This window comes from Ochotona princeps, chromosome 2 (assembly GCF_030435755.1).
Source record: "Ochotona princeps isolate mOchPri1 chromosome 2, mOchPri1.hap1, whole genome shotgun sequence".
Taxonomy (NCBI): Eukaryota; Metazoa; Chordata; class Mammalia; order Lagomorpha; family Ochotonidae; genus Ochotona; species Ochotona princeps.
The window spans coordinates 17,946,935-18,228,401 of NC_080833.1; the positions used below are offsets into that span (position 1 = coordinate 17,946,935).

At 52.9% G+C, this 281,467-nt stretch overlaps 6 protein-coding genes across 13 annotated transcripts; 4 read left to right on the top strand and 2 right to left on the bottom strand.

Moving 5' to 3' along the window:
* Positions 1-16,232: 16,232 nt before the first annotated feature.
* LDLRAP1 (low density lipoprotein receptor adaptor protein 1) lies at positions 16,233-37,735 on the top strand. Of its 2 annotated transcripts, XR_009247089.1 has the most exons (10): positions 16,233-16,400; positions 24,372-24,514; positions 25,092-25,204; positions 26,413-26,527; positions 31,087-31,159; positions 31,450-31,536; positions 32,688-32,818; positions 34,215-34,249; positions 35,885-36,862; positions 37,002-37,735. XR_009247089.1 is itself a non-coding variant. In XM_004592234.2 (9 exons), exons 1-9 carry the CDS (start codon positions 16,313-16,315, stop codon positions 36,027-36,029), a joined length of 930 nt encoding a protein of 309 aa, XP_004592291.2. In that variant the 5' UTR covers positions 16,233-16,312; the 3' UTR covers positions 36,030-37,735. The 2 variants fall into 2 exon arrangements, 1 of the variants encoding a protein (XP_004592291.2); XM_004592234.2 differs by having other exon boundaries at positions 35,885-37,735.
* A 32,616-nt stretch (positions 37,736-70,351) lies between these two features.
* MAN1C1 (mannosidase alpha class 1C member 1) lies at positions 70,352-199,068 on the top strand. Its single transcript, XM_012929028.2, has 12 exons — positions 70,352-71,704; positions 130,882-130,978; positions 171,027-171,142; positions 173,351-173,431; positions 178,252-178,346; positions 183,439-183,556; positions 186,236-186,329; positions 190,150-190,265; positions 194,268-194,487; positions 196,297-196,469; positions 197,255-197,370; positions 197,964-199,068. Exons 1-12 carry the CDS (start codon positions 71,207-71,209, stop codon positions 198,088-198,090), a joined length of 1,851 nt encoding a protein of 616 aa, XP_012784482.2. The 5' UTR covers positions 70,352-71,206; the 3' UTR covers positions 198,091-199,068.
* A 10,638-nt stretch (positions 199,069-209,706) lies between these two features.
* SELENON (selenoprotein N) lies at positions 209,707-219,879 on the top strand. Its single transcript, XM_058677090.1, has 12 exons — positions 209,707-210,022; positions 210,346-210,463; positions 213,313-213,449; positions 214,939-215,148; positions 215,335-215,459; positions 215,823-215,960; positions 216,499-216,580; positions 216,679-216,867; positions 217,474-217,579; positions 218,521-218,633; positions 218,730-218,831; positions 219,532-219,879. The coding sequence occupies exons 1-12, from the start codon at positions 209,846-209,848 to the stop codon at positions 219,700-219,702; spliced, it is 1,668 nt and encodes a 555-aa protein (XP_058533073.1). The 5' UTR covers positions 209,707-209,845; the 3' UTR covers positions 219,703-219,879.
* A 6,153-nt stretch (positions 219,880-226,032) lies between these two features.
* MTFR1L (mitochondrial fission regulator 1 like) lies at positions 226,033-236,788 on the top strand. 2 transcript variants are annotated; one of them, XM_004592233.4, is made up of 7 exons: positions 226,033-226,181; positions 228,877-229,011; positions 229,441-229,545; positions 230,746-230,855; positions 231,029-231,240; positions 232,193-232,514; positions 235,830-236,788. In XM_004592233.4, exons 2-7 carry the CDS (start codon positions 228,997-228,999, stop codon positions 235,933-235,935), a joined length of 870 nt encoding a protein of 289 aa, XP_004592290.2. In that variant the 5' UTR covers positions 226,033-226,181; positions 228,877-228,996; the 3' UTR covers positions 235,936-236,788. The 2 variants fall into 2 exon arrangements, with proteins under 2 accessions (XP_004592290.2, XP_058533093.1); XM_058677110.1 differs by lacking the exon at positions 226,033-226,181 and adding an exon at positions 226,776-226,857.
* A 646-nt stretch (positions 236,789-237,434) lies between these two features.
* Positions 237,435-246,040, bottom strand: AUNIP (aurora kinase A and ninein interacting protein). The gene is made up of 3 exons (XM_058677101.1): positions 245,795-246,040; positions 240,825-240,957; positions 237,435-238,664 (listed from the first exon to the last, which is right to left on the bottom strand). The coding sequence occupies exons 1-3, from the start codon at positions 245,870-245,872 to the stop codon at positions 237,853-237,855; spliced, it is 1,023 nt and encodes a 340-aa protein (XP_058533084.1). The 5' UTR covers positions 245,873-246,040; the 3' UTR covers positions 237,435-237,852.
* Positions 246,041-248,230: 2,190 nt separating this feature from the next.
* On the bottom strand, positions 248,231-264,908 carry PAQR7 (progestin and adipoQ receptor family member 7). Of its 6 annotated transcripts, none has more exons than XM_058677127.1 (3): positions 264,785-264,908; positions 254,943-255,048; positions 248,231-249,394 (listed from the first exon to the last, which is right to left on the bottom strand). In XM_058677127.1, the coding sequence occupies exon 3, from the start codon at positions 249,368-249,370 to the stop codon at positions 248,333-248,335; it is 1,038 nt and encodes a 345-aa protein (XP_058533110.1). In that variant the 5' UTR covers positions 249,371-249,394; positions 254,943-255,048; positions 264,785-264,908; the 3' UTR covers positions 248,231-248,332. The 6 variants fall into 6 exon arrangements, with proteins under 6 accessions (XP_058533110.1, XP_058533141.1, XP_058533132.1 ...); XM_058677158.1 differs by having other exon boundaries at positions 254,943-255,039; positions 264,785-264,802; XM_058677149.1 differs by lacking the exon at positions 264,785-264,908 and adding an exon at positions 264,550-264,567 and having other exon boundaries at positions 254,943-255,039.
* Positions 264,909-281,467: the final 16,559 nt, after the last annotated feature.

Genomic DNA, 281,467 nt, shown 5'->3' on the forward strand with positions numbered 1-281,467 from the left:
GCCTCAATTTCCCCACCTTCCACCACCCAAGCCACTTTCTTTCTGGTCTATATTCTTCCAGAACATACTGTCCAGAGACTGTTTGCTCTGGTGTTTGACTGCCAGGCATGGTTACCTTTCTGCTTCTGCAAACTCAAGGGGCTCTGCTGTTGACGCGCCTGGAAACCACGTCCCCTCAGCTGGCTTCCAGGGCGAACAGCCTGTGGCTCCAGGGCTCCCAGGCTTGACTTGGAGGTCTGTGGAAGGACCCAGGAACCTTCATTTCCCATCAGATTGTGAGGTGAGTCAGGGGCAGGACAAGCACAGGCCCCGTTGGTAGTACTCCACTGCAGGATGTGGTCGCCAAGGTCCTAAGCCAGGGAGTGAGTTAATGCTTGACTCAAGGGGCCAATGTGGTGAGACAGTGGGTTAAGCCACCATTGCCAAGGCCATCATCCCATGTCACAGCACCAGTTTGAGGCTCAGCTGCTCTGCTTCCAATTCAGCTTCCTGTTTATTCACATCCTAGGAGCAACAGATGGTGGCCCATGTACTTGGGTCCTTGCCAATGTAGCAGATCCAAACGGAGTTCCAGGCTCCTGTCTTCCGTCTGGCCCAGACCTGGTGGTTGTGGGCATTTGTGAAGTGAACCAACAGATCTCTCTCTCTTTCTCTCTCTGTCTTTCCTCCTCTTTCTGTTGCTCTTTGTTTCTTTCCTTTTTTCTTTCTTTCTTTTTAAAGATGTATTCATTTTCTTTTTTTTTTTTTTTAAGATTTATTTATTTTTTATTACAAAGTCAGATATACAGAGAGGAGGAGAGACAGAGAGGAAGATCTTCCGTCCGATGATTCACTCCCTAAGTGAGCCGCAACGGCCGGTGCGCCAATCTGAAGCCGGGAACCAGGAACCTCTTCTCCGTCTCCCACACGGGTGCAGGGTCCCAATGCATTGGGCCGTCCTCGACTGCTTTCCCAGGCCACAAGCAGGGAGCTGGATGGGAAGTGGAGCTGCCAGGATCAGAACTGACACCCACATGGGATCTCGACGCGCTCCAGTCGAGGACCCCAGCCACTAGGCCACCGTGCTGGTCCCTACTCTCCCTTTCAAATGAAATAAATACATCTCAAAAAACACAGAAAGTGTTGTCTCCTACACCATTGCACTTTCCACTGTGGACACCTGACTGCGATCTCCAGCAGTGGACACTGGTGGATGCTGAGTTGCTCGCAGGTTAGCACAGTGACCTGGAGACCAGCAGGAGGAGCTGAGTGTGAACTGTGGCAGCGGACAGCCCTGGGTTCAGATTCCTCCTCTTTCTCCACCTCGTGTGGGGTTTTGGGAAAACTGGGCAGTAACATCAAGTTTCAGTCAACATCGTCCCCTGGAAAATGGAGGTGACAATAGCATTCATCCCGAAGGTGTTTAGGAGGGTAAAATAAACCCCAAGTTCTAGGGTCACTTTCTAGAAAATGCTCAGCCACCATCAGCTCTGGCCACCTGTCAAGTTGAAGCTTGTTCATAGGGAGTGCCAGCCCAGCTGGAGGCACCCTTGAGGACAGGCTGTGACAAGAGGAGGCCTTGCGTAGCATGGTTTCAGTCTCTACATGGACAGGTGATAGTGGGGATGGTGGTGGTGGTGATGATGGTGATGGTGGTGATGATGATGATAATAGTCACAATGATGTTGCTGATGGTGAAAATCAGCCCCTTAAATGCATGTACCCTTCCATTGGAAACCTGAGCTCCCTGCTGCTCACACCAGGTCCCAGGACAGAGGGGCAAGACACTCACATGACGTTGGGGCTCTGAGACAATGGAGTTGTCACTGCCCAAAGCTCTCTGTACTACAGTGATTCCTGGGACCTGAAGAACATGGGGGCAGAGTGCATTTGTAAAGGGTGTGGCATGCAAGTTACGTGGCCACTTGCCAGCAGCCCACAGAAAAGAAGGAAGGAGTGGCTGGTTCTAACAGCCCTGGAGTAGAAACAATCCATCGTCCATCACCCAGTAATGGCTTACCTTGGCAAGGTCACATCATTCAGCCCAGAAAAGATCAAAGTGCATTAAGCTGCTGCTCGCAACGCCAGCATCTCACATTAGAGCACTCACCGGATTCCCAGCTGCTCCACTTCTGGTCCAGCTCCCTGCTGCTGAGAGGCAGAAATGATAGTCCAAGTGCTAGGGCACCTGCCACCCATATGGAAAAAGTTCAGAGTTCCTGGCCTCTGCCTGGCCCAGCCATTTAGGGAATTGTTGCAGACGTTTAGAAAAGGAACCAGCATGAGGAAGGAAGACTGCCTGCTTTCCTCTCTCTCTCTGCTGATGCTGCTCTGCCTTTCAAATAAGAGCAGAGCTGGGACCGTCAGGTGCCGGCAGGAAGGGGACTGGGTTAAGCAGCTTCCATGGGCGTTCTGGAAAAGCCAGTGAATAGGACAGCAGGACCGGTTGCCCCACCTTGTGAATATACCGAAAGCTGCGAGATTCCCATCTTCGAATAGTGAGGTTTGTAATAAAAAGTGCTCAGATCTCAGCCAGTAGTGGGTCGGCCTTCTCTGCCCCCACAGCCCCGACTGCATTAGTCTGCCTCGTCATTCCCACGACCTGGCTGCATGTTCAAGGGACACAGCGCGGGCTACTTGTACAAGTCTCCCCTGATGCTCCCTTGCCAGGCATCACAGTGGCATCTGACCCTGCCCTCCTGCTCTCTGCCATGAAGCTTCTTGCTGGGCCTAGCTTGGGCCTGGAGCCCACAGAGAACAAGTGCCATGTCCACGGCTGGCGGAGGCTGGGCCTCCTCCTTGCCTGGTCTCCCCAGCTCCATCTTCTGCTGCCTCTTTGACCACTGGCCTTCCAAGGCCTTCCATTCAGCAGCGTAGAAAGCCTGGGCTGGAACTGGGGGCCCTGCCCAAGGTTGTTCGGTGAGCAGGGGCAGGCCAGCCAGGGTCACGGACAGGTGTGTGGCTCTGGGCAGGTTCAGACAGCCTGGAGGCTCCAGGCGGTCAGGCTGGGGTCTGAGGATGCTGACCTGGGAGGAGGTGGGCCCCCCAAGGCTGCCCTTTCTACACTTCCTGTTTTGATTGAGGCGTTAAACAGGCGAGACGGTTGTTACTGCGAAACCACAACCCCACATGCTTTCCTCCAAATGCGCCTGCCCGCCTTCCGGCACATCTCAGCGCCTGTAGAACCAAGGCCCATGTTGGGCAGGGGCTGGACCTGGAATGAACCAGCCCTTGGGGAACCGAGATGGTCGTCAGGCCCACACCTGTCCCCTCTGCTGTTACGCACTTAGTGAGCACCGACTGTATCACAGCCCTGCCTTTGGGGGCTGTGGTCCTCCAGGACAGCTCTCTAGGCTGGCCAGGGTCGGAACTCCCAGGAGCCCGAGAGGGGCAGCCTCCACTGGCAATGAGAGGTCTGAGGCAGAAGGTGGCCCAGGGTTTTGTGTGACGTGTACACTATATGCACACGTGCATATGTGTAGTGTGTGGTGAGGATATGTGTCCTGTGGATGTGTCATGTCTTACGTACTCATGTTGATACATGTGTGTTGTGTGTATGTTGTGACATCCTATATTGTGTGTCAGGTGTGCTTGTTGCGTGCATTTATATTGTGTAAACATGTGTACATGTGTGTATGTGCAGCTTAGACATACTGTGTTATGTTATGTAAACCTAGATGTGTGCGCTGCGTGTTTGTTTGCAGAGTGTGTCACAGGTGGTGTTGCATTTTGTGGGGTGTGTTTTGCATGTTGTATGTGCTATGTGTACCTTATGCTCATGTGGTTTGTAGGACTATTGTGTAGATACTGCATGTGTGTTAGATTTTAGAGATGCTGTGTTACTTGTATTGTGGAGATACACATGCATGTTGCATGCATGAATTGCTCATCTGTGTTAGAGAGGTGTTGTCTGCGTGATTGTCTTGTGTTACGCATCCATGTGCTTTGTGTGGAGTGTGTTTCTGCAGTGCACCTGTGTTATTTCATAGGGCGTTATGTGTGTTATGTATATGTGTAGCTCATATGTGTTATGCATTAGGAATATGCATATGTTGTGTTCCATGTGTTATTTTGCAGGACTGTGTTTATATGTTGCATGTGTGATGTGTCACATGTGTGGGTATGTACACAGTGGGCGCACATGTGTATTGCATGCATATACCTTGTGTTATTGGGTGTGTGTGGTGTCTGTGTTTTGTGGGATATGTGTTGTGCCTGTGCTGTGGGTCTTGTGGGGGGGTTGTGTAAGTGTCACACAGACCGGACTGGCAGCAGAGACACCACCCTCCTCTCCCTCAGAGGCAAAGGAAGTGGGAGGGCACCCCCAGCTTCCTCTGTCCTGTGTGATGGGAGGGAGCGCTATTCTCACTCCAGCTCCATGGTCCCCCAGGCACCTGTCTATAACTCGGAGGTAACAGGTGGGGGCTCCCTGTTTGGACCCATAGCCACCTTTGGGAGTCGGCCTTTCCTACCTCCACTTCCCCCACCCTGGACACAGTGGCCACCGAGCCGGAGTCCCCTGGATCCAGACATGGCAAGGGCTGGAGTCACACACCCCGCCTGCCTGGGGAGTGCCAGGCTTGGGTGATTGCTTAGCAACCTCTGCTGCACTCTCGTTGTTTTCCATTTATGTCGTTCCCCTTGAGAATAAATTATCTAAGCAAACACGAGCAGGGTTTTCAGAAAACACCAAAAAATTATCACTTTAGGCAAAAGAAGGCCAGATGTTTGTGACGTGTGGCCCAGGGATCTTGGGGCCTCAGAAGTGACTTGCGTCTACCCTGCCTGTCTCCTGTCCTGGATAAGGAGTAACTGACCCACAGGCTGCCCAAGGCCTTGTCCCTGGGGTGACAGCGTCAGGCCCAGGGTCTCCAGAACAGCTCTAGGGAAGGGCACCCATGGCCCTGAACCTGGCTGTAGGGCTGTTGGCCCTGAGCAGCAGCTATGTGGGGAGGCCAGGCCTCCGCTGTGTCCTTGGCAACTGCCTCCTGCTCAGTGTGCGGCAGGCACAGCCAGCTGGCCCGGGTGTTATGCCTGCCTCCAGCCCAGTGCCCACAGCATCTTCCTGTTTCCCCATGCTGTGTCCTCCCTGCACGCCTTCCCTTCTGTGCCCCAGGCCTCCCACGAGCCCCGCCCTGTTCTAGAACACAAGCGGCCCTGGAGTTGTGAGCCATCTTCACATCATCAGGTACACCCAACACTCCAGGTGGCCAATCGGCAAGACAGCTGCCTACAGCACTGTTGTCTGGGTTGCACACTGCGCAAAGGCACAAAGGTGGTGGGGAAGGGTGGCCAACACTTAGTGCATCCCCATGCTGGGTGTCCGAGCAGGGGGCAAGCAGCATCCTTCAGGGTTGTGCCACAGGTCACCTGGCAGTCCTGACCAGGGCACACCAGTCATGCTTGCAGTGGCGCTGTGAACGCCACGAGGGATCTGAGAGCAGAGAGGGATGCAGCAGGACCAGGTGCCATGTCGCTGGTTTGAAATCCCTTGTTATTTTTGAAAGGCTGAATGGCAGGGAGAGACAGGTGTGTGTGTGTGTGTGTGTGTGTGTGTGTGTGTGTGTGAGAGAGAGAGAGAGAGAGAGAGAGAGAGAGAAAATCTTCCATCTGCTGATTCACTCTTCAAATGGCCAAAAGGGCTGGGGCTGGGTGAGAATAAAGCCAGGAGGAACTTGGGGAACTCCATCCGGGTCTCCCACATGGATGCTTGGGTCATCTCCCACTGCTTTCCCAAGCATATCATCAGGGATCAGCATTGTAAGTGAAGTGGTTAGAATTTGAACTGGCGGGCCCAGCGGCGTGGCCTAGCGGCTAAAGTCCTCTCCTTGAAAGCCCCGGGATCTCTCATGGGCGCCGGTTCTAATCCCGGCAGCTCCACTTCCCATCCAGCTCCCTGCTTGTGGCCTGGGAAAGCAGTCGAGGACGGCCCAAAGCATTGGGACACTGCACCAGCGTGGGAGACCCGGAAGAGGTTCCAGGTTCCCGGCTTTGGATCGGCGCGCACCGGCCCGTTGCGGCTCACTTGGGGAGTGAATCATCGGACGGAAGATCTTCCTCTCTCTCTCTCTCCTCCTCTCTGTATATCTGGCTGTAATAAAATGAATAAATCTTTAAAAAAAAAAAAGAATTTGAGCTGGCATTGTGATGAGCTGCGGTGGGGCAGACAGCAGCTGAGGAGTGGAAGGGGTGGCATCCATGCTGAGGCCTCTGCCCTGCTCTGCCTCCCCTCCCTTCCCCTCTTCTTGCCAGGGCTGAGTTAACTCCATCCTGGGCGCTTCTGTGCCTCTGGTCTGTCCCTCCTGGACTGAGAACTCTGTCCACACAGTGACCGTCGCTGTGCAGCCAAGGACCCCAGCACAGGCTCTGGTCAGTCAGGTTCCTGGCCAGCAACCTTCCCTTGCTGGGATGCACTAAGTGTTGGCCACCCTTCCCCACCACCTTTGTGCCTTTGCGCAGTGTGCAACCCAGACAACAGTGCTGTAGGCAGCTGTCTTGCCGATTGGCCACCTGGAGTGTTGGGTGTCCCTGATGATGTGAAGATGGCTCACAACTCCAGGGCCGCCCCAGAATATCCTTTTTAGCTTGTGTTCTAGAACAGGGCGGGGCTCGTGGGAGGCCTGGGGCACAGAAGGGAAGGCGTGCAGGGAGGACACAGCATGGGGGGTGGTGCTCGTAGTGTGGGGTCCCTAGAGCCCCATGTGGGCAGGACATTTAACAAGACAGACATGACCACCCAAGTGCAAAGTAAAATTCGTCTAGCCTCGGCCATTTCTCAGCTGCTCTTCCTTCTCCTCTCGCTGTTCCCGATTATTTCCCACTTGCTTGTCCAGACCAGGCCCTGTTCTCCAGTCTCCTGATTCTGTGATCCAAAGCCTGGACACCAGGTTGTCTCCAAGCCAGGTTCCCATCAGGGTTGTCAGCAGGTGCTATGGCAGGTGCTGAGCCTCCTCCGCCTCCACTGGCCCCCCGCCAGCTCCGCCTCCTCCTCTAGCACCTGCCCTCGCTAGCCCCCATCACCAGCCACAGAGCAGCCCTTGCCGTTGGGCCACCTCCAGGCCCCAGCCGTGCAGCCTCCTCCCCCTCTTGCTGCCTGAGCCCAGGCTGGGTGACCACTTGGACATGATACTCATGTCCTGGCAGGACCGGGTGTCTGACAGGTGGGCACAGCTCCATGGGAGAAGAAGATTCTCTGAGCTTTTTGGGCTGTGTTGTCTAGGGGTCCCTCTGCTTCCAGGCTTTGCCCTCACGCCCACATTTCAGTGCAGGGAAGGGTCAAAAAGCAGAAGCAAGTGCTGCAGAACCTATGCAGTCACAGGGTAGGGGGCGGTCACCATGGCTGTGCATGTGCCTGGAGGAGCAAGGAGCAGGGAGTGGGGTCCTGGAGCATTGGGGCGCAGCAGACAGCGTCTGGGATCCCCGAGGAGTCTCTGGGTGTTGTTTCTCTCCAAGACTCTCAGCCCTAGCCCATCCCTCCCGGAGGCCACCTTGCCCAAGGCCAGCGCAGCAGTCGAAGGCGGAAGGGGCCAAGGAAACTCCAAGGGAAGATCTGTACACTGCAAGAGGATGGGGAGGTGGCAAGGGACACCCACAGGGGACGCCCACGTTGGTGGAAAGAGGAACTCCAGGAACCACAGCCCAAGACAATGCCTGGAAGTGACCCAAGGCATCCCCGGGCAGAGGGCCCGCAGGCTGGGGGCTGGCAGGAAATGGAATAGCTGCCAGTGGGGGTCTGCCCAGGGACTCCTGCAGCAGTGAAGTCTGAGAGATGGGACAGAAGTGTGAGCTGCTCCTTGGCCGGTGTGGTCCCCAGGACACCGGCCAAGAGCCCCGCCCCGTGTTGCTGATCCCCCTTGGTGAACTCCACAGATGAGGCCCCCCATGTTCTGAAGAGGGGCAGGGGAGAGCCAGCCAGAGCCTAAATAACAGTGGAAAGCGAGTAAGCTCCTGAGACAGCCACAGGGAGCCACAGCGGTGAGGAGGCCCCAGAGGGACGGGGCAAAGCTGCCCTGTCCCCAGAGCAGAGAGGAAGGGCTTGGCTGCCTTCTTCCTGCAGTTCCTGCCCCTGTTTGTTCTAAGTATAGAAAAATTAAACATGCAAATTATTAGCGTGAGTTTTCCCATTCATCTTAATGTCGTGCAGCACCAGCTCCCGATGCAAATTTGGAGTAGAGTCACTCAGACATGGAATTGCCAATATCACACAATTCCCATTCCACAGCTCATCTTGGAGGCTGCCTCAAGCCAGCAAGAAGAGGCAAACCCAGGAAGGCTGCCTGGAGGAGGAGTTCACTGGGAGTCCTCCTGGGTACAGGGACACCTAGCCCCACCCTGTGATGGGGACATGTTCGATAGCTGTGAGCTTTCTCCTCCTTCCAGTACTGGGCAGCTGCCTGGCACCTGATGTGGCTGTCAGCCAGGTGTCTCCTCCCCCAGGGTTGACAGATGCTTCCTCCATGTGGCCTCCCACCAGCCACCTCCAGGGTGTGAGTGGAGGTTGGTTGCTGGCATGTCCAGCCCAAGAGGACAGAGACAGTGTGTCCCTGACCCCAGACCATGCCCCACTCCATGCCTGGGTCCAGGGTCCTGCCAGACATTGCACATGGCCACGGCTGTGGAGTGGGGATAATGGGGAGGGGAAGGCTAGGAGGACCCCAGAGCTTACAGACAGGGGTACAGGCAGAACTGAGGCGCCCCCAAGCTGAAGCCCCAAGACTGGGGCCCATGCACCCTTGTCCCATGATAGGACTCGCAAAGATGAAATAGGAATAGCTGAGCACAAAACATCCAGGGTGTGAGAGAAGGCAACGAGAGGCAGAGAGGCGCTGTGTCTGAGCCTTGTGGTATCCCTCTGTGACCAGGGACACTGTTCTCAGATGTGGCTTGAGGCACCTGCAGCCACAGCAGCAGACGACTACAACTCAGCATCCCCACTGGATGCAAGTGTAGACCCCTTGCCCAGGCCTCTAAGAGTCACTGATGATGGAGTGCCAGGCCGGTTTGCCCAGCTCTGCGCTTCCGCCCCACGGCCCCAGAGAGGAGGTTTGAGGATGATGTCACAGGCTCTTATCCCATGGAGCACTGGAGAAGGGGGTACCTGGAGAGGGATATGAGTGATGATGGCAGGGCTGGGCTGACCCTGTGGTGCTCCCTGGGTGGCCCTCAGCATCCTGGCTGTGCTGGGGACACTGAGGGCAGCCTGTCCCTCAGATGGAGCCCCTCACTTGCTCTGGCTGCACCCACAGGGCTGTTTCAGCTGACTTTCTTACAACAGCAGGTTGGGAAGGACTGGTGCGATGGCTCAGTTGGCTAATCCCCCACCTCGAAGCACAGAATTGCATATGGATGATGTGGCATAGGAACCACCAGACAAACTGGTGAGGTATGTCTGTTTATTTTGAAGAAATTACAAGCTTTTAAAGGCTAGGGAAGTGGGGGCAGGAGGGCATCTTCCGACAGTCCTCCCACCCAACAATGACACTGTAATTGGTTAGAAGGTAAATCTATTCCCCTAGACTCTCTAACCAAGTCACAGGTCACGTTCTGCAGGCAGGGCCATAGGCCGTGGCTCACATTTGCACAGAAGGTAACATCTAGGCTGAGAGCTACCCCTTGGAATGTGGGCAGGTGAGCTGGGAACCACGCCTACCAGGCAGAGATCCAGGGCGGATCCCCACAAGTTGCCATTCAGCTCCCTGCTTGTGGCCTGGGAAAGCAATGGAGGACGGCCCAAAGCCTTGACCCATGTATAGGCCCTTCCTCTATAACTCTTTCAAATAAACAAATATTTTAAAAAGAAAATGAAAGAAAGAAAGAAAGAAAGAAAGAAAGAAAGAAAGAAAGAAAGAAAGAAAGAAAGAGGAAGGAAGAAAGAAAAGTAAAAGAAAGTCGCCTCTTCGGGACTGTCACTGCTAACACAGTCAGGTCCAAAACCCATCTCCTGTAGCTGTGACTGTGGCAACAGGCTTCCCTCACACAGAAGCTGGGGCGCAGGGAGGAGGGCGCCATGGACCTGCCTAAGGTGGGGTGGGAGGCTTTGGGAAAGCTCCTGGGAGTGTGACATTCGGTTTGGACCTTGAAGGATGATGTGGAAAGCAATGGGGAGAGGGTTGCTTGAGGCAAGGCGGCCTAAGGAGCCCAGGCTGCGGGGTGGGATGGGGGAGTGCGGGGTGGTAGGGGTGACAGCACAGAGCCCTGTGGCCCAGATATGCAACTGAAGGAGAGCCAAGGGGAAGGAAGCAGGGATTTCAGCCTGGGCTTTGCACATGTGCGCCTGGACGTCCACCCAAGATGTGTGGAGACAGGGCACCCCTCCCCCTCAAGCAGGTAGAATGGAGAAGGATCGTTTTGTCCAAATTTTCTAATCTGTTATAGATTAATGCTTTCATAAAACATGAGGATGGCAAATGACTAGGAAGATAAAATGGGAGAAAAAGACAAAGAAAGAGAAAGAAAGAAAGAAAGAAAGAAAGAAAGAAAGAAAGAAAGAAAGAAAGAAAGAAAGAAAGAAAGAAAAAACGAAAGAAAAGAAAAAAGGAATCTAAGCCTAACCTGCTTAATTCTGAGATTCAACACATACGAACTCTCTCCATAAGTGTACTCTCCAAGTTCTGGTGAGCTACACTCCCAGTGCTAAGGGCGGATTGTCCCAGGGTCCTGGTGTCATGGGGGAATAGGACAAGCACGGCTTGTGTCACAGCACCAAGTGCTTACAACAAACCCTGCTTTATTATTATTTTGTTTTGAAAATGCATTTATGTATTTGAAAAGGAGATGACACAGAGGGAAAGGCAGAGAGAGATCAGATCATCCATCCGCTGGCTCATTCCCGAGCAGCCTGGGTCGGGCTCCCGAAGCCAGGAGCCTGAACACCGTGTCGGGGGGCAAGGGCCATCATCCATGGCTTCTCTAGAGCATCAGCAGGGAGTTGGACAGAAGGCCGGGTAAATGGGAATTCCAGCTTTACCCGCTGTATCCCAGTGTCTGCCCCATCACATCACTCTTCAGAGCCACCTGCTCAAGGACAAGGCAGCGAAGGTCCGCAGCCGTACAGGGGGAGGACTCCCGCCTGGGCGGTCTGTCTTGGACCTGCCCAGTGGCGCAGGTGCATCCTGGTCCCCAGCCAAAGTCCTGGTCAGGCCACAGCTGTGTCCTGTCTCCTCTCAATGCAAGATCAGGGGCCTTGCGTTCAGGGAAGCAGAACTGGAGCTGAATTAAAGAGGGAAGTTCCTTGCTCAGAGTCCTGCTGCAAAAAAGGGTGGAGGTAGTTAGGTTCCGGGTGTGCTGACCCCAGTCCGTTCCCACCACCTCCACGCCAGACAGGGAAGGAAGGGTGGGAAGAGGCCAGGGCCTTGTGGCTGCTGGCAATCCCACGCTGCTGTGTCACTCCTAACTGGCTCAGCCACTCCACAGTCTGGAGAGGCCCTAAAGGTGCCCTGGCTGGGAAGGCGTCTTCTTGTTCCCCAGAGCAGGGCAGACTGGACAGGCAGGGGTGTCTGGGGCACCTGAGGAACACTTCCCTAACCCTGTCAGGCACAGCTCACTCTCTGAGAACCAGAGGACACACTGACAAGTCTGGGTGTGCACTGGCGTTGGGTGTTCCTCTAAGGGATCCTGGAAGGCCTCCCAAATTTGAGGCACACTTGGCTGTGGGGAGAGATAAATAAGGTTGACCAGTAACCATAATCAGGGATGACCAAATGAGGCCGGTATGGTGGCATAAAGGCTAATCCTCCACCTGTGGCACTGGCATCCCATATGGGTGCCAGTTTGTATCCCGACTATTCCACTTCCCAAGCCAGCTCTCTGCTTATGGCCTGGGAAATAAGAGGAGGATGGCCCAAGTCCTTGGGACACAGAAGAGGCTCCTGGCATCAGCGCAGCTCAGCTCTGCGCATTGTAGCCATTTGGAGAGTAAAGCAGTGAGTAGAAGATCTCTGCCTCTCCTTCTATGTAACTCTGACTTTCCAAGTAAGATAAATCTCAAAAAAAAAAAAAAAAAATCAAAGATGACCAGAGACTACTTCCTGCTCACATGCTAGCTTGTCACATGTCAGGAGCTAGGCTAAAGTGTGACTCACACAGTATCCCTGAGAAGTTGTGCAAAGCCTTGTAAGGTGACATTGTGTCCATTACACAGATGAGGAAACTGAGGCCAGGTGGACGTTAAGGTTAAAGATACATGTACATATACAATAGATGGAGGCTTTGCTCTTAAAGCCTTGGTATGTGGCCCACCAGAGCAAACAGCTGCTTACAAGTGTGGTGACTAAACACAGGCATGAGCAGCTAAATGTGACGTCAGCAGGTAGGAAGGTCGGAGCCGAGTACAGCAGGAGTCCCGGGGTTCCCAGCTCACCAGTAGTAGTCAGCCTTCCTGGGGCTCTCTGGAAGAGGCGGCTCAGAGCTGGGTTTGGTTGGGGTGTGTGCTGCAGGGGAGAGGCTGTGGGATGAGGCAGGACTGCTCCCATTCCTCAGATTGGGCCAGGCCCATCCATTCCTGAGAACAGCCGCTCCCTTCCCCGCGGGACCAGCTGAGCAGGAGCGTCATCACAGCTACCCCAGCCATGTCATCCTCATGGCGTGTACAGCGATTTTAGTTTTATTTAAGTTATGAACATGCACTGCTCTTCCCATGTGCCAAAGCTGGGAGCCGGTGCACACGCATGGCACTCCTCCCTCCCCGCCCCTCCCCGCCCCTCCACCCTACCCGCAAGAAGCGCCCTGGCCCATGCTGGGTGCCATGTGAGCACCCAGCACCCGTGACCACAAGCTTTTGTCTTCCAGAGCCAGGAGGCGAGACGTCCACGGTGAGGGTGCCAGCAGCGTCTACATCTGGTAAAGACCCCTTCTTGGCTCCATGGTGGCTGTCATTTCCTGGTGTTCCCTCCAGGCAGGATGGGCTGGGATTTCTCCAGGGTCTCCCCTCACCCTGCTGCAAGGTCCTGTGCTCAAGATTTCATCACCCTAACGTCACCTCCTTGGGATTTGGAACTGCAACACATGGGATTTGTTTCTTTTTAAGATTTATTTTTATCTGAAAGACAGATTTACAGAGAGGAGAGACACACAGAGAGATCTTTCATCCATTGATTAATGACTACAATGGCCAGAGCTGAGCTGACCCAAAGCCAGGAGCCAGGAGCTTTTTCCAGGTCTCCCACAGGATTGCAAGGACCCAAGGATTTGGGCCATCCTCTGCTGGTTTCTGGGGCCATAAGCAAAGAGATAGAAAGGAAGTGGAGAAGCCAGGACAAGGACTGGTGTGCACATGGGATGCTGGTGCCGCAAGGGGGAGGATTAACCTGTTGAGCCACTACATAGACCCCAGGTAATTTTTTTTTAAGATCTTTATTTACTTATTTGAAAGGTAGAACTAATAGAGATTTTCTTCTACCCTCTGGTTCACTTCTCTGATGACTACATTAGCCAGGTCTGCGCCAGGCTAAAGCCAGGAGCTTGGATCTTCTTCTGGTTCTCCTATATAGCCTGCAGAACCCACGTACTCAAGCCACCCTCTGTTGTTTTTCCAGGTACATTAGCAGGAAGCTGGATCAAAATTAGAGTAGCCGGGACTTGAACCGGAACCCATATGGGGTGCTGGTGTTGCAAGCAGCAGCTTACCTAGCTGCTGGCCCCTGAATGTTTGAATTTCGGGGGGACACAAGCATTCGGTCCACTTGGTGTTACAGTTTGAGGCTTGGATGCTCATGACCGTCAAAGGACTTACCCCAGGCCATAAGGTGAGGAAGCAGGGGAGCCTGGGTTGGACCCTTGGTCCCCCTACTTTACAAAATGAGAGCAGGCGAGGAGATTGACAGAGAGGTAGAGGGAGGGCTGAAAGCAGGGCCTCTGAGGCCAGCCCAGCCCAGGCCTCCATCGCAGCCCTATTGCCAGCCCAGGCTTCCATCTTGGCCCCAGTGCCAGCCCCTGGGGCAGCTGGAGAGGAGCTGTCTGCCTGTCTGGGCGGCTCCTGGCACCCGCTCTCCCACTGAGGTCCCATGAAAGTCCACTGCAGAGCGAGGAAACGGTGGCTACATTTCTATACCCACAGACGTTCTCCTGACCTTGCCCCCTCATTGTCTTCATTCTGCTGCAGCAAGACTTCTAATGCCAGATGCACCAAAAGGCATGGAGAAGACACGGACAAGAACAGGTGGGAATCGGCTCCCAGCCTCACAGAAGCAGCCGGACAGGGAGACTGGGAGAGCTGGCTCCAGGTCCTGGTTGGCAGCGTGACCTTGGACAAGTCCCTGACCCTCTCTGGCCCGCAGGCTCCTCGTGGTCGTCTGGACACGGTGACCTCCACAGAGGCCCCTTGCAGTGCCGACCTTCTGTTTCTGCTTCCGTCTGCAGGTCTGGCAGAAGGGGCGCTGGCAGGCCGCCCCTCGGCAGGAGCCCCACGGCTGACAGCTCCCAGCATGGCGCCTCCGGGAGGAAGGGAAGGCCAGGAACTGGTTTTCAGCACTCCCAGGCCTGCCTACCCACCAGGACCATACGGTGCCCCCTTCTAGCCGGACACCATTGGCTGCTCTGCCAGTCAGTCCTGGTACCTGCTTTTTCTCCAGGCTCTAGAAGTTCTTTCCAACATCCCAGGACCCAGCTGGCTCGGGGTAGGAGAGCTGGGGGGTGCTCAGTCCTGTGCCCTATGGATCCAATGATAGTAAAAGCTGGAGAGAAAGGGAGAGGGGGGGAAGGAAGGGGAGATGGAACAGGTGAGTTCCAACTCCGTTTGGTATGTGGGATTCAGAAGTGAGTCAGGAAGTCTTGCTGCCCTTGAAAGATATGGATGTCCAACTGACATGAGAAGAGTGGAAACTGGCTGAGTAACCCTTGTGAGGCAGAACATTCAGCGAGGTAGGAATCCTCAGGGAGAAACCTAGTCTACAGGTAGCAAACAGGAGGGCTTCCTGGAGGAGACAACTTTAAAAGGAAGTTCTCAACAACATGATCCAGCCTTTCCAACTCCTGCTTTTGTTCATCCTTTGGGACAGCTGCCCCTTTTACAAAGGTGGCTCAGAGAAGTGAGTTGGGTGCTGACCCTTGGCAGGGTACTCCAACCTGTGCCCCAGGGGCCCTCGTCTGATCTTAGCCTCTGGAAACTGATGCTCAGGGCTGGTGGGGGCTCCTACCTGCACTGTGAATTCATGGCTGGCTGGGAGCAGGAACAGCAGGTGGAGTGGCTGGAAACGTGCTTTGGTCACAAAGCGAGGCCAGCAAGGCGTGTCGGGGACAGCCAAGCCCTGTGCGCCTCCTGACAGAGGCTGAGGCTGGGCCACTGAGAGGGGACCAGGCTGCAACCTGGCTGCTCGAGGAGACTTGAAGGGCCCTGGCAGCAGGGAATGAGCGGGCGAGCTTATTTGGCTGCAAAGCATTTCGGACTCCTCGCATAGGACTGCGTTCCCTGCAGACTTTTCGGAGACTCTGCCATGCATGGACTGCAACATGCTTAACGCCGCAGGATACCGAATCTGCTGACCTGTTCTCTGTGAGCTTTCTGGAGGACACATCCACGCACTCTCGTCTTGCTTCCTTTCAGGCTGGTTTGAGGGGAAGGCCTGGGAGCCTGGAGGATCGAACAGCTGTGCGTGCTGAATCCCAGACAGCGGCCTGCCCTGGGAGGATGGGTGCGGGGCTCTGCCAGGGCGTCAGGGTCCCTAGAGAGGCGATGATAGCTGGTTTTACCAAAGCAGAAGATGCAGGGTGGGCAACCAGGGCAGGCCTTCAGACCACTTGGGGCACCTACATCCCATTTTTTCAGTGCCTGCTCTTCAGTCGCAGCTGTGTTGAGTCCTGCTCCCGGCACACCCTGGGAGGCAGCAGGGTGACTGCCACCCATGTGGGAGACATTGATGAGGTTCTGGGCTCCTCTGGCTTCGGCCTGGTCCCACCCTGGCAGCTGTGGCCACTGCAGGAGTGAACCAGCGGATGGAAGAGCCCTGTCTCTCCCTTTCCATATTTGCATTTTAAAAAAATAAAAATAAAGAACAAGACCCTTACAGCCTCCACTCTGTCCTGCAATCACTAGACAGCCCTCTCGGACTCCCAGATCCTTAAAGGGTGGGAAGCGGAAAGAGGGACGAAAAGGGGGTGCCTTCGTCTAGGGCGGGGTGGTGCTGATGGTGGTGGGAGCATGGCGTTGGAGCGGGCCGGGCCTCCGGGGGCGTGTCCAGGGGCATGTCCAGGGCGTGTCCTGCGGCCTCCGTCCCGCCCCCGGACGTGGCGGCTGCGGGCGGCGCGCTCCTCCCCGCCCGCCGCCGCCGCCTGGGCCAGCACAAAGTTTTTCCTGGCGGAGTTTTGGCGGCGGCAGCGGCGGCGGCACGCGGAACGGGCCATGGACGCTCTCAAGTCTGCGGGGCGGGCACTGATCCGGAGCCCCAGCCTGGCCAAGCAGAGCTGGGGGGGCGGCGGCCGGCACCGCAGTGAGTGTGTGCGCGCCGGCCGGGCCAGGTCGGGCCGAGGCTCTGGCCTCCCGTGGGCGCCCGGAGTTCGGCCAAGTTAGGGCAGAGGCGGGGCCTGACCCGCGCTGGCGGCTCGGCGCGGCCCCTGCCCCGCCGGCAGGGCTGGTGGGTCGCCCGGGTCACGCTCCTGTGCAGCTGCGGTGGGGATGTGGGCGGCGGGCGGAGGAAGGGACAGGGCTGGGGAGGGGGCCGAGCGCGGGGTCCCAAGTGTGTGCCGTGAGGGGTGGGCTTGCAGGTTCCGAGGGGAGAGCTGTGCGTCTTTCGGCCCCTTCCCACCCCCGCCGCGCAGGGCAGCGAGGAGGAGGCAGGAGCTCAAACTGGGTGCCAGGGTTAAGGAGAAAGGTCGCCGGGGCTTGGGAAGGTGTCTGGTTTCCGCGCCTCTGCAGCTCCGCGGCGAGGCAGCCCGCTGTCCCCTACCTTCCAAGGTCCAACCCCAGGGTACCCTGACACCGCCTAGGTCTGAGCCGGAGGCGGCAGGTGCCCACTTGTTGTTCCCGGCGGCAAGGCTGGTGGTCGGGCTATTTCGGAAACCTGTTTTCGCGCACGCCTTCCCCCTCGGGCTTCTCCGATCCCTGGGCGCCCCACCAGTGCCTGGCCCGCCGCCGCCTCCCCCGGGCGTCTGGGAGGCAGGGAGGGGCCTCACCTGGCCTCCGTCTCGGGTTGCGCTGCGGAAACTCATCACCTGGCGCCTTCCCCGGAGGCCTGAGGAGCCGAGTCTGGAACTCGCCTCCCTGCTTGCCAGTGGCTTCTTGGGGGTCAGTCACTGGGGTCCTCCCGGCTGGTGCACAGCCAAGCCCCTGGGGGGCTCTCCCGACTGTCCCACCCATCTGGAACTGCCGCCTCTACCCCACGAGGAAGCAACTCCAGGGGCTGCCTCCCCCTCCGCGGGCGTTGGCTGGTCCCAGGAGCGCCAGCGTGTCTGGGCCTGGGAGTCCGCCCTGCCCCTCCTCTTGCCCCCCGCTCTGCTGTGGCAGCTGTGGCTGCCTCCTAACCCAGAATGGCCTTGGGAGCCAGGCAGTGCCTGCCGCGGAGGGTGGGGTCCCGGGATAGACCGTCTCCCATGCTCACTCCCAAAATAGCCCCTTTCAAGCAGTCGGCAGTGTTTGGCCAGGAATGCCCGGCTGTTCCAGGGTGGTGGGACCCTGCAGTTTCTTTTCCCCAAGGGTGCTGGAGAGCGGGTAGGTGGGGCAGTCACCAGGCAGTCCTAACTATGGAAGGAGACCTGGCAGTACCTGACCTCTGGGAGAGGAGGGGTGGCAACCTCTTGGGGGTAATAGGAGGGTTTTTCTTGCATGCTCCAGGTTTGAGCAAGTCCTATGGCTTTCCCAAGCCTTAGTTTGCACATCAGTAAAATGGACATAAAGGAGAATCTAGATGATAACGGGCCCTTCCTAACTGCTGGCTTCCTTCTCTCCCACTAGGTGATGTGGTTGTGTGTGCCTTGGAGGGAATCATGGGCTTGCTGGGGCATGTTTTGGGGCTCAGAGAACGAGTCTGCTTCCCTCAGACCCCTCCCCATTTGCCTTTGTCCATTGCCTGTACACGAAGTCCCCACCTCCTGCTTTCTGTGTAGGGTTAAGTGACATTGCCCTTGGCTCCAGGGCAGGGAGGGGAGAGATTAAGTGGTGACCACACCCTCCATGATCTTATGTGTTTCTGTAAGGAGCAAACCCATTTCAAAGCTGAAGGAACTGAGGCTCAGGAAAGTGGGCATGCAGTAGGCAGTGAGCTTGCATGAGGCAGAGCTGCCCCAGGACTCTAGGCCTGGGAACAGCAAGAGACAGGTCCTGGGGTGGTGGTCACAGGTTACGGAGGGAAGGCCAGGGGTATGTCTGGTGTCCGGGGTGCAGGCAAACCATTGTTCAGGTCTAGGACCCCACCAGCCTCATGGAATCAGGGGGTAAACTTGGCCCTTGCCATCAGCTGTGACCTGCTGCTCTCCCTGCAGGGTCTCAGCAGGATGAGCACACGGAGGCACACGTCCCCAGGAGGCCTGCAGCGTCCCTGGTCTCATGCTGCACTGTTGGTGCCCCAGGCGTCTGCACCATGCCTGACCTTGAATTGGGGCTCTTCCCCTCTTCTTGGGAAACCATAAGCATTCCACCTCAGCCTCTGCCCAAGGAGTTTCCTGACTTCCGGCTGCCTGGATGGGTGGCTCACCTTTGTCCCTTGGTCCCTTTCTCTCTCTCTCTCTCTTTTTTTTTTTAAGATTTATTTGTTCTTACTGGAAAGGCAGCTATAGAGAAGGAGAGATGGAAAGATCTTCTGTCCGCTGGTTCACTGTGCAAGTGGCCTCAATGGCCACAGTTGAGCTGATCCAAAGCCAGGAGCCAGGAACTTCTTCCAGGTCTCCCATGAAGGTACAGGGTCCCAAGGCCTTGGGCTGTCCCTAACTGCTTTCCCAGGCTACAGGCAGGGAGCTGGATGGGAAGTGGAGCAGCCGGGACACGAACCGGAGGCCATATGGGATCCTGGCGTCTGTAAGGTGAGGACTTCAGCCACTGGGCTACCCTGCTGGTCCTTTTCTTTCTAAGTGTTCTGAGGTCATGCTGCCTTCAGACTCCTTTAGGGGAGGGCCAGCATTGTGGTCCATGGATTAGTCCACACATTGTGGTGCCAGTATCCCATGTCAGAATGCCTGATTTTAGCTGCCTGCTTCCCATCCAGCTCCCTGCCACCCACTTGCCCAGACCCTTGCCACCCACTTGCCCAGACCCTTGCCACCCACATGGGAAATCCAGAATGAGTTTTTGGCTTCAACCTGGACCAGCCCTGGCTGCTGTGTCCCTTTCCAACAGGTGGAAGATCTGTTCCTCCCTCCCCCTAGTAAATCTTTAAAGAAAACATGGAATTCAGGTTCCGATAATGTTAATTCATGTTGTTAAGAGAGGAGAGAGGATCTATTCATTGAAAGTATTTATAGTGAAAGATAATATATCCGTATTTTTAAATTGTATTTGAGTAACAGTAAACTCCCAGACATTGATTCATTCTTCAAATGCCTGAGGTGGCTGGAACTGGGCCAGGTCAAAGCCATTCATTGGGAACTTGCTCCAGGTCCTCTACCTGGCTGGCAGGGACCCAACTGCTTGAGCCATCACCTGCCTCCCAGGGACTGCATTGATAGGAAACAAGGGAGTTGGAGCTGGTAGTAAACCCCACTAACGACAGTGTGCGATGTGGGTACCTTAATCAGTGTCTGAACTACTAAGCCAAATGCCTGCCCGTGTGTGTGTCTTCCTTTCTTTTGAGAGAACCAGCTCCCATCCTGAAATGCCTGGGACTGGGAACTCCATTCCTGTCTCCCCTGTAGGAACCTGGTCGCTTGAACCATTGCCACCGCCTCCCAGGGTCTGCATTGACACAGAGGTGGAATCAGAGGCAGGAATTGAACCCAGGATCTCTCATAGAGGTTGTAGGCATCTTAACTGATACCTTAACTGTGAGCTCAACGCCCACCTGGTGTAAATATCTAAACCGTACTCTTTATTGAGCCTTGACCGTGTGTGGCACTGATAAGGGGAATCTCTGGAGACCAAATTGGGTCTTTCTGGTTAGAATTCTTGCATTCTGGCAGAGGAGGCAACTGAGTGGCAAGGAGGCTGAGAAGTAGCAGGGCTATGGGTGGTGGCAAGGCTACAACCCAATACCAAGGGGCGGAGGAGCCATTGGGCCTACTGCCTCATCCCAGCAGGTGTCTGAGTTGGACTCTTTGGGAAGCAGACACAGATCTGAGACCCCTGGACCTGACATGAGGATGAACGAGAAGGGAAGGGAGTTGGGAGAAGCTGCTGTGACACTGTGGGCCACTGCGGGCGCTCTGGGAGGCAGGGCCAAGCCCTGAGAAGGGCAGCTCCTGGCTGTCGAGGTGCAGGTTGCTGGCCAGGACTAGCCTGATTTCCCCAGGCCATGCTGGCTGTAGCATCTCCATGATTAGAGAACTCACAGGCATCCTGGCAGGTTGTGGCCCAGAGGGTGTGAGGGTGACTGGGGCAGCTCAGGAACCTCTGGGAGGACACAGAGCACAGAACTCTGAGGAGCACCTCAGCCAGGGAGGACAGCAGGTGCAGGGGACGCAGCTCTGGCAGCCCAGGGAAGGCCATGTGGCCTCCGAGGGTCAGAGGTCACCTGCTATGCACCGATGTCCAGGCACTGCTTTTGGGCAGCCCCTCCTGGAGTGATCCAAGACAGAGCACTGTGTGACCTCTGCGTTTTGTGGAAGGGGTGTGGTGGGCTCTGGGAGACAGCATGGAATTCAAGTCTCCCTGCTTTCCTTTGGGAGCCACAACCGAGCTTGTCCATCTGTGAAATGGAAATGCTGATAGATTCATACTGGCATTGCAGATGGCAGCCTAACTCGCTGTACCGCAGTGCTAGCCCCCGGCCCCCAGGTCCAGTGGAGAAAACTGAGCCCCAGGGAGGATGAATGGATGAATGACTGACGGTGTAGCTGGGCTCCAATCAGTGGCTTATTTCTCCTGCACCATGCATAGAGATACTTAGAAAGCAATCCCAACAGCTTCCACTTGTGGAATTTGTCAAGTGCTTTTTGCTCCCAGAGTCTGTCCTGGTGAGGCTTCGTTTGTCCAATAAGGAGGCTGTAGTCCAGAGCGGCAGCCACCCTGTAGCCAGGTGCACCTGGGGCCTCTTTGGAGATGTGGTCACTATGGTCATTGAGGCCATTTCCTCGCCAAGCTGGGGATGGCCAGAGCCCAGGCCCATTCAGAGGCAGCCCCAGGGCTAAGCTGTGGTGCTGGCATCCCAGACCCCATCCAGCTGGGGCAGCGGAAGGGGCCCAGGGCATCCTGCCCAGCCATGACTCCTGGGTCGGAGGCCTTCACGGGAGGGTCAAGCAGGTTCTCAGCTCTAACTCAGCCTAGGCATATGGTCTGTCCCCAGCTAACTCCCGCAGCAGGTCGTCTGTAAAATTGCAAAGTGAAAATAGTGCAGTCATTACCCACCCTGGGGCCAAAAATAACTGGCAATGGAACTGGGCTGTGGAGTGAGCCTGTATGTGCCGGGCAGTGTGCCTGGGAAGAATGTAGAGCCCCAGGCAAGCCGCTGCATTTCCGCCCTGCCTCCTGTCCAGGTGGCTGGGTGGCAGGCAGGGCAGGTCGGGTCAGGAGGCCTGTGTGTGTGTCTCCGTTGAGCGTCCCAGTGCTGGCTTCTGTGGAGAGGATGTGGCCACAGAGGCCCCAGGGAGGGTGACAGGGGTGGATCACGTGCCCAGATATGCAGCAGAGGGGACAGGGTTCCCTTAAGGAAAAGGAGTGATGGGGTGAAGATGGGACAAGGAGGAGGACATGACCAAGACCAGACAGCAGTAGGGGGCCCCTCTGCACCTGAGTCCAGTGACCAGTGTGAATGGGGTGGGTCCTTCAGGGGCAGGTACCAGAGGCAGCTGCTGGGTGGCTCATGAGGCACAGGATGAAAAGCAGGTTTACACTCCAGAAAGGTGCGGCACCTGAGGCTGTAGTGCTGCGAGTGAAGCCGCTACCTGTCATGCTAGCACCTCATGTCCCAGGTTCAAGTCTCAGCTGCTCCACTTCTGACCCAGCTCTCTGCTTTTGCCCTGGTGGGCATGCAACTCATGCTTGGGCCGCTGTCATCCACATGGGTGACCCAGATGGGGCTTTGAGCTCCTGGCTTTGTATTGGCTCAGCCTTGTGAGCATGCTTCGTGTGTTCCATCCTCTCATTACTCCAGTTGTTATCTTATCAAGGCTCCCAATAGCCCTGTTGGGGAGGGACTGTGCTGTCATCTTGTAGGTGAGAAAGCAGACCCAGGGAGGTGGTTAACTGACCGGGCTCATGCAGCCACTGGGATGTCAGATCGATGCCCCTGCTTCTAGCCACTTGGCTGGACTGCCTCTGAGAAGGCTGCGGGAGGGGTTGGAGTGTGGGGCTCTGAGCCCGTGCAGAGTAGAAAGTCTTCGTGGGTAGAAGCAGCCACAGGAGGCCGGGAGCTGGACAGCGAGCATCACCTGCTCCAGCAAGAGTTCCAGTGTGTGTGTGCCAGGTGCTGTGGGAGACACAGTCCCAGCAGAGATCACCTGTAGCGGGTAGGAGCTGCGTGACATAGCCCTGCTCCCAAGCCTCCCTTAGCAGTCCCTCTGGAGGGCTTTGGACAGACAGTGTCTGAGGCTGACCAGGGGCTAATAGGCCCCAGGGAGGGTCAGGTCGGGGCAGGAGGAAGTGCAGAAAAATGCCAGGCATCTGAGAGGTCAGGAAGCCTGGGGGCTGTTTGGGGTAGCAAAGGGAACACCAGTGACCTTGGATGCTTTGGCCATTTGGATCAGAAGGAACGGAAGTGGCTTTGGAAGGGGGCCAGAAATGGGCTGAGCAGGAAGAAACAGGAGAGTGGGGACATACAGGCGGCGGAGGGATGAACAGGCGCGAGGGGACATGCCAGACGTCAGAAGGAGGATGTTTGCTGCAGGGCAGGAATGGGTAGAGATGAGCAAGGCCAACTGCCATCGATTGGCATTGCCTGCAGGGGACCATGTGTTGAGAAACAATCAGAGGCAAACAGAGCTGTGATCGATTAGCAATGTCTGTTCAGGAAATGGGGTGATGCGCCTGTTGGGACCTCCGCAGCCTTTCCAGCTTCCGCTGGTTTCAGGTTGTGCCTGTCTGACTCTTGGCCTTGGGTGTCAGGAAGATCTGATTCTAAGCTCCAGGCTCTTCTCCCTGGTGTTTGACCCGGATTAAGCCTCATGGAAAGGCAGTGTGGTTCCAGTGTTCAAGACTTGGGTCTTTAGAACTTCAGTGGCCCCATCTGTTAGGTGGGAGTGAAAGTGCCACTTGCAAGGTGTCTGCAGGTGTCCGAGTGGCGGTCCCAGCAACTGCTCTGTCACTGGTGTGTGCTTCTCATGTGTTAGTGCAGATATACCCCAGTACTCATGGATCAGGGTCCCTATCGCCCCAGCCCAGGACGGGGTAAACCCCTGGGACCTGCTGGATTTGGGGGGAGGGTAGCAGATGGCTTAACTGGGGCAGGCTTGTGGTTGATGGGATGAGCGGTGGACCGTGTTGGGTTTTGGAATCATCATGTCAGATGATGCTGGAATGGGGCTGGGTGGGCTCAGTCCTTTGCTCGGCAAGCACTCAGCAAGCACTCAGCACTTGCCGCATGCCAGGCTCCTGGGATAGCTGCCCTCCGCCTTGCCCCGCCCCCCAGCTCTCAGGGAGGGGAGGGGGTGCAGCTGTCCGTCTCCGTCTGACCTCCCCTGCACATGTGTACTCTCGCTTTGCTTGTAGGAAACGGGTTCAGAGAGGGACAGCAGTTTGTTCACACGCTGCCCCTGGCCGTGGAGGAGGGAGGCAGAACCCCCAGAGGCCTGGGGCTGTGAGACAGGAGCTAGGAGGGGCAGCAGGTTCTGAGACTGGGCAGAGGGGCCTGTGGTGCCCCCTGCCCCAGCTCCAAGCTTCCCCTCCTGCCAGTGCAGGAAGCCCGTGGCCCTGCCGGAACTGGGCACAGCCCCATTCTGCAGCTTTTCTCGGATAGGGACCTCTCTCAGGCCACAGTCTGGACGTCTGTGCCTCTAGGGAACAGGGGCCAATGGGATCCCTGGAGACCGTCCTCCTGGTGCCGCCTGGTGCTCCCAGCTGAGTGATGGCTGCGGCAGCACCTTGTCCAGACCCCCGTGAGGACTGCATCTCCCCCCACAACCCTGGGCTGCCTTGGGTGAGATGGAGTCATAGTGCCTCCCCAATCCCTTTGAGGACTGCTGAAAAGGTCATAGGTCACAGTTGCTTAAAACAGAATGTTCTGGAGAATGTTAACCCTCTATTAAAAGTCACAACAATGGCAGTGGAAAGGGCCCCGGTGCCCCTCACTGGGTTTTGCTGGGGACAGCAGCTGGGCGCTGGGCTGGGTGAGGTCCCTACCCAGCAGGGCTGAAGATGTGTCCTGTCCCGTTCTCCCACGCAGAGCTGCCCGAGAACTGGACGGACACACGGGAGACGCTGCTGGAGGGCATGCTGTTCAGCCTCAAGTACCTGGGCATGACCCTGGTGGAGCAGCCCAAGGGGGAGGAGCTGTCAGCCGCTGCTGTCAAGAGGATTGTGGCCACGGTGAGCCCCCAGAGCAGAACAGGGCAGGAGCCATGAGCCCCTGAACCTGGCCCTTCCCTGGAGTCCTTGGGTGTCAGGTGGAAGGGAGCCTTTCTTGGGGGGTGGGGGAGGGCCCGTGCTCTTCCCTCACACCCTGGCAGCCTCCCCTCCCCCCTGCTCAGCCTTAGTGACTTACCAAGGAGGTTGTCACTCAGCTATTTGCATAGTGGCCTGAGATGATGAAACTCATCAGAGCAGGTTGTCCTTCCCTCGCTCCGAATGAGCCTGGGCCGCTCCGAATGAGCCTGGGCCGGCCCTTCAAACCACCTCCTGTGATGGCCTCACAGCCCCACGGGGAGGTGCAAGGGGTAAGGTGGAGAGTTCCAAGAATCACCCTGTGGGGTGTTTGCAGCCCCTCAGTGCTTCCAGCTGTGTGAATTCAGGCACATCCCTGAGCTCCGGGTTCATTTCCTGCAGCCTGTGTGGGTGGCTCAAGGTGCAGCGCCTGCAGGCAGCAGCACAGCCTCCTGAACTGAGGCCCTGAGGGTGGGTCCTGAGAGAGTTGCCTCTGACCACCCCCTACCCTATCTGCTCCAAGGCCAAGGCCAGTGGGAAGAAGCTGCAGAAAGTGACTCTCAAGGTATCGCCTCGGGGCATCATCCTGACTGACCACCTCACTGATCAGCTCATTGAGAACGTATCCATTTACAGGTACGCGCCTGGGGGCAGCGCCATATAGGGCCGGCCCTGCGGCTCTCATCCCTGCCAAATGGGTTGGGACCTGGTCCTACAGCGCATGCTAGCAGGAAGCACCGGGTCACAGTTCCTGGCCACTGTGGTATAGTTGCCTTCGTAGTAGCAGGCAGCTGGGCCCTGAGCCAAGCCTGGATGCCCCGCCTGCCCCCCAGGGCCTGCTGAGTCAAGCTCTGAGCTGCTGAGTCACGGCCTTTTCCTGCCGCTGGGAACGCAACAACTCAGCCCTGGACATCTGCTGTCCTCCCCAGTAGGTCTCCGACTGAGGCTGGGGCCTGGGATAGAGGACCTTGTCCCAGGGGTGCAGGCCCCATCTCGGGAAGCCTCAGGCTGCTTCCCCTCTCCTCCTGCCTGGTTGGTTGAAGGGGTTAAGAACTAGAAGGAAGAGCCTGGGTCTGTTGTACAGATGGAGAAGCTGAGACTGTGAGAATGGCCTGAGGTTCCATGGGGAGGAGGTGGCTGAGCTGGGATTGGGAGCCCCAGGCAAGAGCTCGGGCCAGCAGATCCCTCTGTTGCATGGCCAGGGCTGGGGGTGGCTACAGCTGATGGCTTCTCTCCAGTTAAGGAGTGTGGCCCAGCCCCCGTCAGTAGAAACTTCCAGCCCAGGGAGGAGTGAAAAGGAGGCCTCCCTGGGAGTGGTGCCACTTTGTTAGGTGTTGAAAGATGGCTGGTTGATGGGTACCAAAGACCCAGGAGTGTTTAGGCTGGGCACGGGGTCCTGGCACCCCTCCCTCTGCCCACCTGGGATTCTTGTAATGCTGACCCCTGTGATGGAAGAGGGGCTGCGTCTGCAGAGCGCCCGTCCTGTGTCTGATTTGCCGGCTCTCCTCTGCTGGACTTTCTGATGTGTGGGGATCAGGCAAGTGAGAACGCATGGCGTGCTGATGTGCCCAGGGTGCCCAGGCCATGCATGGAGACTGGGGCAGGCAGTGTGGCCCCACCGGTCAAGGCCACCCCCATGGCATCCCTCCTGCCTGTACTGGATCCCTCCCTAGGAGATGGCCTGGGATTCCAATCGTGGCGACCAAGGCCCCGTCTCTGGAAGCTCACCCCAGTGGAGAGGGAGTGGCAGTCTCTGGGACTTGGGGAATGCCCCCTAGCACATCCCACAGGGGGCTGAGCCAGGGCTGGTCTGGCAACATGTTTGCCTCCCACTTACCTTCCAGGATCTCCTACTGCACGGCAGACAAGGTGCACGACAAAGTGTTTGCATACATCGTCCAAAGCCAACACAGCGAGAACCTTGAGTGCCATGCCTTCCTCTGCACCAAGCGTAAGATGGTCAGTGTGAGGGCACGGTGCTGGGAGTGGGGTGGGTTCTGGCCTGCCTTGGCAGATTGCTCTGGGGTGCTGTGTTGTGCCCAGATTTTGACATCCCAAGAAATCACTAGGAGTCTGAAGTTGATCCAAGTGCACAAGGATGGTTTATTCAAGCTCAGCACATCCGAGTCTGGGTTCTTGGTTGAGAGCAGGCAGCTGGCAGACTGACCAGCCAGCTGGCTAGCCGGGACCAACACCGCTCGGAGTATGGGCCTAAACAGCACATTTATAGGGTTTGTATAGGCGCAGTCCACAATAGCTTGAAAAGGGGCCATTCACAATAGCCTGCAAGGTGAGGGGAAATACCACACATTTCCTACCCTATCTCAGCTGGACATGGAGGCCAGCCATGCCTCCAGCAACTAAGGGAAGCACCCACTGAATTACTTGGAGCCCCCTGTGAGATAACCAGACTTAGGTGGGCCTTGATTCGTAAGAATTGGAACCCATCAGTGCTAAAGGTCACATAGGCCATTTGGCCTGCAAGCTCACACAGTTTCTTAGTAGCACTGAGCCATGAACAAATGGTTGGGATTTTGATACCGAGGCTCTTCACCTGCCTGCAGAATCCAAAGGTAACCGTCACTTATGTAGCAAGGGGAAATATGTAGGAATCGCAGGTGGGTACTGGGAACTGTGTTAATAAGGCTAGAGCCAGGGTGGGCAAGTGGCAGGGCGCCGCTGCAGCCTGCTTCTCCCGCAGCACCGTTGGGGTCGAGGATACTTAGAGGAGTCAGTGTGGGTGGTAGATGAGGGCCTCACAGGGTCACTCCTCAGAGCACCCCTCACCCCGGTCCTGGCCCAGGCTGGGCCTGTGGGGCCACAGCAAGGAGAGAGTGACCTCTGGGACACCTGCTCCCTGCCCACTGCAGCCTGGGCTGTGATGTCATGGTGACACTGCCAGACCTGCCCTGTCACAGTCTCCATTGAGCATGTTATTTTTAGGGACACTCCCAGGCTGCTGGTGACGCTGTAGGTGACTCACAGTGCATGGGGCCGGGTAGGCCTTAGACTGCTGTTTCTTCCCTTCCCTGTACATCTCAGGGCCCAGGGCTCTTCATCCTGCTTCCCTGGACACTGAACTTGGCACAAGAGCCAGGACAGGCTACCTTTGCTGTTGAAATGCTAATTTCTGAGGCCCCTGAGATCCCAACCTGTCCCAAGCACACATGTTCCTGGCATGTGACAGCCACTGTGATGGCCCCAGGTTTCCTCTGGCCATTGGCTGAGTGCCCTCTGGTGGCTGGGAGAAGTGACCAGAGACTTATGGCTTACAGCAACATACAGGTTCTGCAGGTCACAAGGGCCACAAGGCTGTGGTTTTGCCAGAAGTGCTTGTAGAGAATTGTTCCCCTGTGTATCTGCTTGGGGCCTCTTGGATTCCTGGCAATGTTGCAGCTTGTCTCTGATGTCCCTCTTGGTGTCAGGGACCCTGCAGTGATATGAGCCCCAGGGTGGTGCGAGATCATCCCTGTGTCAGAGCCCTGTGGTGTGGGTGGCACAGATGACAGGGAGGTGGGCCAGGGTCTGAATGTGCTGTGTGAGCCGAGGTGAGCTGCTCTCCTGGGCCGGCCAGCCCACAGTCAGTGACCAGCCAGCAGGATCATCTGAGAGGTCCCATGTTCTTTGGTTCACCTGGTTTTTTTCCTGCAGACTCTTGTCACCTGCCATTTACCAGGGTCCTGCAATAGCCCGGGGGTCTCTTCTACTCTGGCCATACCTTTAGAAGACTCGCTAATGAACCCAGGGAATAGAGACACAACGATGGCTCTGGTGATGGCCTTGTCCCCAGAGACAGCGACTCTTGGCCTTGTCTCTTAGGAGGCTGCCCGGCTTAAAATACAAGCTCATCAGCCCCTCATTGTTCCTCTCTTCTTCCCCTATGGACCCAGTGCGTGCAGGGCAGGGCCTGCTGGCCCACAGCCCTCACTGCCTCCAAGTTTGGGACCCTGGCTGCCAGGGACATGGCTAGAGGTAGCAGCTTTCTACAGCCTGGGATGAGGTGGGGCTCTGGGAATGAGAAAGATGGAGATGCTCAGTGGTTCATAGGATGGCTTGGCCTGGCCAGAGGCCTGTTCACAGGCTGGAGTGCAGCCAAGGCCAGGAGGGCGGTCCCCAGGGAAGCAGCCATGCACAGCCAGGCCGTGACAGGGCCATGGGGAGGGCTCTGACTCCCCTTTGTCTCATTGCTTCTGTCTGGTGAGGCTCTGCTGGCTTCCCCTTTACGGTGCCCTTGGCCACCTGCCCTCTCCCTCTGCGCCCCCGAGGCCCCTCTCCCCCCCATCCCCCCGGAGACAGCTCCCTGCCCAAGGCCCTGGCTCCGCTCTCACCAGCCCTGTTTGAAAGTTGACATTCTCCGGTTTGCTGGCCATTTCCAGTGAGATGAAATGGCAGCCTCGGGTTCTTCAGCCACCTGCTTGCTGACAGCTGCTTCCCAGAGGTGGGAAGGGCTGGTGGGGTCAGCTGCAAGCTGGAGGTGAGGAATTTGCAGGAGCTCAGTTGCCCCTCCACCCGGCCGTTTTGAATCATGCTTTGAAGGGTGGGTTGTAAGAAGGGGTTTGCCAGCCGAGAGATAGGACTAGGGGTGTGAACATGTAGGTTCCCAGGGCCGTGGAACAGGTGCAGCAGCTGGAAGCAACAGGATGCCTTTATTTGCACTCAGGGCTGATGGCGGGGCTGTTCCCCCACCGGGCTGTCTGCATTCCTGGGTAGTCCTCATGTGAGGATTCTGGGCCGTCAGGACTGCCAGAGGGTACGAGGCACCTGGGCCCTGAGTGACCAGCCCTCCTCTGAGGGCTTAGCAGCCTGCCTAAGTGGGTGCAAGACAGAGACCCCAAACTGGGCAAAGGAAGGCCTGGTCAGGGAAACCAGTGAGGTTCACAAGCCTGGGGCACTCAGAGGTGACCCGGGCTCCTGCCTGGAGATTGGAGGAAGGAGGAGGTCAGCCTGCCCAAGCGGTCCCTCCTCCGTCAAGCGCTGGTGCCAGGGTCCAGCGGCCACCCCAGGAAGCGGGCCCAGCCTCGCCTGATCCCTCCCAGTCTCTAACCAGCCTGGCTCGCAGCCACCTGCCCACATCTGGCTCTGTGGTGAGCTTTGGTTTGACTTAGATTACAGCTCAGGACACAGGGCAAAGGGGAGGGAGTGGATGCAAATAAACCAGAGATTTATGCAAAAGCTGCTGAGACCTGTGTCCCCACATTTCCTGTAGACAAAAATAATGGTGTTTCCACGTCGCTACCACCTTAGATGACCAGCCCTTTCTTGGATGTATAGCGATCTGACTTGGGCCCGTAATTAGTCCATATTTTTAGTTCATGGGCAATTCTCAATGGTAACTGGGTCTATTAAACTTGATTCAGACGTGACAGCTTAAATTGTAAACAGCTGTGAAGAGTTTCATACTTAATTACCATATTTAAGTTTTGCCATAAAGCACCCGTGCTTCCATCAAAAATGTAAATGACGGAGACATTCAAATGAGATTTTGTACTTCGAGAAGTTTAATTGGCACAGATCAGTCAGCTTGTTTAGGGATCTTAATTTTTTTTTTTTTTTTTTTGAAAAAGAGTTTTCAAGGCAGTGGCCACGGGATTCATTTCTCAATTAAGCTGAGTGTGGTTTGGTGGAGGGAACATGACTGGGCCAGGGCTGGGCAGGCCTGGACTGGTGCCCTGGGCAGGGTCTGGCGCTCTCCGGCCTCAGTAGGTGCTCTTGGAAGGAAGTTGATGTGACTTCCACTCTGCTGGTTCCTGCCCTGAAATGGCAGAGAAAGGAAGATGTGGAGAGGAGTGTGGGCAGGCCCTGGCCTTGCCCGTGTACCTGTTTCTGGGAGGTGTGGAGGGATCCTGAAGAGGGAAGTGGCCAGAGCTGGAGGAGCCAGTGCTGCTGACAGGAGAGAGTCGGGGACGTATGAATCGGAATGAGAGGGGTAGATGGTGGTCTCCAGGGGGCAGTTCCTCCTAACAAAGTTCCCAACACTCCTTGACTCCTGGCTGCTAACCAAAACCACCTCCACTCTCACTGTGGCCTGGTGACCCAGTGACAGACCCCTCCGTGCCTGCATGGTCCTAGCCAGGGTCTGGTCTTGCAGCCCTGGCTCTTTTCAAGTCTAGCTTTTCTGTTTTCCAACAACAACCAAAAAAAAGGGGGTGGGGGGGCGGCTAAGGTAGTGTGTCAAGTCCCCAGGTGATTAGGAAGGGCTTCAGGAAGGAAGCAAGCCCTCTCCCTCCCACACACCAGTTTGTGGGATTTGGGGAGAGCTGGAGGGGCGGGGGAGTGTGGAGGTGAGCAGCCATTGGAATGAGGAAAGCTGGCCAGGCAGTGGTGGGTGGCAGAGATGGGGCCCCAGTTCCCTCTACGCGGGAGTGGCTGCCCTAGCCTGGGGGCTGTGGTGAGCTGGGACTGGGAGAGTGGGGGTCAGGGGAGGGGGGCTACCTGGGGCGGAGCCAGCAGGAGCAGCAGGGCCTACTCCCAGGCTTCCAGTTCTGACGTGCTCCCTGCTCCCTCTATGTGTCTGGCAGGCGCAGGCTGTCACCCTGACTGTAGCCCAGGCCTTCAAAGTCGCCTTCGAGTTTTGGCAGGTGTCTAAGGAAGGTGAGTGTGTTTCATGAACTGGGAGGGGCAGGGGGCAGGTCAAAACCCTGGAGTTGGACCTGGCCTACCTCCCGGAGTAGTCCCGTCTGACCGAGATTTTGAGTGTGGCCCCATTTGAACCTCAGTTTTCCCCTTGGAGGAATGGCAGCAGCTGTGGGATGCTGCCTGTCCACGCTAGGAACGGTCCAGTGGCTTCTGCAAAGGTTCCTGATGTGGACCTCTGCCTGGTGACTGCTGGAAACATGGTGCCAGGGCTTGAGGCTCTTGCGTGTTGTACTTTGGTCCCACAGAGAAAGAGAAGAGGGAGAAAGCCAGCCAGGAGGTGGCAGACATCCTGGGGGCACGCCGGGAGAGCGCCCCCTCATCGCTGAAGAACCGTGAGTTCTGGGCCCCTCACTGGCATTGCGGAGGGACAGCAGAGCGGGTGCTGACCACGGCAGCTCGGGACCTTGGCCTCACCCCCAGGGCACCCGCCTTCCTGTGCCTGCAGCAGACTCCTGGCTTTTAATTTTTGTTTTGTTTTTAGATACATAACACATATTTGCCATAGGTGTGTTAGTACGGACTACATGGTAGGGCTGGGAGTACGGATCCCTTGAGTTGCTGCAAAACCTTTCAGCTGTGTCCCTGTGCAAATACCTGAACTCGGCTGCCCCTCCTCAGGGGTCAGCTCCGGGATGCCCACCGATGTAAGGTTGAAGGCACATGGAGCTCACCCATGTCTGCTTCCGTACTGTGGATGGCCTCCGGTTACTTCCAGCACCTGCTCCCTCGGTGTCAGTGAGGGAATGAGGGCTGGGAAGAGCCTGTGAGTGCTCAGGACCCAGGCTGTGGCTTTCTCGAGTAGTTTTGGCTGAGGGTGGTTGAATCTGTGGCCATGTGGCTTGCGGTTTCGGAAGACAAGTATGTCTGCTTCCATCACCACACTCTGTGTCCTGTGCTTACTTGCCAAACTTTTTTTTTGTTTTTGAAGATTTATTTGCTTGTTTGAAAGGCGAACAACAAAGTGGGCGGGGGAGGGGCGGTATTTCATCTACTAGTTAATTTCCCAAATAGCTACAACAGCCAGAACAAGGCCAAGTTGAAATGAGTAACCTGTAACTCCATCCGGGTCTCCCAGGCGCATGGCAGGGGCCCAGGTGCTTTGGGCACCTTCCACTGCCTTTCCAGGCACATTAGCAAGGAGCTGTATTGGAAGCAGAGCAGCACCAATATGAGATGCTAGTGTCACAGCTGGCAACTTAAACCCTCCATGTCACAGCATTGGGCCCTCTCTTGACAAACTTAAGTTACGAAAAATAAATGTTTCAGTCTGCATACTTGGGGGGACAGTTCTCTGTCCCGCTGCTGCACAGAAGGAACCAGGGTGTGCTTCTGGGGCCTCTGGGTGATGGGTCTGGGGAAGCATATATCTGAGAAGGGATTTAGGACCAGAGCAGCCTGAGGGGGCGCTCCTGGACGTGGTGGGCGTTGGGGCTGAGAAAAAGTGACTCATTGCTCACTGACACCAAACTGGACCCTGTCGTAGCGGTTGCCACTGGAAACCTGCTGGACTTAGAAGAGACGACCAAAGCCCCGCTGTCCACAGTCAGCGCCAACACCGTGCATGCAGGTGACGCTCCGCGGCCTCAGGCCTTGAGCAGCAGTGGTGTTGTCTGGGTGAGTGGCTGTGTGGCTTGGGGACCCCACAGGGACCCTGGGAGCCTGGGCCTGGTCCTGGACAAGCCTCAGGCTGCCCAGAGTCCGGGCCCTGGCATAGTGACCGTCAGGCCCTGGAGGGGGGAAGAACAATGTCCCCTTTGAACCCAGAGCTGTGTCCCCGGCAGGCCTGGCTCCCGGCTCAGCTGTCTCAGCACAATGGCCGGACTCTTGGCCTGAGCATCCCTGCTGCTGCCCACCGCGGCCCAGCCAAAGGCTCCCTTGTTCTCAGTGTGGCAGTTTGCGCCTGGCCCCACTCCTCCTCAGCCGTCTGAATGGGGAGCCCAGACATGGCCCCCAACGCTCCCTGGGCCTCGGGCCGAGCCCCCTGGCCTCTCCACCTCAGTGAGGATGATGACCTTGGTACACAGCCTCCTGGGGAAACCTCAATTGTTCTATTTTTAAAGATGGGTTTATTCACTTGAAAGGCATAGTTGTAGAGAAAGAGATCTTCCATCCACTGGTTCACTCCCCAAATAGCGACAATGCCACAGCTGGGCCCAGAATGAAGCCAGAAATCAAGAGCTTCTTCCAGGTCTCCTACATGGGGGAAGGGGCCCCAGCACTTGGGCCATCCTTTGCTGCTTTCCCAGGCCATAATGAGGAACTGAGTGGGAAGTGGAACAGCCAGGGCATTAATGGATGTCCATACAGAATGCCAGCATTGTAAGCAGCAGGTCAACATACTGTGCTACAACACCAACCCCCTGCTTTTTGAATTTTGTTTTTACGCTTGGAAGTTACTTCCAGCTATTAGAAAGGCAGTGCAAGAGAATTCCTGCCTACCCTGCACCCAGATTCCCCGAATGTTGGTCTCCCACAGCCACAGGGCAGCATCACCTGGGATGTCGGTGCCTGCGGGCTGCCATGGTGTAACCCACAGCATCTGCTGCCCTGGCTGGGACTCAGAGCAGAACAGAGCCTCCCTTGCCTATCGCCTGCACTTTTGAACAGCTGTCCAGGAACCTCCAACCCTCCTGCCTGCATCTTCCTCTTGGCCGTGAGCTTCCTGGGATTTGGTTTGGCCTCTGCTGGTCGATGAGAGCAGGAAAGCCTTCTCCTGCACTCTCTTGCTTTCAGGGTCTGACACCACCAGCGCCTTCATTTACCCCCCAGGAAAGCTGAGGCACAGAGAGGGGTTGGCCAGAGAAGGGGCCCCAGGACAGGCAGCAAGGGTTGTGCAAGTGGGGAGCTTGGGCTTGAGCCCCCTTAGGCTCTAGTTCTGGGGAGGGGAGGGCAGCAGGCTGCCTGTCCCTGTTGCTCCTGGCCACTGCCCTGTGCTGAGCTGGGGCAGGCCCTTCCCAGAGTGAAGTCTCGCCTACCCAGAGTCCTCACCTGTGGCTTTATTCTCCCCAAGGAACTGGATGACGGCCTGGACGAAGCATTCTCAAGGTAATGTCTGCTGGGACCCTTGTGCTGCCGGGGGCCTGGCCCCTGTGCGCTGGTCTTGCCGCCCTTTCTCCCTGGGGCGCTTGTCATGAGCTGCCCGGACAACCTCTGAGTGGGAATCTGGGAATCCTGTCCCTCCACTTGCATACCCCCAGGCACAGGGAGCTCACCCTTAGTGGGAGGGTCAGTCCCGTCTTCTTAGAAGCTCCTGCTGTGGAGTCAAGGGCTCTCCAGGTGGCCACTGTGCTGCAGTCTGAGCTGAACTCTGTACAATCAGTGATTGCTTCCTAACCCAGCAATGCCCTGGGACCTTGGCTGTTGAGGGCTCTGGGATCTGCTAGGGCAAGCATCTCAAGAGGGGACAGGTGGCAGGTGGCGCTTCATAAACCCCACAAGCCAAGTGGTGCTTTCCCACTTCCTGGGGTACCACCTGCCACCAAGAAGGCTGCAGCCACAGGAGGTCTCCCTTCCCCCACAGGGGTCTTCAGCAGTGCCCACCTCCCATAGTTAGGACTCTACTTGGGGTTGGGCTGTGGCCCTCCTGGGAGGAGCAGAGCCAGGGCCTGGGCCGCTTGCCTCTCCTCCTTGTCTTCCTTCCCAACTCCCCTTTGATCTAGCTCCAGGCAAGATGATCTGGATGGTACAGATGGGCTTGTCCTGCCTTACCAGCTTCACGGGCTGGCTACAATCCCCTGGCTTGAGGAAAATCTCCCATTTTGCTTTTTCCAGATTATTCAAGTATCATGTGCCGTTTATTAGCGATTTCAAAACCCAGCAAAGCATTCAACAGAAAATAACACCATCCCATGGTTCCCCCGCCCAGATTTCTAGGCTTAGTCCTTGCTAATCCTGTGCAAATACATGGCTGTGCATTGGTCAGCCTGGGGCTTCTGGCGTCCCCTTCACATCCACGGCCCAGAGGCCCCTCCCAGGAAGTACTTTGCCTGTCCACTGACGCGCGGCCTCCAGGGTGTGAGCTGGACTTGGCCTGACTCTCCCCTGTACTTCTGCACATCTGAGACCCTTTCTCAATTCATTTTGTAATGTAAAAATTTTTGTTTCTTTTCATTAGAAAGGCAGACAGAGATCTTTAATCCACGGATTGACTGCCCAAATGCCCACAACAGCTGGGGGCTGGGCTAGTCCAGAGCCAGGAGTCCAAAATGCTACCTGAGTCTCCCAGGTAGATCGCAGGAACCCAGGCGCTGGGGGCCATCCTCTCTGCCTGTCTCCCACATGCATGTGAGCAGGAAGCTGGATCAGAAGTGGGATAATCAGGACTTCAGCCCAGGCGTTCAGATGCAGGGGAGACATCCCAAGCAGTGACTTAAACCCTGCATGCGGCACCCAACCCCCTTAGGTTTGATCTTCGCCTCCAGCCCAGCCCTTCTCTTTCCCAGCCATTCCCTGACACAGCCATGGTACCACATGGGTGCATTCAACCCTGCTTCAAGCCCTCTGCTTAGCTGGGCCAAGCAGGGGAGTCTCCTGTCCCCTGGCCATCCTGGCCTTTGTCCTGTAGCCCTGTGTCTTACCACCTTCCCACTCATACCCCACTGATTGGCTGGGCTGACTTGGCTCCTCAGGCCTCACCAGCCCCTTGCTGGGATGCCCAGCTCATATGATTCTTCCTTGCAGGCTGGCCCAGTCACGGACAAATCCTCAGGTGCTGGACACCGGCTTGACAGCACAGGACGTCCACTATGCTCAGTGCCTGTCACCTGTTGACTGGGACAAGCCTGACAGCAGCGGCCCCGAGCAGGACGATGTCTTCACTTTCTGAGAGCCCCGGGCCAGGAGGACATGACCAGCCCTAAACACATGATGGACCAAAGCTGCCACGGCAGGGGAGTCAGCTCTGATGCCAGCCAGCCCAGCCCCTCCAGTCCACGGCACCAGCAGCCCGTGGATCAAAGCCACAGCCAGCCAAGTGGAGGGAGAGAGTTTTTTTTAACCTGTTCTTGCTGTCAGAACTGAGAGATGCCTGGAATATTTATTCAGTGACTCGCGGTTTGTGCTGGGAAGCCGGTTTTGCATCAGGCATGGCTGCCACTGTTCCCTCACAGTGCAGGGACCAGTCCACTCTGCCCGAGCAGGCCACCCTAATCAGGGTGTCAGGACTATGACCAAAGCATTCCTTGTCCCCTCTCTTCTTTCCAGGGACCTGAATTTCCCTGGAGGTTGGGTTCTCATCATCTTTGGGGCACGGGAGTACACCCCCAGCCTCTACAGAGAGCTGGGACTCCCCTTGCTCCCAGGGCCCTTGCAGATAGAGGGACAGCCCCCCGACCAAAGATGGCCCCCCAGCCCAGCACTTTAAAAGTACGCATGGTGCTTGCACCCAGGGCTGCCCTGTGGAACTGGGTTGAACAGAGCTTTTCTTCCTGCCCTGCCTCTGGGAGAGGGGCCCCTTGCTCAGGGCCCTGGGACTCAGTCTACCCAGTTGCCTGGCTGCCCAGCAGCCCTGGCAGGATGCCGGTCACTGCCTTCCCATTTCACATGGATGAAGCTGCACCTCCTTCTCTCGTGTCTGTCATGTCCGAGATCCCTCCCTGGGTCCAAGTGTGAAACCTCACACCTGCCTGCCTCCAGAGGGACCTCTGGCCTGTTTTACAGGTGAGGAAACTGAGGCTGCATGGATGGAAGGGGTCAGGAGTCGAGCCTCAAGCTGACGCCACAGCTGCCTCTTCCCACTGCCACTGCCGCCTCTCCCTGCTCACACCACCTTTTTCTTCCCTCCCTTTTTCTTTTCTAGCTTTGTTGTCCTCCCGGGAACCAAAAAACCCCAGCTATTTTCTGACCAAAATGTGTTTCATAACAGACCATCTGGTGCCTTTCCACTCAAAACTGGCAGGAGCCTGTGTGCCCGGCGAGCCGTCTCGCGCTGATTGCCGTGGCAGTGCAAGTGTCTAAAGTCAGCTAACCCAGAGGGTGAAACAAAATCCAACCCTACACGCAATGCACAGTTCTCTTTCCTATTGCCACCACCCCGGCTCGGGCACACTGGCGGCCATCTGCCCCCTGGAACCTTTCTTCCTGGTCTCCTCTCTGACCCCGGGCACTGCTGGGAGCCCCGTTTCCATCCTGTGGCGCTTCCCAGTGGCCTGGCCTGTGGGAGCAGTTGATAGCAGCCCCAGGGGAAGCAGAGTTTGGGAGAATCTACTTCTGTTGAGTGGAGTGTGCAATGGCACACAGGCTGGTGACTTGTGGACCCGCCCCAGCTCCTCGGACCCAGCTCCCATGCTGACCTCTCAGAAGCCGCCTTTGTGTTTACTGTGAGGATGCAGAGATTGTTGAGAACCTGGCCATCTTGGGCACGAGGGGCCCTAAGGAAAATGGCAGGCTCACGCAGGCCACCTAGGACCTTCAGCCCAGTCTCCTGCCACTGCCGCCCGCGTGAGTGCAAGCACGTCTTATGCTTTTCTCTGCTATGCTGTAAAGGAAGTCCTAATGAGGACAAAACCAAATAATAAACATTCTGTTTTAGAACTTTGGGCGGTGTTTGATGGGCTGGTGGGAGGGTGGTGTCCAGTGGCTGCTGCCCTTTGCTGCTAGGTGGGAGCAAAAGTGACCACAGGCCTGGGCGGCCAGCAACCCTGCTGCAGCACCACCCAAGGGAGGTTCGTGGGTTTAGCCTTGGTTGGCGGCCCAGTGGGGCCCTCCCAGAGGATGGGCGGGTGTGGGGTGAGGTCATTCCCGGAGGCCACATCTGTCAGCCAGTTAGCAGCGCTGAGCAGGCCAAACTCCGTGGGTCCCAGGGAGGATGTCACATTCTCCACTAGACGCTTTTGCCTCCCACCAGCTGTATGCAGGAAGGGCCCCCAGGCTGCGTAGCTTCTTGGGGTTGGGGGCGTATGTTTCCCTGACTTGGGAGATCTGCAGTCCAGCTCTAGTTCTGCAGTGGGGTTGGCCGCATCTTTTCCTTGAGTCTCAGTTTTGTCACCTGTGATTAGGATGTAGGTGAGTGTGGTTGCCACGGTGATAAGGGGCATACTTAGATAACCCCAAGGTGAACTCAGATCCGGAAGTGGTTTGGATCACATGCTGCCGGCAGTGGTGGGTACTGCCTAGGCCGTTACCCTTTGTGAAATGGTGGTGAATTCGAAGTTCAGTGCCCAGTTGAGTGAGCTTCCTGTGCTGCCCGGGGTGCCAAGGCACACAGCAAGGGGGCATTCCTCATTCTGTGGGCTGCCACTGCCTCCTGGGAGCCCGGCCTTGAAGGAAGGCCTGGTGACCTCAGGCCACTGCCCATGGCTGCCCTGAACCTCAGAACAGCTGCACCATGGGGGTCTCTTTGTCCCTTTCAAAGCCATATTTTAAGTGTCAGGAGCCCAGAGGAAGCTCTCTGATATTGGCCACCAAGGACTCTTATCGTAGAAGGCTAAGAAATGTCTCCTTTCTTCTTCCTCCCTAATCTGAAGAGACACCCAACAAGTTTGCCTTTCGGTTTAAATTTGGCCGATGGCTTTGGTCTCTGGAAGTCACGCATCAGGAGGAAGAGCCATTTCTCACCTTTGAGATGACTTTCACCCTCACAGGTGGCTGTCAAAGTCTTGTCTCCCAAAGAGGTTCTAGCCTAGCCCTCCCCCCTGCCCCGGGCTTTCCGACAGGCCCCGGGTAGCGCTGGCCTGGGGCTCATTTGGCAGCCCAGCTTCCCTCCTTTGTACACGTCCCTCAGTGCAACAGACATCCTGTTTGTTTACTAAGGAAATGACCCTTGGTCTTTGTCCTTCATGGCTAACATCAGTAAAACTAGCTGGGTCCGGGGTGGCTGATCCCTGCCCCATTTTCTAGATTGGGCAACTTGAAGGTCAGAGTAGCTCAACCAGTTGACCAAAGTCTCATAGGAGGTGGGCCTGGGATTTGAATTTGGGTCTGTATGAACCACCGAGCCTCCTTGCAGAGCATAAGACACAGGCAGTCCCAGCTGCCCACAACCCACTTTGCCTGAACCGCAGCTCCAGCTGTGGGCGGCCCTGGGAGCTGCCAGTTCAGGGCTCTGGACACAGGCAGCAGCTGGAGCAAACCTTTCCCACTCTTCCCAGGCCCTTCCCCTTCAGGGCTGCTGCCCTGAACAGGCCCCATTGGAAAGCTCAGCAGGGCCACAGCTCATCCTCCTGGGCCCCCGTCCTACCCCAGCACCATTGTCCAGCCTTCCACGAGGTCCCTGGGTGAGCTTTGGAGACACTCCAGAAGGACTTCTGTGGAGTGGGTGAGGAGGCTGCATTCTCACATTAGGCTGCTGCATGATAACTGTGCTATGGGTAAGTGCTGTGAACCCATTTTCTAGACGAGCATACTGAGGCCACAGAGATGAGTGTATGATCCCCAGCCTCAAAGAGCTGCCAAGCAGCAGACCTGGGATTCAGAGTCCCTGGGGGTGATCCTGCCCTTCTGCAGGCACATTTGGGGGCCACTGTGATCTCCCTTGGGGGAGGAACTTCTGAGCCCTGCACAGAGAAATCTTCACCAGCTGGCCCGCACAGGATTGCTAGATCAGACATGGGCTGTGGCCTAAGTCTTATTGCCAGGCAACAACTCTGTCCACACCTGCTGAGCCTGAGCATGGCCCTCCTCCAGGTAGCTGAGGCGTAGCTGCCCTTGACTCCTGCATGGTCCAGGGGTGGTGGGTCATGGGGCCCTGGAAAGCTCTGGGCATGAGGTAGATTTGCACCATACTAGTAGGCTCCCAGGAGCACAGAATGTTCCAGATGGGCCTTGAAGGAAGGGTGGAAAGGTTGGAGACCGCCTTTGCTAGCCTGGCAGGTAAAGGCCAAGGCCTGTGTCGGAGTCACCCCATGATTTCTGAGCCGAGCATGGTGCAGCATGGCATTCAGTCCACCACACAGTGCATCCAGAAGGGGAAGAACCTGCTAAAAGAAATTTCCACTTGGCTTGTCACACCCTGGCTCGCCCTGGGCCTAGTGCTGTGAGTCTCTGTTGCTCAAGCCAAGAACCTTGGTGGTGCCTGGTTTGGCAAAAGCATGTGGCCCGTGCCTCCATCCTGACCAACAGTCTTGCTTTTTCAAAGCCTGAGCCCCATGTGTTAGTGCTAGGAGAGCCCATCAAGATCTCCCAGCACCACTCTGTTAGGGTTGCTGTCCACAGCACCCTGTCTGGGGCTCTGTCCACCTTGTGGAAGGAAGATGCCCTTTTTTGGGCGCTCTGGTAAGGTGTGCATGGCCCACTGGAAAGTGAGAGCGTACTGGGGTCTGTGCAGTGGGTGTGGATTATGCGGAGGTGTGAAGAGAACAGCTCTTCTGTTTGGCAAGGTCGCAAGGAGCTTCCAGCTACTGTATGGCAGGGTTTGGCGGATGTCTCTCCAAACATCTCAATGCAGTCTCACCCCTTTTGCATGGACACTCAGCCACCCCACTAAGAATTTTGTAGTCTATTGAGGCATTGTTGTTTGCCCCTGTGAGATGGTTTTTGCAACCAATGTGTGCCTGGGAGTTAATGTTGTTGATAATGTCTTGGGGAGTAGGCCTTTAACAATGTACACACAGGAGTACAATTAAGCCCATGCCCTTTCTGGACACTGTATTGTATACCTACCCATTGCCCCAGAATCTGGCCCAGACATGTAGCATGCCTCCTGGAAATGGCTTCATAAGTATTCTAAAAATTAATGGAAGTTATGGGAGTATGAGCTGAAACTGCTTTGGCAATAAATACAGTAACTGTGACCTTAAAGTTTAGCCTGTCCTTGCAACTCTTTGGAGCATAGAAAATGTATCTGTTTTAGCTACTTTTATAATTTTTTGGCTAGAGGAATTATAGGGTGCTTTTATTAATATCAGAGATATGCTTTATGGGGATGTAGAGCCTGCAGTTGTAGGAGGATTTAATATTTGAAACTTTTTGTCTTTGGATCTTTCTGTTTTTTCCCTTTTGATGTATTTCTCCCATTAAATGATAGATAACTTGCAGAAATAGAAATGTAGTGGGCATGTATTACTAATTAATAGGTAACCGCATGTGCTTTGGCCTTGGAGTCCTAGCTATCACCTAATGGCTACTACTGAAGAATAATGGCTTGCTTTAAAAAAACTGATTATAGTAATTTATAGAATTATCTTTAAGAGCACCTGGTTGACAATGAAGTAAAAAATTAATTAATTGAGCATTTGTGCATGTTGGCTTAGTCCTGAAGTTAAAGATAGTAAAATCAAACATTTGTGCAGAGGCTTGTGATGTGTCTGAGTAAATAAAAAGGACAGCTTCTTGAGCTGTTGAGAGAGGACACCAATTGACAGTGTCCGCGTCTCTTCGCTGGCTCCACACACCCTCCTCGAGTTCCAGACTCAGCTGGAGCTGGCCTCTGGCAGGAGTGACAGTGCTGAGAAGAGGTGGGAAGAAGACCTCAGGGACACCCCAAGCATGTGGTGAGCATTAAGTCAGCAGACGCCTCTTCAGTTGTGCCTGCTCAAGCAGCTCATGCAGCCGGCTTGGCTGCCTAGAAGAACAGAAATACTGATTGTGTCTGAGCCCCGGGTTGGCCACTTGGCTGAGTAAATGGCTCAGTGCTCTGTGCCTCAGTTATCCCATCTGTGAAATGGGGTGATGAAGCCCACACAGGGCTGTGGTGGGGAATCATAGAGGTGTGCTAAGAACAGCTCCCATGGAAGCTGTCCACTGTTGAGGGCTGCAGAAGGGCTGGGGAGGGGTGGAGCAGCTCACCCAGGTCTAAGGCTCACCTAGAAGGAGATGGTATGTTTCACAGGCTTGCACCCCAATGCCACCCAGATACATACCCTGGTCCCTCCCCACCACAAAATTGTACCCTTGGGAAAACTATAAGAGATGGTCTAGACTGAAGACGTTACACTCCTGCTGTTTCCAAAAGGAGGGATTTAATCAGGAGAGGCGGCTCGCCCACCCACAGGGAGGGCTCAGAGGGTGGGGATGTACCTGTGCGGTCCTGGGGAGCCCAACAAAGCTTTGTGCTACCTCCCACTGCTCCTGGCTGTCACCGACCACTGGTAGGCAGCAGCTGGACGATGGAGAAGAGTGGGTTGTGGGATAGGCACCCCCGGAGATGCAGGGGGGTATGTGGGCTGGAAGGAGAATGGTGGTCACCCTCAAGAGGGGTGTGTAAGACCCTGTGGACAGGGAGCATGAGATCTGGCTGCTGTTCCCTTGCTGTGGCCAGTGCAGTGCTGGGCATTTGCAAGGTCAGCTGGGTGACCTGAGAAAGAAGTGACAGAGCAGAGATCTGTGTGTCCGAGAGAGCCTGGCAGGTTCATTTCCTTCCATTGGCTGAGTCCCCAGCTAACAGTAACAAGAACCTTGGCTCACAGAGTGGAGGGACAGTAGGAGGGACAGTAGGAGGGGGCAGGCATGGACCCTGCCCTCAGGCAGGTGCTAATAGTGTGTGTATGGCCTCGGCCCAGAAACAGTAGCAGTGGGTGAGGCGGTAGAGGACACAGCTACTCCATGTTGCAAGGAGAAGAGCGGGCCAGGGATGCCTGACCAGAGAGACCTGCAGGAAGGAGGGCGGCAGAGCAGCCTGTTGGCCGAGCTGAGGACACTGCAGACAGCAGACAGGTGCAGAGAGCAGGAAAGCAGGCAGGTGTGCAGGAAGAGGAGGAAGGAAACTGGAGAAGGATCAGAGGGTGGGCCCAGGGGAGGTTCCCAGGCCTGAGCCAGGCTTCCCACCAGCTCTGAGTGAGTCTCTGGGGCGTGAAGATGTGAAGGCTGTGTGTGAGAGCGTACTCAGGCCCCGAGGCTCTAGCTTTGTCCAGGATCAGGCCAGAGAGGGAGCAGATGCTGGGCCTGGAAAGGGGTAGGCAGGAACCTGGCCGGGGACAGGCCCTTTCTCTCCATGTGGTTTCTGATGAGGGCATCATGGGCTCGTGGAAGCAGATGCCACAGGAGTCCAGCCAGCAGTTCCCACCTGTGGCGATGTCCCTGTGGGTGGCAGTCTCCCCTCCCTCCCATCCCCACACCCCAGGCAGCAAGGCCCCAGGTAAACCAGGAGACGAGCATGTCTCAAATATTGCTATAACACAGTGAATTTGTCAGTTCAGCTCATTACATTTAATTAGAATTATTTTTTTTAATTTTTAAAAAATTTTTGATACAATTTAGTTGGCACTGGGCTCTTCCCTTCCCCTCCCTCAAGTTCCTCCCCCCCCCCCATTCTCCCCTCCAGGTTCACAATGTGTGTCCTTTGTGAATTTTCCCAAGTCCACTTGAGTGTCTCCCACCATGTGGAGACCATGTCATTTCTTTGTGGGTTCATTCTTGTATCCTGGGCCCTAATGTAGCTACAATGAGGATTAGATCTTTGTTGTTTATGGGCAGTACCAACAACAGTGATAAACGGAACATTGACCATCTCAGGCAATTATAAACAATCAGCCTCTTATGGATGGTTGATTAATGAATTACATCACAAGTTCTTGTTACAGAAGGTATAGGTATGAGTCACATAGAGTAAGATTCACATATAATATCTCTTTATTTGACATCATATTATCTCATATTAGAGCAAACATGTGATATCTGACTTTTTGGGATTGACTTTTTGGGATTTCCCTTAGCATAATGGTCTCTAGTTTGGCCCATTTGGCCACAAAGTAATGTATTTCATTTTTTTAAATCACCGAGTCGTATTCCATAGTGTAGATGAACCACAGTTTCTCTATCTGGTCCTCTGTTAATGGGCATTTAGGTTGCTTCCATGTTTTTGTGATTGTTGATTGTGCTGCAATGAACATTGGGGTGCATGTTGCTTTGTTGTATAACAAGTCTTTTGGATATATTCCTAGAAGTGGAATTGCTGGGTCATATGGTAGGTGAATTTTTAATTGCCTAAGTGTTCTCCATACTGACTGCCATTAATTAGAATCTTTAATAAAAGAGTAAAGCAGAAAGGAGGCCTAGAAGCAGAGGAGAGGAGCGCCATGCTGAGGCTGAGTGGGAAGCCCAGTTGGGGAGGGGGTGGTGGGGAGAGGTGGGGCTGCCAGGATACTGGTGGGGTCTCTGCCTGCAGGGTGGGACCACCAGGACTCCCACAAGCATGGCCCTGGGAAGGGGCCTGGGCCAGCCTCCACCCAGCCTCTATGCCCTCTAGGCACTCTGTTCATGCAGGGAACAGAACCAAAGAAGCCTTCTTGGTGCCAGCCCAGCATGGGGCAGCTAACACAGCCTGGGGCAGAAAGGGCACCCAGGTGAGTAGGTGAGCAGGTGAGGCCCCTGGAAGGACAGGGAAGTATGGTGGGGTTCAGAGCAGGAACCTGGAGCCAGGTGGCCGGTTCATGTCTTGGCACCACCCTGGCCAGTTCTGGCAAGTTTCTGTGGCATGGGATGCTGGCCCTCAGAGCCTCGTGTCCGCTCTGTAGAGGCTGCAGTCACCCAACCCACTCCCAGGGTTTGGCATGGATCAGTGGCGCTGAGACACACACCATACTGGGTGCCTGGGTGGAGCTCTGGGTGGTACCACCTTCTGTGATAACTACTGTCCCAGGGGAGATGTCCATGTGGACAGTCACACACATCTGAGGCCCAGGGAGCAACCTGGGCTGACCACATAGCTCTGATGATCATTGGAAAAGCCCAGGTGTGAGTCACCCCCATCTCTGTGTCCCCCTTTCTCACCACTGTAAAACCCCAGTTTTGGGTACCACTTGCAATGCCAGCAACCTCTGCCAGATCGCCAGCTGGAGTCCCAGCTGCTCTGCTGCCTGTCTAACTCCCTTGCTAATGTACTAGGGAAAGCAGCAGAGGGTGGCCCAGGTGTTGGGCCCTGCCACCCAGGAGGGAGACCCAGATGGCCCATACCGGTCAACTGCCTCCCTGCTTGAGTACCTAAAGCGTCGCCATCCCCCACCTGCCTGTCTCTGTCTTCCCATCCCCCTCCCAGGCATACACAAAGAAGCAGGTGGCTGTTGTCAGCATGCAGGGAACCTGATCTAGGATGTTGCTGGCCGTGGGCTGAACCTCTGTAATTAACATGAGCACTGTGATTTCAAGCCTTTGCTGTCCCCCACGGCCACTCCCAAGTTACCAAAAGGTCAGCCCTGAACAAGGAGTTGCTACACATACGTTCCATTCTCACTACCCCTGGGAGTTGCTCTGGAAGCCACAGGGTGAGGCCTGTCTGGGGTCTGGGGCCAGCAGACTGGAAGAGAGAGCCACATCTCTTGTGTAGCAGGAGGACCATTCACCTCTGGGCCTTCACTGGTGCAGTTTTCTGTTGCTTTTGGCCGGTGCATGTCCCACCCCATGCTGTAAGGCTGTAGGGCAGCAAGAAGACCCCGGGCAGTCTGCAAAGAGTGGCTGGCCCGTATGCAGCAGATAGAGGGAGAGGAGACCGTGGAGTTTGGCCACACAAAAGATCTGACCTTGCACTTGGTTTTACACAAACATAATCCTGCTGCAGAAAGAGATAACAGGATTTTTAGCTCAGTTATAGAAAGTTCCTGAGCCCCTGTCTCTACCTTGAGCCAAGAATCTGGGGAATTAAGCCTGCAATTCTTTTTCTTGGAATTGCTCAGTGTCTTTGGAGCAACCAGCCATCTGTGATATCTGCCAGTCATGTGTTCAGGGGCAGTGGGGACTCAAGCCTTGGGAGCTCCAGATGGCCACAGGTCATTAATTAATTCATTAATTAATTAAGAAGCCGTTTCCCCACTACATCCCTCCTGCTGCTAGGTTCCCATCCCTAGACACAAGTTGGACTTCTCCCCTCAAGTCTAGACTGGGGCAGATCACCATTTTCCGCATTCTCCTGAGGCTGTGTTGCCTACAGCCCACCTGTTTCAATCACTTTGCAAGCCAGATTATTGGTTGAAAACGATGGGAACTGACTCACTAAAGGAGGGAGAAGAGGGATTTACCTAGAGGGCGCCAAATGGCTCTCAGAATGGAAGGAGGATGGGCAGCACTGGAGGAAGGCTGGCACAGCGGGCAGAGGCAGAGCGCTCCTGCAAGGGACTGTCTGGCTCTGCTGCAGCTACGGTCCCTCGTGAGCCCCACAAGGAAGCTTGACAGAGCACTGCAGTGCTCTCAAGGCTCTCAGTAGATGGGGTCAGGTGGCAGCCTGCTTCTAGCCAACTGGGACAAATGAGACGACCTCAGAGGACAGAGCTATCTCCCTCCTAGGTTCATCCTACTTAACAGTCCTCAGGCAAGACAGGAGTGTAGTTGGGAGAAAGAAAGCAAATCAGGGGCCAGTGTGGTGGCCCTGCAGATTAAGCCACTACCTGTAATGCTGGCATCTCACATCCAAGTACTGGTTCCAGTCCTGGCTGCTCCATTTCAGATCCAGCTTCCTGCTAATGCTCCCTGAGAAAGTAGTGGAATATGGCCCAAGTGCTTGGGTCCCTCAAACTCTTGGCTTTGACCTGGCTCAGCCCTGGCTGTTGTAGCCATTTGGGGCAGTAAGCTAGCAGCTAGAAGATGGGTGTATGTGTGTTTTTATCTACCTTTCAAATAAAACAGAGTTTAGGGGGAAAAAACAAGCAAACAAGCCAGCAAGTACCTGTCTTGGTTAGAGCCTGCCAGCCATGCAATCTTCACACTTGTCTTGGGGAGACATCATGCATTTCAACCCAATTTTATCGGTAAGGATGCAGAGTCTGAGAGCTTTCATCAGTAATATGGCTGCCTCTTCGGATGGGGTGAACCTGAGGAGCAGGACTGGCGGAACTGCCGGACCCTGACTGGCCCAAAGGGAAACTGGGACCTAGAATGGGGTGGGCTGAAGTCACCCCAACACACCCCTAGAGTTACAGCTTCCTGCCTTCGGGGCGTGGGGGTGTGGTCTGGGGCCCACAGGTTCCAGGAGGGAGGGGCAGGCCCTTGACCATGCCTCCTGCTGATCAGTGCCTCACTTGGGAGTCCTTGGCCAGGTTTCTGGTAATTGCCTCATCCCATCGAGGCTGACAGATGTACACAGCTGGCCAAGGACGCTGTCGGGAAACCCAGCCCTGGCCAGCACAGTCGTAAACCTCAGGAGGCGGAGAGCTGGTCTGGTTTGCATCCCCACCCTGCCTGACCATGTGACCCTGGGCAGTGCCACGCCAACTCAAACTCTGGATTCTTTTGCCAGTCTCCTCAAAGCAGGATTTTGGGGAACAAATGAGATAGTTCTCCTTTTGTATTTTTTTAAACCAAGACCAACTGGTTTTCTTTCTTTTTTTTTTTTTAAGATTTATTTATTTTTATTGGAAAATCAGATATACAGAGAGGAGACAGAGACGATGATCTTTCGTCCAATATTCACTTCCCAAGTGGCAGCAACGGCTGGAGCTGAGCCAATCTGAAGCCAGGAACCAGGAGCTCTTCCGGGTCTCCCACAGAGCTGCAGGGTCCCAAGGCTTTGAGCTGTCCTCAACTGCTTTCCCAGACCACAAGCAGGGAGCTGGATGGGAAGCGGGATTGCTAGGACTAGAACCAGCACCCATATGGGATCCCGTGCGTGCAAGGTGAGGGCTTTAGCCACTAGGCTATCACTCCGGGCCCTCCTTTTGTATTTTAAAAGATTTTTAAATCTTTTTTAATGGTCCCAACTAGAGACCATTATGTTCAGTGAAATGAGTCAATCACAAAAGAACAAATGCCATATGCTCTCTCTTATATAAGGAAATCAACATGGAAAGTATAACTTCAATAATCCAATCTATGTTTTTTGTTTGTTTGTTTGCTTTTTTGGCTGTATCCCATGTGTTTTGATGGGGTTTTTTTATATTTCAGTTTGGTTTATTCCAAATAATTTCTTTTCTCTTGTCGAATTCATCACGGACTCATGGATTATACGATGGCATCATCTTTCCCAAGAGACTTTTATGTTTTCTTTCCATCACCCATGTGTTGGTTACTCAGCGGCGCATTTGTTCATGGTGCTGTAATTTGTTGTTGTGCTGGTGATCTGCCTCATACCAGTTGTTGACCTTGTTTCGTGGCTTCCCACTTACGGAAATGTATAGTGATGGAGTACTGAGGTCTATCATATACAGATGTGAGGGTATAGTGGAACATGAATCCCTGCATCCAGACGAAAGATGGAATCCCAATGAAACTGTTGGACATGTGTAGACAACGGGATGCCGGACTGTCTGACATTGTCTGTACCAACAATGTCGGGGTACACTTAAATAAGAGACTGATAGAATTTTGATTCTTTATGAAGGACTACACTATTGTAACAAAATGGGAAAAATCTGATGGGGGTGGGAGTTTGGGGGAGAATCCCAGCCTACACGAAATTTTACCACACAATTCAAAATTCAAAATAAAAACACATTTTAAAAAAATTTTTAAATGATGGTACAATATGCAAAACATAAAAGCTACCGTTTCTAAGAGGATGGAATTGTGACATTCAGTGCTAGGACACTGTCATACATCAGTTACCACTGCTCATCCCCAGGCCGCCTTCATCATCCCAGCAGCACTCCGCATCTGAATAGCAGCAGCTTCCCCGTGAGGTCATTCACACTTTGCACATGGATTCAAAGTGACGTGTTTTGGGCACAGAATCAACATTTCCAGCACCCCCCCCTCAAAATCTCTCTCCATTAAAAAAAGGGAAGGGCTTGTTGGCTTGTGGCCTAGCAAGTAAAGCCTCTGCCTGTGGCACCAGCCTCGCATAAGGGTGCCAGTTTGAGTCTTGGCTACTCGCAGTTCACGGGGATCCTGCTCACTGCCAATATCCTGGGTGTGTCAGGTGTCTGTCTGAGTGCTGGCTTTGCTGGACCCCTGCGTGTCTTTAGTGGTCCAAGTGAACTGACCCTGCACACGGCTTTCCTGGTGTCTCCAGCTCCATGGTAACCTCCTCCTACCCCATGGCTCCTAGTGTTGAGCCCTTTGTGTAGAGTGGCTTCTTGGGTGGGATTGAGAGAATGACACAGCTCTTGTCTCTGATCCCTGATGAGGTCACTCCAACAAGCAACAGGATACAGGCTGCCCTCCTGCTCTCCCTCCCCTACCTGCTGTTTATTTCCTTCTCTGCTCAGAGGAGGCTGCAGGCAGAGCATGTGTTCCAAGCCAGCAGACATCCCCAGGAGAGAGACGCCAGCGTCACCTTCCACCCACGAAGTGACACGGGATTTCCTTGGTGCCTTTCCTAACAGGCTTGGCTGGGAGGGGTCAGGGAGGGAGGGAGAGAAAATCTGCTGTTTCCCTAGGAATAGGAAACTGAAGTTTGCTTCCCTGAGCCATCCTCTGCCTCCACCCCTGCCTAGAAGGGTAGCGGGGTCGGGGGACATGTCCATCTCACCCCACCCTCATGCCAGTGAGCCCTAGTATGGCAGCTGGGGCCTCTCTGAAGAATAGGTGTTCAGCAAACTTCACCCCAGTTTTGTCAATCTGGTAGCAAATGGGAAAGATCCCTCCCCCTTCCACCCCCACATCCTGTCCCCAGGGAATCTCGGGATCACATTACAGGCCTGACAAGCCCTGCTGCTGAAAGGACAAAGGGACCTGTGCAGATGCTCCCAGCTCCTTAGAGTCACTCAAGCAAATAGCTTGTGCTGGACAGGACAAGGTGGCCTGAGACAGGAAGGGGTGCAGTATGCTGGGGAGGTGCTGAAGAACCTCAGTATCAAAATCCCAACCATTTGTTCATGGCTCAGTGCTACTAAGAAACTGTGTGAGCTTGCAGGCCAAACGGCCTATGTGACCTTTAGCACTAATAGGTCCCAGTTCTTATGAATCAAGGCCCACCTAAGTCTGGTTATCTCACAGGGGGCTCCAAGTAATTCAGTGGGTGCTTCCCTTAGTTGCTGGAGGCATGGCTGGCCTCCATGTCCAGCTGAGATAGGGTAGAGAATGTGTGGTATTTCCCCTCACCTTGCAGACTATTGTGAATGGCCCCTTTTCAAGCTATTGTGGACTGCACCTATACAAACCCTATAAATGTGCTGTTCAGGCCCACACTCTGGTAAGGGGTGTCAAGTCAGCCAGCTGGCTGGTCAGTCTGCCAGCTGCCTGCTCTCAACCAAGAACCCAGGCTCGGATGTGCTGAGCTTGAATAAACCATCCTTGTGCACTTGGATCAACTTCAGACTCCTGGTGACTTCTGGGGATCTAAAAATCTGGGCATGACAGTGCAAGGCCAGAACTTTTGGGGTAGGGAGGCCGAGGCAGGGCTACTGGTGGCAATGTCTGCAGCAGCCCATTTGTAGATCATTTTTTGTGCTTTTAGCACACACACACAGAGATGAGTCTGATGATCCTCCTAGAAGGAGGTTTACATCCTGCTGGGAGAGGATAGCACAGCAGATGTGCCAGGGAGCTGAGATTTGAACCTGGTCTACAGCTGGAGCCCCAACAGCACGGGACAAGCCTGGCATTGCTGGACACTTCTGTGTTCCACAGGCCCCCAACCACCACCGCGGTATCAACACCAGGGGATTAGTTCATGCCCATTTTACAGTTGGCCCCCAAGTCAGGGAGCAGGGCAGTGGCACCCGGGGCCCTTGGCATCCCGCCCCTCAGCATCCGGCCTCAGGTTCTCCATCTCTCCACCCCCTGCCCAGACGTTTTTATGGACAGTGCCATCCCCGGGACACTCATTGTATGAAAGCAGATGGTCTTCAGAGAGGCCCTGCCTTCTGGACACAGGTGGCATGGGGCTCTCATGTTTGGCTGGGTGGAGCGGGACATATGCAACCTCCGCTGGGATCAGCTCTGTGGCTGCCGAGAGCTGACTCGGATTTCCCGGGTCCCATCTGTGCAGGCGTCAGCCTCCAGCACCACCATGGCATCACCAAGGGCCCCTGGCCCAGGCCCATCTCTCACCCTGTGTGTGTGTGTGTGTGAATGTGCGGATGTGTTCACACATGGTTGTAAGTGTGCCTATGTACATGGCTGTGGGGTGCTGGGTCAGAAGATGTGGGGTGGGGCAGGGCTGGGCTGGGCTGGGCTTCTGCTGGGGCGTAGGGAGGAGCTGTACCACTTCCCTTTCTGGGCTTCTCCTGCTTCTCTCCGCTCTGCTCTGGGCACAGTGTCCAGGTCTGAACTGCTGACAGCTCTAATCTGGGAAGCCCGCACCTGCCAGTCAGCGACAGACTAATGTCCCTGAGCTGAACCCTGACTTTGGCTGTGGGCTGAAACCAAAAGTGGTCTTGCCTGTATACTGATCCCTGATCTTTGTTCCAGACTGAGTCCTGATCCTGGGTCCTGGCTCTCTAACTGAGCCTTCATCTTTGTTCTAGACTTGTTTTGGACACCAGTCTGTTGCGGAGTACGAGATCACACTGGACCCAAGTGTAGGATGTTAGGAGGGGTCTTCACGCTTCAAGCTTGCCAACAGCAGCTCCGGCTGCACTCCAAGAGCCACCGCACTGAGAGGTGAGAAGTCAGCGGTTTTTAAGCTCCCATCCTCCAATCATAATGAGAGTCACGCAGGACAAACAAGGTTTCAGGCAGGAAGGGAGTTACAGGAGCCCAAAGTTTTCCTATAGTTAATTAACATAATGTAGCCCAACAGGTGGCAGGAGTCAATTATTCTGAATGGTGCAGAGCCTAGGAAGGGCGGTGTGCCTTCAATTAACTTGAATGGTGGAGAGGAGGTAGGCGGGGCGGGATGCGGAAACTCCCGTGCCCTGTTCACTGTCAGTTAATCTGACAAGTGGCGTGCCATCGATGACGACGCCCCACTACAAGTCCCAGGCTGAGCCCTTGGTGTAGACAAAACTGGACCCTGGACTCTGGCGGGAAATGCTGTCAGGATCTGCCCTCATTTCAGCCCTTACCAGTGCCTGGCTCAGCTGTGACCGTGACCACAGTCTAACCCGTACTTCCCAAACAACAAACTGACCCCTAACTGTAAACTAACCCCAAGAAGGAGCCCAGGCTCCCTGCCAGGGGTTGGCCTTGGCAGAGTAGGGGCCACCATGCACGAAGGCACCAAGGCCATGAAGACCAGAAGTGGTCATTTGGGGAGTGAAATCGTGGATGGAAGATCTCTCTCTTGTTCTCTGTGCTTTCCCCTCTCTCTGACCCTCAGTCTTTTAAAGAAATCTGTGATGACAGCAAAAAATTTCAGTGAATGGAGCCAATGGACCTTGGGAGGGTGACATCATTCTTGGATCGGTGAAATAGGCAGTATTTCAGAACTATCCAAGCCACTTGGACAGAATCCTCGGAATATGTACACATGGAGACTCTGGGTTGACCCTGGCGGTTCCTCATCCCTGGGTGCTGGGATGTGTGGACAGCCGTGAGTGGTTCCCCCTTTTGTTTCTTTCCTTCCCCCAGGAACAAGAAGAAATAGCAAATTTGGAAGCAATGAATTCACCCAATTTTCCCTAAACCTTGATCCTTCCCACCCTGATCCACCCTTACTAACACAGACCACCCCCCGCCCAAGTCCCCCACTAGGGAACGAGGGAAAGTTCCTGCCTCTTCTTGAGTTGGAACCCTCTTCCTTGGCCCTCCCTTGGGGCAGCTCCTGACTTTTGGCCTTTGAACTGGACAGCACCAGCTACTTTCCTGGGTCTCCAGCTGTGCACGGTGACATAGGACTTGACCGCGCAGTGGTGTGGCTGGTCCCATAGCGACTCACTTGCGCACCTGTCTGCATCCTGGTGTTCGGAGAGTACGGAATAACATGCAGAGGTCCGGGCTGTAGGCCACGGCCTCTGGCAGAGCCTTGAGGAATCCAGGCTGCCAGCAGTGGACACCCCTGCCAGGGCCAACACTGGCACTTCACAGCCCAGCTTGCTAAGCTGTCAGTGGCCGGAAGAGCCTCCCAAGCCTTCAAAACCCCATCCTTTGGGGGCTGGGGTTTGACACTGCACCTGAGATGCCTTATCAGAGCACCTGGCTTCAAGTCCCAGCCCCGCTTCCCATGCCAGCTCCTTGCAGAAGCACACATCCTAGGCAGACACCTGGATGGGGTTCCTGACTCCAGCCTTAGTCCTAACCCAGCCCCTTCGTTGTGGGCATTTGGAAAGTGAGCCAGTGGATCTAAGATCTCTCTGTCTGCCTTTCCAATATAAAAATTTTAAAAAGGCTTATTTTTATTTTTTAAAGATTTATTTATTTTTATTGGAAAATCAGATATACAGAGCAGAGAGACAGAGAGGAAGATCTTCCATCCAATGATTTACTCCCCAAGCGGCTGCAACAGCCAAAGCTGCACCGATCCAAAGCCAGGAGCCAGGAGCCAGGTCTCCCACACGGCTTTCCCAGGTCACAAGCAGGGAGCTGGATGGGAAGTGGGGTCACCGGGATTAGAACCAGCGCCCATATGGGATCCCGGCGCATGCAAGGCGAGGACTTCAGCTGCTGAGCTACAGCGCCGGGTCCAAAAGATTTATTTTTATTTGAAAGTCAGATATACAGGGGGAAGGGGGAGAGACAGAGAGGAAAATCTTCTGTCCAATGATTCACTCCTAAGTGGCTGCAACGACTGGCGCTGCACCGATCCGAAGCCAGGAGCCTGAATCTCTTCTGGGTCTCCCATGTGGATGCAGGGTCCCAAGGCTTTGGGCCGTCCTCGACTGCTTTCCCAGGCCACAAGCAGGGAGCTGGATGGGAAGTGGGGCCGTCGGGATTAGAACCAGTGACCATATGAGATCCCAGCGCGTGCAAGGTGAGGACTTTAACCACTACGCTATCACGCCGGGCCCATAAATTCTTTTTAAATCATGTTTTTAATTAAATGTCATCCTTGGTCCTTGGCAGCCACAGGAAGGCAGGCAGGAGCAACAATCATGCAACAGGGCGTCTCTCCTCCCCACCAGCTCGCTCTCCTGGGAGCCATCTCTGCCCCACCACATCTTCCAGGTCATGATTCTGGAAAGTGAATCCACTGGCTCTCCAAGATGCAGGATTTTTCCTGAAACTGAAAATCCCTCTCAGGAAAGAAGCAGGGCAGTTTCCTCCTCACCCACCTCTTCCTCATTTTGTACCCAGCAGCCCTTCCGGCTCAGTGATTTTTGAAACTCAGCATTTCAAGGTCCTCTGGGAGCTGGCACCCCACTCCACAGCAGCTGATGCGTCCTGGCGGCTGTTTTTTGGGAACCCAGTCCAGAGCCAGCCTCCCCAGCTCCCTGTTCCCCCCACCCCCAACAGTGCCTTGTAAGAGGATGATACGTGGAAAAATGGAATTAAAAGGTAAGTTTTTGTTGGTTACAAAAGTGGAAATCCATGCACAGTGCTTTCATAGTCTGCTTTTCCGTGAGTCTTTGGAAGACCCCTCATCTTAGCCTCCTGTGTACCCCAACAAGCAGCAGTGGTTCTGCCACCTGCAACCGGGACCAACTACGGCGACCTGAAGAGAGCCACGCGTCCTCCCCATTGAAGAGCTGCTGGGGCATGGGGCTCCCTCCCTTCAGTGTGGTCTGTGTGTTCTCAACCAAAGGCACGTGGCAGAACTGACACTCGCTTGGTCACTTTCAGACCTTGCCTGGACATTAAGCCTAGAAGTTTCTGTGAACAGTCTTGTGACATAGCTGCAATGTGTGGGTGCTGACTCAAGTGCTGGCTGCTCCACTTCTGAACTACCTGCCTGTTAAGATGCCTGGGAAGGCAGATGAAGATAATGCAAATATTTGGGCCCATGTACCTAGAATCACATGGAGTTCCGGGCTTTAGGCTGGATCAACTCCTGTTTTTTGGCCAATTAGCGAGCCAACAAATAGAAAATCTGTCATTCTCTCTCTCTGTAACTGCCTTTCAAAAAATAATAATAATACTTTTTAAAAATCCACCAACCATAGAAGCTTCTACTTTTGACCTTCTGCAATTCACACCCTTGAGACACAGAATCCAATTTGGATTCTGAATTTTCAGAATTTTGCCTCATGGTTCTGCAGGTTCACAGGCTAAGCTCAGCAGGCCCCATGGGTTCCACATCAGGGATGGCGGTGGCACTGGCAGAGTTCCTGGCACCACAGGGCACAGCATAGCAGCAGACAGCAGGCTTGTCCACTTCTGTGATTTCCATTAGAAAGCCACCAGGGTTTCTTCTGGGGGCTCCGCCCTATGGGGCCAAACCAGATTTTTTCCCTTAGACCCCACCTTCAGACACTTGTTAGCACCAATAACATCAGCTTCAGGGAACAAGCTTTGGGGGACACTCAGCACCCAAACTGATATCGAAACCCAGGTGAATGTGTCAGGCGAATGGGTGACATCACTACACCCCGCTTTCTTCCTGACGGGGCAGCCCAAGAAGGGGCACCAGCTTGTAGGTGGTTGTCAAGGGAGGAGCACAGTGTGGCATAGACATCAGGGAACCAGGGTCAAGGGGAGCAAAGTTGATGGGTCAGGGACATTTCAGAAATAAAGTGACAGCCCTGGGTGATGGCTGGAGGGCTGCAGTCTCTCCATGGGACCTTCCCCGAGCTGGTTCTTTCCATTCTCTTTGCCTCCCTTGCATGGCAGACCTCACATCTCATCAGAGTCACACAGTAAAAAGAGCAGTGGCTAAAGTCCTCACCTGGAATGCGCCAGGATCCCATATGCTCACAGGTTCTAATCCCGGAGGCCCCACTTCTCATCCAGCTCCTTGTTTGTGACCTGGAAAAGCAGTTGAGGACGGCCAAATCCTTGGGACCCTGCACCTGCGTGGGAGACCTGAAAGAAGCTCCTGGCTCCTGGCTTCAGATTGGCTCAGCTCAGGCCATTGCGGCCACTTGGGGAGTGAATCATCGACAGAAGATCTTCCTCTCTGTCTCTCCTCCTCTCTGTATATCTGATTTTCCAATAAAAATAAATAAATCTTAAAAAAAAAAAAAAAGAGCAAGAACTTGGGCAACGGGCAGAGTGAGTGCTAATCCCAGATCTGTGTGGCCTTTTGCTGTGCAACCCAGGGCTAGTCACCTAACCTTTCTCAGCCTGTGTTTTCCACTTCAATCCAAAAGGGATGTTGAGAGAAACATAACAGCAAGGCCACTGACTTATTGGACCATGCACTTGGTGTGTTTGTCGAGGCTGGAGTCAATGGAGCACCCAGGGAAATGGCCTTATTTCCCCGCTCCTGATCAACTTGCTCAGCTATGATTGCATTTCCTGCCCTTGGTGCCTGCTGAGTGCTCTGGCAAGTCCATGTCTGCCTGGTCCCTTTTGGTCAAGGTGAACCGAGGCATTTTGGAAACTGAAGCATTCTTGCAGTCAGGAGAAAATACACTCTGACTCAGTGAAATGTGAAACCAATCCCTCCTTCCGTGAGCATTTGTCATGTGCCCAGACCCTCAGGTGACTCAGTCAACAGGTAGAGTTGCTGGATAAAGTACAGGGAGCCAGGGCTGGCTCTGTGGCACAGCAGAGTTAAGCCTCTGCCTGCATTGCTGGCATCCATCCCCTGAGCACCAATTCGTTCACAGCTATCCTGCTTCTGATCCAGCTCCCTGCTGATGCACCTGGGAAAGCAGCAAAAGATGGGCCATGAGCTTAGGTCCCTGCCGCCCGCATGGGCCATCCAGATGAAGTTCCAGGCCCCTGACTCAGCCTGGCCCAGCCCCTGCCACTTCAGTCATTTGGGGAGTTGAACCAGAGGCTAGATCTCTTTTCTCTCTCTTCTTCTGTCTCTCTATAATTCTGCTTTTCAAATAAATAAATAACTCATGTTTTTTTAAAAAATGAAATACATGGAATCATGTTAAATCTAAGCTTTTTTTTAGATTTATTTATATTTATTGCAAAGTCAGATATACAGAGAGGAGGAGAGACAGAGAGGAAGATCATCTGTCCGATGATTCACTCCTCAAGTGACCACAATGGCTGGTGCTGCGCTGATCCGAAGCCAGGGATCAGGAACTTCCTCCGGGTCTCCCACGCGGGTGCAGGGTCCCAAGGCTTTGGGCTGTCCTCAACTGCTTTCCCAGGCCACAAGCAGGGAGCTGGATGGGAAGCGGGGCTGCCAGGATTAGAATTGGCGCCTATATGGGATCCTGGCGCGTTTAAGGCGAGGACTTTAGCCGCTAGGCCATTGCACTGGACCCAAGTTTGAGTTTTAAATAAATGAAAAGTATGTGTGTCCCCAGATATTTCATGGAGCACACATAGAGTAAAATGCCTTTGCTTCTTTCCTGAATTGCCTGTCCGGTGTTTTATCTGCTGTATCTGGCAAGCGTGGGGCCAAGGACTCCCAGCCTTGTCCTGTAGGAGTGTTTCCTGCTGCTAAAGTCATTGCATCTCAGCGGGGTAAACAGGTGCAGGCCCAGTTTCTGGTATTTTCCACATCACCTGCAGGGCCGGGGCTGGCCACCTGCACGTCAGTGGTGAGTGGCCTCCCGTGGCCAGTTGACCCGTTCCATGACTCGGGCTTTTAGCTGGTACCTTGGTCTTCGGAATCTGTTTCTCCTCACGTGGTCAGGAAGATGTATGAGGCGCTGGTGGCTTGATAATCTCCTGGGGAGGCCCATGGGAGAGTCAGGGGTGCCGGACACAGGAGACACCCAGGAACCCTGGATCTAGCACCTTCAGGACTGTGGAGGAAGAGGATGGAGGAGATGGGGGAGGCCACTGTCTGCCTGTGTGAAAAAAGTGAGACTGGGGAGGGGATGGGGGAGGTCCTCAATCCAGCCACCTGCATCCCCTACTACAGTGCCTGATTCAAGTGTTATCTGTGTGTCCAAGTTTCCTGTTAATGCTCACCTTGACAGGCAGCTGATGTTGGTTAAAGTAGCTGGGTCCTTCTCACCTCCACCACCACCACCACCATCCTCCCATGGGGCACCTGGATTGAGTTCCTCTCTCTGGGCTTGGACCTGACCAAGTCCTGACTGGTGTGGGCATTTGGGGGAGAAAATCAGTGGGTGGGAGCTCTCTCTCTCCAGAACGGCTAGAGGGGAAGAGTGCAGCTCTGGGGCAATACCTTTCAGCCTGAGTCCCCTTCTCAAGATGGGTGTGATCAGGGCAGCTGCTCAAGATGAGGAACCCTCCAGCTAGCCCAGTCCTCTGCCCCGATCGAAAACTTTCTTCTGGGTTCTTCAGAGGCCACTCTTGGGGACAAACCCACTTCTGTGCTTCTGTGTCTGCCTCTCTCCCGATCCCAGACCCTTGGGGTGCATCAGAACACCGAGGGCAGAGCCATCTGCGCGTGCCCACCGATGGCACAGGTGCTCTGTCCCTCTGACCGTGGCCTGCACTTTCGTTCTTCAGGTGGAGAGATGGACAGACAAAAATGTCTCATAGTGCCTGCAATGGCTAGGGTTGGTTCAGACTAAAGCCAGGAGCCAGGAACTCGAGCCAGGCCTCCATGTGGATGGCGGGGACCTGAGAACTTGTGCCTTCTTCTGCCACCTCCTGGGGTCTGCATGGACAGGAAGCGACACAGGTATCTTAACCAACATTTTCATGGCTGTGCAAGCCCCTCATTCCTGACTTGCATTTAATGTCCATGAAGCAGTGACCAGGTTCAGGAAAAGCAAGGCGGAGGAGGGGTCCACTCTCTGGCTTTTAGCTTCTCCTCTCCTTGGTTTCACGGAAAGGATCTTCAAAAAGTTTGTGGAAATGTGCACTACAAAAAACCGGAACAGACCACAAAAATGTTTGCACCAAAACGAACTCATCATTAATTCTGCTTCTCCACACTTTTTAAATTAATCTCATAGATAATTTCAGGGCCTTTGGGGGTTCTGTAGCATCAGTCAGGTGAATTCTGCTCCGCTTTTGCTCCAGCAGCTCAGGGTATAGAGTTCTTAGTTCCACCAAGTTCCACCTCTGCGTTCTGCCTTTCAGAGTTTGCTAATGTTAGTTCCTCTTCTGGGTTAATTATCCGTGTGGTTTTCTGCCTTGAAGAATAGTCCTTTTTGCCTTTGTGTTACTGGGATGTCAGGAGGGAGCACAGCTGTATGTGTGTGCTCAAGCTGTCTTATTTAACGAGGATTCATAGTCGGGCTAATCTTCACAAGAATACCAAGGGGCCAAGAGAATGCAAATGGGACAGGGCAGCGCCTATAATGAATAGCACTGAGAAAACTGCTAGCCGCATGCCGAAGAACCAGACTGAATCAGTGTCTCACACCCAGCACCCTTCAAACACAGTGGGGATGCAGAGGCAAAGTCCAAAGTGCAGAAGCCACTGGAGGAAGCCGGGAGAAAGAAGTTTTACACTGTGGTGGGGGCAATGACTTTTTTTGGCTACGACCCCCCCAAAGCACAGGCAACTAAAGCAGAAATAGACAAAGGGTGCTGCATTAAGCTAAAAATCCCGTATGGCTAAGGAAGCAGTCAATCTAGCAAAGAGACCATGGCAGAAAATATTTACAAACCAAACATCTGGCAAGCGGCTTATACTGGAATTACATGAGGAGCTCAACCAACTCAATAGCAAACAAGTGATACAACCTTTTTTAAAAAAAAAGATTTATTTTATTTTATCACAAAGTCAGGTATACGGAGAGGAGGAGAGACAGAGAGGAAGATCTTCCATCCGATGATTCACTCCCCAAATGACTGCATTGGCCGGTGCTGCGCCAATCTGAAGCCAGGAGCTCTTCCAGGTCTCCCACACAAGTGAAGGTCCCAAGGCTTTGGGCCGTCCTTGACTGCTTTCCCAGACCCCTGCTTTCTCAAGCAGGGAGCTGGATGGGAAGTGGAGCTGCCGGATTAGAACCGATGACCATATGGGATCCTGGCATGTTCAAGGCAAGGACTTCAGCCACTAGGCCACCATGCCGGACCCACGATATAACTTTTTAGAAAAATATTTTTTTCGGGCCCGGCGGCGTGGCCTAGCGGCTAAAGTCCTCGCCTTGAAAGTCCCGGGATCCCATATGGGCGCCGGTTCTAATCCCGGAAGCTCCACTTCCCATCCAGCTCCCTGCTTGTGGCCTGGGAAAGCAGTCGAGAACAACCCAAGGCCTTGGGACCCTGCACCCGCGTGGGAGACCTGGAAGAGGTTCCTGGCTCCTGGCTTCAGAGCGGCGCAGCACTGGCCGTTGCATCTCACTTGGGGAGTGAATCATCGGACGGAAGATCTTCCTCTCTGTCTCTCCTCCTCTCTGTATATCTGGCTGTAATAAAATGAATAAATCTTTAAAAAAAATATTTTTTTCAAAAGAAGATAGATACATGATGGGCCAAAACTCCACATCACCTGTACACCAGGAAATGCAATGATCATCACAGAGAGCCATCACCTGCACCACCTAGCATGACTAGGTTAGACAGAGAGTGGTTGAGGATGTGGGAAAAGGGAAGCCAATGCCCTGTGCTGGGAAGGTAAATGAGCTCTGCAGCCATTGTGCACAACAGTAAAAGGCTAAAACTTGAAGCCCGAAGCCCTGAGACCCGATGGGCTCAGCAATCCTGCTCCTGGGTGTACCCAGAAGGAATGAAGTCGGCATGTTGACCAGATGTCCGCACTCCCAGGGTCACTGTGGCTTGTGCAAGCAGCTCACAGTCTGCCAAAACACATCTGGATAAAAAGAATGCAGTGGAGATACTCCATGGATTACGACTGCCTGTAAGAGGCAGGAACTCTGCTGTTTGGGACAACATGAAGGAACCTGGAGGGTTTGATGTTGTGTTTCCAGAATAGGCCAGGCACAGAGACAGACATTGCACAACCTCACTTTTTTGTGGGATCTTAAAAAGTCAAATTTATGGCCCGGTGGGTGGGCCTAGTGGCTACACTCCCTGCCTTGCATGTGCTGGGATCCCATATGGGGGCCGGTTCTAATCCTGGCGGCCCCACTTCCCATCCAGCTCCCTGCCTGTGGCCTGGGAAAGCAGTTGAGGATGGCCCAAAGCCTTGGGACCTTGCACCTGCATCGGAGACCTGGAGGAGGCTCCAGGATCCTGGCTTCGGATTGGTGCAGCACCGGTCGTTGCAGCCACTTGGGGAGTGAATCATTGGATGGGGGATCTTTCTCCCTGTCGCTCTTCCTCTTTGTATATCTCATTTTCCAATAAAAAAAAAATAACTTAAAAAATCTTTTAAAAAAATCAAATTTAGAGAAGTCAAACATATAGAAACTAGGTATGGAGAGAATTGTACAGACATTTATCCAGACCAGCACAATAGCCTAATGGCTGAAGTCCTTGCCTTGCATGTGCCCAGATCCCATATAGACACCAGTTTGTGTCCTGGGTACTCCATTTCCCATCCAGCTCCCTGCTTGTGGACTGGGAAAGTAGAGGAGGACAGCCCAAAGCCTTGGTACCCTGCACCCGTGTGGGAGACCCGGAAGACGCTCCTGGCTCCTGGGTTCAGACTAACTTAGCTTCAGCCACTGCGGTCACTTGGGGGATGAACCAGAACCAGCAGACAGAGGATCTGTCTGTCTGCCTCTCCCTTTCTCTGTAAATCTGCCTTTCCAAGAAACAAACAAACAAATTTTTTTTTTTTTTAAAAAAAGACATCGGTCCAACTTACAAAATCTCAGGGGTCAGCATGATGCCACGGTGAGTTAGGCTGCTGCCTATGATGTCGGCAACCCATATGAACACCCATTCAAATCCTGGCTGCTCCACTCCCGATCCAGCTTCCTGTTAAGTGTTTGGGCCCCTACTCCCCACACGGAGATGTGGATGGAGTTCCTGGCTCCTGGCTTCATCCCGGCCCAGCCCTGGCTGTTGTGCGCATTTGAGAAGTGAACCAGTGGATAATAGAAGATCTTTTCCTCCCTCTCTCTCACTCTGTCTTTCAAACAAAAAAGCAAACCTTTCACAGAAACAAAGAACATAGATGAGTACCAGTGCTGCCTGCCAATTTTGCGAAGATATTCAGCAGCACCGCACTGTACACTTCAAATAGTAAGATAGCAAATTTTATGTGTAGTGTCTTTTACCACAATTTTCTAAAAGTCGTAAAAACCAAAAAGGCACAGTTAACAAATGGCAAAATATAATGGAAAAGAGAAAACTAGACAAGTCAGCAGCAGGCGCCTGCAGTCCTTGCGTCTTGATCCTCAGGTTTCAAGCCAATGGCCAGGGTGATCAGAACCTCTGGGCATCCCAGCGGAGGAATGCAAGCTCTAACACCCCAGCCCTTCCTCCCCGGAGCCACCTCCCGCCATAGCCCTGGTCATCTCAGACCCCCAGCAGCACATCAGCTGCACCCCGACCCCAGCTGTGGCCCAGTGACTCCACTCCTGGGCTAGGCAGGTGCCAGAGCTGAATGTCTGTAGTCAGTTTCCCTTCTTTTTTTTTTTTTTTTTTTTTTAAAGATTCATTTATTTTTATTGGAAAATCAGATATTCAGAGAGGAGGAGAGACAGAGAGGAAGATCTTCTGTCCGATGGTTCATTCCCCAGGTGACCGCAATGGCCAGAGTTGCACTGATCTGAAGCTGGGAGCCAGGAGCTTCTTCTGAGTCTCTGATGAGGGTGCAGAGTCCCGAGGCCTTGGACTGTTCTTTACTTCTTTTCCAGGCTACAAGCAGGGAGCTGGATGGGAAGTGGGGCCTGGTGCCCGCATGCAATCCCAGTGCATGCAAGGTGAGGACTTTAGCTGCTAGGCTACCGCACTGGGCCCCCTTTACTTTTAATCTGTGCCTCTGGATAGGCCTCATTTTCTTTCTTGTTTGTTTGCTTCCTTGCTTCCTTCCTTTCCTTCTTTTTTTTCCCCCTAAGAGGGAAGTAGGGTGTGAAGAGATTTCCTAAGAATGGTCAGACACAATGCAGGAAGGAAGCCCCCCTCCCCCACCGTACCTCCCCTGCCAGCAGACAAAATCAGGAAAAGGGATCTGAAACCTAGACTGGTCTGTCTCAGGAGTCGTCGGATCGCTCTTTCTAAAGCTCCTTTGGTCACTCAGGCTGCGTAGAACGGCGTGTTTCAGACCATGTGGCTGGACAATCAGGTGGTCCCTGGCTGTGGGGGTTTTTGGAGCCCTCAGAACGGAGCTGGTCTGCAGCCGGGCATGCTAGGATGTAAGCCAAGTGTGGCTGATGATGACTTGCTGTGGGAAAAGATGGGTTACCTGTCTCACTAGTGACTTAGAAGCCTTGCTTATTGATTTGAAAGTCAGAGACAGATGAAGAGGGAAAGACCTTCCATCTTCTGGTTCACTCCCCAAATGGCCAGAGCCGAACTGATCAGGAGGCAGGAGCCAAGAGCTTCTTCTGGGTCTCCCACTTGGGTGCAGGGACCCGAGGACTTGGGCCAGCCTCTGTTGCTTTTCCAGGCCAGAAGCAGGAAACTGGATCAGAAGTGCCACAGGGGGACTAGAACCAGTGCCCATATGGGATCCCAGCGCTTGAAAGGCAGAGGGTTAGCCTGTTGAACCACGGTGCCAGCCACTGGTCTAACCCTTAAAAGCATTCTGAGAGTTAAAACCCCAGTGTCCCCAAAACTCAGAGGTCTCAGTGGCTGGACACAGCACGCAGAGCTTTGCCACTCTCTGATGTCAGCTTCAGGGAAGCACGGTTCATGCAAACCCGCAGTGGGCTCTGCGCTTCATTGCACAGGGACCCTGGCTGAGGAAGTGACTGCCCCGTCCATCACTGTCAGTCACCTCGCCAGGGGCAATCACACCTTCCGGGCCAGAGGGACGCCTGTCCATTCTGCTCACAGCTCATTGGCCAGAGCTCATCACATGACTCGATTCAGCCACAAGGGGGCAGAGCAATCCTACTACGCGTCTGGTCCGGACACAGCAGAGGAGCCGCTTGGGCCAGCCTTCTGATTTCTTTCAAATACACAGAACTATAGCAAACACAGCAGATAGCAAAGCACTGAAGACAGAGAGTAGAACAAGGAGTGTAAGAATGGGAAATGCATTGTAAAAAAACAAAACTTCAGACTGCATCTAAAATTGCTCTAAATTGTGGTGGAGGCACAATAAATGTTTGTAGCATGTTGAGATTTCTTTCCGAAAAGGAATCAGATTTCCTGGATGTGTGACGAGCATGTACTTTTGCATTGTTACTATCAAGTCACTTGCCTGTTATTTAGGATTTCTGAGCCCCTGATACAGATGGAGAAATCACTGATGCACCTGCCCAGGTCCCTCAAGTGGCAGGGCTGGGACTTGAGAACAAACTCAACAACCAACGGTACTACACTGCACATCCCAGTGTGTTTCATTCATCAACCTCATATTCTTTTTTTTTTTTTTTTTACAAAGTTGTTTCATGTTATTTTATATTTCTGAAAGATTTATTTTATTTGACTTGAAACAAGACACAGAAAGATAGAGAGCCTCCATCCACTGGATCACTCCCCAGATGGTCAGAGCAGGGCTGGTCTGAAACCAGGAGCCAGGAGCTTCTTCCGTGTCTCCCATGTGAGAGCAGGGACCCAAGGCCTTTGGCCATCCTGCTCTGCTTTCCTAGCTACGAGCAGGGAGCTGAATGGGAAGATGGACTACCAGAACTTGAACTGGTGCCTGTGTGGAATGCCAGCACCGCAAGTAAAGGATTAGCTTGTTACACTACTGCACCAGCACCAACCACAAATCTTAAATTTGCTATTCTTTACATCTCTTAGCAATATATGTATTTAACATATAAGCTTAGTGATTCACGCAGAGGTAGAACTCAGGTTCAAGTGCAGGTTTCTGAGAACAAACTGGTAACCATGACACTCTTCTGCCACTCTGATACATTTATCTGATTCTAGAAAAATCTTCAATGGTATAAGCACAAGTTTTTGCAGTAAGGCCATTGGTTTCCACTCAGCAACATCCACCTGATGCCTCGGGCCCCTCTTGTAGTTCTAAGTGTAAGGGGGGCACTTTCCTGGCGCCCTTGCTTAGGACTTGTAAGGAAAACAGATATCCACACAAAAGCTCCTTGATAGCATCAAATAATGTCAGGGTTGCATTTTAACAATGCTATTTTATTTCCAGTTCTAAGAGGCTTGATGCAAGCTTTTTGGAAATGCATTTTTATGAGATTCAGGATATTTATTTTACATGCCCTTTAAAAAGTGCCAGTGCCATAAATAACAATAGCTAACACTCAGTTCCTGCTTTGTGCCAGGTGCTCTGTGTACATGTTAGCCTGGCTTATTTCTTCTCCTCACCATGGCAGCTAGGTAACCGTGGGAATGAGAGCCCCAGCTCCCTGCGAGGCTTGTATAAGTGGTCCTGTTAGTGGAGACACCTGCAATAGACACAAGAGAGGGAGAGGCGGCAAGTCAGGCATTGAGGCTGAGTGGGTAGTGCATCAGTCAGAACTGGTCCGGAACTCCCAGCCTGGAAGCTCTAAGGGCATCAGATCCAGTTCTTCCCACCATTTCCCATCCCCCTCTTACTCCCTCTAAACAATCCCTACCTCTGTGTAGCCCTGGGTAGAAGGGATTTTCTTTGGGGGCAGGGCTGGGACCACCTGTAAAGTTTTTGGAGCATGGGCAGAGTTTGGTAGTGGCAAAATGATAAGCTGCTTCTGAGCTGTGCTCCTGAGGCTGTGGTGTTCCTTTCGGCAGGTGCTCCACTGTCCTCCCACCCCGTCACGCATGTCCTTTAATTTCTGTCTTTCCCCCTAACCGCCTTGGCTGGAACTGTCAAGTAGAACCAAACTGGCACTTGGCGCCCACTCTGGCTGCCAGTTGCTCACCTGTTCTGAGTCCTAGCTTGGCGTCTGCATCACTCCCTTGCCAGGTGAGCAGATGGGCAAGGAGGGAGTGCAGCAGGACCCTCCAGCAGCCACGACCATGCCCATCACCCAGGCAGGGGTTCCCTCAGCGGCAGGGATGGGGTGATTAGACACAGGATCACTATGGATGCTTTCCTGGAAACTTCACCTTATGAGGGTTTGGATGGGCAGTTGTCTTGCTTGCCTAGGGGCCTGAGACAGCACTGACTCTTGCTGTCTCTGGCAACATGGATTCACCTTGACCCAATGTTAAAACACTGGACTCAGCCAGGAATCCTTAGGTCCTTAGCACAATCCATGTGGTGTGTTCCATGACTGTGTCTGTCTCCCAGATGGGAAGCGGAGTCTTGAGGAGTGAGCAGTATGCCCATGTCTCGCTGCTCTCTGGTGACTGAGCCTACAGACTCCAGACCAGCACCCTTACCGCTTCCATGTACACGGTCCTTATTCTGCCCACTCTGCTCTCTCCTTCTCAGCAGACGGAAGATGTGGCTCTGGGAGCAGGCCAGAGACAAATCTGGCCCAGCCCTGGTGCCTTGGAAGACTGAGGGCACCAGCTCCGGAGAGCCACCATCTCATTGAATTTGCACATCACCTTTCCAGATGAGCTTCTTTAGGAACCCCATTTGACAGAAGAAGACATTGAGGCTGAAAGACGTCAGGCACAGACCAATCGCCCAACATTTCACACAGGCCAGGGCTCAGACTGAAGCCCTCGTGCCCTTAAGGCCTTGGCTCTCAGCCGGGGCTTTTGGACCCCTGTGTCAGGCTGGGCAGGGGTCCCTGTGCTGTGGTGGCACGGTGGTGGGCAGCATCCTGACCTCCACCCACCTGATGTTGGTGCTGTTGCTCCCTGGGTTGCTGACGCTCCAAGCGTTGCCAAGGAAGTGTGGGGTGGAGCGTTTGACCTGTGGCTGGGACCCCACCCTGTGCTCTAACCACTGAGCCCTCAGCTGAGAGCCAAGGGGCAGGCCTGGCTGATGGGGCTGCATGGTTCACACTCTTCTCCTGGGAGCTTGGGGGCTGGTCTTCCCTGCAGCAGCAGCAGACTGCACCTGTGCCAGGTGCCTGGGACCCCTGAGGGCCCTCCTGTCTTGGGACCGTGAGCAGTGGGGCTGTGATTTCCTGTCCTGCATTGGGCAGCTACTCAGGAGGCTTCCTGTTGACGGACTGTGGGTGAGAGCCTGGCTTTACCGGAAGTCTTGTTTTCCAAGTGAGACTAAGGACCATGTGCCTCTCAAATGCCCCATGCAGGGCAGTGTGGAGCCCCTGATGGCCTGGCTTACGGCTCCCGTCTTAGCTAACACTTTATCCCTTCCTCCAGGGCCCCAGAATCCCGGTAGACCTCTCCACCACTGCCCCACTCCAAACCCTCACCCAGTTCTGCTCACTGTGGCTTCTAAATATGGCTTGCACCCCAGCACCCCGGTCCCAGCCGACATAGACTGCTGTACTAGCCTCCAAGAGGTGCTCACTGCATTCACTCTGCCTTCTATTGCGTTTTCCATCCTGGAACTTAGCTGGAACAGCCTATGAACCTCTCCTCCACACTCCCATTTCTGCCCTAAATCGCTGACGGGCACTTCCTGTCTTGCTCCATTGACTTTTCTCTCCCTCTACCCCAGGGCCTTTGCAATCCACTCATCTTGAGCGAGGCGAGTTGAATGACAGGGTTATCCAAGAAGGCAACATTCTTGGGAGCAGGTGGACATCACTCAGCCTGAATATGTTCTTCTCCAAGTCGCAAGCTGGCAGGATGACTTGGAAAGGGTGCTGGCGAGGTAAGTGAAGATAATGGTCTGCTTGATGGGTAGCTGGGCAGATGATGGACTCGGTGTCACCAGTGTTGTCTGTCAGCAGCCATTGGATGGAGACCTAGCTGCCCATTGCAGGGTCTGGGTTTTGCAGCCTGCAGTCTGAATTGCTGGGCAGCCTTGCCATGACCCCACTGGTTTTTTTAGATTTATTTATTTTTATTGTAAAGTCATATATATATAGGGAGGAGAAGAGACAGAAATATCTTCCGTCCGATGATTCATTCCCCAAGTGACCGCAACGGCCGATCCGAAGCCAGGAGCCAAGAGCTCTTTTGGGTCTCCCACGCGGATGCAGGGTCCCAAGGCTTTGATAGCCCCACTTTCTACCTCGGTCCATGGGGCACCCCAGACACTGGTTCGAGTAGCCCATCCCTGGGAGCATCTGTCCAGATGTGGCCTTTGGAGACTTGGAGGCTGAATCTTGTTTTCTTCCCCCTTGCCTGGGTCCTCCTGCCACAGGGCAGGGAACACTTCTTACCCCATTCTCCATGCAGAACAATGCAGAAGAGGCCTCCAGGCAATGCCAGGACCCCCACCAGGTTCTCCAAAGTCAGGCCTGCCCTGGCCCAGGTGGGGTGCAGGGAGTAGAGGCCTGGGCACCCGGGAGAGGCCAGGCCAGGGCCCCGGGTTAGGCCAGACCAGGGCCCCGGGTTCCTGTGTCCACGTTGGTAACATACTCCCTCTTTCTTTCTATCTCTTCTTCGCTTTTTTCCCTCTCCCCTCCTCTTCTACAAATTTGTGTTCTTTTCATTCACTGAGTCTGTCATAACTTTTTTATTTATTTATTTTTATTGCAAAGTCAGACATACAGAGAGGAGGAGAGACAGAGAGGAAGATCTTCCGTCGGATGATTCACTTCCCAAGTGAGTGCAACGGCCGGTGCTGTGCCGCTCTGAAGCCAGGAGCCAGGAACCTCTTCCAGGTCTCCCACATGGGTGCAGGGTCCCAAGGCCTTGGGTCATTCTCGACTGCTTTCCCAGGCCACAAGCAGGGAGCTGGATGGGAAGTGGAGCCACTGGGATAAGAACCGGCGCCCAAATGGGATCCTGGCACGTTCAGGGCGAGGACTTTAGCCGCTAGGCCACGGCGCCGAGTCCTGTCATAACTTTTTAAAAAGACTGATTTATTTATTTAAAAAGGCAGAGTTACCAAGAGGGCAAGATAGAGTCCTTTCATCCATTGGCTCACTCCCCAAATGACTGCAATATCCAGGGCTGGGCCGAGCTGGCACCAGAAGCCTGTGACACCTTTCTAGGTCTCCCATGTGGACGACAAGGAGCCGAGCGTCTGGACCATCTTCTGCTGCCTTCTCAGGCTCATCAGCAGAGAGCTGGATGAGAAGTGGAGTAGCCAGGACCCCTCAGCACTGCAAGCAGCTGCCTCACCCACTGTACCTGTCCTGGCCTGCTTACTCCAAACTCCAGACAGACTGAAATACCCGAGTTAGAATCTTGGTTATACTGGGTGAATTTGCAGGATTGGGAGTGATTCTTCATATCCAGTGATGAGAAATTTACCCCTGTCACCCACAGCAGTCTTCCATCTTATTTTTAGTGGAAAGAATTATGCATGCAAGGGGTGTTTCCACAGCAGGGCTGGGCCTGCGGTCAGCAGCCCCGACTGAGGGTGAGGAATGTTGGGGTCCCAGCGGTTCCCCAGCCAGAAGCTTTGGGAACCAGGCAAGGCCCACGAGGGTAGAGAACCTGCCCGGGCAGTGTCTTCTGACCGGGAAGGCCTCCCTGCAGCATTTTCCTTCCCGTCAATGCCGCATTTCATTTGAAATTGCAGCTGAATGCAAAGGTCTTCCCTCTTGCCTAATGCACCTCTTAATTTGCCTCTCCCTCTGCTATTACTTGTCTTCATAAAGCGTTTTCCATGAAAGACCCGCGCTGCACAATGGTGCTGTGCCCTGGGTTAAGTTTAACAGAAGTCCCCGAGAGACGAAATCCCAGGAGGGAAATGTGAAGGCCCATGTCTGGGAGCACCTGCCAGAGGGGGCGCACGTTTCTAGAGACATCTGCTGCCTGCCGTGGCTTTGTAGGGCCACGCGTCAACGTCTGTGTGACTGGTAGGCTCACTTGGGTATCCACATCCGAGTTAGGTGTGTGAGTATGTTGGGGCCTCTGCCTGCACACTGCACTTGTGCACAGAGGCTCAAGTGGCCCCAATGTCACCTGCCGTGTGCACACAGCCTAATGCTCTCTTTTGCTCTTCCCCTGGTTGATGTCCCTCCCTGTCCCACCAGGACTCCTAGTCCCGACTGGAACTGTAGGGAACGGATGACAGAACCGTGGGTCCTGGGGACAGTGCCTCTGCCAGACCAACGGGGCCACAGTATCTGGGCTTGGCCCTAGCCACCCGTGCCCCTTCTTTAGCTCTGAGAACCCTGGGGGCAACTCCCAGGGCGCGGGCCTCCCGCTCCGCCACAATCCTGGTCTGGCACCGAGGGGGCGGCAGGAGTCCTCGCGCGATGGTCAAGGCACACACCGCCCCCTCCCCGACTAGCCCTTGTTTTCAGTCCGAGCAGTGCGGGCGGGCGTTGGGTTGGGGAGGGGGTTCTCGGTGGCTCCCAGGCCAGCAGAGGCTGGGCAGTAACCAATGGGCGGCTGGGACCCAACGGGGATCCCTCCGAGGCAGCCAATGACCTCGCTCTGCTCTCCATCCCCCCCGCACCCCGCCCTCGCCAGCCCCGCGCAGCTGGACCATTGGTGCCGGTGGGATGGAGGGGGGGTCTGCGCGCTCGGCGCGGGGCTGCGGGAGGGGGCGTGGCCGGCGGGCGTGGCCGGCGGGGGCGGGGCCGCGGGCGCTGTCGCAGTGAAAGCCCGGGCGGCGGCGGGTGTGCGCGCGTGCGGGACGCAGGCTCAGCAGCCGCGGCGGCTCAGCCTGCGGCGGCGGCGGCAGCCCGTCTGGAGCGGCCGCAGCGAGGACGCCAGCTGCAGCGGGGGAGGTGCAAGCAAGGGCTGCGCGTTGCGCCGAGCCGGCGGGCGCCGGGAACAGGTGATCCTAGCGGGAGCCCCGAGCCCCGCCGAGTTGGCCGGGGCGGGAACCCGCTCTTGCCCGGTGCAGCTGCAGCTGCCCAACGCGGGGCTGAGCGCCCGGCTCTCCTCCCGGCTCGGAGGATCGGGGCAGCTCTTTGGTTTGCGTAGCCTCGGGAAGCACCCCTTCCCTCCCGGGCTCGATCCCCGCAAGGCCAGTGAAGTGCGGGTTCCGGGGGTGCTCGGGCCCTCGGCCGCTCCCCCGCCGAGCAAAGTTGTGGACGTGTTCCGAGAGCCGCGCCGGGGCGCTGCCGCGACTCGGCCGCCCGCGCCCCGAGCCGGCCCCCCTCTGCGAAGTACCTCAGCCACGGAAACTTTGGGAGCGGGCGAGAGCGGGAGCGAGGCCGGGGGTCGGGGCCTGCGGACGGCCCTGGGCGCGGCGGCCGGGATGTGACGGCCCCGGCGCGGCCGGCGCGCGGGAAGGCGCGGGCTCGGCGGGCTCGGCGGGCGCCGGGCGCGGCGGGAGGGGCTGCGGCGCGCGCTGACGGACGGCTGCCGGGCCCGGCGCCTGAGGACCGGCTCCGGAGTCGCTCAAGTTCGGGGCACGGTGGGCGGGCGGCCTCGGCGGGCCGAGCCCTTCGCGGACACGTGCCTACTGGCCGAGGGCCTCCGGGGGCCGGGAGGGCGGCGCCAGGCCCCCAGCCCCCGTGGCCAGCCACCATGCTTTTGAGGAAAGTGCCGGGCTTCTCGCCGGCTTCCTTGTGGGGGCTGCGGCTGCCGCAGAAGTTCCTCTTCCTCCTCTTCCTGTCGGGCCTCGTCACCCTGTGCTTCGGGGCCCTCTTCCTGCTGCCCCACTCCTCTCGCCTCAAGCGCCTTTTCCTGCCTCCGCGGATCCAGCAGCCTGGCCTGGAGGTGGTGGCTGATCTGGCCAGCCACCCCCTGGCTCGCGAGCAGGAGCCGCCTCCCAACCCGGTTCCTGCGGCCCCTGCACCGAGCGACGATGACCCCAGCGGCCAGTCCAGCAGCCGGCGCAAGAAAGGTTGGTCTCGCCGCCAGTGGCCCACTGTGGCGTCCAGGCGCCAGGAGGACCGCGTCCCGTTCAGCTTCGACTTCAACGCCTTCCGAAGTCGCCTCCGCCACCCGGTCCTGGGGAGCAGGGCAGATGAGAAGGGGGAATCCTGGAGCCCAGTGCGAGCCCAGAGAGAGAAAATCAAGGAGGTAAGTTTCCCGCGACGAAGTGGAGCCCTCCTCGTGTTCCTTGGCACTGCCCCTGAGCCCCGGTAAACCCTAGGCCCTCCAACCTGCGCGCTTTCCTCGCCCTGTCCCCCCCCCCCAGGGTGGGACCTACTGCCCACCCCCCGGACTCGGGTCTTTTCTGTCCTGTCCCCAGTCCCGTTGGCCTCCAGTGCTTCCTTGGAGTTACTGGTGAGAGTGGAGCTGGGGGCTGTTCACAGGCACCCCCTCTTTGCCTCTGTAGACACAGAGCCATCTGCCACAGGCTTTCATCGGTGGGCCTCTTGAGTCTTGGCTTCCTCAGAACCCCTGCGTGGGGACTTGGAAACCCAGGTTTATGTCCTGTGCCTGATGTTGTAAGCTAGCCGGCAGCCCACTGGGTAGGGGCGTCCTGCCCTCTTGTTGACCGTGATTGTGAGTGTGGGAACAGCCGGGCGTGCGTGTGGTGCGGGGAGGAAGGAGCAGTGGGGTAGGGGGGTGATGTTCCCGGAGCTCTGAGGGTATCGGCTTCCTGGAGCAGTTCTTGGACCTGTTCCCTGTGCAGCTGCAGCCAGGGAGGGGTGTAGAAGGAGCAGCTTGAGTCTTAGTTTAAGAAGTCGAAAGCAAGCCTCTAAGCATGGCTTGGAGTCCGTAGCCAGCTGAGGGACCGCTGTGTCCCATGTAGCTGCTGGACCCCCTGTTGCAGCCTGCTGGTGGGATTTGTGTCCAGCAGTGCCAAGGGGGCTGCAGTGACACCCCCGGCCACGAGGGGGCTGTGGGCGAGCAGTGGTCCCTGTTCTGCTGCCTAGGAGCCAGGAGGATGCTGTGCCCTGCCGGTTGACCCAGAAGGCAGGAGCTGCCCGGTCTGGACTTCTTGGTTTGCTGCAGAGCAGTCAGCAGGGCTGTCCTGGTTGCCAGGGCATGCATGCGGCTGGGATCAGGACCTGCGTGGCTGAGACCTACTAAGCAGGGCCAGTGGAGAGTTCCATTGCCCCCTTATCCTTATCTTAACTACCCACACTCTTGCTTATCACTGCTGTTGCCCAGCTGTTCTGTGTTAAGCCCTGTTGGGGGACTCTTAACTGGCAGCCACAGGGGATTTTGTGAAAGATCAGATGCCACAGAAGAGCAGGAGTCCTTGGTTGTGTGTGCGAGTGTGTGCTTCAAATGCTTGTTGCAGTTGCAAAGGTGTGTTGTAGCCCGGACCTTGCAGCAGCTAAGCAGGGGGATGCTGGCTGTGTTGCTGGGAGCAGGTGTGCTGTGGAGACTTGCCTGGCCCACCAGTCGCCTCCTTCTCAAAGCTGTCCCTGAGCATTAGGAGCTCAGTAGAAGCCCCGCTGGATCCCTAGGCAGGCAGGAATCCTTGTGAAGGTGCATCCATGCTGTTTTTCATGGGGTCTGCGAAGCCGCCATCATGATTTCGCCGAAGGTTCCCTAAAAGGATGAAGGGTGAAGTACTCTCCTCCTTGGAAGAGGGACCGCCCACATTCACATGCAGATGCGTGACCCATTTCTGAAGGTCTGGCCTGGGAGCTAGCGCAGGAGAGGTGGGCCAGGTCAGGAAGCACTTGGCTTTCCCATTCTAGGTAAAGACAACCTTCCTTGCCAGCAGAGGCTGGGGCTGGTGGTTTGTCACTGCGGTGGGGGCGGGGAGGAGGAGGTGTGAGTACTGTGTTTTGCAGGTGGGTGTAAGCTAAAGACAAGGCCTGGGAGGAGAGCTACTCTGGTTGCCAAATACACGAAGCTTTCCAACTCCTTGCACTGTCAGTAGTAGCTGGAGGAGGTGTGCGGCTAGTGCTGGGTGAGCCCTCTCTTGCTAACTCTCCCCAGGGGAGGGGGTTGCTGGTGCTGCACTATTAGGATTTGAAGCACACTGCCTCTTTAAAACTTCTTGAATTTGACCTCCCCCTATTCGACCTGGAAAATATGGGGCTGAGTATTCAGCTTGGATTGTTAACACAGGTGTTCTTTCTACCCCACCGTCCTACGTGAGGGACTGTCCAAGGCCGCTGCCCCGTGTGTGTGTGTCTGTCTTTAGTCCCTTGCAGTGCACAAGTCGGTGTCGAGCCCTCAGGGAGATTGTGTTAGAGGGATGCTGCCTTCGTGGAGGGTCTGTTGCTTTCCTCAGGTTTCTTTCCACACATGGATGGGTTAGACTTTAGGAACCCCAGGCGAGCTAGCGTCAGCTAGAAAGAGCCCTGTGCTTACAAGTTGAGGTTTTGAAAGCGAAAATGAGCAGAGAGAGAGAGAGAGAAAGAGAGAGAACTGGATGCCTAGGCTGTACTCCCCAAGGTGTCTGTCACATTCTAGTTGGTGAGGTAGCATGAGGTTTGTGCTGGTAACACACGAGTCTCTGAAACTGCATGTGTGTACTGGGAAACACAGTTGCTGGAGCCACCGAGTTCTCTTCACTGAAACCTTGATGGACAGGGGAAACTCAAAGATCAGGGGCTGGAGTTGCAGTTGAACTGTCTGACTTAGAGCAAGCTGCTTCTTGGAAAAGAGGCTGAGAGACACATGCTGCAGCTGCTGTTTCTTCAGTGTCCTGGCAGCTGCACAGTGTTGGCACCTGTTTCCACCCTTCTACTAGCCCTGTGAAATCTGGGGGGCATACAGTTGTGGTGGGGGAGAGAAGGTGCATGTAGTGGTGGGGTGGGAATGATGGGGCGATGTGGGTGATTGCCATTCTAGCCCTGGCATGTGCCCAGGAGTAGGGAATCGGGTGGCTGATGAAGTTCATTGCTGCTGTTGCCCATATTGAACTTTGGAGATGGCGTGAACCCCTCAGCTTGGGGTTGTGAAGAGAGAAGGTGCCAGCTAGAATGCAGAGGGGTGCAGGCTTCCTTTTTTGTTTTTTTCTTAAAGATTTTATTTATTTTATTACAAAATCAGATATACAGAGAGGAGGAGAGACAGAGAGGAAGATCTTCCGTCCGATGATTCACTCCCCAAGTGAGCCACAATGGCCGGTGCTATGCCGATCTGAAGCCGGGAACCAGGAACCTCTTCTGGGTCTCCCACATGGGTGCAGGGTCCCAATGCATTGGACCGTCCTCAACTGCCTTCCCAGGCCACAAGCAGGGAGCTGGATGGGAAGTGGAGCTTCCGGGATTAGAACCGGCGCCCATATGGGATCCCGGGGCTTTCAAGGCGAGGACTTTAGCCACTAGGCCACGCCGCCGGGCCCAGGCTTCCTTTTCAGAGCCAAGGATCTATGAGGGAAGGAGGAACCACAGGCCTGGGTGCAGTTCTTAGGGGTTTGGATTCAGAATGACTTTCTCAGCTATGCCAAGAATTGGCCCTGTGTGAGTATGGCTTGTCAGGGTTTCAGTGCAGTGGAAGAAATCAGTCCATCCTGGAACCTTCTAGTAATAGGTATTGTTGCTCCCATGGGCAGCCTCTGTTATTCCCTCCAGGAAAGGTAGTTGGTGTGTTTGTTGTTTAAAGGAATGGGGCAGTGAAGCCATGATTCCTGAGCTGGATTGCCCAGAGCCCCCCAGGGGGCTTTTGGGCCAGTCATGCCAAGGGCCTGAGTTTGGAGTACAGAGTGGGTAAGAAGAAAGGGAGTCAACTTCCATCCGCAACTGCCCAGAGCCTCGATGTACCACTCTGTGCAGCAGGCCTACTGGGAGTCTGACTCGCTCCTCAATCAGCTCGGCTCATCGCTGGACCTCGCCATCTGGTGAGCCCAGAGTCGGCTGTTCTGCAGGCTCGCCTCTGCCCTCTGCTCTCGCTTGGGTACAATTTTGTTTATGGGCTTGCCCAAGGCTGCACCTACAAGGTATAAGCTAACAGATATGGTTGTTGGCACCTAGAATTTCTTTAAGATTTATTTTTGTTGGAAAGGCAGATCGGATTTACATAGAGGAGAGAAAGATCATCCATCCACTGGTTCATCCCCCAAATGGCCAGAGCTGAACCAGTCTGAAGCCAGGAGCTAGGAGCTTCTTTTGCATCTCCCACATGGGTGCAGGGTCCCAAGGATTTGGGTTATCCTCGACTGCTTTCCCAGCCACAGCTGGGAAGTGGAGCAGCTGGGACACACACCGGTGCCCATAGGGGATTATAACGCCTGCAGGTGGAGGATTTTGCGTTTGAGTCATTGTGCTGGGCCCCAACACCTGGAATTGTAAGGAGGCTCAGAGTGCGGCTGCAGTCACGTGTTAGGGGTCCAGCAGCTAAGTGACCCAATCAAGAAGACTTTCAGAGATTGTTGTTATTTTTCCAAGTGCAAAGCTGACCCAATGGGAAAGGGGAGGTGGCACCCTTGAGTAAAGGCTCTCTTTCCTGGAGGCTGCCTTGAGTTACTGGAGTGCCTACCACTTGCGGGAAGCGCCCCAGCTCTTTTCCCTGCATCGGTTGTGTTGAGTCTCCTGGACAAGATGAGTGGTGAATGTCTGAATCAGGCATCTGGCTTTTTAAAATTTATTTCTTGCAGAGAGAAGGAGAGACAGAGAGAAAGATCTTACATCTGCTGGTTCACTGCCCAAGTGATCACAATGGCCAGAGCTGTGCCGGTCCACAACCTGGAGCTTCCTGCAGATCTGCCACATGGCTTCAGGGTCCCAAGACTTTGAACTGTCCTCTGGCGCTTTCCCAGACCACAGGCAAGGAGCTGGAAGGGAAGTGGAGTAGCTGGGATATGAACTGGTGCCTATATGGAATCTAGCATGTGGCAAGGTGAGGATTTTAGCCACTAGGCTAGCATGCTGGGCCCTGAAACAAGCATCTTGGTAAATGATCATTGCTCCCCATTAAAGGGATGGTTCATCATGTGTAGTTTTTCTGTACATCTGATTTATTGTCACTGGTGCCAGGGACAGGTGGGAAAATGAAAAGGCCTTGTGTTCTTGATGTACGTGACTGTGAGCTCGTGAGATGTTCAGGATGATTAGTATTAGGCATAGCTTGGATTTGAGGGCTTTCCTGGGAAGAACTCTGAGTTGCAAATCCATTGACGGGCCATCCTTTTCTTCCCGTCTTCCCGCTTGCTCAGTTTCTGTCTTGTCCTGCTTAAGTTGCCTTTCGCCTAGGAAGGGACTGACCTGAGATAACTGGACAGGTTTGTCCTCAGCTGTTCACCTGTGCCTTCCCTAGGACTGAGCACTGCGGTTGGAGTGAAGCTGAGAAGTGGTCCCTGCCGGCTCAGGCAGCGTAACGCCTGCAGGGCGGCTGATCTGTGCTTTCATCTGGATTTGCACCGTCACTTGGAAGTGTGCCAGCAGCCGTCGGTTCTCAGGCCTCATGTCCTTAACTCCGTGTTTTGTGTTGAGGCTAGAAACAAATAGAACGATAATGTTTAAGAGCCAGTTGCTTATTTCACAGTACCGTTGGGGGGTAAGAATATAGATTCCCTTGTGGTTTTCCCAGAGTGACTGATTTACATCCAAGTTCAAGAAATGCCTTTTTTCTAGCTTTCCCGGAAGACTGATCCATTACTCTGCCAAAAATAAATATTGTGATGTATATCAGGCGTACTTTGCTCAAAGGGAATTACATCTTCTCTCTTATGGAAAAAAATATATCAGACTTACCGGTTGTTAAGCTTGCCAATCTAGGTGGGTGCCCAGCGTTGCTGAGTGCTGCCTGTGGCTTGGGGAAGACATCTCTCTCTGCATTGAGTGTGTGCTGTGGGAGGTGTTGGGGTCTTCGGCAAGATCATTCCTCCTGCCTCTCATTGGTCAAATCAGGAAAATCACATCAAGGGAGGGATGGACGTGGGAGTTGGGAATGCAGTTGCCCTGGTGGATTCTGGGTATCACGTTACTTGAATACAAGGGCCATGCATGGAGCATGGATAATTGTTAGGAACCAGAGGTGATAGCGATGATTGCAGTTCTGTGCAGCTGCAGCCCAGACAGACCCGGTTCACTGAAACAAGAGCCCTGGTTCTGACCTTGGGCGAGGACCTTGGTGCATGAGTTTGTACGCTTTGGGAGAAAGAAATAACAGATTATTCTGACTCTGTGTTTCCATGGCAGGTGACAGGAAGAAACCAAATGGAAGACTCCTCAAAGAGTCTTGAGGACTGGAGGGCCCCGTCTCCCTCCCTTCCCTAAGGGGTCCCAGGCGCAGCCCAGACAGTGTAGTTTTTGGTATTCCTAAGTTGAGGGTCGCCTCAGCAGAGGTGGCTGTACGTCAGCCTTGTGTTGGCAGCTCCACCCGCCAAGGAGATGCTGAGAAACCACAGGAAGCGCAGCCATGGTCTTCAGTGTGGTGGCTTGCAGGTGTCTGCTGCCTTCTAAGGCTGAGGTTGGGAGCTCCCCACACTTGGCAGCCAGAGCAGCACTCTTCCTACCGTGTCTGTTAACTCCAAGACATCCTTAATTAAAGGCTAAAGCCAGGGCACTTGTCCATCTGTGTCAGTGTGGGCCCGTTAGCGTAACCCTTACATAAGAAATTTCGGCATATTGATCTGTACTCTCCCTGATAGAGAATTGTGCTTTTTATCCAGCATCCTCTGGGAGTCAGCCACATTGCCAGTTAGCTTTCTAGGCAAACAATTTTCACTCAACAGAGTTGTTTCCAGTGGCCCAGTAGTAGTGCCGTGGGGGTGGCTGGGTCCAGGTCCTTGGTTCCAACATCAGAAAGAATTTGAGGACAAGACGTAGGTAAAAGTTGGTAGAGAAGCAAGTTTTATGTGCACGCAAAGGCAGAGCACACACTCAAGGACTGTGGGTCTGCTCAAGAGAAAGCTGCTCAGTGAGATGCCAACGCACCCGTTTACATGAGTTAGTCATAAGGGGTAGAGTGTGGGGCAGAACCTGCCCTTCCTTGGAAATCTCAATAGTGCTTCATGGGCATAGGGGTTCAGCCACGATACCACAGGTCGTGGTAGGGATGGAGCTAGCAGAGCCGTGGTTTCATGGAAGCTGTGGATTTCCACTATGTAGGGGTGGGGAGTGTTTGGACCTAGCAGGCAGGGCTGCAGGGCAGGGCTGTGACTCCAGCACCTCCTTGCTAGCTGCCTGCTACCCGCGTCATCTTTCCCTGTCTGAGGTTTTCATCTCTTCATCCCTATGGGAGGTTGGGAGGTGGGGAAGGTCTGTTTGCTGTGATGTCTTCCTGCTGTGTCATGTCAGGGCATCCATGGTCCCTGCGTAGCCAGGGAAGGAGAATTCTCTGCTGACTGCTGTGGAAGAGTTATTTGGTTAAGTGTGAGCAGTGGCTGGAGGCCCTCGTGACCCTCAGCGTTGCACAAGACTGTTGGATTCTGGAAGAGATAAATGTGACCATTAGGATGTGTGTAGATGAGCCAGAAAGAAGCCAAGGTGAGAACCGTGTTGGAGAAGAGAAAATAGTTTTTGCTTCTTCCCAGGTGGTGGAAGCCAGGGTGATTGTCTTTGCCGAGGTCATGTAAGTATTAGTGTGGTCCACTCAAGAAAACGTGTCTTTCTATGAACACCTGAGTTGACCTAAAGAAATAAGAAGATTAATCAATATATGTGAGAGAAAATCAACATGAATGTGGTACAGATGGCTTAGAATCACCCCTTAAAATATTTTCATCCTGGTGATAACTCCGAGTTCACTGAACCTGCTTCGTTGCAGGCATAAAGAGTTGCAGAGGAAGGAGCACTCATGGTTTCTATTACGCCGTCCGTTCTAGGTGATCATGGTGACCCGGAGGCGGCCTTCGCGGCTTGGCCGGTTTTTCCCTACCCAGGCTCTATTGAGTCTCGTTGTCAACAATGGGATCCAGGGGTTATTTATTAATACAAAACTTAGTCAGTACTGAACAATTTCTAAATAAAAATGTCATATAACAGCAGAGCTTCAAAATGTGCTGAATTAGATAATCCCTAACTGCCTTTAAACAATTTTATTTTTAGCAGCACTGCTAAGAGGCTGTGCTGTTTTTCGAGCTGCGACTATAGGTTGTAAGCTTCATGGAAACTGTGTCATTGAAAGGCAAAACAGTTTCCTTTTCTCCAGTGATAGAGAACATTGATCTTCTAGTCCTCAGAGTTGGTGTTCACCTCTCTGGTAGCTGTTTCTGCTTAAGGTGCTTGATGAAGACCCTGTGTAGGGGCTGCTGGCTCCAGCAGATGCCTGGTTGGTGTCCTGGCTGCTCCGCTTCTGATCCAACTCCCTGCTGAAGCACCCATGGGGCACGGGAGATGGCTCATAGGGGAGACCTGGTTGGGGTTCTGAGCTCCTGGCTTTGGACAGCCCAGCCCCAGCTGTTGTGGCCATTTGGAGATTGAGCCAGGGGATAAAAAGATCTCCTCTGTAACCTTGCCTTTCCAGTGAATACATTTTTGTAAGAACAGTATGTGTTGTATGTTTCTGTTTATATGTATGTAATGGCTAAAACCCCAACTTAATAAAATATTTCATTAGAATCCCAGTCCTTTTGTTGTCCTTGAAATTAAACATTTTGTTGGCAATAAATAAGATTTTAGGATCTGGTGATAACTACACTCCCATGAAAATGTTTTAGTGAGAATAAGTCTGCAAAATTCACTGCTTTAAAAAGCAAATGTATTATTCACAAATGAGGAATCTAAGTGCTCTGCTTTTAATGCCTGAGCAGTACTGATGAAACAAAGAGCTTTGAGATCATAGAAACAATGTGGTGTGTGGTTTAAAAGAAAGATGTATTTTATTTGAAAGGCAAGGTAAGTTAGGAGGATGGGAGAGAGAGCTCTTCCCTCTGCTGCTTTATTTACTAAATATGCACAATATCCAGTACCAGGTGAGGCTGAACCCAGGAGCTAGGAGCTCCATCTAGGCCTCTCATGTGGCTGGCAGCGCACAAGCATTTAACCCAGCCTAGGCTGCCCCCCAAGAACATTGGGAGGAAGCTGGATCAGAAGTGGAGTCACAGGGACTTGAATGAGGGATGCGGGGATCCCAAGTGGAAGCTTAACTCTTTGTGCTACAACACCCACCCGGATGTGATGATCATGGCTGTCAGTGGAAGATCCAAATTCATGAGATTTTCTAAAGTTCTTTCTGTATGTGGACATGAGTCCACATTCAGAAATAGATGACATTTAGATGACACCTTTACCTGCGACTGGAGATCGAACTGTTATATCTGTGACAAAACAGGAGGGTATTGGGTGTGTAAAGTTATGGAGAAGAACATGTATAGCAAACATTAGCCAAAGGCATTGCTGGTTAAATCTGTGGAGTATTCCACAAGATGTGAAGATCCTTTGAATCCCATAAGGTCTGTCATTTTTACGGTTAGCTTGCATATGGATCCAGATGGAGTTTTGCACCTAGTGCCAGGCAGAGATGGGGGTCGTTGTCTTTGATGTAGGTGTCTAGTTGTTTACACCATTTGTGGAAAACTTTTTCTGGATTGGATTGCTTTGATACTTTGTAATATCACATGTGGGTATCACTGGTGCTCCTATGGGATCCTGGCGCATTCAAGGCAAGGACCGCTAGGCTAGTATGCCGAGCCCTAAAGGATTTTTTACTTACATATTTAAGAAGCAAAATGAGAGGGCCCGGCATGTTAGCCTAGTAGCTAAAGTCTGCACCTTGCACGCACCAGGATCCTATAAGGGTGCCAGTTCTAATCCCAGTGGCTCCGCTTCCCATCCAGGTCTCTGCTTGTGGCCTGGGAAAGCAGTTGAGGACGGCCCAAAGCCTTGGGATTCTGCACCCGTGTGGGAGGCCCAGAGGAAATTCCTGGCTCCTGGCTTCAGTTCAGTTTAGCTGTGGCCATTGCAGCCACTTGGGGAGTGAATCAACGAAGAGAAGATTTTCCTCTCTCTCCCTCTTCTTCCTCTTTGTATATATGACTGTCCAATTAAAAAAAGAAAAAGAAAAGAAAGCCGAGTGAGATTAAGTGAGGGAAGGGGAGAAATTTTCCATCTGCTGGCTCACTCCCTAGGGGCCACGACAGCTATGTCTGGCCAGATCCAGAAGCTTGGAACTCATTCCTGGTTTCTCACATGGATGACGGGAGCCCAGATACTGGGGCCGGCATCACCTTTACAGGTGCACACCAGGAGCTGGAGTGGAAGTAGAGTAGCTCTGATAAGGGATGCTTGCAAGCAGCTTGACCTACAGCACCAGAATCCTGGTGCTTACAGAAGTGCCCTTCTGTTCCCAGCATGCCGAACATTGGAATTTTTTAAAAAGGTTTATTTTATTTTTATTGGAAAGTCAGATATACAGAGAGGAGGAGAGACGGAGAGGAAGGTCTGTCCGATGATTCAATCCCCAAGCAGCTGCAATTGCCAGAGCTGCGCCGATCCAAAGCCAGGAGCCCAGAGCTTCTTCCAAGTCCCTCGTATGGGTGCAGGGTCTTAAAGCTTTGGGCCGTCCTCCACTGCTTTTCCAGGCCACAAGCAGGGAGCTGGATGGGAAGCAGGGCCACTGGGATTAGAACTGGTGCTCATTTGGGATCCCAGCGTGTTCAAGCCGAGGACTTTAGTAGCTAGGCCACTGCACCGGGCCCTAGCATTGGAATTTTTAATCAAGAATGACATTGAGGGCCCGGTGGCGTGGCCTAGTGGCTAAGGTCCTCGCCTTGAACGTCCCGGGATCCCATATGGGCGCCAGTTCTAATCCCAGCAGCTCCACTTCCTATCCAGCTCCCTGCTTGTGGCCTGGGAAAGCAGTCGAGGACAGCCCAGGACTTTGGGACCCTGCACCCGCGTGGGAGACCTGGAGGAGGCTCCTGGTTCCTGACTTCGGATCGGCACAGCACCGACCGTTGCGGCTCACTTGGGGCGTGAATCATTGGACGGAAGATCTTCCTGTCTCTCCTCCTCTCTGTATATCTGACTTTGTAATAAAAATAAATAAATCTTAAAAAAAAAGAATGACATTGAACATTGTCAAATACTTTTTCTTCATCTGTGGAGCGTGATGTGGGTTTCCTCTTTACTTCTGTTAATATGATCAGTCATATTGATTTAAAGAGAATGTCAAGCTAAATGTGTGTTTTATTTTCTAATATTTTGTTAAGGATTTCGGCATTTGTAGTTAGGACGGATATTGCCCTCCAGCTTTGTTGTGAAGCCTTTGTCAGCATTCTGTCGGCCTCACAAAATGAGCTGAAAAGCGATCTTTTAATTCTGTCTCCTGAAAGAGTTTGTGGGACTTCAGTATTCTCTCTTGATGTTTGATAGAGTGTATCAGGAAACTCTGAGAAGAGGCCTAGTTAGTTGGGCAAGATGTTTTGAATTTCTAATTTAAGGGTATAATAAATAAAAGAGTCCGTAAAAATCATGGAAAATGGATTTACAAGTTAGGTTTATTTTCTTACCAGTTTTGGGGATTCCAAACAGTTTCCCCTGATTCATGAGTTGATAAGGCTGGCTGAAAAAGTCCCTGTATGGGACATCTGAGGTCACATGTGTGTCGTTATTTTCCTGAGCAGAGACTTGGAGCTGAAATGTCTAACATGGAAAATATAAATGTATTTTCCTCATGCAAAAGAATTTTGAAATCCATGTATATGAAGGGTCTTCAAAAGTTCATGAAACATGCATACTGTGAAAATACTTTTCACGGTTTTCAAGTCTTTTTGCATTCAAATAAAGTTAGCTTTAAAAAATGTATCTATTTTAGGGCCCGGCGGAGTGGCCTAGCGGCTAAAGTCCTCGCCTTGAAAGCCCCGGGATCCCATATGGGCGCCGGTTCTAGTCCCGGCAGCTCCACTTCCCATCCAGCTCCCTGCTTGTGGCCTGGGAAAGCAGTTGAGGACGGCCCAATGCAGTGGGACACTGCACCCGCGTGAGAGACCCGGAAAAGGTTCCTGGTTCCCGGCTTCGGATCGGCGCGCATCGGCCCGTTGCGGCTCACTTGGGGAGTGAATCATCAGATGGAAGATCTTCCTCTCTGTCTCTCCTCCTCTGTGTATATCTGGCTGTAATAAAATGAATAAATCTTTAAAAAAAAATGTATCTATTTTAGAGACAGGGAAGCACATGTCCAGACACACAGAGAACAACCTGCTACCCACTGTTTCACTCCATCTGCCTCTTTGCTTCCTAAATCTTGCGATGGTTGGGGCTAGGCCATAGCTGACACCGGGAGCCCAGGACTTAATCCAGGTCCCCTGCATGAGTGTCGGGAGTCAGTTATTGGATCCTCAGTTCTATCTCCCAGGGTTTGCATCAACTGAAAGCTGGAGTCCAGGGCCGAACTCAGCATTGAACCTGGATACTCTGTTACGAAACGCGGGCATCTTAATCACCTAGTCTGAACTACCATCCCTTCGTCTCATGTTATTTACATTTTTTAAATGAAATATTTTAGAATCTTTTTCTTGTGCTAATTTCTCTTTCAAGGAATTTGTCTAATTTATCCAAGTTACAATTTATCAGAAAGGAAGAGTTCTTAAGACTGGCATCTTCCTTTTATTGTTTGCAGTTGTCCCAAGTGGTACCGTAAATCTCTGTGACAAATGCCTGCCCATGTAGCTTTGTAGTAAAAGTGTATGTTTTAAACAGTGGGGCAGCAGGTTAAGCTGCTTGCAACACTGGGATCCCATATCAGTACAAGTGATTGTTTTAGTAATTAGAATTTTCAGCCCTGTCACAGTCGACCTAGAGATAATCCGTGAATTCACGTCTTACACAGATCTCTCACCGCTATGTAGTTCACTTACCCTCTCCCATGCTTCATTCTGTTATTGTCATCTATTTTGCTTCTGCATTGTTATGAACATCATAATAAAATGATGTGACTTTTGCTTTAAACAACTAGTTGTCTTAAAGAAATTAATAGGATCTTTTGTTTAACCCCATACTTAGGAATTTCTAATGTGCATTTCTTCTTGTATGTTTAATTTTTTTGAAGTCTTTTTATTTCCCTTTGGCCTAAAAAAAATCTAATCTTGATGCACCCCCCCCCTTTTTAAAGATTTATTTATTTTTAGTGGAAAGGCAGATATACAGAGAGCAGAGAGACAGAAAGGAAGATCTTCTGTCCAATGATTCACTCCCCAAGTGGCTGCAACAACTGGAGCTGAGCTAATCAAAAGCCAGGAGCCCAGAGCCGGGAGCCCGGAGCCCGGAGCCCGGAGCCCGGAGCCGGGAGCCTGGAGCCAGGAGCCTGGAGATCCATCTACGGCTCCCAGGTCAGTGCAGAGAGACCCAAGCACTTGAGCCATCCTCTGCTGCTTTCCCAGGCCCGTTATAGTTAGCAGGGAGCTGGATAGGAAGTAGAGCAGTCGGGACTAGAATCTGTGCCCCTAGGGGATGTAGGTGTTGCAAGCAGTGGCTGGTCCCTTCTTGCTTCTTACTTCTTGAAGTACGGTTTTCTGGGGACAAACTATTACAGGTTTTGTTTAGTAAAAATTGTTTCCTGCCTCTATTTTAAAAAGAGAATTTTGACTGGATGCGGGGTTTGAGGACGTCTAGTTGTTTGCTGGCACAGGAGAGCCAAGCCTTATTATGTGGTGGTTTCTGATGAACAGTTGCGGGCGTTCATGATCCCTGGCTTGTCAGGTCTTCGCTCCCTCGGGATGCCATTAAGGTTTTCTGTTTGTGCTCGGTGTGGGACAGTTGAGCTCTGCTGTGCTTGTGTGTGGTTCTTTTTTTATCCTCTGTGGGGTTTATTGAGCTTGCCTTGTTTGTGGGTTGGTATTTTTTGTTAGTTTAGTTTCTTCACTTTTTTTTTCTTCCCACCCATCTCTGTCTTTGACCCTCCGGGCGACATGTGCAGTATACTGTTGGGTATTGTTCTGGAGACCGGAGGCTGTTCAGACTTTCTTCCTAGTGTGGGTCTTTTGGATGAACCCAACTTGGAGTTCACAGAACTTTTGTCTGTAGGGTGTTGTCTGTTGTTGCATTTTTAATTTTGGGTAATTTTCATTTCTTGAACTTCGACTTGTGCCTGTTCATGGTTTTGTTTTTCGGAGATTGCTCAGGTGTTCAAAATTCATGTTTCCATGTTTTTCTGTAATTTCTTTTTTAAAAAATATTTATTATTTTTTTTGGAAAGTCAGATATAGGGCCCGGCGGCGTGGCCTAGCGGCTAAAGTCCTCGCCTTGAAAGCCCCGGGATCCCATATGGGCGCCGGTTCTAATCCCGGCAGCTCCACTTCCCATCCAGCTCCCTGCTTGTGGCCTGGGAAAGCAGTCGAGGATGGCCCAATGCATTGGGACCCTGCACCCGCGTGGGACACCTGGAAGAGGTTCCAGGTTCCCGGCTTCGGATCGACGCAGCACCGGCCGTTGCGGCTCACTTGGGGAGTGAACCATCGGACGGAAGATCTTCCTCTCTGTCTCTCCTCCTCTGTGTATATCTGGCTGTAATAAAATGAATAAATCTTTAAAAAAAAAAAAAGAAAGATATAAAGAGAGGAGGAGAGACAGAGAGGAAGATCTTCCGTCCGATGATTCACTCCCCAAGTTGCTGCAATGGCTGGAGCTGAGCGAATCTGAAGCCAGGAGTGAGCAGTTTTTCTGGGTCCCAAGGCCTTGGGCTGTCCTCGACTGCCTTCCCAGGCCACAAGCAGGGAGCTGGATGGGAAGTGAGGCTGCTGGGACACAAACCAGCATCCATATGGGATTCGAGCGTGTTCAAAGTGAGGACTTTAGCCACTAGGGTACGGTGCTGGGCCCTCTCTGTAATTTCAAGGGATGTTATATCACAGCTTTTCCCGCTACAATGAACACAAGTATTTAGGTATTTGAGTCAGTTGCACATGTGCACGTGCGTGCACACAGAGAATGTGAATGAGACCGAAGGAACGTGTGCCCACTCCCCTCCACTGGCTCACTCCCCAAGTGCCTACAGCAGCCAGGACTTCAGAGCCAGTGCTGGGGGCCAGGAACTCAATGTGGAACTCTCAGGCGACAGGGACCCAACGACAGGAGCCCTCACCTGCAGACTCCCTGGGTGCAGATTGGTAGGAAGTACCAAGAGTGGAGCTAACGCTTGAGCCCATGCCCAGAATGTGGGCATCCCAACTGGCATCGTCTCTGCCCTGCCAAATGCCTGCCCCTGTGATCGCTTTTTAAAGAAATCTGTCTGCTCTTCCCAACACCACTGTCCAATCTGGTCTCTGGTGACCGTTTTTGCCTTCTTATGTCTGAGTGTGTCAAGCGGTTTTTTTATTCTGTGCCAAACATGGATGTGACTTTCTTGAGAGTCTAGATTCATCTGCTCACAGTTTTTTTATGCTTTCTTTTTGTTAACTTGTCAGCTGTCACTGCTCATAGCCTCTGGCTGCTTTATTCTGTAGTCTTCTTAGTTTGTTATTTTCAAACCTGTAGTTGGCTAGGAAACCATTTAACCTCACTTATTAGCGTTACGTGTGAAGTGCAAGCAGTCTTGGAGTAGATCTCTGAAGATTTCTGAAGCAAATGTTTAAGCTTTAATGAACAGATCCTAGCATAATTTAGATACTTAAGGATTCTTATATTGTAATTGACACTGGATGAGTGTGTCATAATTTTATGCTAAAACTAGGCCTTGGCTACAGAGAGCAGTTCTCGTAAGAGTCCCTAGGCTTCTGGTGGATGTCATCTTGAATTATGTGTGCATTTTTGCTTATGTGCTTTCTGACATTAGAAGTGTTTGTTGGTATCTGTGATATCCCAGCAGATACCAACCCTTAAAGTGATTTTCCTCTCAAGATTTAAAAACCTGTTAAATATTTCCTCTGGGCTCTTTGCCTTAAGTCTAATGACTACTTTTTATAATCTTGATTTGTACATCTGAACATTAAGAGAGAGAGGGAGGGATAAAAAAAAAAAGTCATCCCCGTAAACCAAATTGCTGAGTCATATGTAAGCCAGATTGCCAAGTCACCGATTAAAAGAGAAACTGGCTGAAGGAATTTCCTAGCTGGTTATGTGAGATCTGATCTCTCAGCTTCTCTCCTGCTTTCCTTTCAATATGAAGTAAAATTACATTTTACCACAAAGGCTCCCTTCTGCTCTTCTTGGCCAATTTGGGACGGGATAGGGTGTGGAATGTAGGCGGTAAGATCCTTTACCCCCAGACCTAAACTCTGCCAAGTAAATGCTGATTTAGGGGAAGACATTTGGGCATCTTCTTTTTTTGTTCTGTACTTGTCTTGACCTAAATCAGTAAATCTGCCTGGTTTCCAGCCCTCCCCAAAGCCTCTCTCCACATCTCCCACATACCTTATGGAGCCCTGGAGTCATCTTGGTTTTTAACGGTGAGAATCAGTGAGGAAAGAAGCCTTGAGTCTCTTCCCTTTTAGCACTGGCCCTTTTAGAGACTAGTCTATAAAGTACCATCAATTTTGCTACTTCAGAGTATCCGGAAACCCTTTATAGAAACAGCACGTGGCTTGGCTGAAAAATAGCAGCTCTGTCTAGAGACGTGTCCAGCATCTTCCAACAGAATCCTTCTGGACTGTGCAGTTATGGGTGGCTTGGAGATCCCACACGGATGGGCTGTCAGAGCAGGCTTCATCCCCCAGCTTTGCTGCCCTGATCCCCAAGTCTGTGTCTGAGCACTGGTCTTGGAGAGGCCATAGCCAGTATCAGAGTGGCAGCAGGCTAACAGAGCCGAGGGAGACTGGCACGCCATGGTTCCTATGATTAGGCACTCGATTAAATTATAGTGTAATAAACTTCCCTGTACTCTGGTACAGTGCTTTTAAACTGCCCCAGAGCAAGCAGGACTCCAGTCTGCCAGCCTTGGAATTTGAGGTCGCTTATGTGTTAGGAAAAGGGTTTCGGGGGCCAGCGTTGTGCGCAGTTTGAGATGTTTTGCAGTGCCAGCATCCTATAGTAGCCCTTGCTTGAGTCCTGGTTGCTGGGCTTCCTCTCCAGCTCCCTGCAAATACACAGGGAAGTCAGCAGAAGATGGCTGGAATACTTGGGCTCCAGCCACCCGCGTGTCAGATATCTGGTTGGAATTCTTGGCTCCTGGCTTCAGCGTGGCTCAGACACAGCCATATGCCGAATAAAGCAGTGGGTGGAAGATCTTGTTCTAACTTCTTCTGCAACTGGAGTTCTAGTAAATAAATACATCTGAAAAAAAAAAAGGATTTCTGATCTCTGCCTCGTTCTGTTTCTTTAAGTTTATTTATTTGAAAAGCAGAGAGAAGGCCCAGTGCGGTGGTATAGTGGTTAAGGTCCTTGCCTTGCAGGCGCCAGGATCCCATATGGGCGCTGGTGCTAGTCCCGGCGGCCCCGCTTCGCATCCAGCTCCCTGCTTGTGGCCTGGGAAAGCAATCAAGGACGACCCAAGGCCTTGGGACCCTGCATCCACATGGGAGACCGGGAAGAGTTCCTGGGTCCTGGCTTCAGATTGGCTCAGCTCCAGCCATTGCGGCCACTTGGGGAGTGAACCATCAGATGGAAGATCTTCCTCTCTGTCTCTTCTCCTTTCTGTATATCTGACTTTCCAATAAAAATAAATAAATCTTTTTTTTTTTTTTAAAAAAAAGAAAAGCAGAGAGAGAATTTCCATCTGCTGGTTTGTTCTCCAAATGGCTGCAATAGCCAGAACTAGGCCAGACTGAAACCAGGAACCCAGAACTTCATCCACGTCTCCTGGGTGGCAGAGCCCAAGCACTTGAGCCATCTTTTGTTGCTTCCCAGGAGGATTAGCAAGGCACTGAATTGGAAGTACAGCAGCCAGGACCCACTCTGCACTCATGGGATGCCAGCACGTCCGATGGCAGCACCACACCAGCCTCAATCTGTTGTTTATTCATTTATTTATTTGAAAGTCAGAGAGAGAGGGAGAGATCTTCCATTTGCTGGTTTACTTCCCAAGGGCTCACAACAGCCAGGAGTTGAACCAGGCAAACTCAAGAGTCAGGAACCTCATCCAGTTCTTCCTTGGGGGTGGCCAGGACCCAAGTACTCGAACCATCATCTGCTGCTTCCCAGGCTATGTATTAGCAGGAAGCTGGATTGGAAGTAGAGGCAGGTTTCTGCCAGGCACTTAGGTATCTGATGCTGCATTCCAAGCAGGGGGTTAACTTGCTTTGTCACAACACCCAGTGCCACCCCTTGTCATTTGAGTGTTAGACTTCCCCAGAATCTGCACTGAAGGGGAGTCGGGTTTGGAACAACCACTTGTAGACAGAGCAGGCCAGAGATGCCCTGTGTGTGAGAGCCCAAGTATCCCATTGTGAGTTGAGCTGTTCTCAGCAGCCTTGTAGCACCAGGGATGTGGACTGTGAGCTTGTTGTGTTGCTGGGAGAATGAAGACACTGAAAGGTGAAGCAGCCACTTTAAATGGTGATGCCCTGATTTCCCCTCCTGCCCTGCTTGCTTAGGCTTACGTTCCTTCTGTTGTGACACCGAAGGCCGATAGGTGACAGTTTAGAAGAACTTCTGCTGTGGAACAAAGCAGAAATTGTTATAGTGTTGGTAGACACGCAGATGGCCTTGTCTTTGAGTGAGCGTTTGGCCCAACATAGTACGTTGGAGTACCCAAGTTCAGTTCCCAACTCTGGTTCCTGATTCTGGATTCCTGCCAGTGTGGACCCTGGGATGCAGCATTGATGGCTCTAAGCACTGGGTCCCTGCGACCCCATTGGAGACCTGGATGGAGTTCCCAGCTCCCAACTTTGGCCTGACTCAGCACCAAACAGGTGGACATTGGGGTGTGAACCAACTGATGGGAGCTTTCTCTGTCTCTCTGCCTCTCATAAATAGATAATCTTAGAAAGTAATGATATTGTGAGTTTTGGAAACTTTATTGCTTCCTGGGATGTCTGGGGGATTTTGGAGAACAGGTCTCCCACTCAGAGATGCAGATCTGTCCCATCTGCAGCTCAGCTTCCCAGCAGGCTCTGATGTGCAGCCAGGCCTTGCAGGGGCAGGGGTGTGGTTTGGTCAAGACAACTGCAGGCAGAACTCAAACTTGGGCAAATCTATGGCAGGCTGATTTTTTTTTTGGATGATGTTTCCATAGTTGATTAGGGTGGGAAGGATGGAGGATTAGGGAAAAGTGGGTGATACCACTATTTCCACACCTTCCTTATCTTCCTAAATTTGGGGGTAGGGTAGAGAGAAGGGAAGAAACCATATCCAGTCTCCCAACTGCCTCAGTACCCAGGGATGGGGAACAGCCATCTGATGTCATTACAGGGCCCCTGATGTGGAGCAGGTTCTGAGGTTCTGCTCAAGTGATTTCAATAGTTCTGATGTGCCGTCGATCTCACAGATCCAAGGATGGAAGAAATCCTTTCAAGGTCCGTAGGCTGACATAGTCCACCTTAGAGTTTCCATTCGCTGTCAAGCTCTGTTGGGGTAGTTGACCAATTTGTTCTGCCCTCCTTCCTCTGCTATGATATCAGATGTCCTCCACAGGTTCCAATGGACTGTCAGATCTTCCATGTGCTTCTGGGTATGTTGTCCACTGCTCCTTCAAAGCCACTGAGGAGCCCCGGTTTTGACATATGCACTCCATTGTCAGACCACAGGTCCTGCCACTTTCCCCATGGATTATGAGTCCAGTGGTTCATTTGGAGGGACCCTCAAACAAATCTCGTCTGAGGTGATCCCAGACCTGACTCATGTGTGCATCCACCACTACAGAGTCCTGCTCATTCCGTCACCCACATCAGCCTACATATACTCTGATAGTTGCAATTGCTAGGTCAGATCTATCTCCAGTCCCATCTCTTATGCAAACCAATGGGTGCTATGGCCCAACCCAACCCTGCCCACCACACAACTGGCCTTTACATATACCACCAGGAGCTGCAGTCCAGTCAGAGTGACCCCCAGTAACTGCCTCTGGGTCGGCCCCCAGTTCTGGTTCTTGTGTTAGCCAGCATGTGCAGTGGACTGGTCCAGTCTGTCCTACATCCTGTTCAGTTGTATGCATCATTGGGCGTTGAAGCCTAACTCAATCAACTGACTCCACTCTATAGCCCTTACTCATCCATCCACTGGGTGCCACTACCTGTCTAGCCTAGTCCTAGTTCTCATGCTCACCAGTGGGAGCTGCAGCCAATCAGAGAAGTGGCCAGTTTCCCTACTGGACCCACTCCCTGCCCTGGATCTTGCACTCTTCATGTGGTTCTGCAATCTAGCTCGACAGGACTTGCCCCCAGGTCCAGCCAACACTTGCCAGCTGATGCTGTGGCAAAGCCTGACCAGGCATGCTGATTTTTTAGTTGATAGTTTTGTGTGGGCCAGGAATGATATTCTGCATACCCAAATGGCCCTTGAAGAAGGAATCTTCTCACCTCTGCCTTAGAACTTGCCTGTGGTCTGTTGGCCTTGGTCCAGGCTCTGTCTTGTTTATGGATGTAGTTCCTCTTTATCCCCCTACCAGGAGAGGTTAGAAATTTTCTTTCTGTATTAACCCTAAAGTGGAGCCTGGGTAAGGAGAAAGTCGGAAGAGACACAACAACTGAAGCATGAGTTTTCCGGAGTTAAGTGCATACATTGATCTCACACTTACGAATTTGCTAAACGTGGGAGAAACATGTAGAAATCACCGACTGTCGACAGCGTGCTGGTGTCGTGCACCTGCACCGAAGGAAAGCCAAGACGCATGTCCAGCTGCAAGGACGGATGTCCAGCTGCAAGGCGTCCTGCAGCACGCACGATGCTGTCAGCTCCCAGAAGTGCATCCTGCCACCTCCATGGAGGTAGGGCAGCTGCTCAGTGCATCAATGTTTGCCTGTCCCACCTCAGACTTTCTAGGGGAAGCAGGCAGGAGATAAACAGCTGAAGTGAAAATATTTGCTTGTTTGGAAGATTTCCCAGCAGGCCACCACCTTCTCTCCCGCCGATGCCCTGCTTTCTTTCCGGAGATCGGAGCAGCACTTCTGCAAAGCTGTTTAAGCCTTTCAGAGATACCGCAGGTGGCAGGGCAGGCCAATAGCTGTTGTGTCCAGTAACTGATGGATGCGCCGGAAAAAGGAGATGCTGAAGATGTGAAGGAGCCGAACCTGGCCCGGGGTGCTGGGCTCCATGCCACCGTGTCCACTGTATTAAGTTGCGTGCCCCTGCTTCATGTGACTAAACCTGAGACTGACTGCCCTGGGCTGGTCAGATCCTGGAAGCTAAAGGAAGTGGGAGTATCCTGTGAACCCCGGTGGGTGCCCCCTCCGAGTTGGTGACACATGGTCCCGGAACAAGCTCCGTGCGAAGAACCCAGTGCCTTCTCAGCCGGAGCCAACTTGCCATCTTTCTCCAATCTGTCCCAGCAATTTCTAGCTTTTTTTTTTTTTTTTCCCGCATCCTGTAAAAACACGTTCTGTTTGTCCCACACTTGTTTCATTCTGGCTTCAAGGGGCAGACATTTAGCCTGGGAACATTTACAGAGAACCAGACTTCAGAGAAGATATTTCCCTCTGTTGTTACATCTTAGATGAAGCCGTGCTTGTTTGCTCGGCGGCCGCTGGCTACAGAAAGCACTGGCAGGGCTGGTGCTTGGCAGATGGCTGTAGCTGTGGTTTCCCAGAGGTCTGTGTGGGAGATGATTGTTTGTGTATTGGTTTTCATCTATGTGTTGGTCCTATTTTCATCTTCTTGAGGTACCCGGACGTCATGGTGATAGATTGATTGGAAACGACTCATTTGTCAGGGTTCCATGGGGGACGTAGGTTCCTGTCTCGTGCGCGGTGGAGTCTGAAACGTTTAATTAGATGCCACGCATTTCTGCCTGGGTCCGTCTCTGCTCGTTCTCCCAGGTGGGCGCCATGCCCTGGGCTGGGGCAGCCTGGGGCCTTCCCAGGCTCGGCCGCTCTGCTCTGATAACCTCGCCCCCGTGCGCTCCCCAGCCCTGCCTCCTCTATGCTGCTGTTTCTCTTTTCTCCTCTCTCATCATGCTTGTCCTAAAAACTGCCTGTGCACGGCTGCTGGAACTTGCAGAGAGCCCATTCTGGTTGGAAATCTGGTTCCCAACAGGTCCAAAGGAGACTTTATGAACTAATGAAGCTGAACAGATAGGCAGCCAGAGGAATGTCAGCTTCCTGCTGTCGATCTGTTTTGTTGCAGTTCAGTTTCACCAGGGCACTGATTGAGCTCTTACTGTGTGCCAGGCAGTGCCTAGATGCTGGGGTGCCTGCAGTACATGGAGCATCTAGTTAGCCTGGAGAACAGGTGCACATGACTGGTAATGGGCATCAAAGATATGAACTGAGGTGAGGGCTGCTGAGGCGGGAGGGCTGGCTAGCATTCCCGACCTGTGTTGACAAGCACTGGGAGGTGTCCTGGCCGGGCAGTAAGCGGCTGTATGTGTTGATTCTTTGAAGGAATTACAGGTGTAGACTTGGGAAATGAAGGCAGCAATGGCTTATGTTTCTACTTGGGACGGATGGTACCTGCAGGAATGGGGCTGGAGGGACTGGTGTTGTGTTGTAGCTGGTTAAGCCACTGCTATGGTCCTGGCATCCAAGTGTGAATACTGGTTTATTTTCCCAGCTGCTCCCCTTCCCCATCCAGCTCTTTGCTAATAGGCTGGAAAAAGGCAGTAGAAGATGGCTCAAGTGCTTGGGCCCCTGCCACTCCTTATAGGAGACGTGGACGAAGCTCTTGACTTTAGTCTGGTCCTGTCCTGATTGTTGTGGCCATCTTGGGAGAGAATCAGTATATGGAAGACTTTAACTCTGCCCTTCAAGATAAACATGAAATAAATATTAAAAATCAAACAAGAAGACTAGGACAGTGAGCAATCCTGGGAGGGAAGAAGAGTTTAATTCTAGACTTGTTAAAAATGAGGTGCTTAGGGGGCTAGTGGGATGGCACAGTAGCTTAATCTTCCACCTGTGATTTCATCATCCCATATGGAGGTTGGTACAAATCCTGGCTACTCCACTTTTGATCCAGCTCCCTGGTGTTGTGCCTGGGAAAGCAGCGGAAGATGATTCAAGGCATTAGGCCCTTGCACCAGCATGGGAGACCCGGAAGAAGCTCCTGGTTCCTAGCTTTGCACTGGCCCAGCTCTGAGTGTTGTGGTCATTTGGAGAGTGAAGCAGTGGATGGAAGATCTCTCTCCTTGCCTCTTTCCCTCTTTCTACAACTCTTGACTTTCAAAAGTCAATCTTAAATGAGGAGCTTGTGGAATTCAGGTGAACACATCTAGGGGGTAGTTGGAATGCAGGTTTAGGACTGGGCATGTTGCTGATGCAGGAGACAGACCCCTGGAAGGGGTTGGGGTGCAGGTCTGAGTATACAGCCCTTGGAGGAGCATGGGACTGAAGCGGAGGGTGAGCCCTGCAGACCACCATGTTTCTGCCGACAACCCAGCACTATGGCAGGAGGACCAGGAGAACTGGAGCCAGCTTCCTCTTGCCCCCTTTTTTCTTAAATATTTATTTGTTTTATTATTTTTTAAATATTTGTTTTTATTGCAAAGTCAAATATACAGAGAGGAGGAGAGACAGAGAGGAAGATTTTCTGTCCAATGGTTCACTACCCGAACGGCCGCAATGGATGGAGCTGAGCCAATCTGAAGCCAGGAACTAAGAACCTCTTCTGGGTCTCTCACGCAGGTGCAGGGTCCCAGGCTTTGGGCCGTCCTCAACTGCTTTCCCAGGCCACAGGCAAGGAGCTGGATGGGAAGTGGGGCCGCTGGGATTAGAACCGGCACCTGTATGGGATCCTGGTGCATTCAAGGCGAGGACTTTAGCTACTAGGCTACCGTGCTGGGCCCCAAATATTTATTTATTTTTATTGGAAAGGCAGGGTTATAAGAGGAGAGACAGAGAGAAAGATCTTCCATCCACTGGTTCACTCCTCAAATGTCTATAACATCCGGCACTGAGCCAATCCGAAGCCAGAAGCCAGGAGCTTCTTCTGGGTCTCCCATGTACTTGCAGGGACCCAAGGCTTTGGGCCATCTTTCACTACTTTCCCAGGCTACAGGCAGGGAGCTGGATGGGAAGTGGAGCAGCCAGGACATGAGCTGGCACCCATGTGAGATCCCAGTGCTTGGAGGTGAAGGATTAGCTAATTGAACTGGGTCCTCTTTTCTTTTCCTACCCAGCTCTCCATGCATGGCTGCCCTTCAAGCACAAAGAGCATCTTCGGCCTCCAGAGGGGCTGCCCTGGGTCCCCACTCCTCCATGCCACTCCCCCTGATTGCCAAAGACAGACTCCACTGGGCACAGACTCCTGAATCTTCCCCGATGCAGCCACGGCAGGGATGAGGAAGTCTCTGACAGGGTAGTAGGGCTCCAGAGCAGACCTCTCCAAGGAGAGTGGGTGCTGTGAGCTGTTTCCCCCTCCTGGCTGGGAGCCTGGGAGCCTGGGAGCCTGAGAGCCCAGACCCCGAGACCCTGAGAGCCCAGAGCCCAGTCAAGGATGCTCAACTGTTTCATCTCCTGGCTCATTGCCTGCTCTCTACCTAACCCAGCAGAGCTATGCCCCGCCCCCTTGCTGGAGCCTGGATGTGTGAGGCCCTGGCCAGGCTATACACTTGTGGTCCACGGGAAGGAGGTGGCCATGCGTGGTAGAGAAGGCAGACATGGTTAACCTGCACCACCATTCAGGAAGAGAAGAGACTGTGAAGCTGAGAATGCATTCTGTCTTTTCCCAGCAGGCAGGCCGTGGCCAGCACCACCGTATTCTTAGTGCATGGCTGGCCTCATTTGGCACAGCCGTATTTTTCTTGAAACCAGGCCTTGACTGCTGGAGGACACAATCCCTGCTGGAAATGCCTTCCCAGGACTGTCTGCATGCCTTCCCTGCTGGCCAGCCTCCGGCCTCTGCTGTGGCCTCTGGGCCCTTCCTGCCGCTGGTCCTGCCGTGGGCAGGAGAATAGCTACTTCCCCGCAGGGCTGTGCACCGAGGAGATCCAGAGTGGTCAGGGCCCCAAGCAGCCTTGTGTCCAGGCAGCCAGGTGGTCTTGGCATTTCTTATATTGCCCAAATTGTGCTTTCTTTTCCTTTCTTTTTTGTTTCAAAAGATTTTTGTTTGAAAGTCAGTTACAGAGAAAGGGAGAGAGAAAGATTTTCTACCCTCTGGCTCACCTCCCAAATGGACACAATAGCCAAGGCTGTGCCAGCCTGAAGCCAGGAGCTGTGGATCTCCTATATGGGTGCAGGTGCCCAAGCACTTGGGCCATCTTCTGTGGCTTTCCCAGATGCATTAGCAGGGATCTGGGTTGGAAGTAAAGCATGGCTGCCCTTATTAGATGCTTGTTTTGCCATGGCGCTGATGTCTCCCACCCCCTGCTTTTTAAAGATTCAGTTCCTTGAAAGAGTTGGAGAGAGTCAGAGATGGAGAGAGAGATCTTCCACTTGCTGGTTCTCTCCCCAGATGGTCACAGTGGTCAGAGCTGGGCCAATCTGAAGGTGGGAGCCAGGGCTGCTTCTGACTCTCCTTTGTGGGTCCAAGGATCCAAGGGCTCAGGCCATCCTCCACTGGTGTAGCTTAGCTAGCTGATGGGGTGAGGCCTGTGAGTGTGTCATGTTTCACCCTGAGCCTGGGGCGGCAGGAGGACGAGGAGGTGAGCCCTGGGCTGAGGTGGGGTGAGGAAAGGAATGGTTTGGTGGGGAGTGAAGTTGGGACGTGGACCCGCCTTGTCTGAACCACGGCCACTTGATTGCTTCTCAGCTGGGCCTTGGTTCTGACTTAGGCATGTGAAATCACCTACAAACAAAATCACCCTTGAAAATCTGATTTTTCACTACCCAGGCCCTCAGAAGTCCCAAAGCTAAGACTTTGCTTCTTCCATTTGCCTCTGGGCTTGACTTGCCTTTCCTCTGGCCTTCGAGGCCATGGCCTGGTTTAGGTGGGGAGTCTTCAGGGAGACTAGAGTTGGGTCAGCAGATAGATAGAAGGTGTGAGACACTTGTGTACATTTTGTGACTCCCCAGGGCTCTGGCTGTTGGCCGACTGGCTTAAGGACCAAGGATAGGAAGAGTAGCAGGGAAGAACAGAAAGGCTGACCCCAAGGTCCCTGGGGCTGGGGCAGGTACTGGGGGGGGGGACTGTCCTTGACCCCTTTGCTGTGCTGATTCCCAGTGTACCGTACACCTGCAGCAGCCTCACTGTGACATGGGCAGTGTTGGGGTGGGTGTCTGTCGCTGTGCCCGAGCTCTGATGGCCCAGGCAGCTCCACCTTACAGTGTGTGTCACAGCTCCATGGGGGTGCATCCCCCTTCCCTGCCTCCTGGACGCATCTGGCAATCAGGAAGTACATTTCCAGTGCTGAGACAGAGTGACTTTCAAAGTCCCATGATGAGCGAGAGACAGAACTGGGACGTACAGCTGGGACTTCTGGCTCCAGCTTCAGCCTTTTGTCGCACCCCCCTTCTTGGGGAAACTTGCTGAGGCTGCTGCAGATCCATTTCCGTCCTCTGTGTGTCGGAACAGGTGACAGTCATGGGGTCACCTGACCGGTACCAGCCCATATCTGATTTGTCGGCAGGTGGCTTTTTCTTTTCCTAGCCTGTGGTCAGACGTGAGATGGATGCTTCCCCCAGTCTGCCCAGCTCATCGTGACCTCTGGCTATGCCTTCACCTGTCCAGGCCCTTTTCTGGGCAGCAGGCTCCCCATCACCCAAACTCAACTGCAGCGTTCCCAGAGAGCCCGACTTGGATGAGGCACTGTTAACGGTCTCTTTTGCAGCCCCGGCTTTGAGCAAATGGTAAGCTCCACTCGAGGGCAACATTCAATTATGAAAATCTATTTCTCTCACCACATTCAAAAAGTCTCCTAATGCGCCTTTGTGCACACACAAATTTAGTGACACATCGCTAAATGTGTATGTGGTTGCCATGGAAATGTCTCTCTTGTAACGTGGCATTCCAAGAGCAAAGCCAAGGGAAGTTCTCTTTGTAAAGAGAAGCAGAGCAGAACTTGGCTAATTGTCATCACACTAATCCCCAAACTGTCATTCTTCCCCCACTACCTGTCTTCTACTTCCTGTCAGCAACTTCACAGTGGAAGCCAAATCAGTGTGCAAGGCCGGATCTCTCACATTTCCTCAGGAATTTCACATGCACCGTTCTGAGCCTTATGCCAAGCACGAGCCAGGAAGCAGCCCAGGTATTCTTGCTGAAGTTTTCCCCTGGCGGCTTAGAATAGAGGCGTGTCAGACCTCGCGGCTAGCACCTGCTGCTCACCAGTTCTCAGGGTGCCGAAAGACCCTGGGTGGTGTTTCTTGGTAGGAAATGTGGCCTGAGTGGGTCTACTGAAGATGCTCTGTATTTTCCTTGGAGCCTGTGAGTTTCTGCTTTCTGCCTTTGTGACATGTGCCCGACCTGATAGCCCAGAGCCTGCCAATACTAGGCTACTTTCTGGACATCAGAAATCCCATCTGGGGCCAGTGTTGTGGCCCAGTGGATTAAGCTACTACCTGCAGTTGCTAGGTCCAGATGTTCCACTTTGGATCCAACTCCCTGCTAAGGTGCCTGGAGAAACAGTGGAGATGGCCTAAGTGCTTGGGCCCCTCCTGCAGTCATGGATGAAATTCTAGGCTCCTGGCTTTGTCCAGGTTGTAGTAGTCATTTGGGGAGTGAGCCAACAGATGGAAAAGCTCTCTCTCTGCCTGTACTCTGCCTTTCAAATAAATAAATCTTGAAAGAAAAGCAATCCCGGCTGTTTCTGCAGCACTGGTGTGAAGCTGCAGAGTGTGGAGGAAGATGGGGGTAAAACCCCGAGATCTGAGTTATAGCTAGGCACCTCTCGCCTTCCTGGCTCAGCCCTTGCCCCCTCGCTTAGCTTCCTGGCTAAGCCCACTCCATGAGCAAAGATCTTGCATTTCTGGATTGTTACGCTGGTTCTTTGACAAGGTTATGGGGCTCCCTTGACCTCCCCAGTTGGGGGGCAGGGAAGCTCATGTTCATGGTTCTGAAGTGCAGGTGTAGTTCCTGCTTACACACATTTTCTGTTCCTGGCATCCAGCACACGTGTGTCTTCGGCCTTGAGGGTCCCAGAAGGCTGGCATCTGCCTTGTGAGGGTCTCTCACTTCCTGGGGTGCTCACAGCCTGCTTGCTGCCCTGACACATCTTGCTTCTGCCTGAGGTCCCAGGGTAGACCACAGGGGTTAAATGTCTTCCAGTCTTGTGGCTTTTAATGCTGAAAATAGGGTGCTCCATCTTGTCCGTGACTGGACTGGCTCCAACAAGGCCTTTTGCCAGCAGCGTGGTGGAGTTACTGAGATGAAGGGATAGAACCAGCTTTGACTCAAATTGGAGACCCCAGATGCTGGACCTGCTTCCGAATCATGTATACGCACTTGTGCATTCCTGCTGGGGTGTGGAGGGTCTCTGTTTACCATGGGCTTCGGGCAGGTCTTTTGTTTCTGTAAATCAGTTTGTTTCTGTAAATCAGGGTTTTTTTTAAAAGATTTATTTATTTTATTACAGTCAGATATACAGAGAGGATGAGAGACAGAGAGGAAGATCTTCCGTCCAATGATTCACTCCCCAAGTGAGCCACAACGGGCCAGTGCGCGCCAATCCGATGCCGGGAACCTGGAACCTCTTCCGGGTCTCCCACGCGGGTACAGAGTCCCAAGGCTTTGGGCCGTCCTCAACTGCTTTCCCAGGCCACAAGCAGGGAGCTGGATGGGAAGTGGAGCTTCCGGGATTAGAACCGGCGCCCATATGGGATCCCAGGGCGTTCAAGGCGAGGACCTTAGCCGCTAGACCACGCCGCTGGGCCCTGTAAATCAGTTTTTACAATTTCTCTGTCCTCGAGGCCTTGATAGCAACCATCTGGCTCATGGCTGCAACCTTACTGAACATGAGGGAGTTTGCTAAGAGCCGGGGAGATCCCAACAGTAGCCCCAGAGATGTTGTGCACCCCTTGTGACCCAGTGAGTGCCTGCTGCTCACCACGCTGAGGTCACCGCGTGTGACCACTGCTCTGGACTCTGCCCTGTTGATTTGCTTCTGAGGTTGTCCTGAGTTTATTTCAGGCCACGTGCTAGGAGTGTGTGACTTTGTGAGGCCTGGGACAGGCAAGGTGTGCTCAAGTCTCCCCTAAGGGCCTTAGGTTCCACACGTCACCCTCCGAAGCCTCTCTCTCCCCCACTCTTGACTGAAGTCTCCCAGACAAGCGTGTACTGGTAGCCGGAGGGAGAGTGAGAGCCGACTGCCCCTCTCTGCTGTTGGCATGTACGGGTGAACAGCAATTCAGTCCTTGTGGAAGGAAAGGAAGGTGCCTCGGTTGCGTCTGTAATCCATACACCCTGTAATTCTCGCCCGGGAAACCTGGCTTTCCAGCTTCAAGTCAGTTTTAACAGCGAAGGCTAAAGGGAAGCTTTATTACTCTTATCTGAGCTTATTTTTAACCTTATTTTTTTTTTCACTTGCTCATTGAGTAAATAAGAGCTCCTAAAAGGGGAACCACAGGGGATTGGCTTAGGATGTAAAGGGAGAAGACAGGGCAGTAAATGGGAAGCTTGGTGCTAGAGAGGTTTCCCACCAGGTGGGGACTAGAATGGGGCATACTGGCCAAATGAGCAACCAGTGAATGAGGAGAAGCCGAAAGGCTGCCGCTGGGCTCCAAGTGGCCCTGCCCACCTTTCTTCTACAGCCCAGGGCAAAAATCCTTTCTTAAAGAAATATACTGTGGCCAGTGTTATGGCACACTGGGCAGCCTGCCATGCCAGCACCCCATGATGGAGTGCTGATTCGAGGCCCAGCTGCAATGCTTTGGCTCAAGTGCCCTGTTCCTCTATTTGTAAAGGCAGTGGAAGACAACCCAAATGCTTGGTCTCCTGCCACCCAGGTGGAAGATCCGGAAGAAGCTCCTGGCTTCAGCCTGAAGCGAAATGACAGAGATTCTCTGTCCACCACTTCACTCCTCAAATGGCTGCAAAGGCCTAGCCTGGGCCAGACCAAAGTCAAGAGCCTGGAACTCCATGTGGGTCTACCATGTGGGTGGCAGGGGCCACCCATGGTACTTGGGCCATGTTCCGCTGCCTTCCTAGGTGTGTTGGCAAGGACTGAATCACAAACAAAGCAACTGGAACTCGGACCAGCATGCATGTAGGATTTTGGTATCACAGGCTCAGACCTAACACTGCTGTTCACACTGCCAGCCCCTAAAATTTATTTTTAAAAAGATTTTTTTTTTTTTTTCACAGAGACAAGGACATGCTCTTGGGCCCAAATCTTGAGCAGGTACCTAGAATGGACAGACTTATACTTCCTGTACAAATGGCTCCTTCCATCCTGTTATATGAGCCCCCCTACCCTGTCCCTGGGGCGGTGACCTGAGGCCATTGTATGGGGCAGTTTGTGCTGTAAGAATTGGTCAGGTTTCTCTTGGGAGATGGGGCAGCAGCCAAATGCTGCTCCTGCAGAGGCATGTTTACAGTGAGGTCTTTGTCACAGAGCTGACAGGTGATCCTGCACCTGCCCGGGGGCCTACTGAGGGGTCTCAGGACCTAGCAGGCCTGCCCTGCTGCCTAGCAATGGCCACAGAAGGCCAGAAGCCTTCTTTTTTTTAAGTGACTCCATCCCAGGGGTTCCTGACCCTGTAAGGCCTGTGCGCTGACCCCAAGGCCACCAGGTACCTCGCAGGGCCACCAACAGGCTCCCTTCACCTGGCTGGAGGCCAACAGGCCTTTGCACAAATGTCCAGTCTCCCTGGCCAGAGGGCCAGAGAGTGCACGAAGGGCCTTGCCCAGGGCAGCTGCCACTGTGCCCGTTGCTGTTGGGAAACAAATGGCATCTCTGAGTGACATCGGTACTCTTGCAGGCATTGCTCGCTGCCAGAGAAGCCTGCTCCATGGAGTCACACTCGCCCTGCAAGTGAGACTCCTCTAATGTGTTCTCAAGTTCTGTTCCAGCTGGCGCCAGCCGTTCTCATCCTGCTGGCTGGAAGGCCCCCAGCACAGGCTAGGGCTGAGTGGCTGGCAGTGCTTGGTGGGTGGCTGACTGTTCAACAAAGCCTTTCTCCTGCTGTGGTGGGTCTTGGCAGGGCTGTGGGGTCGCCTCACTCAGAAGCACTGCTTGGTGGGTATGCTTCCCCGCACCCTCCATCACACAGGGTGCACCTGTGCCTTATGTCCAAAGTACCAACCCATGGCCTTGATTTTCTTTTCTGCACAATGGGTACATGCTTCTGGGTGGAGTATGCATAAAGTGCTTGGCAGAGCACTGGGCAAACTGTAAGTGTTTCATGAAGATTAGCTCCTGATATGCTCCTGGCTGAGACCCCTGACCAGGCTGTTTTCTGGTGTTGCTGGTCATGGCCCAGCTCTCTGAGGGACCTTGACTGGAAATGACTGTTTTGTGCTGTTGGTGTGTGCATTTATTTGGGTGCCACTCAAAGTCCTTCTAAGTGTGGGGTCCCAGCACCCTGCCCTACCAGAGACCTTGCAGCCTTGCAGACCTTGCGGGGGTTTCACAAGTTTCCTTGAGTGTCCTGACCCTCTGAAAGCCGGCAGGTGTCATTTCCTGGGCTGTGGGGCCCTGCTAGAGAGGCTGTCGGACTTTCAAGTGCCTTTCCCTGGCCCTGGGCTTCCCTGCCTGGCCTCGGTGTCCCCAAGGGAAGGTGCTGAATGGGAGCCGAGGCCAAGGCGTGTTGGGGACTGAAGGAGACAGCGGGTGTGGTGGGAGGCAGCTTCCACCTTGCATTCTGTCCAGTGCTTCTGTGCTGAGCCCATCTCGTCCTCCAGGAGATGTTGGTCAGTGTCCCAACTGGGGATGTGGCTGGCATCCTGTTGGTAGGGGCCAGGAGTGCAGACAGAACACTGGGTGGCTTCTCCCCACTCTCCTCCCCAGCTTGGAATGCCTGGCCCTGTAGCCTGGGCCGAACAACCTGCCTGTGTTCCCACTGAGCAGTGAGACAGTTTGGAACTCCCAGGGTTGAAGGAGCAACATCCTCCTGTGGGCCAGCCTGCATCCTTCCCTTCGTATCCTCCGGTCCAAGAACTTGGAGTGCTGTATATCTGACTGGTGGGCTGTGTGAATGTGGATGAATTTATGAACTCTTCTCTGAGGCCCAGGATCTATGTGTGACGAATTTCCTTTCCAGGCAGATATCCAAGCTGTGAAGTCTTGCCTAGATGAGGAGTCATCCCAGGGGTTCCTGGCCTGAGGAACTCTTGTGTCTCCTTGCAGAGTATCAGGCTTTGCAGAGGGATCCTTGTTCTGATTTTTGTTTGGAATGGAGGTGCTATTGAGCTGGGTCTGAGTTGGGGGAACTGTGCCAGGGTGGGTGTTAACTCCCAGACTCTCCCAGTCCTAGCTTATTGCCCACACAGCTTTCCTTTTCCTCCAAATAATTGGCTTTGTGCTTCACAAGTACTTTTGCTTTAATCTGCACATGGCCACGTGGAGAAGGCTGACCCAGCAGGTACAAGGCACTGTAATCTGCTCACGTTGTGGCTCAATGTTTTCTTGCCCTCCTTAGCGCTGTGAAGTTCATGGGACACAGGCTGACCTCTGGCCACTGAGGTGCTGAAAGTAAAAGCAAGGCCTTCCAGATTTGAAGCAAACCATCCTGCATGCTTGGCCGTCTTGAGGCAAGAGCAAGACTATGAATGTCCAGGGGCTTCAAAATTTCTGTTCATTTTTTTTTCCTACTATGAACTGTGAAGCCCCTTTCGTAGCTCTGGCTGACACCACAGCCTCCTTTGTCATCCCCCCCACACACTCACTGAGTGGTCCTCTGGGATTATGAATTTCATCTGTGGACTTAGGGAACAAAACTAGCTCCCTAAGTTGCCTTCCTGTGGCCTCTTGGCTCAGGCCAAGGGGGGGGACATGGGGGGAAGGGACCTGAGGCAGTGCAGGCAGCTCTTCCAATGTTAAAATTGTCCCTTGTGGCAGGCAGATGTGGAGGGGGTGAGCTGCAGGACCCCGTCCCCCAATCTCTCAGAGCACACCGGATGGCCAGGTGAATGACAGGCACCCGAGGAAGCGGGGCGATACACATTTTGTTCCCTGGCTTCAGGGAAGTGAGCCGAGGTTGATGAATACAAATGGAAAGGTGTTCTCGGCTCTTTCCTCCAGCCCCCGGGAACACATGATGGATGCAGGGGGCAGCAAGGGGCTGTCTACCCGGCAGGGCAGCTCCTCCTCCCCGCCCCTCGTCAGGCTCCAGGGCTCTCCAGGCATTTTGTGGACCTACAATCCCAAGTCCACTTCCTGTTCTTGGGTGGATTCCCTTCCTTTTTTTTTTTCGCATTTTTTATATACATTTTGTTATTATTATTATTATTTTGTAGTACAGTTTCATATTCCCTTGTCCCCCCCCCCCCCAGTTTCTCTATATCATTACTAACATACAGTTCTTCATACTCAGTCACATGTCCATCATTGCGGGCCTGGACAATGGCAGAGAGTCCAGAATCCTATTGTCAAAATAGAGTAAACAGTTTCATTGTAAGTCCATCTTTGTCTGGAAGCAGAAATGCATACCACACTACATCCTCACATCTGGATGTTAGTCTCCATTTCACAGCTACTATACATCTCCTTAAATGAAAAGCCATGATACAAAATCAACAATAGAAAGAAAAGAGGAAATTTACAATGCCATGAAGTTAAATGACATGTTACTAGATATGACAGTCTCCATTACACAGCTACTATACATCCCCTTAAATGAAGAGCCACAAAACAAAATCAACAACAGGAAGAAAAAAGAAATTTACAACACCAAGAAGTTAAATAACATGCTATTAAATGACTAATGTGTAGAGGAAGAAATGAAAATCAAGAACCTTCTTGAAGAAAATGATGCTGCTGTATGATCTACGAGTCATTGAATGATTTAATCCGAAGGAAGTGTTTTGAAGAGATGAAACTAACAGAGAATAACAAAACCCATGTGATATAGTTTCCGCTGATCTTTGTTGAAGTGTGTCTCCTCCAGACAATAAGCAGATAGGTTTTGTTTTTAAATACAGTGTACTACTCTATGATGTTTGATTAAGCTTAAGCCATTTACATTCAGAGTTTAATATACATGGGTGTTACTTTGTTCCTTTCATTTTAGGAATGGGTTGTTTACTGGTTTAGTCTTCTGTTGTCATTTTACTGGGATGTTCTTCCCGTTTGCCTTTGGTTTTGGTAGGTGCTATTCCTCTTCTCTGCCAAGAGAACATCTTGAAGTATCATTTGTAGGGCAGGTTTGGAAGAGGCAAATTCTTTTAGCTTTTCTTTACTGTGGAAGAATTTTATTTTATTTTCAAAGACAAAAGAAAGCTTTGCTGGATATGTTATCCTAGGCCGACAATTTTTTTCTTTTAGAATCTGGAATATGTCACTCCATTCTCTTCTGGCCTGTAGAGTTTCCTGTGAGAGATCTCCTGTGAGCTTCATTGGCTTTCCTTTATATGTCAATTGATTTTTTTCACGTGCACATTTAAGGATCTTTTCCTTATGTTCAATTGAAGAGAGCTTGATGATCATATGTCGTGGTGAAGATCGCTTTTGGTCAAGCCTGTTGGGAGTTCTGTGCCCCTCCTGGAACATGTTTCCCAATTCTTCCTCTAGATTAGGGAAATTTTCCTTTATTATTTCATTAAATACATTTGCAAACTCAGCTTCTCTTTCTGCACCTTCTGGGACTCCCATAACTCTTAGATTTGGCCTCTTAATAGTGTCTTTCAATTCTTGAATACTTTTTTTGGCCTGATCCAGCTCTGCTTCCAGCTTTTTGTTTGCTTCCCCCTGGTGACAGGAAATATCTTCCAATTCTGAGATTCTTTGTTCTGCTTGCTTCATTCTGTTTTGGAGACTCTCCACTGTACTCTTAATTTGCTCTATTGTGTTCTTAATTTCTGATGTACCAGCCTTGATTTGCTTTATCGCTTCCTTAAATTCTTTGAACTCTTGCATGAGCTTCTCATTGTTGATCAGAATCTTTAAAATGAGTCTTATGGATTTTGTGTGCCCCATTTTCTTGATGTCTTCCTCAGTTAACTCTGAGAGTGGCATAGGGTTTTGCTCCCTTGCAGGAGAGTTTTCGGCAATATTCATTGTGCCTTTGTCTCTTCTTTTGCTCTTGATCATTGTACTTCTGGTTAGCAGAGTCTTCTCCTTGGGGTAGGTTTCTAAGCTGTGTCACCCACAGGTCTACAATGCGATTTTACTTATTGCGGTTGGTACACAACTTTTCTTGCAGCCACTTGTGCCACAACCTCCAGCAAGTTCCAGGTCTGGGTTCTTATGTCAGATTTCCACTGTGGTCTCCACAGCCCCAGCTCTTGGTTCACCACTCACCACCTCCTGTGATACCGTGGTGAGGCTACACTGTTGTCTCTGCAACCTTTCTCCCACTTCCAGTTGGAGCAGGTCCCAGGATTAGAGAGACACCAGGTGTCCTATATAATTAGGTTGTTGGTGGCGCTGATCTTGTCGGACCCTGTTGGACATTAGATCTGGGTGCCACACAGACCTATTCTGACCCGTACGATGACACAGTCAGTATTATTTTCCTGCGGGACCAGTGCAATCTCGGACCTCAGCAAGTTCTCGCGAGATCAGCACATGCGCAGTTCACTGTTGTCCCCTGCAGTCCCAAAGCTATTGCCACAGTGCCCAAAATGATACCTGCCGTACAACCACTAAGGTTCTTGATTTGCTGGCCGTCAGATCCGAGGGCTATCCCAGACCTGCCCTGAGTGGAACCCGTAGAATGCCACGTTGTTGCAGTTCACTGATACAGAAATGAGCTCACGTTGCAGTTCACTGATACAGAAATGAGCTCACTCCCAGCTCAGCGCATGCTCAGTCCTCGCCCTCACCCTTTCCTCCTTACACAAAATGGCGCCCAATTCAGTTCTAGGGGGCTGACTGGACTGTGAAATCCACTCTGTTCTCGCACTGCCCGTCTGAGATCTGCTGCTCTGTCTCTGCGATTGGTCAAATCAAACGGACCAGCAGAATGGACAGTTCTTTGTCTGGGTTCACCACCCTAGCTCCCAGTGAAAGTCCCTTCCCACCTGGTTGCTGGTGGAGTTCCAGCTGCTGTGGAGTTCAGATCGCCGTGCTGGAATATCAGTCTCTGAAACACCACACCGTTGTGTCCACTGCTTTCCTGTGTCTGTCAGTCTCCAGGTACCCCTCTGCTGTTGTTCTGTCCTTTCCTATTTCCTGAAATATGTCCTCTCTGCTTCATCCTGATGAAATGTTTTTCCGTCTGTATAAACGTGTCCTTACCCTATTCCGCCATCTTGATTCTCTCCGATTCCCTTCCTTTTGAACATGGAAAATGCTGTTTTCCCCTACGGGACTTATGCTGGGGGTTAATTGGAGAGCAGGCAGAAATTCACTTGGCTCTGAAACTTCAATTTCTCCTGCTGCATTTTGATTTCAAGAAAGAAATCCAGCCCCCGAGCCTGACAGTCAGAAATAGCTCTGGGTGTGTGGGGGCCCCGGGCAGGGGGTTCTCGGGAGCTGCTTCCCCTCTCCAGGAACTCCCAGTGGTCTGAGTCTGCCAGCCAATGTGTGCTCTGGGTTGCGATTATGTCTCTTTAAAAGACAAGCATTTCGTAAGCTGGCCACAGGTACTTGTGGCGCAGTTCCCACAGCTACCAAACTGCCTGTTTTAGTGGTGCCTTGCCTGAATGTTAGCTGAAATACCTTTCTCAACTTACCAGGGATAGATAGCCTCATGTTTGGCAGAAAAGCCCAAGTATTGATTCCCTTCTGGGGTCCCCACCTTCTGTGGTTGTGTTTGTGTACGCATGTGCATGCTCACATTAGGTCTGGCTTAGGTCCACCCAGTTGTGGGGTTCATTGCAAAGTGCTCTTCCTTTCAAGTACAAACTTCTGGGGGACACATGTTTGATCATGCCTGAGCTGGCACCTCACTATCTATTTAGGCTTCCTGGTCAGGCAGGAGTTGAGAAGAGAGGGAGGGAGAGACCCATCTGGCCATCAGCCAGGCAGAGGAAAGATACCCTGCCCGGGGTGTCTGGAGGGAGCATAGGTCCCTGGGACCTCAGCCTTCTGGGTAAGAGCCAGTCCCTGCCATGCTCACCGCTGTGTCCTGCCGCTAGGACACGCGAACACGCCCTTTCAGGTGTATAGGCACCTTGAGCATGTGGCCCACCACATGTGCCATTTCTAGCATTTGCTCCTGGAGGTGGAGGAGGATAGAGGGCAGGGCTGGAAGGCTAGCCTATCCTGGGTGTCAGGGGCTTTGGGAACAAGGTCCCAGAGCTGGGCCTTGGGGCTATAGCTGTGGCACCTTCTGCAGACACGGGTGCTCAGCTCCCGGTGAGTCCCTCAGATGACAGCAATTTCTGTGCTGCACTGTTCTCGCACATGAAATGATGTCCCACGTGCTTCCTGATGTCCCACGTTCTTGTCTCTTGGAAGCTCTGGCCTTACCTTTTTTTTTTTTTTAAAGATTTTATTTTATTTTATTACAAAGCCGGATATACAGAGAGGAGGAGAGACAGAGGGGAAGATCTTCCGTCCGATGATTCACTCCCCAAGTGAGCTGCAACGGCCGGTGCATGCCAGTCTGTAGGCAGGGACCAGGAACCTCTTTCGGGTCTCCCACATGGGTGCAGTGTCCCAATGCATTGGGCCGTCCTCGACTGCTTTTCCAGGCCACAAGCAGGGAGCTGGATGGGAAGTGGAGCTTCCGGGATTAGAACCGGCGCCCATATGGGATCCCAGGGCTTTCAAGCCGAGGACTTTAGCCGCTAGGCCACGCTGCTGGGCCCCTTACATGTCTTTGCTGAGGATATAGTAGCCTGGGGTGCTTCCCTCTGTGTCAGGGGCTGGGGAGGCTGCCCTCTGACACACACACAAGAGAGAGATTGATGGAGCGACAGCCATAGAGGAAGGGCCGTGATAAACTCATGTCACACCCTGTCAACCATGGGGCCCCAAGCGATGATGGCTTCGGTAAGTGATCGCTGCCAACCCTGTTGTGAAAGTGTTGGCCTCGCTAGCATGACAGTACCCGTACACCGTATGCCACACCTCCCATCTTCTGCCCTGCAGCCTGGCATGGGCAGTGGGCTCTCGGCTGCAGCCTTCCCTCTGCTGAGAGAAGGGGGTGCTGCAGAAGCCCCTTGGGGGCCTCATCCACAGAAGTGGAAGCACAGAACCAGGCCCCCATGGTGCCCAGCAGTGGTCTCCCAGCCCCAGGCCTGCTGTCCGGGAGTACCTTGTCCCGCTGTGGGTGAGGAAGCAGCAGGGCCTCCCACGAGGGTTACTAAGCTGAGGGCCCTGGGGGGAAAGCGACGTGTTTGCAGGAACGCAGCCAGATGGCACAGCCAGGCCAGGCCACTAGAGCCAGGATGAATCTTTTTTTTTTTTTTTAAGATTTATTTATTTTTTTTTTAAAGATTTATTTTATTTTTATTACAAAGTCAGATATACGGAGAGGAGGAGAGATAGAGAGGAAGTGGAGCTGCCGGGATTAGAACCAGCGGCCATATGGGATCAAGGCGAGGACCTTAGCCACTAGGCCACGCTGCCGAGCCCCAAGATTTATTTATTTTTATTGGAAAGTCATATGTAGCGAGGAGGAGAGACAGAGAGGAAGATCTTCCATTCACTGATTGATTTCCCAAGTGGCCACAACAGCCAGAACTGAGCCAATCCGAGGCCAGGAGCCTCCTCCAGGTCTCCCACGCAGGTGCAGGTCCCAAGGCTTTGGGCCGACCATGACTGCTTTCCCAGGCCACAAGCAGGGAGCTGGATGGGAAGCAGGGCTGCTGGATTAGAACTGACGCACATATAGAATCCTGGTGCGCGCAAGGTGAGAACTTTAGCTACTAGGCTACTGTGCTGGACCCAAGCCAGGGTGAATCTTAAATGAGACTCTGAGTGGCATGTTCTTGTCCTAGATTGCAAGGTGCACAGGTCACAGCCTGAGGGCAGCATCTTAGGGAGGCCCGCGAGGCATCCTGAGCATGAAGGGGGTGGCCCTGGGAGGTGGGATGAGTCTGTGAAGACCCAGCCTGATCACCTACCCGCCCCTCCAGACCTGCCTCCTCATTGGTGTTTCTGGCCTTGGAGGTTCTTCTAATCACCCGTTCCCTCTTAGGGGGCCCCTTTAGTTCTCTCCTTTGTTCTTGAAAATGGTCCTCAAATGTTGGGAGGTTCTGGGAGCAGGTCTGTGCGAGGTGGAATCGTAGACACTGAAGTTAATGGGGCATCTGGCTCCTGAGTCTTACTGTCTCCAGTCCTCATTGCATGACCCCAATTCCAGCCCCTGTACTGCAGCAGGGACTTCCTGGGTCTCCCGCCCCAGGCTTGACTGTCCTCAGAGATGGGCTCTAGACTGTGACCAAAGTGACTGCTGTCCACTGAGCCCAGCCCCTGCTCTCCCCTGTCCTGGCCCTCCCAGTGCTCCCCCTGCCTCCCAACTGGCACCTCTCACTTGCTCATGCCCCCTCAAACTTAGAATTGACACAGGAAGGAGGCTAGTGGGGAGAGGGAGTGTCCAGAATCATTGGGTTTGCTCCGGTTTGCATTTCCATCCCTGGCCGGCCTTGTGGTCAGCGGTGCTGGCCCTGTCGGACTGCCCAACACGTCCCCTTGTTTTGCTTGTGCCTCTGCTCAGGGGAGGAACGTAGACAAGAGCTGGAGGTGTCGGTGGGGCACTCTGCTGGTTCCCACTGGAGGTGTCGGTGGGGCACTCTGCTGGTTCCCAGCCCCTGATTGAAGGACTGGAGCTGAAGCCACCAGCTCGCTCAGATGCTCCCTAATTTAACCACAACTGCTCCCAGCTGGAGCTCGGATGGGATGTGGGGTGATGGGCTGGTCTTGTTGCTGAGCCAGCGCCATGGGCAGTTTTCAAAGTCAGAAAAGTCACATCTGTGACAAACAGATGGAATTCTGGTATTTTTTTTAAATTTGTTTATTTAAAAAGCAAAGAGACCTGCTGGTTCATTCCCCAGATATCCAAAACAGCCAAAGCCTGGCCAGGCCAGAGCTGGAATCAGAAATTCTGTGACGTCTCCCACGTGAGTGGCGGAGACCCAAGGACTTGAGCCGTCGTCAGCTGCCTCCTGGACTGCATTCCTGCACATTTGCAGGAAGTGAGGATTGTTCAGGAGTGGAGTGAGAACTCGAACCCAGACACTCGGATGATGGGATGCAGGTGGCTCGAGCAGTGCTTAGCTGTAGTACCATTGCCTGCCCCTGGTTGTGTTTTTGTGGTTTTCTTCATTTCTAACTCATTAAGGTGTGTGAAAAGAGCAGGCAGTGTGCTGGTTGGAAGTACATTCAGAAAGCGGTGGTGAGACCTCACCACATGACAGCTTTGCCGCAGAGCCGTGGGTTTCCCACCTCCTTGCCTTTGCGTCTGGCTGCTTCTGCTGACTGTCATACCCAAGCCCCCTTTCATTCCCTGACTCATGTATTTCCCAAGTAAGCACGGAGGGTGTGCAGCGTGCCAGGCACCAGGGGCACAGCAGTGAACAAAGCAGACATGGACATAAATGAGGGAGGGAAAGGAATGCCATTGGCAGGCCGTACGCTCCCCCGTTGGGTGCACAGATACCCCTGTCATTTTTAAGTAAACTTTTTTTAAAATTTAATTTTATTTGTTTCAAAGGCAAAGAGATCCTCCATTTGCTGGTTCACTTTTTAAAAATTTTTTGAATTATGTGGTACAATTTCATATAGACTGGGATTCCCCCGCCCCAAACTCCCAATCCCTGACAAGTTTTCCCCATTTTACTACAATGGTATAGTCCTTCATAAGGAATCACAATTCCATCAGTCTCTTATTTAAGTGTACCCCGACATTGCTGGTATAGACAATGTCAGACACCCCAGCATCCCATTGTCCACACATTTCCAACAGTTTCATTGGGAATCCATTTTTCATCTGGAAGCAAGAATGAATGCTGGCTCACTGCTCTAACTCCCACAGCAAGTGGTGCTGGGCCTCACTGAAGCCAGGAGCCTGCAACTCAATCCAGGCCTCCCACCACGTGGGTGGCAGAGTCAGTGTGTGAGCCATCGCCTGTGGCCTCCCCGGATGCACAAGGGTCGGGAGCTGGGATTGGGAGCAGAGTTACAGCTGGAACCCAGGCACTTTGGTGTCTTAAGCATTGTCTTAACAAACAACCCCTGCCCCGGTGGGACTGAGTCTCGGCTCAAGCAAAGGGTCAGAGCGGAGTTGAGGGTGACTGGTACCTTGCCCAGTCTGAAGGCCGGGATGCCAATGAGGCAGCTGTGTGGGAGAGAAAAGACCAGCCCCGGGGACCAGACTCCTCCCCGGCTTGTGGTTTGTTCGCTGCTCTCCGTGCTGTGTGTGGGTTTGAAAGAGATCCGAAACCTTTATACCTCAGATGAGTTAAAAATACTTAATATGAGAAATATCCCAGGATCACCTGCTCGTCTTTTGCACATCTGTTTGTTCAGCAAATACAAGAGCCTACCCAGCGCCAGGTGCTGCAGGCTCCGTGAGCTGTGATACCAAGTGCAATTTCCCCCTTGGAGAAATGTGCAATCTTTGGAGGCAGATTATAATCCAGATTGCTAGCCACTGGGCACAGCAGTCAGAATGCTACAGAAGCATCTGCCGTGTCTCTGAAATCCTAACCCCCCCCCCCCCCCGCCACAGGTATCCATTCTCCTCTCTCTGTTCGCCCCCCCCCCCGTCGGTACTTGGCTTTGCCCTTGGTTTGTAATTGTGTATCTGTATGATTTTTTGTTGTTATTGTTTTAAGATTTACTTGATAGCACAGTAGAGGGAAAGATAGAGAGAAGTCCAAAAGTGGATGCAACAGCCAAGAGGCAGGGCCGGGCTGAAGCCAGGAGCCTGGAATTCCTTCTGAGTCTCCCACTTGGGTGGCAGGAGTCCAAGCATTTGGGCCAACTTCTGCTGCCTTTCCAGGCCCATCAGCAGAGAGCTGGATCAAAAGTGAAACAGCCAGGACTTGAACTAACACTTATACAGATTGCTGATAGTCCAGGTGGCAACTTAACTCACAGAGCCACAACAGGAATGTCACCCCCAGCAGGGCGGGCACTCGGGTCTGTCTGGTGCACAGGGCTGGGCTGGAGAAGGCACTCAGGGAAAGTTGGGCGAGCAGAGAGAGGAATGAATATGGAGACAGGTGTGGCTGAGAGACCTCAGGGCTGTCCAGGAGCAGGGGGTCTGTGCCGGAAGGACTCGGCCTTCGTTCTTTGACAACCGCGGCAGATGACAGCAGTTCATTCTGTGCTTCCATGGGCTGGGACCCAGCCCGTGTGTAGCCTCCAATGTGCAACTTTTCTTTACCCTTCTTTAGGGATGGGTTTCTAGGACAGAGCACAGAAATTTATATATATATATAAAATATATATATATATAAATTATATATATATATATATATTCGTTGGAAAGAGTTACAGAGAGATCTTCCATTCATTCACTGATACACTCCCCAAGTGGCCACAATGGCCAGGGCTGGGCCAGGCTGAAGTTAGCAGTCTGGAGCTTCTTCTGGTTCTCCCATGTGGGTATAGGAGCCCAGACTTGGACCATCTTTTGCTGCTATTTCTGGAGCATTAACAGGAAGTAGGATTGCAAATGGAGCAGCTAGAACATGAATTGGTTCTCATGTGGGAATGCTAACATCTTATGTGCCAGCCCTACCCACTGTACCACAATTCTTAATTTTTTTTTGAGGGGGGGGGTCATAGACCCATATGCTAATCATATATAAACTATGATCTCCTCAAAGTAGTACTGATGGACATGTATGCACACACCCATGCACACATTAAGTTTCAAGGGGTTCCCAGGTTCCCTGAGACCCATCCAGGACAGCACTTTAAACAGTGTGGTCCCATCACATCCGGGCACTCATTCCCTCCATGGCCCCAGCATCTGTCATGTATCTTGCCATGTAGGGAGATGAGGAGAGGGGCGAATGGGTAGACTGGCGTGAAGATTCCATCCTGACTTGCCGTGACCTTTGTAGTTGAGCTGCAATCCCCTGGATGTCGGGGAGAGGGGTCAGCCTGAGCTGAGTGTAGCAGCTCCCAACCTCTGGGCTGCACAGGGCCTTGGGAATGTGACCTGTCCTCACCCAGCAGGCCGGCCCCATCCAGGAGACTTTTCTAAACACTGAGAATGTAGTATCTGACTCAGTGATGGAAGACAAAAGGGTTGAAGTTGGGCTCAGCATGTCTGGGGCTGTGTAATTTCAAGGAAACAAAGCCCAGTCCTGGGCCTGCTTTCAATGTCTTGGGGGCTCCTGTGCACCGCCAGCAGGGGCTGTCAGGGACTGGTCTGCACCCACAAGAAAACTGCATTAGTGGAGGGGGTCCTCAGTGTGCACCTCTGCTAGGCCCTTGGCGTAGGTTTCAACAATCCCCAAATACGGTGTTGAATCCCTCCTGGGTTTTATTTATTTTTAATGAATTTTTTTTAAGATTTATTCATTTTTATTACAGCCAGATATACACAGACGAGGAGAGACACAGAGGAAGATCCCCCGTCCGATGACTCACTCCCCAAGTGAGCTGCAACGGGCCGGTGCGCGCCAGTCCGAAGTCAGGAACCTGGAACCTCCTCCAGGTCTCCCACGCGGGTGCAGGGTCCCAATGCATTGGGCCGTCCTCAACTGCTTTCCCAGGCCACAGCAGGGAGCTGGATGGGAAGTGGAGCTGCCGGGACTAGAACCGGCGCCCATATGGGATCTCAGGGCTTTCAAGGTGAGGACTTTAGCCGCTAGGCCACGCCGCCGGGCCCTATTTTTAATGAGTTTTTAAAGATTTATTTATTTTTATTGCAAAGTCAGATATGTAGAGAGGAGGCGAGACAAAGATTTTTCATCCGCTGATTCTGCAATGGCCACTACTGAGCCGATCCAAAGCCAGGAGCCAGGAGCTTCTTATGAGTCTCCCACACGGGTTCAGGGTCCCAAGGCTTTGGGCCATCCTCTACTGCTTTCCCAGGCCATAAGCAGGGAGATGGTTGGGAAGTGGGGCTGTCGGGACTAGAACCAGCACCCGTATGGGATCCTGGCACGTTCAAGGTGAGGACTTTGGCCACTAGGCTACTACATCGGGGCCCCCTCCTGGGTTTTAAAACTCTTAACACTGGAAACCTAATTTTTTGTTAGGTTTTTGCTATCGCTTCTATCTCGATGCCTGTTTTTTGCATTAAGGTGTTTGACAATGTTGATTTTTAGATACCAGAATTGTTCAAGACCATCAGGGGGAAAAAATCCTACCGTACTCAAGTTTGCTTGGAAAACAGTTGTCAAGGAAATAGATTTTGCAAAACATTTCCTCCCAAGACAACTCTCATTTTCCGTGTATCCTCACACTGAACATTATTCTCCCACGAAGTCGTGGCAGGCAGAGGTACCATTGGCAGATAAGTTGTCTAGCCAGCATCTAATTATGAATTAAAGCCCTTGCTGGCACTTCGACAAACTCAACAGCCAATAATGGGTCACGTTCAAGTTCAGGGTGTAGTGCCTCCAAAATGTTCTTGGACACAATAGGCAATGATGGAAGATTTCTTGGCCCTGGTTACAGACGGGGAATGGGATTCCATAAACTCTACTAGCAGACAGTGGAAGTGTGTGCTTGATAAAGCTGAAATTGGGGCATACTGCTCACTCGAAGGACATAGTGATGATTCCCGTGGCAGGGGCTGTGACTCGATGTTTATCATGATGAGGGGTGCCGGCCCCCCCACTGTTGTTGGTGTGATGTGAGATATGGTGAACAGGAGATGTACTGCTGGCTTTCATTAGTGAATGAGTGAGTTTGGTCAAGAAAGTACTGGACTGGTTGATGTTCTAGCAGGTGGTTAATTACTGACCGCGGTGTTTCCGCAGAGCACGCAGCCTCACATAGACTGTGAGAGAGGTACTGGCAGCGGCAGCCGGGGCCCTGTCTCCACGATACCCCTTTGTGTGGGGAGCCATTGTGTTTGCGGTACTCTTTAATTATAAAAACCATTACTCGGGAATGCGTTACTCATTTCGGAATGTTGCCTGGTAACATCGCTCTATACCCACGACCCACGTGTTGCTATAGTCGCCGGCTGGAGAAGTGAAACCACCCCACTCCCTTAGCTCTTTCGCTATCACGATATCATCAAAAAGCTATTTTCAGGGTTGCAAAAGCCCGGTTGGTGAGATGAAAAATGGATAGCCTGCATCTTCAGAAAGACCTAATTTTAACCAAAGTCATTTTTCACCATGCAGCATCCCCCGGGTAGCAGAACCGGAGGCTTCTAACCCATCAGCTGCACTTGACTCTCCCCTTCGCATACTGCTCTGTCCCATGACAGACCGGTGTCCACACAGCACCCATCTGCAGGAGATGTGAAAAAGCACTGTGAATCTTCAAGTTTTTGATAATTTTCCCACCTAAGAAATCATCACAGATGGAAAAAGTAGGGCGCGAGATAGGGCAGGCAGAGTCTGGGCACCTGTGTGAAGCAGGTTATCGTCTTCATCCTGCTGACTTAGAGATAAGACCCGTGGAGAAGATGGTAGCTGAGTTCTCATGCCCCGAAGTGCTGAGGGTCATTCCTTTTAAAGGTCACCTTGGTGGCATTTTCAGATAATACTTGGCGTTTTTTAGTAGAAAAGCATCTGTGCCAGCTTAGGGAAGGGGTCGCCCTCGGATCTCAAGTTCAGTCTGTAACTCCACCAAGTGGTTATCGCTTAAAGGTAATTACATTCCACATTGTTCATGCTCAACTCTTGAGATGGACTGATTGGCATATTTAAATCTCGTCTCCCAGGCATTTGCTAATTATCATAGCCTTGTTGGGGGAAAGAAAAAAAAAAACCCTAATCAAATAGCTGTTTAGAGACGCTTTGCATTTTAAAATTCTGCTGCACTCATGGGAAGAGAGAAAATGTGCCTTTGATTTTCCTCTGGTTCTTCCCCTGACCTCAAGAGGGTTTAAACTTTTAATGGCTTAAATAGCCATTGCTAATCACTGAGCAAGCATCCTTGCATCTAAATTCTTGGTCTTGCGTCAACTCCGTCCTGATGGCTTCTGGCTGAGCAACTTCCCCCTCTGGGAGGGAAGCTGTGGGCACCCAGCTAATGAGGCCCAGCCATTAGGCTCAGGCATTTAAAATGGTCCCAGTTAGGCCTGGGGTCAAATGGTTACATCTTTTTTGGGTTCATATGTGGAAGACCAAGTCCATGATCAAAATGAGAGGGATATTTTCCACCTGCCCAGGAACAGAAGCGAAAGGAGCAGCAGTCCTTTGGGTCAGCAGGCTGGGTGGGCAGGAGCTGCTATTGGAGAAGGCACTGGGGTTGGGAGCGGGAGGTGGGGAGCGGAGGGCGGGTGGCAGGCATTGGTGCAGTGGCTAAAGGTGCTGCTTGCTTGGGAAGCCTGCATCCTATGCCAGAGTTCTTGGTTCAAGTCCTGGCTGCTCTACTTCCCTGTTAATACACCTGGAGAGGCTGCAGGTGATGAGCTCTCACCACCCGCATAAGAGACCTGGATGGAACTGCTGGCTCTTAATTTTAGCTTGGTCCAGTTCTGGCTGTTGCGGACATTTGGGAACTGAGCCAGCAGATGGAAAGTCTGTCAGGGTATCTTGCCTGTCTACTTTCCAAGTCAGATGGAAATAAAAAGGTGGGTCCTTGTTGCAGTGTAGCACGCTAAGTCTCAGCCTGTCGCACTGGCATCCCATTCAGAATGTTCATATCAGAGTTACTGGTTGTAGTCCCGGCTGCTCCACTTCCCATCCAGCTCCATTCTTTTTTTTTTTTTTAAAGTTTTATTCAGTTTATTACAAAGTCAGGTATACAGAGAGGAGGAGAGACAGAGAGGAAGATCTTCCGTCCAATGTTTCACTCCCCAAGTGAGCCGCAATGGCCGGTGCGCGCCGATCCGAAGCCGGGAACCAGGAACCTCTTCCGGGTCTCCCACACGGGTACAGGGTCCCAATGCATTGGGCCGTCCTCGACTGCCTTCCCAGGCCACGAGCAGGGAGCCATCCAGCTCCATTCTTATGGCCTGGGAAAGCAGTGGAGGATGGCTCAAGTCTTTGGGCCCCTGCACCCACATGGGAAGCCTGGAAGAAACACTTGGCTCCAGATTGGCTCAGCTCTAGCCATTGTGGCCATTTGGGAAGTGAACCAATAGCTAGAAGATCTATCTCTCTCATTCTCTGTAAATCTGCCTTTCAAACAAACACAAAGTAAATCTTTGAAAATAAAATTTTTGGGCCTGGCGACGTGGCCTAGTGGCTAAAGTCCTCGCCCTGAACGTACCGGGATCCCATATGGGCGCCGGTTCTTCTAATCCCGGCAGCTCCACTTCCCATCCAGCTCCCTGCCTGTGGTCTGGGAAAGCAGTCAAGGACGGCCCAAAGCCTTGGGTTCCTGCACCCTTGTGGGAGACCTGGAGGAGGTTCCTGGTTCCTGACTTCGTATCGGTGCAGCACCGGCCATTGGGGCTCACTTGGGGAGTGAATCAGTGGATGGAAGATCTTCCTCTCTGTCTCTCCTCCTCTCTATATATCCGCCTTTCCAATAAAAATAATAAATCTTTAAAAAATAATAATAAAATAAAATTTTTAAAATGAACTGGGACTTGATGTCACTTGCATTCGGAGCAGCTGGAGAAGAGCCACCCCCTTCCCACAGCTGCTAGCTGAACTGACGCCGAGGGGTCCGGCAGTGGTTCTCAGCCACTGTGCTCTGATTTGAGACAACGTGACGGCTTACTCCTTTACACAGGGCGGTGGCTGTCAGCGACAGGCATCTCGCCAAGGCCTTTCTTTTGTCAGGGTTGTATCTGAAAGAGGCCTGTCTCTGGGATGTATGAAAGGCTCCTGAAGAGCCACCATCTACCCAGGGTGGCACCTCAAAGGCGACAACAGGGAAGGGGAACTCTGTGATGGTTCACCTGTCTGGGCTGTCAGTTCCTTCATCTCCCTTCTTGGATGGGTCTGTTGTGCACAGGCTGTGGGAGCTCTGCCACATCCTGCCGCAGGTTCACAGGCCCCAGCAGGGAGTCCCAGATCTGCAGGCAGCTCAGGAAAGAGAACACCCCAGTGTATTAGGAGCCAGGGCAACAGAGCCAGGTGTGTTCAGAGACAGGTGTGTTCAGCTGGGGGGGGGGAGCAGGAAGCATGGATGGGAGGGAGCTGCAGGAGAAGACCACCGAGGCAGCTCGAGGCCCACATACGTGGGCTTTGATTCTGCGCCTTCAAACAGTTCAGAAGATGTGTGTCACTTGAAGAGCTGAGTTTCCTCTCACTCAGCCTGTCCCATTAGTTCATCACGATTAGAGGCTTTGGTTTTTTTTGTCCTTAATTGTTCTCTCCTAGTCTGCTTGAGGGATTTGAAATCCGACCGCCTGATGTCTTCCAGCCTCCTATGGGGGTTAGGTTGTCTTCCAGCTTGCGGCTGTATCAAGTCTTGCCAAGAAAGCACAGTGCCGGTACGCGGCTGTGCCGAGGAAAACAGCCTGGGGTCCCGTGAAACTCAGTGTTGCTGGTGTGAGAAAACACCACGGCCCCAAGTGAAGAGTCCAAAAACCATGCCACACCTCCTCTGTCACCATGGTCCTAGAAAACGGAAAACCCGCATGGACCTGAAAACCCGCACTGAGCTGTTGGATCCTGGCAGAGGTGGGCAGCCACGGGCTGGCGGCTCCTTGACTTCCTGGTGGACCTGGAGCTGTTTCCCCATGCCAGAGACTGGGTCATCCTCTTCACCACTTTGGAATTTTCTCTCCCGAGGTGAACCCTTAGCAGTGGATTTTGCAAGCCCTTGTAACCTACCAAAAAAAAAAAAAAAAAAGCAAATATGTGCTTTGGAATCTGCTGGTGGCGACTTGGGAGGAACAAAGAAAAACTGGCTGCACTTTGCTGGCTGTAAAATGACATACCAGGGCCTGGGCTTGGCTCCTTTCTTCTCCTGAGGATGCTAATTAAGATCTCAGTTCACCAGGGGACTTCCTTGCCCCCCACCCCTGTCACCTTCTGCCCACTTACTGGCTTCCTTTGTACAGAATTCTCTTGTTAGCTTTCCCCACACAAGCTTGAGCACGTGCTGTACAGGCTAGGACATGGCCCATCTTGGGCCCTGTTGTATGTGCCAACACCTGGGATACCAGGTAGATGGTCTGTGTGTATTTTCTGAGTGGATACCATATCTGCAGGAGATGAAAAAAAAAAAAACCAGGAAGAAACAAAGGGTACAATCAGATAGGCCTGGCTTTGAAATGTAATCCTCCACTTACTGCCTGTGTACCTTTAGAATAGCATTTGGACCTCAGTGTCCTGGACTGTAAAATGGACTTCCTCCCTGCTTTCCAGGGAGACAGTGGTAGATTCCATGAGAGAGACACCCCCCCCCCCCACATTGTGGTGTCTGGCACAGAGGCTAGTGTATGATGCTTGTTAAATGCTGGTTCTCAGGTACCAATGGAGACAATTTCCCTGGGCCGGAGTCCTCCCCTTCTTTCTGTGTCCGATTGGTCTCCGGCCTCCTCCTTGGCTCCGAGGAGAGTCTGGCTTCAGGGAGGACCACTGGGGGACACTGGTGGTACCATGTGCTGCAGCATGGTGCCCCCAGAGTTTCTGTACTCAAAGCTGGTTTCCTCGAAGTTGGCAACACTGACTACCTTGCTCCCAACATGGCCCGTCATGTCCCAATAGCCCCTGGAGCCCTGAAACACTTCTAAGGCCCCTGGCTCAGGCACAGGGTGCCCCTGAGCAGTCTTTGGAAGGTGATTATCTTTTACATGTTTAATGTTTATTTTTATTTGAAAGGCAGAGTTATAGAGAAGGAAGGTGAGACAGAGATGTTCCATCTGCTGGTTCATTCCCCAAATGGCTGCAATGGCTAGAGTTGGGCCAGTCCAAAGCCAGGAAACAGGCACCACTTCTAGGTCTCACACAGGGGTACAAACGCTTGGACCATCCTCCACTGCTTTCCCAGGCTCATTAACAGGGAGCTGGATAGGAAGTGGAGCAGCCAAGACTTGAACAGGTGTGCATATAGCTGGCACTGCAGGTGGAGGCTTCACTGCCTACACTATGACTCCGGCCCCAGACTATGATTGTCAAGGCTGGACTTGGAATGGGCCTCCTCCTTAAGAAATCCCACAGGAGGTTGCTGCTGCCCACGCTGCAGCTCGGTCCTCTGTCTCTGGCCTTTGTGTTTTCCAGGTTTCTTTTTTCTTCAAGTTTGGGCAGAAGAACAGATTCTGCCTCTTTCATGTTTCCACATCTTCCTTTCCTTCCAGCAGGCCTGGCCTCTTGAGAGCCAGATTTGGGTGTTTTTCCTTTTTAAAGAGAAGCAGACATTGGGATGGGCCGCGTAGCCGGGGCACCAGGCAGCAGCCAGCCAGTCCTCTTTTGATTTTCTGTGTGCCTCATGCTGTCCGGAGGTGCAGGGTCAATGTTTTGTTGGTTCACTCATTAGACAGTGGAGCAGCCTGGTGAGATAGAAGGGACACGGCTTTTTGAATCAGCCAGACCCCAGCTTCAAACGCTGGCTCTATCTCTGCCAGCTGCACAGCCCCCAGTGCTGGAAAGTGGAGGTGTTGCTCCTGCCGCCAAGGGCTGTTGGTGGAAAGCACTTGGCCATACTGGCTGAGAATCCAGGCTTCCAGGCCACCCTCTTGCTTCATTGGCTGGCGCTACTGTTGACCACGGGCCAGGGCTCTCTGCACAGTCTATGTTGCACTGCTCCAGATTCCTGCTGGATCTCCAGGTACCAAGCTATCAGGTGCTGCTTTGCCCAGGGTCCTCGTGGCTGTCTCTGTGTCGTTAGATGTTGGGATCCTTAGAGACCAAGCCCTTTCCAATGTCGCCCCTGGTCAGTGGAGGCCAGCGTCACTATGGGGCTCTACCTCATGATGAGAGCCCTCGACTCAGTGGCTGGGAAGATCCGCTTCCGTCTGGGCAGCCACTGTGGTCTGGCTCACTGCCATATTTGGCCTGGTGCACACACATGCGTGTGAGTTTTGTTTTTAAAAGCTGGGAAATGGGCCCAGCATGCTAGCCTAGCGGCTAAAGTCCTGACAGCCCCACTTCCCATCTAGCTTTCTGCTTGTGGCCTGGGAAAATAGAATAGGGCGGCCCAAAACCTTGGGACCCTGCACCTGTGTGGGAGACCCGGAAGAGGCTCTTGGCTCCTGGCTTCAGATTGGCTCAGTTGTGGCTGTTGCGGCCACTTGGGAAGTGAATCAACGGGTGGAAGATCTTCGTCTCTATCTCTCCTCCTCTCTGTATACCTGACTTTCCAAAATAATAATAATAAAATAAATATTTAAAAGCTGGGAAGCGTCTTCACCCTGCTATCCCCCTCACTCCCCGCCCTTCCTAGAACTTCCCAGTGCTCATCCTTTAGTTTTCCATCCTTAAGAATCCTCTGTCAGCACCGCACTTCCTTCCTTCCTCCCTCAAGTACATCCTTCTTGCCCTGGTCTCATTGTTCTGGGGCCCTTGGGCTGCGTGGGCATCTGTCCCTGGTTGACACCATGGCAGATTTCCAGGTGCTTTGCTGCAGAAAAGAATTCTCCTTGAGCTCTGAGGAGGGTGGGAAGAGAATCTTAAACAAAGTGACAGTGCCTGCCCGAAGCTCGTAAATATTTTTCACATTCTGATTTCATGTCATTGTCATTTGTTCAGGTGGACAAGAACATCCTTTGTTGAAGAAGGATCTGAAGCTGCGTCTTGGGCTCTGGCTCCCATTGCTCTTCCTCGCCAGGGCATTGTCTGCTGTGTTGGTGGGGTGTGCGGGTGAGGGGGGTGTTGTGGGGGTGGCTGTTCTGCATGTCACAGGCTGTTGCAGGAGAGGGGTACACCTGGAGCCGCCTCCTCTGGCAGACAGCAACACACACACACACACACACAGGGACAGTGCGCCACCCCCCCTTGCATTGCTATAGCCTACTGGGGGCAGAGCTGTGTTTGCTGGAGGTGTGTTACCTGAGCCCACATCTCGACTCCTGCTGTCCTGTCCTCTCCTCTGTCTGCGTGCCTGCTCGATGTCTCTTGCTCTGACTCCGGTTGCCGCTGTCCCATTAGCTGCCTCAGTGTCCCACAGTCCTGGGACACCTGGTCACTGCTGTCCTGTTAACTTCTCCGTGTGTCACTCCCCTCCCTGGGAAGTGGGGCTTTAGGAGTAGAAGATGTCTCTGGCCTTCAAGTTCTGTTTGTCTTTGAAATTCTGAATCTGTGCTTTCTTTTTTTCCTTCTTTTTGTTTGAAATTGATTTTTTTTTTTTACTTGAAAGGCAGATTTACAGGGAGAAAAGGAATACAGACATCTTCCATCTTCTGACTTACTCCCCAAATGGTTACAACAGCCAGGGCTGGACCAAAGTCAGGAGCCAAGGAGACTGGGTACCCCACATGGGTGACAAAGCCCCAGTACCTGAGCCATCTTTCATTGCTTCCTGAGGCGCATAGTAGGGAGTAGAATCAGAAATACAGCAGCCAGGACTCAAACAGGTGCCTGTTTAGAATGTCAGCACTGCAGACTGTGGCTTAACCTACTGTACCATTGTGTGGGACCCTGTTTGTTTCTCTGGCCCTCCCTTTTCTATCAAAACCCAGCTCAGTCCCAACCATCAGCCACCTATGTCCCTCCCCCCATTTTGAGATTTGTATATTTGAAAGACACAAAGGGAGTTTCCATCTGCTGCTTTCTACCCCAAAATATCCACTAAGCTCAAGGCTGGGCCAGGTCAGAGCCAGGAGCCTAGAACTCCTCCTGGGTGTCCCCCATGGGTGGCAGAGGCCTGGGTACTTGGACCTCCCAGGCGTTTCAGCAAGGAGCTGGATCAGAAGCGGGGCACCTGTGACTCGAGCCAGCACTCTGGTATGGTGATGCTGGCACCCCCGGCGTCAGCATAGCCTGCTGTGCTGCAGTTGTGAGCCCATGTACTAGTATTCCACCTCTGACCTGTTCCTTTTTTATTTTTCATTTTCCATTTTCCACATTACCATTATCTCTAGACATGTGTTGTGTGCAGTAAGGAAACAGATCAATAAAAAGAAAAAATCACTAAGCTTTTCATTCTCAGATGAAACTACTGTGTTTTTCTGTGTATTTCCTTCTGGTCATTTTTTAGGACACATAGGTAGAACAGTGAGGTTCCTTAAATGTTTAAATCTATTTTTTTTTCAAAAAGCAGAGAGATGGAGAGAAATTTGCTACCTGCTGCTTTATTCTACAAAGGCCCACAACACCCAAGGCTGGGCTAGGCCAAAGCAGAAGCCTGGCACATTCCATCCTGGTCTCCCATGGGGGTGGAGGGTCCCAGGTACTAGAGCCATCTCCTGTTCTCTCTGGGTGCACATGAGCAGGAAACTAGAATTGGGAGTGAGCCGAGCTGGGGCTCCAAGCCGGGAGCTTCAACAGGACACCTCTTTGCCTTGTGCCTCTCCAGCCAGTGGGTTTGATAGTATGTAACTTGATATCCAGCTTTCCAACTTAATCTTCTGCAATGAGCATTTTTGCTTGCTGCTAAACCTTGGAAAACATCATTTTAAATTTCTGTTGACTACTTCATGGCTCCTATTTATTTAGTCCTAGCATGATGATTTCTAAATAGGAATATACTGAGTATGTCAAGCCGCCCAACTGCCCAAATCAAGTGAGATACAGTCTGCAGAGACTTGCGCTTGGCACCAGAGCCTGCTCCTGGTTCATTTTATTTACCCCAGGAATGGCTGTGCTGTGTTGTCACAGAATTGTGACACCGCTTTGCACGGTGGAGGGCTGAGCCAGCTTCCTGGCTGTAGTCTTTTGAAGGGAGCACACATAGTACTAATCTTCCCCTAGCAGCTTCTTGGAGAAGTTGAAAGGCTTTCTGTGCAAGGATGTTCTCTGTGGCATTACTGATGATAGGCTCGAACTAGAAATCACCAAAACATCTGATTACATGGGAAGGAGCTTAAGTAAATGGTGATGCATCTACTCGCTGGGTCATTATGTGGCCATTAAGAACGGTAGTAACACAACCTTAGTAATAAAATTGAAAATGTTTATGTCATAATCCCGGGAAGAACCCAAGATAAACGTGTGTAAAGACTGGCAAGAAAAACACCAAGGTGAGAAGAGTGGGCAGAAATGGAGGATTGCTCCACTTTTCTACAGGAAGCTGGTACACCTTTGATAAAAATGATGGGCCCGGCCTTGTGGAGCCTCAGGTTAAGCCACCTCCTGCAACACTGGCGTCTTATACTGTCACTGGTTCGAGTCCTGGCTGCTCCTTTTCCTACCCGGCTCCCTGCTGATACACCTGGGAAAGCAACAGAAGGTGACCCGAGTACTTGGGCCACTGTCACCCTCATGGGAGACCCAGATAGAGTTCCAGTCTCCTGCTAGGATCTGGCATTTGGAAATGCCTCTGGAGTTCATTTGAGAGATCTCTGTCTCTATAACTCTGCCTTTCAGTATATTTTTTAAAACATATGTGGATAGATGGACAGGTGGGTGGACAGATGGATGGAAGGAAAGATGGAAATCCACCCTAGTTTTTAAGTGCTGAGAGAATATCTTAGTCCAGCTTGTGCTATAACAGACCCCAAGGCTGAATGCTGTACAAATAAGAGACCGACATGTTGAGTTCACAGGCTGGTAGGTCCAAGAGCAGGATGCCCATTGGCTCCTGGTTGGCGGCCTTGTGCTATGTCGTCGCATCATGGTGAGGGCACAGAAAGGGGAAATGGCCACCTGGGGAAGAGACAGAACAAGAGAGCCAAACTTGCTTCCCTACAGCCTGCTTGGGAGCCGTAACTAGTGCAGCCCTGGGGCCTGACCACTCTACCCTCCCGGTACCGTAACTGCTCAGGGACCACACCTCAGGCACACAATCCTGTCGGGGAATAGACCATACTCAAACCGCAGCAGAGGATGCAGGCTGGGGAGCAAAGCAGGGCACACAGGTGTGAGCGCTAGAGAAAGGAGGGGCCCAGAAGCTGGAGAGGGAAGCAGGCACAGTGGCCCCCCAGACTTCTGGGAAGTATTTGGGGGGTTCAGGAAAAATAGATTAAGGTGTGCCCCAGGTTTGGACATGGTGAAAGGAGAAACCCAAATCATTTGCTTCTGATCTGTTCACTGGGCTGATGTTCTGACCAGAGTTGGGAGGCTAGGAGTCCAGGCTTGGCCAGGGCCATGTGTAGAGCCAGAGTCTGAGGAGCTGGGGGAGGAGGAGCCGCAAGGAGAGCAGTGGTGGACACATCGTCCTAACAGAAAATGTGGAGGAAAAGGAAATTATTAACACAGACATTTGGTAAAGATGGAATCCCTCAATGAGCCTGAAAAAAACTTAAGTTCAGACCCTAAAAAATGACCTCATGTTTGTTTTTCCCTAGGTTGCTCACATGTTAACATTTTATCCTGTTGGCTTTTTCTCCCTCTTTTGCTCATTTGCTGTTTGTGCGCGATGCATACTTCTCAGTACGTCATAGCAGACGCCACCCACGCACACAACGTGTGTACGTACGCGAGTGTCGGCTGAACCATTTCAAAGGTGCAGACACAGTGTCCCTGCTCCTATGCACTTCATCATGTATTTCCAGACAGTGGTGCTTCTCTGTATAACCGTAGGAATTGAAACCATGGCAATGAGAAAATTAACCTTGACAGGATTCTGTTGTCTGGTCCCTCCGTCCCCTGCAGATTTCATCAGCTGTCCCAGTAACGTCCTTTACAGCAAGAGTCATGTCACCTGTGCTCCAGGACCCAATTCCGGAGCAACTGTCACATTGACCACTGTAGACTCCTTCAGTCGGAAAGTGCCGGGGTCCTTCCCTTTTTTCGGGGCTTTGTGGTTTTAAAGGACAGAGTCATTGTGTTGTAGATACCATTGGTTTTGGACTATGTTTTTTTCCTCGATCCAGTTCAGGTTTTGAGTTGAGTTCTTGGCAGAATTGTCACTGAAATGATGTTGGTGTTTGTGTCAGGGACCATACAATGTGCCTTGTACCTAGTAATTTTTTTTTTTTTAGCCGAACAGGAGCTTAATTTTTTTTTAAGATTTATTTATTTATTTATGTGAAAGGCAGAGTAATAGAGGAGAAACAGAGATCCTCCAATTCACTCTCCATGTGGCCACAACAGCCAAGGCCAAAGCCAGGATCCAGGAATCCCTTCCTGGTTTCCCACATGGGTGGCCGATACCCCATTTGGGCCATCCTTTGCTGCATTCTCAGGCCCACTGACGGGGAGCTGGATGAGAAGCAGAGTGACTGGAACTAGAACGGGTACCCCAATATAGGATGCTGGTATCTGAGGGTGACTTAACCGCCCACTGCACCACAGCACCAGCCTTAACCGCAGTTTAGTGTTTTTTTAAATATATTTTTATTTATTTGAAAGAGAGAGAGAAGGTGAGAAAGAGATCTTACAGCTGCTGCTTATTCCCCAAATGGCCAGAACAGCTGGAGCTGGGCCAGGCTGAAGCCAGGAGCTGGGAACTCCATTTAGATCTACACCGTGCATGGCAGGAACCCAGGGACTTGAGCCATCGCCTTCTGCCTTTCAGGATACACGCTAGCAGGAGGCTAGAATTAAAACACAGCCAGGCTTGACCACTTGGCACCCCAGTATGGGATGTGGACATCCCAACCAGTTCTTAACCACTGTGCCAATTGTCCACTCAGTAACAGTTTTACTGAGATAGAATTTACCTCTGGGAAGTGTGGAGCTCAGTGTTTTTAAGATGTTGTCACCACATTGCACAGTCATTATCACATTCCATTTTAGAACACTTCTCACTCCGCAAAGACCTCACACTCACGTTTGTCATGCCCCACTTCCCTACCTTTCCCTCCCTGCAAACACGGATCTATTTTCTGCCTGTGTGGATTTACTCTGGACATTGGAGGCCACGGATGTATACACTGGGCAGTGTTCTGTGTCCGGCTTCTTTTATTTAGCCTAATGCTTAATGGTTCACATTTTCGTTCGTTTATTTAGTTGAAAGAGTTTCAGAGAAAGAGAGGGAGGAAGATAAGAAATCATCCATCTGCTGATTTATTTCCCAGATGACTGCAATGGTCAGGCCTAGGCCAGGCTGGAACCTGGAGCTTCTTCGTGGTTTCCCATGTGGGTGGCAGGGGCCCAAGCATTTGGCCACCTTCTGCTACCATCCCAGGCACATGAGGAGGGCACTAGATCAGAAGACAGCAACTTGGACTTTAAGGATGCCCATGTGGGATGCCAGTGTCTCAGGCAGTGGTTTTACCCATTTCAACTGCAGGCCTGACATTTCAGGCTTTTTAACATATACACGAATTCATTTCTTTTCATGCTGAATAACATTCTACTGTGTTGTGACTGCCACATTTCCTTGATCTGTTCATCATTTGATGGACCTTTGGGTTGCTTGCACTTTGAGACCACTACAGATAATATCCTTATCCACATTTCTGTGGATAAAAAAAAGATATGTTATGTATATATATATATACATATGTATATATTTTTTTTACTTGAAAAGTCAGAATTACAGAAAGAGGAAGAAACACAGAGAGAAAAAGTGAGAGAGGGATCTTCCATCTGCTGTTTCACTCCCCAGTCCGGCTCTGTGGAGCTTCAGGGACATGAACCTGCACAGTTAAGGGATGCCCATGCCATAGGCAGAGAATTAGCCTACTATGTGATCGTGCTGGCCCCTGGACATGTATTTTTTTATTTTTCACATGTCTGGGATTCCTAAGACATATAATGCTATCTATGGCTATGATCTATTGCAATGAAAAGCTACAAAGGAAAACTAGCAAAGGGAAAAAGTTGGTGGGCAGCCGTCCAGAGGGACACCTGGGCGGACACCCTGAACTTCTCGCAGCATCAAGTTGTGACGGTGCCTGGGAACTTGTGTGTACTGCACAGGCTCTTCAGAGACTCAAGACCTAGGTTCCTGCTGGGAGCTAGTCCCACGACACCCTCTGCCCATGTGGCCAAGATCCAGGCTCCCAGGAAGAAAGCAGGTGTCTGCAAACACACTGCATAGTTTGTGTAATCTCAACAAGATTGACCAAGCATGCTGGGAACACCCAGGAAATGAAGCTGCTCGGTCACACATCCTGCTGCGTGAACCCTTCTTTGCTGAGGTGCACCCAGCATAGGCATTGCCAAGTCCCCAGGAAATCCCACCTGCAGATTTCCCCCCCGGAATGGTTTGCCAAAGCAGCGGCAGCATTTTCATTCCCACTGCGTATTCATGAGGGTTCTGATGTCTCCAACGTGCTGGAGAACATTTCCTGTCATTTGTTTTTAAGTGTGAATTGTCAGGCTCTGCAGTAGTCCAGAGTGAGATTTCTAAGAACAGTAGTGCCAGCCTAACCCCTTATTTCTCTCCCTGCCCCTTTTCTTTAAAGTAAGCAATTTTATTCTGTCCTAGCTGTACCAGGACACAGTATGTCTCTGTTTTAGCCTTGTTTTCCATAATAGCTTCATGTGATATGTGAATATCAATCATGGAACCTGGGGAGGGGGAAGGAACACTGCACTAACTACATGGCAGATGCCTCAAGTGCTGACGATGGTGCCCAAAGAGCAGCACTGTACCCAGCACGGGGGCTCCTGCTGCTGGCCTCAGCCCGGCCGTCTCTGCCCTGTGCTGGGGGATAGGGACCTGCCCTGTGCTGGGGGATAGGGACCTGCCCTGTGCTGGGGGATAGGGACCATACACAGAAGATGGCCTCTGTGTAGCAGGTCATTCCCAGCAGCAGACTGCCACATGCGTGCACGCACAAACACACTGAGGATGAGAGCTGGTTCCAGAAAGATTCTGACAGCATCGAGTGGTGACACAGAAGTTTCTAGGAGTAGAGGCCAAGTCCACACTTAGAGGATCTCATCCAGATGCAAGTCTGTCCTTAGGTTTTGGCTTATTGCAGAGTGAGTGGTCAGCCAGAATAAGTGTGCACATGATCTGGGGACTGCCTAGAGAGATGTGTGGGTCTGTGGTTGCAGAGGCCGAGATGGGGAGGTACTGAAGGGCCCAGCAGGGGCCAGCTGGCAACCGCTGGTGTCTGGGGGACTGGCTTCCCATAGCCAACATATTAGCTCTCTTGGGCAGGAACCTCACCTGTCCTTGCCTAGGCTCCTTGTCTCCAGAGTGATTCATGGGTTGTCCTGCTAGATGACAGCAGGCTCTTGATTGATGAAACTTGGTCTCCTTCCTCACAGAGGGTGACTTAGGCCACAGCAAACCGGTGTGGGCTTCATAGAAGAGGTGTCTTTTCTCTTGGGCCCTGAGTGGTGGTGGCTTGGAGGCAAGCCAGAGCTCTCTGGGTCTCCTGTAAGAAGTCTATGGGGAGACTAGAAATGTGGAATTCTCGCTGGAGAATGGCTTTCTAGGCAGTGGAAAGGAAGCTGCCTCCCTCAGGTTACAGTTGTGTGTGTGTGTCTGTTTGAGATGCAGTTTCGGGTCCTGGTGCTGAAGGAACGCTGGGTGAGTGGTGCTCGGTTCTGGAGTCCTCACCCCATGCTCCTCTTCTCTTGCAGATGATGCAGTTTGCCTGGCAGAGCTACAAGCGCTATGCCATGGGTAGGAATGAGCTACGTCCACTCACCAGAGACGGCTACGAAGGCAGCATGTTCGGTGAGTGGGTGTCCTCCATGTTGGTGCCGGGAATGCTTGCCATGTCCCATTCTGTTTCCTGCTTCTTTCCTCATTAGCTACAAGCCAGTTGCTCCAGGCCCAGAGACAGTGTGGAGGATGGAGTCAGTGGGTGCAGGGTGGATTCCAGAACTGCATTCCTCCTTCTGGACTGTTCTGAAGGCCCCCTTAGAATGGGGTGCTTCTTACAGACCTTTGAGATGCCTTGATGTAGTGTTAGGTTGACTGTGTTCCAGCAGCAAAACTTGGAGCTGTGGGCCCACAGAGGAGGTGAGCAGAGATCTGGTCTGCTCTTGCAGAATGCGGCTGGGGAGAAATCAAACCCATTGCCAACAAGGCTGGGCACCTCAGGGGTTGTGGGGGCAGGGGTGTCTCCCATGTGCTGCCTGGGGGTCCACAGAAGAGCTGCACAGCAGGGTTGTATCACAAACCAAGAGCCACGGTTGGAGGTGGCGGCCCCCAGGTGTAATAGGGACTTGCCTAACCGGTTCCTGGCATAACCTTTCTGACCCACCAGGGCGTAGGGTGGATTTAAGTGACTTTATGTGGTGTTTTTCCAGTGATCCGGAAGGACAAAAGGAAAGCAACATCAAGGTATAAAGCAAGCCAAAAGGCGTGTACTTGGTGCAGACACACAATCTCTCTCAGCATCTTGGCTACCTTCCTTTCTGTCTCCCCTCCCGTGTGTATTTCCCCCTTAGGTACCCTGTTCATGTCCTTTCCCTGCCTTTTCCTTGAAGACGGCATCGTGTTCCCAAGTCCTTGGGGTTTCTCCCGACGTGTGTTATATTACGTGTTCTCAGTGGCCACGTGGATGTGCTCTGCCAACACTGGACAGGGGTTCATTTTTGACTTGCTGAAAGTAATGCCAAAGTGGTCAGTTGTGCATAGAATCCATAGTGGATTCCTAGAGAAGAAGTCCCTGGGTCCCGTGGGAGGCAGCAGGTGGGAAAGCTGCCCTCCCCTCTCTCAAAGCAACTCACAGCCATCTAGGGTGCTGACGGTCAGTGTGGCAGGCTGCTGGTTTTGGCACCTGCACCACATGGGCATAACCGTTGCCCAGGCTATCACAGGAAGCACTTCCAGGAGGAACTGGGCTCTGCCACATCTCATCTGATCAAGTTTCTCAAGGCCTGGGATTGAAATCTCCATCCTCCAGCTTCCCCTCTCACCCCTGAGCCCTGTAGGGTACAGGGTTACTAGAAGTGCTAAAGAAAATCTAGAGCTGGAACCAGGAAACCTGGGGAAGGTCGCCACACTGTGCTGAGCTGTGTGGCCAAGTCCAAGTGCCTTACCCTCTCTGGATCCCTGGTCATTCATCGTTCAGACTGGGCCTGCCATGAAAACAGAGATGAGAGCATATCAACATGCGGAACATGCCCAGCGGGGCGGGGCAGCAGGGCCAGGGAGGTGGGAGTGACAGACGACTTCTCTTGAAATAAACCAGGATGGTAGTTACTGCAGTGAGTCCCTGTGGACTCCATGGTCCCCTGGGGGTGTTTGTAATCCAGGAGTGGCCTTGGGAGGACCCTGGGAGCCCAGCACCTGTCACCCTCCTAGCAGTGAGGAGGGCCTTCCCTCTTCTGCCAGCTAGGCAACCCCCGTGGTTGGCCGGCTCCTGGGAAGGAGGAAGCAGAGGGAAGAAGACAGGCAGCAGACAGGGAGAGCCAGCCTGAATTTGCCCACTCATTCACTTAGCACAAGTGGGTTGGTTGCCATGCCTAGAGCTGACTGCCATGGATGCAGGGGCCACTAGCACCAGGTCAGATGCCAGCAGCTCTGCCAAGGGGTGTGCTGGCCTCTCTGGGGTCTGTCCAGAGGCTCTCAGAGAGACATGAAGAGGTTGTCATAGGTGACCCTAGGAATGGTCCTTGCTGGTGTGACTGCTACATTTCTTGTGCCAGATAGACCTGGTTGAAAATTCTTGGTTCTGTGATCCTGGGAAGGAGCCTCGCTCCCTAAGTTCATTTCTCTGTGGAGTGAAACCAGCGTTGACCTTGGACCCCGAGCCCAGGACCTGCCTGATGCATGAAAGCGAGGGAGAATAGGTGGATGCTATGGTTATTGTTGCTGCATGTGAGTCCTGGGGTGCAGAGACTCACGGCTCATCCTCAGTCTGGGACTGCAAGGTGTTCTCCCAGCCTGGGAGGTGTTCTGGGAGTGATGGGCTATGGAGGGGCTTTCAAGCTGTGTTCTCAGAGACAGAGGAGGAGCAGGGCTCAGCCACAGGCTGCACCCCCACTGCTGTTAGCTTGCATCATTCCTGGGCTTGCCCACTGCTGTCTTCAAGAATCTCAATGTAGCTGAGCCTTGCAGACCCAGGACACTTGAGGTGTGGCCAGCTGAAGGCAGCACCTACCCTGCCTTGTTGGGTGGAGCTGGGCCCACAGAACCAACCCGAGCAGCTCCCAATATCCCCTGCGTGGGCTGCACATGGGTGACTGCAGCCTCAACCCCCGGGCCTATAGGGGTGTATAGACACAGAAAGGGTCATACTGGGGCCCACTTCGCTGAGGTTCATGGGAGCAGCAGTGAGAGGGCACCCCCTGGGCCTGGACCTGTTTTCTGCAGCATCTCACCCAGTGGTGTCTCTTCCCTCTCTCACTTAGCACCCGCCTCTGGCCTCTTTCCTCGCTGCCAGCTTTGTGGATAAAATCTCTGGGTAAAGTGTCCCTCCAGCCAAATGCCATGTCCCAGGCAACTGGGCATCATTGAGACTTCATTTTACCCATTTCTGGCTCAGCAGGCCCTGTCGGAAACACTCCTAAGATCTCTTATGGCCACCAGCAGAGGACACAGTCTGTTTCTGGCTTAGGCCCAGCTGACCCCCGCCTCTCTGCCTCCTCTGAGACACAGCCAGATGGGACAGTTAGAGTACATCCAGGTGGCAGGAAGAGCATAGAGATTTTTTGCATCCTGGGTGGCCTCGATTTCCAAGAAGGGCAGGAGTGCTGTGTCCTGGCCTGGAGTAACAGTGAGGAGATAGGCCCAAGGCCCAGCTTTTGGCCAGGCCCAGAGCAGACATCAGGGATGGCGCTGTCATGGCTGCGAAGTCAGAGAGGTGAGTTGGTGGCTTGAAGAACGTGTTGGGGGGATGTGACAGAGAAAGTGATGCCACTGGTCCGTCAGCCAGTGGCTTGGTGCAGGTGCACCGAGGCCTGGGGCGTTTTCTGTGACCTGGTCTGTGCTGCCCCAGGGGCCCATGGCAGAGATTGTGGGTGGACAGGACTCCTCTGTCCCCTGCTAGCTTCTCTTGGACTTGTTGCCAGAAGAAGCAGAGGAAGGTGAGGATTCAAGGTCTTGAGATAAATCAACAACCTGCCAGCATAAGGATTCCAGGATGATTTATAAATGACACTACGGTCTCAAGTAATTCAGAGACACTCATCTGGGGCTGAACATGGGATCTGGGAACTGGATCAGCCCAGGCTTGATTCCCAGCCCTAACCTTTGAGTGCATCCCTTAACCTTTCAGCAGCATGAGACCTCAGTTTGTCCATTCCTACTTCACTCAGCATTGTAAGGATGGAATCAAGGTCACATGTGTAAAACACTTGGAACAGTACCTGCCAGGTTTGCGGTCATTCCATATAAGCCTCTATCATTGATACATTTGTTTAAATATAAATATAAACACACACACACACTAACAGAGGAGCCAGCACAATGACTCTTGGCTAGTCCTCTAACTCCAAGTTCTGGTATCCCATATGAATGCCAGTTCATGTTCCAGAAGATCCACTTCCAATTCAGCTTCCTGCTTATGACCTAGGACAGCAGTGAAGGATTGCCCAAGGCCTTGGGACCCTGCACACATGTGGGAGACCCAGAAGAAGCTCCTGGCTCCTGGCTTCCAATCAGCTCAGCTCTGGCTGCTGCCGCCATTTGGAGAGTGAACCAACAATTGGAGAATCTGTCTTTCATTCTGCCTTTCAAATAAACAAATAAATGATACACCAATGAGCCTGGTTATAGTCCATGACAAACCAGTGCCTGGTGCACAGTAGGCTGTCAGTGGAAGGTATGGGATGCACAGTCACCTGCTACAGCCTCTGCCCACTGTTTCCCTCTCCCACCCCTCTGTCCTGGCTGGGGCATGGCTGGGTCTCCCAGAGCTGCTCCTCGCACCCGCCTCACCCGCTCTGCCCTCCTGACACCCAGCACGCTGAGAGTCAGCAGACGGATCTGGAAAAGTAGCCGACCTGCTCAATCAGCACGGCTAACCCTGCCGAGGCAGAGGTGCTTACATGGCCAGAAACAACGTCCCCCTGCTCTGAGCCAGCCCTGGGATCACCGAGAAAGCCCCCGATTGGATTCCGCCTCTGCCTGGAGGAGCCCCAATAGGGCAGCCGACTAAATCCCCATTTGCTGCGATGATTTAGGGCCTTGGGAGAACTAAGAGGCAAAATGAACACAGCATGATTTTCAGATCACAGGCTGGGAATGTTCGGCCTTAGCAGAGAGAAAAATCATCTTTGCCTTGTAAATGGAGCCAGTGTGATGTTGGAGAGGGAATTAATCCAGGCCCCAGGATGTCGTTTTTACAATTGCTTTTTGGTGTGTGACTGAGCAGTGTCTTCTACAGACTGCTCACACTCCCACGTGTGTGCACACGCCTGTGTGTACACGTGCCTGCACGCCAGCCTGACTGGGTCTTTCACGGGAGTGAGAGCTTCTCCACTGGCGTGGCTCCCTCATAAGCTTAGCTTAGCCTGATCATTTGTGAAAGCCCCCTGCTTCCCAGCCCTCTGCCTGTTTCTGCACCACCTACTCTGTTGCTTGTGAGGAGCGATTTTCATTTCAGCTTGAGTTTAAGCCCAACCCCATTGTCAGTGAGCTGACCACTGACTTCTCTGGGCCTCCGTTTACTCCCCTGTAAAATGGGGGGATGGCACATGGGGAGTCCTCACCAAACACAAGACCCGTTTCTTCCCCACAGGTGTGTACACCCTTCCCAACAATTTTCACCTCTTCTCTTTGGTTGGAACCAGAGTATTTTGTGTTTTCTGTAGCAATTCCATTCTCACTTCTTTGAGTTTTGGTGTTCCATTTTTCATGGAAAAATTTGTGTCAGATGCCTTGGTCTCTGAGCCTGACAAGCCAGGTACTTTGAGTGTGTTCTGTTCTGTTTTTGCAAAAGGACCGTTTGCCAGCCTTACAGGCGGTGGTGATGTTGCAACTCCTTGGCTAGTGCAGGTTGGTCCTCTATACAGTCCCGTGATTTGGCAGCCCAGAGGCCAGCAACAGTAACAAGAGGAAGCGGATGGGAAGCCCTGGTCGCAGGGATAGTTCCCCAGCATGGGAGGGCAGTGGGACGGAAGCAGTGACCTCCCACGTTGAAGGACAGGCAGAGCCAGCAGGCGCCGGACAGCTGCTGCCACAGCCCCTGGGTGGTCTCCCTGCGGCCTGGAGCCACAGTTCCTAGGCCAGCTCCTGACAGCTGCCGTCCCTTGTTCCTCGGGTCCCCGGGAGTGACTGCCACAGCAGAATGCTCGTGCATGACAGCCCGCAGGGCCTCACGGCACTCGAGCTGCTGACCACATGCCCCTGTGCTCTGCCCTCTTCTCCCACAAAAGCTTATTTCCCCGGCAGTGTCTAATTAAGATGCATTTTGGTCATTTTCTTTCCCTCTGTCTTGTTCTTTAAAAGGCTTCCCACCAGCACAGAGCATAATTTATTACTCTACAAGAGAGTAGCAGGTCATTGGGAAAATAAAAGGAAACTCAAGGTTTTAAGGGGCCTTGGAGTTTGGCACTAGAACCTGCAGCCATGGGAGCCAGCAGCCTCCTCTGGGCCTGGTCTCCAGCCATAGGAAGGGGTTTGCGTTCTAGGCCCTCTGCTCTTGTGATTCTACATTGATTCTCTACCCCCACCCCCAGCTCCATTTCCCAGAGCGTATTTGGACTCTTGCTGATTTCTCTCGGAATCTGAAATTTTAGCAACAAGTCTTGTTCCTGCCTGGAGCATAGTGAGTCAGGGTATCTATTCCCAGAGCAGGTTGCTGGGATGCACCAGATGATTCATATTGAAATTGACATTCCCTCCTGGTGGTGGTGTGTTCCACCCACTTTCCCAAGACCTTTCCTTCCCTAGAAACAAGGTGGCGCCTAAGCAACCAGCCCCCTTGCCTTCTCACCGCATCAGTGCCAAGCACCTGCAAGATCACCCAGCAAGCTGAGACAAAGAGATGTGAGATGAGGGATTGGGAAGCCAACTGTCAGGGCCAGTTGGATGCTTTGCAGCCAACTGGGCTGATGTCGAAGGATGGGGAATTGATACCAAGAAGGGCAAGGACTCACCTAAGGCCTGACGTTAGGATCTGAACCCTGGTCTTCTCACTGGAGCCTTAAACATAATTGTCTTCAAAGCTGAACTATACTTGGCTGCTCCACTTCTGTTCCGCCTTCCTGCTGGTGTGCCTAGGAAAACGCAAAGGATGATCCACATGCTTAGGTCCTTGCGCTCACTTGAAAGACCCAGAAGAGGGTCCTGGCTCCAGCATCACCCTGCCCCAGCCCTGGCCATTGCAGCCATTTGGGGAGTGAAGTTGCAGACGGAAGAGTCTCTCTCCTCCTCCTCCTTCTCTCTGCCTTTCAAATAAATGAAAAGTAAATTTAAAAACTCTGAGCAATATGGTAAACCTAGACTAAAATACATAAATCTTATATACCAAGCCCATTGGATTTTTTTTTTTTAAAGATTTTATTATTATTGGAAAGCCGGATATACAGAGAGGAGGAGAGACAGAGAGGAAGATCTTCCAGCCGATGTTTCACTCCCCAAGTGAGCCGCAACGGGCCGATACGCGCCAATCTGATGCTGGGACCAGGAACCTCTTCCGGGTCTCCCACGCGGGTGCAGGGCCCCAAAGCTTTGGGCCGTCCTCGACTGCTTTCCCAGGCCACAAGCAGGGAGCTGGATGGGAAGTGGAGCTGCCAGGATTAGAACCGGCGCCCATATGGGATCCCGGTATGTTCAGGGCGAGGACTTTAGCCGCTAGGCCACGCTGCCGGGCTCAAGCCCATTGGATTTTACACTCAGGGACACCTGTGTGGCCTGGCAGGGTCCCTGCAGGCTCTCCTAGAATTGCCACTAAATTCTGACTCTTCACCATGGGTTAGTTTTCTCTGCTTTAAACCTCCATGGCATACTGCGTGAGCGTTTTCATAGCTTGCACTCTTCGCTCCTTCTGGTCTCATGAACAGCAGTTCATTCTTTTTCAAGTTTGTGTGCCCGTTTTATTGGTACCAGACATTTCCATTTTCCATTTTTGACAATTGTCAGTAAAGCCACGAACACTTTGTTTACAGTGTGGTGACGGTGTGTGTTTACAGTTTTATAGCCATCGTCCTAGGCCCATCAGGTCATGTTCATCATCCCTACAAGAAACAGTACCGTTAGTGGTGCCTTCACATTCCCACCAGTCCTCCACACCCCGGCCCCAGCCCTGGGCGGCTGTCTACATGGATTTACCTGTTGGGATTTTCCTTCATGCCAGCAGCATGGTGTAGCTGGTCATTGGTGACTGGCTTCCTGTTGACCATAAGTTTTCGTGGTCCAACCTTGGCATAGAACCTTACATTCCTCTGTGCCAAGCCCTCATGCAGCTGTACCATACTGTAGCACGTGCTCAGCAGCTAGTAGGCGTCCGGGTTGTTTCTGTGTTGTAATTGGTTGGTTTTGCAATTACGAACAATGCTGCTTATGAACATTTAGGTGTAAGCTTCTGTGTAAGTGTCTTGGGTGTGTGTGGGGGTCAGGTGGGAGCTCCATATGCAACCTGGCAAGTCCTTGGCAGTCTGTTTTCCATAGTGGCTGTGGCTCTTGCACTCGGGACTGGCATTTCCCAGGATGTGAATTGCCTGGTTCTACTCTGTGAGCCTGTGTTAGATGCTGCCAGTTGAGTGGTTGAGACTGGTGGCATAACCACCACCCCCACCAATACTTGTGTTATCAACCCAAGCCTCCTTCAGTGGGCTCCCTTCTTCACCAAGCGCTTGACAGACAGAGCTCCAAGTTTCCTGGCCTGGTGCTGCACACAGCTGCACTCCATTGCTTGCCCAGCCCTGGCCTGGGGGTGGGGAGGGTTTTTGCTCTTCCATCTTTTTTTTTTTTTTTTTAAAGATTTATTCATTTTCACTCCCCAAGTGAGCCGCAACGGGCCGGTGTGCGCTGATCCGATGCAGGGAACCTGGAACCTCTTCCGGCTCTCCCACACGGGTGCAGGGTCCCAAAGGTTTGGGCCGTCCTCAACTGCTTTCCCAGGCCACGAGCAGGGAGCTGGATGGGAAGTGGAGCTGCTGGGATTAGAACCGGCGCCCATATGGGATCCCGGGGCTTTCAAGGCGAGGACTTTAGCTGCTAGGCCACGCCGCCGGGCCCTGCTCTTCCATCTTAACTTAGGTGTAAATCTAAGCTCCCACAGCAGCAACCTCACGTATATCCTGAGACAGAAGGAGCAGCCGGTGAAACCCTTTCTCACCTGCTCTCTCTCCCCAGGGCCGTGGGAGCAGCCACTGGACTTCTCAGTCCACCCCAGCTGGGATACAGCAGGTTTTAGAAACAGGAAGTAGAAACACCCCAGCTTGAGGGCTTTTGGGAGAGGGGTATTAGTGAAAAAAATATTGAAGCAGGAATTGGGAGACTGGGTTCTCCAAATGCTGACTTCATCACGGAGCGAAGGCAGTCTGTTTTCAAGGTGAATGCTGGGACCACAGGAGGTCTTACCTTTGTGTATCAGAGATTTTTGGTACCTACTGGGTACCAGGCACTGTTCCAGGCACGAGGCAAGGAGCAGGAAGCAAGACAGGCAGCCCCATGGGCCTCCACAGCTACTGAGGAGATGGATGAATGAGCCCCTCATGTCAAGGAAGGCAGCACTGTGAGATGCACGTTCATGTCCCAGGCTGTGGAACTCCCTCCTAGAGGGCCAGGCTTCAGGCAGGCTTTGTGGGGGAGGCGGATTAAGAGGCACAGGGGCGGGTCACAGTGGAAAAGCACAGGTGCAGAGGCCTAGAAGTGAGAGGACCAGGAGCACGGCCCCTGGGGCTGTGAAAGATGTGGTTGGGGTGGGTGAGAGTGATAATGACTGCTTGGAAGCTGAGGTGAGCATACAAGTGGGAACAACAGATGAGCTGCCAGTATTTGCTCCCCACCCCAGCCCCTGGTCGGGGACCTCTCCAGCCCTTTGTCTGTGCCAGGACCCAGGCTCAATTCTCCCTGAGTGCCAGTTTCGCCACCCCACAGCGTGGGTTTCCAACACCATGTGGTCCCTTGGGCCACTTCCCAGTTCTATAGTAGCAAGCAATTGGGTCCCTCCAGAGTGATGAGAGCCTGGCTCTGCTGAGTTACGGGAGCCAGGGCTGCTGCACGCAGAGCACAGTGGCCCACAAGGAGTGGAGACCAAGTCTCAGCCACTTCTCTAGGAGGCTGGGGACCAGGGTTCCTTGTCCCCTAACCGCTGGGGGCCCAGCAGGCAGGTTGGATATGTTTACACGCTCTGCAGACGGCTGCTATCCCGAGCATAAATGATGGCATGAGAACTGTGCACAAAGGCAGGGCAGGGGGGCAGAGTCAGTAGAATCATGGAAGAATTCTGAGGAGAGCCCCAAGGAAGATAAAGGAAGGAGACCCGGAAGTGTGTTGTCAGCATAATCTGGCACTCATGCTCAAGACCGTCTGTCTTCATCAAGTCTGTGAAAGATGGTTTGAAGCCCACTTCACCCACGCCAACCACCATGCTAATGATGGACAGTGTACAGCTGCGCTTTCTCCCTCAGCAACTCTGAATTCTGGGAAGAGATCACATGGAGATAATTGCTGTAAGACACGGAGGAAGGAGGGAGGGAGCCGCCAAGACAGTCACTGCCTGCCTCTTGCATCTGTCCATCTGTCTGCTTGTCTGCCTGTCTGCAAGGTGCACTTTGTGATGGAGGACAACCCCCCTCCACCGCCTGGGGAGTATAGCTGCCCGAAGCATGCTGGATTTCATCTCCTGAGTCCTAGACAGCCCATAGGAACCAGAGCACCCTAGTTACTTCCTCCATTTCTATTCAGTTTCGCTCGTCCAAGGGGTATCAGACTCAAAGCTGGAGTGGGGAGAAGAGTGTGGAAAGGGGCCGAGTGGGTCATCTACTTGGCAACCACACTTGATCTTAGCCAAAAGGCCGAGAAGCGATCTGCTTGGCAACCAGACAGACATTTTCCCAGGAACACACGGCCTCCGGGACAAAATGTGCTTCCCAAGTTCTGAAGAGTGCTTTCGGTGTATTTCCTTTCATTCTACGTGAAATGTAGACAGAGATTTTCGGTCTGCTGGTTCACTCCTCAAATACCTGCAACAGTCAAGACTGGGCCTGGCGGAAGCCAGGAGCCAAGAACTCCATCAAGCTCCCACTTGAGTGGCAGGAGCCCAAGCCTTTGAGCTATCACCTGGTGCCTCCTAGGGTGCACCTTCGCAGAAAGCTGCACCTGGGGGTGTCTCCGCAAACCTCCCACATCACACCATGGGGGAACTATCAAAATGCTGCACCTGGTGGAGTTGCAGGAGAGGGGCAGAGGAGATTGTTCAAGGTGCTGGGATGGTTTTGCCAGGTGGCAGTGAAATGCCCCCTGCAGGTGGGGGCAGCACAGGCCACTTGTCGGAGGCCATGGCAGGCTGTGTGGGGGTGGGGGCTGCACAGCTTGTGGGGAGATGGCCTCCTGGGGTCTATGACACCAGCTGAGCCCTGCCCCCCACAGCCCTGCATGGATGGGCTTGATACCTCCATTGGGCACAGTGCCCAATGTTTAATTTTCATTTCCTTGAAAATGAGAAGAACAAAATGAACATAATAATCAGTCCAGCCTGGATTATCCCCATCTTTATGCCCGTGTAATTGGAAAAGATGATTTTTAATAATTTTTATGGAGAAAGGAGTTCCTGAAGGCGGTGTCCAGGGACATCATAACACGGCCCTGCTTGTGCTTGTCTTGCTCATCGTGCGACCTGGAGGGTGGCACCTGTTCAGGCCACAGGGGCGGAACCCCTTACTCTGCCTAATGCTGGCAGGAATCCCCACCCACATGCACTCTTGATCAGGAAGGGCGGGGTCTTGGATACCCGCCTGCTGGTCCAGGTACCTTGTGAGTTCTGAACTCACGAGAAGCAGTGATTGCCCTACTGGCATAGTTGCGGGAGACTCAGCCTGGCCCTTCACAGCTTCTGTTTCTTCTACCTTGGAGCATCCCTGTGCTTGACATTAACAATAAAGCCTCATGGTTGCTTTTGTTCCCTACACAAAGATAGTAGAAATCCCAGGTGCCGCAGGAAGGCCTGAGCAGAGCAGGAGCTGCAGTGCAGTGGGGATTGAGTGCAAAAGCAGGTCACGCAGCCCACCGAGGGACACCCTGTCATGCTGGGCACTGTGGCTGTGCTTCCTCCCCCAGGGAGCAGGGCTGGGCAGGAAACACATCCGGGTGTAGGGACGGGTGGGACCTGGTAGGTGAGGCAGTTAAGCCAACTGGTTAGGAGCACAGGCCTCACTGTTTCTGACATGTGCCCTCGGGGAAGTGAGTTAACCTTTCTGTGCTTTGGTTGCCCGGAATTACTGTGTAGATTTTCCCTGGCTGTAAAATATGAAACACTCTTAATTTTTATTTTTTAAAGATGTTCCTGCTGCTGGTTTACTCTCCCAAATATCCGTAGCTGTCAGGCTAGAGCAGAGGTGAGCTGGGAGCACAGAACTCCATCTGGGTCTCCCAGCTATTTGAGTTGTCAGTGCTGGAATCAGAAGTTGAGCTAGGACTGCAACCCCAGCACTCCAGCAGGGGCTGTGGGGGCATGCCCCGAGTGGGGTTTCAACTCGTCTCAAACACCTATCCCAATCTGAAACATTTCGAGCATCCTCTCTGCTTTGGATTTAGGTCATTTTAGTTGGGGGGTTTCTGATTTAGGGATACTCAAATTGTAATGTCTATGTAAAATATTCCAAAAATTAAAAAAAAAAAACTTCCAACATCGGAAACACTGCTGAATCCACACATTTCCGATAAGGGTTGTACCTATTTCATAGAGTAGTTGTAAAAATTCAATTAGTTAATTTGTTGTGAAGGCAGCAAGCAGTTCCAGTAAACAGCAGCTGCTACCATCGTCCTCCTCATCTTCATCATTGGAGCCGGCAGGGCTCGAAGCAGGAGAGCTGGGCCCCACAGCGCCTGGGTGACCTGGGACACTTACGCTCCCCATCTCTCCCGTGGGATCGAGTCTTGTGATCTGTAAAATGAGCAGTTGGGCTGATTTGTGCCTCTGAGCCAGGAAGAAGCAGCAGAATTCCCTGCTGGGCTTTGGCAGTGTGAACTGATCGGTTCCATCCCTGGAAATTCTAGTTCCGTGTACCTGGGATCTGCATTAAAAATGGAATCTGTGCGAGTTGGCACTTAGCCTAGTGGTGGACACACCTGCATCCAGCATTGAAGGGCTTGAGTTTGATTCCTGGCTTTGGCTCCAGAGTCCAGCCTCCTGCCCTGGACAGTAAGGGTGGTTCAAGTTACTGGCTTCCTGCCACTCAGGTGTGAAACCTGGATTGAGTTCTGGGCCCTTCGCTTTGTCTTGACCCAGCTCTCGCTGTGGCAGGCATTTGGAGGGTGGATCAGTAAATGGGGAGATCAATTTCTTCCCCTCTCCCTCTCTCCTTTCTTTTGCCTCTCTCTGCCTCTTTTCCTCTCTCAATTTAAAAGAAAAAACTCCATTGATGCAGAAGCTAGGTTAGGAACCACAGTTCAGAATCAGGTGAGAATCCTGAAGTTGCTGGATCCCCCTCCTCCAGACTGCGCTTAGCCCAGGTAGTGGGGCCCCAATGAGGGGAGCCCCCTGCCGCCTTGTGGGGGCCGAGTGTGTCACCTGGTGGCAGCCGGAAGGCAGTGCTGGCCCAGGGAACAGCCACATGCGGTGTGAATCCTGCAGCTCTAGAACTGTATGTACAGCAGGTGTTGGGTGAGTGTGGGCTCTGCAAATGGCAGGCAGAGCTGTGGTGCCCGGGGAGGAGGGCTAGTCCTGCCTTTGGGGAGCCCAGAGTGTTCTCTGGGGAGCCTCACACAGCTTCTGAAGCGTAGAGGGAAGAAAGCTGCGTCATTGTGCCCCATCTGCTTGGGCCCTGCAGAGTCCTTTCACCCTCACCATGAGGCCTGGCCTACGGCTCTGCCAGGAGCAGTCACAGCCCACACCCTGACCTGACTGCACATTTTACCCAGGTTCCCTCCCCTGGTGCCTAACTGCTGGCCAGAAAGGCAGTTCTGTGGCCTTGGCATTCCCAGCTCAGCCCCTTGCGGTTTCCCGTGGCTGAGCCCCCCACCCTCCCAGCCTCCCCGCATCTGTCCATGCATCTCTTTATGTCCCGTTTGGCAGATTGGGTTTGTGTTTCTCTCCTGGACCTGGCCCCAGAGCCCTAGCTCAGCCCAGCCACACCCAGTGCAAGCATGGTCTCAGTGTGGGAGGGAGGGTCAGAGAGGAGAGGGCAGCAGGCAGAGGTGTGTGCATGTGCGAGCTGCAGACCCTGTGAGGCAGTTGTCATGGCAGGCACGTGGAGCCACTTCTCCTGGGCGTCTGTCTCAAGGGGCCAGATAAGCATCTTGTTAGCTTCCACACAGCTGATAAAGTTTAGGCACGGGATGTGCTTTGGCTCTGCAGTTCTCCCGACCTCCGGCAGGTGCTGTGTCTCCTGTCCTTCCTAAGGCTGATTTGGGTCCTGCAGGTCCTCATCACTGCAGGCAGGGTCTCCACCAGGTGAAGCCATGTTTCTTTGTCCCGATGTCCCAGCATGGCGGGATCTGGCAGGAGGGCTCCTTTCAGGCTCTCTGAGGGCTTATTTCTTGCAGGGTTTTTCCGCAGGTTGGAACCATGAGGAGGTCCAGAGATGCTTGTCCAGCCGTCCTGAGACACAGGTCCTCTGCAGAGACATCAACTCTGCTCTGAAGGCTTGCTGGTCTCAAGCGGACGGTGGTGATGTCTGAGCAAATCGCTTTATTCGTGTTGGAACTGAGAGCATGAAAATCCTTTTCTACTCTTAAAGTTACCCCATCCCTTTCCCTTGTGGAAACAATGTATGTGACATGCTTTTGTAGTAGAGAACTTAGGGGTTACTTAGAAGAACCAGAAAGTAAAACTCACATCCCACTCCCTGAATCACTGCAGATCTGTCTCCATGGAAATGAATAGGTATGAAGAGGCATTCTTTAGATGTTTGTTTGTTCATTTTGCACCTGCTCATTCACTGCTCAAATGCCCACACCAGCCAGGTGTGTGACAGGCTGAAGCCAGAAACCTGGGTTTCCAATAAGAAGAAGCCATAGGTTTCCAATCAGGATGGCAGAGCCCCAAGCACTTGAGTCATCACCTGCTGCCTTCCAGGATGTACTAGTAGAGTGAGGACTTGAACTTGTGTACTCCAGTATGAGACACAGTCATCCCGAGCAGCAGCTTACCCGCTGGTGTTTTCACATAAGTGGAATCAGGTGGCAGCTGCTGTCTTGCAGCCTGGGTTTTGGCTCAGCAGCAGGCTTTGTGATCCACCTTTCCAAGCTGTTGCACACGAAACAGAAACACTCATACTGCTGTCTTCGGTGCTGTGTTGTAGTCCACAGAGTCACCTGACTTTGGTTGATTCTGTCATGTGTTCTGAACACTCAGGTGACTTCTGATGTTTTTCCATTCTCGCCAAGTGTGAGCATCATTTCCTAGCTCAGGTCACTGGTCTTTACCTAATGTTTTCTTGAGGTGTTTTTAGGGGGGGATCAGCTAACGTTTTTCAACATTGGCCATATGCCTCTGCTAAGTGCTGGGAATATGACATCTGTTGAAATCCTGCAGGTGATTCTATTCAGAAATGAGGAAACTGAGGCACAGAGAGGTGTAGCCTTGGCCTGGGTCACACAGCTGGCAGATCACAGAGCCAGGATTGGCTGATGCAAAAGGTTGGTGGGCACTGAGCCTCCCCACACAATGGGTCGTACCCCGTCTCCACTGGCGCCTTGCTCTGTCACCCGCTGCCTGAAGCCCCTGTCACACCGCAGAACCAAGCAGGATCAGGCAAGGAGGGGGTGGCCATGTTTGTGCCAGGCCAGAGGGACTCAGAGCATCATCCCACCTGGACCCCCCACTTGCTTCTCGGATTCTCAGTTCCTCGGAGCAGCTGGAAGATGCTGCCCCTGGAGCCTTAGGGAGCTGTGGATATCCAGGCCAAGATGCAGCCACAGCTGAGCCAGCCCTGGGCCCAGAGTCTGTGCCCTACCCAAGCAGTCACACAGCAGCCTGGCAGTGTGAGCCCTTGGCACAGGATGTGCTGAGAAGGAGGCAGGTTCCAGACAGAGACTGTGGGCAGTCTGCAGGGGTGCGGCAAGCCCATTGGGGTGGGCAAATCCAAGTAGTCCTCCCTTGCAGGAGCTATCTTCACCCAGCAGGATGGAAGAGGAGGGGCTTGCCCTCACTCAACCTAGGCATCTTCCCCCCCATTTATCCACAGATTGAGCTTGATGATCCATGCTCATATTCATCCAACTAATCATGCAAGTTATTTCTGCAATTTGGGCCTTCGAATAAGTGCACTTGGTAGCTGAATGTGTGATCAGCCACAGATTTCTCATTCTTTAAAACCCAGGGAGTGGAAATGCCAGGATAGAAAGCCATGGGCACAAGGCAGAGATTTCCAAAGCACTCAAATCAGACCAGCAGAGAGACGGCCCTAGGACCTCCCATCAGGCTGCCGTGAAGGCCTCGGTACTGCCAGCAGAGCCCAGGCAGGGGGCTGATCCGGAAAACCACGGGAGAGCAGCAATCAATAGATCATTTGTTCACATTCTTTCTGTTTAACCAGAACTTCGGTTTGCCTCTGGAGGGGAAAATGTACTTGAGGGCTTCGACAGGGTGTAGACCAGTCAGAAAGCTGCTGTACTCCTGTGGGTCTTGAGGGTCACTGATTCTTGCAGCCCTGGCCTTGGCTGCAGCCTTCAACTTCTCTTCCTCCTCACAAACCTCCCTGGCAGCTGTGTCCTTGGTAGAACGTGCCAGTCAGCAGGACTCGTCACTCATTCAGCCCCTCATTCCTTCAGGGAGCCGCTATTGAATGATGGAGTTGGAGGGACTGGATTAGCTGCTGGAGATTTCAAAGACAAACCTGACCTGAGTCCTGCCCTTCGGTAGTCTGTGTCCCCTTGGGGAGATGAGCTGCAAGCCAACAAAATGCAGGAGTGGGGACGGGTGTTAAGTTGCTGCTTGGGATGCCGTATTGAAGTGCCTAGTTTCAGCCCCAGCTCCTCTGTTCTGACCCGTCAGGTCAGTTGACAGCTAAAACACGTGGGCCCATGCCAAGTTTGAGGGAGACCTGGATGGTGTTCCTGGCTCCTGGCTTCAGCCTTACCCAGCCCAGGCTAGCTGTCAGACTGTTGGATGAACAGGTCATTCTCTGTGATCAAGTCCTGTCTTCCAGAACAAACTTCCTCGGGTACTAGAAGTGACTCCTGCTTGTCCTGGGATGTTGTGGAATGGCTCACTCACTTCCACCCATGCTGTCCTGGCTCCAGGAACTCCAGCCTGGTTGCTGTCACTTAACAGAGCTGGAACCAGAAAATTGCTGTATGCAGCAGCTATGGAAATGGGAAGACCTGGTGTGAATTTTGGCTTGCCATTCATTATGGGATTGGGGAAGTCCACTTGTCTTCCTGGATCTGTTTCCTCATCGGTACAATGGGTGTGGTTCCAGCTCACTTGATTGTGGTGAGGTAACACAGAAGCTGCACGCAGTGTCACTACAGTGTAGTGTGTCTCCCCGTGCCCCTGTTTGTCTTCTCTCCACCCTCATGGACATCGGATGTCACAGGCACAGCACTGGGCTCACAGGAAGGAAGCCTGAGGGATCCTAGGCCAGTTGTTATCTCTCAGCCCTCAGTTCCCTCATCTGTGAAATGGGAAGAATAGCTCCTAACACTGGTAACCTCAAAGGGTTGACAATAGAGTAGTCAGCAATAAAAAGGATTCACTTGGAGGTGTCTTTAAAATAGAAAGTGTTGAGGGGGCAGTGCAAATTAAGCATAGCAAGTTAAGCCTCTGCTTACAGTGCTGGCATCCTATAGGGTCACTAGTTTGAGTCCTGGCTGTTCCACTTCTGATCCAGCTTCCTGCTAATGGCCTGGGCAAACAGTGGAAGACGGCTCAAGTGTTTGGGGCCCTGCACCCATGTGGGAGACTGAGAAGCTCAGAGCTTTCTGTCACTGGAAGGGCCCTGGCTGAACTGTGCCGCCCTGGGATGATTGGGCTGGCAGGTGTGGTTACAGGGTGGTCCCTCGGGGCTTCGGAGTTCCCACTTGAAGGGGGCTGAACTCCGTGATGGCTGTGTCCTTTGCCATCCTGAAATGTGAAACAATCCTCATTGCTTCCATCTTTCTTTGCTGGGCTGACACAAGGTCTGTGGTCAGCTAGGAGCCAGTTGGTCCAGGAGGCTTGGCCTGGATGAGTTGGCTTGTCTCCATAGGCACTGGCTATAAATCTGCTCATGTGGAGACCTGGTTTGAAAGAGTGGCGGATGCAGGTGAGGCCTTGCAAGGTCTCACCCTTACTTCCCCTGCACTTGGCTGGTCAGAGCCAGTTACAACCTACACACAGGAGCGAGGGGATGAGCCCATTTCTGCTTAGTCATGTGACCAAAGTCACAGAGATGGGGAGAACCAGGAACATCTTTGACCCCACTCAGATGGCATCCCCTCTGAGCAGAGTGGGAGAAAGGAGTTGAGTCCCAGTTTGCAAAGACCAGTACTGGCCATGCCTTCCTAGGTTGGGGGTAAACAGGCCAGGCACGGGGGTCACTGCTGGTGCTAGCTCAGCTCTGCTTGGACCAATGGACACATCTTTAATCCCTCCCTCATTCTGTATTTATTAACACCCTAAGTGACAGGTGCTGAGCTGAGCCTGCGGCAGGTGCAGCTGCCCCTTCTTGGACCTTTTAAGGTGCACAGATTCATGCATGATCCCAGCACAGTTGCGCACCACCAAGAAGGCATTCCTGTAACCCATTTTAGCACTGCCTTAGAGGCCAGCCCACCTACAGTGTGGGCTTCCTTCAGCCTTGGGCTGAGGCACATACGAACCTAGAAGCTCAGGGCTTGGCAGCCCCACCTGAAACCCATGGCTTTAGAGTCAGCCCCATCTAAACCCCTCCAGGAAATGCGCATGCAGCACCCAGGCCCAGAGCCAGCTGTGAGGCCAACCGTGATGCCTGCTGAGCTGCTTGCTGCTGGTTGCTGGAAGCCAAGGCCATGGTCACTCGTGCACTTGCAAGCAGCTGGCGCATCAGAGGGAGTGACATCAACGCTCGCATTTCCTCCATCCCTCCTCAAATAGACACCCAGCTGGCATTTTCCTTAAATACCACTCATTTTTAAAAGGGGAAAACATGTTGGTACCATTGAAATAGATCACACTTGAACATGCAGAGCAGCCGAGTCAGTTCAAATTATTCTCTTAATAGAGTTCTTTAGCGCAAGGAAGTGACGAGGGAACATAATCACTCCTTTTGTCATTGGGGCAAAAATCTAAGGACTGCATTCTGTCGGCAGCAAGCACTGCTTTCCCAGGCCAAATGGTCTTTAATTAAACTCAGTTAGTTGCCTTGGGTGGCTAAGGGGTTGGGATGGGGAGGGTAAAGCCCAGACTAATAGAAATTTCTTTCCCTTTGAAAATGAAAAGGCACACACAGGCGTGCACATACTCTCACACACAGATTAAATTACATTTCCTCCTTGATTTGATAATTAGGGAAAAGCTTTATTTATAAGTAAAACTCTGCTGGCTCTTGGTCATGCCTCAGAATTTTTTTTTTTTCAGTCAGACCTCTGAGACATGCGTGGAAGACTTTCCGTAGCAATTCTGGTAAAAGTGCATTGTCAAGTATTGATTTTTGTAGCTGAAGTGCATTATGTGTTTTGCATGAGCTTTTGAAAGCTTAGATAAATGAGGTGGCTCAGAAAAGCAGATAAAAAAAATGGGAGGAAATTGCACCGATCCCGAGGAAGATAAATGTCCACTAATTCTCAGATTAACATTTTCGACTCCTGTGTTTGTATAGGGGGATTTCTTGCAGTGCTGATAATGTGAGATTGGTTTACAAAGTCACATACCAGGTGGAATCAATGAAGTCTTGTTTGAGTTCTCAGAATCTGCTCTGCTCACAAGGCAGCCAAGTGAACAGCCGTGACCTGGGAGTGCCCTGGGCCCTGCTACAGTAAGAGCCAATGTTAAACCTCAAGGGATGTATTGCAAGGGAAACCTTGACCTTCGAGGATAACTGTGACCATCTTTCTGGGTTCTGAGACCCAAAAGGGATTTTCAGGGATGGTGAATTTCCAGCCTACAGGGCAGCACGGCACCCACAAAATCATTTGGTCTGCTCCTGCTAAGGCAACTACAGGTAGGACTCCAAAAAAAATTTGTTTTTTTAGGACTCAAAATTTAACCTATAGCAGGCTAAGTTTTAGGTTGATAGTTGTATGACCCACAGATTATGTCATAAATATCCAAATGGCCACCACCCAAAAGAAAGCTTCCCCATCACCTGATTGAAAGTCACTATGACAGGCTTCAAGCACAGTTGGATCCAGCCCTCAAATGAGGCTCAGTTTCTCTGTCCCTGGATTGGTTTCATTCTCAGATGATCCTTCCCCCACCTACCCACTTGGCATCTGCCTTGACGATGCTAGTACCACTTTCTTGGTTATTTCAGTCCAGGTCCCAAAGTTGAGAATCCTCGATGAATTTTCCCTGGGCCCGTGGCTTTGTGCTTGACTCATCCACAGGGAAGGAAGGAAGGGGTGGCCTGGTCGAAGCACAGATCTCACGTTCATCTCCATTGCTGAGTGTCTGCACATCCTTCCCCAACAGAGCACAGCATGGAACTTGAGGATGAGGGGAGGGACCCTAGAGGGCCATTCAGAGACCAGCCATCCTGGAAAAGGAGGGTGGAGGCTGGACAGGGAAGCCCCAGCTTTGTTACTTTGGGCTTTCCTTCCAGGCCCAGGGACAAAGGTTCCTGTGGGGAACAGGCGGCCATCTGTCTTGTGCTAGGCTTCAGAATGTTGGGGCTTCCAGCCAGCTGGGTGATTTTACTGAGCACCTACTGGGTGCCAAGCCCTACAATTGGAAAGGTAGGAAGACCAGGGTCTCACCCTCAAGTAGTAATGATGGTGTCCAGGCATGCCCAGGGTACTGGGGACCTCACTCTGCCTTTGTTCCATGCATTAGTTAGGATTGGGTTCTGTTGGAATGAATGGAAATCAGTGACTTAAGCCAAATACGAAGTTTATTTCGCTTGCACTTACTAGTCCAGGGAGTCAGTCTAGGCCTGGAGTGGTGAGGCTGCCATCTCACAGCTTCAATAGTGGCTTCCACTTTGTGGTTCAAGATGGCTGCTGTGGCTCTAGCCATCACACCACATTCTAGCCAGTGGGAAGGAAAGAGGAAGAGTAGACAATATCCCTTTTCTTTTCTTTTTCTTTCTTTCTTTCTTTTTTAACAATCTTTTTTTTAACCTTTTTTTTTTAAAGATTTATTTATTTATTACAAAGCCAGATATACAGAGAGGAAGATCCTCCGTCCGATGATTCACTCCCCAAGTGAGTGCAACGGGTCAATGCGCGCCGATCCGAAGCCGGGAACCAGGAACCTCCTCCAGGTCTCCCACACGGGTGCAGGGTCCCAAAACTTTGGGCCGTCCTCAACTGCTTTCCCAGGCCACAAGCAGGGAGCTGGATGGGAAGTGGAGCTGCCGGGATTAGAACCGGCGCCCATATGGGATCCCGGGGCGTTCAAGGCGAGGACTTTAGCCGCTAGGCCACGCCGCCGGGCCCTTTTTTAACAATCTTTACACAGTTAATTAGGGCAAAAAGGTTCAGGGGCTACAGGAAAGTAGGTAAGACTATTATTTCCACATTGTTTTTTTTCTGTATCTGGGATAAAGGGGAGATAAAAGGAGAAGCCCCACCCAGTCTCCCCCCCATCTCAGGTCCCTGATGTGGGGCATGTGCCGAGGGTCTTGCTCAAGTGGTTTTGATAGTTCAGCCGTTCTGAGTTGCTGCCAACCTTGCCATTCCAAGCACAATGAGGTCACTGCAGAATTCACTGATAGACATAGTCCATCTTAGAGTCTCTGTTTGCCCAGTTTTTCACTGCCAACATATGGCTGAGGTAGTTGACTGACTTGTTCTGTCCTCTGTCTTTTCATGGTTAGGGTTCTGAGTCTGGCCATTCAATTGGGGAGATCCCCAAAGAAACTTTGTCTGAGGTGATCCCAGACCAGATTCTTGTATGTACTAGCAAGTACAGGGCCCAGCACAGTCCGTCGCCCCAATCAGCTGGTGGTTGCAATTGCTGGGTCGGTTCTGTTTCCAGCCCTATCTTCCCCTGGAACTAATGGGTGTTGCAGTCCAGCCTGATTCTGCCCAGCACACACTCGACCCTCACATAAACAAGTGGGAGCTGCAGCCTAGAGTGACCCACAATAACCCCCACCAGGCCCGCCCCCCACCCTGGTTCCTGTGCTTGCCAGTATGTGCAGCAGACTAGTTCAGTCTGTCCCACATAACATTCAGCTCTCATACATGTCAATGGGCATTGAAGCCTAGTTCAACCCAACCAGCCTGACTATCCAGCCCACACACATGCTGTTGGATGCCTTTGTGTCTAGTCACCCAGCCCCTGTCCTGGTTTTCATGCCCTCCAGTGGGAGTGGTAACCCAAGAGGGAGGAGCCCACTATTTCCCTTCTAGGCCACTCCCACTCCCGGATTATGCACTCTCCAGGTGGTTCTGTGGTTTAACTTAACAGAATTAGCCCCCAGTGCCAGCTTCTGCCAGCTGATGCTGCGGCTAAGCCCAACCAACCCTCACCCACTCTAATTTTTGTTTGCACTAGTGGGAACAATCAGCCTAGCCTGGCTTTTTCCTGATCTAGTCCACATGAGGCCCACAGGTGTTGTAACCCTGCTTAGTCTGGTCTGCCCCCATCCCAGCTCACACTCTCCAGTGGGAGTAGCTGTCCAGCAATATCCCTTTTCTTAAAGCATATTTTCTAGATGTTGCATACACCGTTCCAACTGACCTGGCATCAGACACCTGCCTACTCTCAGCTGCAAGGGAAGCTGGGAGATACAGCTTTTATTCTTGGGGACCTTATGCTCAGCTGAAGGTATAGCTTCTCATTTTTCTTTTGTTTTGAAGATTTATTTTATTTGAAAGGCACAGTTGTGGAGAGTAAGGCATGGTGGCTGTTGCTGCCCAGACTGAAGCCAGGAGCTGGAAACTCCTTCTGGGTCTCCCCCATGGGTAGTGGGGTCTGAGCACTTAGGCCATCCCTTTGCTGCTGTCCCAGGCACGTTAGCAGGGAGCTGGATGGGAAGTGGAACAGCCAGGACACAAACTGATGCCAGCATTGCAAGAGGCAGCTTAACCTGTTACGTTACCAGCACCGTCCTCTCCTCTTTGTTTTTAAAGCCCAGGCTTTCACACTGTCTCCTCCATGGAATCTCCTGTATTTTCATCGCAATTGAAATCAATAGCTCAATCTGTTTTCTTAAATTTCCAAATCAATTTTGTTGGTGTCATTTAATGCAGTAAAGTGTGAAATCAGTTGCATTTTGGAAAAAGCATTTTGCCACCACCAGATTCAAGAGAATATTTTTTTGGCTTCACAAGTTTCTTTCTGAACTTGGAGCCATCCGTATACCACTTCCGGACTCGCACAGTGGACACTCCCCCGTCCTTGGCATTGTGGTTCTGAGGTCCATCCGTGCTGTCCAGCGCATCAGTGTTCACTCTCTCCTCCATGCTGAGGAGGATTCTGTGGTAGGAGTAGGCCCTGGTTTGTTTTCCCCATTGACCAGTTGATGGACAAGGAGCTGTTACAAGCACTGCTGCTTCCACCGTTGCCACACAAGCACACATAGGATGGTGCGTCGTCACATCTCTGCTGGCCCAGAGTGGGATTGGCAGGGCATGCATTTGGTGGGCGTGTCAGAGCACAGGTACCCCACACTCTGCGTCCTCGCCAGTATCTGGTGTGATCAGACTTTCCGGTTGGCAGCTCTGCTAGCACATGGGGCTTGGTCTCCTTCAAGTTTCATCTCTAGGCACACACACAGAGAAACACACAGACAGACATGCCATGCCCCATGCCTTCCCTTACCATTCCATCAGAACGTGGATTCTTCTGTGTTTGACATCATGACGGCCGTGTACCTGCTCTGTCTTTGTGACTGATCCCGTCCTTTCCTGGGTGCTTGCTTTATCTGGAGCAACTCTTTGTCCTGTGTGCTGCTGCTGGGGCTGGCATTCCTCTGCCCATCCCCGTATAAACCCACTCTTTGTGTGTTCACATCCCTGGGTGCTACACCAGCGTGTTCCTCTTGAAGAGGTCTCTGCTGGGGCTGGCATTGTGGCATAATGGGTAAAGTTGACTGCCACGCTGGCACTCCATATGAGTGCCAGTTCAGGTCTCAGACACTCCCCTTCAAATCCAGCCCCTTGCTAATGCACCTGGGAAAAATAGCAGAGTATGGCCCAAGTACTTGGATCTCTGCTACTCACATGGGAGACCCAGAAGAAGTTCCCGGCTTCTGGCCATTGTGACCATCTGGGAAGTAAACCAGATGGAGGATCTCCCTGTGTCTCTCCCTCTCTGTAACTCTAACTTTCAAAATACTAAACCTTTAGAAAAGAAGAAGTCTCTCCTGGTGCCCCCATCAAGCTCCCTTCTGGAAAGACGGGGACCCCAAGGGCTTGTCGTCTCTTGGGTGATCTTCAGCCCTCTCTGTTTTGCAAAAAATAGAAGTGAACACTCTGGCTGACATTCAGGTTATATCCGGTGGAAGCTGTCTGTGGTAGATGTGCTGTTCATGAATTGTCTGGCATGTACCGAGTTGCATCATCACAATCAGTTTGAGAACGTCTCCACCACCTAAAAAGGAAAACTCGTGCCAGGTTCTTGTGGCTTCTCCTTCTCGCTCCCCTAGCACGGGGCGGCCAGCAAGCTGCTCTCTGCATCTTCACGTTGGCCTTTGTCGGCCGTGGTGTGAGAGTGCAGCCAGCCAAGCTGTGGTCTTTGGTGCCTGGCTTCTTGCCCTGAGCATGTTTTGTTTTTTTCTGAGGTTCATGCCTATTGTAGCATCATTTCTTCCTATTGCTAAAGAATAGTCCCCTGTGCATCTCACCGGTTTTAGTTCCTCTTTGATCAGTTGGTGGGTGTTTGAGCTGTCTTCACCCTTTGGCTGCTGCCATGCTGCTGTGAACATGGCTTACAAACTTTTTATATGAGTGTGTTTGTTTGTTTCTCTTGGCCATAGAGGCCTGGCAGTGAAATTGCTGGTCACATGAGGGGATCATGGCAATAGCTGTGTTTGAAAATCATAATTAGAAAAAAGAGACAGAGATCTCCCTTCTGCAGGCTCATTCTCCAAATAGTCACAACAGCCAGAGCTGGGCCGGGCTGAAGGCAGGAGCCAGAACCTCCCCATGGGGCTCACACATGGAGCCAAAGCTGGGCTGGGCTGAAGGCAGGAGCCAGAACTTCCCGATGGGGCTCACACAACAGCCAGAGCTGGGTTGGGCTGAAGGCAGGAGCCAGAACCTCCCCATGGGGCTCACACAACAGCCAGAGCTGGGCCAGGCTGAAGGCAGGAGCCAGAACCTCCCCATGGGGCTCACACATGGAGCCAAGGTCCAAGCACTTGAGCCGCCATCCTCTGCCTCCCAGGCTCGTTAGCAGATGCAGGTTCACCCCATCTTCCCAGTGTAGAGGCCTTTGTGTCTCTCCCCTGCCTGATGGCCTGTCTAGGACCAGCAGTACAGTTCTGAAGATAAAGGGACAGCCCCTCTTGTCCACAGTCCTGGGGGGAAGCTGGTAGCCTCTCCCGTCAAGTATGGGGCCAGCCAGGACTGTCTGGTTTGGAGTCCTCCTTGCTGGATTCCTTGGCTTTGGCTTTCCTGGTTTGCTCCCTGCAGTGACTTCCTAAATGAGGGCATGTCAAGGTACAGGTGGGAGGCTAAAACATTTGAAGTTTCTGGAATCTCTATTTGAAATCTCCATTCTACTCACATGCTTAACTGATAACTGGGCTGAGGAAAGAATTAGGGAGTGGAAGCTTCTAACATGCCTGCTGAGAAGCCTGATGCTTGCTGTTCCTTGTCCTGACCCCTTTGTATGGCCTCTTTTTTTTTTTTTTTCCTGGATGCTTCTAGGACCTTCTCTTTGCCCTCTAGGTTCTGAAGTTTCATGGTGAGGTTCCTTAGCGTGGGCCACTATTCACTCATTTTTCAGCTTAGAATTACATGTCTTAGGTAATGGGATATGCTCTTTAAAAACAAACAAAAAAAAACCCCAATAATTTATTATTTAAAAGGCACAGTTAGAAGAGAAATATATAGAGAGAGAGAGAGAAAGAGAGAGAGAGAGAGCTTCCATCCACTGATTCACTTACCAAATGGCCACAACAACCAGGGCTGGACCAGATGGAAGCCAGGAGTATTTCAGTCTCCCACATGGGCATAGAGGCCCACGCACCTGGACCATCCATCTCCTGTTGCTTTCCCAGGTGCATCAGCAGGGAGCTGGATGGGAATTGGAGCAGCCAGAACTCAAACCAGAGCCTATCAGGGGTTCCGGCCTTGCAGGCCGTGTCTTAACCTGTGGTAACACAGCTCCAGTTCCTGGGCTATCTTCTTGACTTGTGTCTGTGACTTCCCTGTTTTCCCCATTCATGGTTTGCATGTTAGCCCTCCTGTCTGCTTTCTGTTTTCTGCCTCTGCATTTGCTGCCCACCTCGGGACACCTGCTTGCAGCCATCGTCTCTTCTCCCTCTGAGCTCTCGTGTCTGCAGGAAGCTATGGATCCGTTCATTGCTAAGAGCTCACTGTTGTGCTGTAGATCTTCCTGTTGAGACACCCCATCCCTGGCTTGGGGACACGCCCTTTTCTTTGACCTCTCTGCTTTTTACTGTTTTCTCCCAGCTGGTGATTTTGTCCTCTATGTTACTTTTGTTGCTTGTGTGTCACTCCTGTGCGTTTCTCCCCAGATGTTTGTGGCCTCATGGCCATGTGCTTTATGGGGAGTGTGAGGCAAAAGTGGCTGGGGCTACAGTATGAGCACCTGCAGACTGACACCTCATTGGGGCAGCTCCTTTGGGACGCTCTGGCATGGGCGCTTGCTCCCTGGGGCTGGCCTGGCTCGGCATGGGGGATGCTCCCAGTCTCCTGCCCAGGGAGATGCCTCCTGTCACAGCTCTCTGAGGCCTGGGTGGGTGAGAGGGCCCAGAGGCACCGTGGACCAGACACTTAACACTTAGCCCTCTGTTCTCAGGAGCCCAGAGGCCCCTCCATCCCACACCTTCTTAAGTCTCAGCTGAAAGGGGATGGAGCGTTTCCTGGGCAGCGGATCTAAGGGCCCTGCCGCTGCTTTTGAAGCTGACTGCCCATCAACCCTCTGCTTCTCCCACTTCCTGATCAGTGGGTGTGGCTGCCAGTCCCGGGTACCAAACCCTTCTGGTGCCAGCTGAGCCTGCAGTGTCTACATCCCGGCTTTGCCCAAGCACTGGCGCACCTCTCCTTCCCACTGCCCAAATGGCACCGTTGCCTTCTCCCCATAGCATCCTCCTTGTAGAGTGCTGCAGTTCTTCAACTGCTTGGTGGGTTGTTTTGGGCTCACACAGCGAGGGAAGCTGCTGCGCCTGTGTTCCTGCAGCTCCCCATCCACGGCTGTCCGAGCTGCTGGCCTCCCTGAGCCCCCATGGCGTCCCCGTCCCATGAGACTGTGAGGCTGATTCTGACATCTGTCCAGGAGCCTTGCAAGGATGAGATTGAAGATTCAAACCCTGGGGCATGTGACTCTCTTAAGTGACACGCAGGCTGGCAGTTCAGGCCCCTCCTAGAGGGCAAAGGTGGAGTAACCCCAGGCTGAAGGTCATTGCCTCCCATGTCTGTGGCCATGGACATGCCTTTCTGGTTAGCTGGCAGGGAGTGCCAAGGAGCTTGTAGACTTCAGGGTTCTTCAAGTAACTGCAGACTTTTCTGAAGATATCTTTATTTGAAAGGCAAAATTATAGAGGGAGAAATCAGAAGATCTTCCATCTGCTGGTTTATTCTCCAAATGACCACAGCAACCAGGGTTAAAGCCGGCTGAAGTCAGGAACCGTGAGCTACTTCAGACTTTTCTATGTGGGTGCAGGGGTCCAAGTGCTTGATCCATCCTCCACTTTTTTTCCCAGCTGCATTGGCAGGGAGCTGGATAAGAAGTGGGCTAGCCAGGACTGAAACTGGCATTCATTATGGGATGCTGGTGTTGCAGGTAGCAGTTTAACGTGCTGTGCCACAGTGCCAGGCTCAAGACTGTAGTCTTGATTAGGTTTACCCTTGGTTTTCAGATGTCTGTCCACCCATCAGGGAGACCCTTAGCTGGCACAATGTGAGTAACTCCAGGCTGTGCCACAGGAAGATGACAAATGAGCAAGACAACAGGAGGACCCAGCAGGTGCATTTCCCAGCCTCTGCTCCTGCCCTGTGTTCTGCCCTTGACTGAAGTGGCTAAGCCCCCGGGTGGGAGGAGAGAGCCATGCTCCTCCTCAGAGGTGTGGGGCATACATGCAGGGAGGAGTAAGGAATGTGCTGCTTTATCCTGGACGTGCAGCCCCACTGTAGAGCAGGGACACCCCCTGTACCCCGCTTCTCTTCTGCTAAACCCAGAGCATTTTGCCTCACGCAGACTCCAGCTTCCTGAATGTGCATTGAAAGACTCGGTGTTTCATTTACCGTTCGGAGGGGACGCCGGCCAGCCCCAAGACCCCGAGACCATCTCTCCAACAGGACGGAGCCTTGCACTCCCCTGGCACTGCCAGGGCTGCAGTTCAGAAGCCCCTGATCTAATCAGCTTAATTATTTGATTCAGTCACAAGTTGGCTTAATTATTTTCTTGCTTCTCACCCCTTTTGAATCTATTCTGGAAACTGATTATGTCTTTAACACCAGCCCAGAGATAAGCCTTTCAATTGGGAAATGTAATTAGCCCAGGAAAATGAACTTGGGAGCCGCCTTTTGTCAAAATACCATTAAAACTCGGCTCTGGTCATTTGCAATGTGGTGTGGACAAAGGGCATGGCTTGCTACTCTTGTGACCGAATGGGAAGGAAGGCCCAGCCCTTGGGTGGGAAGGTGGACGTCATGGGATCATTTGTTCCTAGGACAGACCTGGATATTAGAGAGGCAGAGGGAGTTGGCCATGGCCTTGACTTTCAGGGAGGCCTCGTCCTGGAGGACAGGCCCCCAAAGGGCTGTGGAGGCACAGGAAGGAGCCGCTGACTTCACCTCTGGGAATGTCATAGCACAGGGGACCCTGAGCTGGCATTTCCCAGGCAGAGAGGAGTGAAGGGCAGACCCATATAAGGACACTGTGGAGGGGCACAGCAGGGTCCCCTGAGGCCACGCTGCAGCCTGAGGGCTCTGGAACAAAGCGTGTAGGAGTCCTGGGCTGCTCACCGTGCTTCCCAGCTGCCCTTCCACTCTGTCTCCTAGGCAGAGTCATAAGGGGTTCCCTTGCCAGCTTGTTCGATGGAAGCTTATAAAAGAATATTTATTGGAAAAAGCTACGGGGGTAGAGGGTGATCCACTAGATTAGTCCCAGATGGTTGCAATGGCCAGAATTGGGCCAGGTGGACACCAGGAGCCAGGAGCTTCCTCTGGGTCTCCCACATGGGTGTAGGGGCACAAGCACTTGAGCCATCCTCTGCTGATTTCCTAGGCATATTTGCAGGGAGCTGGATCAGAAGTGGAGCAGCGGGTACACAAACTGGCACCCTTGTGGGATCTAACATCGCAGGCGACAGCTTTACCTGCTATGCTACAACACCTGTCCCAAGGTGTGTGACTTAGGGGAGACTCTGGCCCATCTGGAAGTTGGAGACGGACTCAGGGGCATTCGGGGCAGGAGGCCCAGCCTGGGAGCAACGCAGCTCAGTGGCAGATTGAACATGGGAAAGGAAAGGTGGGCACACCATGCTGCCTTATCTGAACCGGGGCTGGATCACAAAGGGCCTTTCAAGGTTGTAGTCCGGCTCTCTGACCTTGGCCTCCCAACACTGCCTGGATTGTCTGCTCTCACTTTTTGCCCCTCTCCTGCAGGCCTTCGCTCACTTTCTCCAGTGTTCCCAGGCGCTCAGAGTAGTGCTCTGCGCTTCACTTGGAGCTCAACCTGAGACACAAGCCTCTGAAATGTGGTGGAGTGGAGAGGTTACCTGGCCAGGTGGCTCCTGCACCTGAGGCTTGGTGGGGACCCCCCTTCCTGGAAGCACAACCACCACACCTCTACCCATCTGGTCCCCTGGATGCTCTCACAAGGGAGAGTCTAACCATGGACCATGAGCTAGCAGAAGCCAGCAGGCCCTGCCTCACTCAGAGGCACACACACACACACACACATTGTCTGCTAGCTCCTCACCTCCTGCCAACCCCCATCTTAGCCATGTATCCACAGTTTGTTTATTCAGAAGGAAGTGTGTGTGTGAGAGAGAGAGAGAGAGAGAGAGAGTTATCATCCTCATCTGATGGTTCCCTCCCCGAAGGCCACAGCAGCCACAGCTGAGCAGGAGCCGGGAGCTTCATCTTGGTGTCCCATGTAGGTGGCAGGGACCTAGGCTCTTGTGCCATCTTCTCAGGAATGTTAGAAGGGAGTTGGATCTGAGGTGGTTCGCCTGCCCTCTGATGTGAGGGTAGTCGTTGCCTGCAGCAGCCTAACCCACTGCGTCAACCCCTCGATGGGCTCATGATGCTTCCTCCTCTACCTTCCCAAAGGGAAACCCTTCTCACCTGTGAAGTTACTGGCACAGGGAGAGAGCGCTAACACTAGGCATTCAGCCCAGTTTCTGTGTGACCTGCAGCAAGTCGCTTAACCTCTCTAGGTCTTAATTTTGTCTTCAGGAATTAGGACGCAGTCACCTATGCTGTAGCATGGTCAGGTTTAAGAGTAAAATTCTCAGTTTACTGCTTGGCTCATAGGATATATTAAACAAACCTGGTAGGACCAGTGCCTTGGAGTAGCAGGTTAAGCCTCTGCTTATAGCTTCTGCTTCCTGTGTGGGTGCCAGTTTGCATCCTGGCTGTTCCATTTCTGATCCAGCTCCCTGCTAATGCACCTGGGAAAGCAGCAGAGGATGACCCAAGTGCTTGGGTCCCTGCCCGCACACGGGAGACCTGGAAGAAGCTGCTGCCTCCTGGCTTTGGTCTGGCCCAGCTCTGGCTGTTGTGGCCATTTGGGGAGGGAACCAGCAGATAGAAGATCTCTCTGTCTCCCTTCTCTCCAAAACTCTGCCTTTCAAATAAAAAAATAAATAAATCTTTTAAAGATCATTTTAAAATTAAAAACTAAAAGAATGGCTGTTTTGAAGGCTTCGGACCTGGCTCAGATGCATACCTGGTCAGTGGCCAAGGGACCTTGGGCAGCAGTCGCTGCATCTTCACAGCCCTCAGTTTCCTTCCTGCACTCAGGGCAGCGCTGAGAGCAAAAAGCAGGCGGTGTGCTTGGGGACTGTGGAGACAGGGGCGGTCGCCCAGTGGGTCATTTTGAGCTCTTCCCATGCCGCCCGCCTCCAGCATCACCTAAAGGGCAGGTGACCAGGAGCAGTGTCTGCACCACCCCTGACTCCAGGCCCCAGGGGAATGGCCAGGGTTCTACACTGCTGGCCAGAGGCCATTCTTCTTGTTACGTGCCTCTCAGGCTTTCCTCCTGCCTCTCTATGGGGTCTTGCATGGTCCCAGGCAGGAGTGTAGGATCCAGGCCAAGCTTGGACTGTCCTCACGGTCTTCTGTCCTGGGCTCTGCTCCCAGTACCTGGGCTGGCAGGATGCGTGGCTAGACCAGGTTCTCAGCTCCCAGAAGGCAGTGTTGTGCTGTGCACAGCACCAAGCCATGTAGGGGCTAGGCTGAGGCGGACAGGGTCTTGGTAACACGTCTCCTCAATGTGTCTGGAGCTGGCACACATCTTTGGGGAGGGGAATGCAGTCTCCCATTAATGGGCTGCAAGGGCCTGGAACAAGCTCCAGGTGAGAGGCTGGGCAGACTCCTAACCAGGGGCACCCCCAGCAGGTGGAAGCCAGGCCCAAGGCCCATTGCTTAGGGGTTCATAGACTTGAGGGGAGGCATCTCCATTGAGGACCTGAAATAAGCACTGCAGTTGGGGTTGGGATCTGCTGGTGGCCTCTAATGCGGCCCTAAGGCCAACAACCACCTCGGTGGTTCCCCTGCTTACAAAGCATCTGCCACTTGTGTCATCGGCCACTTGTGCCATCTTCCTGAGCCCTCTCCTGATGTGTGTCAGAGAGCCAGAGGCCCAAGGAGGGGTGGGGGGAGTGCCGAGACCATCCTGCCTGGTGATAGGTGCTGTGCTTAACGCGGGTCGGGCTGGCAACTGCAGCAGATAAACCCAGAGACCCGCGCAGACTGAAATGACAGACGCTGATGTCTCGCTCACTGGGATTTAGGTGGACATGGTGGGTCACTCGTGTCCCCAAATTCTGGACGTGCTGCTGCCTTCCAGTTGTGACTCCCGTGATGGGCTTGGCCATGGAGGGCCCCACAGGTGCTTTAACTAGAATAGTCCTCAAAGGGGCATCAGTGATTACATTCAGGGTCAGCCACTTGCCTGCAAGGGTGCCCTGCCAAGGAGGTGGTATGGCCTGTGTTAGGCACAGTCAAGGGCATTTTCTTGAAAGGCTGGGGACCCAGAACAAGTGCTCCACTTTGAGGGCAGTCACCTAGGAGTCCAGGCTAAGCGCCCGATGGGGTCTGAGACTTGAGGCAAGGTGCACCATGTGGCTCTAAGTCCCCCACGCTGTCCCTGCCTTCTCTGTACACTCCCCCAGTCAGCTTCTAGTCCACGTGGCCACTCACAGCGCAGCCCTGCTGACACCTTGCTGTCCACTCATTGCCCTTGACACAGCATCCAGCCCCTTGCTCTGCATTCACATTTCCTCCCTCACCCTCTCTGTCCATGCCCTGTTCTCCTCCCTGACCAACTTTCTGCCCCAGGGCCTTTGCACATGCAGTGCCTGCCAAGTCCTTCCTTCCTGACCCAAACCGGAAGCCGCCTGTGAGACTTCCTCCAGCAGATAACAGCTGCTGAGGGCTGACTGTCCCTTGCGGGAGTGAACTCACCGCCTCCGAGCCTAAGTGATGAGCACCCTGGGTTCCAGATGAGAAAGTTGAGCTTATGGGGACATGGGAACTTGGGTAGGGTCCCATTGTCAGTAAGTGTCAAAATCAGCATCCCAACCCGCATAGCAGAGGGTGACAGCCTGGCCTTAGCACCACTTCCCACCATCTGGACACCAGCCAGGGGGCTTCCCGATGGCTTGTGTGTGTGCTGTGAACTTGCTTTCTGCCCTTCTGAAGGCGCCTGGAGCCTTTGAGGACAGAGCCATCCTGGCCTTTCCCCATTCTCCATCACCACTGTGCCCGCCAACATCAAGGTCTGGGTGGTGATTGTCTTAAACCAGTCCTTCACCCTGCGAGGTCCAGGATCCAGAAACCCTCCAGTGAACATCAGTGACAGACCCTTTTGAAAATGACCTTGCGGGCCGTTCGCCATGGCCTAGCGGCTAAGGTCCTCGCCTTGAACGCCCCGGGATCCCATATGGGCGCCGGTTCTAATCCCGGAAGCTCCACTTCCCATCCAGCTCCCTGCTTGTGGCCTGGGAAAGCAATCAAGGACGGCCCAAAGCTTTGGGACCCTGCACCCGTGTGGGAGACCTGGAAGAGGTTCCTGGTTCCTGGCTTCGGATCGGCACACACCGGTCGTTGCGGCTCACTTGGGGAGTGAAACATCGGATGGAAGATCTTCCTCTCTGTCTCTCCTCCTCTCTGTATATCTGGCTTTCCAATAATAATAAATCTTTAAAAAAAAAAAAAGAAAAAAGAAAATGACCTTGAATCCATTTGAAAAAGATCCGAGAGGCATTCCGGCCTTCTCCATGTAGGATGAAGTGCGCCGGCCTCTTACTAATAGCAGCCGAGCCTCTGCGAATTGTCAAGAAAGGATTAGCACGCCTCTCTGAAGGAGTCAGGGTTCCTTTGTCTTCGCGGTCCTCCTGGCAAACCTTCACTGGAGGTGACAGATGCTGTGGGCTTTCGTTGCTCCATCTCATGAGGGTGGTGCCTGCTGAGTTCCTAGACCTGCCTTCCCTGGGAGAGCCTGGGAGCACCGTCGGGGCCAGATCTTTAGGAAATTGAACGGTGTGTTTTCTCTGAAGTGGAACACGCTTTCTTGGGCATGTTTGTCATGTTTGTGGCTTGCTTTGGCTCAAGATTGAAAACAAGCAGTTCTCACCTGGGAAGCGCACCCAGGACTGTCACCTGCGGAGCATGGATGGGAAGGGGAAAGAGGGGACTCTCCCTGCCCTGAACCTCCCCCCTCCTGAACCTCAGCCTTACAGGGGACCTGCTTTCAGCCCCTTTGGTTCAGAGAAGGGAGGTGGCTTGGTTGTGGTCACTGAGACTGTAAGCCACAGAGCTGAGTCTCAAATGGTTTGAGAAGAAGCCTGTGCTTTTCCAACTATCCGTGCTGTCTCCTAAGTGCTTACACTGCAGTAAACAAACCTTATCGTGCACCTGCTAATGCCAGTTACTTCGATGACACGTGTTCTCCCATTTCACAGAGAAAGATGTTGAGACCACAGGGTGAAGCAGCTCTAATACAATGCTAGACATAGGTCAAGTAAAAACTGGTCCGGGTCTGCCTGGAGCCAGGGGAGCCACCTCATGTGTCTTATGTGGGAAGAAAACATTTGTCTGAGCTAGGTGGGCAGAAGTCTCCAGGTGAGACAGTGCACTGCTTCTGTTAGATCCTGGAAGTCTGTGGACCAAGGACAGGGAGGGGCATTGGTCTGTGGAAGAGGGGAAAGCAGTACTGTCCTCTTGCTGGATGCTGGGAGTAGATCAGGTGGGTCTCTCAGGGCCTGTTGAAGAGAGCACCACAGCCGTGGCCTCCCACCCTGTCTGCTCTGGGCTCCTTCCTGTGGCTCCAAGTGAGCTCCGCTCATCTTGACTCAGAATCCGTCTTGCACCTGCCGTTATGCTAGGCTCCAAAGAGGAACGCAGGAGAATCTCTGCCTTCTAGGGCTCCACTGGGAGAGAAACAGACCCTGCCACCCTGGGAGGCGGCCCCCGTCAGCCACGAGACATGTCAGTCCTCCAGGGACTCTGGAGAAGACTTTGTGGAGGAAGCAGTACAGACTGAGCCATGTGTTAGATTGAGGCTCCCACAGAGGGTACCGTGCCTGCTAAGAGAAGCATCCAACTGCCCTCCTGCTGCAGCCACCAGTGTGAGATGTGGTTAGGTGCTGGCGGGGGCAAGGGGAGAACTCTGGGACCCGCTGGCCCAGGCTTGTACCCAGGAGCTGCACAGGAGCAGGACAGCACAGCCGTTGGGCTTGGGAGCCTGAGCTGAGTGCTGCCTCCCCAGGCACCAACCGTGGGACATGGGCATCATCGTTCAGCCCCCCATTCCCCTTGGGAAGCAGGGACAAGCGTTGCATCCTTCTCAGCAGGTTGTTGGGAGGTGTTAAGAGTGCTGCCTGCAGAATGCTCAGCCGCCGTGTCCACCACCACACATGCCTGGTGGCTGTTATCCATTGCGGCCGGAGCCTCCGCCATTTGGCATGATTTCAAGACCTTGGGATAGTGTTCAAGAAGGAGGTGTTTTCACCCCCCTGTACAGATGAATAAGCCGAGGCAGCCAATAACTAGAAGATCCAAACCCTGCTTGTGGTGACTCCAGGCCTTAGCCCATTCCCTACAGACCAGGCAGCCCTGCCACTTGCAGGACACTTGCTGCGGGCTCAGCTCCGTGCCAGCTTCTCCTGGCACTGCCTTGTTTTCTTGGGGTGAAAGAGGCTCTCTGATTGTCTTTCCACTAATCCTTCCTCAGCTGGTTCTCTAAGCCATGCATCTGGGCCTCTTGGCACTACCCCAGAGCCCCACATCTGTCTGTGATCAGTGCACTGCTCTGTATGGCCACAATGTATACGCACCATGGTCCTGTCGCACCCCTGGACCAGGAGGTTCTGGCCAAGCAGAGGCAGCTGGAGCTCCTCCTGGGCCCTAGAGGCAGCAGGCTTCCAGCACCCTGTAGTTTAGCCGAATTCCCCTTGTTCCTGGACAGCAAAACGGCTGCCTGCCACCACGGTACTTTGCCTCCCTGTGCCCCATCCAGAAGGGACCAGAGCAGGATGGGTAGCTCTGCATGAGGTCTCCCATGGTCCCCTGCAGCGCCTTGTGGTCCAGTCCCCGCCTTTGCCATCTGCTGCTCTCTCTCACTGTCCCTGGCTACTGTCCACACCCATTAGGCTGTCCTGTGTGCTGGGACTCTACCCTGCCAGGCTTTGCCTCTGGCCCTCCCCTGGCCCCGGCTCAGCCACCGCTTCCCCAGCAGCACACACATGTAGGCAGGTGGTAATGGCTCTGAGGCGACCCTGTTGGGAATTTTTCTTACTGACACGTCCCCATCACCCCTTGAAGGTGCACTGGGCATGCACGAGCCAGTCCTCAGCCGGGACTCACTACACGAGGCCCCAGTGTCTAATGAAAGACAGACAGGAGACAACTTCTTGGGAGCTCTAAGAGTGCCGAGTGGAGCCCACAGTGCCTGGCATAGTGCCAACTGTGACCACTCTTACACAGCTCGGAGGGGAGGAGTCACTGGCGCATAGAAACATCACACATGTCACAGTGAACTTTCTGAGCTGGGTCAAGATCTCGGAGCTCCCTGCATCTCACTTCCAGGGAGAAGCTGCCTCGGCCACGTCACTTGGGGCAGGGCAGGGATGCCCCTCGCTAGTGCTGTGACCTGGAGCCTCTGCTGTGCTTTGGCCGATGCTTTGCCTGCTAACTGTGCTTTGCCGAGTTTGTGAAGCCTTGCCTGACCCATTTCCCTCTGCTAACAACATCAGATGCAAACCTCGAGTGGTAGAGTCAGTAGAATCCCAAATGGCAGGTGGCTTCCATCTGGATGGCAATGGGGGAGGAAGAGGACACAGGAGCCAGTGGGTTCTACTGGAGAGACCACCCTACTCTTTGCACAGGATGGTGTGGACACCCTTGGTATCTCCAGCCAGTCTGGGTACAGCCTAGGAAGGTCTGCTTTGTCTGTTGGCATCAGCCCCAGGGGTTAACATTGCCCAGGACATGGTCGCCTTGGCCACACCTGTACCACCTGTAGCAGGGCACTAAGAATATAAAGAGCCTTTCCCGCCTGGCCATAGAAGTCCCTTACTCCCATACGTCCAGCCCCAGTGTGCCCCAGGCAGTGGCAGCAGACAAAAGCTAGGCTCCCGCTTCCTGTGTTAAGCCCACACGAGCACTCGGCATCCTGCCAGCCTCTTCCTGTCCAGTGCTCCATTTGACCATCCCAGCAACCTGTTGTCACCTCCATGGGCATACTGAGACACTGATCGCAGATGACTTGCCCATCCAGCTGACAGCTGAATGTCACGGAGTCAAGATTCTACTCACATCTCCCTGACCCCAGAGCTGGCTCTCTGAACCCTCATGTGTGTGTATGGTGGCCTTGCAGGAGCCAGGGGTTAACATGACAAAGTGGGAGCATCCCCCACCCTCCCAAAGGCAGGGGCAGGAGAGCCAGCCACACTCTGCTGCTCTCCCCCAGTCCCTGGCCAGACTGCTGCTTTAAGGTAAGCTGAGAATGAGAGCGGTGAAGCTGTGTGTCAGGCATGCAGTCCTGCCAAGCAGGTGCAGGTACGTGACTCAGATCTGCGTCTGCCAGGTATGTATAGGGGTGTAGCCCGGCACAGGAGCCAGCAATGGCTCCCCACTGCCCCAGGTAGCCTTTACTTTCCAGATGAGCACACTGATGCTCACAGGGTTGGGTCCATACTGAGATGTGACCCAGAGCTTTCTCTTTCTTGGATCTGTGTCCCTGTTAATGTTGCTCCCTGTCTCCCTCCCTGGCAGCAATGAAAGTTCAGAGCTAGAACCAGTCTGGCACCCACCTCAGTCCCAGGCTGCCCTTTGCCTGGCAGTTGTGGGCCTGTTTATGGAAAGGAACGTGGAACCACCTCCGGGCAGCCCAACAAGTACATGGGGTGAGCTCGGGTCAGGGCCTTCACCCCTGCCCAGCCTGGCCACTCGGCAACCTCTGGCCGGAATGGAAGGCTCTCCCCTAAGTGCCTTATTGGCCTGCAGCCCTGCCCTGTGCTGGGTGGGGGCAGGGCTGGAAGCCCAGAGCAGGCCTGGGGCCTTGCCAGCAAATCTCTCTGCAAGCCTGTCTTCTTTTTCAGCCCCATTGAGCTGTCCCCAGAGACATTGTCATGGGACAGAGTTGGTCACAAGGGCTGCTGCCTGGCCCTAAGACACGGAGAAGGGGACCACATAGGGTGAAATCACCGGGCAGCCCAGGGCCGGAGTCAGAAACCGAATCCCGTGGACCACCTCCCTGGCCTTGCTCAGCCTGGGCCATCATCAGGCCGGGAGTGATTGGTATGAGTGGGACAGGTCAGCAATCAGATCTAAATGGTTTTCCCAGAGAACAGAGCTGCCATGTGTGTGGTGGAAGGCACACCACACTTGGCTCCGAGCAGAGCTGATCTTCCCTCAGTCTCCTCCCGGGAGAGGAGGATCTCGGCAACTCTGCCAGACCCCTCACATATCCTCTTGGAGGCCCCACGATTGGGCAGGAAGGGGCTGGCGCTGCAAGCCCTGGATGTGAGCCCCAGGCTGGCCCCCAGCCTAAGACTTGAACGAAGAAGGATGCTCTGAGCAGCCTTCCAATAGGTTCAGCCCTGACACCTACAGGAAAGGATCCAGGCTGACTGAGAGTGTGTTTCCTTCCAGCTCCAAAGCGTGGGAGGCACCAGCTTTCTGGAAATTCACCTTAGCCAAATACAAAGCCACCAGTTCCGCAGCCTTCCCCCTGCTCTGTGGCTAGCGTGCCCTTTCGGTTGTGAGATCTCTGACTTCAGCTTTCTCTCTTCCAGCTGCTACCCAGGCCCTGCCCTCTACCAGACGTTGCCCAGAGGGGTAGGCAATGCTAATTAAAGAGGCACTGACCCTTGGAGCCTGCACCCTGATTCCAGTGGGGTCAGTGTCTGTCAGCGCACCCTGGAGGTCGTGCTGGGACCTGCAGGCTGGTGGCTGTGCACACTCAGCCTCCACAGGGGGATACTGAGACAACAGTCATCTACAGCTCCACCTATGCAAGCCCAGCTAGCCAGCCATGGATCAGAGAGAGGGGTCCTTGCTGTTAAGATTTATTGATTTATTTGAAAGGCTAAACTAATGGCAGGGATGGGGCAAAGAGAAATCAATCGTCCATCTACTGGTTTACTCAGCAGGGCTGGGCCAGACAGAAGCTCCGAGCATGGTCTCCCCAATACCTGGGTGGTTTCCCAGGTGCATTAGTAGGGAACTGCATGAGAAATGGAGCAGCAGGGACTGAACCCATGCTCATATAGGATGCCAGCATGGCAGATCGCAGCTTAGCCTGATGGGCCACAATGTTAACTCCGAAAATGGGTTTTTAGGGGCCCAGCGGCGTGGCCTAGTGGCTAAGGTCCTCGCCTTAAACACATCAGGACCCCATATAAGCAGCAGTTCTGATCCCGGCAGCCCCACTTCCCATCCAGCTCCCTGCTTGTGGCCTGGGAAAGCAGTCAAGGACGACCCAAAGTCTTGGGACTCTGCACCCACACAGGAGACCCTGAGGAAGCTCCTGACTCCTGGCTTTGGATCGGCTCAGCCCTGGCTGTTGTGGCCACTTGGGGAGTGAGCCATCGGACAGAAGATCTCCTCTCTGTCTCTCCTCTCTGTATGTCTAACTGTCCAGTAAAAACAAATAAGTCTTTTAAAAATAGGTTTTTAATTTGCATCTAGGGACCATGCTGTAGTGTGGTGAGTTAAGCCTCAATCTGCAATGCTGGCATCCCATATGGACACTGGTTCGAGTCCTAGCTACTCTATATCCCATCCAGCTCACTGTTTATGGCCTTGAAAAACAGAACAGGATATCCCAAGTTCTTGGGACCTTGAACCCATGTAAGAGACCTGGCAGAAGCTCCTGACTCCTAACTTCAGCATGGCCCAGCCCTGGTCATTGTGGCTGTTTGGGGAGTGAACCAGCAGACAAAAGATCTCTGTCTCAGGGCCAGCACAGTGGCTTAGCAGCTAAAGTCCTCTCTTTGAACAAATTGGGATCCCATATGGGCGCCAGTTCTAAATCTGGCAGCCCCGCTTCCCCTCCAGCTCCCTGACTGGGGCCTGGGAAAGCAGTTGAGGATGGCCCAAAGCCTTGGGACCCTGCACCCGTGTGGGAGACCCGGAAGAGGCTCCATGCTTCTGACTTTGGATCAGCACAGCTCCAGCCATTGCAGCCGCTTGGGGAGTGAATCAGTGGATGGAAGATCTTCCTCTCTGTCTTTCCTCCTCTCTATGTATTTGACTTTCCAATAAAAATAAATAAAATCTTTTACTAATAAGATCTCTGTCTCTCATTCTGTCTGTAATTTTGCATTTTAAATAAAAACATTTTTAACAATACATTTTCATCTGTATTAAACATGTACAAACTGGTGTCCCCGTCATTTCTCCCCAACACATCCATTGTAAGAACTGTAGGCGTAGCATGTACATTGCAATGGGTGTGGTTGGTCATCTAGAAAGGGTTCAAGGTGAACAGGAGGATATGCCTGGGTTATCTGCAGATACTCTGTCGTTTTATGTAAGAGATTTGAGCGTCCGTGGACTGAAGTATCTGGTATCTGTGCAGTGTTCTGGAACCATCCTGATCCCAACAACCCCAGGAGGATTCTGGGTCACAGCTTCACTGTTGTGGTAGCATGGAGTGCCCCAGATGGTGCATGGCATGTGTGCTTTGTCCAGGCCCTACCTGGGCATCTCGGGGTCCTGTTCAGATAGGGGTTACAGGGACAGACATGATCTGGGGTCCCATTTGTGGTCTCTCTTCCCACAGGGGGCCTCAGCGGAGCAACCATCATTGATTCCCTGGACACTCTCTACCTCATGGAGCTCAAGGAGGAGTTCCAAGAGGCCAAGGCCTGGGTCCAAGACAGCTTCCACCTGAACGTGGTGAGTCAGAGACCCCTGGGGTGAGGAGCCCACGAGGCCCCCCTTGAGAACCCTAGAGCCCAGAGATGTGGCAGTTATCTCCTCGGGCTGCACAGCCAACCTGTCATAGGACCAGGCTGCTTGCTCTGTGGTCCATGCTGCACACCCTCTCCTGTCCTCTGTCCCCTGCCCCCCCCAGCCTCTGTCCCTTCCCCCCTGCCCCTGTGAGGTCAGCCAGGGCTACCCCTGGGCGCACTGCTCACCCCCCAGGCAGCCCCTAGGGCTAAATCACACACTTGGGGGGGTTGGGGGGAGGTGACTCAGCAGGGGGCAGGGTGGAATGGGGGACGGGGCTTTGGCTCCCCTGCACTTGTATCCCTTAGGGGTGGGGACGAGCAGTTACAGGCTCACCTCCAGGGATAACCAGGTTCCCCCTCCCAGGTGTCCCTGATCAAGGACAAGGGTCTGGCATAAGGGTTATCTGTGTGTTTGGATGGCACAAAAGCCTCAGCAGACATGTCCCTTACGCCCAGTCTCCCTGCCCAGACCACAGGGACAGCCCTGGAGGGCTCAGCAGCCAGTAGAGTGAGGCCATTGATGTGGATGTGGGGAGCGGGGAGTAGAAGCAGGTGGGAGGGACCTGGACCCATTCATCTGCCACACGTATCCCCACAGGCAGGCCACCCCCCCTGTGATGCCACACCCTGAGCCCCAGGCCTTGTGCCACTCCACAGACACACTGTGGGACTCCACTAGTGCCCAGCCCTGCACTGAGGCCCCAGCAGGAACCTGTTTGCCAGCACAGAGCTGGGGAGTCTGTGAGCTTCCGTGGGGCGGAGACCCTCCAGGGTCCCGGATGTCAACCTCCCCAGCCTTGGTGACCTCAGCTCGGGAGTGAGGATGACAGTCGCAGTGCCAGGTGCACAGGCCTGGTTGCTGGTTGAATGCTGCAGAGGGCTGTAAAGGGCGTTGTGTGACACCGTGGGGTGTGACAGCTGCAGTGTGATGTCATCGTGCTTCCGCCCGTCGGGATGACCCCGAGCCTAGTCAGGGCTACTGGTAATCTGGGGGTGGTAGAGAACTCAGCACCCCCAGCCTGTCCTCCTGGGTGCTGCCTCTAGGCAGGAAATGGGCAGCAGGCATCTGCCCAGTGGCTGCAGAGCCTGGTAATCTCAGGCAGGCTGGTGCAGTTTCAGGAATAGAATTCCTGGAGGAAGGCAGGGAGGGTCGCCCCTCCATCTCTGTGAACCTTGGCTTTCTCAGTCTGAAAACTGGCAGTGCGCTTGGCTGCCACATGGACCTGTCCAAGGGCTGTGGGGCTCCAGGAGCGTAGCCTCGCAGTGGCTTTGTCAGTAGACTTTCTCTCCCAGGTTGAGGGCCATCCCACTAGTTCCCAGTCATGCAAACCGCGAGGCAGCAAGCAGGTGCACCAAACAGAGCCCTCATCACAACAGTGGCCCCCTCGGGCACCTTAGGAAGGCCACACCCTGCTCTGGCAGCCACTGCACCTGCGCCACCCATGTCTCACAACCACTTGGTGTCGGGGTGATAACGGGCAGGGAACCACCAGAGATCCTGCCTGAAGCCACGGAAAAAGGACCAGTCTGGTTTTTACCCCAGATCTGGTCTTTCACTTCCTGATTTCCAACCTCAACTGAAGGAAGGAAAGAGAAATGATGAAGGCAGGAGTGGGCAAGCCCCTGGGGCTGAGGGAAGCTGCAGGTTGCTGCAGGTGTGCACCTGCCTGACACCGCTGTCTAGCCCTGGCCCTGCCCTGTCTGCCTCTCAGCCTCTGCCTGGAACCTCCTGCTGATCTGCACCCCCAGAGAGGACTCTGTCCCACAGGGGCACCCCTGTAAGAAGGAAAGCAGGCCCAACAAGAGGAGAATTTTCCTCCCCTCAGGCTAAGCTCCAGCTCAAGCTCCCTGTGCCAGTTTCAAGGGCCTTGGAGAACAGCCAGGCGTAACCTTGCCCATGGCCTCGGGCAAGGTCTGGGGAAGGAAGCCAAGCCCGGTGTTTATTTGGAGCCTTGGAAGTATGCAGTGGCAGCCGCCTGGCAGCTGCTCATCCTGCCTGGCTTTGGCTATGAAAAACGAGCATTGCCTTGGTGCCCAGCACAGGTGCAGGGTGGCAGGTGTGGGGGTTAGGGCAGGCTGGGGGAGACAGGGGCTGTGGAACCTACCTCTGAGCCCCGTAGGCATTTTACAAGTGTTCCCTGTGTGTCTGCAGAGTGGAGAGGCATCCCTGTTTGAGGTGAACATCCGCTACATTGGAGGACTACTTTCTGCCTTTTACCTGACGGGGGAAGAGGTAAGTGGCCCTGCACACTCCTAGACCAGAAGGGGCTCCAGGGCACAGCATGGAACAGCAGAGGCCCCACAGGATCTGGGGACTACCTGTGACTGCCCCTGGCTTGCTGCCCCTTCAAAGACCCGTTTACCTATTTTCCAAATTTCACCCACATTCTCCTCCTCTCAAGTGCCTCAGGTTACTATGCAAGTGAGCCCATCTGGCTCCACAGTAAACTCTCTGAGGCCACACAAGTGGACCCACTCATCGGCCATTCCTATCTTCCCACAAAGGCCGCTCCACCCCATGATGCTACTTCTTGAACCCCCAGGCCTGTGCCACTCCACAGCCACCCTCCCTCCCTTCCTGAGCCAGCAGCCACATGTCCACTTCATATCTCAAAGGGGCTAGCAAGGGCCATGGGGTGGCTGGTGCTGATCGTGCACTTAGGCCATAGGCCCCGTTCTGGGTGGATTGAGTCAACTTCCAGAAGGGGGTGGCCAAGTGCTGCTGTGAGAGGCAGGTGCACAATCAGGAAGTCTGCGCCTCACACCGCCCACACTCACCTGCCCATGACCTGGTGCAAGCCCTTTCTTTCCTCCACCTGATGTCCTTCAGGTCAGAGAGCTCTGGTGACACAGGGCAGGGTTTGGCCCAAGGATTGATGGCTGGGAGCCCACAGTCTCCAAGCATGGGCACTCTGAGGGGCACAGAATTCTCTGGAAACTGGGCATCTTTGTCCACCCCTGGGAGCTCTCCAGCAGCAGGGTGGCGAGGTTGACTGGGGCCCCAGAATATTAGTCACAGTCTGATTTGTTTCCCCTAGACCAGAGGGGCTGCTTACTAAGACCTTGCCCCTGGTGTTTTCCTTGCCCACTGCCCTTGGTTCTGGGTACCCAGAGGCAAGTAATTTAACCTGCCCTAGCCCCTAGAGACCAGGGGCCATGGAGGAGAAGCAAGTACCAGAAAGACTGCGGTTGGGAAAGTGTTCCTCTGTGGTGCAGGCAGCATGGCTGTGGTCAGGGTTGGAAGACCACGGGCAGGTGCTTTACCCTCAGTGGCCAGCAGCCTCTCTCCATCCATGGAGCACAGATCACTGCCCGTCTCCGTTCGTCCCCCAAGATGGGCGCCACCCGAAGCCCCAATGTCTTTGAAAAAAAAAAGCCCTAGGATAGAAAAGTGACAGGGGAGCAGAAAAGCATGAGTGGGCAACTGCCCAGCCTCGCCCCGTGAAAGGGGACACGGGGAAGGGGAGGGGGCAGTTCAGGGCTCACAGGGGCTGATTTTGGGTCCATGATGCTGGAAGGAGCTGGGGCTCACGGGGCCTGTGACTTGCCCCTTCTTTCTCCAAGGATGTCCTCAGCTCGGAGAACACCCCCAACTTAAGTCCTGACTTTCTGGGACTGTGGGAGGACAGGAGCCCCTGGGACCTGAGGGACAGCTGAGGGAGGGGCCCACGTGGCCAGGTCTAGCAGCCCAGCAGTTCCTGCCTTCCTTCTCCACCGCTTCCTGACACCTGCTCACCTCTGCCTCATCTGGGCTGTGTGCCTTGTGTGCTGTCCTCAGCAGCCCCCATGGGGTGGGTGTTGTCTCCGATTCGCAGGAGGGGCTCTCAGGACTGTGTTAACCCTGACTCCAGTCTCCTGGGAACTCCCCCACCATGGGCTTAGGTGTCACACCGGCTGGGTGACTTGGCTCATCCTCCCACATGTGGATCCTGGGTCTGCACAGGGCATCTCCCCCAAGCCTTGTGCATGGTGACGGCTGCCCAAGGCCCCACCCCTCGCCTGGACCAAGGCCTTCCCCAGCCTCAGCCAGAAGCTGCAGGAAGATCCCCAGGACTCCAGCCACCCCAGCTGGGGCTGGCACAACACTTCATAGTTTGTAAGGCACATTCGCTTACATACATGCCACGTTCAATTTCTACAAAAAATCTGGCCAAGTAGCCGAGGCATAGGCTACCGTGTGTGCCATCATGCAGTTAAAGAAAATGACGCTCCAAGCCCCGCAGCTGCTGCATGGAATGATGAGAACCGGACTCCATCCAGCGCCTATCCATGTTGCCGCCTCTTGCCCCCGTTGTGTAGCTGGGGCTGCTAGGTGGGCCAGACACCAGTCAGCTCTACATCCCCCGGAAAAGCGCTCCTCGGAGGCCCAGCACCCTCACCCTCAGAGTGGGCCAGCCTCTTCCCCACAAAGCTGCTGCAGGGGCCCAAGGTCGTGGGGAGCCACGCCTAACGCTTCCTCACTGCTCATGTCGCCCAGCACCCGCCCTGTGCCAACAGAGACCTCTGAGCTGAGCCTCCACCGCGTTCATTTACTCTCCACGGGCAGCTGCTCAGGTGTGAAATGACTCTCTCAGGAGCCTGGCAGGAGACAAGGCCCCCTCTGCTGGCTGTGCACTAGGATTCCCCAGGGCAGCTCCCTGCGTCTCGGGAGACACAGGCTGTGAATGGGATTCCCAGCAGGTTCCCACAGGCTTTTACTGTGTTTTATTTGCCACAGAGATGCTCCCATCCAGGGAGCGTCCCCCAAATTCCCACAAAGGCTGAGTCTGGCCTTATGTCAGATCTGGGAGCAGGAATCCTATTCTCCCACGTGGGTGGCAAGAGTCCAACTGCTTGAGCCACCACCACCGCTGTCTCTCGGGGTGTACACTAGCAGGAAGCTGGAGTCAGGAGCCGGATATGGATGTCAAACCCTGGCACTCGGATGCAGGACACAGGTGTTATAACCAGCATCTTTACCAGCTAGGCAGAATGCCTGCCCAACTACCCAACTGATCTAATGTGGCTGGGCCCATGCCCACTCGGGGCCCAGCATCCGGCCCTGGGTGTTATCTTCTCTGACCTGTATCTGCCAGCCCCGAAACACCTGGTCCTCTCTCCCTAACTGGAGCCGCTCCCTGGTCTCTGGTCCCCACCCCAGGCTGAAGTGTTCTGAACTTCCTCCCTTACTGCCTTCCCTTCAGTTTGCAGTTGCTGGGAGGGAGACCCAGGAAGGCCTTGTCTTCCTGTCCCCTTAGCAAACTACATCACCCCTAAGCTCCAGAAGTAGGGACAAAAGTCTGTGGCCACCAGGGGCACCTGCTCCAGGGCCTGAGTGTGGAGAGCAGTAAAGACATCAGTTATTGAGTTCCAGATGGAATTCTAGGCTTCTGGCTTTGGCCTGGCCTGGCCTGGCTACTACAAGCATTTGGGGAGTGAACCAGAAAATGTAAGATTCATTTCTCCCTCTTGCTCTCATTCTGCCTTTTAAATAAATAAAAATGAAAGATTGATTTTATTTATTTGAAAGACTTAGAAACATCGTCCACCCACTGATTCACTCCCCAAATGGCCACAGTGGCCAGGGCCGTGCCAGGCCAAAGCCCAAAACCAGGAGCTCCATCCAGATTCCCCCACAGAGGTGCTAGGATTCAAGGCCCTGGACCATCTTCTGCTTCCTTCCCAAGAGCATTAGCAGGAAGTAGAACAGCCAGGACAGGAACTGACACTCACATGGGAGACCAATTAGATAACAACACCAACCAACCCCAGGGAGAAAAAAAAAAAGAATGCCTAGATTTTGTTCAGGACTCTGCCCCTCCCCACCCCATCCCCTGTCTACAGGTAACCACCCCCTATGGATGTGCAAGTCCCTATGTCAAACAGCGTAGGATTTGCGGGTCACCTGTGCACATCCTCCTGTCTTAGGACACCTAAAGCAAAGTCAAAGACCGGGGGGAGTTGTTAACTCTGTACTGTCTGGAGCATAGGATGGTGGAGATGGTTTATAGGCCCTCAGCACATTGGTTTTTTTGTTTTTACGTTATCTCCAGCCTTCTGTTGGCTGACTCCTTAGCTGTGCAGCCCTGGGTGCAGAGAAGCCCAAGAAAGGGAAGTTACCCTGGGTGCACCTGCCTGAGAAGGGCCAGTTTGCACTGTGCTGTCCTGGCTTCCTTTGCTCCTGTGGCAGTGAACTTAAGAAGAGCTGGGAGCCCGCTGCTGCTGTGAATTGCTGCTCTCCTTGGCCACAAACCCTGGCTGGGTCATTAAACTCCTCTCCCCTGCAGCCTGGTGGGGCGGGGCAGTCCCTGTTAAGGGAATGAGCCAGACTTCAGCTATCAGGGTTGCTCAGCCCTTTCCTTCCCACAATGCCCACGATTATTCGCCTCCTTCAAACACATATACAGGCAGGAGATGGCTGAGTTGGGTCCGCCCTCAGGGATCTCAGAAAAACTGAAGGGTGTCTGAGGCTTGGGCAGGCACCCAGAGGCCCGGGACCCCCAGATGTCGCACCCTTGCTGTCCACTGGGGAGTTAAGGCTAATCCGCGCACCCTCGCTTCATCCCCTGTGTGAGATGGGGCAGTGGCAGGCAGGAGCTCAGAGGGAGGAAGCTCTTCACCTGCTGCTGGAGGGAGGACTGCCACCCTAGGGGAGCGATGGGTTCTGGAACTTGGGGGCTGGAGCAGGGGAGCACCCTATCCTTTCTTCCCCAGCCAGTGTTCCTCAAACCACCTGAGGGACCCCCTCAGATGTCTGACACTCTGGTCTCACCCCATCTCAGCCAAGTCTTCTGGATCTGGAGGGGATCCCTACCCACATTCCCAGTGCTCACCTTGCACAGGTATAGCCACTGGTCATTGTCCTGGTACCCGGTGTCCTTTTGCCCAACGTCCATGTCTCCCAGTACCCCTTGAGGAGGGCTGCACTGGCCTCATTTTACAAAGAAACAGGCTCAGACAAAAGTGGGGACGTCCAGGGCCATGTAGTCACAGCTTCCCAGAGCCCTCTGGCTGGCCGACTGCAAGTGTCCCACCCAGCCCAGGATCACAGCGCCCTTGGCCCCTGTATTCCAGGTGTTCGGGATCAAGGCCATCCAGCTCGGTGAGAAGCTCCTGCCTGCCTTCAAGACTCCCACCGGAATCCCGAAGAGCTCCGTGAGCTTCAAAAGGTAGGACCCGGGTCCCTCCCCTCCAGGGAGTTCCAAGGCAGCTGAAGGAGGAGCCCAAAGCCGCGCTCTTACAGATGTCAAGACTGAGGCACGGAGAGGATGATCCCTTCCTCAGAAAGCCCAGCCAGCCAGGGGCACGGGGAGAACTTGCCAAGGCCTAGACTCTCCTTCACGTGTTTATTCCGACACCTGGTCCTCGGGATTGAGGCCACGAGGCTTGGTGGTCTGCCCCGAGTGGCAAACACCCCACAGCACAGTCCCAATTCAGTTCTCCAGGCCAACCTCATACTCCCTCCCTCTCCAGCCCACTTGACGGGTGCAGCAGGTGCAGGAACCCAAAGCTGCTAGGGGGCTCAGGAGCCTGGCTGCTTCTGGGACACAAAGCCGACTGGCCCCGTGTCATGGCGGAGTGCCGCAGGACACAGCAGGCTTGAGCTCTCAGGAGTTGTGTGAGGAGCTCCGGCAGGAAGCCATGGTGTTTACGTTGCCCTGGGCTCATCCCCGCTTCTGCTGTGACCTCACAGGAGCTCCAGCCCAATGCCTAGGAGGGGCAGGGCAGGAGTCCCAGGCTGTGGCCAGAGTCCACGAGGTCCCCTCTGACCTTTTATGTGAGCTGTCACCTCCTGTTGTTGGGCAGGAAGACAGCATTCTGGTGTGTGGCCTGAGGAAGGCTGGCAAAGGCCAGGGAGGACCCTTAGGGACCACGGACTCCCATCTGTCACACTAGGCTCAGCTCCTCAGGGCTGGACACGTGGATCTTGGCTTGGATTCCTCCCCCATAGACTCCGAACCCAAGGAAACTGGGCCAGGTGCAGTGGAACCGGGATACACCTGTCCTTCCAGCTTCCTCTGCCGTGGCCTCAGCTGTGTGTGTTGCCATGACCCTCAGACCACACTACTGATGAACACAAATCCTGGCATTCCTGGGGAAGGAAGTGTGTTTCTTTAAGGCCGTTTGTGGCTGGAGATGTATGTATGCGGATGCGTATCTCCTGGCAACAGCACCCTTTCGTTTTTTAGGATAAGACAATTGTTGCTAAAAATGCCTCCCCCTTCTGCCGGGCACAGCAGCCAGGGATGCTCAGGGTTGCAGTGCTGAGCCCGTTCCTCAGAGAGGGCCAGTCAGGGAGGGAGGGAGGGGAGCTTGGTTGCACACACTCGCCCCACTCCAGCCAGGCTTGCTGAAGGCAGCTCCAGCAGGAGGGTGTCCCACAGGTGGGGAAGGCAGCCAGGCCTGCCTCCCACCATTGCTAGGTGAGGAGGTAAGCCATCTGGTGCCTGGAGGCTGAAGCAGGGCTAACTGGGATCTGCAGAGCCTGCTGGGCTGTCTGGGAACCTGACAGCAGCCCAACCCAAGGCCTCTGCTGCTAAAAGGCGCCTTCACTTATTCTATCTCAGGTACAGCATCACACGCCACCCGCACAAATAACTCACACAGGCTTAGTCATGCAAGCCCATCTCTGCAGCTCCTCTTAGGCGTGCATGCGTGCATGCCAACAAGGGCATGTTCATCACTACTGCTTCGGTTCATCGTCCTCTGTGTGTCAGCACCACAGGAGGAGGTGGCATGAACCCGGTCTCCAACCCTACACCAAGGGGAGGGAGCCCATTGCACCAGCAATGAGGCCGAGGCCTGGAGAGGTCAAGGAGCTTAGCCAAGGTCACACAGAGCTAGAATCTAGGGACTAGGGGGTTGTGATGCAGCAGCGTAAGCCCCCACCCGCAGCACCAGCATCCTATATATCCAAGCACCTGTTTGAGTCCCAGCTTCTCTGCTTCCAGAACAACTCTGTGCTCATACACCTGGGAGGCAACAGATGTTGGCTCAAGCATGTGAATCCCTAATACCCGCATGGGAGAACCAGATGGAACTCCTGGCTTCAGGCTGGACCAGAATGGACTATCATGTCTGGCTAGTGAGCCAAAAGAAGAAAGATCTATCTCTCACTGTCACTCTTTCTGTCTCTCACTCTCTCTCTACCTTTCAAATGAATTAATTCAAAAAAAAAAAAAGAGAGCCCGGCGCAAAAACGTAACAGTTAAAGTCCTCACCTTGAACGCGCCAGGACCCCATATGGGCACTGGCTCTAATCCCGGTAGCCCTGTTTTCCCATCTAGCTCCTTGCCTGTGGCCTGGGGAAGCAGTCAAGGATGGCCTAAGGCTTTGGAACCCTGCACCCACAAGGGAGACCCCGAGGAAGCTCCTGGCTCCTGGCTTTGGATTGACTCAGTTCCAACCATTGCGGCTGCTTGGGGAGTGAACCATCGGACAGAAGATCTTCCTCTCTGTCTCTCCTCCTCTCTGTGTATCTGCCTTTCCAATAAAAATAAATAAATCTTTAAAAAAAAAGAAGAAAAGAGGAGCCAGCATTGTATCACAGCAGGTTAAGCATGTGACACTGAAGTTCCATATGGACACCAGTTCGTGTCCCATGAGCCAGTTGGTCCAGCTTCCTGCTAATGTACCTGGAAAAGCAGTGGAGGATGGCCCCGATTCTTGGTTTCCTGCATCTGTGTAGGAGACCTAGCAGAAGCTCCTGGTTCCTGGCCGTCATCCTGGCCCAACCCTGGCTTTTTGGGCCCCAATGGGAAAAGTGACGCAGACTGAATGATGGTGCAGGCCCAAGTGTGCCTAAAAGGCTGGGAAGGGAGGCCAGGGGTGTTAGGTTTTAAACACACTTAAAAGTTCTTACATTGTTATGCGCAGCGAATTCCCACAACCAAGTCCTCTTTTTACAATTAGTTTACCACAAGCCAAAATCCCAGACATAATGAGGTATTAGGAGGTCCTTTCATTCCAATGGGGTAAGAACCTGAGCGGGGATGGAGGGGTGGGGGAACAGGAAGGGACACATTTCCTGCCATGGTGGCAAGATGGGGGCTGCCAGGGCAGGGGAAGGGGCAGGGTGGAGGAGGAAGGGGTGGTGTGGAGGGCCAGGTAAGAAGGGAAGAGAGAGGGGGAAGGAGAAGGGAGGGGCTGTGAGTAGTGTCTGTGCCCCAAGGACTGGGAACTGAGATTATTTCAGTCACAGGTAGGCGGGTGGAGACTAGGGGGAGGGGCCGGAGAGACTGGGGAGAGGGAGTTTCGGGTAAGAAGTGAGATTACATTTCATTGGTGGACAACCAAAACAGAGCGCACATTTTGCAGGCAATGGGGAGGGGACGCAAGTAGCTACGCCTGGTCCAAGATGGAATGTTTGAACCACTCCTCACAAGGGAAGCCCCCTCAGCCTCTGGCTCACAGGACTGGTCAAGGGACCTTCCTGTCTTGGGATGCTGCCCAGAGCAGATTATCTTAGGGACACAGAGTATCTAGGATTGGGGTTTGGATTCAGCTCTACTGCCTCCTGTGTGACCTTGGAGAACTGTCTCCCCCTCTCTGAGCCTTAAATATTTTGAGCTGTGAAATCAAGAGGGTGGAAGCAAAGTTATAATAAGATCCGAGAGCTGCCCGGCACAAATGAGGACTTAATAACAATGGAGCAAACAACACACAACTCACTTACATGGACATAACTGCATACTGATGAAAAGACAGTAATCACTGCATAATTTATATCCCACAATGACTGGCAGGCCTGAGTACCAACATTTAGGAGAAAGGGTGAAGAAATTGAGGTCTAAGGAGTTTAACCCACTTCCTGAGGGTGGGATATCTCTCTGGGCCTAGGAAATGGTGGGAACAGCGGCTGAAGCGAGGCAAGAGAGAAGCAAGGGGACCACCTTGCTAGAGCAGGTACCACCTGCCTGCCAGGCAGCCCCACTGCTGGAAGCTCACACGGAGGAGTGAAGGAGGATTCCACAAGGGGAACCGAGAACAAAGGGTAATGAACTTCCCTACAAAAGCAGGAAGTATCAATTATTCAGGCAACCCTCTGTGGGTACCTGGGCTGCCAGGGAGAACCCAAGCCTGAAGGAGGAGCCTCCTTGGGGAGAACACAGGGGCTCTGTCTTCCCCTTGGGGCAGACCCTCATGGAGACCTCCTGAACACCTGCCCCAAGCTGTGTAGGAGCCCCTACATGGGAAGCCATGTGACCCTGCTCTGTCCCCACCAGTTCCCAGCAGAGACCCCCATGTCCCCAGTTATCTGAGCAAATCCTCCCAACACATAGGAGAGGAGAAAACAGGTATGGGACGGGAGAATAGCTTACCCAAGCAAGCGAGTGTGGCCCTGGATCCCATACCTTCCTCATCTCTTCACACCCTGGGCTTGGAGACTGGGAACTAAGGGATGTGAGGGTTAAATGTGTTGCCCATGGCCTCCAGCTAACAAGCGCTGGAGCCTGCAGCCTCCAGGTCCCAGGAAGGCAGGGTCTTTGTTTATTGCTGTGGGTGGGAGGAGGTGGCACGTTGGCCAGCAGCATGGGCACCAGCGTCAGAGCCAACTCTGGGTCCTGGCCACTGCACTGTGTGACTTCAAGTGATGTCACTGTCCTTGTGGAAGGGGCAGGTAGGAGGGTTGGCTGGGAGCCTGGCTCCACACCGTCCCTCCAAAACGCACCCAGAGCCTGAAGTAGTCTTCAAGAACCTTCTCCAGTGAACTACCAGGGTCACATTGGTCGTTTCTGTAAGGGTTTGTGGGCAGTGCCTGGTTCATAGAGAAGGACACCTTTACTTGGCTGTGTCTGTCCAAACCCTTGGCGTCCCCATGGCCTGGTAGCTCCATTGATGTGGTCCTCCCTGAGCTGCCTGCCCATCATGTGAAGATTCTGTGAAAATCCAGGCCGAGGCCACTGTGCATCCTTGGCCAGCCTCAACACTGGGGGGAGTAGTATCCCTGCTTCCCATCTGGGGCGCCAGTGCCATGGTAGGCGCCAACACTCTTGTGCCAGCAGGTGCCTTTAGCCAGCAGGTGGCAGTCACATCTTATGGGGTCTTTAAGGTCCCTGACAATGTGATCATGTGTCACCTGTAAACTCCACATAACCCCTGGACTGGATAGCTCAGTGATAGAAGCAAAGGATAATGCAAGTCAGACAGGCCTGGGTCCCTTAACTTCCCCGAGCTCCTGCAAACCACCCTTCCATGGGGCTCCGCAGAGGAGCCAGCTTGGCTAGCAGGGGGTGACAGTGGCAATTCTTGTCTTTCCAGCGGAAACTGGGGCTGGGCCGCAGCAGGCAGCAGCAGCATCCTGGCTGAGTTTGGATCCCTGCACTTGGAATTCTTACACCTCACCCAGCTCTCCGGCAAGCAGGTCTTCGCAAGAAAGGCAAGTATCCCCCGACCACATGTCCATTCGCTCCTCACCTGGCTTTTATTGGGAGGTGTGGAACACAGCGGGGTGGGGGTCCCCTCTTGGGTCAGCAGGTGGACCTGGGGTGGAAGCCAGCTCCTCACAGCACATGCTGATTTGTGGAAGACTTAATCGTGCCCTGGCCAAGGAGGCAGTGAGCACACGAGTGTCCAGGGCTCTAGGGAGGGCAGAGAGGGGCAGGGTTTCTGGGGTCAGTGTCAGCTCAGTGGTGAGTGTGACGAACGGGAAGGTTGGACAGGGTACAGCTGAATCCGGGCACCTGCCAGTGCAGCAGGCCCCTGCCGGGGGACACAGAGCTTCTCTGTGCGAGGTGGACCTGCTGCTTCTTCCCAGCTACGGGCAGCAGACTCTGGACTCTCCTCACAGCAGGTGCCCACAACATGCTACTTCTTGTTCTCCAGCTGGCTGGGGCATGTGGCGCGCTGAGAGCAGCTGGGCTCAAATCCGGTCCTGACAACTGAAGAGCCGCCGCCAGTCCCAGACAGGCCTCACTGGCAGACCAGCCTTAGACCCATTGCAGGGAAGGGTGCACACGTGGTGCTGAGGCTCTGACCACTTGGGGACACCCTGAGTGTTGACCCAAGGGACAAAAGGGCCCCACACATTGTTCCCCCACCCCTCTGGGGGAGGTGCTGGAGTACCTGGGGGGAAGAGATCCTTACCTCCACCTTGGGGCTTTCCATCTCTTGTCACCTACAAGCCTCACTGTGTCCTCTGGTGGCCTCTCAGTGACAGAAAGAGGGAGAAACATCTGCTGGTTCATTTCCCAAATCCCCATGATAGCTGAACTGGGCCACGTCAAAGCCAGAGCTCCCTCTGAAGTGGCAGGGACTCGGCTCCTTGAGCCATCATCCACTGCCTCCCAGGGTACACATTAGCAGGAAGCTGGCTTGGAAGAAGCAGAGGCGGGACTCTACTCTGATGTGAGACTCAGGTGCCCCGAGTGGCGACTCCACCCACTAGCGGGCCATAGCACCTGCGCCCGGAGTTCTGTTGCTATTAATGCACACATGGGTTTTTTGGTGCCGGTTTGGGCACGTGGCTTCCCAGCCTCTGCTTGATTACTTCCCTTAAGCAGAGCTCACTGCCAGAATAGCCATCCTACTGTCTAATTTTCCTTCAGAAAATATCTGCCAGAAGCTCTTACCTCCCTGTGACTCCCAGCCTTGAGAGCTCATGGGGCGAGTTTAACCCCACAGCCTGTGGGCTGTCATTTCCTGTCCCTCAGCCCACTTCCAACTGCATCCTCTCCTGGTCTCCCTGCTCACTCTATTCTTGAGCCAAACTCCTAGGGAGTTCGTGGCCTCAGCTCAGATCAGAATGAAGTTGGGGAGTTGTAGAGAATGAGGGTGTGGTGGTTCTGTAGGCTAATCTTCCATCTGCAAATGCCAGCATCCCACAAGGGTGCAGGTTTGTGTCCCAGCTGCTCTGCTTCCATCCAGCCCCTCTGCTTGTGGCCTGGGAAAGCAGCAAGGATGGCCCAAAGCCTTGGGATTCTGTACCCATGTGAGAGACCCGGCGATGGCTCCTGGCTCCTGGCTTTGGATCAGCTCATCTTGGCTGTTCATTTGGAGAGTGAACCAGCAAATGGAAGATCTTTCTCTGTCTCTACTCTCTGTAAACCTCCCTTTCAAGTAAAAATGAATAAATTTTTAAAAAAGAAGAATAAGTGGGACAGTCCACTTGCTCTGATCTTGTACTGTTCTGGGGTTTTTTTCCTGTGGCAACTGCCCCTCCCCCCCCCCCATTTATATGCTCCATCCATTTTGGTGCCTGGCTGAGCCTCCCACAGAGGTAGTTATTGATGTCCACAAAGCAAGCCACGTTCTAGAAACACTCCTGCCCTCCAGAGGAGCCATTCAGTCCCATTTTGCCACCCTCCACAGGGGCAGAGAGGGGCAGGCATACAAACATATGCCTGACTCTCATAATGGCTTCTGCTAACCACTGGCAGGGACCACTGCCCTTGGCAAGGAAGTGCTGACAGCTGGGAGGTAGCTCATCCTCGCTCCTCCCCACGTGGCCAGCCTGGCCTGAAGCTGGAGGCGGGGGGATCCCCAAGGCGTAGCTGGCCTCACAGAGCCAGTGTAGGGAGGACAGCCAGCCCTGTGCCTGTAGAAAAAGCCCGCTGGGCCCTGTTTCTCATGTTTGCTGTTCCCAGAGGTCCTCGTTGCACCCGGCGGGGACAGTTTCCAAGGGGACAATGCAGTGTGTCACACCATGGGTCTCCCCAGCTGACTGCTCCTATTCCGTAATGTGAGGGCACCTCTGCTCACCACTATCCTTGTGCCTGGTCTGTTTCATGCATGTTGTCATGCATGGCGTGATGACACATTCCGCGGCACCTGTGACTCCAGGCTCAGACCATGCATCTGTTACTGGACACTCGTGTCCAGCTGCTCTCTTGGCTGTAGTGAACACAGCTGTGCAGTTGTCCCTGGAACACCCGTGTCACCCGCTTTGGATCACCCTGCTATCACCCCAGGGCCCATACTGTCACCTGTGGGTGGAGCGTGTCCCCCAGAACAGTCCTTGCTGCACGTGGGACCAGCTGTCTCCTGTCCTGTCCCCAGTGGGACAACAGGCGCTGGGCTTCTGCAGGGGGTGACGGTACCACGGTGTCATGTCTCACAGGTCAGGAACATCCGCAAGGTCCTCAGGAACATGGACAAGCCCTTCGGCCTCTACCCCAACTTCCTCAGCCCAGTGAGCGGGAACTGGGTGCAACGTGAGTACTGGGATGCCGCTCCCCCCAACCCCAGGGCCACCCCAATTCCCGCCCCAGCCCCTGGACCCTGTGCTCCTGGGCAAGTGAGTGACACTGGTATCAGAGTCATGTATCAGCTGGGCATTCACATGGGGCTCCCGGCTGCCACCCACCCTCCCAGGCACCTTGGGGCTGTCCCTTTGTTGCTGCCGTTGCTATGGAGACAAATATGATGGGGACTAGCTATCACAGCTCTGTCCTGCACCGCCACTAGCCCCAGCTTGTCCAGCCTGTCCTGCCTCATGATGCCCACCGACGCCTCCTTGGTTATCTTCTCCCTCCCAGGAGTGCCGGGGTAGAGCTGTCTACTCTGCAAATGGCTCTAGGCGGGCCAGGTCTCCTCCTCCTCCTCTCCCAGTTCCTCTCCTCCAAATCTGATTATGGTTTTATTTTTCACTTATTTGCGTTTTATTTGAAAGAAAGCAGAGCAAGAGAAAGCGAGATCTTCCATGAGTTGATTCACTGCCCCTACCCTCCCCAGCAGCAAATCCCTGCAGTAGTCAGGATTGAGCCAAGACAAAACCAGGAACCTGGAACGCCATCTGGGTCTCCCTCATGGGTAACACCCTGTTGCTTGAACCTTCTTGCCTTCTGGGGTGTGCATTCCAGGAAGCTGGAATTGGAGGCAGAGCCAGAGTTGAACTTGGCCATAGCGAGTGTGGGCATCATAAGTGCTAAGGAACCACTGCACTGAGTGTCTGCTCCCCACATCTAATTAAAAAAAAAAAAGATTCAAGCAAAACCTAACCATATAGCAATGTAAAGATTCATGAATTCTCTGCTTTTTTTTTTTGAAAGGCAGGTTTACAGAGAAGGAGAGACAGAGAGCTCTTCCATCCACCGGTCCTTAAACTTGACAGCCTTCCCCCATCTCTGTTCAGAGGTGTGCTTCCCCTAGTGGCTGTCAGTCACCTAGGGATGGGACTAAAGGGATACATAACCTAGGAGGGGGAATGTGACAGGCTTCCCAGGCCCACGGGTTGCACCCCAGTTGAGAAACCCCAGGCGTGGGAGAAGCAGGTCGTGGCTCCAGCTGTATCCTCAGTCACAGTCAACTGGGACTGGTGGTGGTGGGTTTTTCTGGTGCCTAATCCAGGCCTTCCCCTAGCTCCCACCTCCACTGCCTCTGTCCCAACCGGGTCTCCAGCCCCAGTCCCTGGGGTGAGAGCACCAGACGAGGGTAGACACCTAATCATTACACAGCTTGGCGAGATTCTCTGTCTCTTAGCTCTCTGAGATACATTTCACTGTGGCCCGGAGGGAGGGCCATGGGAGTGACAGTCAACGGCTGCAGGAAACAGATTTCAGTTCCATCTTCCAGTAGTGGCCTGCCTTCTCCCAGAAGGAAACAGCATGAGCAGGGCATAGAGGGCAGCTGGCAGCGAGATTCTGTGGAGAGCAAGCAGGGGCTCTCTGTGCTGCCCAGGCCTCTGCCCTCTGCCAGACCCAGAGGATACTTGGAGAAATACAAAAATACCCTGCCAAACCCCTAACAGGGCAGGCAGCAGACGAAGGCTCGAATTACAGATCCTGGCCCTAGTTGGCCAAGTGTTCTAGCATTCCATCATTTCCATGGCGAGGCCGAGCATGGAGGGAGAGAGATGGCTCTGCTGGCCTGAGCTGCCCCCAGGACAGTGCAGCAAAACCTGTCAACAGGAGGGAGGGCTGGCCCCCGCCGCCCTGACCTCAGTGACTGGACGAGCCCCCTCCAAGACGTCTTGCTTTGTTAATTCTGCTACTCTGAGCAACACAGGTCTGCAAAAGGTTGGGCACATATGCAAAATTGTTCTTATTAATAAAATATGAATCCGCAACCTGCTGAGGATCAGAGGGATCCACGACCCCCGTCCTCTGGACCTGCCCTCTCTTCTCGGCTTCTCTTCCTCTGCCTTTGGTGCCAGGGTCATGTCAGGTGTTCTGGGGGTTGGATAGATTTCTGATGCATGGTATTTTTTTTTCAGCGGCTGATAGCAGTCCCACCTTGACGAGTTAAACACCTTCTTTCCTCTCCTTAAACCCTCAGGACTCACCTGCAGGCAGGCCGGGCAGGAACTGCACAGCCCATTTGTGGACATGGGGACTGCAGCATAGAGGGACATCAGGGCCAGGCCTGTGCCCGTCTTGCCTGTTTCCTGCTTCAGAAGCCGAGCTGCAAGGTGGCAGGGGAGGCCCCTGGGGAAACTCTGACAGCCCCAAGCATGGATGAGCCGACCCTCAGACCCACTCACCCAGAGTACAGACAGTCCGGGAGGGGCCAGCAGACTCAGCACGTGGTGATCCCCTCGCCCCCACAGCACCACCCCCTCATCTGTAGAAGGCAGAGCTGGAGCCCAGTTCCAGAGGTGCCCACAAGGCTGCCTGGAGCATGCCTTATTCATGCTCTCCGTGGGGAGGGATTATGAACAAAATTGTGAAAACCTGAGGAAAGCAATTTAAAAGGGTTCTGGGCTGAGGCAGCAGATAAGAAGGTGTTAGCTGGGCAGGGCTTGGAGGTGGAGGGGCCCACGGGGACAAAGGAACCTCCTGAAGGTTGCTAGCCAAGGGTGTTCAGGCGGCAGCAGGAACAGGGGAGGAACAAGGAGCTGATTGTGCAGGTGGTGCTGCCGTTGGCTGCCGTGCCTGAGATGGGCCCCCCTCTCTGGGGCTCTGCAGCTCTCAGTAGAGGCTCCCACAGCCTGCCTGCTAGCCGTGCCCGCCATCCACACGTGGGTCTAGCCCCAGTCTGCCCGTGCTCGCTTGCGCTGTGCCCCTGGAAAGGTTCTGGGGAGCTGGACCCCAGCTCCTTCTCTTGCCTCCTCTTCATGGTGAGGCCCCTGAGCCCTCGCTGCTCCCCACATAGCACACGTGCCCCTGTCTGGTCCAGTTTTCACAAGTACATGTTGCACTCCAGAACCCTTGCTGGGCCAGGATTTGTATTTGTAGGGGTGGCCAGAAGGACAGGAAGGACTGGGTGACCAGGTGCCAGACCCTCTCCAGGGTCCCACCTGCCCTTGCACACCGTCTGGGTTCTTTGCTCATCCTGCTTGCCTCTTTCTCTTTAGCCATCAAGTCTGGTTGCAGAAAGCGAGGCCTGTGCGGCTCCTCGGTGGCTGCAGTGGTCTAGCGTTGTAGCTCACTTGTCTTCCCGTCTGGGATAGGGAACTGGCTGCGCTGTTGGGAAGTTTAGAGAGAATTCAGAAAAGCTCCCGACCCACAGTAGACACTCAGCGGGTAGTAGCTGTTGACAGATTATTATTTTTTTTGTATGTATAAGATTAATCTTTACTTGAAAGGCAGAGTTTACAGAGATCTTCTGTCCACTGGTTCACTCCCCAGATGACTGCAGTGGCTGGCGTCAGGCCAGTCTAAAGTCAGGAGCCAGGAATTTCACTGGGACTTCCCACATGGGTGGTAGGGACCCAAGCATTTGAGCCACCCTCCAGGCACAGTATCGGGGAACTGGGTTGAAAGTGGAGCAGCCGGGATTTGAACCTGCACCGCAAGCAGCAGTTTTACCACTACAGCCCAGCATGGTCCTGTTGATGGATTTTCTTTCTCTCACCGACTCTACTCTCCTTCTACCTGCTTTCCCCTCCCCAGCCTTTAACCCATCCACCTTGTTTGCAGTGAGTGACCAGGGACCCAATGGTCCGGCCCCAGCCACCCCGCACTGGAACCCACACCCCTCACCATGGTACCCTGTGGCCTGGCCCCAGCCACCCCGCACTGGAACCCACACCCCTCACCATGGTACCTGGCAGGCAGTACAACTGACAATGACCTTGCCTTTTCCCTGTAATAGAACACGTCTCAGTAGGAGGACTCGGGGACAGTTTTTATGAATATTTGATCAAGTCCTGGTTGATGTCGGCCAAGACGGATGTAGAAGCTAAGACCATGTACTATGAAGCCTTGGAGGTAAGACACACGCTGGGGTTTTCAGGGTAGTCGGGGACTCAGTCCCCTACAGGGAACAGGGAGGGATGAGTGACAGATGGACCCTCCCCCAGCTGGGCACATCACACCCACAATTGTGAGCCCTTAAAGCTGTAGGGGGATCTGTGACAACCCTTCCCTGCCAGCTGCTCAGCAGCGAGACCCCAGTCCCGGCTTGCCCTGGTCCCAGCCTTGTTCACGCCCAGCTTTGGCTGGTAGCAGCCCTCTATCAGAGTCCCCCATCTGCCTGGATGCCTTTCTTCCTCTGCTCTTTGCAGAGCAGATCTGAGCTCCTGGGCAGAGCAGTCAGGCCGCCTGCCCTCAGGGCACCCTGGAGTTGCTGCTTCCAGTGAAGCCAGGGCCATGAATTATTTAGGCAAAATCTGGAACTGGGAGGCTAGCCCTGGATGGAGCAGCAGAAGGCCCAGCTCTGAGCCCACATTTGATCTGGCTGCTGAACCCTCAGCACCTCTGACCCCGGCTCAGGCAAGGCCTCTGGCAAGTGTGGAACTTTAAAGAATATCCTGGCCATCCCAAGCTTGATCGCATATTAAAATCAACCTCTGAGTTTATGTGATAGCACACCCAGGCTGCACCCCCGACCAGTTACATCCGAACTGCTGGGGGTGGGGCCCACTGATGTTACTTTACGGGCGGAGAGCTCTCACCCCTGCCTGCCCCTGGGGAGTGTCTGAAAGCCTGGTGCCCACGCCACATCCCAGGCCACTTAGATCAGCTTCTTTGTTTGATTTTGTTTTGTTTTTTAAGTTGTATTTGACTATTTGAAAACTGGAGCTGTAGAAGGAGAGAGAGACAAAGATCTTCCATCCATCCTCTGATTTATGCCCCACAAGACTGCAGTGGTAACTAGACTGAAGTCAGGAGCTTCTTCAGGGTCTCCGACATGGGTGGCAGGGGCTCAAGAACTTGGGTCATCCTCTACTACCTTCCCAGGCCAATAGCAGGGAGCTGGATTAAAAGTGGAACAAGTGGGACACAAACCTGTGTTCATATGGAGTATGAGTGTCACAGGCCAGCTTAGAAGCCACCTGATTAGACCCATGTCCACCTGGCATGAGCATGGGAGATGCAGGCAGATCTGACCACACATGCCCAGAGCCATCTCTGGGCAAACACTCTAAGTACCTGGTCATCTTCAACACTCATCTTACAGATGATAAAACAAGATCCAAGAGGCCCCAAGCCACACAGCAGCAAGTGTCCGAGTTAGGGTGCCAATATGGTTCTGATGGCCAATTCTGCCCCTGTCTGCATCAGAGAGGAGCCTGGCTGGCTTGCAGGATTGTTCAGCTGGGTTCCCGTGGAAGGTGGCAAGTCAGTGCCTGATCCGTGCAAGCCTTTGAGCAGTTCCCCCTTCGGCCCTCACAGCCATGCCCAGGTCATTGTTCCATCCCACCAGCTGGACAGAGTGAGTTGCAGGTGGACTAGCATGCCTGGCAGCACCCAGTTCTTTCATCACAAAACCCAGAGGCCAGGCCAGCCCTGATCCCAGACTGGCCTTATGTGACTGAAGTTTACCTTATACCGGGTCAGTCACCAGCCCATGCCATCTTGGGTTTTACTCAGGGTTCTAGAAAGCCTTATTTCATATGTTTATATCCACTCATCTCAATTGTATCTTCAAAGAGACACTCATCTACAGTCTCCTCTTTTAATAACAATTTTTATGGGTCTGTCAGTGGCTGAATCCTCACCTTGAACATGCTAGGATCCCATATAGGCACTGGTTTGTGTCCCAACTGCTCCACTTCCCCTCTAGCTCCCTGCTTATAGTCTGGGAGAACAGTAAAGAATGAGCCAAGGCCATGAGACCCTACACCCATGTGGGAGGCCCAGAGGAGGTTCCTGGCTCCTGGATCTTGACTCCAGAACGGCTCAGCTCTGGCCATTGTGGCCACTTGGGAAGTGAACCTGCTAATGGAAGATGTTTCTCTCTGTCTCTCCTTCTCTCTGTAGATCTGCCTTTCCAATAAAAATGAATCCTTTTAAAAATTAAGGAAAATATCTTTTGTTTGAAAGGGAGAGTGGCAAAAGAGGAGACACAGAGAGATCTTCCATCCACTGATCCACTCCCCAAATGACCGCAATGTCCAGAACTTGAGCTGGTTCGAAGCCAGGAGCCAGGAGCCAGGAGCTTCTTCTAAGTCTGCTTTGTGGGTACAGGGGCCCAAGGACGTGGACCATCTGCTGTTTTCCCAGGCCATACCTAGGAAGCTGGATCAGAAGTGGAGCAGCTGGGGCGTAAACTTGTGCCCATATGGGATGCCAACATGCTGGCAGAGGCTTGGCCTATTATGCCACAGTGCTGACCCCTACAACTTCCTATTTATGATCATTATTGAGCTTAACTTGGGACTAACTCCAAACGGAAGTGGCGTCAGAGAGGCCTCTGCAGGGTGTGGATTGCCTGGCCCACACCTGACATCTTGTGGTCTCCGTGGAGGCCTGTGCTTCCCAGCACGGTGACAGCTGGTGACTCTGAGCCAGGCCTTCCCAGCCTGCTCAGTGTTTAGAGATCAGCAGTGCAAAAATGGAGACCGGGGGCCACACGGGACCCCTACGATGGGTCATAGCCATCCTGAAGCCGTGGAGCAGTTTACCCCCATCTCATCAGCACCCCGACTCCTGGGCCTGACTGCAGGGATCCTGAAATGATGCCTGCACACCTGTGTGCTCCAGCCCCCTGCCAAAGCACCCACCACTGGGTTCAGGAAGAGTGGAGCCGTGGGAAGCCCCAGGTCCTGTCCTAGGCCAGGAATGGCTGGGCAGTCCCAGACAAGCCACAGCCTCCTCCTGTCTGTAGAGGGCGCTACAGCCCACGTGCCTAATTGAGCAAGTGTGTGATGAAGAACACATGGGCAGCTCAGGATTCTCTATGCTCCTTTCTGAAAATCTGAGAAATCAATAGACCCTCTTCTAGTCGGGGAGCACACCCCTTAAGGTGTTGGGAACAATCGTAGCAATGTTCTGGACCCTGAAATCTCCTCACAGGCCAGCTGGGCTTCAGGCTAACACCTGCCCTGCCCACCCTCCCTCCCCCTGCATCCCTCTCCGCCCTCCAAGGAGGCATAGGGGAATGAAAAACCCTGGAATTTTCTTGGAAAAAGATCTCCTGGAAAGACTGCTGTTCACTCCCCAAATGGGTGCAGGTACCTGGGGCTGGGCCAGGCTGAAGCAAGGAGCCAGGAGCATCCAAGTTTCCCACATGGGCGGCAGGGGCCCACAGAGAACGGGGGTGGGAGAACACAGAGAGGTTGTCCACCTGCTGGCTCATTCTCCAAATGGCCACACATGGCTGGGGTCCAGCTGATTTTCCACTGCTTTCCCAGGTATATCTGCATGGAGCTGGATCTGAAGCCAAGCAGCTAAAACTCAACCAGCACTCATGGGATTCTAGCTCTGCAGGCAGTGCCTGAACCCACTGCACTAGAACGCCATTACTCTCACCATACCACATTAAGGGATTTAAAAAAAATTTTTTTAAAGGGGTCTGACATTGTATAGTGGATTGAGCCGCCACCTGTAACACTGGTGTCCTATATGGACACCAGATCAAATCCTGGCTGCTCTACTTCCAATCCAGCTTCTTGCTAATGTGTCTGGGAAAGCAATGGAGGATGGCCCCGGTGCTTGAGCCCCTGCACCCACATGGGAGACCTGGAAGAAGCTCCTGGCTTCCGCCTGGTACAGCTCCAGCCATGTGGCCATTTGGAGAATGAGCCAAAAGGTGGACGATCTCTCTCTGTTGCCCCCCCCAACCCCTCTCTCTGTAACTCTGCCTTTCAAATAAGCACACTAAATCTTTTTTCAAAACACACAGAAGGAAGTGAACATCTGTGAGACCCACCCTGGCCCTGCCTAACCTCCACGCCTCCCCACAGGCAGCAGGCCTCAGCCAGCAGCTGGCGGCCGAAAACCTAAGTCTCTCCCTTCTCCGGACCCTCCCCGCCTGTCTCACTGCAGGCGATTGAGACCTACTTGCTGAATGTGTCTCCTGGAGGCCTGACCTACATTGCCGAGTGGCGAGGGGGCATTCTCGACCACAAGATGGGGCATCTGGCCTGCTTCTCCGGGGGCATGATCGCTCTTGGTGCCGACGATGCCAAGGAGGAGAAGAGGGCCCACTACCGCGAGCTCGCAGCCCAGATCACCAAGACGTGCCACGAGTCCTACGCCCGCTCAGGTAACCCTGCCAGCCAAGAGGCAGCAGCAGCGGCTGAGGCTAGATGCCAGGACAAACTGGCAAGAGCAGCAGAACAGCCAGGAGCGAAGGCCCTAAGCTGCCGCCCTAAGTGAGAGGTGCCCTCAGGGCTCCAGGCTCCCAGCTCTCGTGATGCAGGCAAGGAAATAGTGGCCCAGGCCCAGCTGGAAGTAAGACTGGCAGTGGCCTGTTCCCTTTCACATGTGCACAGCTCTCCGCTGTAGACCCTGTCTTGGGGCAGAGAGGACCCGGGATTGGTAGTCAAAAGTCCCCAGCTCAGGCACTGCTGCCAGGCAGGCGACCTGTGTTTTCTCACCTGTGCAGTGGGGGGAGCACCTGGTGTTTCCCCAGGTGATGCAGAGAGGTTCCACAACCAAGCAGGTAGGTGGTCACTGTCAGCTGACCACCCAGGGCGCCTGTGAGGTGGCCCATAGCTCCAGGACCAGCTCTAGTCCAGCAGAAACTATTCCAGGAAGTCAGACGTCAACATGGCTCCCTGTCTTCCAAGCCTCACTCTGTAAGCAAACAGCGGATCTTGAGAATGAGCAAAAGCTCATTGGTTTAGGTGGATCAGCACAGGCCTTAAAAGACAGAGGGTTAATAGAGCATCCTGTTCTGGCTGCCACAGCTGCTCCGTGGCCCACAGACAGCTGTCACGGCTGCTCCACAGCCCACAGATGGGTGCCACGGCTGCTCCATGGCCCACAGATGGCTGCCACAGTTGCTCCGTGGCCCACAGACGGCTGCCACAGCTGCTCCGTGGCCCGCAGACGGCTGCCATGGCTGCTCCACAGCCCACAAACAACCGCCACAGCTGCTTCTGCTCTTGCCCCCCTGAGCAGGTTAGCCAAGCAACTACTCTGCCATGGCCAGGAGCTGCTACGCTGTTGGAAGAGATCGGTGGTTGGAAAAGTTTGGCCAGCCTCTCTTCCAGGTGGGGTGGGCTGTGCTCCGGAGTGCTGGCTGTTTCCTCAGGGAGAAGTTCCTAGGACCCCACACACAACTGAGGAGGGCACACCCCAAGCTGGGCTGGGTCCTCAGAGGACCTAACCAAGAGGTGCAGCCTGAAAGCCAAGAAGGCCCTGTGATGGACCCTCGAGGTGGGCCTGAGGGACGTGGGCCCAGGTGGGAAGGACAATAAAGCACAGTCCAGGGCAAAGATCAGGCTGCCCAGGGTCACTGCCCCACCGAGCCACAACATGCTGTGTTAGCTTCAACCAGCCACTTAACCTCTCTGGTTCTTTCCAGAAAGCTTATTGGAGGGATTGAGATCATTACATGCAGCACCCACATGGCCCTTGCCCACCTGAACCGGCACTACAGTGGGGGTTAGGTCACTGTGGTCACTCACAGATGATCCACCAACAAGTGAATTTACAGCAACAAAACCCAGACTGCCTGTGCCTGCATTCATTGTCCCCGTGGATAGCTGGGGGAGGGTGGAATAGGAGCCTTCCCGCACATGCCCTCCCTTCTGCCCCACCTGGGCAGTCGCCCAGACTTGAAGGTCCAGGGGTGTGAGAAACGGCTGCTTGTGAGTGGGACCCACGGAGCGGGCCTCGTGGGTTGTGCAGGACACTCCCCACACGCCTTCCGCCCACACCCTGTCATCCCACACTTCTGAGCGGCTCATTCAGACTCTCAGAGCCTGAAGCTGTGCGGCCCCCAAGGCCCCCAGGGCCAAGGAAGATGCCATGCACCTGCCCCGCACAGCCTGGTGGCGGGAGGCACGTGGGGGAGAGGCAGGCAGCAGCCGAGAGACTGAGCACATCCATTTAACCATCCCCACAGATACCAAACTAGGCCCCGAGGCCTTCTGGTTCAACTCCGGCCGAGAGGCAGTGGCCACCCAGTTGAGCGAGAGCTACTACATCCTGCGGCCCGAGGTAGTGGAAAGCTACATGTACCTCTGGCGCCAGACCCACGACCCCATCTACCGGGAGTGGGGCTGGGAGGTGGTGATGGTGAGTGCGACCCCAACCGCACCAGAACTCATGGGTGGGCTGCAGACCCCCAGACTCGGCCAACCAGGAAGCCAAGCCAGGCTGACCTGTGATAGGATCTGAGTGGACAGGCCCACCATGGTGGTCACAGAGTCCAGAGTAACCCACTGGGCCAGGGAAGGCGGTTCTGAGTGTCTGTGGTAGCCTTTGTGGCCCAGCCCTGGGCACCAGCAAACCCAGAGAGCCTGAGACTGGCTGGCCGCCCAGAGCCCTGTTTGACCACTGCCGGCTCGCATCTGCTTCCCTCACCCCAAAGGCCCCGCAGGCAGCCACTGCCTGTCCTCCCCAGAGCCAACCTAAAACCCTCTGCTTCCTGACCTGGGAGGGCCCAGTGTTTCATCCCTTGAGTAACAGTAACAGTCGTGCACAGGGGACCACATCTTTGGGGAACCCCTGAGGACGATGGGAAGTCCATTGCCCAAGGTCATCCCTTGAGCACGCCCCCTCAATCCCACCCCACCACCGGGCTAGTCTCTCCTGGGGTTCCCTCCATGGAAGCCAGGTGAAAAGCTTGGGCCTGAGTCATGGGAGCAGGTGGAGGTGTGTGGGTCCTGCCCCAGCCAGGGACAAGGGGACTGAACCCCAGAAGGATACCTCAGCCTTCTATTCCCGGCAGGGGGCATGCAAGCCTGGCATGGGGGTTCTGGCCCACTGGGCCTCACGGTGTGGGGCGTAGGGGCGGGGCTTCCCTCTGCCTGTGCTAAGGCCGCCTTCCTCCCTCCCTTCCCCCGCCCCACCCCGGGCAGGCCTTGGAGAAGCACTGCCGGACAGAAGCCGGCTTCTCAGGCATCCAGGACGTGTATAGCGTCACCCCCAGTCACGACAACAAGCAGCAGAGTTTCTTCCTGGCGGAGACCCTGAAGTGAGTGGGGCTGTGGGCTGTGTGCTCGTGCTTGCCAGAGGCCAGCAGGAGGCTCGGGGTTCAGCCGCCCCGCCCCTCAGCAGCGATCAGCTGCGGGATGAGAGCCCAGTAGGGACAGAGGGGCACTTGGGGTCCAGAAGTTAAGCCCCAAAGTGACCCTGGTGCTGTCGGTACTGGTCACTATTGCTGAGTCTCCATCACCACTCGCTGGCAGCTGCCTCTGCAGTGTGCAGGGTAACAGGTGGCCACCCCATCTGAGCAGGCCCGAATCCTTCCAGGATGCCTATACCCCCACAGCGGAAGTGCTGTCAGTATCAGTGTCCCCGGTACACTGTGGCCTCTGGGAGGGTGGACCCTGGGGCAGCGCTCCAACTACCCTACAGGAGCTGGGGTTCAGCGAGCTACAGGGGAGGGGGAGTGCTACAAGTTCCAGGGACAGGGGTGCAGGGTGTGAGCCTCCTGGGGACAGAAGCAAGATGCCATCAGGTGCCCAACACCCCCAGAGCAGTGTTGAGGTGTGAGACCCTCCTCCCCCCGCCCTAAGGCCCCTCTAGCCCTGACACCTGCCTATCACCCCTGCCCCTCCCACACAGGTATCTCTACCTTCTGTTCTCCGATGATGACGTGCTGTCCTTGGAAGATTGGGTATTCAACACCGAGGCCCACCCGCTGCCCATCAACCACTCGGACAGTGCCCACAGGGCATGGGGCCCCCGCTGAGAGCGCCCCTCCGCCCCCAGGCCGCCTCAGGGATGCCATGCCTCTTGGGCATTTGGGACTGCCCTCCCAAGGGACCGAGCTGGCCAGCTGTGTCGGACGGATGTGCCAATCTCCTCTGTGAGGAGACAGGCTCAGAGACACCACCGCCACCACTGAGCTGTCAGAGCAGGCTGCAGCCACGCCACGCCCCACATTCCTTTCTACGGAGAAGTTTGTAAGAACCCTGTAAACTCTTGGCCAATGCCAAGGCCCAGAGATGGCCATGGCCACGGCAGGTGGCCAGCTCACCTGCCTCCTTCCAGGCTCGACTCTGTTGGGCTGTTTCTCTCCCATTTTGTCTTGCTGTCCCGGCATCATGTGTTCCCTCGAATCACGTCCTCCCAAGAGGCTGGCTTTGGGACACTTGTCTGCAGGCAAGCCTCCACGTCTGGGATCTTCCATTGTTCATGCCCCATCCTCTCTGCATCCACTTTCTTGTCCATTACCTTATCATTGGAGGAGAGGTCTCCTTGGATGTAGGCCTGAGCTTTGGGACTCCCCAGCGCCGTTCCAGTTGTGACGGACAAGTTTGTGAAGAAGGAACAGAATTAACTGATAGCAGTGAGACAGCCCACGCACCCTCTGCAGGCCCCAGGAAGGGTGCTGGGCCAGACATGGGCCTTGGGTTCCCCCAACGAAGGATGCCCTTGTCCTACCCTGCCTTAAGTCAGTCCCGATGAATTCAAGAAATGTGAGCTGGAGATGCAGCGAAGCCAGAGAGGGGCAGCCACCTGCCTGAGGGCACACAGCCAGAAAATAAGATACATATGAGCATCACCCCTGCCCTCCACCCTGTCCTGACCACCCCAGTCCCAGGCCCGGCCACACCCTTTCATGAGACCCAGGACAGAGAGGCCCCCAGGGAGACAGAACAGAAAGGTTCCAGAGGTAACTGATGGGAGTGGGGGACAGTCAGGCTCGGCAGGTAGCCAGGGCCAGCAGTGACTGCCGGCGGGGTGAAAGGATGAGTGAGCCTCAAGCCAAGTCCTAGACAATGTGACAATGAGGAGGAGTGGTAGGAGGGGGTGTGGCACGGCAGAGAGAGCAAGTCCCATAGATCCAGACACACACACCCCCTGGGTGGGGTGGGGGGATGGTGGGACCACAGCACCAGTGCGTTCTGCAGGGCCAGGAATTCCGGGGCCAGCGCTGAGTTGAGGACGCCCCCTGCAACCCACCTGCGTGTCCCCTTGGCCAAGGGCAGGGGACCGTGCTCGGCCCTTGCTCTGGCTCTGTTCATCTACTGCACTAGCCCTCTGGGTGACCCTTGACTCCGGCCGTGCAGCCCTCCTGACGCTGCCCGGGAAGTGGGGGGCACAGGAAAGCCTTTCCCCTCAACAGCCCTGGGTCACCTCAGCAGTCATGGGGAGCAGCCGCCACCACCGCTGGGAAGCAGCAGGTCACCACCCGCTCACTGGGCACCCAGGAAGGCGTGGACCCTGCTGCCCCCCAGCTCCCACACTGGGAGCCGAGAGGACCAGAGAGGAAATACTGAAAAGCAGATGGGCAGTGTCCCCGCACTTCTCTCCAGAACAAATCCTATTACATGAGTATTTTCTTCTCTTTTTCTATGAATATATAGAGTCTATGTTTTGAAACATGGTATCATACTATGCATACTATTTTCTTATACTCTGCTGTTGCACTTGACTGTATGTTGTGGATCCCTCTCCCTGTCTACAAATACACACGTATCATCACTGTGTCCGCGTGTGTAATATTCCCAAGTCTGCTTCCGGCGTGTCTGGCTGCTCTGTGCCCCTCTCACTTGAGTCCCTCTGAAATCTGAGTTACAGACCACAAAAACCAGGCATGTTGAATGTAAGCAAAAAAATAAATAAATAAAAGGGGAGTGGGGGTTTACCAAATTGCTGGGGACGGGGTAGCTCATGGGCTTGAGGAGAGCAGACAGCCAGACTTGAAGAGGGGTGAGGAAGAGAATCTGCCAGGAATCCTGCGGGGACCAGGGGGCAGCCCCTAGGCATCGCTGTGAGGATGCCTGAATCCAACGTTTCCAGACCTTTCCGAGTCCTTTTGCATTTGGCCTGGGTCATACACACACCCCTAACCAAGCTGGGGCTTGTGTGTTTGACTGACAGATGGTCAGAACTCATTACCGTGGGCTGAAGGAGGGGAATGGGGTTCATGACCCAAGCCAGGGCCCTGCGTTCTAGGCAGGCAGCTCAGCAGGCTGACTGCCTCCGGCGTCCTCAGCATGAATGGAGGCTGATGGGAAGCAGCCCTTTGTTCTTCTCACCTTTGGCCCCATCTTTCCTTGGCACCAACCCCCAGAGCAACAACTCCTTGTCGCCACTCTGCAGTCCCCAAGCTCCCAGGCTCCCCTGCTGGGCCGGTGTCAGCAGCGGCTCTCCTCTCAGCATCAGTGCCCTCGGCCTCATTGCTGGAAGCAAGTTGCAGAAGATGAATGAATGTTACAAAATCCATCCTCCACGAGGGCCCTGCTGGTGGAGAAATTGCATCCTTTGGCAACGCTGCTCCAGTCCAGGGATAAAAATAAGCCAGAGCCCAGGTACGTTGGGAGGACAGAGGCCACAGGGATGCGTCATCCTCAGAGAAGGCAGCAGGCGACAGGAGGTCGCGCTCAAGTCTGCCTCAGCCGCTAACCTCCTTGGCAGCCATACCCGCCCGCTCTGGCCCTAGGCAACGGGGTCTTCCAGAGCCTCCTGGGCCTGGGTCAGGAGCGGCGACATCAGCCTTTTCCAATGGCTGTGGTTTTGTTCTGACACCAGCCTTCCCTGGGAGGAAGGACAAAGGTAGAACGTCCAACTTCAGGGCTACCCGCCCACTCCTCTGCCCCTCTTCGGAGGCTGGGATGTGATTCTGCCTGTGTCCCCTGGCTTTGCAGCAGTGACCCCACTGTGGCTGGAGAGAGGCCAGTTCTTCCCAGCTTGCCCCACAGGAGCCTGTCCCAGGTTCACATGGCTCGGGGCTGCCCAGTCCCCCTCCCACAAACGACGTGACTGAAGCCTCAACACTTGGCCGGAGGGGAGGGCGCCCACACTGTTTTTTCACAGCTGAAAACACGAGTCTGATTTGCTTTCCTATATTTGGAGCCGTATTTTAATCCTGCTCAGCTCGCCTCATGCCGAGAGCTTCTCAGACTTGAACGAGCCCGTGTGTCACCTGGGGGGCTTGTTAAAGTGCGGGTGCCCATGCAGATCTGACGTGCAGTACAAGGTTCTGCTTTTTTAACAAGCTCCCGGGAGATGCTAGCGCTGCTGGGCCCAGTATCGCACTTGGAGTGGCAAGGCCTCCATCCACGGCCGTTCCTTGGGCTTCTGCCTTTTTTCTTAGCATCCTTGGCACTAGACTTCTGCAGAGAGCAGCAGAGGGTCTCGGTTGCTGGGATGGCACCTGTAGCTACCTCGGGTACAGAGAGACCATCTCAAAACGAGGGTGCCCATCACCTGCAACAACAGCTCCCCGCCTCCATGGCCATCAGGCGACTTGGAGCCAGGCTGTGTGGCCGGGTTATCTGACAGAGCAGCTGCCTACGGATGCTGTGCACTTAAAAGTGTGGTGAGTGCAAACCAGCAACGAGGTCGTACGTTTCATTGCCTTTTGATGAAGTGCAGATAGCCATAGGTGTTCCTGGCTGCCCTTTTGTACAGCACAGGATGAGAACTTGGAAAAAGGCCCCTTCTCTTGCTCTGCCCAGCCCTCCACCTGCTGTGCATCCAACATGCTGCCGATTGTTGGGGACGGAGCCTTCCCCGACAGGTGAGCTATTTATCCTTGCACCTGCTCCAGCCTTTCCAGCCTTTTTCCGCAAAAGCCTCTGGATTTTATTGTGCTCCTTCTCACTCATGGTTGATCTGCACATGACGTACCTTAAGTCAGGTTCAAGTTCAGGAGGCAGAATGGCACCCCAGTGGTGGGGGGAGCGACTGGCACTGCCTTGGACCACGGGCAGGCCTGCCTTTCTCTGTGTGTGGAAAGGGAGGTGGAGTCGAGGGGTTGCTGAGCCCCAACCCTTCACCCTGTGGATGGGAACTCAGCAGTCACAGAGATGGTTGCTGTTACATGAACCACTTTGTAAGCCATAAAATTTTTCTTGCAGAAATGTGAGACAAAACACCTCCGTCAGAAATTCCCTCTTTTAAGACAAAATGCTCAGAAACTTGCAGGAAAATGCATGGACCAGGCCCAGGAGACAGACCAAACTCTCAGAGCAATAAGTCTGAACATTTTCTGCTTGTGTTGGGCGAGTGCTTTGTTGTTAACCTCTAATCTACCAAAACTGGGACGTTGGGATGAAGGTTTGTTGACTGACAGTCCAAGAGTTTCAGGCGGCTGGCTGGCTGTATAGGGCTGGGGAGGTTTTGAGCTGGGCCAAGGGCTACAGGAGGATTTTGGCCCAGATGCCCGGCAGGGGTTCCGGGGTGGGGGAGGGGTGGTGGGAGTGTCTTATAAATTCTTGTTTCACCTTACAGGGAGATGGTGCTCCACCTGCAGAGGGCAAGCTGAGGCCCTGAGAGGCTCCCCTCGCCATACCCTGCAGCTCGATACCCACATGCAGATGACCCCACATCAGGGTGACCCCACATCGTGTGTGGATGGCAGCGGGCGTAACTGCTGCCTCTGAAGGTCTGCATTAGAAGGGAGCTGGAGTCAGGGGTCAGTAGCAGGTGTCAGAACCAGGCATCCTGATCAGCATCTAATCTGAGTCAGTGCTCCCTGTGGTGCTCCCTGCTGTTTGAAACCAGTCCTGTTTGTCTTTGAGCCTTTTATAAACCTTGATTGAGATATATTGCTCAAGGGTATGGCATATCAGCCTGTGTCCATGCCCCAAACCACCTCCCAGAGAGGTGGCATTTCCAGCGTTGGCCTCCTGCTGGCATTCCACTCAGATCCTGTGGTACCACTCCCCACCGACTGATCTCAGGCACCAACTGCTAAACTCCTCTTTTTTTTTAATAAATAAATAATTATATTTGAAAGGCAGATTTTACAAAGCAAGAAGAGAAAGGTTTTCCATCCACTAGTTCACTCCCCAGATCACCACAATGGCCAGAGCTGAACCAATCCAAAGCCAGAATCCAAAAACCAGCCTTCTTCTAGGTCTCCCAGGCCGTAAGCAGAGAGTTGGATCAAAAGTGGAGCATCCAAGACGTGAACCTGCACCCATAAGGGATGCTGGTGTTACAGGCGGACGGTTAGCTTGTTGTGTCACTGTGCCAGGCCTAAGTTCCTTTCTTTGTCTTCAGCTTATAAAACTTCTGGCATCTTCTCTGTCTTGACTGATAGATACTATTTATTACAACATGCCGTCTCCTGTATGTTAAGGGTCTTCACACCTTTTTGTCTTAATGTTATCAAGCCCTCTTCTACCCACTTGCAGTTTTCTTAAAAGATTTATTTATTTATTTGAAAGGCACAGAGGAGTGTTGGTTTGAGTCCTGGCACTGCTGCAGCTGCCTGGGAGACAACAGCTCAGTGCTAGGCCCCTGGCAGCAGGTGGGAGATCTGGATGGAGTTCCTGGCCTGTGTCGTCAGTTTGGTCCTGAGCAGGCATCTTGGGGAGTGAACCAGCAGATGGAAGATCTCTTTCTGTCTCTCTCTCCTTCTATCACTCTAATAAATGAATAAACAAACATTTTTTACAGATTTATTTTATTCATCGGAAGTCAGATTTATAGAGAGAAGAGTCAGGGAAGAAGATGTTCCATCTGTTGCTTCACTCCCCACGCAATCACAACGGCCAGAGCTGTGCCAATTCGAAGCCAGGAGCCTCTTCCAGCTTGTTTACTGACAGGCAGGCAGATGCGGAGCCGCATGCACCTGCTAGGAGCTCAGGTGCAGGTGCACCCTTCAGCAGGAGTGCCACCAGCCCCAAGGCCGAGCCCAGGTAGTATGTAACCTCCCACCCTCCAGCAGTTTCCCACCCCCACCACATCCCTGCCTGCTCTGCCTCCCGCAACTCCAGCCCTCACCTCCCACACCAGCCCCCTGTGGTCCAGTAGGTGGGAAACCCCACTGTTTCCTTCCTTTTTCTCTTGCTCCCTTCAATCTCAATCCAGCAAACCAGAAGGGTATCTAAAGAAACAAAGCAAAAAGATCAACAGCTTTTTCTAGGATATCACTGTCACGCGGTGGCCTAGCAGCTAAAGTCCTCACCTTGAACATGCCAGAATCCCATATGGGTGCCGGTTCTAATCCCAGCAGCTCCACTTCCCATCCAGCTCCCTGCTTGTAGCCTGGGAAAGCAGTAGAGGACAGCACAAAGCCTTGGGACCCTCCACCTTTGTGAAGAGCTCCTGGCTCCTGGCTTCGGATCAGCATAGCACCAGCTGTTGCGGTCACTTGGGGAGTGAATCATTGGACGGAAGATCTTCCTCTCTGTCTCTCCTTCTCTCTGTATATCTGATTTTGCAATAAAAATAAAATAAAGCTTAAAAAAAGGATATCAATGTCTATGCTGTAAGATTCACCCTTTCAGGGCCTGGTGCTGTAGCCTAGCAGCTAAAGTCCTTGCCTTGCACCCACTGGGATCCCATATGGGTGCTGGTTTGTATCCCAGCTGCCCCACTTCCCTTCCAGCTCCCTTCTTGTAGCCTGGGAAGTTAGTCGAGGGCAGCCCAAAGCCTTGGGACCCTGCACCCATGTGGGAGACCTGGAAGAGGCTTCTGGCTTCTGGGTTTGGGTCCATTCACCCGCTTGAGAGACCTAGATGAAGGCTGCTGGTTTTGGCATGGCTCAATCCCAGCATTTGTGGCCATTTGGAAAATGAACCAGCTGATGGAAGATCTCATTTTGTCTCTGTTTGTCCATCTCCCTTTGTAACCTTCCTTTCAAATAGATGAATAAATACTTTTTAAAGGAAAAAAGTATCAACTTGGGGGCTGGCATTGTGACACAGCAAGTTAGGCAACCACCTGTTGACACTGGCATCCATCGGAGTACCAGTTAGAGCCCCAGCTGTTCTTCCCATCCAGTTCCCTGCTAGAGTGCCTGGGAAAGCAGTAGAGAATGGCCCAAAGCTTAGGACCCTGCACCCACATGGGAGACCCAAAAGAAGCTTCTGGTCCCAGGCTTCAGTCTGGCCCAGTGTGTGTGTGTGTGTGTGTGTGTGTGTGTGTGTGTGTTTCTCCCTATCTCCCTGACTTTCAAATAAACAAACAAATCTAAAAAATAATGAAGTATGCAATGCATGTATATTCACACAGAACATTCACACTGGCTTGCAACCATCGCCATAATGTAATTTGGGGCCATGTCACCTCTCCAGGAAGATGCCCTATCCCCATTAGCAGTCATACCACCACCCCACCCCTGCCCTGCCCAACCCCAGGCCACCACCCATCTGCTTCCTGTCACCATGAATGCGCCGGTCCTGGACAGCTCACAAGGCTGCACTCCATGCTCCCCGGGCCTGGCGTGGGGGTCAGGTCGGGCTGCAGCATCTATACCCAAGCACACTTCCTCTTTGTTGCCCAATAGGAGCAACAGCAGTCCTACAGCCACACCCATTCTATTTGAGTGCCTCTCGGCGGACATTTGGGCTGTTCTGCTTTTTGCCTGTTCCAAAGGTCTATGTAGAGCAAGTCATCTCTGCTTAAAACCCTACAGCAGTTGCACACCCTAACTAATATGATACCTACAGCCCTGGCCCAACCTCTGTCACCAAGCCAACCCGCTGCCGTTCTCCCCGAGCTCACTCTGCTCTCTTCCTGCTTCTTCTTTTTTTTTTTTTTTTTATTAATTTCATTGCATTATGTGACACATTTTCTTATGCACTGGGATTCCCCCCGCCCCTCCCCAAACCCTTCCCCCCCACGGTGGATTGCTCCACCTTGTTGCATTTCCATAGTTCAAATTCAGTTGAGATTCTTTCATTGGAGGTTTTGACCAATCATAAAGTCCAGCATCTTATTATCCTGGTAAGTTCAATGGCTTCTTGGTGAGACCATCTCTGGTCTGAAGGTAGAACCAGCAGAGTATCATCCCAATCAGGTAAAAAACCCAACATAATATTTACAACCATTTACGACATTATGGCATTAATTGACATGGTATTGATTAACCAATATGTTACTAGGGAGATGCAGGCTCCTGCCTTGCAGGATCCAGGGTCATCGGAACGACAACCAGGATCCCTGAGCAGTCCGCAGAAACAGAACAGTAAACTTCCTTCGGAACTAGGGAGAGGAGCTTTCTCTGGCCCTTGCCTGCTTCCAACTTTGGGTCCCCACCCTCTTTTGTAAGGACCATCAGGATTGCTCCAGAAACCCCTCATAACAAACAAACATGAACAAACAAACTAGAATAGATAGACAGAGAACAACTAGGAAAGCTTAGAACAGACAGGAAGCGGCCAGCCGGGATGCACTTATAACTCACTGGGTGGGACACAAAGATCAGTTACTCCTCTCTGGGGTGTTGAAGATTTCTCTGCACACCCCTCCCAAAAACGTTCACCTAAACTGTTGACATATGTCCTGTTAAAGTTATAGAGTTAGACTACCCGAAAAACAACCAGGTTCAGCAAAATCATGCTTCAATGCTATAAAATGCTAAATACTAACATTAAAATAGACAAGAGACAGCTGAATAGCAATCTATAGCCATTTTAAGGTATATAGAACATGGTTGAATATAAACCAAAATTGAAATGTCTATGAGGAAGTCACAGGTTGTGGTTGAGAACCTGCATTTCTCTTCCTGCTTCTTGGACACAGTAAGCTCAGCCAGTTCGTTCCCACTTCAGGGCGTTACACCCTGCTGCCCTGCCCCCTTCTCCTTGCCTGGAGGCTCTGTGCTCCTTGCATTCAGCTTGCAGCTCCCAGCCAAGGTTACCCACCTGCTGTGCCACTCCTCACACCGTGGCCGCCTGCCCAGTGACCGCCCAGCATCATGACCCAGAATGACCCTGTTGATCGTCTCCCTCCTCCTGGTAGGAATTTCAGAGCTTCCAGACCCTGTCTGCCCCCAGGGGAGCCCAAGGGAATCGCTTTGTGGACTTCCTGGAGGTGGCGGTAGTGAGCAGCGCCGCCATTTGAACACGTGGGTAGAACCAAGTGCTGTGTGCTTAGGGGGACCACCCGCCTCCCTAGCCCCCTAGAAGCACCTGCCCGGTGCCCATTGCAGAGTGAGGCTGCATTTCTCCCTGTCCTGCTGTCTGTCTGCAGCACCCACTGCAGGAGGAAGATCCCCTGCCATGTGTGTTTACCGCAAGGAGACTTGAGTTAGAAGACACAATTCTACTGGCAGGCAGGTACCTGTGTGTGAGAGAGACAGAGATGGAGGAACACAGAGGGAGAGAGGGAGGAAGAGAGGGAGAGAGAATAAGGAGAAGCAGGACTGGCAGGGCCACCCCCTGTTCTCGTGGGAAGGTGGAGTGGCCTGGAGTGTGGGTCAGTTTGCACCCCTGGCTATGATGAGGCCGGGGCAGACATCCAAGGCGCGGGTCTCCAGGCAGGAGCAGAGTCGGGGAGGAGAGGACAGCAAGCCAAGCCCCGGGTAGTCAAGTGTCCCTCTCTTGGGATGCAAACCGGGTCTTCACAGGCTGCCCGGAGGCCCAGCCTGGCTTTCCCGCCTCCTCATCTCCTGTCACACAGCTTTGGGGACTCCCTGTTCAAAGCTACTGGATTGTGGATGCACAGCCAAGCTTCCAGCCACCAGACCTTCATCCCTGCTGTTCCCGCTGCAGCAAGCTCGCCCTTGGGTGCTGTGACTGACAGCTCCTGAACTCAGGGCTGCCATGCCCCGGGTCTGTGGCACCTCTCTGTGCTGGGGAGGGGACACAGAAGCCACTGACATCCTCGGGGGAGGGGACACGCCCATGCCTCCCCTGACCAAGCCCCGATCCTAGCACAGACTCAGCTGCCCCTCAGTGAATGGAAGGACGGGTGGGTAATGTCCTGCTGACCTGTGAGCTCCTGCAGCACACGGCGACCCCACCAATGACCTTGCAGTGTTCACTGACTGCTAGCTTCCAGATGCCACCCTGGCCCACTGCAGGGCCAGAAGCCAGCTGCTGGAGGCACCCCACAGGGCCTGTTCTTGCCAGATGAGCCATCCCAGCTCAGGTCCCCAAGATCCTGCCCTGCCCTCAGGTCAGCCCTCCTGGGAAGGGTGCCCACCAGGCCAGCTCCATCTCCAGAGCTGATGTCTCCTGAGGGTCAGCCCCCAGGGCCACCCTGCTCCCCAAAGCTCATTGGCCTGAGCCAATCTTCACAAACATACCATCTGTGTGAGGCATGGGCCCCTGGTCCCCGGTAGCTTTTTCTTTCTTTTCTTTTCTAATTAAGGCATGGGGAGACACAGAGGTCTTCCAGGCACTTTGCTTTACTCCCCAAATGGCCACAATGTCCAGGACGGGGTCAGGTTAAAGCCACAAACCATCAGTTCTATTCAGGTTTCCCACATTGGTGCATCTTCCTAACTGCATTAGCAGGGAGCAACCGGGGCTTGAATTGGCACGCATATGGGATGCCAGCATCTCAGGTGGCAGCTTAGCTTGCTGTACCATAATACTGACCACGAATCCATGTGTTTAACCCAAAAGCTGCAATAACAGCCAAGAGCTGCCTGGCCTGGAGAATGCCCCTCCCTTGTTTCCCAGGGGCCCAAGCTCATCCATCTTCCCTCCCCACCTGTTCCATGTTCCATTAGTTGTGCCTCCTGATAGGACGGAGTCAGATCTTTCTAACAACAGCTGCCATAAGCCACGTGTCCCCAAACATCAGCAATGATGAGCCAGAAGTGGCACTGTCCGAAGCCCTGGGGAGCCACACCAGTGGCAGGTCCTCTGAGAATGCCGCGGAGACCATGGGGCCAGAGCAGAGGCTGGCGTTGCCCACGACCAAAAGGCCTTTGCGACTTACTCATCCAACAGACACTTTAGAGGGCTCCCCATGTGCCATGCCCTGCACTGCACCGGGAGCACACACTGTGGGCACTAAGGACACGCATGATAGCAAGAGAGTGGGTTGAGACAGACCCGGGTGCCAGATCTCAGGGCGGCTCCACCTGTACGGCAGGTAGATAAACCGGACTGAGGGGCCGGTGCACCCACGCTGGGGCTGGTGGTGTCCTCACGGCTCTCCGATGGCCTCTGAGTCCTCCTGTGGGAGCCACGCAGCTGCCCACCACCTGCCAGGGCCCTCATCCACCAGCATTGGCATCGTAGGCTGCCTGCAAACATGCCCAGACTACTCTCTGGAGTGGGCACCCCTGCGATTCTTTGGATCATCCTGGTAATGGAAGAACTTGGACCCTGGGAGCACCACCCCTGCGCCAGAACCAGAGCAGGACCACGGCTGCGGAGGTGCAGTCAGGGGCAGCAGGCCCAGCTGCACCCTCCTCTGCCCGCCCCAGCCCACTAGAGTGACCCTGAAAGCCCCCGCCCCCGGCCCAGAGGCCCGGTTCCTTCTTTGTCCCTGCCCCCCGCCTGGAGCTGCTCTCTGGGCTTGGCCAGGCAGGACGGAAGGGGAGCACAGAGGCCTGCTTCAGGCCTTGGACCGCCGCAGCCCCGGGAGGAGCCTCGCGTGGCCTGCAGGACCGTGCTCCCTTCGCGACTGCACCGACGCCTCAGGCAGCGCGGGCGGCTTAGGCGGGGCGTGGAGCCCACCGCGGCTGCGGCGGACCCCGGCCCGGCCCCTCCGGTTGTCCCACCCCCGGCCCCGGCTCCGGCTCCGCCCGCGCCGGCCAGCGAGTCGCGCCGAGGCCGCTCCGGAGCTGCAGCCGCGCCGCCATGGGCCGGGCTCGGCCGGCCGAGCGCCCGCCGCGCGTCCCGGGGCCGGACGAAGCGCCGCCAAGCCGCCGCGCGCGCGTCATGGGGCTGCTCGGGGCCCTGCTCGCCGCCGCCACGGCCGCAGCCGCCGCCCGGGCCTTCGCTCGCCACGCGGAGGCCCAAGCGTCTGCCCGGCAGGTGGGCTGGGCTGGGTCGGGCGAATGAAGATGGGGGTCGGGAACTGGAGGGGGGCAGGTGGCCGGGCCGTGCCAAGCATCGTCCCGGGAGAGCCCAGGGCTGGGACAGTCCCCGGGCAAGGCTGCCCTGGACGGTGACCGCAAACAAAGGCGCGGTGCGATGCTGGGGACGCGGGAGAGGGTGATGATGCAAGAGCGGGGTAAAGCCACCAGGGTCATTTGGAAGGGGACTTGGGAAGGACAGGGTGGGACAGAGTGGTGCGAGGGGCAGCAGCTAAAGGAAAGCACGAAGCTGGACCAGGAGGTGCCCTTCCTCCCGCACAGGAGGCTGTGCGCAAGGCCCTGGGGCCCGAAGGCTTCTTCCTCTTCTCCTCATTGGACACAGACCAGGATCTCTACATCAGCCCAGAAGAATTCAAACCCATTGCTGAGAAGCTCACGGGTAAGGAGAGGCACACCTGGCTGTGCTGCTGCACAGCCTGGCAGGGATGGAGGGAGGGCGCATCCTCAGTGTCCCCGGGCCTCTGGGATCCTTCCGGCTTTGGCCCCTCCTGGCTAGTCGCTTGGCTGAGCTGCTGCCACTGGCCAGCTCCTCAGTACCGCAAGACACCTTCCACCCATGACTTCTCTCCTGAAGCCTGGTGCCAGGAGCTGGTGCTGCCAGCGCGCGGTGGGGTACTCCATCCGGTCCCTGCCATCCACGTGTACCCAGTTGTGGGTAGTGATTCAGGGAGCAGGGAGACCGTGAGGGGCTGAAGCACTCTGATGAGTTGTAAAACACCTGCCTCCCGTCCCCATCTCTGTCCTTCAACTTTCTTGTGACATTTCTGAGACTTGGGACTTTGTGAACCCTGACTGCTGCTGTGGGCCTGTCAGTAGCTGACAAAGGCAAGAAGGAGGGGGCAGCTGCTCACGGGGCGCTATGGCTTTCTGGGACTCAGGCATGTGAGCTGCTAGGTTGGCCACTTGCTGATCTGTGACCCGTGGTCACTGCTCGTGGGGGTGGAGAGTCAGAAGGCAAATGCTAATTGGCCACAGGGCAGTGTATCAATGTCTGTCTGAGGCAGGCAGCAGGCAGTTCTGTCCCCAAAGCAGATGGGCAGGCAAACAGGTCATACACCCTTGTGGCCTTGCTCTTACCTCGTGTTCTGCATATGTGTCTCTGAACGGCTGCATAGCCACCTGCGCATCGTCCTTTTATGGCCAGAGAGCGGGAGGGCCGTGCTAATGACAAGTTCACCAAGCTGCTGGGTGTGCAGGCCCTTTTTATTTTTTTAAGTTTTATTTATTTGAAAGGCAGAGTTGGAGAGAAAGAGAGGGAAAGATCTTCATCCTCTGGTTCATTTCCTAAATGGCAAGAATGGATGAGATTGGATGAAAGCTAGAACTAGGAACTCCATCTTGGGTCTCCCACATGGATGGCAGCCCAAGTCCTTGGTGGACAGGTGCATCAGCAGGGAGCCAGATTAGAAGCAGAGCAGCAGCCTGGTACAAGGGCTGTGTTGGCTAATAACCACTCTTCATGTGCTGGGATCCCTTATGGGCACCAGTTTGTGTCCTGGCCGCCCTGCTTCCCATCCAGCTCCCTGCTTGTGGCCTGGGAAAGCAGTGAAAGAAAGCCCAAAGCCTTGGGACCCTGCACCTGTGTGGGAGACCTGAAAGAAGCTGCTGGCTCCTGGCTGCAGATTGGCTCAGCTCCTGCCGTAGCAACCATTTGCTGATGAAAATTTTTCTCTGTCTCTCCTTCTCTCTGTCAACTTGCCTTTCCAACAAAAACAAATAAATCTTTTTAAAAAATAAAAGAAAAGCAGAACAGCCAGGGCTCGAACAGGTGCCCATATAGAATTGAAGGGAGTGACTTAACCCGCTGTGACTTAACACCACAATACTGATGAAACATTGAATTTCTTCAACATAAACATTTTTCCCTCCTTTAGCTCTCAGCCATTAGCCAAATTTTGGGAAAGCAGAGGGCAAAGCAAACCAATCCAAGTGAGGAATAGAGGCAGGGAGTTCCTGCCAGGCGGTGGGATTGTGGGCATGGTTCATTTCTTGCTTTTTACCTTAACAGTTTTACAAGTTGTCCATAATGATGTTACTCATCAGCCCGGAAATACAACTTCTGTTAAACAAAAAAAAGAAAAGAAACCCGATGGGCTTGAACATGCTGAGTGTGATGATGAATAATGATCCATGGTAGTGGTGAAATCCAGCAATTAGCAGGTGCCATAGCAGCCTGAGTGTTCCTGTCGCTCTCCGGGGGCCACTGCAGGCAGGAATGGAGTGGTCCTAGAAGACATGTGGCAAGGGCGCCCGTGGACTTCCCACTCAGAGACGGGGCCTCCTCCGCCCCTTCGCATTCGGGGGCATCCGAGGCAGGTTTCAGTTCGTTTAAAAGGCAGAGAGAGAACCATCCAGCACCGGTGCTGTCCACACTGACCACAGGGGCAAGGGCTGGACCAGGCCCAAATGGAAAGCTCGGTCCAGGTCTCCCACCTGAGTGTCAGGGCCCCAGCGACTTGAGGCATCCCACCTGCTGTGCATCAACTGGAATGCAGGTCAGAACTGGGGCTTGGGCCCCGAAGTGAGCACCCCAATGGACATCTTAGCTGCTCCACCAAACGCCTGCCCTGGACCTGTAGAGAGGAACCCTTGGGGACTCTGGGGACCCCTGACTAAGAGCTACGTCCAGGCTGCCAGCCGGAGTTCTGCCCACCGGCTCTTCCATCAGCCACCGCCAGCTGATCAGCTGCGCCTCTGCCTGGGTGTGAGACACCATGGGCCCCATCCGGCTTCTCTGCATGGCATGTGACTCGCCCCTTTAGCCACTGGCTTCTTTCTCCCCAAGCCCTCCTGGTGCCTCCAGGACACTCACCTGGCATACTTCTAAGCAGGAGCAGATCTGAGAGACCGGGCAGTGGCTGCTGGCCGACCTCTCCTTACACAGAGGGGACGGGGCCTCTTGAGAAGAAAGGCAAAGAAGCCCCTGACGCCAAATACAGCCGACCTCCTCTCCCTTTCTGATCTCCTGGTTGGGGATCCTTCTTGGTCCCCAGAGGACCAGGGGTACTGGTGGGTTCCAAGTCCCAGCAGCCTGGCTGTGGGTCCCGATGCCCACTTCCTGGCTGTGCAGCCTCTAGGGGAGCAGCTCCCGTCTCTGAGCCTCCACATTACAGCCTTGAGAGGAGCAGCATCATGGTCACCTCCCAGGACTGTGATGGTGGACACCAGTGGTCACACTGGCTTCATCCCAGTGGGTCCCTGCCACCTGCAGCCACCTGTGTCCTGCAGGGTCTGCTGCAGCCCCCAGCTATGAGGAGGAGGAGGAGCTGACCGCCGACCCCAGCGAGGAGACACTCACCATAGAAGCCCGGTTCCAGCCTCTGCGGCCGGAGACGATGACCAAGAGCAAGGATGGGTTCCTGGGGGTGAGTGGGGCAGGGCGGGGCGGGGTCCCTGCGCATGTGCATTCTCACCGTGCTCTCCTCTCCTCTCTGCTCTGTGGGCTGCCCTCTGCATGCCCCACTACCATTCCAGGCCCTGTCTGGGACTCTGGGTGTCTGGGATGCTGTTCCTGCTGCCCAGGCCCACAGTCTGGAGGGGGAGCAGGAGACAGAAGAGTTGTGAGTCCAACCCCAGACAGGAGGATCTGGGATGGCTTCCTGGAGGGAGTGACCGTTGACAGAGACTGACCACAGGGGTAGGGAGCAGCAAGTGCAATCGCCACAAACCCTCTCTGCTCATCCTGTTCGTGTCCATCCGCCTTGGCCTCCCAAGCCCAGTGCCTGGCACTGATGGGCACCCTGATTGAGCTACGGTTTGGAAGGAGGAAGACCAGATGGGGCCCTGCCAGCCCCGCCCCCCGAGGCCTTCCTGCACGCTCCTCTGGGCCTCCTCTGTTTCAGTGATGTCAGACTTCCTTCCCTGCTTCCTGGTCACCAGGCTGGCCTCCAGCTGGGGCCTCAGGCCAGCTTGGCCTTTCTGGGAGCAGCTGCGCATGCTCAGAGGCCCAAGAGCAGCCCAAACCAGCAGGATGGGACAGGAACACTGCAGGGGGCATCTGGGCAGGGTGCTGACCAAGGGAGGCCAGCCTGGAGGGAGAGGGTGCCTCGGCTGGGCTGCTTGCCCCGGGGAGTGCAGGGCGGAGCTCAGCTCTGCTGTGGAGGCAGTGAGTTCACTTCGGAGTTGTTGAACTGGTGCTGGGAGAGTCCTGGAAGTGGTAGGGAGCTCTGGCGTGGTCGCCACCCCCTGACAGCTGGGCCGGAGGGAGGTTAGCGATGGTGGCCACACAGAGCAGGCAGGTGGTCACTGCAGGCCTGTGAGCACTTGGCACTTGCAGACAGCAGCGGCAGCCCAGGCCCCTCGGTGGGAATACCTTGTGTCTTCCTTGTCACCTGCCATCTGTGCAGGGCTCCTGCCACCCTGCCTGCAGGGAAGGAGAGGAACCTGCTGCTTGCCAAAGACAAGGCGCCCTCCTCCCGGTGGTCTGAGCTCCCCTGAGGGGCACTGTACGCTCAGGGTCACAGGGATGGGGGTGGGAATAGATACCTGGGAGTGGGGGGCATACAGCCTGCAAGGAGGAGCTGTGAGAGGGTAGGGTCCCCAGGGCCTGCCCCAGCAGCTCCAGACATGGAACCAGGCAAGCAGAGTGCCCAGTACGCCCAGCAAGTGGAGATGCCCCCTGGCCTGTGTCTTCAGACTTAGCTGCAAACCAAACAGGAGGTTGGAGAGTGAAGCGCAAGGCAGAGTGGTGTGGGGGTGGTCCCAGGGGACACAGCCCAGCCCCCAGGTTTGGGTTCCTCCCACACCCCTTCAGCTGCCCCACCCTGAAGCAAGATGCTGTGACCCCAGGCTGCCCCCAGGGTGGGCCACAGGGCATGCCCTCAGTGCCCCAGAACTCTGCTCTCCCTGGCCCAGGTCTCCCGCCTTGCCCTGGCTGGTCTTCGCAACTGGACCACTGCAGCCTCGCCGAGTGCCGTGTTTGCTGCCCGCCACTTCCGGCCCTTCCTGCCTCCACCAGGCCAGGAGCTGGGTGAGCCCTGGTGGATCATTCCCAGCGAGCTAAGTGTCTTCACCGGCTACCTGTCCAACAACCGCTTCTACCCCCCGCCACCCAAGGGCAAGGAGGTGAGGGCAGCCACAGCAAGAGGCAGGCCCCCAGTGGTCCTGCCTGCTGCGCCCCCTCTGGGGCTCCCGCATCACTGTCCCAGGACCCCTGGGCCTCCGGTCTGGAGCTGATCCTCACCCTGGGCATACAGGCCCAGCAGGACATTGCAAGCCAGCCTGGGTCTCTGGCCCCCTCCCTCCCTGCAGGTCATCATCCATCGGCTCCTGAGCATGTTCCACCCGCGCCCCTTCGTGAAGACCCGCTTCGCCCCGCAGGGGGCAGTGGCATGCCTGACCGCCATCAGCGACTCCTACTACACAGTCATGTTCCGGTGAGCTGGCCAGCTTGCCAGGCCGGGGGCTTTCAGGCATGGTAGGGGCAGGCCTGGCCTGCCATCCCAGCTCCCCTGGCCTGTAGGCCCAGTTCACACAAGGACCCAGAGGGAAATGTGGCGCTACTTGCTCACTGCCTCAGGCAGGTCACCTTGATGGTGCTGTCCACACGGAGGGTCCGAAACACCAGCTCACACGCACCCTGAAAAGACCATGGAAGCTCAGGGCAGGGTCAAGGCGAGGCTTCCAGAGGAGGCCCAGAACCTGGGCCACAAGGGATGCCAGCCCTTTCCCCACACACAGGTGTCGGGAGGAAGTATGTGGTGGGGGGCACCCTGGCTTACCAGACCCCTTCTCTGCAGGATCCATGCCGAATTCCAGCTCAGTGAGCCACCCGATTTCCCTTTCTGGTTCTCCCCCGGCCAGTTCACTGGCCACATCATCCTCTCCAAGGATGCCACCCATGTCCGTGACTTCCGCCTCTTCGTGCCCAACCACAGGTGGGAGCTGCGCCGACGCCACATGGGGAGGCTGCTGCTGACACAACTGCCCACAACCCAGGGGCAACTAGGGCATTGAGCAGGAAGGGGCTCCCGGCCTGGATGGGATGGAGGCTGTGGCCAGCTGAGGATTGGGTTGCTGGGCACCAGGGCTGAGCTATGCCTCACTGAGCCCCTGGCTGGGAGTCATCAGTCCTGGGGTGCCCCCATGTGGCAGGTTGACAGATTGCGCCCAGCAGGTCCACCTCCTGTTAGGGAGGCTATGGGGAGGGGAGCAATGGGCAAGGATGGTGCCCACTTGTCAGTCTGCCTCGGAGACTTGAGGCCCGACTGGGAAGGTCCTCTGACCTGTCAGGAGCCTGGTCGGTGGAGGGAAATATAGAAGCAGGTTGGGCGGAGGAAAGGGTGTGTCTTCTAGGATCAGAATCCAGCAGCAACAAGCTCAGGTAATTCGCAAGGTGAAGTTTCATGTCCCCCTCTGTATCATGGTCACTGTGATGTTACACAAGGTACAGCTCTTCTGCCCTGGCCGCCCCAGGTCACTGAACGTGGACATGGAGTGGCTGTACGGGGCCAGTGAGAGCAGCAGCATGGAGGTGGACATTGGCTACATTCCCCAGGTGAGCGCGCAGCTGTCCCACCCCAGGACTTGGGGTGTGTCTTTGAGGGTCACAGGGGTCACGCCCCTGAGCCACCCCTGTCCACTGACCCCACCCAGATGGAGCTGGAAGCCATGGGCCCCTCTGTGCCCTCTGTGATCCTGGATGAGAACGGCAACATACTCGCCAGCCGCCCACCCTCGGGAGAGCCCCTCCAGTTCGTGTTTGAGGAGATCACGTGGCAGCAGGAGCTGAGCTGGGAGGAGGCTGCCCGGCGCCTGGAGGTGGCCATGTACCCCTTCAAGAAGGTGAGGCTGGGTAGGTGTGATGGTCAGGGGTGGGCCGGGTGGGGTGAGGCCTAGAGCTGCAGAGCAGCAGGTGGCAGGTGGCCCTGGGGCCTGGAAGGTATGCAGGCAGCTGGCCTGAGGGAGCTCAGCAGACCCTCATCATACACTCACATACATGTATAGACACATGTCTATAGAATACATGTGGACAGGTGTACATGGATACACCATATACATATAGACACACACAAAGTACAGGTGCAAACACAGACATGTACTGGCACAAGCTTAGACACAGAGCCATACAGACAGATGCAGGTACTTCCACGGACACACAAACATGTACCCACAGACACACTTGTCTTAGAGACACACATGCATACCCAGGAATGCATACGCTGACACATGCCTGCACACAGGCACACATACATCCCCACAGAAATACGCACATGTACATACAGAGAAATATCCTTCAAAGAAACATGTGGGCGGGGCATGCACATAGAAACACATGTACAGTGACCCAAGTACCCATGCCTGCATCCGTGTACACGGTCTCACCATTTGTTCCCAGCGCCCGCGCAGGGCCGCGGCCACACCCACTGCCTTGCCCTGTCTTGGCTGCAGGTCACCTACCTGCCGTTCACCGAGGCCTTCGACCGGGCCAAGGCTGAGAAGAAGCTGGTGCACTCGATCCTGCTGTGGGGGGCGCTGGACGACCAGTCCTGCTGAGGTGAGGGGCCCGCCCGGCCGGTCCGGGGGCTGAAGGCGAGCCTGAGACCTCCATGATGCCCCCGATAGGACTCTGAGGGACTTGGGGATGTCACAGCAAGGGGGAGGGGTTCTGTGTGGAGCCAGGGGGAAGCCACGAGAGGCAGAAGAAAGGGCAGCCTGGGGCGACCCCCTGCCCTTTCTTGCCTAGTGATGTGGCTGAGTGACCTTCCCTCCCCGGAGCTGGGCAGGTGGCGGGAACACAGCCTACACCCTCTCAAGTGTCATATGCATGTGACTAACGACAGGGCATGCTTTAGAGCTTCACACACTTGTAACAGGGGACCGAGGACTGGAGGCGGGGCTGGCGTTCAATTCCTGGAAGAAACCCCGCAAAACTGCTCCCAGCAGCCTTCTCAGGGGTCAGGCATGGGTACAAAGACAAGTGCCCTCAGCCAGCTAGTGCTAGGGCCCAGGCACCTGGGTGCCAAGCAGTAGGCAAGGGGCCGCCGCCCCACAGTGAGGAAGATGATGGTCCCTCCTTGGGGAGGACACAGTGTGGCACAGAGGTAAAGGAAGTTAGGGTGTGGTGAGTGAGACACAAGGCCAGATGGCATGAGGCCGTGTGGCTGGGGTACTGGGGAGGGCCTCCTGGAGAAAGTAACTTTTAGTAGGAGTTTGTCAAATGACAGGGGAAGAGTGTTCCAGATAGAGCAGTGGCCTGTGCAAAGGGCCTGGGGCACAGAGAGTTCAGTGTTTGCAAGTCCCTGGGTCAGGTAGATGCCCTGTTCAGAAGCCAGTGTGATCCCATTAATCAGTTATCACCTATCCACTGCCTATTCTGTGGCAGCTCCATCACCTGGGCACAGCCTGGGGCATGTGCCCCAAACCCAGTCGCTTCTGATTGAAAACCTCAGTCAGGTATGGGGCCCCTTGCCCACGCTCTGTTATCTCTCGGGACAGGTTCGGGGCGAACTCTCCGGGAGACCGTCCTGGAAAGTTCGCCCATCCTCACCCTGCTCAATGAGAGCTTTGTCAGTACCTGGTCCCTGGTCAAGGAGCTGGAGGACCTGCAGGTGAGCAGGCGGGTGGGCAGAGCAGCCCCATGGGAGCTCTGGGGCAGGACCGTGCTGGGTGCTGAGGTCTCAGAGCGCCACCCCTTGTCCCCACAGAACAAGCAGGACAACCCGTCCCATCGGAAGCTGGCCAGCCTGCACCTGGAGAAGTACAGCTTCCCCGTGGAGATGATGATCTGCCTGCCCAATGGCACGGTGGTAGGCACCCCGGGTCTGGGCCGCTTAGGGGTGCCAACCTGCCCAGCTTTGGGTCTGGCACTGCCTTCTGGCTGCAAAGCCTTAAGCTAGTGGGCGAAGGTTACAATTTGTGAAGAAGTGCAGGCCTGCAATGAGCTGGGGAGACTAGTCTGGCTTTTCTGATCCCAGCTGCCCTGCTTGGAAGTTCTGGGGCAGTGGGAGCAGGCTTGGCTGCCTCAGGGTCTTAGTGTGGGGCAGTTCCTGGAGCAGGAGCCTGCACGGAAGGGAGGGACCAGGCAGCAGGCCAGGGGCTTCTGCGGCCCCACGCTCAGCACTGACCGCACCCTGGGGGGACTGGGACCCAGGGGAGGTGAGGCTGCTCACGTAGTCCTGGCTGCCACCTTGCTGGAACCAGCCATGGCTTTAAGGCTCTCCCTGGCTATGGCAAGAGGCAGAAGAGGAAGCAGGCCTGTGGAGTGCAGGTGCTGGGATAGCTGGGACTGCGGCCATAAGCACAGAGGACATAGGCCATTTTGGGCTGTGGCAGCCAGAGAGGCCACGGGAAAGATGATGCTGGGATGCCAGGAGGTGCTAGTGTGTCTCCCGCCCCCGGACTGGGAGAGGAGGAGTCCCATTGTCAGGATGGGTGGCAGCTAGCCTGGGTGAGGACAGCCCCAGAGGGGTGGGGCCAGGGTCCTCCCTCACCCAGCCCCTCCCCCAGGTCCACCACATCAATGCCAACTACTTCCTGGACATCACCGCCTTGAAGCCTGAGGACTTGGAGAACAGTGTCTTTGGTTTCTCGTCCACCTTCGAGGACCCGTCCACGACCACCTACTTGCGCTTCCTGCGGGAGGGCCTGCAGCGTGGTCTGCCCCTCCTCCAGCCCTAGCCCTGGCCTGGCTTGATGACAGAGACGTGTCAGGCGGGCAGGCCTCTCACAGCCCATCTCAGACTTGGCCTGTGTGCCTCCCCACGGGGCCTGCCATCAGCCAAGGGTGGTTGCCCTAGGGAGTTGGGAGTGGGAGAACTAGAGGTGCAGGTGGAGGAACTCGGAGCTCAGGCCTGCTGGAGCGCAGGTCCTTGTGATCCGTCCCCTTTGTTGCTTTCTCCCCACCCACAAAGGAAGCCTCATGGGGCTCCAGCCCACAAGCTCTGCTCTGCCCTGCCCACCATCCCCCCTGCATACACGGTTTTGGAGCCATGCCCCCTGTGCTCCCCAGACCACCAAGACCATGATGGCACCCCAGAGGCCTGGGTAGGCCTCACCGGACACCAGCTGCTTGGGCAGGTCAGCTGTGAAGCCAGCCTCTGCCTCCAACCAGAAGCAGCCCAGGGTCAAGGGCTCCTACTGCCCATGCCCCGGAAGCATTCCCACTCCTTGGAAGTTGGCCTTCTCAGAGCCCACTCTCTCCTGCACCTCCGGGTGCCCCACACCAGCTCACCTACGGCCGGGGGCTGTCGGCTTTCCTTGGCCACTTCCAAGGCACAGGCCATGTCTGTGTCCAGGCCTTTTTATACTCACAGGAAAACGTTCTTAGGGAATTTCCAGTTCATAGGGACTTCGGGATGCCCAGCCCTGAGGAGAAGGGAGGGGCCTGAGCTCCCCCAGCAGCAGCGCCATGACAGCTGGGCCTGAAACCCCAGAGGGCCCAGCTCGATGTTCCCGCTGCTGCGTGGGGGGAGGCCGGCCTCTGCCTCCTCTTCAGCTCTGTGGAAGTAGCTCGCTCCTTCTTGCCCCCAAGCCTGGTCCCATCCCGGGGCCTGCCGTCGGGGTACCCACTCGGAGCCCCCCGCCAGTTGCTTTCTCCATGCTGCGTCGGGTATAAAACGGCAGCCGGTGGGCTAAGATGGCGTGTCCTTGTGCTTTCTTGTACCCAGCAGGTGAGGGGCGTGGTGCTCACTCCTGCCCTGAGGATATACAGACTGGAGGTTCAGGAAGAGAAGTGACTCTGAGGGTCCCCCAGAATGGCGGGATGGAGCTTCAAGCCCACGGGGGACTCCAAGACCTGGGCTTGGTGCTGTATCCCCACCTCCCTTCCTGCCTGTTGTCCCTGATATGGAGCCCAGACCCTGTCATCTCCTGTGCTGTGTGCACGGTGGAGCCAGAGCCAGTGCCCAGGGCTGGGTGCTGCACCCTGAGCAGCAGCAGAGAGGGCGGACGCCTGAATGTGCTGAGGCGTATGCGCACCCTTGAGCCTGGGGTGGGGTGAGAGTGTCAGCCCCTCCCCCGTACCCCAGCCCGCTCCCTACCTGGCACTGCTCCAACCCGTTCTAGTGCCAAAGTGCCCAGTGTCTTGCCAGCTGTGCCTTGAGGCCCCGCTGCACTGGTCGAACCTCTGCCACCTTCTCCCTCTCCTGTGATGGGGAAGACAGGGCTGGTTGGACCCTGGAGTGGGCGTCATTGCCTTCTGCGTTCCCACCTTCCCACGGTCCAGCCCCTGTTGGGACTGACTGTGCAGGTGGGAGCTGGAAGACTCTTGGGACCAGACAGCCTGCGTGCCTTCCCCAAGCAGCTTGTGGCAGAGCACATGGCAGGACTTAACTACTGAAAGATTCTCAAGTTAGCCCGTTGACGTAGAGCCTGAGCCAGGCATGAGATGATCTTTTCCGGAATTACGTGTTTATTTGGAAGGCACACTGACAGAACTCTCCCGCCTGGTGCTTTACTCTTTGAGGTCCACAACAGGCAGGGTGGGCCAGGGTAACACTGGGAAGTGGAACCTCAGTCCAGGTCTCCCAGGTGGGTGGCAGGGACCCAACAACTGGAGCCACCCTCTGCTGCTTCCCAGGGTACGCTTTAGCAAGAATCTGGGAACAGAAGTGAAGTTGAGACTCAAACTTAAGCACTCTTTAAAAAAAAAAAATCGTGTGTGTGTGTGTGTGTGTGTGTGTGTGCTGCAATGGCTCAGTTGGCTAATCCTCCCCCTGCAAGCACTGGGATCCTATATGGATGCTGGTTTGTATCCCAGCTGCTCCACTTCCCATCCAGCTCCTTACTTATGCCTGGGAAAGCAGTCGAGCACAGCTCAGGACCTTGGGATCCTGCACCTGCATGGGAGACACTGACTCCTGGCTTCAGATCAGCTCAGCTCTGGCCATTGCAGTGATTTGGGGAGTGAACCAGCAGATGGAAGGTCTTTCTATTTTGCCTTCTCTCTGTAAATCTGCTTTTTAAAATAATAATAAATAAGGGCCTGGCCCGGTGGTCTAGCGGCTAAAGTCCTCACCTTGAACGCGCTGGGATCCCATATGGTTGCCAGTTCTAATCCCGGTAGCTCCACTTCCCATCCAGCTCCCTGCTTGTGGCCTGGGAAAGCAGTTGAGGACAGCCCAAGGCCTTGGGACCCTGCACCCATGTGGGAGACCTAGAGGAAGTTCCTGGCTCCTGGCTTCAGATTGGCGCAGCACCGGCTATTGCAGTCACTTGGGGAGTGAATCATCAGACGAAAGATCTTCCCCTCTGTTTCTCCTCCTCTCTGTATATCTGACTTTGTAATAAAAATAAATAAATCTTAAAAACAAAAAATAATATTTTAAAAGAAATTATAGGGGTTGGCTTGGTGATATGGTAGGCTAAACCTCGAACTATGGCACTGGCATCCTGTATGAGCCCAGTTCATGTCCCAGCTGCTCCACTTCCGATCCTGGGATCAGCCTGGAAAAGCAGCGGAGGTTGGCTCAAGTCCTTGGGGCCCTGTTTTTACGCTGGAGATCAGGAGGAGGCTCCTGGCTTCAGACTGGCTCAGCTCTGGCCGCTGTGGCCTTTTGGGGAATGAACCAGCGGATGTAAGATCTCTCTTTGTCTGCCTTTCAGATAAAAATAAGTGCATCTTTAAATAATTGTTTATTTTTAAAGTTACAGAAAGATTGATCTTCTATCCACTGCTTCACCCCACAGACGGCTGCAGTGACCAGAGCTGGACAGGGAGGAGCCAGGAGCATCTCTGGTTCTCCATGCAGTGGGGCACCCAAGCATGCCTGCTGCTGTTCTCAGGCTGTTAGCAGGGAACTGGATCAGAAGTGGAGTAGTCAGGACATCAACCAGTGTCTATGGGATGCTAGGCTCACAGGTGGTGGCTTTACCCGCTGCTGCCACATGCTGGCCCCAAACCCAGGCATTCTGAAATGGGACATTGGAAATGGGTGTCCTACCCTGGCACAACACCAACTGGCCAAACACCCATTCTGACTTATTTGCTTTTTTTTTTTTTTTTTTTTTTTTTTGAGACAAAACCTTTTATTTGAATGGCAGATTAAAAGAGAATGAGGGAGGCAGAGATCTTCCATAATGCTTGTTCATTCTGCAAATCACCACAAAGGCCCGAGCTAGGCCTGCCTATCCAAAGCCAGGAGCCTGGAGCTTCCTCTAGCTCTCCCACATGGGTGCAGGGACCCAAACACCTAGACCATCTTTGGCTGTTTTCCCGGGCACATTAGCAGGGAACTGGATGGGATGTGGAGCAGCCAGGACTCAAACTGGTGCCGGTGTGGAATGCTGGCATCACGGACAGCAGTTTAACCCACTATGCCATGGCACTGGCCCCTACCCTGACTTATTTGAAGCCAATTTCAGGACACAGTGAAGTAGAGGAGGGAAGGGAAAATGCTAGGCCAGGTTAGAGTCAGCCCGGGCTCAGCCCAGTCCCAGGGAAGTGCTCTAGAGTATAAACCATGGCGCGTCCTTCACTGGGTGTGTCAGTTAATCCCTGGCACAGGAGAGTGGGCTTCACTGTCCTCCCTGTGAGGGGTCCTGGGTGGGGCAGCATAGTTGTCTAGGCCACCAAGCGGTATGTCCACCCAGGAGCGACAGCATGAGGCCAGGCACCCAGGAGGGGGCAGAAACTGTTAAAACCCCAGCTGCCATGCTGGAAAGCTGGTTGGCCTTGGACGTCAGCCTCAGCTTCTGGCCAGGACCAGCTTCACAACCTGCAAGGCCCCCAATTTTAAAATGACCAACAATTTCATAATCTGCTTCCCCTCTGGACACAGGTTTGTGTCCTGGCTGTTCTACGCTCCATCCAGCCCCCTGCTTGCGGCCTGGGAAAGTAGTCGAGGACTGTTGTGGGCTAAGGAGTTGATTAGCACTGGTTAAGCTGAGCACTACAGGGAATGGACTTGGGGCTAAAAGCACCTGATCTAATTGGACTCAACTGTACCCAATACGCTGCTAATGAGGGTGTGGGGGAAAGAGTAAGCAAGGAGAGGTGATAGGGCAATAAAGGCAGGAATCGGAGAGACTTCCACCATCTCTGGTCTCCTGTCGGTGCCTCATCCCCAGATCCTCGCGGTGTCCATGTTACTGGCTGTGCTGGACGAAACAGAGGACAGCCCAAAGCCTTGGGAGCCTGCATCTGCATCAGAGACCCAGAAGGAGCTCCTGGCTCCTGGCTTCAGATTGACTCAGCTCTGGCCATTGCGGTCAATTGGGGAGTGAACCAGCAGATGGAAATTCTGTCTCTGTCCATCTCTCTGTAAATCTACATTTCAAAGAAAAATAAATCCCTTTTTTGTTTTCTCTCTTTTTTTCTTTTTCTTTTTTTAAGATTTATTTTTATTGGAAAGTCAGATATACAGAGAGGAGGAGAGACAGAGGAAGATCTTGGTGTTTGCAAGGCAAGGACTTTAGGTGCTAGGCTACCACACCGGGCCTGAAAAATAAATCTTTAAAGAAAATGTCAAGAGGACAACATAGAGCATTAAGCTAAGTATGAGGTTCTAGAAATAGGGCTGTTTGGGACTGCACAGGCTGTTGGCCCACAGAACCGGCCCTGGCTCATGAGGACCACAGGCTAGGACCAAAGATCACGGCCCAGGAGCCAGATACAGCCTCAGCTGGGAGAGACCAGGATAAGGGAGAGGGTGTGGGTCTCTCCCCAGGGACCCCTGGGGTCTGGTCCAGCTGATCAGGAGTCTGCAGACGCGACGTGTGGCAGCTTGGTATGCCCGTGTCCTGCATCTTAGTGCTGGGCTATGCTGTTTCAGACTCAGCCTCCTGCCAGTGCACGCTGGGAAAAGCAGCAGAGCATGCCCCAAGCATCTGGGCTACTTCACCCACGGGGGAGACTGGCTTGCATTCCTGGTTCCTGATTTCTGCTTGGCCTGGCTGTGAGTCTTGCCGGTTTTAGGAAGTAATCCAGCTCTCTTCTTTTTTGGGGGGAGTAGGGGTTGAGTGGAAGACTCATTGTGCCTTTCAAGCAAACAAATCTTTTTTTTTTTTTAAAGGACTATCCAGAGCACTATTATCATGTTTTATTATTTTTTTTTATTGGTTACATTTCATTATGTGACATAGTTTAATAGGCAGTGGGATTCCCCCCACCCCCCAAACCCCCCGGCCCCCCGCCATGGTGGACTCCTCCACCCCTCTGCGTTACCACAGTTCAAATTCAGCTGAGGTTCTCTCAATGAAAGCATCTACCAGGCATAAAGTCCAGCATCATATTGTCCAGATAAGTTCATCTGTTGAATGCCTGATTGTTAAGAATCAACCACTTATTAACAAGGTTGTAGTTGCCTTTCTGTATCTTCATTTATTCATCTGCTCAAGTGGTTGTACTAGTTCTCCAGTTGTGAATTGCTGCCAATCTCGCCACTTCCAGCTCGATGAGGCAAGCAAACAAATCTTTTATAAAATGCATGCTGAGTGTGTGTGTGTATGTAGGAAAGAGATAAAGGCCAGGACAGAAGGGAAGCTTCAACGACTGGGAGCCTGCTCTGTCTGGAGAGACCCATCAACTGACGGAAAGCAGGGACGGCGCCAGATCCCGCGCCCTGCGCACTGTGGAGTGGGGTCGCAGCCCTGGGCGCCACAGACAATGCACACTTTGGCTGGGGATCAAGCTGGACAGACCTCGGCTCCCCAAAGGGCAGAGGGAAATAAAGGTGTAGAGAACAAGGAGACGCAGGTCAGCGTTGGGGATTTCGGGAGAACGGCCTGCTTAGCCCAGGGGCACTGACGGGGGCGTGGCCTACCGTCCCGCCCCCTCGGAGGCCGCGCCAGCCCCGCCCCCGCCTGTACCCGTTAGTCCCGCCCCCAGCTGCGCTCGTCAACCCCGCCCCCGGCTGTACCCGTCAACCCCGCCCCTTCGGAGGCCTCGCCAACCCCGCCCCTGGCTGTACCCGTTAGTCCCGCCCCCAGCTGCGCCCGTCAACCCCCCCCCCGGCTGTACCCGTCAACCCCGCCCCTTCGGAGGCCGCGCCAGCCCAGCCCCCGAGCCAGGCCGGCCGGCCGCGGGGGGCGCGGCTCGCTGCGCAGCTGCGGAGGATCGCTTCCGGGGGGCGGGTCAGCGGAAGTCGGGCGGTTGAGGCCGGGCAGCTGGCGGCGGTAGGAGGGGCCCTGAGGTGCGATGCCCGGAGTCGCAGACTGAGGTGAGCAAGGTCCGGGAGCGGCCCGGGCTCGTTCCGGCGAGCCGCGGCGTGAGGCGCGTCCCGCACCGGTTCTCGGGGCCGCCTCATCTTGGCCAGGGGAAGCGTGTCCCCGAGGGGGGTGGTCACTGCGTGTCAGCCCGCGAGCGGTGGCCGGACCCGACCCGGGGCTCCTCGTTTCCCCCGCCGTGCCGCCGTCCGCCCTGCTGAGCCGGCCTCGGGCCCGTGGACTTGACCGACCTTGGCCCCGGTCGGCTCGGTGTTGCGGGGGAGGGGACGCGCGGCCCGGCCAGGACCCAGCGGCTGCTTTGGGGGCCTCGCGGGGGGCACCGCCTGGCCGGGGTGCGGGGACAGCCTTGCCCCGAGCAGGTCCGTCTCGGGGAGCAGCATGACGGCCGCCTTGGAAGGGACTGTGGGGGTCGCGCGGGGCGCAGGGCCAGCCCGGGTCCTCTGCTGTCCAGTTAACTGCTGTGAGGTCCCCGAAGGCCAGGCGGGTCCCCCGGCGCGACGCTGCGAAGGCTGCCCAGCCTGGGGACTGGGCACTGCCCCGACGCCGGAGGGGTGGCCGTGACGCCGGGGCTGCCTTGGTGCCGAGTTTGGGGGTCCAGCCGGTTATAAACACACGACTGGTGTGGCTCGCAAATTCCCCACCAGAGAGGAAGTGGCTGTGATGGTTTAGGTGAGAAACAGGCACCGTGGTGGCGAGACTGCATTAGGAGCTGGCATTGGTTACGGGGGCTTGCACGGAGACGCCTGGGGCCAAGTGACCTTGAACAGTCCCTTCCCCACGTGCATCAGAGTGAGCAGACACCTCTGCCAGGGCTGACAGGCTCCCCATGGGAAGTCTCCGCAAAGAGCTGCTCTGCCGGCCTTGCCCGGCCTCTGTCCGGAGCCTGACCAGGCACTCCTAGAGCTGGGGACGGAGCCTCCCCTCCCCTGTGGCACCCACCTTTGCAGTTTTTCGTTCCTTCCTACTCTGAACTCACCTGGCCACCTGCTTGGTGATGATTTATCTCCAGCCTCCTATCTCTTGGCAGGACTGAGTTCCCTGAGAACTTGACTTGCCCCTTGCACAGCCCACAGAGCCAGCACAGGGCTAGGGACGAACTAGGGAGTGAAGCAGCCCACGGATCGCACCTGCTTGCCACGGGTGTGCATCTCTGAAGAGCGTACTTGGAGAGATCCTTCCCACCTGTGTTGCATCCTAACACTTCATTAAGCACTTCAAATCCATTTCACTGATCCTTAAGGTAGAGAAACCATTCAGAAAGATGAAATTATCTACCTGAGGCTGCAAAGCCAGGAGGTGGCTAAAGCAAGATAGGAAGTTTAGGCTCTTCTCCTTGGAGCCTGAGATTTGCCACAGCGGCTACTTAGTCTCCTGCTTCTGCCCCTGCCCCTTACCAGGGTCCAGCAATGCTCTGCTTCTATAGCTCTAAGAACTAAAGTGGGGTGTGGTGTGGTAGCCTACTGGCTGAAGTCCTCACCTTGCATGCACTGGGATCCCATATGGGTGCCAGTTCTAATCCTGGTTCCTCCACTTACAGTCCAGCTCCCTGCTTGTGGCCTGGGAAAGCAGTTGGGACTCTGCACCCATATGGGAGACCCAGAAGAATCCCCTGGCTCGTGGGTTCGGATCAGCTCATTTCCGGCATTGTGGCCACTTGGGGGGTGGGGAGGATGAACCAGCAGATGGAGGATCTTTCTCTGTCTCCTCTCTGTGTATCTGTCTGCCCAATAAAAATAAATGAATAGGGCCCGGTGGCTTGGCCTAGTGGCTAAAGTCCTCACCTTGAACACCCCGGGATCCCATATGGGCGCCAGTTCTAGTCCTGGGAGCTCCACTTCCCATCCAGCTCCCTGCTTGTGGCCTGGGAAAGCAGTTGAGGACGGCCCAATGCATTGGGACCCTGCACCCGCATGGGAGACCTGGAGGAGGTTCCAGGTTCCCGGCTTCGGATCAGCGTGCATCGGCCCGTTGCGGCTCACTTGGGGAGTGAATCATCGGATGGAAGATCTTCCTCTCTGTGTCTCTCCTCCTCTCTGTATATCTGACTTTGTAATAAAATAAATAAGTCTTTTTCAAAAAATATAAATGAATAAATCTGTTAAAAAAAAAAAGGCTTAAAAAAAACCCTAATGTGGGGCTTGGGCACATCTTCAGCTTAGCTCTCCCATGAGCTTTGTACATACTAAAGGGTTCTGTTTATGCCCCTCCCTTTCTTTTTTGCAAAGCAGAGTTACAGAGAGGAGAGGTAGAAATATCTTGCATCTGCTGGTTCACTTCCCAAACGGCTGCAACAGCTGGAGCTGAACTAATCCGATGCCAGGAGCCTTTTGGTCTCCTGGGTGCAAAGACCCTTGGAACTTCAGCCATCCTCAGCTGCCTTTTCAGGCCATTAGCAGGGAGCTGGGTCAAAGTGGAGCAACTGGAACATGAACTGATGCCCATGTGAGATGGTATGCCACAGGCTCAGTGCCTCTATTTATAAGTTTTGGCTCAAGAAACCTCTGGGCCCAGGAGGTGCTGCAGGTCGGCCCAGCTAACCTAGAGTCTGGGTTAGAACCTTGGAAGGTCTGGATTTGGAGAAGCCTGTGGTGGGGGAAGGCGCCTGCCCTCATGGGACATCAGCAGGGTCTCAGTTTTGTGGTGCTGTGTGGTAGCCACTGAGTTCCCATTGTGGGGGTTATTTCACAGGAAGGGGAATCTGGCACTGACCAAGATGGCCTAATATGAAGGACTCAGGCCTGCCACGTCTCCCAGCTGCCTGGTGGCTGCCTTGTCCGTGGAGCGCTGGAGGCGACTGCAGTGTCGAGAATGGAAACCAATGTGGTAAGGGGTATTCCCAGGGCAAGTATGGTGGGAAGTAGAGCTCAGGCCTGCCCAGGTGCCATCCGAGGCTCCGAAGCTGGCTAGGACTTCCTTCTCCCTGGAGGCCTGGAGTTGGAGCAAGGCTGATTCCCACCCCATCTTCCCAGGAGAACCTGCTAGATACACTTGGGATGTCTCAGGAGTCTGTGTGTTTTTGCCTTTCTGTGCCGAGGGAGGGAAAGAGCCTGGATGATCCGTCCACCAGCTGAGTCCTGGCCCTTCGCTGGGCCTTCCCGATGCGGGCTGCCCTAACAGCATCTGGTGTTCCCGTGGGTGCTGGCCAAAGGGAAAGCTGGCCATGAGTATCCCCAATTCCAAGCTGGGGAGTTCAGTCTTCCTGCTAGAGAAATGGGCAGGGGCAGTAGTTGGAATCTTGTCTCTTTGCTCTAGACTATCCCAATCTGGCAAAATAAGCCACATGGAGCTGCTCGAAGTGTGGTGAGGAGAATTGGGACCAACCTACCCCTGAAGCCATGTCCCCGGGCAGCCTTCGAGGTGAGTGCCCTGGAAGGGCAAGGTGGTAGCTCCTGAGTCGGGGCCATCTGTGTGACCTGTGAGTGTTACTTAATGACTGAATCCCAGGTTCCCCATCTCAATAACAGTGTGTAACAGAAATCAAGTTTAACTCATACAGGTATGCATTATTAACTTACATTCAATATGAAAGGGAATCATACTGATTCAGTTTTAAATTTTAACCATAAAAATTATGGAAAGTAAAAGAAAAGTTATCTGGAACTGTAGGCCTAATGCAGTGGCCTAGCGGCTACAGTCTTCACCTTGAACGCGCTGGAATCCCATTCAGGCACTGATTCTAATCCCGGCCACCCCACTTCCCATCCAGCTCCCTGCTTGTGGCCTGGGAAAGCAGTCGAGAACGGCCCAAAGCTTTGGGACCCTGCACCTGCGTAGGAGACCTGGAGGAAGTTCCTGGCTCCTGGCTTCAGATCAGCACAGCACTGGCCGGTGTGGTCACTTGGGGAGTGAATCAACAGACGAAAGATCTTCCTCTCTGTATATCTGACTTTGCAATAAATAAAACAAAGCAACAAAAAAACCACCACCAACAAAAAAACTAATAAAGTTATCTGGAATCACATCATGACAAAGCTGTAAGAAGTTTCCTGTTGCTGTGACAGATTTTAGATGACCTTGTACCCATATTCACAGCTTCAGAGGGCAAGATTGCCATCTGTGATTTTTAAAAAACGAGTTTATTGAAAGGCAGAGTGACAGAGATCCATCTTCATCCACTGATTCATTCTGCAAGTGGCCAAAACAGCCAGGGTTGGTCAAGTTGAAGTTAAGTCTTACACGTGGGTGGCGGGAGCCCAAGTATGAACCATCCTCCATTGCTCCCAGGTGCACCAGCAGGGAGCTGGATCAGATGCAGAGTAGCCAGGACTGGAACCAGGTTTTGTTACAGGATGTTGGTATCCCAAGTAGTGGCTTAATGTACCACATAACACCTGGGTCATGGCCATCTCGCTGCTGAAACCCTGAACTCTATACTCCCACATGGTTTGCTTCTGGCCTATTGTCCACATGGTTTCCAATCAGAAACCTTTCTCCTGCCCATCTAGGAAGCCTTCCTGACACCAGTGCTGGATGAGGTGCCCCTGCTGTGTATTTTGCACTGTCCAGTGGCTTCTTGGGGTCAGTGCATGTGTGCTGATGAATTTTACTTGTCCACAGACCTTGCCCAACATCTCTGATCTGTGTCTGAGAGATGTGCCCCCCGTCCCTACCCTGGCTGACATTGCCTGGATTGCGGCAGATGAAGAGGAGACGTATGCCCGGGTCAGGTAGCTGAGGCGGTGGCTGATCTGCCGGGGAGTGGGGAGCTGCTTCGCAGGGAGAGTCCTGGTGAGGCTGAGGCCATTGAGGAGAGCTGTTGGCCAGAGGGGAGCAGAAACCAGACTGTGACATGTGGCAGTCCAGTGGCCATCTGTGACTGGTACTTTCATCTTTGGCCCAGGAGTGATACGCGCCCCCTGAGGCACACATGGAAACCCAGCCCTCTGATGGTCATGCAGCGTAATGCCTCAGTGCCCAACCTCCGAGGGTCCGAGGAAAGGCTCCTGGCCCTGAAGAAGCCAGCCCTGCCTGCCCTCAGCCGCTCCACCGAGCTGCAGGACGAGCTGAGCCACCTGCGCAGCCAGATTGCCAAGATAGTGGCAGCGGATTCAGGTAGGAGCCCCGGTGCTGGGGCCGGGATGTGGCAGGAAAGGCTAGGGAGAGCAGTGCTCCTTGGTTCAGGAGATCTGGGGCCCATGGCTCTGGACTTGAGCAGCCTCTGGACTTCCTTAGGATAGTTCCTACTACTCATTTTGGGCTGGTTGATTTGGTTAGGAACATAGTAATCACTTAACCTGTGATGCCAGGCAGACTCCTTTCCTTAACCACAGAACCAGGACCTTCTTCTGAGTGTCTAAGGCACATCTTCCACGAGCCCCCAATGGCTCCTTCTCAAGCATTTCCCACCGCCAGGAGACATACCTCCTTTCAGTAACCATCTTCCCCTCCTTGCCTTTTCTCCCAGACCTCATCTCCCCACTCTTCCAGCTTTCTGGATGCAGTTGAGGCAGAACCCTGACTAGGGGCATGGACACCCACAATCTCCTAAGATGCTCAGTGACTTAAAGCCATAGTCCCAAAACTTATCAGTTGGGTACATAAACATCATAGTGCTATTTAATTCTATCACATGAGAGTTTCATGGATGAGTTGCATTTCTGTTTCTAGGCTACTTTTTGGTCATCTAAGCCAGACTTAAAAACTGAGGAAATTCTTTCCATTAAAACTTGAAAAACCGGGAGCACCATCATCCTTGTAGTTCTCAGAACACTCACTGACAGGCAGCAGGAGTCGAGCTCCAGCTCAGTTAGAAGAAAAGATGAACGCAGGCCTTGACTGTCTCAGCTGCCATCCCATAGCCAGCCGTGGGAGGAGCCTGGGGGCAAGGACAGTGGGGGCTCTCCCGATAGTCACTGCGGTGGTTCTCTAGGGCGTGCTCGGGGGAGGGACAGTGGGGGCTCTCCCGATAGTCACTGCGGTGGTTCTCTAGGGCGTGCTCGGGGGAGGGGACAGTGCTGCCGTTTTCTAGCCCCAATGTCCACCTGTGCCTGTCGCTCTCTTTCAGCCTCGGCTTCTTTAACGCCGGATTTCTTATCTCCAGGAAGTTCAAATGTCACTTCCCCCTTGCCTTGTTTTGGATCCTCATTCCACTCTACGACTTCCTTTGTCATCAGTGACATCACCGAGGAGACTGAGGTAGAGGTCGCTGAGCTCCCATCAGTCCCCCTGCCTGGTTCTGCCAGCCCTGAATATTGTAAACCAGAACACAGAGCAACCTGCAGCTCCTCCGAAGAAGATGACTGCATCTCTCTGTCCAAGGCCAGCAGCTTCGCAGACATGATGGGTATCCTGAAGGATTTTCACCGAATAAAACAGAGCCAAGATCTGTAAGTATTTGGATACAAAGAGCTCTGGTGATCCATGTACTTTAGTATCGTTATTTCTTTTTGAAGAGAAATGGAGACAAATAATGGAGAACAATCTTCTGTCTGGTGGTGATTTGGTCCCCAAATGCCCACCATAGCCAACGCTGGAACTCCATCTGGGTCTCCCAGAGATAGCGGGAGACCACTTGGGTGATTACCTACTGCTCCCCAGAGTACAGGTTAGCAGGGAGTTAGATAGCAAGCAGAGTACATAGGACTTAAGCCAGTCACTCTGAAATAGCATGCCAGTGACAGTCCCATTTTTTAAAGATGTATTTATTTGGGCCCGGCGCCATGGCCTAGTGGCTAAAGTCCCCTCCTTGAACACGCCGGGATCCCATATGGGTGCCGGTTCTAATCCTGGCAGCTCCACTTCCCATCCAGCTCCCTGTTCGTGGCCTGGGAAAGCAATGAGGACGGCCCAAAGCTTTGGGACCCTGCACCCATGTGGGAGACCCAGAAGAGGTTCCTGGTTCCTGGCTTCAGATAGGTGCAGCACCGGTTGTTGCGCTCACTTGCTGAGTGAATCATTGGATGGAAGATCTTCCTCTCTGTCTCTCCTCTCTGCATATCTGACTTTGTAATAAAAAATAAATTTAAAAAAATCTTTAAAGAAAAAGATGTATTTATTTTTATTGGAAAGTCAGGTTTACAGAGAAGGAGATACAGAGAGGAAGATATTCTATCCACTGCTGCTTCACTTCCCAAGTAGCCGCAACTGAGCTGATGCAAACCCAGGAGCCAGGGGCTTCTTCCTGGTCTCCCATGTGGGTGCAGGGTCCCAAGGCTTTGGAGCATTCTCTACTGCTTTCCCAGGCCACAAGCAGGCAGCTGGATGGCAAGTGGAGCAGCTGGGACATGAACTAGTGCCCATATGGGATCCTGGAGCATTCAAGGTGAGGATTTAGCCACTAGACTATTACGCTGGGCCCAGTTCAGCTTTCTTATTACTAAAGAGTGCCCCCATTCCCTACACTTCATCGTGGGGGAACAAATGATATATTTTTGTTATCCCTAATTGGTAGGTACTTTTAGTGGAAGGAGCTTCTCTACAGTTGGGATTTCTGCTTTAAGATGTGGTGGGTAGGATAGGGGGTGCGTATTTAGTCCCTGAGATCATCACCCATTGCTGGCTCCAGCTTCCTGCTAATGCAGACCTGGGAAACTACGGTAATGACTCAGGTAATTGGGCTCCTGCCACTTGTGTGCAGGGAGACCTTGATGGCACTCTCAGCTCCCACCTTTGGCCCTGGCCAACCCCCAAGCCACTGTGGACACACACACACACACACAAAGACCTAATACACAAAACAATCTTGCAAATGCAGATTAGAAAATAGTCTTTTAAGAGATATAGGTAGGGCCAGGCACAATGGCTCCATTGGCTAATCTTCCTTCAAGCACTGAGATCTCATTTTGGGTACCAGTTCATGTTCTGGCTCCTCTACTTCCCGTCCAGCTTCCTGTTTATGGCCTGCAGAAGCAGTAGAGGACGGCCCCAAAGCCTTGGGATCCTGCACCCACATGGGAGACCAGGAAGAAGCTCCCATCTCCTGGCTTCGGCTATTGCAGCCACTTAGGGGAGTGAATTAGCAGATGGAAGAGCTTTACATCTGCTCTTTATCTGCCTTTCCAGTAAAAATAAATCTTTAAAAAAAATGTTTTAAAAAAAGAGTGATATGTATTTGCTGAACCTGGCAGTTCATCAGAATGGCAGAGATTTATTAATAATGTACTGTAGAAATACTGAAAAATAATCCCCACGGAATGAGGCAGTTTCTGAGGGTAGGGGAGTTTGGGAGTGTCTACCTTTGAGAACCTCTTACAGAGCCCTGGAGTTCAGTTTGCATTTTTCCAGGTATGGTCTGAGCAGCTGCAAGGGACTTGCCAGAGGAACTCGTGCAAAGATATAGGTTCTAGACACTTCAGTTTGAGACCCAGACCTTCATGGCCAGCACCAATGAAGCTTTGTTGCTTGTTGAGAGTGAAAAGCTGCTCTGAGGGCTGACGGTTGATGGAGTTCCTGTTGAAGGGATGGCTACTCACCCTGAACGGGGTCTCTGACAACCATACAAAGCTAGGCAGCTGCCTTTAGTGCCCACGTCCCCAAGCCCAGTCACTGCTGCTCTTGATCTGCTCTGAGGGCTTTCCGCCTTTGGTCACCAGGTTTTATGGATTGATATCTCAGACTTCTCTTACTTGCCTCTTGAATTCAGTGAATCCTAGACAACTTACTTGTCGACTTTCCCACTTGGGTTCTGGGATCTTTTCTTCTTTGTAGTAAAAGCGCTGGGTCAGTGACTAAGAGTGGGGATGTAGCCTAGTTGGCAGAGATTCAAAAATAATAATTTCCCTTTATTTTGCATTTTTGGCTTAATATCTCAGCCTTTATATTAGCCTAACAATCAATAAAACATCGTCAATGGGATATATGTATGTTAGTTCACTAGAATTTCAAACAATTATTTTCCAAGAATTTGAATTATTGGATAATTTGAGCCTACCCCAACATGCAGTTGCTTTAGGTCCTACAACTTCCTCATTCTCTCTCTCTCTCTTTCACACACACACACGTACGTACGTATGTTTAGCTGTAATTCTGGGTCTCCCCTGAGGGGAAGAAAGGGTAATAACAAATTTTTTCTTCGGAATTAGTAAAAGTCAATTGCCAAGTGACTTCCTCTGCAGATCCTTTGGGAAAATGTTACAGAGAAAGATAGGGCTGGGACTGGTGTTGTCCTGTCTGCTGTGCCTACACCCCATATGGGTGCTGTGTCCTGGCTATTCCACTTGTGAGCCAGCTCCCTGCCAGTGGTTTGGGAAAATGGAGAATGGCCTAAGGCCTCAGGTCCCTGAACCCACATGGGACACCTGGAAGAAACTCCTGGCTCCCAGCTTCAGACTGGCCTAGCTCTGGCCATTGTGGCCATCTGGGAAGTGAGGTAGAAGATGGAGGATCTCTCTCTCTAACTCTTTCAAGTAAAATGAAACCTTAGAGAAATAAAAGGGATAGGATAGGATAGGGTTAGAGTGGAGAGCAGAAGCTTAGCCTTTGAGGCCAGATCTACCAACCTGATGGTCCTATATTTTGCCCACTTCATAGTCGTAAACAAACATTAGTGCTCTACTTCAGAGGTAATGTGGAAGTAGCCAGCTTGCTTTTGAACTCCCAGCTCACTGGCTGAGTGCTTACTGTCATTAGCACTAACCTCCTGTGGTGGTCGTGAGGATTCTAGGAGGTGATATAGTTAGACTCAGATGTGATTCTGTCTCCAGGAACCGGAGTGTAATGAAGGAGGAAGACCCTGCTGTGCTTATCTCTGAGGTCCTGAGGAGGAAGTTTGCTCTGAAGGAAGAAGACATCAGCAGAAAAGGAAACTGACATGGCTCAGCTCTGCAGACTGTCTCATGCTCCTGGATTCCTTCAGTAGCTGCCTTGCTCACCACAGGACTCTGCGTCTGAAGTAGCAATCTTGACAGTGTTTGACAGGCTGGAGCTTGGACTGAAGAGCAGAGCTGGCTGACATGTCTCCCATCCCTCAAGCCTTAGCAGGAGCTGAGGCCTAGGCTCTGTATTGAGACATGTTACAGGTGATTATGTAAGTTGGAGTCTGTTTCAAGGTAGAAGTTTGTTTTTTCCTTGCGCTGTGTGAAAATAGGTCCTAAATGACTTACTACACTGCATCAGACCCCATAACTGGTCTCACAGGACACTTTGTGCCCAGCTGTCACTCTCAGCTGCTTGCTTGCAGTAGGGCAGGCCTGGGGGGAAGGCTGTCACTGTTTCTGTACAGATTTGCACAGGACAGGGAGATCTTAATGCTGCTGCATCAGAAACCTACACCAGTACCCAGCAATCACCTTTCCCTGTCTAGATGTAGAGGTCAGGCCACTGGGCCAGCTAGCACTGGGCTGCTCCTGGGAGGCCTGGGCCGGTTTTTCTTACACATATTTTGTAATACTGTATACAACCAAATCTACCCTCCACGGCCCCAGGGCCTCACCAGTTTCACTGAAAGCTCTCTTCCATGGACTTTAGTTTGAGCCCAGTAGGAAAGAGAACAGGAGGGGAAGGAGCACACCATCCTCCCAGGCCCTCTGAGCTGGGCCAAGGTTTGTACCGACTGCACCATGCATGACACGATGCCTGCAGGTCTCTTGATGGTAGGTGGTATGTGCACTGTGTGGGGGGGTTGAAGCATTACCTGACATTAAATGAAGGATTGGGACAAGAACTGTGTTTTCTTTGTCTGAGCTGAGATCACCCCGGACCCTTTAGGAGTATAAACGCCTGTAATTTTTAAGGGGTATGAACATTTCTGGCTTCTTTTTTCTTATCATGTCCTGCCCTTATAAAACAAAACTTTCATAGTTTCTTTCCTCTTTGTAGATTTTGCCCTAAACTCGTAAAAGCAGCTTAATCTTACAACTTGCAGGTTTACTCTGAAATGTGCTTAAGCCTTTCAGGCACCATGCATGCGCCTCCTGGTGGATTTATGTCTTGGTGGGGCACAGGCTAAATCCAAGACCCAAGTTCATCCTGAACCTAGGAAAATGACAAAATATACACTACCACTCAAGTTACTGCTCCAAACATAAAACATTACCAATGTTAATTATCACAACTAAACATTTACTTGGATTCAGTTTTATACCTTATGGAAGAGTACTACGAGGATTTTTCAAAAAGTTCATGGAATTTTGTATTATGAAAAGACCAAAAACCTTTTTAATTTCCATTTTTACATGAGTTTTCTGAAATGCCCTCATAAAGTCATTCGGGATTATTACATGGCTCAAGACTTTTTTAAGGGAGACTGAAGCAAAACTTAAAATATTATACAGTTACCACCAAAAGTAACAAAATAATGAAAACTGTTGCCAGTCCTGCTAACTGCATGCCAGGGTTATGGAAATTTGCCTTTTCTGTCTCAAAGGTGTGTCAGGAGTAATGGTTCCAGGCTTAGACTAAGATGATAGCCAAAGCCAAAAACACATCATCCTAAAGACACAAGGTCCCAGCCAGGCATCTGAAAGGGCCAAGAGGAGGTTCTGCTGTGGAGGGCTCAGTGCCACTGTGCCTCCTCACACAGGTTCAAGGAATTCTATCACCTTCCAAAGGAAAGGCATGATGCCAACACGCTGTCAGTGAGTGGTAATGCCTGCTTTATTTATACAAATAAAATGCTTGATAATGCCAACAGTTGCATCACGTGCCTCCTTCCTACTCCCAGCTACAGATGTCTTAACATCTCTGTCATTGCAAGATACTTAGAGAAGCAAACCCTCATAAAAACATTTACAATGGATGCCTGATAACTTGATTACCTTCAGAATCCTGTGTAAAGAGACGTGTCAGCCCATCCTGGCTTTGAGCCCGAGGGCTGCTGGAAAACTGCCCCAGCTCCTGGTTCCAGCTGCTGCTGATGTCCTGGAAAGGGGCTCTGGATTTGTGAGCAATGACCTGCTGGCCCTGAGAATCTTCAGTGAAAAGCTGACTCCAGGTGTCCCTGTCATTCTCACTGTCCCAGGGAAGCACAGAAACAGGATGAGGGCTTTGCTTCACACAGTCTGTTTTCTCTCCACTCCGGAAGTCCCTGTGAGTTTGAAGAACCTGCCTGTTTTCTTTGGTAGACGCAATCTTTTCTAGTCTCGTTCTGTCCAAGGACTGGTGACATCTGCTCCTAGCTGTGCTGCTGGGGCTCTCTAGGCCCTGGCAGGTCTTCTTAGTGTCATGAAGCCATTCCTTTCTCCTGGAAGAATCCTTTTCCTCATTTTGGTCCCAAGAACTTTCCAAGTCCTGGGTAAAGGAAAAAGCCAGTGAGGTTTTACTCTTTGCAGCAGAGACTGGGATGCTAGGCTGGAGCAGAGACATCTCAGTCCAAAGTGGGGTCCCCATTCTCTGTTGGCTATAAGTCTGGAGGGGGTGAGGACAGAGTCCAGCCCCCTGGGTGTCTGCTGGAGTTGAAGTGGCAAAAGGGGGTGCCAGGTAATCATCTTCAGAGCCTTGCACCAGACAGCCTAGCGGAGTTGCATCATTGGTGGATTCCTGGTTGATCTGACTTTCCACATGAGATGGAACACTTCTCTGGCCACCGCTGTTTCTCTTTCCTAGTAAAACAGGAATGAACAAATGACCCTCAGATTACTGCCCTCAGCAGGACTTCTCTGTCTTTGTTCTGAAATCAGCACCAGTGACTATTAATGCTGCCTGGTGCAGGGTTCTTAAGATTCCTCGGGGGCTGTGTAATGAGTGCAGCACCTAAATATTTTGAGTTGCTGTCTTGAGGACCAATACTGAAAGTTGATTTTGTTCTTGAACAGTATCCCAGTAGATTTAATGATGATTGTTGGTTTGAGGTCTGATTTTTTTTTTTTTAATACATGTAAGAATTCTGATGTGGAAATCTTGCACAAATTTGTATGGAACAAAGCCTACAAAAATGAAAACTGTAGATTGAATACTAATCCAATCTTAGTGTGATAGAGGAGGAAAAGTTTGGTGCCATAATTTCTCCCTTCATTGGTGTTGGACTTCAATTGATTGAAATGTATTTCTGTACCACAATTTAAGCTTCAATAAAAATTTGCTTGATTAAAAAAAAAAAAAAAAAAAAAAAAAGATTCCTTGGGGGCCCGGCACGATAGCGTAATGGTTAAGGTCCTCACCTTGAACATGCCGGGATCCCATATAGGTGCCGGTTCTAATCCCGGCAGCTCTACTTCCCATCCAGCTCTCTGCTTGTGGCCTGGGAAAGCAGCTGAGGACAGCGAAGGCCCTGGGACCCTGCACCCTTGTGGGAGGCCTGGAAAGAAGTTCCTGGCTGCTGGCGGATTGGCGCAGCACCGGCTGTTGCACTCACTTGGGGAGTGAATCATCGGACGGAAGATCTTCCTCTCTGTCTCTCCTCCTCTCTGTACATCTGCCTTTCCAATAAAATAAATAAAAAGATTCCTCTGAAAGTAATTCAGGAGCTCATCTTCCTGCTTTAACATTGCTATTCTTCGGAATGGCTTTTCTAAAACATAAATCTTACATTCTCTCATGAAAATACATGGATGGGGCCCGGCACAGTGGCCTAGTGGCTAAAGTCGTCGCCTTGAACGCGCCGGGATCCCATATGGGCGCCGGTCCTAATCCCGGCAGCTCCACTTCCCATCCAGCTCCCTGCTTGTGGCCTGGGAAAGCAGGAGAGGACGGCCCAAAGTCTGGGGACCCTGCACCTGCATCGGAGGCCAGGAAGATGCTCCAGGATCTGGTTAGGCTCAGCTCTGGCCAATGCTGACACTTGGGGAGTGAATCAATGGATGGAAGATCCTTCAGTCTCTCCTCTCTATAGATCTGACTTTCCAATAAAAATAAATAAATCTTTTAAAAATATACACACACACAAAATCGTAAATGAAAAGATTTCAAGTGAGTTCCCAGCTCCTGACTTTCACCTTCATGGAGTAAGCCAGTAGATGGAAATTTTTCTCCTTCCCTCCCTCTTTTTATTGCCTTACAAATGAGAAATATTAGTAGGAAGAAGGCTGATGAGAAAGTCTGTTTCTAAGAAAACAAAGTATATTTAGGTTTTCTTTATTTTTTATTTACCTTGAGAGACAGAGATTTTCCATCTGCTGGCTCACTCCCAATACCTGCATTAGCCAGGCTTTGACGAGGCTAAAGCCAGGAACCTGGAACTTCACCTGCATCTCCCACCTGTCAGGGACCCAGGTATCTGAGCCATCACTGCTGCCTCCTATTGGCAGACGCTGGAATCGGAAGACTGGAGTGAAGCCCAGGCACTCTAGTAAGGGTTGTAGCATCCCCTGGCAGTGTCTTAATTGTGCCAAATGCTTGCCTCATCTCTGAACTTCCAAATTTTTTCATACAGAAATAACAATTTGAAAATTTTATACAAAAATGACAATTAACCTTATACAGAGATCACTCATGATGACTAATTCTAATGTCAACTCTTTTAGGCACTCCCATTTCCTGAGTGCACCTTTCCTCACTGCCAGTAAATATGAATACTATTATACAATAAAACTACAAAAGTATGTCTGTAAATGCATGTACATACTACTTTTTCAAAAGACAATGATTTCATGTGTTTGTTTATTTAGATTTCTTGTGTTTCATAACCTCTCTCAATAGGTCAGCTTAGTTTAACACAATGCACCGACTTCAGTCATCCTCATTAATACTCCAGCATGGAAACACAAACGTACTCCTTTTGTGTTTCCTGGATAATGGAGTATTCCCCGAATAGGTCGTCATACCTGGCTGCGAGGTCAGGAAGGAAGTGATGCTGGTCTGCTTACCACCTGCAGGAGGGGTCCTTCTTTGAGTTAAAGAAATACTAGCCTTCCTCTCTTTCGGAAGGAGTGTTAACACTGGTTTGATTAAATGTGTCTGAAAAGAAATGGGGAAAAAAAATCTATTAATACAAAAAAATTATAAAATAAACCAGACTGAATAAACACGAGATTGAATAAATACAGAAGAGGCTGAATAAGCACTGTGTTTACACACACACACACACACATATACACGATGAAAACAAAACAGAAAAATCTGAATTCAGGACTAGCATTGTGATATATATAGCATGTAAAGCTGCTGCCTTTGATGTCAGCATCCCAGATGGGCTCCCACTCAGTCCCAGCTGCTCCACTTCTGATCTGGTTCCCTGCTAATGCATTTTGAAAACCGGAAGATGGCCCAAGTGCTTAGGTCCCTGTACCCACACGGGAGACCTGGATGGAGTCTCTTGCTTCGCCTGGCCCAGACATTTGGGGAGCAAATTGGAAAGGCAGATTTTATAGAGAGAGATCTTCCATCTGCTGTTCCATTTCCCAAATGGCCACAAGTCTCAGCCAAGCTGATCTGAGGCCAGGAGCCTCTTCCAGGTCTCCCACGCGGGTGCAGGGTCCCAAGGCTTTGGGCCGTCCTCCACTGCTTTCCCAGGCCACAAGCAGGGAGCTTGATGGGAAGTGGAGCAGGCAGGACACAAACTGGGGCCTATGTAAGATTTTGGTGCTTGAAGGTAGAGGATTAGCCAACTGAGACATGGTGCTGCCCCTTAATAACTTTTTAAAATGAATTCAAAGTAAAATGAAAAACAAAAAAGCCCAGTGGCTTTCTTGGAACCACTCCAAGTCTGAACTCCATTCCCGCCTATTCTCTATGTAGTTTGTGCTAGACAGTTCCTTCCACTATTTTTTGGCCTCCTGAAGCTTTTTTTTCCTCAAGAATCACATGTTCCAACTATAGCCCAATCGTTCTGCTTCCCTGTAAAAGTCAGGCAGACTAAACACAAAGAAACTGACAAGTATTTCAGAGACAACGGGTTCTCCTTTGTATCTGAGGACAATCAATGCCTCGACATTAGGCATTTCTGAAGTCACCTGTGGTGAGCAGCACAGCCTTAGAATTGCACACTGTGGGTTCCAGTCAGCCCCAATCCCACCTCTGCTGTTTATTAGTTATGTGACCTATGCAAACTGTTAATTTCTGAGTCTCATTCTCATGTGCTTGAAAAATGAGGACAATAACAGAACTAGTTCCCTAGGGCAGCTATGAACATTGAATGAATTCTGAGAAAAGGATTACTGCTCGACAACAGTCGGCAGTTACTGAGGGCAGGAGCAGTGACACGGCGCCAGGCTCGCCATCCCAGGCTCTTCCTGCTGTGGAGCGCAAGGCAGGAAGAGGGACAAGATTTGGCAAATTGATTCTGTCAACTCTAATTATAACCTCATCTGCATTACTGTGTTTGGTTTTCATTTCCATTGCCTGTTTTAATCTACCTGAGAAATTGGGCAAGTGGGATTGTATCTATTCACATTTTGGCTGTGACTGCCAAAGAAACAGGAATTGCTAATATTCATGCAAGTTGGAAGTAGCCCTGGAACTTGAACCCAAATGATTAATTTTAGCTCAGGGCAGGTTAAAGGTCATAAAGAATCTGTAATGTTACTTAACACGCCTTTCTTTCTTTTCACTCCTACCCAAATATTTTTTTTTAATTAAGCTTTATGTATTTAGCTGAAAGGCAAAATTACACAGAGAGAGAAAGATCCTACATCCACTGGTTCTCTCCCCAAATGGCCATAACAGCTAGGGCTGGGCCAGGACAAAGCCAGGAGCTTCATCTGGGTCTCCCAAGTGAGTGACAGAGGTCCAAGTACTTGGGCCATGCTCCATTGCTTTCTCAGGAGCACAAGCAGCAACCTGAATTAGTACAGCAGGCAGGGCCCAGCACAGTAGCCTAGTGGCTAAAGTCCTCGCCTTGCACACACCAGGATCCCATATGGGCACCAGTTCTAATCCCGGCGGCCCTGCTTCCCATTCAGCTCCCTGCCTGTGGCCTGGACAAGCAGTAAAGGACGGCCCAAAGCCTTGGGACCCTGCACCCACATGGGAGACCTGGAAGAAGTTCTGGGTTCCTTGTTTCACATCGGTTCAGCTCTGGACATTGTGGTCACTTGGGGAGTGAATCAATGCATAGAAAATCTTCCTCTCTGTCTCTCCTCTCTGTGAATCTGACTTTCCAATAAAAATAAATAAATCTTAAAAAAAACAAAACGGGCCCGGCGACGTGGCCTAGCGGCTAAAGTCCTCACCTTGAAAGCCCCGGGATCCCATATGGGCGCCGGTTCTAATCCTGGCAGCTCCACTTCCCATCCAGCTCCCTGCTTGTGGCCTGGGAAAGCAGTTGAGGACGGCCCTAAGCCTTGGAACCCTGCACCCGCGTGGGAGACCCGGAGGAGGTTCCTGGTTCCCGGCATCGGATTGGTGCAGCACCGGCCCGTTGTGGCTCACTTGGGGAGTGAAACATGGGATGGAAGATCTTCCTCTCTGTCTCTCCTCCTCTTTGTATATCTGGCTTTCCAATAATAATAAAAATCTAAAGAAAAAAAAAAAAAGAAACAAAACAAAACAAAAAAATCCTTCTCTATATATAACTGCTAGAGATAAATGTTTCAGATTCCTGCCAGGACCCAACCTCTACTGAAGAAAATTTTCTGTTTCATGCGTGTGCTTGATTTTTAAAACGACATTTTTTTTAACTTCAATGATTGCACTCCTACAAAGTCTCCCTAGATAACATTCATACACAAAAACGATGTGGGAGGCAGGCACGCAAAGCTAAGTAAGATGCTGTTTCAGATACCTGCCAGCACTGCACTATGGAGCAGATAGGCTTCCGTTCCCATCCTGCTTCAGTTTCCAGCTTCCTGCTAATGTGTGTCCTGACAGGCAGCAGGTGCTGCTTCAAGCACGTAGGTCCCTGGCACCCGCATGGCAGAGCCGCAGGATGTCCTGTCCTGTGGCTTGGCCCAGCGCAGCCCTGGCTGTCATGGACACTTGGGAATGAACCAGCGAAGGAGACATCCTTGTTCTTGCCTCTCTGCCTTTCATATAAATAAAAGAATGACTTAACTTTTTGTGAATGCAGATGAAATATCCATAAGGCGCAATAAGTGAAAAAAGCAACTTGTCCCACAATGTTTAACATGCTACTATTTGAAAGAAAGAAAACACCCATTTGCTTGTATACTCACAGAGAACCTCAGGAAAGAGGAACAAGATAGTTTAGGCCTCTGGGATGTGGAAAGTTGGGTAAGAATATGAGGCAGACGTTTCAATGCAGACTGGATACATTTAAATTAATAAGTAAATAATGTTATTTTTCCAAAAATGACTGCAGTTGTAAAATGCTTAACTGATTTTGTCCAGCAGGTTGTAGCCACACACAGGTGAACCACTCGATCTTTAGACTATTGATCACACTGTCCAAACCCAGCTTTCCTGCACAGTTCAAGTCCCTTTCTTTTGGTTAAACCTTCCTTGATAACCACAAATCTAAGGAATCTTTCTGGCCTCCAAAGTCACATGGTCCTGAGTGAGACCACTCACAGGGACTAAATTCTGCCTTAGAGGGTTAAGCGCACAGCCTGTATAGCAATCGGAACTGAGGCAGAACCCCTGCTTGTCTGACTCATGTTTTAATCCAAACCTCAATGTTCTCAACTTATAAAACTAGGACAATGAAGGGATCTACTTCATTGTACCTTGGTGAATACCTGCTAATAAGAAGGGCCTGTAAACGGGCCAGCACTGTGGGCAACGAGTTAGGCTGCTACCTGAAGTGCCGGCATCTCTTGTGGGCACCAGTTCCAGCTGCTCCACCTCTGATCCAGCACCCTGCTAATGCACCTGGGGGATCAGCAGAGGATGGCCCAGGTGCTTGGGCCCCTGCACCCATGTGGAAGATCTGGCTTAGGTTCCTGGCTTCGGCCTGACACCGCTCCAGCTGTTACAGCCATTTGGGAAGTGAACCAACAAGTGAAACAGCTCTCTCTTCTCTTTCTTTGGGACTCTGCTTTTCAAATAAAGAAATATATATATATATTTTTTTAAAGAGAGTGTGTAAAGTCTTGGACAAATGACACATGCTAAATACTCGCTGTTAGCTGGTGTAACTGTGTGCAGCCCTTTTCCTTGCAAGACTGTAAGTACCCTGCCTGTGCTGTCCCTTTTGAGACTGAGTTTTCATATCCCTGAGCAAGAGTTGTCCCAGACAAGACAAACAGGCCTAACCAAAATGCCTTAGCACAGCGGCCAGCACAAAATGCTGTGACACCCCTGGGTGAGATGTCCACCCCGTCCAGGTTGGGTGAACCTGGGTGGGCTCCTCATCCCCAGTGAGAGGAAGGACACACACGATGGATGTGCGCCCACTACATTGTCCGGCACCCAGTGGACGGCCAGTGCACGGGAGGCCGGCTCCCCGAGCCTGCTTCCCCACAACCCTCTCCCCGCACCCCTCAAAATTACTCCTTCTGGGTAAGGCCAGCAAACTAACCTGGCCAAGTCTGGAGCCAAGAGACCCCCGGGGTGAGAACTTCCCAATTTTGCAAAGTGCACCTGCCTCCCAGGACTCCAAGCCTCTGTCAACGCGTCTTGAGGGGACTGTAAGCGCCCCAAAAGAGCAAATTTGCTTTTCCACCTCCCCTGCCCTAACCTGGTAGCCTGCAGTCCCGGCCTCCCCGCAGCCCACGGCTTACCTTCTACCCTAACCCCATTTTCAGCTTTCCCCCATTCCTCTCGCCGGTGAATCCCCAAAGCCGTCCCTGACTTTCCCTCGGTCACCTCCAGACTCTCCGGCACCCGTCTCTTTTCGCGTCCCCTCAGGCCGTCCCCGCACCCCCGAAACGCCCTCTGAACCCTCCCCACGTCCCACCTGCACTTTGTGCCTCTTCAGAGCCGCGGCGTCCAGCCACACGCCGCAGGCCTCCTCCTCGGGGCCTCTCCGCCTCATGGCCACCGAAAAGTGGACACCTCCGGCTAGTCACTAAGCCCCAGCTCGGGACGCCTCACAGTCTCCCCTCAGCCGCAGGCCTCCACGTTCGGATCTCCCGCCAGCGCCTAGGGGCGGAGCTACGCGTCGGCCGCTCCGTGCGCAGGCGGCGGCCGCGGCGTCAGTCCCGCCTCTTTCCCCAAGCTCCGCCCCGCGCGCGTTGACGCGGTTGCTGGTCCCGCCCAGTGTCTCCTGGTCTCCTCAGGCTTGAGTGGTGTCTTATGGATGGATTCGTGACGTCATACCCGGAATCTGTCGTTTCTTTTCGCCGAACTGTTCTTTCTTGACAATGACCCAGTTACCTCAAAGGGAAGCCGAGGACCCCGGGCTCCGGGCTTCAGCATTTCCCTAAATGGTTGCCACCTCCTTCAACTTTGTGGATTTCCTTCATAAGAAAGGAAATCTTGGGCCTAGCGGCTAAAGTTCTCAATTTGAATGTTCCAGGAACGTGCCTGGGAAAGCAGTCGAGGACGGCCCAAAGCCTTGGGACCCAACACCCACGTGGGAGACCTGGAAGAAGTTCCTGGCTCCTGACTTCAGATCGGCTCAGTTCCGGCCATTGTGGTCACTTGGGGAGTGAATCATCCGATGGTGATCTTCTTCTCTGTCTCTCCTCCTCTCTGTATATCCGACTCTCTAATAAAAATAAATCTTTTTAAAAAGGGAAAAAAAGAAAACCTAAACTTAACCATAAAGCCTCATTTTAGAACGTTCTGGAAACACTACGGACTCTGTGACCTTAGGTTTTACAAAGGATCAAGTGAGGACTTTGCAGATTCTAAAAACCTCTTGGAGAGGCAAAAATGCTACATCCTGCCCACAGCAATTGCCACAGACGGACTGTTTACTCATTTATTGTAAACATTTATATAGGCGTGCATCTCAGAAAGCTTGTGGAAATTTTTAATTAGAAGAGGTTTATTTTGGTACTAAGAAAATAAAAAATCTGGGGCCCAGGCATGATGACTCAATTGGCTGAACTGAAAGTGCAAGGATACCATATGGGCAGTGATGGTTATCGCAGTTACAGGAAGTGGGTGGACACCAGAGTGACCTCAGCCAGAGATCTGGCATGCCCCGAAGGCAGCTAGGACACTGTGCCAGGCCCTCAAATCAAAATTTAACGTCCATATAAAAAGTTCTCCTCTGTTACTGTAAGGTGGGATTATATTTTAGACACATTCTTTTAACTAATTTACATATTTCTTTAGTAATAAAACTGCCCAAATCCCTTGTGAAAAGGATTCACATTATAACATACTTTATGTGTGTGTATGGCAAATAGTATAGAAATATAGAAATCTGTGTGTGTGTGTGTGTGTGTGTATATATAGACATATATATATATAAACTATATAAATGTGTAACTCCACCCACAGGCAAATATAAAACAGCCAAGTGCCTTGGCTTCCTTGGGAAAACGGTCCCAACACTGAAAACCCACTCCCTGAGACCGGAGACAAAAAGCAAAGAGGCAGTTCTAGTTAGAATAACTTTATTTTGCATTGAGAACACATCAGAATTCATCACCACTACTCTAGCCCCCCCGAACTCTCCCTTTTGCACCCCAGGCCTTTGCACACATTTCCCCATATTATTGTAATGTCCCTTCTCATCATCCTTAAGCAAGCTTCTGCTTACCTAAGTGTCCTGTGAAAAAGCGGTTATTCCCTCCCTTGGGCTTCCCCTCACAGTTCACCCACACAGAAAAGCCTTCTCCATCCTGCATTGAACCACAGGGCTCAGCTGGGTGGCTTGCCTCTGTCTCAGCCAGCACTGAATGCACCATGAATCATGAACCAGCAAACCATGAGAGAAGCTAGGAGCAAGCTGCAGGGACAGAGAGGCCAGAGCCAGGAGACCAGGGGCTCCTGGAGCAGTGACTGGAGAGTGAAGAATTAAGGGGTCCCAGGTAGCATCCATTTACAGTCTTCTACTTCTGGGGCTCTCGGAAGTCCCAATACTCCAGACACCAGTTCAAGCAACAGTTAAGATTCTGGATCAAATTTGGGCCTGCCCTTTCTCCATCCCCTAGTGAAATCTGAGTAGAAATGGGTTGCTGAGCCTGCCCCTGTCTCTCAGACCATCTGGAAGCTTCCAAACCAGGATCCTGATCCAAGTTGACCCCCCAGTCTCACTCCTAGTGAGAGGCAGGGAAGGGGCATATGCCAAGAGGGCCCAAACCTCCATGTTGTTCCCTCTCCTAGCACAATGAGTTGAGGCAGGTCCGGGAGTGGACCCCAGCAGCTCCAAGGCAGTCCCCCAGATCCAAGGATGGGCTAGTACCACCCTTTGTTGCATGCACAGGGAGTCATTGCGGGCCAGACACAAGCAACTTTACCAGGCCTTGTTCCCCACTGGAGCCAAGCCCAGACCCTTGTCCCCCCACTATGCCTCCCTCCTGATCGACTGCCACCCCCTTCACTGGGTCTTCTGCTCGAGTTTGCGCCGCACCAGCTGGCTCAAGAGGAATGCCGTGAGGACGCTGCTGACCACGGTGAGCAGGAAGAGGCCCGCGAAGTTGTGGGGTGAGCGCATGTGCAGAGGCTCATAGATGGGCCGCCGGGCCTCGTAGTCCAGCGTCACAGCCTCCAGCTGAGCCAGCGTGCATAGCACCAAGAAGACATGGAAGAGTTGGTGGCCCTGTCCAAAGACATGGCAGCTGCCAGGGAACCAGCGTTCAGGCATGACGGTGGAGAAAAAGGCGGCAGCCAGCAGAAAAAATACCACCTGGCATTTGTGGTAGAGGAGGGCCGGGTCATTTGTGGCTGGATCAGAGGACACCAAGATGCGGTGTATCACGGGGCTGATGTCCAGGGCATAGGCCACCGCAGAGGGCACCTCCTGGCAGGTGCGGCCTAGGAGGCCGGGCTTCTGGATGTACTTGTTGTAGCAGGAGCCTGTACAGGAAAGCCAGGCAAGGAAGGCAGCTGTAGGCAGGAACACAGCCTGCACCTGTGAGTGCCAGGCAGGCTCAATGGCATAATAGAAGTGTGCCAGGGCACTGCCAAACTGGTACACAGCCACACCCACGTAGTCCAGGAAGAAGAAGCAGTAATGCCAGAACTCAGATTTGGCCTGCAGGAGGTGAGCGAGGGCACTGAAGGAGAGGTAGGTGAAGGAGGCGAGGACGATGATGAAGAGGGGCAGGGCGTGTGGGTCTCCCCAGAAGTCCACGGTCCCCATGAAGACGGCCAGCCGCAGGAGCAGCACCACGGCCGCTAGCAGGTGGGTCCAGACGTTCACCGCCTCATTGTGCTGCTGGAAGAGCGTGCGGAAGTAGAAACGCCAGGTCCGATGCAGTGGCCGGTAGCCAGCATAGATGTAGGGCTTCCAGAAGAGGGGCGGCACCTGGGCCCGGTCCACCGTAAAGACAGGCTCTGGCTGCGGAGACACCTGTGTGGCCTGGCGCAGATTGTACAGGAAGTGGCTGAACTTCTGGGCCACCGCCATGGCCATGGCTGTGGAGGCCTGGGCAGGGAGCTGGGAGAGAAGAAGTCAGATGAAAATTATGGACCAAGGCCCAGGTCTCCCTCCCTCCCTGCATGCCCTTGCACTTGCACCATGTCTGAGGGGGAGGGAGGAGTAAGATGCATCCCAAGGAAGAGCTCAACACAGAGCTGGAAAGCAAGACCCACTGCTATGGTTCCTCGATGCTTCTCCAGGACCAAGAGCAGTGCCTGACACACAGCAGGTACTCCAGAAATGATGCTGGGGGAGGGGTCGCACAGATAATAAGGTTCCCCACACCAGTCATTTCCAGCTAAAGGACAGCTGTGACCATGTGGAACTGAGGGCACGCAGGCAGACTGATGCAGCCCCTGTGTTGGTGCCAACACCGGTGTTCACCCAGTAGCAAGGATGAGCTTGCGAAGACACCTGATGCCTCTACTCAGAGCCCCTATTCACTGAGCCCGCGGTCTTCCACTCACCCTCAGGGACTCTGCAGGAGCCGCTCTTAGCTTCCTTCTCCAGCCTTATTGTTACAATGCACTAAATCCAGCCACCCCTCACCAAACTTCTGGGGATTTCCTATTTCATGCATCCACAGCTTTGCATCAGCTGCTCTCTCTGCCTCACCCTGCCTACCTGGCAAACTCCTATTCAGCCCTCAATACCCGTTCCTTATCGGATACTTTCCTTGGTCCCCTGGACTTTCTGTGATGACCCCTGTATTTGAGTGCCTACTACAATGACCCATACAACACTTTTTATAAGCATTAAGCTGGGATCACTGAGCACAGGCAACTTGCTTTGTGATTCCAGAAATCCCTGGCACTAAGCAAGGAGCTGACACTCAGTGACAGTGAATGAAAGACCAGTTTGATGTATTCTGATGACACTTCAGACTTTCCATGGCCTATCAGAGAGCTGCTTTTTCCTGAGAGTCCCCAGCTAATAAACAAAATCAGCCTTTGTGGGGCGCAGTGCAGCGGCATAACAAGCTAATACTCCACCTGTAGTGCTAGCATCTCACAGGGGTACAGGTTCAAGTCTCAGCTGCTCCACTTCTGATCTGGCTCCCTGCTATAACCTGAGAGAACAGAGGAGAATGGCTCAAGCCCTGGGGCTCCTGCTTCTGCGTGGGAGAACTAGAAGAAAATCCTGGCTCCTGGCTTCAGATCAGCTCAGCTCTAGCCATTGTGGGCATTTGGGGAGTGAACCAATAGACGGAAGCTCTCTCTGTCCTTTTGCTTACCCTCACTCCTACTTTCAAGTTTCCCCCCAAGCTCCAAGCCCTCCCTACCACTGCCTGTGGTTTGCTTGTTCCACATATGTCTGATCTAGGTCTAGTGCAGTAGCCTAGTGGCTAAAGTCCTTTCCTTGCTTGCACCGGGATCCCATATGGGTGCTGTTTCGTGTCCTGGATGCTCCACTTCCATTTCAGCTCCCTGCCTGTGGCTTGGGAAAAGCAGTAGAGGACAGCCCAAAGCCATGAGATCCTACAGCCGTGTGGGAGACCTTGAAGAAGCTCCTGGCTCCTGGCTTCAGATCAGCACAGCTCTGCTGTTGTGGCCACTTGGGGAGTGAACCAACAGATGGTAGATCTTTTTCTCTGTCTATCCTTCTCTCTGTAAATCTGACTTCCCAATAAAAATAAAATAAATGTTTAGAAAAATAAAAAGAAAAAACCAAACATGTCCGATCTAACCCCTCATCCTGGCATTCAAGGCCCTCATGACCAGCACCCATTCTCAGTTCCCACCTAATCCCAACAACATTCCACTCTGTGCCAACATCCTTTTTCTGCATGGAAATCCTTCAAGGCCAGCATAAGCTCCCTGCACCCCTACCACACACTGACAGCAGTTTACACAATTCAGCCTGTACCCAGTCACTCATTCATTCATCAAACACCCCATGCTCTTCATGGTCTCACACCCTGGCAGGTGTAGCACAAGGGCCCAGAGCTGCTCCCGCGGGAGCAGCACGGCCTGGCGGAGGCTACAGAAAGCAAACTAAGCCATAGCAGGTGCTGACATGGCACCTGTGCGGTTTTAAGCGTTCTATGGATAACTGAGTCTCTGGGGCTTTAAAACTAGCCTCTTCAGATCAAGACTATCCATGGATACCCATTTTGCAGAAAGCAAAAAAGCACAGGAAGTCACAAAGACATGCTCTGAACCCTGCACTCTGAAACACTCACCTCAACAGCCCTTGGCAAAGCCACATGGTCAGGGCTATTCATTTCACAATGACAAACAGCTGCCCTCACCTTATCTTGTGTCATTCATTAACTCAAATATTTACTGGAAATCCTTGCAGACAACTGCTCCGCTGCCAGACAAACTCCCTTCAGCAGGCATATTGCATGTTATCCATCAGCCAGCTCTTGCCACACCTTGGCACCCATCACTGCCTAAAGCCAAGAGACCGGGCTGAATAACGCACGGGGCTCTCTGCCATCCACACCACTGTGATAGCTGCCAAGTCACCTGGTCAGGCCACACACAGAGCAAAGAATTGCCCGCGGTGCTGGGATAGCAACAAGCTTGGTCCTCCAGTCTGAGCCATGCGCCTTAAGCTCCCCCGGTGCCAGCATCCAGGGGTCAGCTGCGGTTCTCGGCTCTTCCCGGCCTGGTATGAGTGAGTCAGGAGTTCAATGAGCCGCTCAGAATGCACCTGTCACAAGCCTGGGAAAGCTCAAGGCTCAGCCCTTCCCTGTTGCCAGAGAGCCGGGTACAGGGCACATTTAGGAATGAACTAATGAATGGGGCAACTCAGTGCCAGAACCCAGAATCCCCTCTGCCACAGCTGCCAGCATGGGAGTGCTCCCTCTCTCTAGGTGATGGACCTTCTGCCTTGGCACTCCGACTTCCACCCCTGGTGACAGCTTGGCCTTTTCAATTCCAAAAAGGTCCCTCGATAGCATCGACACAGCTCCTTACTGCCCATTGACGATACCAGAGTCCAGAAATGGCAGGCTTTCCCTCGAGGGGTGCACCTGCCAGACCTCTACGCCACTACAGGAAAAGACCAAAGACAGGGAAGACCATCAGTGTCCCAGTGCCCTCTAAGTCCACTGTCTGTGCTCCACATCTCACCCACATACACCCCAAGGGAAGGTGCTGAGCAGTCCTGCAGTAAAGAAACCTGCTTAGCTGTTAAAAAAGAAAAGAAAAGAAAAGAAAGAAACAAAGGAAGAAATGATCTGAGAGGTAGACACACAAATGTGTACACACACACACACACACACACAAAGAGAGGCAGCTGCCATCTGCTGGTTTACTCCCACTATGTCTGCAACAGCCCAGGTCAGGCCCAAAGTGGAAGCCAGAAACTGGGAACTCAATCCAGGTTCCCACATGGATGACAGGATCTCAAACACCTGTGCCCCACCATCACTGCCATCCAGGGTAAATGTAAGTAGGCAGCTGGGGGGGCAATGCCAAGGATTGTGTGTGGGATGTGAGCATCTTAATCAGCAGCTTCACCACTAGGCCAAATGCCCACTTCCACCTAGCTCGGTGGAACCTACACTCACCACACTGCTGTGGCCATGGATTCCTGTCCCAGTAATGACAACAAAGTCAGCTGGGACATAATGACCTCTCTATAAGTCACACTGCAATTCATTCTCCCAAGTTGCCCAGGAGGTGGACATTACCATGCCCATTCTGCTGTTGTGCATGGGGACATTCAGAGCAGTAAAAGAAGCTTACCCAGAGGCCGACGTTATTGTATAGCAGGTAAAGCCACCACCTATGACTCCAGCACTCTATATGGCCTAGGAAAGGCAGTGGAAGATGGCCCAAGGGTTTGGGCCCTAGCTACCCATTTGAAAGACCCAGATGAAGCTCTGGGCTTTGGCCTGGTCCAATACTGTTTTTTTTTTTTTTAAAGATTTATTCATTTTATTACAGCCAGATATACACAGAGGAGGAGAGACAGAGAGGAAGATCTTCCGTCCGATGATTCACTCCCCAAGTGAGCCACAACGGGCCGATGCGCGCTGATCCGAAGCCGGGAACCTGCAACCTCTTCCGGGTCTCCCACGCGAGTGCAGGGTCCCAATGCATTGGGCCGACCTCAACTGCTTTCCCAGACCACAAGCAGGGAGCTGGATGGGAAGTGGAGCTGCCGGGACCAGAACCGGCGCCCACATGGGATCCCGGGGCTTTCAAGGTGAGGACTTTAGCCGCTAGGCCACGCTGCCGGGCCCCCAATACTGGTTGTTGCATCAATCTAGGAAGTGTATCAGTTGATGGAAGATTTCTCTCTTCTGTCTCTGTAATTCTGACTTTCAAAGCAAATCTTAGGGCTGGCACTGTGGCATACCGGGTAAACCACCACCTGTAACACCAGCATTCCATATGAGTACCAGTTTGTGTCCTGGCTGCTCTACTTCAGATCTAGTATCCTGTTAATGGCCTGGGAAAGCAGTGGAAGATGGCCCAAGTGCTTGGACTCCTGCACCACAAAAGAGACCCAGATGAAACCGGGGCTGGCTCCTGCCTTCAGCCCTGCCTAGCCCTGACCATAGTGGCCATTTGGGGAGTAAACCAGATCTCTTTCCCTCTCTGTAACTCTTTCAAATAAATAAATATTAAGAAAATAAAAAGATTGCTTATCCAAGGTCATGGGGAAGGAGAGGAAGAATCTGTGGTGGAGTCAGGCTTGGGTCCGGTTCTTGGGCTGCAGAGCCGAGCCACTTGGAGCCCTCTCTCTGCTGCTGTCCCAGCCCATATGCATCCCACACCACACGTCATACCACATGCATCCCACAGAAGGCTGCTGAAAGGTACAGTCTCAGGCAGACAACCAGGTCCTCTCCCAGAAGGTACTTGCTAGTAACTGACCAACACCCAGGACCCTCATCTCCCTCAGCTGTCAGTTACCTACCCGCTCTGCACAGGGAAGTCCTGGCTCCCGCATGTGGACAGTGCTCACTCACAGCCACCCTCCCTGCCCCCAGACAGGCCCCGAAGACACAACCCAGAGGAACAGAACAGGGTGAGGGAAGTTCCACTGCCTCTTGCCTGTAGAGCTCCACCAGTGGCCCCTTGCCTGCTAAGCAGGTCTGTATCCACAATCAGTTCCCATCTCCTGACCAAGGAAACGGACCATGAATCCAGGGGAAAGAAATGAGCAACAGCAGGAACCAGAGTGGGTACCCAGAGGCCACTGTTCGAGTACTCAGCCCACCGTGCCACAAGGCCCTGCCTGTCCCTGGCAGCCTGGCCCCCTCCAATGGCATTGGGTACCTGGAATCTCTCTCAAGCCTGGGGGCAGATGACCTGCTGCAGGACTAGGCAAATGTGCCAGAAGCCAAGCTCTGGGTGGCACTTCTACAGGTAAGGGGCTCTGGGGGCGGGGCATGCAGGGACCTGGTGTATCTTGTGTGACATCACCAGAGGGTGGAGCTAAGGGCAACCTCCCAGACCTCTGTCTTCCCTCCTTTCACCACTCCCACACTGACACAAAACCCCTGTGCTCTCCTGGCCAGGCCCTGGATGCAGAGAGAAGCTCACTACGCACCTTGCAGGAGATGAGCAGGGAAACTAAGGGGAGCTGAGAAGCTGTGACTCACCCAAGTTCACAGGGCAGCTGAGGGCAGAGGCAAGATGAGGCTGGGTGTCCACAGCCGGGTTAATGGATGTCAGGCCAACGTGGCAGGTTCCTGATCTCTAGGGCAGCTAGGAGTAAAAGCAGATGTGATTGAGGCTCTTGAAGGAGAAGGCCTTTGGGTTCAGAGAGGCAAGTCTGACTCCCAATTATATAATGCACCCACTGTGTGACCTTAGGGAGGTGACTCACCTCCCCTGATGCATCATGAGAACCATAGTATTATCAACGTCATAGATGGCTGCACAGATTAAATGGCCTAGAACTCCATTTTCAACCTTTTTTTTAAAGATTTATTTCTTTTTATTGGAAATGCAGATTTACAGAGAGGAGGAGGAGAGAGACAAAGATCTTCCATCTGCTGGTTCATTCCCCACGTGGCTACAACAGCCGGAACTGAGCCAACCCAAAGCCAGGAGCCAGGAGCCAGGAGCCAGGAGCTTCTTCCTTCTGAGTCTCTAACACGGGTTCAGGGTCCCAAGGCTTTGGGTCATCCTCTACTACTTTCCAAGGCCACAAGCAGGGAGCTGGATGGGAAGTGGAGCAGCAAGGACACAAACCAGGACCCATATGGGATCCCAGCAGATGCAAGGTAAGGACTTTAGCCACTAGGCTATCACGTCCCCAGGATTCCATTTTGGCACAGAATAAGGATCCAATCGATGAGATGGTCACCTGAGTTCTCTAAACACTTCAGGCCTCCCACAGTGCTTGATAGCTACTTCCACTCTTAACTGAGTCTCTTTGGACCCTAGAAAATTGGCTAAAGTCTAGACTTCAGAACACCTTGACCTAACGTAATAACTAAATTGTTCTCAGCAATGACCATCAAAAAAACTTCTCTGGATTCACGGAGCCTTAGCAGTTGGCACTTATACTTGGAGAGGTGGCTTGGGAAGGACTTTCCACTCCCAGCAGCACTAGAGGCCTGGCCCCCAAGAGGGTCTCAGGTGCAGGGAGTGTCTTACTTAGCAGGTAGCAAAAGGTCATTTTGGCAGTTCCGAATCAAGTTAAAGAGGTTTGTAGATGAAAGCACTTCAAAAAGTTCATGGAGGGCCCAGTGTGGTAGCCTGGCTGCTAAAGTCCTTGCCTCGCATGTGCCGGGATCCCAATGGGCACCAGTTCTAAGTCCAGCGGCCTTGGTTCCCATCCAGCTCCCGGCTTGTGGCCTGGGAAGGCAGTCAAGGACAGCCCAAAGCCTTGGGATCCTGCACCCGTGTTGGAGACCTGAAAGAGGCTCCTGGATCGACTCAGCTCTGGCCATTGGTGGCCACTTGGGGTGTGAATTAACGGACAGAAGATCTTTCCTCTCTGTCTCTTCTCCTCTCTACATATCTGACTTTGCAATAAAAATAAATAAATCTTTTGTTAAAACTTCATGGAAAATTAGAAAGAAAAAACGAATAGAGCTTAGGGGTGAGCAGGCATTTGACCTAGTGGTTAAGATACCAGCTGGGACTTCCACATGCCAGATGAGAGTGCCTGGGTTCAAGTCCTAGCTCTGCTCCCGATGCCAACTTTCTGCTAGGGTACACCTTCGAATCAGCAACTGCTGGGCTCAAGTGTGTAGTTACCGCTACCTGCTGGGGAGACCTGGATTGAGTACCTGACTTCCCAGCTTCAGCCTGGCCCAACCCAGGCCAGCAATGTGCAGCCTTCTGGGGAATGAATCGACAAATGGAAGATTAAACTGTCTTTTCATCTCTCCCCTTTTCCCCACACTGCCTTTTAAGTAGATGAGAATAAACATTAAAAAAAAATTCTGTAAAATGCCAATACATGAGATTGTTGACAGTTAAAGATTTACAGCAATTAATAAAACTATGATACTTGGGTTTTCTGTGTAGTCATCCTTCCATATCTACATCCGTGGATTCAAACAACTACAGATTGAAAAAACCATTTAAATGGTGCCTACTATTTAAACATGCACATTTTTCTTATCATTGCTCCTTAAATAGCCTGGCATAGTAACTATTTATGTAGCACTTGCATTTCATTTGGTATTATTAATAATCTAGAGGTAGCTTAAAGTATGAGGGGGTTGCATAGGTATAACACAAACACTGCATCATACATAAGGGACAAGAGCATCCATGGATTTGGGCACCTACAGGGGTCCTGGAACCAACAACCCCACAGACACTGGGTTTCCACACCCTACTGCTTGACAGTGTGCTGTGACTCTGAGGCTCTGGGGTTCATGGCAGTGACTGCTGCTCGGCCTTCACCAGCATTCCAGGCATGTTGGGATTTATTTGCCTTTCTGGGAAATCTCCCCAGCACAGCTCCCCCGGACTGTAATGCCCCAGAGATTCCCTGACAGCCCAGACATGGTGTCAGGACTCAGCAGCGCCCCCAGCCTCAGCAGGGCCACTCTTTCAGAAAGGAAAATGGCTTGCAACAGTGTTTCCCTACTAAAGAGGGCTCTGAAAGGGACTGAGCTCCTCCCAGACACTCATATGCACACAAGGGTCATGGTACATCCATGGAGAAACTGCCACTTTCAAAGGAAAGGTTTCACTGTTAGGACATGACCAGACTGCTGAAAGTCTGTCCCTCACATGACCAGACTGCTAAAGGTCTGTCCCTCACGCCCCAGAAGAAACGCTATTCAAAGCTCTCCCTGGCCTGCAGCCAGCCAACAAGAAAGAGGTCTGCTTGAACATGCGGCATCATGCAGAGCACAGCTCCAGACTTTTCCCTAGCAATGTCACTGTTCCATGAGCACATTAGGAATTCAGTTCCAGAGCTTTTGGCATGGGAAGAAAGTCAGGAACGGGCCTGGAGTCCAATGAAACCAACCTCACCACAGCTTCTGGCTCCAAGGCTTTCAACGGTTCATTCACAAACGTAACCACCAGTCATCAAGTCTTTACCCAGGAATTGGGGTGGGGGGAAGCCCAGGCCCCCCACACATGCTTAAACACAGTCATAGCAGGAGCAAGTTTCAGAGATGTTTCACCTGATGGGGTATTAGGAATTGGATTTTGTTCTTAAAAGATGTATTCATTTACTCTTTTATTTGAAAGGCAGAATGTCAGAGAGAGATTTTTCTTACCTTTGCTGACTCACTCCCACAAATGGCCACACAACACCCAAGACTGGGCCAGACCAAAACCAAGAGCCAGGAACTTCCTTCAGGTATCCCACATGGGTGGCAGGGGCCAAAATGCTTGGGACATCCTCTGCTGCCTTCTCAGAAGCCTTAGCTGGAAACGGAATCAGAAGGGAAAAGCCAGGACTTGAACTGGCATTCCAATGTGGGATGCCAGTGCTGGAAGAGGGAGCTTAATCCATCGCACCACACCACCAGTCCTAGGACACGAACTTTACAGCAAGTCCCACTCACCATTCCAAGTCTACCAATGCCCATGGAAAGCATTTTGCAGCAAGCAGACTCACTTCCAGAGAAATTCTTCTCCCACATCATGCTAACTTCCAAGCAAAACACTGCAACTTAACCCTGGCAAGAGCCCAAGGACGGGCCTAGTGGTTAAAGTCCTTGCATATACTGGGATCCCATATGGGTGCCAGTTTGTATTCTGGCTGCTCCACTTCCCTCCCAGCTCCCTGCCTAGGGCCTCCCTCCCTGGGAAGGCAGTCGAGGACGGCCCTAAGTGGGAGACCCGGAAGAGGCTCCTAGCTCCTGGCTTCAAATCGGTTCAGTTCTGGCTGTCGCAGGCATTTGGGGAGTGAGCCAGGGGATGGAAGATCTTTGTCTCTGACTCTCCTTCTCTGTAAATCTGCCTTTCCAACAACAAATAAATCTTTAACAACAAGAAGAACAACAAAAACAACAACAACAACAAAAGAGCCCAAGGACTTGAGCCATCTTCCGCAGCGTTTCTGAGGTATATTAACAGAGCTGCACTGCAAGTGGAGCAGCTGGGACACCAACTGGCACCCATCTGGGACACTGATGACCACGGCTTTACCAGCAGTGCTAATTGGGCCCCAGTAATTTTTGACAGGTCTTAGTCCATAAACTCATAGATTTCAGGCAGGCTATTCTGTTACAACCCCAAAACTGTGTTGATAGAAAAGGGAACTGCTGCTAGCCCCCAAGTTAAGTCAGCTCAACCCACAGAACCAATGTTCTGCCTTCCCCCAGCCTGTCATGTGGCTAAGGCTAATCAGCTGTGTGATCTTCTATCTCACACAGGAGGTCAAGGCATTTCCTTCTGGCAGGCTCCAGGGCAGGCCAAAGAAGCTCTGGGTGCAGTTTCAGTTTCTCTCACCCCTGCTGGGGCAGGCCGATCCTAGCCTCGGGGGCCCACCATAGTAAGGAAAAGCGACAGGTAGATGGAGGGCAGTAGTGCCTCTGCCTTGCAAAGCTGCTCCCCAGCTGCACAGTACCCCAACACTACAACCAAAGTCCTTTACCTTTAGGACTCTGAAGCTGTTCCAAAGCAAGAACCAAGAACTATGGAGCAGGCACTGTGACCCAGTGAGGGAAAACTGCCTCATCCAGTAATGGAGTGCCTGAGTTCGAGTCCTTGTTTCTTCACTTGTGATCCAACTCCCTGCTAACATGCCTGGAAAAGCAGTGGAAGATGGGTCAAAAACTTGGGCCCCTACAACTCAGGCAGGAGACTCATTTTGAGCTCCTGGTTCTGGTCTGGCCCAGTCCTGGCTGTTGTGAGCATTTGGGGAGGGAATCAGAAGATAGAATCATGCATGCACACTGTTACTCAGCTTTTCAAGCAAATAAAAACATATATTTTAAAAAATGTTAATTATGAGGCCAGTGTGGGGGGCATAGTGGGTAAAACCATCACCTGTGAAGCCAGCATCCAAATATGGGCACTTGTTCAAGTCCCAGCTGCTCCACTTCCAGTCCAGCTCTCTGCTAATGTGCCTGGGGAAGAAGCAAGAGATGACCCAAGTTCTTGGGCTCCGGAGCCCATATGAGAGACCAGGAGGAAGCACCTGGATCCTGGCTTAGTACTGGTCCAATTCCAGCTGCTGCAGCCATTTGGGGAATGAACCAATATTCCAGCCATCTTTAATCACCACCATGTCCCAAAGACTACAATCAACTGTATTTAAATACTGCCACACTGTCTTCAGTGCCTGAACTCGGAATTGTGCCACCTTCATCAGTTTGGTTTGAGGATTCCTGTAGAGGCGAGCAGGGCAGCTTCTAAAGGCGACCCTTCTGGCCCCCATCAGAATGGTCTCCTGTGTGCACCGCATCCCCTTGGAAGTCCTAAGTGCTTGTGAGCAATTATCCTCCACCCCTCGGTGTCCACGGACTCACTGTGGTTACAATGAGACCATGAAGAAAGCGCACAGGATCAGCTAAGCTGCTGGACAATGTCCATCAAGACCAACCAAGCCCTTGAGATGACAACACACAGTGATGTCAGTGCCTTAAAACAGAGCGGCCAGTTCACTGGGAGAACTGGCCATTACCTCAGATGTGGCCTAAAACCACCACCATGTGTAGGGGACAGAACCTAACCAGCAGGTAGACAAACTGCAACCCCACCTCACTTGAGAGTGTGAGCTTCCAATGAGGGGCTAAGTCTCACCCATGCAGCCCAGAACCTTAGCTGGCCACAGGCTGGACGCCACTGGAATGTGCAACCAAGACAGATAACCAGATAACCACGTTCCCTGCCATGCCTGTGCAGTGAGCAGCAGAATCTTTTTTCTTCTTCTTCTTTTAAAAAATTATTTGAAAGGTAGAGTTACAGAGAGATAAAAAAAAAATCTTCTACTGCTGGTTCACTCTCCAAATGACTGCAACAGCTAGGGCTATTTCCGTCAAAGCCAGGAACATCATTTTAGGTCTTCCATACAGCCCAAGCACTTGAGCCATCTTCTGCTGCTTTCCCAGATGGGCTAGCACGGAGCTGGACCCTAACCAGCCACCTCTCAAACGGTACTCATAGGGCACCACAACACGGGCTCCCACCAGGATCTTTTCCTGGTGCAGGGGGCTGCCCCGTTATGATTCCTTTCTTTGTTTAAATACACTCTGTTAAATCTTATTTATCTCAAGTGTTTCTTTGCACAGATGTGTCAAGGGACCAGGGAAAAATGTGGCTGGAGTTTGAACTTGTGAGGACACTGTCCTTATTTAATAATTAAGTGGTTTTCAGCAAAGACCACTCAGAGTAACCACGTTGCTTTCACAGAGCCTTGACCCTCAACCCCAGACCTCAAAGAGCTCGCTGGGTGGTAAGACCCTCAGGGAAAGAGGCCCCAGCTCCAGCAGCCTCAGGCCATCCTGGGAGGGCCCAGAAGGCCAGGTTTGGTTAGCAAGCCATGGGAAGGCATGTGGTGGGGCCTGGGCATGTCCTGCAAGCCTGCAGGTCCAGGCTGGACCAACCTCAGAAGCGAACTCTACAGGGCTCCATGTGGCCTGCTCCTTTCTGCTCCTGGTTCACATCCCCCTTCCTGAACTCAGCACCCACTCCTTAACTCCTGTTACCAAGGCTGGGCCATCCCCAGTTCCTCCTGGTGTCCCCTGGCTCACACCCCAGGGCCAGCTTGTGTGGGGAAAAATGAGAGGGCATGCCTGACCCTCGCCCACAGACGTCACCCACAAAACCACTGCTGCCCAAGCTGAGCCACATGGGGGACGGAGCATACAGGCTCCATGCCCCGTGCTCACTCACACAGAGGCCCGAGGCCCAGAATGAGGCAGCCAGGGAACCCGCCCAGATGGTGTCCCGGGAGGACTACAGAGTCCTTGCTGGGTTGGCGCCTCTAGCTCTCACCTCTGGCAGGCTCCTAAGAGGGAAGCTGGCATCCTCAGTGTCACCTAAGGATGGGACTTGAGGTCTGGGACCTTCTAGCTAGTTAACTAAGTCTTATAACCTCTTTGGGCTGTGTCTTCAATGACAAGCAGGAGCGGAAACCCCAGCTACCTCCTGGACTCCTGTGAAAGCAAAGCCATGGCTGCTTGACCCTGGCTCCCCTATCCTGTCCATATCCCGCCACTCCAGCTGTGAATCCTGGGACAAGTCCCTTCACCTCCTGTTCCCATTCCTCTAGATACCAAGGGAGGGGAGTGATGCATTCAGCGGCCTTTAAGCATCTGGACAGGCTGAGGATATTATCTTCTAGGCCTACTCTGTGCCAGGCTCCGGAGCTTCTGCTCACACGCTGCCTACATGAGCAGGCAGCCCAGCCAGTCAATCCCCAGGGGCAACACCTCAGGGTGGCCGTGTCCTCTTGGAACCTGACTCACAAGGTCTATCATGAGGGGACCTCACAGAGTTAACAGACAGGGTCAGAGCTGTGACGCTACAGGGTAAGCCGTTGCTTGCAAAGCTTGGGAAGGCGCGGAAATGGCCCAACTACACGGGCCCTGCGACCCATAGAGGGGTGCTAGATGGATTTCCAGGCTCTTGGCTTCAGGCTGGACCAGCCGCAAGTATTAAGGGCCACTTGAGGGAGTGAACCAGTGGCTGAAATATCTGTCTCTCCCTCTCTGTAACTCTGCCTTTTGGATAAACAATTAAACAATCAATTTTTAAAAGTTCATAGAAAATGCACATTATAAAAAACCAGAATGGGTGTTTAAAAAAACTGTGTACTGGAGCCGGCACAGTAGCCTAGCGGCTAAAGTCCTTGCTTCGCATACGCAGGGTCCCATATGGGCACCGGTTCTAATCCCGGCAGCCCTGCTTCCCATCTATGTCCCTATTTGTGGCCTGGGAAAGCAGTCAAGGACAGCTCAAAGCCTTGGGACCCTGCACCTGCATGGGAAACCCGGAGGAGGCTCCTGACTCTTGGCTTCGGACCGGTCAGTTCTGGCTGTTGCAGCCACTTGGGGAGTGAATCAACAAATGGAAGACTTTTCTCTGTCTTTCCTCCTACCTGTATATCTGACTTTCCAATAAGAATAAAAAATAAGGCTTAAAAAAAAGACTGTATACCAAAATGAACGTTTAAAATCCTATTTCCTAGGGACTGGCATTGTGGTGTAACAGGTAAAATTACTGTCTACCATGCTAGCATCCTATCTGGGGCACCAATTCAAATCTTAGCTGCTCCACCTTCGATCCTGCTCTTTGCTAGTGGCCAGAGAAAAGTTACCAAAGATGGTCGAAGTGTTAGGGACCTTGCCATTCACATGGGAGACCCAGAAGAAACTCCTGCTTGCCTTTGAACCCGCCCAGCTCTGGCTGTTGGGGCTACCTGGGGAGTGAACCAGTGGATGCAAACTCACACTCTCTCTCTTTCAAATAAACAAATCTTAAAACAAACAAACAAACAAACAACAAAAACCTCTAAGAAATAAATAAAACTTCTCTTCCTAGGAGTATTTTTTAGTGCCCTTGTATAGATTTGACTTGGTTTTAATTCTGCTTCCTCTTTTTGCCTCCTTCCTGGTATGCAAAATATTCACTGCTGCTTTTATGAGTCTCCTGATTGTTTGGAATATTCTCTCAGAGACAGCGTTATCCAGCCATGACAGACAAACCTCCTTAGCTCATAAAGCCAGACCAGCGTTACTACTGGGGCTACCACAAGCAAACCCTTGTGAGGGACCCGAGGAGACCCCCACACGACGTGGCAGAGCTTGGGGCCAGGCCTGACATCAGGGCGAGTGACCCGCTGTTTCCTGCGACCCTGCAGCACGTGCCCTCTGCCTCTCTGCCAAGGCCTTGCAAGGTCCACCCCTGCCCTGGCTTCACTGCCCTGCAGACGAGTTGGCAGAGCAGGCCAGGTAGAACTGCCCTCGCCTCACTCACCACAGCCTGCTCCCCAGCAACCCAGTAACCCAGCGGAGGCCACCAGATCCACAGCCTGCCTGGTTTCCAGCCCTGGGAGGTCTCCCCATCTCGGCAACTACCTCCCTCCGTGTGAACCACACCCCCAAAATGTTTGCAGAAAGAAAAAGCCCCTCCCAGGATTCCAGGAGTGAAGAGTAAACGGGTTTTGTTTTTGTTTTTGACAACACCGTGGGTACTGAAAACTGTGATCAGAATAAAACAATTCTTGTAGAAATTCTTCCTTCCGACTCACACTCAGCACTGCCCTGGGCAGGGGTCCTGGAGCAGGATAGTAAGGCCAGGGAGCTCTGGTGAGCTGGTTAAGGCCTCCTCCCTCCCCGAATAGGGCACCTCCCGGCAGGAGACCTGAAGATGGAAGGGGCAACCTCTCACTCCAGGAGCCCACGGGTGACACAAATCCCAGGGCAGCAGGGCCAGGTCTCTCTCCAACAGGAGCTCAAACGTGGGATGTAGTCGTGCGTCCCCACATTCCCCCACCAGGTGCAGCCAGGTTCTGAAAATCCAAAAAGCTCTTAGAACTCCAAAGCCTTGACCTTGACCCAGCCCCCACAGGGTTCTGAGCCGATCCCAGGGAAATTTCTGGAAGTTCTGAAAATTAACAGGTTTAAGGCCAGATACCGGAGCGGGCGTCCCCATCCTAAGGCACTGAGGCTGCTCGGGCCTCGGGCTCTCCGGTGCCCCGGCTGGGACCACCCACTCTCCTTCCGGTCTCCCGGGTCCCTGCTGGGATCCCTCCTCCGGTGCCACCCCCGCCGTCAACTCCGCTCCATTTTCCCGGCCCCGGCATCCTTGCCCTCTAACGCCGCCTTCCCCAACCCGGCCACCCTCTCACCCGCGCCCCCCGGCTGCCCCGCCGCGTCTCGGGCTGCGCGCCTTCGGGATTGCGCTCCTCGGCGCTGCCTTGGGGTTCTCCCCAGTCCGTCCCTCCACCCCCAGCTCCCCAGCTCCCCAGCCGGGTTTCCGCCCGCACCCCTTCCGCACCGCGCCCGCGGGGAGAGCTCTCGGCGCCCGCCCCGCGCGGGCTCCTAGCTCGGTGCAGCGCAGTCCGTACCTGCGGCCGGGCAGAGCTGGCACCGCCGCCGCGGCGTCGCGGGCGGGCAGGCGGCCGAGCGCAGATAAAGGGCGGCTGGGCGGCTCCGCCCCGAGCCGGGAGGGCGGCGGCGGAGCTCGGGGCGTGGGGCAGCGGGCGCCTGGCAGGGCCGGGCGGTGCGCAAGTTCGTCTCCCCCACCGCGTGCGTGTAGTGCACCCGCAGACCGAGGGGGCCACCCACGTCGGCGCGACAGAGCCCTAGGACTGGCAGTGGCACACTTTGGGGGAAACCTTGGTATCCCCAGAGAAGCGGTAGTCCGGCAGTGGCGCTGCGGAGGCTCCGGGCCCCCATTTCCTTGCTTCCGGACGGACCAGAGCTAGAGCTTGTGTTTCTGGCCTGGCCGACCTCGAGGTGGCAGGACAAGGCATGGCAGGACAGTGAGCCACGGCTCAGCGCACGGGCCTTGGGTCTCCCTGGCTCACCCAGAGGCCTCCTAGAGGCCCTCCGGAGGCTTCCCCAGACCACCAGCTGCGCGCACCTGTCTGGGTCTCCGCTAAAACACCCTTAACTATTCCCGAACATTGTTGATAGAGCAGTTGCAGACTAAGGAGCCTGGCACATAGTAGGCCTTCACGAGACAAAAGACAGCTACGCCGCCGGGCTGAGACGAGATGGCTGGGCTCAAGGAGCCTTGCATCCCCTGGGAGAGGCTGTTGGTGGCTGCAGAAGCCAGGGCAGGCCCGAGTGCTACCCCTAACTTACCGTGTGACGTTGGGCAGGTCTGTTACGCCTCACATCTTAAGCGGGTTGTCGGGAGAATTCAGGGCGCCCGTGGGCGGGAAGGGTCCTTGTCGCCTGCCAAGTAGCAGAGGAATATGCGTTTCTCTATTATAATGAAACGCAATCTCATGAAACTGCTGTCTGCTTCGACTGATTCAAACCCATCAGAAGTGGTTCATCTCCATTACGCATGTGGCTAGGAAAAATAACACAGAAAATCCTCACCGGGAACAGAGTACAGAAAACGAAAACAAGGGCATGGTGGAGAAGAGCTTATACATAACAGAATAGGTTGTGTCACCGTGAATAAAATTAAGAACCTGGAAGGGGCTTGGGTTCTGTTTGCATTTTTGCATTTTTGGAACACCTGCTGTGTGCTGTGCTGGGTCAGGGCTTTTTTTTTTTTTTTTTGCTTTCTTTGAAAGATTTGTTTTTATTATTTGAAAGGCAGAGAGAGCGCGCGAGAGAATACTACAAGAGCGAGAAAAAAAGGGAGTAAGAGTGCAAGAGGAAGCACTTTGACCTGCTAGTTCGCTCCCCAAATGCCCACAACAGTCAGGGCTGGTCCAGGTCAAAGCCAAGAGACCTGGAACTCCACCCAGGTCTCTTACCTGGATGACAGAGACACAAGCACTGGTGTCATTGTTAGCCGAGATGGCTGGAAGAGAGCTTCATGTCTACCCACAAGAAAGAATGCAGGCATGACTCGCAGTAGGGCGTCTGCAAGGTTTACTGGGTGAACATGCTTTGAACGGTTGGGTGCCTCTGCAGATGGGCTCCAAGACGGCATGGGGCAGACAGGATTCTCCTGTCTGGGGAGCTTTCCTTGGGGACAAGGCTGGGATCACCTGTAAAGTTTTAGGGGCCTGGGTGTGTAGAAGGTTGGCTGCTTGCAAGGTGTGCTGCTGAGGCTGCTGTATTTCCTTCTGCAGGTGCTTGGTTTTCCTCAAGTCCCTCCCACACACAGGCCAATGTCGAACTGGCTGCTTAACACCATCACCTTCTGCTGAAGCTGGATCCACAGCTGAGCAGAGACGTCAACCTGGGGGAGGGACTCGAACCCTAGGCACTCTGATACGGAACAAGATGTGGGCCGCACCAGCCTCTTGGGCTTGTGTCTAAAGCTCCTCCCACCATGAACCATACAGTTCTTTGGATAGTTCCTGCGACCACCTCCTTTGTTCCAGACACCCCTATGAAATAGGTGCCATGTTGAACCCGTGTTGCAAATTGGAAAACTGAAGTTCAGAGATATGACAAGAGACTTTAATACGATCTCACATGAGCCTCATGCAATCCTTGGAGCCCAGTGTGATGTCCCTCATTTTATGGATTTAAAAAAAAAAAAATGGAAATGACGCATCTCAGATTACCCAGCTCCAGAGGAGTAGTTGGCCGCTGGGAAGCAGACCTGGAGATATGGTCGCAGAAGTCACCAAACGGTGAAAACTGGTCCTCGAGGCCTAAGAGCTAAATCATAAAAATACTGAAACTGTTGCCTGGGGTGACTTCTGCTTGGCTGCTGGGCCTGTGAACAGGCCCCCTCCCCCACTCCCTACTACTCCCTCCGCCCCCCACCCACCACCTCCACCACCTACTGTGGTCCCCTAAGGGTGCTCGAATGTCTTCGCAGTGTGTGGATGAGGAAACAGGCTTGGGACAATGCCGGCTTCTGAAAGCCACCCAGTTGGCTAGTGGCAAGTCTTGGCCTCGAGCGTGTCTCTTGTCTGTTGACTGGCACCCAGCAATGAAGTTGGGGAAGGAACCCTTGCTTCCCCACCCTTCTGGGCTTCAGCTCCTTCTTGAGCCCAGGCAGGGTGAGAGTAAACCCCTTCCCCGACTGGGACAGCCAAGGATGCCTCACCTCCTTGCAGGCTGACAGCAGGCTGTTCATCAGTGACTCACTGCCCTAGAGTCTGGAACCACCACAGTCCTTGAAACTCAGAACCCTTGGGCCGGCACCGTGGCCTAGCAGCTGAAGTCCTCGCCTTGAACACGCCAGGATCCCATATGGGCGCTGGTTCTAATCCCGGCAGCTCCACTTTCCATCCAGCTCCCTGCTTGTGGCCTGGGAAAGCAGTCGAGGATGGCCCAATGCTTTGGGATCTTATACCCCTGTGGGTGTGTGGGATACCTGGAGGAAGTTCTTGGCTCCTGGCTTTGGATCGGCACAGCACTGGCCTTTGCATTTACTTGGGGAGTGAATCATCGGGGGAAGATCTTCCTCTCTGTCTCTCCTCCTCTCTGTATATCTGACTTCGTAATAAAAATAAATAAATCTTTCAAAAAAAAAAAAAAAAAGAGGGCCTGGCGGCGTAGCCTAGCGGCTAAAGTCCTCGCCTTGAACATGCCGGGATCCCATATGGGTGCCAGTTCTAATCCTGGCAGCTCCACTTCCCATCCAGCTCCCTGCTTCTGGCCTGGGAAAGCAGTACAGGATGGCCCAAAGCCTTGGGACCCTGCGCCCGCGTGGGAGACCTGCAAGAGGTTCCAGGTTCCCAGCTTCGGATAGGCGCAGCACCGGCCATTGCAGCTCACTTGGGAAGTGAATCATCGGACGGAAGATCTTGCTCTCTGTCTCTCCTCTCTTTGTATCTGACTTTGTAATAAGAATAAATAAATCTTAAAAAAAAATAGAAGAAGAAGAAGAAAAACTCAGAACCCTCGAAAGGAAACCTCATGCTATTTCCTGCCCTCCTGGCTCCCAGCTCTGTCCCCAGAGGGGATAAGGTCTCCAGGGGAAAATGAAGACCTGGGCAAGTCTCAGGTGAGTACTTGGAAGCAATTAACAGCCTTCAGAAGGAGCCAGGTTCTGGGGCTGGTACACTGGTACAGGGGGCTAATCCTTTGCTCTGTGGTGTCAGCATCCTAAATGGACGCATGTCCCAGCTGCTCCATTTCCCATCCACCTCCTATTTGTGGCCTGGGAAAGCAGCAAAGGATTGCCCAAAGCCTTGGGACCAGGAAGCTCCTGCCTGCTGGCTTCATATCATTTCAGTTCCGGCCACTGTGGCCATTTGGAGAGTGAAACAACAGATAGAAAGACCTCTTTTACTCTGTGAAAAAAAAAATTTTCCTTTCAAATAAGAATATATCTTTTAAAAATAATAAAAATAGAAACTAAAAACATTCACAAAAAACCACACATGCATTTCAAAGTGGTTTTGCACCAAAATAAAGTTGTGTGAATTTGTTGTGTAACATGTCAGTACAGGATCTACTTTGAGGCACTTAGAAATAAGATGATCAGTTTGAAAAGCTGCTTATGGGAGGACACAACTTTCACTCAAATTGACATAAGCACAAGCATCATATTGAAGGTGGAAGCTTGGGTGGAAGAATGGTGGGATGACTGATGCTTTATGAAAAGTTGATAGGGACAAAGGCACCAAAGAAATAAACAGCTGACAAAAGGATAACCTGTAACCTCACAGATTAAGCCACCACCTGCAACACCAGTCATCCCCTATGGATGCTGCTTTGTATCTTGGCTGCTTCGCTTCCAATCCAGCATCCTGTTGAATGTGTCTGGAAAAGCAGTGGAACATGGCTCAAGTCCTGGGTTCCCTAGAAGCTCCTGTCTCCTGGCTTCAGCCTGGCCCCACCCTGGCCTTTGTGGCCATTTGGGGAAAGCCTTGCCTTTCTAAATAAATAAATAAATCTTTTTTTTTTTAAGATTTATTTTATTTTTATTACAAAGTCAGATATACTGAGAGGAGGAGAGATAGAGAGGAAGTAGAGCTGCCGGGATTAGAACCAGCGGCCATAGGCCACACTGCCAAGCCCATAAATAAATAAATCTTAAAGAAAAAAACGTCATGTTGTGTTTGTGCCCTAACTAAAGAGGACCAATGACTAACAGCAAAACTGATAGCCAACACAGCAGGCATCTCAACTGGCTGAACTCACACTGTTCTGACTACAGAAGTAAAGTGGAGCGGACCTTCTGCAGGGTTGCCAAGACTGCTGTGCTGAGATCAGTACAGACAAGCAGAGCTTGGAGGGAAATGTCAAACAAGTGCGAGCAAGCTCCTGGAGCTTTTGCTGCAGAATTCCAACAAGCAATGGAACCTGGTTTTACCAGCAGATCCTGAAGGCAGCATACAATCTGGGCTGTGTCTCCTAAGTGGTGGTCGTGATCAAATCAAAGCAAATCTGTCCAGAACAAAGGCCATGGCGATGGGTGTGTGGGGACGCCCGAGGCATTTTGCTTGTTGGTTTTTCTCTAAGGCCAAAGAGTGATAGCGTTTGCTTATTTTAAATATGTATTTTTTTATTTGAAAGGCAGAATTAACAGAGAGAAGGAGAGACAGAAAGATCTACTGTCCGCTGGTTCACTCCCCAAGTGGGCACAATGGCCAGAACTGAGCTAATCTGAAGCCAGGAGCCTCTTCCAAGTCTCCCAGATGAGTGCAGGGTCCCAAGGCTTCGGGCCATCTTCCACTGCCATCCTAGGTCATAGACAGGGAGTTGGATCAGAAGTGGAGCAGCAGGGACATGAACCAGCATCTGTATAGGATACTGGTACTGCAGGCAGAAGATAAGGCTGCTACGTCATTGCACTGGCCCCTAGAGCATCTGTGACTGTTTGGAAAAAGTAGCCAACGCTTTATCCAGAACAAAACTGAGAAAGCTTCACCAGAGCAGCTTGTCCTTCTCCACAACAGGAAGGTTCCTGCTTACCCCTCTCATCAAATATTCTTCAAATAAACTTTTTTTTTTCTATTTGAACGGCAAACAGAAAGAGACAGAAAGATCTTCCATCTGTTGGTTCACCCGCTAAATGTCTCCAACACTGAGGGCTAGGCCAAGCTGACACCAGGAGCCAGGAATACACCTGTCCATATTCCTGGATGGCAGGGACCCAACGAATTGAGCTGTCACCTGCTGCTACCAGGTGTGCATGAGCAGGAAGGTGGCATCTGGGTCCAAGCCAGGACTCAAAACTGCACACTCCTGCATGGGGTGCTGGTGCTCCAAGCAGCAACTTCATTGCTGGGCCAAACACCTGCCATGAAAACATTTATTTTAAAGCCTGAGTTGGTCAAGTCCAAGGAGCTCATGGTTTCAGTCAAGAACCCAGAGGAACCAGCCCGCAAAAATGTGCCTGGAGCCAAAGACGAAACTGTTTTCTGTGCTAACACCATGGCATGGTGGCATAAGCTTATGCCTGTTGGCTCTGGCATCTCATATGAGTACCAGTCCATGTACTGACTGCTCCACTTCTAATGCAGCCCCCTGCCTATGGCCTGGGAAAGTGACAACGGATGGCCCAAGGCTTTGTGCCCCTGCATCCATGTGGGAGACCCCAGAAGAAGCTCCTGGCTTCAGACTAGCCCAGCTCTGGCCATTTTGGCCATTTTGGGAGTGAACCAGCAGGTGGAAGATTTCTGTGCCTCTCTCCTCTCTAAAATCTGCCTCTCAAATAAAAAGCATAATAAATTAGACACAAAAAACGAAAACTGGGCCTTGTGCGATGACTCGTGACTAAACCCTTGTCTTATAAGTACCAGGATCCCATATAGGTGCCAATTCATGTCCCAACTGCCCCACTTCCCATCCAGCTCCCTGCTTGAGGCCTGGAAAACAATAGAAAAATACCCAAAGCTTTAAGACCCTGCACCCGCATGGGAGACCCGCAAGAAGCTCCTGACTTCTGGCTTCAGATTGGCTCAGCTCCAGTCATTGCAGCCACTTGGGGAGTGAACCAGCAGATGGAAGATCTTTGTCTTTGTCTTTGTCTTATCTCTGTAAAGCTGCCTTTCCTATTAAGAAAAAATCTTTAAACAACAACAACAGCAACAATAAAACCCAACCTTTTTTCTTTGGTATTCGGGAAGCCCCGCCGTGTTCAGTGTGTGCTGGCTCCTGGTGCACATACGCCCTATACACATTCTACAGTTAAAGTGCTGGCTGCTTTCCTTTTTAACTTTACATTCTTGGAGCTCATTCCTCCCTTGTACACCCAGGCTTTCTGCTTGCTCCTCTTTTCTCCATTGTGCCTGGGGATCCTAATATGCTTAACCCACCACTGTGTGGGCATTTAAGCTGTTTCCAGTCAATGGTTAATGAATAACCTTTCACCTACATCATAGCACTTGCTCACAAACAGAAACTCCTGGAAGCAGAAGGGGTGGGATCTGATTAGTATCGCCAAGCTCCTGGAGTGGGACATACAAGTGCCCACTCTACTTGCCAGCAAAGCAATGTGCCAAGCCTCGCGGTCGCTGCGGATCTGCTGGTGAAGACAGAATCTTGGTTCCTGGCGGCTCACAGTTCTCTTCCCATGAGTGAGATTGGCCACTAAAGCATGTTTGAAGCACAGATTCACCCATACAGCTCTTCTGAAAATGCCAGAGCTTTAATTTCCTGATTCCCTGAGTTTACTGTCATAGTCAGCCATTTGTAATCTTAATTATAGGTTTTCTCTTTTTTTCTTATAAATTTTTTTAGTCATTAATTACATTGTATTATGTGACACAGTTATATAGATACTTGGGTTCTCCCCTCCCCTCCCCAAACCCTCCCACCATGGTGGATTCCTCCACCTTGTTGCATAACCACAGTTCAAGTTCAGTTGAGATTCCCTCATTGCAAGCATATACCAAACATAGAGTCCAGCATCTTATTGTCCAGTCAAGTTCAACGGTTTCTTAGGTAGACCCTCTCTGGTTTGAAGACAGAGCCAGCAGAGTATCATCCCAATCAATTAAAAGCTCCAACATACCTTCAGCAAAAATTTACATCATTGTGGAATTAATTGACATAGTAATGAGTAACCAATATGTTAAAAATAAATGCGAGTTCTTAACCACATTCTGTGACCACCTCATTGACATTTCAATTTAAGTTTATACACAACATATAACATACATAACATAACATGTTATATATAACATCATATCATCTTAAATTAAGGCAAACATGTGGTATTTAACCTTTTGTGATTGGCTCATTTCCCTTAGCATTATGGTTTCCAGTTTGGCCCATTTGGCCACAAAGTACTGCATTTTGTTTTTTTAATAGCTGAGTAGTATTTCATGGAGTAGATGAACCACAGCTTTCTTATCCAATCCTCTGTTGATGGGCATTTTGGCTGCTCCCATGTTTTTGCAATTACTGATTGTGCTGCTATGAGCATAGGAGTGCATGTTGGTTTCTCATAAAACAAGTGTTCTGGATATATTGCTAGGAGTGCTATTGCTGGATCATACGGTATGTTGAATTTGAGTTGTTTGAATATTATCCATACTGATTTCCATAGAGGCTGTACCAACTTGCAGCCCCACCAGCAGTGGAGTAGGAATTCCTTTTCCCCGCAACCTTGCCAACAAGTGTTGTTGGTGCTTTTATTCATGTGGGCCAGTCTTACTGGCATTAGGTGGTACCTCATTGATGTTTTAATTTGGATTTCCCTTATTGCCAGGGAACTTGAGGATTTTTAAAAATACATTTATTTTTTATTGGAAAGGCAGACTTACAGAGAGAAGGAGAGACAGAGAACTTTCATCTGCTGGTTCACTCCCCAAATGGTCACAACGGCAGAGCTTGGCCAGTCCAAAGCTAGGAGCCAGGAGCTTCTTGCGGGTCTCCCATGTGGGAGTCCAAGGACTTCACCCATCTTCCAGTGCCTTTCCAGGCCATAAAAACAAGGAGCTGGATAGGAAGTGGAGCTGCCAGTACTCGAACTGGTGCCCATACAGAATACTGACATTTCAGGTGGAGGATTATCTTGTCACGCCACAGCGCTGGCCCTTAATTATAGTTTTAAACAGAGAGGACAGAGACTCAAATGGTCTGCTCTTCTGTTTGATTCGTGTTTCCCATGCTTGTGTGCTATGTCCTCCTCCTGGTCAGGGTGAGCTCAGATACAGTGCAGGGACTCAAGCTGGCACGCATTTCTTGCCCATTCCAGGAGTCTGTTGGCTGAATTGTTGCTCTCTCATCTATCCCCATTCTGAGGCCTGCACTGATGTCGCAAGCCCAAGGTACCACCTGCCAACTCTGCAGAGATGGAGCAACTAAGGTTCAGCGGCAAAGTTGTATTGAATAAAGTAGCAGAGTTTAACAGGAGAAAAGGCATCCAAATGTATGAGTGTGGTGGTCGTGGGGGAAGACCGTATGTATGGTGCGGTGGCTCCACAGGCTCATCCACCAACTGTTAGCACCTACATCTTATAAGGGCATTGGTTTGTGTCCCAGCTGCTCCACTTCCAGTCCAACTCCCCATTGGTGGCCTGGGAGAGCAGCGGAGGGTGGCCCAAGTCCTTGGGATCCTGCAACCGCATGGGATACCCAGAAGAAACTCCTGACTCCTGGCTTCAGGTTGGTTCAACTCCATCTGTTGCTACCATCTGGGGAGTGAACCAGTGTATCCAATTCCTTCTCTTTTCTATCTCTCTTCTTTCTCTGTAAAGTCTACCTTTGAAATAAAAATAAATAAATCTTAGAAAAAAAAAACAAAACCCTCCCACATCCCACTTCAGAGTGCCTAAACGACTCCAGCTCCTTTTTCTAACACCAGCTTCCTTCTAGTGCAGATCCTAGGTGGCAGTGATGATGGCGATCAAGTGCCTAGGTCCCCTCCACCTTCGTGGGAGATCTGGATGACTTTCACCTGCCCCAGCCCTGATTGTTGTAAGCATTTGAATAATGAACCAACAGGTCGAAATGCTCTCTCTGCCTCTCATATAAACAAATTTTTAAAGAGGTAGAAATAAAAAAATACTTGAAAGAGTGACAGAAGGAGACTGAGAGAGATCGTCCACCTGCTGATTCACCCTTCAAACGCCCTCCATAGCCAGGACTGGGCCAGAACAGCAGAATTCTCTCCAGGTTTCCCACGTGGCTGCCAGGAACCCAATGCTCGGACCATCCTCTGCCACCTTCCCCAGGTACATTAACAGGAAGCTGGGTGGTAAGCAGGAGAGCCAGGAGAATCAGCGCTCTTAAGTTGTTACAGGTTAGAATTTTGATTTGGAGGACTCGCAAGATGGCCGACATAGGAGGAAGACTGTGAGAGAGCTCACAGACAGAGAGGGCTAGAACACGACAAAAGCGTAAGTGGAGCAGCATAGAACTACAGGGAGAAGAACGTGAAGTTCCCTGGACAGTGTGGAACCAAAAAAATCCACACAACTCGGAAGAACAACCAGGGAAAAACAAAACGAAGGGCAGGGAAGACGACTTTCCGTTCCTGACCTGCTGAGTCACCTTTGAGTGCAGACGCTGAAAGCCGCAGACCGACCCGCAGATGCTGTGGCCGTGAGGACAGGAGGTGATTGGGACCTGCTGGCATCTGCTCACCCTGGTCACCAGGACCCGCCAGGACCTGCACCCGCCGCGGACACCAGGACCCTGAGTCACTGGGACCCGCCAGCATCTGCCCACCCTGGTTGCCAAGCCCCGCCGGGACCGCCGCAGCCTCCAGGTTCCATCCGCCTACACCCGCCAGGACCAGCAATGGACGCAGTAGCCGGGAGACGCACCCGCGGCGAGGGTTCCCACCAGAGGAAGAGGCAGACTGCAAGAACCTGAGGTTTGAGTGAGTTGGGTGGGGACAGTGGTGGGTTGGAGGCTTCGGGAGTTGGCCCCCCAGGGGCATGCACAGAGCCTGAACACAATTGGTGCTCGTCTCCCCGCCCCTCCCCTCCCAGACTCCAGTGTCTAGAGACACCGGGAGAGTGCCTTGAAACTGCCAAAACTGTGTCTGGGAGAAAGGCAAAAGGCACACTGAATACTCCCCCGTGCCTTTGCGGTCTGGCACTCAGCTGGGCGGTGCTATCCCACAGGAACCCAAGCATGCCTCTGGGCTGGGCAGTCCCGTGCTAGCGCTGGGGCAGTCGGTCCCCTGCAAGCACTGGGGTGGGCGGGCCTGAGCAGGAGGCACTTCCAGAGAGCACCTGGAACACCCCACGCCCTATAGTCCCGTGCTTGGGAGACGAACCAGGAGAGCACTGCGGACCTGTGTGCAGGAGGCGTTCCCAGAGAGCACCTGGAACCTCCACGCCCTGCAGTCCCTGGCACTGGGGACACACCGAAAAAGCACCTAGAATCCTCCGAGCCCTGTGATCCCACGCACAGGGGGCACGCACAGAGAGTGCCTTCACTCCCCCACGCCCTGTGGTAGCATACCTGTAGGGGACGAGCTGAGAGTGCGCTTTGAATCCGCTGGGCCCTGGAAGTGGCGCCCTGAGGTCCAGTGTTCTAGAGACGCACCAAAAGTGCCTTGAAAATTCCCACACCCTGCTACTCCACGCCTGCAGACTCCGATCTCTACAGGATAGTGCTTGGAGACCCCTCAGCACACTGGTGCCTAGGTCTCTCAAAAAAGAAACACTAACACAATGGGAAGAAATACCAGAAAAGGTAATGATCCAGATGAGAGTGCCAACACCCTACCAATAAAGGATCAAAAGCCAATGTCTATTTCGGAGATGCGAGATGAAGACATAGAAGATCTACCAGACAAGGAATTCAAAAAAATAATGTTAAAATATGTCAGAGACAATGAGAAGAATTGGGAGGACTTCAAGGAATTCAAGAACCACATAGCCTCAGGAATACAACAAATGAAAAGTAAAATCCTTGACTTAGAGCACAAAATTGAGAGCCTAACCAACAGAACAAATACAGCAGAAGAGAGGATCTCTGAAACGGAAGACACACAAAACGAACATATCCAGTTCATTAAACAGCTGGAGACAAGTCTGAACAAAGCCAATAAGACCATACAAGAAATGAAAGACAACCTCAGAAAATCGAATATTAGGATTATTGGCCTTCCTGAAGGAGCGGAAAAAGAGTCAGGAATGCAAATGGTGCTCGACGAAATTATACAGGAAAACTTCCAAAACACTCGGAACATGAACCCAGCCCAAATCCAGGACGGTCAGAGGACTCCCAGCAGATATGACCCAAAGCGATCTTCACCCAGACATATGGTGCTCAAGTTCCACTCCAATGAAGACAAAGAAAGAATCCTAAGACAAGTACGAAGCAGAGAAAAGATCACATACCGGGGAAAACCAATCAGGATCACTGCTGACTTCTCTGAAGAGACTTTACAAGCAAGAAGAGAATGGACAAAGATCTTCCAAATCCTGAATCAGAACAACTGTCAACCAAGAATATTGTACCCAGCAAAGATCTCATTCGTATTTGAGAACGAAATCAAATACTTCCACAGCAAAGAGAAATTAGAAGAATATGCCAGCACAAAACCAGCTCTACAAAATCTCCTTAGAAATGCACTAAATCCAGAAAAAAAGGAGGTGAATCATAAGCAAAGATGGCAAACAGGAAGATCTCCCCACTAAAGTCCACACAAGGAAGGGCAATTACACAGATATCAACACCCACAAAAACAAGTATGGCAGGGCAAAATCACAACCTCTCAATTTTAACTCTTAACACAAATGGCCTGAACTCACCAATCAAAAGGCATAGATTAACAGAATGGATTATCAAACAGCACCCAACTATCTGTTGCCTACAAGAGACACATCTAACCAGAAGAGATTCGAAGAAGCTGAAAGTGAAAGGTTGGAAACAGATATTTCATGCCAATGGATGAGAAAAAAGGGCTGGGGTAGCTGTCTTAATTTCAGATGATGTGGACTTCAATCTGATACACATCAAAAAGGACAGGGAAGGACATTATATATTGGTGAAGGGACTGATCCATCAGGAAGTAATTACCATTGTGAACATATATGCACCAAATTCAAACGCACCTAGCTACGTGAAGCAATTACTCACGGACTTAAGGGGAGACATAGATATGCACACAATAATAGTGGGTGATCTTAACACCCCACTAAAAACAATAGACAGATCAACAAAACAAAAACTCAATAAAGAAACAACAGAGCTCATACAAACAATAGAACAACTGGACTTGGTTGACATTTATAGAATTTTTTACCCTAAGGCCACAGATTATACATTTTTTTCAGCAGTGCATGGCACCTTCTCCAGGATCAACCACATGATAGGACACAAAGCAAACCTAAATAACTTCAAAAAGATAGGAATCATACCATGTACCCTCTCAGACCACCATGGAATGAAGCTGGAAATCAGCAATTCAAAATGCCCCAGGAAATACAGAAACTCTTGGAGGCTGAACAATATGCTGTTAAACGAACAATGGATCAGAGAAGAAATTAAAGATGAGATCAAAAAATTTATGGAAACCAATGAAAACTCTGACACAACATTCCAAAATTTGTGGGACACTGCCAAAGCAGTGCTACGGGGTAAACTCATCGCAATTGGAGCTCATGTCAAGGCCCAAGAGAGGCGCCAAATACAGGAACTAAACACACACCTCCAGGAATTGGAAAAACAACAGCAGAAGAGCCCCACACACAAGAGGAAACAAGAAATCATCAAAACAAGGGAGGAAATCAACCAGATAGAAATAAAAAAAACCATACACAAAATCAATGAATCAAAAAGCTGGTTTTTTGAGAAGATAAACAAGATAGACACCCCACTGGCCCGACTGACAAAGAAAAAACAAGAGAAGGCAAGAATTAACAGCATCAAAGATGAAAAAGGCAACATAACAACAGACACCGCATCCATTAAGGCCATAATTAGAAATTACTACAAAGCACTGTACTCCAACAAATCAGAAGATCACCAAGAAATGGAAAAGTTCTTAGACTTCTACCACCTGCCAAAACTTAGCCCAGAGGCAACAAACGACCTGAACAAACCCATAACTGAAGTAGAGATTGAATCAGTGATTAAAGACCTCCCAACAAAGAAAAGCCCAGGCCCAGACGGCTTCACTACAGAATTCTACAAAACATTCCGAACAGAACTGACCCCAATCCTCTACAAACTCTTCAAAACAATAGAAAAAGAGGCAACCCTTCCAAACTCATTCTATGAAGCCAACAATACCTTAATCCCAAAACCAGACAGAGAACTAACAGAGAAGGAAAACTACAGACCTATCTCTTTGATGAACATTGATGCTAAGATTCTCAACAAAATCTAGCCAACAGAATTCAAAAACACATCAGACAGATCGTTCATCCAGATCAAGTAGGATTCATCCCTGGAATGCAGGGATGGTTCAACATTCGGAAATCCATAAATGTGATACACTACATCCAAAAACTGAAAAACAAGAATCACATGATAGTATCAATAGATGCAGAAAAAGCTTTCGACAAAATCCAACACCACTTCCTACTAAAAACCCTAACCAAGGTAGGCATAGATGGAAAAATCCACAACATAATTAAAGCCATATATGAAAAACCCAACGCCAGCATCATACTGAATGGAGAAAAGCTGGAACCCTTCCCACTGAGATCTGGAACAAGACAGGGATGTCCACTTTCTCCACTACTATTCAACATAGTCCTAGAGGTACTCGCTGAGGCCATAAGACAAGAAAAAGAAATCAGAGGAATCCAAATGGGAAACGAAGAAGTCAAACTCTCACTATATGCAGATGATATGATTCTTTATGTAGAAGAGCCAAGAGACTCAATACAGAGACTGCTAGAACTTGTACGAGAGTTTGGTAGAGTGGCAGGGTACAAAATTAATGAACAAAAATCAACAGCCATAGTGTATGCGAACAGCCCCAAGATGGAAAAAGACTTAACCAGCAAGATACCATTCAAAATAACAGAGAAAAGTATGAAATATCTGGGAATAAATCTAACCAAAAATGTAGGATACTTATTTGAAGAAAACTACAAACTACTTAAAAAAGAAATTGAACAAGACCTCAAAAGATGGAGTAACATCCCATGCTCCTGGATAGGTAAAATCAATATCATTAAAATGTCTATACTGCCAAAAGCAATATATACATTCAACGCAATCCCAATCAAATTGCCCAAAACATTCTTCATGGAACTGGAAACAATGATCCAAAGGTTCATCTGGAAGCACAAAAAACCACGGATAGCTAGAACCATCCTGAAGAACAGGAAGTTAACAGGGGGAATCACAGTTCCGGACCTCTGGACATACTATAGGGCAGTGGTTATCAAAACAGCGTGGTACTGGCACAAAGATAGAGAGGAAGGTCAATGGAGCAGAATAGAAACACCAGAAGAAAACCCACACAGATACAGCCAAATAATCTTTGACAAAAAGACAAATGACAATCCAGGCAAATGGGAAGGTCTGTTCAATAAATGCTGTTGGGACAACTGGTTAATAGCCTGCAGAAACAAAAAAATAGATCCACATCTCTCACCATACACTAAGATCAGATCTAAATGGATAACAGATCTAAACCTACATCCAGAAACCTTCAAACTTTTGGAAGAAAATGTTGGAAACACACTGGAACACTTAGGGGTAGACCCTCACTTCCTAAAAAAGACTCCAAATGCAGTAGAAATCAAGACCAAAATAAACAATTGGGACCTCATCAAACTAAGAAGCTTCTGTACAGCTAGAGAAACAATCAACAAAGTAAAAAGGCAACCCACAGAATGGGAGAAGATCTTTGCACACGACATAGGTGATAGAGGGCTGATCTCCAGAATATACAAAGAGCTACAAAACAACCAAAATGTCAAAACAAACAAGCCACTCAAGAAATGGGCACGGGAAATGGGCAAACACTTCACAAAGGAACAAACCCAAATGGCAAATAAACATATGAAAAAATGCTCAAGTTCCCTGGCAATAAGGGAAATCCAAATTAAAACATCAATGAGGTACCACCTAACGCCAGTAAGACTGGCCCACATGAATAAAAGCACCAACAACACTTGTTGGCAAGGTTGCGGGGAAAAGGGATTCCTACTCCACTGCTGGTGGGGCTGCAGGCTGGTACAGCCTCTATGGAAATCAGTATGGATAATATTCAAACAACTCAAATTCAACATACCGTATGATCCAGCAATAGCACTCCTAGGAATATATCCAGAACACTTGTTTTATGAGAAACCAACATGCACTCCTATGCTCATAGCAGCACAATCAGTAATTGCAAAAACATGGGAGCAGCCAAAATGCCCATCAACAGAGGATTGAATAAGAAAGCTATGGTTCATCTACTCCATGGAATACTACTCAGCTATTAAAAAAAACAAAATGCAGTACTTTGTGGCCAAATGGGCCAAACTGGAAACCATAATGCTAAGGGAAATGAGCCAATCACAAAAGGTTAAATACCACATGTTTGCCTTAATTTAAGATGATATGATGTTATGTATAACATGTTATGTTTTGAATGTTATATGTTGTGTATAAACTTAAATTGAAATGTCAATGAGGTGGTCACAGAAGGTGGCTGGGAACTCGCATTTATCTTTAACATATTGGTTACTCATTACTATGTCAATTAATTCCATAATGATGTAAATTTTTGCTGAAGGTATGTTGGAGCTTTCAATTGATTGGGATGATACTCTGCTGGCTCTGTCTTCAGACCAGAGAGGGTCTACCTAAGAAGCCGTTGAACTTGACTGGACAATAAGATGCTGGACTCTATGTTTGGTATACGCTTGCAATGGGGGAATCTCAACTGAACTTGAGCTGTGGTTATGCAACAAGGTGGAGGAATCCACCATGGTGGGAGGGTTTGGGGAGGGGAGGGGAGAACCCAAGTATCTATATAACTGTGTCACATAATACAATGTAATTAATGAAGTTAAATAATAAATAATTTAAAAAAAAAGAATTTTGATTTGTGAGTTGTACCTCAATAAAGCTGTTATACCGTTATGATTGATATAGCTTTTTTCAACTACCATCTTTTTTTTTACTTAAAGACTTATTTACTTTTAAGTATATATATATATATATATATATATATATATTGATGACTTTTATGTAGTTGATTAGGGCTCAAAGGGTCAAGGGCTACAGGAAAGTGGGTAAGACCATTGTCTCCACATTCTCTTTTTTTTTGTTCCTGTATCTGGGTGAAGGGA

Bases quoted from the DNA above. Each gene is read 5' to 3' on its own strand.
- LDLRAP1 (XM_004592234.2), top strand. From the start codon at position 16,313: ATGGACGCTCTCAAGTCTGCGGGGCGGGCACTGATCCGGAGCCCCAGC. The intron at 25,205-26,412 runs GTACGCGCCTGG...CTTACCTTCCAG, and splicing joins GAGAACGTATCCATTTACAG to GATCTCCTACTGCACGGCAG. The intron at 31,537-32,687 runs GTGAGTTCTGGG...ACCCTGTCGTAG, and splicing joins CCCCTCATCGCTGAAGAACC to CGGTTGCCACTGGAAACCTG.
- PAQR7 (XM_058677127.1), bottom strand. From the start codon at position 249,370: ATGGCCATGGCGGTGGCCCAGAAGTTCAGCCACTTCCTGTACAATCTG.
- MAN1C1 (XM_012929028.2), top strand. From the start codon at position 71,207: ATGCTTTTGAGGAAAGTGCCGGGCTTCTCGCCGGCTTCCTTGTGGGGG. The intron at 178,347-183,438 runs GTAGGACCCGGG...TTGTCTTTCCAG, and splicing joins AGCTCCGTGAGCTTCAAAAG to CGGAAACTGGGGCTGGGCCG. The intron at 183,557-186,235 runs GCAAGTATCCCC...CATGTCTCACAG, and splicing joins AGCAGGTCTTCGCAAGAAAG to GTCAGGAACATCCGCAAGGT.
- AUNIP (XM_058677101.1), bottom strand. From the start codon at position 245,872: ATGAGGCGGAGAGGCCCCGAGGAGGAGGCCTGCGGCGTGTGGCTGGAC. The intron at 240,958-245,794 runs GTGGGACGTGGG...ATTTCTTTTCAG, and splicing joins TGAAGAGGCACAAAGTGCAG to ACACATTTAATCAAACCAGT. The intron at 238,665-240,824 runs GTATGACGACCT...CTGTTTTACTAG, and splicing joins CTTCCTGACCTCGCAGCCAG to GAAAGAGAAACAGCGGTGGC.
- MTFR1L (XM_004592233.4), top strand. The intron at 230,856-231,028 runs GTAGCTGAGGCG...TCTTTGGCCCAG, and splicing joins GAGACGTATGCCCGGGTCAG to GAGTGATACGCGCCCCCTGA. The intron at 231,241-232,192 runs GTAGGAGCCCCG...GCTCTCTTTCAG, and splicing joins GATAGTGGCAGCGGATTCAG to CCTCGGCTTCTTTAACGCCG.